Source organism: Pinus tabuliformis, chromosome 6 (genome assembly GCF_031772625.1).
Source record: "Pinus tabuliformis cultivar Carrire ecotype Pingquan chromosome 6, CPIR1, whole genome shotgun sequence".
In the NCBI taxonomy this organism is placed as follows: Eukaryota; Viridiplantae; Streptophyta; class Pinopsida; order Pinales; family Pinaceae; genus Pinus; species Pinus tabuliformis.
Genome location: NC_142292.1, coordinates 1,788,371,072 through 1,788,659,429, shown reverse-complemented (window position 1 = coordinate 1,788,659,429; position 288,358 = coordinate 1,788,371,072). Strand labels below are relative to the sequence as shown.

The 288,358-nt window shown below is 38.6% G+C and overlaps 1 pseudogene across 1 annotated transcript; it reads right to left on the bottom strand.

Annotated features, from left to right (window-relative positions):
* Nucleotides 1-64,003: 64,003 nt before the first annotated feature.
* On the bottom strand, nt 64,004-271,870 carry LOC149266159 (uncharacterized; annotated as a pseudogene). The gene is made up of 11 exons (XR_016260115.1): nt 271,594-271,870; nt 271,273-271,422; nt 265,379-265,546; nt 226,283-226,435; nt 180,132-180,284; nt 152,846-153,007; nt 152,294-152,482; nt 115,720-115,903; nt 115,294-115,516; nt 64,764-64,932; nt 64,004-64,622 (listed from the first exon to the last, which is right to left on the bottom strand). The product of XR_016260115.1 is annotated as an uncharacterized LOC149266159 (transcript).
* Nucleotides 271,871-288,358: the final 16,488 nt, after the last annotated feature.

Here is a 288,358-nt window from a genome sequence, read left to right as displayed (position 1 = left end):
TTGTCCCACTGTTGGATTATCAAAGACAAGAGTTCCTCTTGCGCCTTCATTAGATCTAACCTAGCATACTTCAGTAAATCTCATCTCCTCAGAGTGACAAAGCACGTTGGATCATTCAAAATTTTCAAATCTTTTCTGTCATGATCCCTTTCTCCTCAGAGGATCATCTTGATTAAGTGAATCCTTCACAATTCAGGCCCTTAGTTATGTTTTTTTGGTTGCAAAGACCCTAGGATTTCAAATTCTAATTTTTTTTTCGTGCGCCTGGTCGAGTAACGCAGGTGACCCTAAGCCCACAAAGCATGCTAACTCATCAAAACATAAAATTAATTGGTTAAAACCAAAAATTAAGGCATTAAATAAAAGAGCAGGATCAATACACGGAAATTCAAACAGTCACTTGGATTATTCACAATCACCCTCGGAAGATATTCCTCCCTTTCAATTCCAAATTCTCTCACCAAATCAAACCAGTGCAAATGACGACCAAGCTACCTATTTATAGACTTTGGAGGTATGACTAAACTCACCTTTGTCATTTTTAAAGTATATTTTCCTCCCTTTTCTTTCTAACACTCTCGGTTACTATATTGCAAATGCTTTTATATGTTATAATGTTGTCCTAAGTGATTTTCTACATAATTACCTAGCATTGACTTGGATTGAGTGTTCTTTCTAGTGATGTGGAATGGGTAGCATGTAAGCATAATCTCTGCATAGAGATGCATCAATCAATGCCCAACCATTTGGGGATGGAAGGGAGTGAATTTATAGGAAGGGAGAGGGAGACAGGGATCTGTTGTGGTAAAACACAACCCCTCCATTATTGACTTGTTAACTTCAAACAATGGGGATGCTTTCTACAAAGTTTTTAGCTAAACGCCTTTTAGGACTTTTATTATCCTACGATTTTCTTAATTTTCCATTTTCTTTAGATTCTTGTTTTGATTGCTTTTTTAAAATCAATTTTTTTATAAGCTTTCCGTTGATACTTCTTTTACCTCATTTGGTCAACTGGTTTGTAAATGACACTTCTTTGAAGTTTGATCAATTGTGTCGTTTGGGTTAAAAAAAAATACATTATTAGTTGAATCTTTATTTAATTTTTAATTTTTTTGCTAAATAGCTAAACCAAATTGTAGTTCATTTTTAAGATTATCAAATACCAAGATGATTGTAGTTTATAAGAGAAAATTTAACCATAAATAAATCTGACTTAATTTCACTTTAAAACTTAACCAAACCTTATTAAATTTACACCACAAATAAAATTATATATATATATATAAAATATAAAATTTTATAACAAGATCGCTCCATTAGATCGCAAGTTCTCACCAAAACAAATTTTACAATCCCCAATCCAAGGTTATACAAGATCGCTCCATTACATCGCAAGTTCTCAACGAAACAAATTTTACAAACCCCCATCCAATGTGATATTAAGTCAAACCTTGACTTTCGTTTTGAAGCCATTTTCACATTCGTTGTTTTAAGTTGATTTGAAATTCATTAGTAAATGGCTTCATTCGTTGTTTTCAATTGATTAGTAAATGGTTTATGTACATTAACATAGGTTATAAAATATAAATTAATTTATATATATATATAATTTAATTAAATTAAAATTAATTATTAATTAGATTAATATTAATTATTTAATTAGTTTATAAATAATTTGTTTTATAGTTAGATTTTATTAATTAGATTAATATTAATTATTTAATTAGTTTATAAATAATTTGTTTTACAGTTACATTAAAATTAATTATTAGATAATTAAAATCTAATTTAAGATTAGAATTAATTAAAAAAAAAATAGCCTGGTAACAAAATTTCCAGAATTATGTCAGATTTGATTCATCAACTTTGGAAGTTCATAGATTGAGTTTTACTTGGCCAAATGAGACTCAGGATGGCTCATTGAACATTTCTGAGGAGGTTTCACTGATAGATTTAATTATTTATTGAGTCTAAAATCGGATAGAATATCAAGCTCCAAGTTTTTAAACAAAATCAATTTTCTGAGTTTTATTTTTTTCATTTTATTTTGCCCAAGCCTCTTCTAAGTGCATATTCATTCGTCAATAATATCCTTGGCCAATTAAAATCATCATATGCATCAATAGAAAGCTCGGATTTCATTTTCAATTAATTAATTGCATTTGATTGGATTTGTTTTAATGCTAGAAATGACATCTTGATTTTATTGTTGCATCTTAATCTATTTGGATTTCTTTTTATAGGAAAACAGTTGAGGAGATATGGAGAAAAGTATCTCAATCAAAAAGAATGCTCCAGCAATTAAAGATTGGAATTTTGAGCAAATAAAGATTGATTGGGTGGATTTATTCTTCAAAAAAAAAACTTTCTTCTCAAAAATACCTTTGGAATATTATAAATAGTAGATTCCAGAATGTAATAAAGGCTGCTCTCTTTTGTAATTTTGGACTTCTAAAAGCACTTTTGCAATAGCAATTTAGAGTTGTAGGAGGGAAGAGAGAAAATCTTAGATCCGAGGATTATTGAGGATTTTTCCTTTGTATCTTCAATTATGTATGATGGGCAGAGTTTGCACTATTGAAGCTCTAGTTTTGAAAGAAAAAGTTCAAGTAATGTAAAGGACTGTTGGAGACCAAAAATCAGAGAAATGGATTCAATAAATTGGTATTTCTAATACTATTGTTTCAAATACTAATTTCATTTTTATGATATCAAGAATGTGTCATTTTATTCATGTTTGTGCACTTGTGTTGATATGGGTAATTTGTCTCAATGTTTTTATTATGTATCTCTGCTCTTATGGATTAAATTCTGATTTCTAAGTAACTATTTAGTCAGAAATCTGTCTTATAGAATTGATTTATTAAATAACGATGTGTTGCGAACTATTTCCGCATATTATTGTTTAATTATTGGATTTACTGATTTGACAATCAATATCATTTTTGTGAACTACTCCCTGAATGTTGCTAGTTTATTATTTCAATTAAGAGGTCTCAATAGGATGTGTTTCAGTATTCACAAATGCTAGTTAATTTAACTACTTCATTAGCTTGATATTAACTAAAATCCAGATATATTTAAATCACTATCATTTTATTATCTTGCTCTTAGTTGGGTTAAATCTATATCTACCTAATTGAGATAGGATTAGGATTAGTTTCTTTTGCTTGCATTATAGAATAAAATTGCATTTAAATTAAGTTCTACATTCTTTTAAGTCCTCCTCTCAAAGATGCAAAATTGTAGTTGTGGCTTGGCTGAACCCAAATCAGCTTAACGGTCATTCTCTTGCCCAATCAGCAAGAATAAGTGATCTAATATCCCTGTCTATTGGTAATTAAATATACATCGTAAACCAATAGTGATAGGGAAAAGGTAACTGGACCTAGTTAAACCAGTCGGAGCCACTACTCCAAACGGAAAAGGAGATGCTTTAAGGTCTGAACCAAGTGGTTATTCCCCAATGTTGAGGGAGACATTTTTGGCCCTCAACAAGATCCACAAAAGAGGGAATAAGGTCCACATCTCAAGAGGAAAGCCCATGGTGATAAGATCAAGGGATCCAAATGGGAGAAATTGACCATATCAATAATAACCAATATCCATCTCATTGTTCTTGAAGGTTCTAATGTACGAAGCCTCTCCTCTAGTTTGGGAAAACCCACTAGAAGAGGTTCAGCGCAGGTTTTCATATCAAAACCTATGTTTTCAGTGTTAGAGTAGAACTATTCCACCTACCATCAGAATGGGAAGGTAGTGTAGCAAAACATGTTCATGCTAAAATTTAGGTTTTTAGTTAACCTTATTCATAATGGATTCAGGGAAATTTTCCTTTGATTCTTCAGGGAGGTTTTGGTATGTATATCATGATGGATATCTTGCATCGTTATCAATGTTTTAAAACTTCAAGATATGGAATAGGAAGTGAAAATGAGGTGTGACAAAATACTGTGTAACACTAAGGATAAGTCGTGCAGTCCAATTTTATACATAATACCTTAGGAGAAATTAGATTTTTTGACTTCATAATGTCTTCAACTAGAAAATATTCACTTGTACGTTCTGCTAGACGACTTTGGGCGTCTTTTGGATTGTAAAAATATGTGTACAATTTTATGGTGCTAGATGTGAATCATTTTCCTTTATGGATAGCTTCTTGAGCTACAACTAAATTGCTATCAAACCATTTGATCAACACAAAACTACCTTTATTTGCCCTTGGGGTAATTTTTAGTACTACAAACTTTTGTTCAATCTTAAGACTGTGAGCACAACTTTTCAAAAGGCGATGGACTACTCTTTTCATGATATCAGACATATTTGGATGACATTCCTGCTCACTCCAAGCATCGGGCACAACACCTAGCTCATATTCGAGCTATATTTCTTAGGTTTCGGTTCTACCACATCTGTTTAAAGCTGCATAAGTTCATGTTCTTTGTCGAATTTGGACGTGTGCTTGGGTTCATTATATTAAAACAAGGGATACAAGTTGATCTCAATAAGGTAAGGAAATTATTGAATTTTCTCCACCATAATCCACTTCTCAACTCCAAAGTTTGTGGGGGAACAAAAACTTCTTATGAAGCTTTTTTGTCAACAATGATGAATTAATGAAAGGTTTTATGTGCTTATTGAAGAAAAGAGTTCTTTTCTTGTGAGGCGATCAGACTCAAAGATATTTTGATGCCTTGAAAATGGCTTTTACTTCATCCCCACTACTGTGTCCTCCTAATTACGCGTGCAAATTTTCATTATACCTCGCAACCTATACATCCTCTATTGGCATGGTTCTAATTCAAGAAGATGACAATCATAGTGATCATGTGCTCTATTACCTTTCAAAACGTCTAGCTAAACCTGATCTATTATTCTTGTACATCCAAAAAATCTCAAAACTTGGGTGTTTTATACAAAATGGATTTACTAAGCCTAACACTAACACCTTATGGGTATCATCTATCCACTACCCCTATTGAGCTTGTTGCTCACGGTAACATATCATAGCCCTAGCTATCCTCCTAAGACGTACCAAAATCCTCTCTAGTACATCCATTGTGTGACGTTGCAAATGGATTTGTATCTCCCTAATGGCAAGAAGTGGCACACCAATAGTAATACCTTCAAGGATTCTAGCAACCTTGCAAAAACTCTGAGTGTTGTCTCCTCCTTCAGCCGATGTTGTAGCCCCTGTTGCCGCTCCAAATCCTATTAGATTCTCATCACGCCTCACATATCGAATCACACCCACAAGACGAATAAGTTCCACATCTATGTCATGCCTGAACTTGTGTTAGATTGTTTCTCCCGAACAAAAAAATTGCATAAAAGAAAAAAAAAATACTTTTGTCATTGATTCACCTTCTTACCTATTGGCCCCCATTGTGTACTATATGGATAAATAAACTCATGATCCCCTGAATAGTTCATCCTGACATATGGGAAGTCCTCGAACATTTGAATCTGGACTTGTAGCTAGCCAAAGAAGTTTGCATCAAAATAGAATCTACTAGGTCCACCTCTTGTCTAAGGCGTCAAGGTTTCCCATCTATCTATTATGAGCTCCCTTGGACCTTCTATAGCTAGACTCATCCATGGTCTCAGAACAAGCACTCTCTCTAACATGAAGGTTACTATTAGTGTACCATACCCAAACTTTCTTTAGGCCCGAGTCTTGCATGTTGTCAATTCTTCTTTCACTCAAATGAGGACACTCTCGCACCAGTCGAAATCTTACAGTTCAAGGCAATCCAACACCGAAAGAATTTGGGATTTTGTAGCCATATGTTGGATCTTAGCCCCTACTAGTCAAACTGTCATCCAAAGGATAAACCCTAATTTTATTTCTCTTACTCATTCTATTCGAATCTTGTTACCGAATTTTAGTATTCCTGGTGCGCAATAGTTTTTTATTAAATCAATGGTGGTTCTAGGATCTTCTCTCCTTCCTATTAAGTTCACTCATGCACCTCTACATGATAATCGAGTGACAAAATATGTCATCCTTTTCAATTCATATTTCATGGTCCCCAATTCTTAATACCCCTTAGTGTTTTTCCCACTGTTGGATTATCCAAGACAAGGGTTCATCTTGCGCCTTCATTAGATCTAACCTAGCATACTTTAGTAAATCTCATCTCCTAGGAGTGAAAAAGAATGTTGGATCATTCAAAATTTTCAACTCTTTTTTGTCATGATCTCTTTCTCTTCAGAGGATCATCTTGATTAAGTGAAACCTTCACAATTCAAGCCCTTAGTTATGTTTTTTCGGTCGCAAAAACCCTAGGATTTCAAATTCTAATTTCTTTCGTAAGCCTAATTGAGTAATGCGAGCGACCCTAAGCCCACAGATCATGCTAACTGGTCAAAACTTAAAAATAATTGGTCAAAACAAAAAATTAAGGCATTAAATAAAAGAGCAGGATCAGTACACGAGAATTTGAACAGTCACTTGGATTATTCACAATCACCCTCGAAAGATATTCCTCTCTTTCAACTCCAAATGCTCTCACCAACTCAAACCAGTGCAAATGAGGACCAACCTAACTATTTATAGACTCTGGAGGTATGAATAAACTCACTTTTGTCATTTATAAAGTATGTTTTCCTCCTTTTTCTTTCAAAAACTCTCGATTACTATATTTCAAATGCTTTGATATGTTATAATATTGTCTTAAGTGATTTTCTACATAATTAACCAGTATTTACTTGGATTGAGTGTTCTTTCTGGGCACGCAAAATGGGTAGCATGTAAGCACAATCTTAGCATAGGGATGCAGCAATCATTGACCAACCATTTGGGGACAGAAGGGAGTGAATTTATAGGAAGGGAGAGGGAGTTAGGGATCCACAAAAGAGGGAATAAGGTCCACATCTCAAGGGGAAAGCCCATGGTGATAATATCAAGGGGTCCAAATGGGAGAGCTTGACCATATCAACAATAACCAACATCCATCTCGTTTTTCTTGATGGTTCTAGAGTACAAAGCCTCTCCTTCAGTTTGGGAAAACCTGCTGGAAGAGATTCAGTGAGGGTTTTCATATCAAAACCCACGTTGTCAGTGCTAGGGTAGAACTGTGCAACCTACCATCAGAACAGGAAGGCAATGTACAAAACGCTTTGATGCTAAAATTTAAGTTTTTAGTTAACCTTCTTCATAATGGTTTCAAGGAAATTTTCCTTTGATTCTTCAGGGAGGTTTTGGTCATTATATCATGATGGATATCCTGCATAGTTGTCAATGTTTTGTAACATCGGGATATGGAACAGGAAGTGAAACGGAGGTGTGACAAAATACTTTGTAACACTGACGATAAGTCACTCAGTCCAATTTTATACAAATATCTTAGGAGAAATTAAATTTTTTTACTTCATAATGTCTTCAACCAAAAAATATTCATTTGTACGTTTTGCCAAACGAATTTGGGTGAATTTTGGATTCTAAAAATATGTGTACGATTTTATGGTGCTAGATGTGAATCATTTTCCTTTATGGATGGCTTCTCTAGCTACAACTAAATCGCTATTAAATCATTCGATCAACACAAAACTACCTTTATGTGTCCTTGGGATAATTTTGAGTACTACAAACTTTTGTTCGATCTTAAGAATGTGAGCACCACTTTTCATAAGGCAATGGACTATGCCTTTCACGATATCGGACATATCATTCAAACATATTTGGATGACATTCTTGCTCACTCCAAGCATCGGGCACAACACCTATCTCATCTTCGAGCTATCTTTCTTAGGTATCAGTTCTACCACATTTGTTTAAATCCACATAAGTTCAGGTTCTTTGTTGAATTTTGGTGTGTGCTTGGGTTCATTGTATTGAAACACGGGATACAAGTTGATCTTGTTAAGGTTAAGGTGATTATTGAATTTTCTCCACCAAAATCCACTTCTCAACTTCAAAGTTTGCAGGGGAATGAAAACTTCTTATGATGCTTCATTGTAAATGATGATGAATTAATGAAAGGTTTTATGTGCTTATTGAAGAAAGGAGTTCCTTTCTTATGGGGCGATCAGGCTCAAAGATATTTTGATGCCTTGGAAATGGCTCTTACTTCATCCCCACTACTGAGTCCTCCTAATTACTCGTGCAAATTTTCATTATACCTCGCAACCTAGCCATCCTCCATTGGCATGGTTCTAATTCAAGGATATGACAATCATACTGAACATGTGATCTACTACCTTTCAAAACGTCTAGTTAAACCTGATCTATTAGTCTTGTACATCCAAAAAATCTCAAAACTTGGGTGTTTTATACAAAATGGCTTTAGTAAGCCTAGCACTGACACCCTATGGCTATCACTTATCCTCTACTCCTGTTGAGCTTGTTGCTCATGGTAACATATCATAGCCCTATTTATTCTCCTAAGGTGTACCAAAATCCTCACTATTACACCCATTGTGTGACGTTGCAAATGGAAAGGTATCTCCCTCATGGGAAGAAGTGGCACACCCATAGTAAGACCTTCAAGGTTTCTAGCAAAATTGCAAAAACTCTGAGTGTTGTCTCCCTCTTCAGCAGATGTTGCAACCCCTGTTGCTGCTCCAACTCCTAGTAGATTCTCACCATGCCTCGCATATCAAATCACACCCACAAGACAAACAAGTTCCACATATGTGTCATGCCATAACTTGTGTCAAATTGTTTCTCCCTAACAAAAAAATTGCATAAAAGTATTAAAACAAAAAACAAAAAAAACTTTTGTCATTGACTCACCTTCTTACCGATTGGCCCCCATTATGTACTAGATGTAAAAATAAACTCTTGATCCCCTAAATAGTTCATCCCAACATATGGGAAGTCCTCGAACATTGGAATCTGGACTTGTAGTTAGTCAAAGAAGTTTGCACCAAAATAGTGTCTAATAGGGCCACCTCTTGTCTGAGGCGTCAAGGTTTCCCATCTGTCTAGTTTGGGCTCCCTTGGACCTTCTATAGCCAGACTCACCCATGGTCTTAGAATGAGCACACTTTCTAGCATGAAGTTTACTATCAGTGGACCATACCCAAACTTTCTTTAGGCCCAAGTCTTGCATTTTATCAATTCTACGTTCACTCAAATGAGTACACTCTCGCACCAATCAAAAACCTACAGTTCAAGGAAATCCGACACCAGAAAATTTGGGATTTGGCAACCACATGTTGGATCTTAGCCCCTGCTATTCAAACTATCATACAAAGGATAAAACTTAATTTTCTTTCTCTTACTTGTTCTATTTGAATCTTGCTACTGACTTTTAGCATTCCTGGTGCGCAATAGTTGTTGATTAAATCAATGGTGGTTGTAGGATCTGCTCTTCATCCTATTAAGCTCACTCATGAACCTCAGCATGATAAGCGAGTGAGAAAATGTGTCATCCTTTTCAATTCATATTTCATGGTCCCCAATTCTTAATACCCCTTGGTGTTTGACCCACCATTGGATTATCCAAGCAAAGAGTTCCTCTTGCACCTTCATTAGATCTAACCTAGCATACTTCAGTAAATATCATCTCCTCAAAGTGACAATGCATGTTGGATCATTCAAAATTTTCAACTCTTTTTTGTCATGATCTCTTTCTCTTTAGAGGATCGTCTTGATTAGGTTAGTCCTTCACAATTCAAGCCATTAGTTATGTTTTTCGGTTGCAAAAGAGCTAGGATTTCAAATTATAACTTTTTTGTGTGTGCCTGGTCAAGTAACGCGAGTGACCCTAAGCACATAGAGCATGCTAACTGGTCAAAACTTTAAAATAATTAGTTAAAACCAAAAATTAAGAAATTAAATAAAAGAGCAAGATCAGTACATGGGAATTCAAATAGTCACTTGGATTATTCATAATCACCCTTGGAAGATATTCCTCTCTTTCAACTCCAAATTCTCTCACCAACTGAAACCGGTGCAAATGAGGACCAAACTACCTATTTATATACTTTGGAGGTATGACTAAACTCACTTTTGTCATTTTCAAAGTATGTTTTCCTCCTTTTTCTTTCTAACACTCTCGGTCACTATATTGCAAATGCTTTTATATGTTATAATGTTGTCTTAAGTGATTTTCTATATAATTAACCAGCATTGACTTGGATTGAGCATTCTTTCTAGGGATGCATAATGGGTAGCATGTAAGCATAATCTCAACATAGGGATGTAGCAATCAATGACTATCCATTTGGGGATGGAAGGGAGTGAATTTATAGGAAGGGAGAGGGAGTTAGTGATCAACAAAAGAGGGAATAAGGTCCACATCTCAAGGGGAAATCCCATGGTGATAATATCAAGGGGTCCAAATGGGAGAGTTTGACCATATCAACAATAAACAACATCTATATCATTGTTCTTGAAGGTTCTAGTGTATTAAGCCTCTCCTCCAATTTGGGAAAACCTACTAGAAGAGGTTTAGTGAGGGTTTTCATATCAAAACCTGCGTTGTCAGTGCTAGTCTAGAACTGTGCAACCTACCATCAGAACAGGAAGGCAGTGTACAAAACGCTTTCATGCTAAAATTTCGGTTTTTAGTTAACCTTCTTCATAATGGATTCAAGAAAAATTTCCTTTGATTCTTCATGGACGGTTTGGTATGTATATCATGATGGATATCCTGCATAATTTTCAACATTTTGGAACTTCAGAATATGGAACAAGAAGTGAAAAGGAGGTGTGAAAAAATATTGTGTAACACTAAGGATAAGTCGCGCCATCCAATTTTATACATAATAACTTAAGAGAAATTAAATTTTTTGACTTCATAATGTCTTCAACTAGAAAATCTTCACTTCTACATTCTGCTAGACAACCTTGGGCATCTTTTGGATTTTAAAAATATTTGTACGATTTTATGGTGCTAGATGTGAATCATTCTCCTTTATGGATGGCTTTTTGAGCTACAACTAAATCGCTATCAAACCATTCGATCAGCACAAAACTACCTTTATGTGTCCTTGGGGTAATTTTGAGTACTACAAACTTTTTTTCGATCTTAAGAATGTGAGAACCACTTTTCAGAAGGCGATGGACTATGATTTTCATGATATCAGACATATCGTTCAGACATATTTGGATGACCTTCCTGCTCACTCCAAGCATCGGGCACAACACCTAGCTCATCTTCGATCCATCTTTCTAAGGTATCGGTTCTACCACATCTATTTAAATCTGCATAAGTTCATGTTCCTTGTCGAATTTGGGTGTGTGCTTGGGTTCATTGTATTGAAACACAGGATACAAGTTTATCTTGATAAGGTTAAGGCGATTATTGAATTTTCTCCGCCACAATCCACTTCTCAACTCCAAAGTTTGCAATGGAACGAAAACTTCTTATGACGCTTTGTTGTTAACGATGACGAATTAATGAAGGTTTTATGTGCTTACTGAAGAAAGGAATTCCTTTATTGTGGGGCAATCAGGCTCAAAGATATTTTGATGCCTTGAAAATGGCTCTTACTTCATCCCCACTACTAAGTCCTCCTAATTACTCGTGCAAATTTTCATTATACCTCGCAACCTAGCCATCCTCCATTGGCATGGTTCTAATTCAAGAAGATGACAATCATACTGAACATGTGATTTATGACCTTTCAAAAGGTCTAGCTAAACCTGATATATTAGTCTTGTACATCCAAAAAATCTCAAAACTTGGTTGTTTTATACAAAATGGCTTTACTAAGCCTAGCACTGACACCCTATGGCTATCATTTATCCTCTACTCATGTTGAGCTTGTTGTTGATGGTAATATATCATAGCCCTGGCTATTCTCCTAAGATGTATCAAAAGCCTCTCTAATACACCCATTGTGTGACGTTGAAAATGGATTGGTATCTCCCTCATGGGAAGAAGTGGCACACCCGTAGTAAGACCTTCAAGTTTTCTAGCAAACTTGCAAAAACTCTGAGTGTTGTCTCCCTCTTCAGTGGATTTTGCAGCCCCTGTTGCTGCTCCAACTCCTATTAGATTCTCATCACGCCTCGCATATCCAATCACACCCACAAGATGAACAAGTTCCACATATGTGTCATGCCATAACTTGTGTCAGATTGTTTCTCCCTAACAAAAAAATTGCATAAAAGTATTAAAAAAAAAAAAATTGGCCATCATTGTGTACTAGATGTAAAAATAAACTCTTGATCCCATGAATAGTTCATCCCGACATATGGGAATTCCTCGAACATTGGAATCTGGACTTGTAGCTAGTCAAAGAAGTTTGCATCAAAATAGTGTCTAATAGGTCCACCTCTTGTCTGAGGCGTTAACGTTGCCCATCTGTCTAGTGTGGGCTCCCTTGGACCTTCTATAGCTAGACTCACCTGTGGTCTTAGAATGAGCACTCTTTCTATCATGAAGGTTACTATCAATGGACCATACCCAAACTTTCTTTAGGCCCGAGTCTTGCATGTTGTCAATTCTTCTTTCACTTGAATAAGGACACTCTTGCACTAGTCAAAAACCTGCAGTTCAAGGCAATCCGACACCAGAATAATTTGGGATTTTGTAGCCACATGTTGCATCATATCCCATGCTAGTCAAGCTATCATCTAAAGGATAAACCTTAATTGTCTTTCTCTTACTCATTCTATTCGAATCTTGTTAATAACCTCTAGTATTCCTAGTTCACAATAGTTTTTGATTAAATCAGTGGTGGTTCTAGGATCTTCTCTCCATCCTATTAAGTTCACTCATGCACCTCTGCATGATAAGTGAGTGATAAAATATTTCATCCTTTTCAATCGATATTTCATGGTCCCCAATTCTTAATACCCCTTGGATTTTGTCCCACCATTGGATTATCCAAGCCAAGAGTTCCTCTTGCACCTTCATTAGATCTAACCTATCATACTTCAGTAAATCTCATCTCCTCTGAGTGACAAAGCATGTTGTATCATTCAAAATTTTCAACTCTTTTCTTTCATGATCTCTTTCTCTTCACAGGATCATCTCGATTAAGTGAATCCTTCACAATTCGATCCCTTAGTTATGTTTTTTTGGTTGCAAAAGACTTAGGATTTCAAATTCTAATTTTTTTGTGCACCTGGTTGAGTAAAACAGGTGACCCTAAGCCCACAAAGCATGCTAACTCTCAAAACATAAAAATAATTGGTTAAAACCAAAAATTAAGGCATTAAATAAAAGAGCATGATCAGTACATGGAAATTCAAACAGTCACTTGGATTATTCACAATCACCCTCGAAAGACATTCCTCTCTTTCAATTCCAAATTCTCTCACCAAATCAAACCAGTGCAAATGACAACCAAGCTACCTATTTATAGACTTTGGAGGTATGACTAAACTCACTTGACTTGGATTGAGTGTTCTTTCTAGGGATGCAGAATGGGTAGCATGTAAGCATAATTTTCAGCATATAGATGCAGCAACCAATGGCCAACCTTTTGGGGATGGAAGGGAGTGAATTTGTAGGAAGGGAGAGGGAGTTAGGGATCCACAAAAGGGGGAAGAATGTCCACATCATCCCATGATGATAAGATCAATGGATCCAAATGGGAGAGCTTGACCATATCAAAAATAACCAATATCCAGCTCATTGTTCTTGAATGTTCTAGTGTACAAAGCCTCTCCTCCAGTTTGGGAAAACCTGCTAGAATAGGTTTAGCGCGGTTCATATCAAAACCCATGCTGCAAGTGCTAGGGTAGAACTATGCAACTTGCCATCAGAGCGGGAAGTCAATGTAGCAAAACATGTTGATTCTAAAATTTAGGTTTTTAGTTAACCTTCTTCATAGTGGATTCAGGGAAATTTTCCTTTGATTCTTCAGGGAGTTTTTGGTCTATATATCATGATGGATATCCTACAAAGTTGTCAATATTTTGGAACTTTTCAATATGGAACAAGAAGCGAAAAGGACGTGTGACAAAACACTGTGTAACACTAAAGATAAGTCATGCAGTCCAATTTTATACATAATACCTTAGGAGAAATTGAATTTTTTGACTTCATAATGTCTTCAACTAGAAAATCTTCACTTCCACGTTCTGCTAGATGACTTTGGACGTCTTTTGGATTGTAAAAATATGTATATGATTTTAAGGTGCTATATGTGAATCATTTTCCTTTATGGATGGCTTCTCGAGCTACAACTAAATCGCTATCTAACCATTCGATCAACACAAAACTACCTTTATGTGTCCTTGGGGTAATTTTCCGTACTAAAAATTTTTGTTCGATATTAAGAATGTGAGCACCACTTTTTAGAAGACGATGGACTATGCTTTTCATGATATCAAACATATCATTCAGACATATTTGTTTGACCTTCCTACTCACTCCAAGCATCGGGCACAACACCTAGCTCATCTTTGAGCTATCTTTCTTAAGTATTGGTTCTACCACATTTGTTTAAATCCTTATAAGTTCATGTTCTTTGTCGAATTCGAGCATGTGCTTGGGTTCATTGAATTGAAACACGAGATACAAGTTGATATCGATAAGGTTAAGGCAATTATTGAATTTTCTCCACCACAATCCACTTCTCAACTCCAAATTTTGCAGGAGAAGAAAAACTTCTTATGATGCTTTGTTGTCAATGATGATGAATTAATGAAAGGTTTTCTGTGCTTACTAAAGAAATGATTTCCTTTCTTGTCAGGCGATCAGGCTCAAATATATTTTGATGCCTTGAAAATGTATCTTACTTCATCCCCACTATTGAGTCCTCCTAATTACTCGTGCAAATTTTCATTATACCTCGCAACCTAGCCATCCTCCATTGGCATGGTTCTAATTCAAGAAGATGACAATCATAGTGAACATGTGATCTATTACCTTTCAAAATGTCTATCTAAACCTGATCTATTAGTCTTGTACATCCAAAAAATCTCAAAACTTGGGTGTTTTATACAAAATGGCTTTACTGAGCCTAGCACTGATACCCTATGGCTATCATCTATCCTCTACTCCTGTTGAGCTTGTTGCTAATGGTAACATATCATAGCCCAAGCTATTCTCCTAAGACGTACCAAAAGCCTCTATATTACACCCATTGTGTGACGTTGCAAATGGATTGGTTTCTCCCTCATGGGAAGAAGTGGCACACCCATAGTAAGACCTTCAAGGTTTCTAGCAACCTTTTAAAAACTCTGAGTGTCGTCTCCCATTTCGGCAGATGTTGCAGCCCCTGTTGTTGCTCCAACTCCTAGTAGATTCTCATCACACCTCGCATATCAAATCACACCCACAAGACGAACAAGTTCCACATCTATGTCATGCCAAAACTTCTATCAGATTATTTCTCTCTAACAAAATAATTGCATAAAAGTTATAAAAAAAAAAAAAATCATTGATTCACCTTCTTACCTATTGGACCCATTGTGTACTAGGTGGAAAAATAAAATCTTGATCCCCTGAATAGTTCAGCCTGACATATTGTAAGTCCTCGAACATTGGAATCTGGACTTGTAGCTAGTCAAAAAAGTTTGCATCAAAATAGTGTCTAATAGGTCTTCCTCTTGTCTGAGGCATCAAGGTTGCACATATGTCTAGTCTAGGCTCCCTTGGACCTTCTATAGCCAGACTCACTCGTGGTCTTAGAACGAGCACACTCTCTAGCATGAAGGTTACTATCAGCGTACGATACCCAAACTTGCTTTAGCCCCTAGTCTTGCATGTTCTCAATTCTGCTTTCACTCGAATGAGGACACTCTCACCCCAGTCGAAAACCTACAATTCAAGGCAATCCATCACTGGAAGAATTTTGGATTTTGTAGCCACATGTTTGATCTTAGCCCTTGCTAGTCAAACTATCATCCAAAGGACAAACCTTAATTGTCTTTCTCTTACTCATTCTATTTGAATCTTGTTGCTGACTTTTAGTATTCCTAATGTTTAATAGTTGTTGATTAAATCAATGGTGGTTCTAGGATCTGCTCTTTGTGCTATTAAGTTCACTCATGCACCTCTGCATGATAAGCGAGTGAGAAAATATGTCATCCTTTTCAATTGATATTTCATGGTCCCCAATTCTTAATACCCCTTAGTGTTTGTCCCACTGTTGGATTATCCAAGCCAAGAGTTCCTCTTGCACCTTCATTAGATCTAACCTAGCATACTTCAGTAAATCTCATCTCCTCAGAGTGACAAATCATGTTGGATCATTCAAAAAATTTCAACTTTTATTTGTCATGGTCTCTTTCTCTTCAGAAGATCATCTTGATTAAGTGAATCATTCACAATTCAAGCCCTTAGTTATGTTTCTTCAATTGCAAAACCCTAGGATTTCAAATTCTAATTTTTTTCGTAAGCCTGGCCAAGTAACGTGGGTGAACCTAAGCCCATATAGCATGCTAACTGGTCAGAACTTAAAAATAATTGGTCAAAACCAAAATTTAAGGCATTAAATAAAAGACCAATATCACTACACAGGAATTCGAATAGTCATTTGGATTATTCACAATCAGCCTCACAAGATATTTCTCTCTTTTAACTCCAAATGCTCTCACCAACTCAAACTGGTGCAAATGAGGACCAAACTACCTATTTATAGACTTTGGAGGTATGACTAAACTCACTTTTGTCATTTTTAAAGTATGTTTTCCTCCTATTTATTTTTAACACTCTCGGTTACTATTTTGCAAATGAGTTTATATGTTATAATGTTGTCTTAAGTGATTTTCTACATAATTAACCAGCATTGACTTGGATTGAGCATTCTTTATAGGGACTTTTTCTCGTTCATTATATGAAAATACCTCGAGTTACCTAATTCGGGCTCATAAAACTTCTACAAAATAGATTTGAGTGATTATTTTTCCGTCTTTTTCTCGCTCTTTAAATTGAAAAGGATACTACGTGTTTTCTTCATTAGACTTGTTTAAAAACTTATGAAGAATATCGAGTTCACTTCATTCCCCTCGTACTCATAACAAAATGAGGTGGACATCTATTAAGTGTAGGTTTATCAATTTATCTGGGCTCAGTGGACTAACTATAGAATAGGAACTGTGTCGAGTATACTATTAACCCTTTGCCGCACTTGCTTATTAAACACGGCAAAGGTACCCTTGTGGATTCTTCTTTAAACTCTTTTCGGACTCTCTAAATGTGAAAAGACCATCGATTTTTCCCTTTCTAAACTCATTAAACATAAGAAAATTTGGAAAAAATTGGACAAAACAGTGGTTATACTATCTATATTTTGAAGGAATTTTTGGGAGCAGTACCTTGTTAGTCCCTTGAACATGGAACCTTCCCAGCATACTCTTATTTTTTTCATCTTCTCTATGAACCCTATCATGGTATTCCGACACATAGGAAATAGTTAAGTATAACTTGGTCTAGTGTAGATTTAGGTAATGTGTGTTTCTTTACTATGTACTTTTGTAACTTACAATCTGATGGTCATGATATGTTCTATACATGAAGTGATCTGACGGTTCATTCTCTCCTCGGTATTACCGACACTTGATCTGTGGCTTAACACTTGATTTGTCCATGATCTCTATTTAAAGTGCATGGAGGGTCATTTGTAAGGTGATCGTTCATGAGAGAATCTTATGTAAATTTTCTTTCTTTTACATTAGTAAATTTCCTGAAGTGGTCGCGTTCACTCAGGCCATGGATTGTTTCCCTCTTTGAGGGTTTTAACCACATCAATAATACTGGTGTATTGATCTGTGATTTATTTTTGAGCGGTGTCCTTTGGTGTTCTATCTAAGGAACTTACCCTGTAAATTCCTACATGGTATCAGAGTTATTTGAGGGTTGCATCCGTTGGTGATCCAAATCTGAAGTCGATACAACTACATCTGATTGTCATTTCCTATATCTATTATTTCTGACAGCTTTCAAGCTTAGAGAACTACTCTATTGTGTTAGAAGCACCTGTTCCAGTGAGGAACCCCTTTCGTTTCATGCGAAAAGGTTTCTGGTAGCCCTAGCTACGTCATTTTTAAGATCTGGAGGTATACAGTTTATGTTTATTTTGGTTTATTTATCTCTCTGTTTTTTATTACCAAATCTATACCTTTCATTTCTATGTATGCTCTTTTCCCCGCGACTCTATGCGATCTAGGAAAATCAGAAACATTGAGGAAAATATTTAGTTTTCGGCGAATTGTAACTTCAAGCCGCAAGAATTGGTTTTTTTTTCATGTCTGTTTTGGGTTGTGTGGTTTTTTGTTTTGTAGGTAAAAAGGGATTTCTCAAGTAAGCACGCACTCCAAAGCTTCAGTGATTAAAAAAACAAAAACAAAACAAAAATAAAAACAAAAAGAAAACAAAAAAACCCCTTCCTCTTTTCGAAAATTACTAACTTTTTAAACTAGCTCACTTGGTTCAAAGTTACTTTATGAGAATAGAGGTCTTGGGATAAGTATTTCCTTTTGTTGAGTTATTTTTTCAAAAAGCACAAGTAACTTATATTTTAAAGTTACTTTATGTAAAAGCGTTCTCACTCATTATAAAAAGTCAGTCACTTATAATTCTAAAGTCTCTTTATATTTTATTTAAGTTACAATTTAGTGGGTAGCTCATAAAGTACATTGTAAAAGTGACTTTCACTTATTTATAAAAGTGGGTCACATAAAAAAAAACAATTTTAAAGTGAGCTAATTAGATTAAGTTTGGAAAAATATAACATTATCACTCACTTCCGCACATTCACGTACTTCGTCGCCATCTTCAAAAAATTTTCTTCAAAAAGTCATAACGTCTTCAACTGAAAGACGTTTTTAGAGCCATTTTTTTAATCGGCCTAATTTTTCGAGATCTTTCCATTGGAACACCTAGTTTCAGCATCTACAGCTTTAGTTTCTATTAAAATGAAAATTTCATGCCAAGTTATTCTTGACAGCACCAACTACTACCAATGGGTGTCCTACATGGAGGATTTACTTAGAAGTAAATGTCTTTATAGAATAATCTCAAGCCAAGAGTGTAAACCTAAAGATGAAGATAAGGCAGTGAAATGGGAAAATAAGCAAGATCAAGCACATGGGTTTATAGGGATGTTTATTTATCCAGGCCTTAGATTCCATATCGCAGAACTTGATACCCCTGATGAAGCAATGAAATGACTCAATAAAGTTTTTGGAATTAAAAATGAAATTAGAGCCCATCAACTTGAAAATGAGTTGCTTATGTTAGACCCCAATAATTTTTCTTCCATTGGATCTTTTTTGTCCAAGTTCAAGACCCTTAGACTTCTCTTGGAAGGTGTTAAGGTTAAAAAACAAAATGGTAGCCTTATCTATTCCATTCTTACTAAGTTAGGACCAGCCTACTCTGTGTTCGTTTCCACCTTCCATTCTACTAGAGAAGCCTTTTTTCTCAAGGAAAATCCTACAAGTCCCCCTCTTTTGATTCCTTTTATGATTCTTTAATAAGAGAAAAATAAAAACTCTTACATCTTGGTCTTCTTAATCTTGGAAAATCTTCTAAGAAATCCTTAGTTTCCCAGCAGCAACCAAGTTCAAAGAATCCTAAGAAGCATCATCCAAAAAGGAATGGTCCTAAACCAACCAAGGGTCCTAAGCACTTTCAGTCTACAAATGAAAAATAAATTCAACAAAATGATAGGGAAAAGAAAAACAAAGGGAAGAAGATTGATAGACATTGAAACTTTTGTAATCGAGATGGCCACTTAGAATCCAAATTCTTTATGAATATGGAAGCCTTGGAAGCAGCAATGAAGAAGCATAACATCCATTTGGAGCACTCTTCAACTTCAACTTCATCTTCAGGAATAGAAATTTTTGCATGTGGTTGTCAACAATCTCGGTTTGGTTATGCACTAAATGTACCTTCTTCTTCTCATTCTCATGAGTGGCTCATTGATTATGGAGCTTCTTATCACATGGCCAAGACCAAAGCCATGTTTTCTTCTTTAAATGATTGTAACACCAAAAATATATATGTTCGTGATGATAGATCTCTTAGTGTTGTAAGGACTGGAACTATTCATGTAGACAGTGGTCAATTTAATGATATATTATGTGTTCCAACATTATCATGCAACATTTTATCTATATATCAGATAACTCATTCGGGTGAAGGTAAAATCGTTGAATTTTCACCTCATGATGTTGTAATTAAGGACCTAAGATATCCTAGATAGATTTTAGCTACTGGCATTGTTGATGATTCTACAAGGTTGTATAAGTTTAACAACTTTGGGTCATCAACTCTTCCCTCAGTATTTGTTGCTCATAATGATGAAGTAAGAAAACTTTGGCATGAGATATTTGGTCACTTAAACTATCGCTCCCTTCAAAATCTATGTAAAGAAAATATGGTGATAGGTCTTCCTATGGTATCTTGTAGAGATGGTGTTTGTTCCAGATGTGTACTCAAAAAACATCATCGGGATAGTTTTGAAAAATGTGCCTCTTGGCACACCTCAACCCCTTTACAGCTTGTGCATGGTGATTTATGTGGTCCACTTGTAGTTGTTTCAATCTCTGGCTACAAGTATTTCTTAACTTTCATTGATGATTTCTCCAGACAAACTTGGGTATACTTCTTAAAACTTAAGAGTGAAGTATTTAACATGTTCTTGTCCTTTAAAGCCTTTATCGAGAAACAATATGGACATCAAATTCTTAAGCCAAGATCTGATAATGGCGAAGAATATGTTAACAACAAATTCATCAACTTTTTTAGTGAGCATGAAATTTGAATGCAACATATTGTTCCATATACTCCACAACAAAATGGTGTAGCTGAAAGGAAGAATCACACTTTAAAGGAAATGGCTAATTGTATGCTTCAATCTAAAGGACTTAGTCTTAATTTTTGGGCAAAAGCAATTAACTATGAGAATTACATAGTAAATCACACTCCTACTAAGGTTTTAAAGAATATCACTCCAGAAGAAGCATGGAGCTCAATTAAACCAAATGTAAGTCACTTTCGTGTTTTTGGAAGTGAAGCATGGGCCCATATTCCCGATGAGAAACATAAAGCCTTAGAACCTAAGAGTGAAAAATGTATTTTTGTTGGATATTCTGAAAATGTCAAAAGATATATACTTCTTCCACCTAAGTCCAAAATGTTATCATTAGAAGAGATGTAAAGTTTGCTGAAAATGTATTGGCCTACGAGCCTAGTTTAGCGAATGTGCCACCTATCTCTATCCCTTCTCCTTCTAAAATTTTTTCTTCTTCAGATGATGACAACGAGGATGACAACCTTCCCCCATATTCTCGGGATCCTCCTTTAGCTCCTCATTATACAAAATGGGTAGTGCTACTCGGGATGCAGCAGGTGCTCTTGGAGGTGATCCTACATATCAGCAACGTACATGTTCTCAGTTCAATAGAGCTTCTTATTTACCAGCTCAAGCTTTAGCGAATTATGATCCTAACACCTTTGCAAAAGCTTCAGGCCATCTAGATTGGGATGCAGCTATGAATGAAGAATATCATTCATTATTGGCAAATGATACATGGGATCTTGTTCCTTTTCCAAAGGGATGAAAACTTCTTAGATGTAAATGAGTTTAAAGAACCAAGTGTGGACCAGACAGAAAAGTTGATAAACGTAAATCTTGTCTTGTTTTTAAGGGTTTTTCACAAGTTGAAAGCATTGACTATACTGAAACCTTCTCCCTTATTTCCAAAATGAACTCTATCCACCTTGTTCTTTCCCTTGCTACCTCTTTCAAAAGGGAAGCCCATCATATGGATGTTAAATCTACCTTCTTGGATGGGGACTGGGAACTTGCATGAAGAAATCTATATGGAACAACCTCCTATATTTATACAAACAAACTCCAGACTTGTATCTCGGCTTAACAAATCCCTTTATGGTCTCAAGAAATCCCCTCGGGCTTGGTATGCCAAAATGGATAGCTTTCTTTCAGATACTGGCTTTTATAGGTGTCATTGTGATAATATTGTCTACACCAGGAAAGTGGGTAAGTCTCTTATCATTCTTGTTCTTTATGTTGATGATCTTATCCTTACTCGTAGTGATCCCAACCTTATAAACCATGTGAAGTCCCTCCTTAAAAAGCAGTTTGAAATGACAGACTTAGGACACTTGCATTATTTTCTTGGTCTTCAAGTCTTGCAATCCAAGGAAGGGACTTCCCTTTCCCAGTGTAAGAATGCACGTGATCTACTACGCCACATTCACATGGAAGGCTGTAAGCCAGCCCCTTCTCCCTTTCAGTATGGAGCCAAACTTTCAGTCACTTGTACTTCCCCTGAATTTGATGCTACCTTATACCATTAGCTTGTAGGAGAAATTTTGTATCTTACCCATACCCATCCTGACCTTTCCTTTGTTGTTGGCTTTATTGCTCGTTTTATGCAAAACCCACATGAAAGTCATTGAAAAAAAGCTAAGAAAATACTTCATTATGTTCGAGGTACAGTTCAGTTTGGGACTCATTACAGTGCAGAAGCATCTCCTCTATTGGTTCGTTTCACTGATTCTGATTGGGTTGGTTACCCTGATGATCGGAAGTCTACTACAGGTTATATCTTCACTCTTGGTTCTGGACCTATTACATGGACTTGCAAGAAACAAAGTGTCATTTCTCTTTCTTCAGTAGAAGCAGAGTATCGTGGCATCGTAGAAGGTAGTACGGAAGCCTTGTGGCTTCATCTAATCTGTCAGATTTTGGCTTTTAGTAGCAGCATCCGACTACACTTTGGTGTGATAATCAAAGTGTCATTCAACTATGCAAAGATCTAGTCCAACATCATCGTAGAAAACACATTGAAATACATATGCACTTCATCAGAAATCTCATTCATGACCATGTTCTTGAATTTCAATATTGTTCAACCGATGATCAAGTTGCAGACATCTTTACAAAGGATCCCACATAGGCGAATTTTACTAAACTTTGATTTATGGTTGGAGTTCAGGAAGTTGTCACTAAGGGGGGATGGGCTCTAATGCCTCCTTCCTTCTCCTATTGTGACATATTTGTACATCCATCAATCCTATCCCAAGTTGTTCTTAAGAGGGAATGTTAGGATATTCTGACACATAGGAAATAGTTAAGTATAACTTGGTCTAGTGTAGAGTTATGTAATGTGTGTTTCTTCACTATGTACTTTTGTAACTTACAATCTGACGGCCACAATATGTTCTAGACATGAAGTGATCTAACGGTTCATTCTCTCCTCAGTATTACCGACACTTGATCTGTGGCTTAACACTCGATTGGTCCATTATCTCTATTTAAAGAGAATGGAGGGTTATTTGCAAGGTGACCATTCATGAGAGAAGATTATGTAAATTTTCTTTATTTTACATTAATAAATTTCCTGAAGTGGACACATTGCCTTAGGTCGTGGACTATTTCCCTCTTTGATGGTTTTAACCACGTCAAGAATAGTGGTGTATTGATCTATGATATGTTGGTGAGTGATGTCCTTTGGTGTTTAATATGAGGAACTTACCTTGTAAATTCCTACAAACCCTACCATTTTATGAGTTTTTCCCTGATACAGATGTCCTTGCATCTTTGTGTCTAGATCCTTTTGGTGTTCTTGAGTCTAAACTACTTAGTCTTCCTAGCATCATTCATTCTATTGTTCAAGGAATCATATACTCTTTGTTTCTTGTATCAACCATTTGTTCACATGACATATTTCGTCCCATTGTTCTAAACCATCTCCAAAGCAATTCTCTTGTCTAGTTCATGTTAATTGATGTAGGACTCCTTATTACCTACCTTTGATAGGTCTCTTCCTATCAACTTCAACATCTTAGCTAGGGAGTAAATCGAGAAATATTTCAGTACCCTAGAGCTTGTAGCCCTCAGTGGCAGTTTTATGTGTGTTTGATTAGGGCTTTTCATCATTAGCTCCCATTTGAACGATTCTATGAATGTTCGATGCCAAATCCTTTTTCACACTCGCTAGACTGTACTATTCATCTTGGATATCATCATCCCTATCGGTGCCCATCCTCGTTTCTGGTAATGGTTTTCACCATTGGATGTTAATCAAATATTTCTCACATGTTCGAATTCAATTCATTTATTCACATGTGTAGAAATATGTTATTTCGGAAGCGGTAATAAGACCTTGCATAGAAGCTTGCATCACTCAGCCTTGTTTCCTCTCCCAAACTAAAATTATTGTTTTCAGAGACATCTTATTAGATTGATCACATTATGACATCTATCCACATTGTGCCTATCAATGGACACGGAAATCATCGCTCCATTGGATATCATTCAAATTTCTCTAGTGAGCATGGGAATGCCCAACCTAGGACATGATTTTATATTCTAACATATGTTTGTTGTTCACAAGTCTCCTTCAATTCCAATTCTATATAACTCTCTCTCTTCAGTTACATAATATAAAGTATTTCATCCATCATCTTCTTCTCTAACCTCACACTTTATGGCGCATCTATTATACATTGAAATACCTCCTCATCAGCTTAGAGGAGAAAATTATACACTTGGCTAGAAGGAACCCTAATTCAAGGTTTGTTTTGATCTACAACGCTCCCTTCTAGACCATTTAGTGTGTTATAACGTTGTTCTAGAAACAGAAACCTGCATTACCCTAGCAAGTAATGCTTTATATCTTCACTAGGAATGTGTTACTAGACTTTCACGCAACCAAGAGTAAAAATCATGAGTTAACTCATTGTCACTTTGTCATTTACTCAAAGTTGACTCTGAAAAGTTAAAAGAGATCACCTCAAACTCATCTATAGATGTTTCAAATCCTATTTGAGACAACTAAAGAAGGAGAAAGCAACAAAGAAATGAAAAATCTTCCATTCTTATTAGATTTTTCCCATATTGAACTGGTGAAGGATCTGGTAGTTTCTCAACCTCCCATAGCCTATAAATTGGAGGCTAGGCCATTGTAATTGGCATCATAATTCACGTATTATTATGTTGCTAAGATAATGTCTGAGAGAGATATTGAGGATCTAGGAGCTGGAGGGAGGCCTAGTGCAATGTATCACAGTTGTAATATTCCTTCACTTGATTTAATAATATAGATCTACATCTGTTTTGTGTATATCATGGTTTAATGTTTACATTTTACATTTTACATGCTTATGCTTCTATGATTAAGAGTAATGGTGTAATATTAATGCATTCAACTCTTATATGTTGTTATCTGTTAGTATGTTGAATTGATTTGGTTTATATATGTCGGGTATATCACTTGTTGTTCATATTGTGTGCAGGTCTCACTCTTGGAGTTGTTTGAGGACTCTTTCTCTGCCACATTGACTGCTCCATCAAAATTGTGCAAATGATAAACATGATGTTACTCACTTGTTCCTTGTCAATTCTAGACTAGCATTAGTATTGTTGAGTGTTTCTTTCCTTGACAACCTTAGATCCATTGATCTATATGCTTTACGATTCTGAGAAAACATGAGAGGGTTTCTTATCCATCTATCCATGCACTAATCCCTACAGCATGAGAGTAGATATTTCAACTTATTGGAATCTTCTAATACCATCAGTGATTCAACATGTCCAATTAAAACAGCAAGGGTATGTTGAGACTGAAGAGTCTCATCTATTTTATCCTTCATTCCTTGGACTTGTACCTCTAGTAGAAAAATGTGGTCCTTGTATTCCTTGTTCTTTGTGAGTGCCTCATGTAGCTTAGCCTTTAAATCTTGGCTCTTCTTTTCTATCACTACAAACTCATCAGTTTGCATAGGTTGTGTATCTAGAATATTGAGTTGTTTCTTCATTGAGACTATCTCTCTATATTTATTATCCAACACAGCCTTATATTTCTAAAATCCCTCGGGAATGTAGCCAGGTGTGTGATTTTGTCTTCTATGGTTTTAATTTTCATCTTTCAAGTCCTGCAAACCATCTTCTCATATTTCAACTTAGCACTAGCCTTATTGTACAATTCTTGCAATTTCTGGGATATGGGATTTGTTCAATGAATTTCTCTATGCACCATATGGGTCACTTGCATATTTAGTTCCATAATATTAGTATATGGAATATGTTCTATGAGTAAGGACATTTGATGCACTTGATAGTATGACATGGATCTAGTTATCTCCACCTTGGACTACAATACTTTCATCTTGAAAATCCCCTTTTCATAGTCTAAGGCACTTTTGACCTACATGGGAAGGAGTGGTTCGTTTTCTATGATTCTTATATCCCTTTTTTTGTCTTTACTCGCTTACTTGGCCAATTCTTGGAATTTCTCTAATGCTAACACTTGGACACCTCACCGAAATCCATAGCTTCATATCCTAACATGGCAGAAGGAAAGTGTTGCATAGTGAAATATTGTTTCGATGGGTTGTTAGATGGTTGTTGTATAGTATTAGAGCCAGTGACTATGTTTCATCATCATCCTCCCATGAAAATTTTCAAACCCTATATTTCTTGGAGTTGGGTTGACACAAGGAGGCTAAGAGACCTAAAATTTTCTCATTTATGCAAACATTAGAATCAAGACCAAGAATTTTGGAAACCATGGAAAAGGACAACTTTGACATAGAGTCAATGTTGGCATTATGGTTCAAGTGTTGTCCTTGATGGCAACTCACTCAGTGGATGGTACAGGTGCTCAAAGGTTAGTACAGGTGATGGCAACTTAATCAGAAGACAGATCTCAGTACAGCATGGCAAGAAAGCTCATACACGCTGTTTCGTTAAGCCCAAGTCGCGTGTACACGCAAGTTCGATTCATAAAAAGCGCGTGTATGTGGAAAGGTTCCTTTGGTTCATGGTGGTTAGACCTTGGAAGTTGTGCCTATGATTTCGGACCATTATGTCTCGACGGGCGTGTCGATCCCTAGTTTTAAAGTTGATGGTATTGTGTTACTATGGTTTTGGCTCTTGGTATTGAGAAAGGCCTAAGGCTATATAAGGAGAAGAAGATCATTAGGCAAAGATCATCTTTCGACAAGGCATGAATATCTAAGAGAGAAAGAGATCTGATATGCAGGTTCTGAGTTGGTTGATCTGAGCTAATGAGAGATCTCATCGGTTGATGGAGAACTAGATCTAAGGAGAGATCGGGATCAAATGGTTTGAAATGCACTATCATGTTATGGTTGATTATGCGTATTTCTAGATCTGCATATTGTCGCAATGTTACGTTCTGAGTCTAACTAATATCTGGTACAGCTGCAAGTTGAGAAAGTTTATTTTTAGATCTGTACGCAGGTTGGCTTCGGTAAAAGCGCGTGTATACGCGGTTTCTGCTCATTAAAGTAGCGTATATCTTTTGAAGCTTGATTTGGGTTTACAGTGGGATCTGACTGTTATTACAGAGTTCTGTAGTCTGCTCTGTGTTCTGGTAACTGGTGATTGACAGGGTTCAGTGGTTCAGTGGTTCAAAGTTGGTTGTTTTATGCTTCAATGATCTGTTGTAAAAATTGAATGAATTGTGGTCTTCAGATTGTAATGTTGTGCTTCAGGAATATCCAAGTCTGAAAATGTATGAAAAGTGATACCTGGAAGAAGGAAGATTGTAGGTCAGCACCTACGTACTAGTATCTTGGCTAGTACAAAAGCAAAAGGGGGTTGGAGCTCCCTTCCAAGGAAGTTTGGAGAACGAGAGAAGGTTGAAGCCTTCTGCAGGTTGTAGCCTGCGTACTGGTATAAGGCTGCACCAGTACAAAAGATTGTAAACTGAAGTTTCATATTAAGAAAGATAGAGACAACTTGCAGCAGGTGGTTTTCACCCACATTGGGTTTCCACCTTATATCTTGGTGTTCATGTGTGTGGCTTTTTATCTGTTCTGTTATACTGCACATGTTTACTGTTAATATGATGAATAATGTCCTGATGCACTTAATTGAAGAATAAGCCAACTAAATTGTGAGTTTTCTGCTTATACGCTGTTTTACTTCGTCACAGTAGCGTGTACACGCTGGTTCACTTAACTGAAGTAGCGTATATGTTTTGGGCATTTGAAAAGTTTGATTAATCTGATAATACTGATTCACCCCCCCTCTCAGTATTATTTCCAACAATTGGTATCAGAGCAGGTCCTTCAGAGAAGCTTGATCGCTTGAAGGAAGATCATTCATCATGAGCAACTACGAGAAAGAAGCATCAATCAGGCCACCGGTTTTTGATGGAACAAATTTCAATTATTGGAAGGTAAGAGTTACTGCATATCTTCAATCTCTTGGTACAGAAGTTTGGGACATTGTAGAAAAAGGCTATGCTTTTCCTTCAGCTACTCCTACAGATCCAGATGAAAAAAAGGCATATGAAACAAATGCAAAAGCAGTCGCTACCCTATTAGGAAGTATATCTCAAACAGAATTCATGAAGGTCATGCACTTCAAATCAGCAAAAGAAATATGGGACAAAATGATCACTAGCTATGAAGGAGATGAACAGGTAAAGGAAGCTAAACTTCAAACACTCAGGATTCAATATGAGACTCTCAGGATGTATAATGATGAAAGTGTGGCTAATTATTTTCTCCGGGTAGATGAGATTGTTAATTGTATGAAAAACTTGGGTGAAGAAATAAGAGAAACTATAGTAGTTCAAAAGGTTCTAAGATCTTTATCCCCCAAGTTTGAATCTAAAGTATCTGCAATAGAAGAAAAAGAAAATCTCCGTGTTCTCACTATGTCTCAGCTACATGGAATTCTAACCGCTTATGAAATGAGAAAGGGAGGTCCATCTGACAGAAGGGAAGCTGCTTTTAAGGCATCAGGAAAAGAAGATTACTATGAAGCAAGCCATGTTCCAGAAGAAGAGGAAGAAGAATCAAATTTTGTCAGAAATCTTCAAAGGGGTTCTGGAAGGTTCAGAGGTAAGCTACCTTTCAAATGTTTTGCTTGTGGGAAAGTAGGTCATTATGCTGCAAAATGTCCTTATAAGGATAAAGGAAAAGAACCTGCTAGATGGAACAAGAAACAAAGTGCAAATAGGAAAAGCTACTACACCCATGAAGATAGTGATGGCTTATCAAACAGTGATGAAGATGAACAAGGTAATAAATATAAGCTGTTAATGGCATTTGAAGATGATGATTATGAGGATGCTATAGATGTGGATAATCTCTATAATGAAATCACTAGACTCAAGAGAAGCATAGAAGAAAGGAATGTGATTATTGATACTTTGCAATTTCAAATTGATGAAAAGGAAAAACATCTTGAAAAACTAGAAGGTGAAATTGTTGGTCTCAGAAAAGAAATTGAGAAAACAAAAACTATTAATCTTAAATTTGTCAAAGGATCTGAAACCTTGGATGAGATTATTAGTGTGCAGCGGTCTCCTCTAAACAAAACAGGTTTGGGCTATAATGGAGAAACCTCTCAAGCATCCACCTCAAAAAGTTATCTTGATGCAGCAAGAGGAAATGAGCGGAAGAACAATGAAGATAATCAGGTAAAGCAGGGACGAGTTACAAACAGAAACTATCAGGGACAATCCTCCTTAAGGATGAACAAAAGCTACAACCAACCACAGGTAAAATCTTCTCAGTTTGGCTCAAGAATAGATGAAAATAGAAATTACAATCAGTTGGCTGGTAGATTCAATAACCGCAGAAGCTTCTTCAATGGACAATGCTTTTCTTGCCACAACTTTGGTCACAGAGCAGCTCAATGTGTTGCATATAAAACAATCATGACTAGGGAAGCTCAAAAACAAAGAAGTATGACAGGGATTACAAAAAGGACCTATAACAACTTTTCGGTGCTTGAAAATGAAGTTGAATGTTCTATTTGCAATAATTTTGGTCATAAAGACTCTGAATGCAGGAGCAGGTTTCAGGAGAAAAAGGAACAAGCCACAAGCACCAAAACATGGAGAATAAAGGAACCTCAAACAGAAAGATGTGGGATAGCATTTTATGCAGAAGGACAGGAAAATCTATGGTACATTGACAGTGGATGTTCGAAACATATGACAGGTGATAAAGAAAAACTTGAATCTTATTCTACTTTAGAAAAGGGAAAGAAAGTCTCTTTTGGAAATGATACTCCTGCTACTATAAAAGGAAAAGGTATTGCTCCTTTAAAAGAAAAGGTCAAGGCTGGAAATGTTTTGTATGTTGATGGATTGAAACATAATCTTCTAAGTGTCAGCCAGATGTGTGATCAAAAAACAGAGGTTATTTTCAGATCGAATGGATGTCTTGTTCGTGATCTTGATACAGGTAAAACAGTTCTCAAAGGCAAAAGAACTCCAAATAATCTGTACATATTTGAAGAAGAACAACAACAATGCTATCTTAGCAAGGATGAAGAGCACTGGTTATGGCATCGAAGGTTGGGACATCTAAGCTTCTCACAAATAAGGAAAGCATGCAAATATCAGGCAGTTCGCGATCTTCCAGATATCAAAATTCCAGACAACACCATATGCAAATCTTGTCAGTTTGGAAAGCAGACCAGAACTAACTTTCCAGAGAAGGAAGGGTCAGCTAGCTTGCCTCTTGAGCTAGTCCATACAGATGTATGTGGTCCATTTAGGAAAAGGTCACCTCGAGGAGAAGAATATCTGATATTATTCATTGATGATTTCTCAAGGTTTGTTTGGTTAGGGCTTATGAAGCACAAAGATGAAGCATTCGAAAAATTCAAATCCTTCAAAGCATTGGCCGAAAATGAATCAGGACACAAAATCAAGTGCCTCAGATCTGACAGAGGTGGGGAGTTCACATCAAATGAATTTTTTGATTTCTGCGATGAACATGGGATAAGAAGAGAATTCTCTACAGCTAGAACTCCTCAGCAAAATGGGGTTGTGGAAAGAATGAACAGAACTATCCAACAAATGGCTCGTGCTATGCTCGATGAATCAGGTACTCCTGCAACCTTCTGGGGAGAAGCCGCACATGCTGCTGTTATCATTCTTAACAAAACAAATGTCCGAGTAAACAGCACTCAAACACCTCATGAGCTTTGGAGTGGTAAAACTCCTTCCGTGAAGCATTTCAAAATCTTTGGGAGCAAATGTTATATTAAGAACACTGATGAGCAACTTGGCAAACTTGAACCTAGAGCAGATGAGGGCATTCTTCTTGGTTATTCTCCACATAGCAAAGCATACAAGTGCTACAATAAAAGACTTGGCAGAATTGTTGACAGTATTGATATAGTGGTTGATGAGAAGGGATATATTCCTAGGCAAGTTCATCATGAAGAAGATGAAGGTTACTCTCAAAGGCGAAATGATGAAGAAGAAGAACCTCAAGAAGAAGAAGAATCTCAAGAAGAACCAGAGGAGCAGACAAGAATAGAAGAGAAGACTCCATCCAGATATGTCCAAAAGAATCATCCAGAAACTCAGATTGTGGGGCAGAAAGAAGCAGGAGTACAAACAAGAAGGACACTTGCAGAAGCTTCAAGCTACTTGGCTCTACTCTCCTCCATTGAACCACAAAATGTGAAAGAAGCATGCAAAGATGAATGTTGGGTCAAAGCAATGGATGAAGAACTTGAGCAAATCGAAAGGAACAACACTTGGGAATTGGTTCCTAGACCAAAAGATAAGAATGTAATAGGAACAAAATGGGTCTTCAAGAATAAGTTAAATGAAAATGGAGAAGTAATTAGAAACAAGGCCAGACTTGTTTGTAAAGGGTATGCACAGCAAGAAGGAATAGATTTTGAAGAGACCTTTGCTCCTGTGGCAAGACTAGAGGCCATCCGAATGTTCCTTGCTCTCTCAAGCTTTCAAAACTTCAAGGTATTTCAAATGGACGTGAAATCAGCCTTCCTGAATGGAGACTTAGAAGAAGAAGTATATATTGAGCAGCCAGATGGGTTCATTCTTGGGAATGATCCAAACCTTGTATGCAGATTGAAAAAGGCTCTCTATGGGCTCAAACAAGCCCCAAGGGCTTGGTACTATCGGTTGGACAAATATCTTCACCAACAAGGCTTTTCAAAAGGATCAGCAGATAGCAATCTCTATATAAAAGTTGAAAATAACAAATTGCTAATTCTTGTTGTTTATGTAGATGATATTATTTTTGGCAGCAATGAAGAAACTATGAGTCAAAACTTTGCCTTGGTTATGCAGAAAGAGTTCGAAATGTCACTTCTTGGAGAATTGACATATTTTCTTGGATTGCAAATCCAACAAAATGAAGGAGGTATCTTCTTGTCTCAAACCAAATACCTCAAGCAGATCTTGAAGAAGTATGGCATGGAAGAGTCAAAACCAGTATGTACACCCATGGTTACAGGATGCAGCCTCAGTGCAAATGATGAATCAGCAGCAGTTCACCAACCCACTTATAGATCCATGATTGGGAGTTTGCTTTATTTGGCAGGTACTCGACCAGATATTACTCATGCAGTAGGGATGGTTGGAAGATTTCAAGCCAACCCAAAGGAAACCCATCTTCAGGCAGTCAAAAGAATCTTCAAATATCTTCAAGGGACCCAAAACTATGGCTTATGGTATCCTAGAAATACAGATCTCACTCTTCATGCTTACACAGATGCAGATTGGGCTGGAAGTGTGGATGATAGGAAAAGCACAAGTGGAGGTGCTTTCTTCATGGGTTCCAGATTAGTGTCTTGGTTCAGCAAGAAGCAAAGTTCGATTGCCTTATCTACAGCTGAAGCAGAATATGTGGCTGCAGCATCTTGTTGCACACAACTTCTTTGGATGATGCAGACCTTGCAGGACTTTCAAATCACTTGCACTCCACCTGTCTCTATCTTATGTGATAATACAAGTGCAATCAGCATTTCAAAGAATCCAGTCATGCACTCAAAGACCAAGCACATACCAATCAAGTACCATTTTCTTCGGGAACAAGTGCTTGAGCAGAAGGTCAAATTGGAGTATGTTCCTTCTAAGGAGCAAGTTGCTGATATTCTCACAAAACCACTGCCCAGGGAAACTTTTGAATATCTCAGACAAAAGCTGGGAGTAGTTGATGCTTCATCCTGTTGTTGAAATTTGTTTGTTCTACAGAAAAGTTGGTATACGCAGGTTACAGAAGGGATATGAGCGTATACACGCGGATTTATGTTGAGTAAGTCGCGTGTATGCTGGACGCTTGTTGCAGAAAGAATATCCGCGTACATACGCTGCTTTATACAGGATAAAACGCGTATATGAAGTTCTGAACAGCAAAGGAAAACTCTGAAGTTCTGAACAGCAATAGGAATGTCAGAAGTATTCAGGCACAGTTTCAGGGAGTGCAACAGGCACAGGTTCAGGGGGAGCAGCTCAAAAGTCTCATAAAGCATTGTTGGCATTCAGATGTTTTGGTTGATTGGTTTAAGAAGGAGCTCAGAAAGAAATTCTCAAGATGTTTATCAGATGCTGCTGGTGTCTTTCCTAAGTCTTGGTCTAGATCTGTTGTCTCTATGTCATGTATCTCTCTTGTCTCTTTTATGGTGTCAAGGTCATGTAACGGCCTTTGTTGGTTTCCCCACTATGCCTGGGATGAATGATGAAATGTTCATGTATTATCATGGTTAGGTGGATGAGTCAATATTGATGTATCCCCACTTGGTTGGGTGGATGAGTCATTTTTTTGTATATCCTCACTTAGTTGAGAAATGGATGTATGTATGAGTTTTTGGTTATAGGAAGGTCTTTTATGATGTATAGAGTCATGTTCTTCTTGAAGAACATCTTTTGCAGATCTTGCCTACAGTCAAGGGGAGCATGAACAGCACTTGGTGAGCAGGATGGATAGACTGGTACTCTTTGGCATTCACAAAGGGGGAGCACACTTGGAGATTTCAGCATGTACTCAGGGGGAGTATGGATAGCAGTATGGACAGCAGAAGGATTACCAAGGAAGAGAATATCTTGGTCCTCCCTTTGCCCTTGATGTCAAAGGGGGAGAGTGACTTGGTGTGGTGGTTGCCATCAAGTCCAAAGGGGGAGATTGTTGGCATTATGGTTCAAGTGTTGTCCTTGATGGCAACTCACTCAGTGGATGGTACAGGTGCTCAAAGGTTAGTACAGGTGATGGCAACTTAATCAGAAGACAGATCTCAGTACAGCATGGCAAGAAAGCTCATACACGCTGTTTCGTTAAGCCCAAGTCGCGTGTACACGCAAGTTCGATTCATAAAAAGCGCGTGTATGTGGAAAGGTTCCTTTGGTTCATGGTGGTTAGACCTTGGAAGTTGTGCCTATGATTTCGGACCATTATGTCTCGACGGGCGTGTCGATCTCTAGTTTTAAAGTTGATGGTATTGTGTTACTATGGTTTTGGCTCTTGGTATTGAGAAAGGCCTAAGGCTATATAAGGAGAAGAAGATCATTAGGCAAAGATCATCTTTCGACAAGGCATGAATATCTAAGAGAGAAAGAGATCTGATATGCAGGTTCTGAGTTGGTTGATCTGAGCTAATGAGAGATCTCATCGGTTGATGGAGAACTAGATCTAAGGAGAGATCGGGATCAAATGGTTTGAAATGCACTATCATGTTATGGTTGATTATGCGTATTTCTAGATCTGCATATTGTCGCAATGTTACGTTCTGAGTCTAACTAATATCTGGTACAGCTGCAAGTTGAGAAAGTTTATTTTTAGATCTGTACGCAGGTTGGCTTCGGTAAAAGCGCGTGTATACGCGGTTTCTGCTCATTAAAGTAGCGTATATCTTTTGAAGCTTGATTTGGGTTTACAGTGGGATCTGACTGTTATTACAGAGTTCTGTAGTCTGCTCTGTGTTCTGGTAACTGGTGATTGACAGGGTTCAGTGGTTCAGTGGTTCAAAGTTGGTTGTTTTATGCTTCAATGATCTGTTGTAAAAATTGAATGAATTGTGGTCTTCAGATTGTAATGTTGTGCTTCAGGAATATCCAAGTCTGAAAATGTATGAAAAGTGATACCTGGAAGAAGGAAGATTGTAGGTCAGCACCTACGTACTAGTATCTTGGCTAGTACAAAAGCAAAAGGGGGTTGGAGCTCCCTTCCAAGGAAGTTTGGAGAACGAGAGAAGGTTGAAGCCTTCTGCAGGTTGTAGCCTGCGTACTAGTATAAGGCTGCACCAGTACAAAAGATTGTAAACTGAAGTTTCATATTAAGAAAGATAGAGACAACTTGCAGCAGGTGGTTTTCACCCACATTGGGTTTCCACCTTATATCTTGGTGTTCATGTGTGTGGCTTTTTATCTGTTCTGTTATACTGCACATGTTTACTGTTAATATGATGAATAATGTCCTGATGCACTTAATTGAAGAATAAGCCAACTAAATTGTGAGTTTTCTGCTTATACGCTGTTTTACTTCGTCACAGTAGCGTGTACACGCTGGTTCACTTAACTGAAGTAGCGTATATGTTTTGGGCATTTGAAAAGTTTGATTAATCTGATAATACTGATTCACCCCCCCTCTCAGTATTATTTCCAACAGTCAAAAGTTGTGATGTGGTAAGGAGGATGACCAGAGGCACGATACACTCCTTCTTTGACATAATTGGTAACCAATTGTTGTTGTACCTCTGGTGTAAGGTTATTCCACTTTTCTTCAGTTGTCTCTTTGTTCATCCTTTGCAAATTTGTCTTGTCAGGAAATTAAATCATGTCTACAATAACATATGGTGTTGTTCTAGTTATTTCCCTACCTTCATGAGATGCGACAAACCCTTTGATTTGTAAAATACCTGCTTACATACCAAGTTACCATTTCCAAAAAGTTAAATACTTGTGGAACCACAACGAAGACCAAATTTGATGCATGCAGGTTATTATGGTCTCTTATTTCATTATTGGTCCTTTTAACTATTTGAATAGATTTCTTCATATCATTTGTGGTTATCATTGGGTCCTAAACATCTACGTATCATAAAAATCAACCTTTTTGGTTTTTTCCTTCATTTGGACATCAGTAGAACTAGAACAAGGAAACTTGTTGGGAGTGGTTAGTTGACTAGGAATAGGAAAAGGACAAAAGAGATATTCTCAGGGGGCTAGCCAGAAAATGAGTGTGTAACACGTGGCAAGAGGATATTGGCTAGTAGAGTAGACAGAGAGTATTTTAAAGTTTATAAATAGTGAACTCGCCAACACGAATGAGAGGTCGAACTTTTTGTTTTTGGATAACTTGAGCTTGAATTTAGCAAATGTTGTGGTGAATTGAGTTGGTGAGTGCACTTAGAAGGTTAATTGGGAAAATTGAGAGGTCTTTCTCGCTGAAAGAATGTTTCCATTGTAGTGTTGGAATTGATGTCAACATGGTCTTGGAATTGTTCATCATGTGCCTTATGTTGACCTGATGATGTTGTTATTCCTCATTATGTGTGATGAGTGGGATGAGTGTTTGGTTTGTTAGAGTGGTCATATTTTTGGTCATGTTGGTTAGCATTGATGTCAACATGGCTATGGCATGACTTAGTGTAGGAACTAGTGTAGGAACGGGAGGCTAAGTAGAGATGGTTGCAGGACATGTGTTCATTTTTTATAGTTTGATGTTGTTGCTACAAGTATTGGAGATTCCTCTAGAGGTGTTGGAGGTAGTTAGATGGCTTGATGATGCTTCTATAGGTGTTGGAAGCATTGGATATGTTGATCCATGTGTTGGAGATGTGTTGGAGATGTTTCTACAGGTGTTGGAGATAATTAGATGGCTTGATGATGTTGCTTCACGTGTTGGAGATGTTGCTATAGGTGTTGGAGATGTTGCTACAGGTGTTAGAGGTGTTGACCTTAATGAGGAGTTTGGAAAAATAGGGGAAGACTAGTTCTTCATGTCCCTAACTTTTTGAATGGTTTCTTGGCTTATGTCATCAGTTGCAGAGAATGTTATGATGTCTTGCAGAGTTCACAGGTGCTCATGAAGTAATGTTAGAATTTGGAGGTAGTTTTACATCAAGTTTTGGAGTTTTCTCTATCCTCTAGCCCACCCGAAATCTGTTAGGTTTGTGCATATGGCTACAAGGCTCCAGTGGAAATTTGGCATGCTTGTGCATGCAACTGCAGCCTAAATCTGGTAGCTTTATGGGTGCAACAGAGACCTAACACAAGTTATCCTTTGTGTTTCTCATGCACATGAAGTGTTTATTTGATTTTCTAGCTTGTCTTGTTCAAGACTCATCATGTAAAGGTTGGAAAAAGGTTAATGAGATTATAGAGAGTGATTAACATTGACAATGTCCTTCAAAAAGTGGAGTTAGTGGTATGATCTAGTCAATGAGTTGAATTCGGGTCAAATCAAGCGTTTGAACAGATATTTGTGGAACTCAGTAGTTCTTGGTAATTATTGAGTTAATCACCTCACTTCATCCATATATTAGAGAGAGATAAAAGATAGTTTGGTTGGAGGTATTGTGAATTGAGTGAGTGGGAGAGAGGAGGATTGTGTGCAAGATGTGATAGTTTTGATGCAGATTTTCTGAAGCAGTTAGCATGTGTGCCAACAGATAGCAGGAGTATGTTTCAACCAAAATTTTACGCAGTGAGTGACGAGATGAAGTAGAGTTATCTTACAGGCCTTTTTATGGTAGCAGTGTTTGATTGTTGTAGTTTGTTGTTGAGAGCACCATATGTTTTGGGAGAAGTTTTATTTATTGTGGAGAGGGTTTTTGTTGACGCATTTATAATATCATTTTATGCATCATTTGTGTTGAATCATTTTATTTTGTAGTTTTGATTTTGTGCCTTGAAGATATTGTCTTTGTGGTGTTCATGTTGAGTAGTTCTCGATTCCAGTCTGAAAATGTATGAAACGTGAAACACATAGAGGAGTGGAGTTGGATGACTCCAACGAAATTAGTATAGGGAGAATATTTATCCATCCAATGGTAGTTGGATAGATCAATAGAAACTGAGTGAGCCTTGTTGGTCATGGTATCTTACAGCGGATTAGTGTTCGTAGAGTCGTATGATAGTTCAGTTGTAACGGGGTGAGGATCGTTGCGCATGGGGGCTTCCACCAGATGAATTAGGGCAATTTTGAGGTCTAAAATGGTCCTCCTAAGGATATTATAAAATAATAGTGGAAATATTAACAAAATATTAGATTACATCATCAAATTTTAAAGGGAAAAAAGAAAAAACTATTTTTCAACTTGTATATTCAACTTATCTCCCTATGGGTTTACTCAAATTTCAAGCGGTAACACTCATTGGATGAAAATTTGATTCCTCATCCAAGGAGTACCCATGTTGCATGCTTTTGATGGACCTTACTACACGAAAAATGAGAAATACATGAAAAACATGATTGCAATCACATTTTTCATGTATTTCTCATTTTTCGTATAGCAGGATCCATCGAAAGTATGCAACATGGGTACTCTTTGGATGAGGAATTAAATTTTGCATACAACGAGTACTCTCACACAAAATTTTAGTAAAAATTTAGGGAGATAAGTTTAAAATACGAGTTGAAAAAGTAGTTTATTATTTTATTATTTTTTAATCTTTTTACTTTTTTACTCCAAAAATGGTGAATCATCCCCCATGGCTAACACCATCATCTTAAATCCTACTAGTTCTTATAAAGTTTATTTTGGTTGTACATTTTTCTTAGGAGACCCATTTTAGACCTCAAAATTCTCCTAATGGGTGCCCGTAGATCCATGAGAGAAAAAGTCTTCTTACAGATAGTAGCTAGTTGATCTCTATGTAATGAATTTTCTTGACAGATAATAAAATATTATTGAACAACATAGCAATAGAAAGGGTGGTTTTTGACCCAGGAGGAGGGTTTTCTACCAGAAATATTTGTCTCTAGTGTTGAATTCTTGCATGGATTTACTTGTGTTTGATGCTCTAATATTTGCTTATGTGTTACATTTTGTGCATGGTTTAAAAATTTAATTAATTGAAGAAAAAATTTATAAGTTCCCTCACTACTAATCCACCCCCCTTTCAGTAGTGATCTAGATTTCCAAAAAAGGAGAATTCCTTCATGTGCATGTGTCTTTTTCTTCATGAGGATGCAGTTAGGGTTTTAATTTAGCTCAAATTTGTGCAAATTTGCATCAAGAAATCTATTAATGGGTCAAATTCACGAACAAGGCATGAATTGGCAGTTTGGAATTGTGAATTTTGGTTCAATATGGCTATAAATGTGTAAATTAGCTCCACGGGTGCACACAGTGAGTTGGAAGTTGAGTTGTAGAAAATGACAAAAAAATGGACCCATTAACCCTTTTTATCCCAATTTTATGGATGAGGTCGAGTTGATGTCAGCATGATGTGGTCCATGCCACATGTTAAAGCTGAAGTGGTATGGTGATGATCTGGTCGTTAGATTTACTGGGCATGGCATGGGGCTGACATTGGAGTAGCTTGATGTGGCATGCAGAGGTGGTAGTTGCACTTGTGTAGGATGTGTTGGAAATTGGATAAACCAATGCTCCCATGTGTTTCGTGACATGGACTAACTGCCTCTCGTGGAACCTTATCTCTCATGATACGAATGTTGACTAACACCTATGGGTTTTGGTCTAACGGCAAGTGTGATTCCAAATAAGTAGTATCAGAGAGTAGGTCATGAGTTGTATACACACTTGTCACGCATTATGGGGGAGATTGTTGGACATTGGATAAACTAAAGCTCCCTGTGTGTTTCGTGACATGGACTAACTGCCTCTCGTGGATCCTTATTTCTAGTGATGTGATCATTGACTAACACTCGTCAGTTTTGGTCTAATAGCAATCATGATTCCCAATAGGATGATGTGGCAGGTAGGAGGTGACATGGAGAGAGATGTGGAAGGTGAAGTGGAGGCTCATATGGAAGTCTTCGCACCCCCCCCCCTCATGACTCACCTTTGAAAATTTTGGAGTGGTGCAGGAGGCACAGGAGGGCTCCATGTGGTCCTCTATGCACCCTTTTTGAAAGAGTCGTTGGGTCGCTCGACACTCCCACAATCCGATCGGTGTGCCAACTAGCTCCACCCTTCAACGTTTGTTGGTTTGTTGTGTGCCCATGTCGTCATGTCATATCAACACTCACCCATCGATGCCTGTCGAGCAGGCCTTTAGCACTTTTATAATTAAAACCTTTAAACACCCTTTTCTACAGCTGGGTCTTTGAAAATTCCTTATTTGGCCCTGAGGGATCTTGGAAATAATTTTTTCAAGGGTGGTGCATTCTAGCACCAACAAACAAAAGGCCCATTTTCCCTTTCTTAGGCACATTAGACCTCTCCTCTTGCACTTAATAATATTTTCTTAGCTTAAATATGTTATTAGGAATATTAGATATGTTTGGCATGCTTTGTGTGTCTAATGTGTTTATGATGTAGGAAATTAGAGAAATTTTGAGGTCTAAGATGCGTCTCCTAAGGAATATTTTAAAATAATAGTGGAAATAATAAAATAAGATTAGATTACTTCATCAAGCTTTGGAGGGGAAAAAGAAAAAACTACTTTTTAAACTCATATTTTCAACTTAACTCCCTATGATTGTACTCAAATTTCAAGCGAGAGCACTCGTTGGATGTAAAATTTAATTTTTCATCCAAGGAATACACATGTTACATACTTTTGTTGGACCCTACTACACAAAAAATGTGAAATACATGAAACAATATGATTGCAATCATGTTTTTTCATGTATTTCACATTTTTTGTAGTAGGGTCCAGCGAAAGTATGCAATATGGGTACTCCTTGGATGCAAAGTTAAATTCTGGATCCAAAAAGTGCTCCTGCTGGAAATTTGAGTAAAATAGTAGGGAGATAAGTTGAAAATACATTGGTTGAGATAGTGGTTTTTTATTTATTTTATTTTTTTTTCTTACCTTTTTACTCCAAAAATGTTGAATCATCCCCCATGGTTGATATCATCATATTAAATCATATTGGTTCTTATAAAGTTGATTTTTTTGTACATTTTTGTTTTGAGACCCATTTTTTACCTCAAAATTTCTCTAATGATATTAAGAAGACTGTTGGAAATTGGGTAACTCAAAAGGTATTTTCATGTGGAGAAAATCCACCAAAAGGAGTTGGTTGGGCAAGTTACCCAAGTAGTTAGGGTTTGGGCCCAAATTTTTGGGTTTGAACCTAAGACAGCTAATGTATTATTATAATTAATTATTGAAAGGTTAAGAGGGCAAAAAAACTAAAGATATAGAGTTTTACAAAGAAACCCCAAGAGAAACATATAAATAGAGCCAAAGAAAAGGCTCATTGTACACAAGAAATATGTGACTTCACTTGTGAAAGGAGTGCCCTATTTGAGTGTCGATTCTTCTCATGGAGGTTGACATATGCTCTTGAGATAATCATAGCAAGTATATCTTATGTTCCATGAGGTCGAGTCAGAGATTAGATGAGGAGCCAAAGAGTCGAGGTTTCCAAGGGCTAGAGATCAGGCTAAGCTTAGTTTAGGGCCTCGTCAATGGCCAACCTAGAAGATTTGTGCCATGTTATTTGTAGACTATGAATGATACCAACTGCCTTAGGCATTGTGAATAGAAGTTTTGTGGAGGGTTGAGGGAAAGTCAAAGGGTACCAGTGAGTGAAAACATAACTAACTCATACCATCTCATTCTTGTGTGAACATCGATCCAACAAAGAGGAGTCTCATACCTTCAAGGAGGAACGAGTAGCATCTATTATATGATTTCTCAACTATAGAAAGAGGCCAAACTGCTTATCTATGTGTTGGAGGAAGAAAAGAGGTTGACAGAATTAATGTTCCATATGTTAGTTGATCAAAGGAAGGTTGTCATGAGTTTGTACTAGAGGAAACCTTGACTAGGGAGAGTATGTCCACTATGGAGAATCCCTATTATAGTCATGAAACACCTCGGGAGATAATAAATAGGTGCAAATACTTCAGGATGCATAGCAGATTAGGTCGAGGCATGTATAAGTAGGCCTGAGTCAAAGAAAATGGAGGCGAAGGACTTATAAGACATGTAAGGCAGACTGAATCACCTCATACCTATGTAGACACCCAAAAGCCTTAGAAAAGTCTATTTTTCTAAGGATGATGGATAATTAAGTGCTTGAGTTGTGAACAGTGAGTTTGGAGGTAAGTTATGTAGTGAGTTTGAAGGACAAAACTTGTTGCAAGTACCTGAAGTATTTTAAGGCTAGAAATGAAAGTGGTATGAAGGATTTGACCATTATGAGTAGTTGGTTAGATAGAGATCTGAAAGGAGCTAGATCCTTGTGTGAAGGGCGAAAAGGATTGCTAGGTAACAAGTAACAAATAAGGATTCAAAGGGTTGGTTGTGAAGGGGCTACATCAACAAGTTATTTGTTTTGTCTTTGTTGTTTCGGGCAGTTTGAAGGTCAAAAAGGATCTAACCTCAAGCCCTAATTGTGTATATTATGTATACTAATTGTATTAAGGTTTTATGAAGGGCCATAATCCCTGGTATGGGAGCCCTAATTATTTTTTATTAATCGCCTAATAAAGGTCAAGATTTGGGCCATATAAGTCTATGTGCTTAATTTATTTCACTATTGTTATATTTATATTGTGCAAAGTGATTTTATTTTAGTACCTTCGGTGTGTTTATGATCAAGTCTAAACATAGGCTAGATATAAGGTATAAGGAAAATTTAACATGGTATCATAGCTACTTTGAAGAGTAGGCGGATCAAGTGTGCACAATAAGCAAATTAATAGGAAGTTGTGAAACTTCTAGACATGGAGAAGGAGGTTTAGCTGAGAAGTTTTTTTGGCATGGACAAGATAGTTATTGAAAATGCAGCAAGAAAATCTAGTTTTGAATTTGCCTTGTTCAAACTAGATTAAAATTTGAATTTCTATTTCAGCAAAATAGTTGGAGGAAATTAACTGAAGTGACATGGCTATCATCACCCAGCTAACTCAGTAAATTCGATTTGGAGACACTTGATTTCAGTTCTACATGATTGATTGCTAATTTGTAGCAATTTATTTCAGAGAATTTTAGTTATTGTCAGTTTAACTAGTTATAACTATTAGAATAACTAGAGGAGGTCAAGTTGTGGATGTGTAACTTCAACCACACTCGGGGATCAACTAGGTAACTAACCAACCAGCCCAAAATAATTCTTTCATGCAGAGAATTCGAGCTACCCAATTGAGATGGAGACTCCATTGTAGTGTACTATTAGTTGTAGCATATTCCGATGTGTACAAGTGGTGCATGCAGTCATAGATGGACCTAAGGCTATTGCACAATTCCTTGGTGTGAAATTCCTAAACAATAGGGAAAATTTCCCAAGGGAACAGCGCAAGGAAATAGGAGCTTGGGATGGCTTGAAATTGGCTAAATTTTGTGCCAAGTTCATTCAGTCGAGCAGAGTGATAGACTATACACTTGCAGGGTGTGTTCAGGCTTGAGCAAGCATTGTATTTCTTCCTTATTCTCTAATTAATTCAATATAGATAGTAAGGGGTTTTGAGAAGTTTATTTCCCTTAGATAAATATATGTGCATGTGTGATGTTTCCTTTTGCATGTATATCATTGTTGTTTTAGATAGTGAATTAACTTCTGCAAATGAGTAGAATAGCTTCAAGTCTTGTGATTTAGTAAATTTCATGAGTAGTATTGAATATACACATTAATTTATACATGGTATCATAGTTAGAATCATTGTAGAGAAGATATTTCGAAGTTGTCATTGCAAGAGATTCGAATTTGAAGATCAATGTTGCAAGTTTTCTTCGAGACTAAGAAGATGGCTTTCAATGGACTCGAGCTCGAGTATGCCATGGAAGGAACCTCAAACTTTGATGCATGGAAGGACCGCATGGAGGCAGTATTGGATGATAATGGACTTCTAGAATACATCAAGACAAATGTAGCAAAAACTCAATCATTTGATTCCCATAATCTTTCTCAATGGAAGAATTATGTGGCCAAAGTGAGGAGAATCATATTGGAGGGAGTTTTGGATGATATTGTCTCGAAATTTCACGAAAAAGAGACTATGTTCGTGATGTGGAAAGCACTGGCAGAATTTTTTGAGAATAATAGTGACCACAGGAAGCTGGCACTCAAGGACAAGCTTCGAAGTATCAAGATTCAAAATAATGACAAAATTCCGCAGTACCTCAGTAGGTTTACTCAATGTCGTGATGAACTTGGCGAGTTTGGCGTTAATTTCCATTTTGGGCCTTCCCAAGAGCTAGCATAGCTATCAAGATTCGGTAAATGGTAGAGAGAAACTACAGAGTTGGGAGCAATTATGGTCTGACCTAGTGCAGGAAGAAATAAGGCAGAACACCAGAGACGAGACCTCATCCAAGGGCGAGGATGAGGAAAATTGTCTCTTGTCTGGAAATGAAAAGAAAGGGAATGGGAATAAATCCCAATCCAAATCATATTAGAGTCAACGAGGCAAGAAGAAATACTTGTCCATAATCAAGTGCTTTCATTGTAATGAATTCAGGCACTATGCAACGAAGTGTCCACACAAGAAGGCAAGCAATAAGACCATAGGAAGAGTAGCGGGTGAAGCCTTGGCTTCATAGTTCGAACTTGATTTTACCCTCATTGAATGCATGGTAATCACAATGATGGGTAGTGTGTGGTATCTGAATAGCGGTGCCTCATTCCACATGACAGGGAACAAAAAAAATTTCAATGACTTGGAGGAGAAGGATCTCCAGATGCACATCGATATGGGAGATGATGGAAGGTATAGCGCGATCGATATTTGTACATTTACCTTTCAAAGGGAGTCTGGATCCCCTCTCAGGCTCAAGGATGTGATGTTTGTATCGGGTGTGAAGAAGAATCTAGTTTTCGTAGTTGTGTTGGAAGTTCGTGGCTATGTTGTGATATTCAGCAGATCATGGTTCAAGTGAATAACCTCTACAAATTAGATGTGGAATATTGTGCAGCATTGAGCACAAAAGCAGAGAAGGTGCAGAGCCGAGATGTCGATGAATTATGGCATAGAAGACTCATCCATTTTCATCGTGGCACTTTGAAGATCATTCAACTGATTTCTACAGGCCTCCCCAAAGGAGCACTAGAGAAGCGAGATACATGCAAAGGGTGTAGGTTGGGGAAGTACACAAAATCCACCTTTAGTGATCGAGACAATAGGGTGCATGCACTCCCTGAAAGGATCCACTTTGATGTATGTAGACCTTTCTTAATAGCCTTCACCTCCAAGCACATGTATTATGTTATATTTGAAGATTATTTTTCACAAAGTGTTGGATCTACTTCTTGCAAAAGAAAGACCAGACATTCTCCAAATTTTTTGACTTTCAAGCACTTGTTAAGAAAGAAAATGGCAAGAAAGTGAAGGCTCTCAAGAGCAATAATGGAGGTGAGTACGTGTCAAATGAGTTTACAAATTTATGTGTAAAGGAAGGAAATTTTGTATGGGAGTTGACAGCACCCCATAACCCACAACATAATGGGGTGGCTTAGAGGAAGAATAGAAGTATTGTGGGAGCAGCAATGGCAATATTGCATGCCCAAAGCCTACCTTTGCACTTATGGGCTAAAGCATGCAACATAGCGGTCTATTTGCAGAACAAGATTCCTCACAAGATTCTTGGCATGAGTACACTAGAGGAAGTTTTTTTAGGGAAGAACCCAAAAGTTTAACACTTTAGGATCTTTGGATCATCAGTTTAATTTCATGTTTCCAAGGATGCAAGGAAAAAGCTAGAGCCAATAGCAGAGTTGGGCATATTTGTGGGGTACACAGAAACACCTCACAACTATCGTTTGTACTTTCCATCCCTCAGGATGATAGTGGACAGAAGGGATGTGAAATTTATGAGGAGAAGGCAATGAGGTGTTCTCTTGAGAGGGAGCTTTAGTTGCAACCTGATCAAGATCTTTTGGCTCCAAAGGAAAAACCTCAAGAAGTTGTGGAGCAGCCACAAGAAGAGGAGCAGAGAATGGAGACATCCACTCAAGCAGAGACATCTAGAGAAGGATGGAAGTGAACTAGGGAAACTAACAAATTATTTCAAGATGCTAGAGAGAATGTGAGAGCACCCACATCACATTGCAAGTAGAGGAGGTCACCGGATCAGTACACTGGCTACATGGATCTGATGAGTGGTCATGTAGAGACTGAGCCATCCTCATTCATGGAATTTGTAGAGAAACCAGTATGGGTTGATGCTATGGTAGAGGAGTATGGTTCCATTGTCAGAAACAATGTTTGGGAAGCGGTCCCACGACTAGAAGACAAATCAGTGGTTAGTTTGAGATGGATTTACAAGGTAAAGCATGCAGCAAATGGAAGCATAGAGAAATACAAGGCCATATTCATGTCCAAAGGGTTCTCTCTAGTTTAGGGAATTGACTATGAGGAGACCTTTTCTCCAGTAGCAAGGTACTTATCCATCAAGTCAATTCTAGCACTATCAATGCAGATGGGGTGGAAGATCCACCAAATTCATGTGAAGGCAACATTCCTCAACAGATTTATTGAGAAGGAGGTGTGTATTGCGAAAATGGAGGTGCTTGAGACCTTTGACAGAGAGTCACATGTGTACAGACTCAAGCGAGCGTTGTATGGACTCAAGCAAGCACCCTGTGCTTGGTATACCAAGATTGATAGGTATCTCGCATGTTTTGGCTTCACCAAAATTGATGCAAATGCAAATCTTTATCACATTGTGGTAGAAGGTAAATTATTGATTATTGTGTTATATGTTGATGACTTGATCCTCACTGGTGATAAGCAGCTAATCAGATCCTGCAAGGAGGACCTTGTAAGAGAGTTTGAGATGAATGAAACGGGCCTCATGCACTACTTCCTTGGATTGGAAGTATGGCAAGGTGATGGGGAATTTCTTGTCTCTCAAGGAAAGTATGCCAACAAGATACTTCAGAGATTCTGAATGGACAAGTGAAAACCCATGGAAACTCCTCTAGTAGGAAACTAGAGGAAATAGGATGTTACTTTAGGTGAAGTAGTGGAGGCTAACATTTATAGACAGCTTGTGGGTTCACTAATGTATTTGGTGAACAGACGACTATACATGTGTTATGCAGTTAACCATCTTAGTCAAGCAATGGTTAAGCCAACCAAACTGTATTGGAAGGCAACAAATAATGTGTTGAGATACCTAAGAGGCACTACTCAGTTTGGTATTTGGTACAAACAGACAGAGTGATTGAAGTTGCAAAGATTCACAGATGTTGATTGGTCGGGGAGTCCATCAAACAGGAAGATCACATCACATGGAATTTTCAGTGTTGCATCACAGCAATTTCTTGGTACACTGGGAAGCATATATTTGTGGCACTCGGCTCAACAGAAGCAGAGTACGTGGTTGCAAGTCAAGCAGCATGTGAATCCATCTAGATGAGAAAGATTCTTATAGTGTTGTTTGGTCAGAAGATGGATCCTACTATGATTTACTGTGATAGCTAGAGTTGTATCAAGCTCTATGAGAATCCTTTATTTCACGATCAATCCAAGCATATCGACATCTGGTATCACCATCTACGAGATTATGTGTAAAGGCGGATTATGTTGTTGCAGTACATTCCGATAGAGGAGCAAGATGCAGATATTTTGACAAAGGATTTGTCATGAGGAAAATTCGAGTTCCATAGAATAAGGATTGGGGTATATGATAATCCCTTTCTTGCTTAGAGCAAGTATTGAAAATGCAGCAAGAAAATCTAGTGTTCACTTTTCCTTGGTCAAACTAGATTAAAAATTGAATTTTTGTTTCAGTAGAATACTTGGAGGTAGTTAACTGAGGTGAGATAGCTTTTGTCACTTAGTTAACTCAGTAAATTCGAGTTGGAGACACTTGAGTTCAGTTCTACATGATTGATTGTTAATTTGTAGCAATCTATTTCAGTTAATTTGAGTTATTGTCACGTTAACTAGTTCTAACTATCAAAAGAACTAATGGAGGTCAAGTTTGGATCTGTAACTTCAACCACACTCAGTGATCAACTAGTGAACTGATTAATCAGGCCAAAATAATTTTTGCATGCAGATAATTTGACTTACCCAGTTGAGATGGAGATTCCAAGGCAGTGTACTATCAGTTATAGCATATTCCCATGTGTACAGGTGGTGCATGCAGTCAGAGATGGACCTAAGGCTATTGTGCAATTCCTTGGTGTGAAATTCCTAAAAAACAGGGGCAAATCCCAAGGCAACAATGCAAGGAATTAGGAGCTTGGGAAGGCTTGAAATTGGCCAAGTGTTGGGCCAAGTTCAATCAGTCAAGAAAAGGGATAGACTATACACTTTCAGGGTGTACTCACGCTTCAGCAAGCATTGTAATTCTTCTCTATTCTCTGATTAATGCAAATATTGATAGTAAGGGGTTTTGAGTAGTTGATTTCCCCTAGATAAATATTTGTGCATGTGTGGTGTTTCCGTTTGCATGTCTATGATTCTTGCTTTAGATGTGAATTAACTTCCATAGATGAGTAGAGTAGCTTCAAGTCTTGTGATTTAGTAAATTTCTACAATAGTTTCATGTGGATCGCAGATTGATTATGAGATATTGTCTTTGTTTGGTTGTGGAGTTTCACATCTAGCAGAGGAACCATGTGCAAATGAGGTATTTGACCTAAGAGGATAAGGACTCATGCAAGGTTGAGTTACAATGGTCTACAGTGGATTAGACCCAATGTTCATCTGTAACTCAGAATTGACTTTCGAAGGACACAAGTTCAATAGCACCACTTTCCGGGATGGAAAGCAAAGTGAGCCAGTGGAGGTTTTGTAGGCTCAAAGGGAGGTTGTGAAGGACAGTTTGTTTCTTAGTAGACATAAAACCTCCAAGTTCAAGTGAGAGAGAAGCGTTTTCAGTCCATGTAGGGACATTCATGAACCATGTGAGAACACTCATGGTGGTGCAAGGAGAGCCCTATTGGAGGTTTGAGTTTGTTGGAATTTTAGGATTTCCTTAACATATAGTCACAGTCTTCCAATGTTTTTCTTCATTATTTATCTTGTGTTACTTCATCATTAATAAATTATACATGAGAAATATTAAACATTAAAACAATGATGACAAAAAAACATGAAGAGACATCAAAACACAAGAAACACTAAATTTACCCTAGGAAAACCCCAAACCGGGGAAAAAAACCCAACAACCTTTTCTTAGAGAAATTTGTCCGTTCAACTAGAGATAAAATCTAAAATTTCCAGTGAAAACAAATGAAATTGACCAATGATCAAATAGAGATAAAATTCACCCTCCTGAAACTTTAGCCTCATAAATTTCTAGAATCTTGCCTCAGACTTTGTCCTCTTCTCTCTACCTCATATTTTGTCCTCTTCTTTATGCCTCTGACTTCATCCTCTTCTTGCCTCAGATTACGCTTCAAACTCGTCCTTATGATGATCCGAAAATAAGCCACAGATGATCTGAATTGGATGTCCAAAAGATGACGTTGAATTTACTTTGTATATAGTGATCAAGGGACTCCGGGAAGCCTCAATGGACATGTCCCTTGGGCTAGGATGACCTCGAGCCGACTTTACAATTTTGAGGCAAAAATTATAATTTGAAAAATCTAAATTTTCTTCTTTCAAGACCGACTTGAAATACAATTAATATTTGTCATTTCCATTTATTTTTTGAGGGTTAAGATCAATGATGAAAATTGATTACAACTACAAAACTAAACGCCCTCTTAGCTAGGGATGTATTCATAATGACTTCCAAAGATACTCTCTTGTTGAAGATTTTCTTTATTCCAAGAAAAGGTTGAATGAGCTCATATATGTTGATGTATCCATCCACCACATCTTCAACACCAGAACCATGTGGGAAGCATCTTACATCAGCATCATACAAAAAGGCACAAGCTCAACCCACTAGCAAAATCCCATGGCAATATGGTTAATACCCATAATAGGCAAAGCATTCTATGTTGCTCATGAGGCCAATCTCTCCAACCATAAATAATGGTTTCTCAGTCAAAATTCATGACCTAAGACTGTAATTAGAGTCAATCTCCACAATGGTAACCAATGGTCTCTCAGTCAAACCCCATAACCTAAGGGAGTAATAAGGATCAATCCCTCTGACCATAACAATGGTCTCCCTACCAAACCCCATGACCTAAGAGAGTACACAAAATCAATCTCTCGGACCATAACCAATGGTCTCCTAGTCAAACCCCATGACCTAAGGGAGTACTCTAGGCCTCAATACTCATAGAGCCAATATCCCCGCGAAACTCCATGGCTTCAAGAATTTATGCTTATATATGTTGCAACATCAACACTTTCATTACACCAAAGTAAGAATTCTCAATTTCCCCAAGCTTCTCCCAAAATTACACCAACTTCATCCAAGGATAGAGACTTTAACCAACTCCACCATAGAAATACATAGGAGCCTCACTGTTCTTTTTGTACCATTTTCCCTGACCTGGCATGCTTCATAACATGACAAAAAAACAGCAATACCTTATAAATATGTATATCCAACCGTTTTGTTTTATCATATGAAACATATCTTGATCAATAGTACCAAATTGGTACCTCAACACATGTATCACATGCCATGGCTCAACCATCAATTGATCAGCTTGAATCCATCCCCGCAGTTGCTTTCTAATTATTCTAATGTCGAAACAAATGTTGCTATGACAATCCAGGAAGCTCCCTCTACCACTTAGCGTCAACAATATTGATACCATGGGAATGTCCATAACAATATTTCATCGTTTTTTACTAAGGACGATTTCATGAACTCGTTCTATCATGACTACTCCCGCTATCACGGAAGAACATTTTTCTGTCATTTTTGCTCCCTCTTTCACGAGTCCTTTTGATTTCGTCAAAAATAAGCCATATAATAATAGGATCAATGTGGACTCATCATATATCCATCAATGTTGGGCCCAAGGTTCATACAAAGTCTTCTTTGGTCTGGAGAAAATTTCTTCTCGTAACTCTCTATCCCTCTTCCTCAGAGAATCCTCTTCCACAAACTTTGCTTCATTCTTCCAATACTTCCATCTATTGTCAAAGCCTTAGCAGGTCTTCACGATGTACATGCAATCCTCACTAGGAGGTCATGGAAGAAATATTATAACCCAACAAAGAGAAACAATGATAAGAGGCTAGCTAATAGTAATTCGACAACAACAATAATCAAGAAAGAGAGATATAAGCTACTTATCTTTGAGGAAGGAAGGGAATTTGACAGCTCCCTCTTGATCCTTGCTTTCTTGTAAAATCCATCTACAAGTTCATCATCCTAGTCTTCATCATTAGCATGTTGTCATTCCTTCCATGAGAAAGGGTTTATTCTTTCAATGGAAGAATCAACCTTCAATCTTTAAGGTCTAACACTAGGGTTTTATCCACAAACACTATAATTTTCTTAATCGTATCCTCCAAAAGTTACCTAGGGTTTACAAACCCTAGGGAAAATAATATAATTGAATTTTTTCATGTGCATCCTTTTTCATGAAGCACTCTAAGTCTTGCATGATAGCCCTTCATTAATGTTGACAAAACCCTTATCACAATCAACATCAATCTCTTACAATAGATTTCACCTACAAATTATATTTCCGTATCTAAATTGTTCAAAACCATGGAATCTTTATGCCTATGCATATCAAGTATGCTCCATCCAAGCAAGTGTGACTATAAACAACATCCTCTAGCCATAGCAGGTAGAAACACATATATGGATTATGAAAGTAAGTGTCTTAAAGGTAGGAAATCCCATTTTCTTTTGTAGCAATTTTATAAGAGAACTTGTATCATCAACCAATGAATGAGTAAATAGTCCAAGAAATTTTGTCCTCAACTAGATGATCATTCTTCGTTCTTCTAGGACAAGTAACTCAGCCTCCTCAAAAAAATCATTATAGTGGCACCAATAAAGGAAAACTCCAGTTTTGAAGGTGACTCAGAGTTTGCAAGAGAAATTTTGATCCTTAAAAAAACTTAATGAGGAAAACTTGTAAATTCCCTTTCAATGTCATTAGAAAGGAACTCAACCTCATATTTCTAGGGCTCTATCATATAAGTAATCTCGCTCAATACAATCATAATCAGTAGCGCAATGCAAGACATATTCACCATACAAGATATTATTATTCTTTTCAAACTATGTAGCTTGGATTCTTCAAAACAATGGCAAGTCTTTAGATCTGAAAATGACTCGATCTTCAAGAGAAGCTAATGAGGAACCCAGCCTCTTCTTCACTGTAAACTTATGAATGCCCTTCCAACGAAATCAAGATGGTACTCCAATATCCTTCCCTTTGATTGATAATACCTAGCACAAAGCATCATTTGTATACTTGTCATCTGGAGGAATGTCGAGTGCAACATCTCATGGTTGTAATCTTCCTTCACTTGATTTAATAATATAGATCTAAGACTATTTTTTCTATAACATGGTTTAATGTTTACATTTTACATGCTTATGCTTCTATGATTAAGACTAATGGTGTAATATTAATGCATTCAACTCTTATATGTCGTTATATGTTAATATGTTGAATTTATTAGGTTTATATATGTTGAGTAGATCACTTGTTGTTTGTCTTGTGTGTAGGTCTCACTCTTGGAGGTGGTCGAGGACTCTTTCGCTACCACACTGACTGCTCTGGTAGAACTGTGCAAAGGATAAACACGTCATTATTCACTTCTTCCTTGTCAATTCTAAACTAGCATTAGTATTCTTGAGTGTTTCTTGCCTTGACAGCCTTAGATCCCTTGACCTGTCTGCCCTAGGTTCCGTGAAAATATGAGAGGGTTTCTTTTCCATCTATCTAAACACCAATCCCTACAAATCGAGAGTAGAGCTTGTAGCTTCTTGGCATCTTTTCATACCATCAATGATTCAACTTGCCCAATTAAAACATCAGGGGTCTATTGAGAAAAAAGAGTCTCATATGTTTTCTCCTTCATTCCTTGGACCTGTGCCTCCAGTAGCACAATTTGGTCCTTGCACTCCTTGTTCTTTGTGAGTGCCTCATGTAGCTTAGTCTTCGGATCTCGACTCTCCTTTTCTATCACTGCCAACTCACCATTTTGCACAAGATGTGCATCTAGAATCTTGAGTTGTTTCTTCATTGAGGCTATCTCTCTATCTTTGTCCTCCAACATGGCCTTATATTGCTTAAAATCCCTCAGGAATGTAGCCAGGTGTGTGATTTTGTCTTCTATAGTATTAATTTTCATCTTTCGAGTCTTGCAAACCATCTTCTCATATTTCAACTAAGCACTAGCCTTATTGTACAATTCTTGCAATTTTTTGGTTGTGGGATTTATAATTTGAAAAATTCAAATTTTCTTCTTTTAAGGCCGACTTGAAATACAATTAATATTTGTCATTTATCTTGATTTTTGGAGGGTTGGGATTAATTATGGAAACCAACTAGCTACAAAACTTCAACGAAGTTCTGCTCATGGAGGTTGACATCTACCCTTAAGAGAAGATTGTAGCAAGTATATCTTATGTTCTATGAGGTCGAATCAAAGATCAGATGAGCAGCAAGAGAGTCGAGGTTTTGGAGGATTGGAGATCAAATCGAACTTGGTTTAGGGCCTAGCCTAAGGCCAATATAGAATATTCATTCCATGTTGTTGTACCTTTGAAGGGGGTCAAGTGCTTCATCCATTGTGAACAAAAGTGTTGTGGAGCACCAAGGGCAAGTTAAATGGTACCTGCAGGAGACAATAGAGCTAAATCATAACATCTCATCCTTGTGTTAGCATAAATCCAGTAAAGAAGAACCACAAACCTCCAAGGAGGGACAAGTAGCATATGTTTTATTATTTTCGAGCTATAGATAGAGGTCGAACTGCTTGTCTACGTGTTGGAGGAAGATGAGAGGTTGCCCGAGTTAGTGTTATGTCTATTGGTTGATCAAAGGAAGGTTTCCATGAGGTTATGCTAGAGAAAACCTTGACTAAACCGAGTTTGTCCACTCTGAAGAAGCCCTATTATAGGGCTAAAACACCTTTGGAGATAAGAAACAAGGATGAAGACTTCAAGGTGTCACACAAGCTAGGTCGAGCATGTCTAAGTAGGTCGTATTCAAAGAAAATGGGGGGAGAAGGGCTTATCAGGCTTGTAAGATAGACCGAATTTCCTCAGACTTATGTAGAGGCCAATAAGGCATAGAAAATTTTGTTGTTCTGAGGAGGATGGATCCCTGAGTGCTTAAGGAGTTGTGAAAAGTGAGTTTGGAGGTTAGTTATGCAATGATATTGAAGGACAAAATTTGTTGTGAGTAGCTAAAGTATTTGAAGGCCGGAAAAGAAAGTGGTCTAAAGGATTTGATCATTGTGAGTAGTTGGTTGGATAGAGATCTGAAAGGAGCCATATCATTGTATGAAGGAGGTAAAAGACATCCATGTAACAAGTGATGAATAAGAACTAAAATGGCTAGTTGTGAAGGGGCTACATCAGCAAGTTCTTTGTTGTCTTTATTGTTTTGGGAAGTTTTAAGGTCAAAAGGAATCTAACCCCCGGCTCTAATTTTGTATGCTATGTATACTAGTTGTATCAAGGTTTTATGAAAAGCCGTGATCCTTGGTACAGGAGCCCTAATGATTATTTTATTAATGGACCAATACAGGTTGAGATTTGAGCCATATCAATATGTGTACTCAATTGATTTCATTGTTGTTATATTTCCACTGTGAAAATGATCTAAATTTAAACAGGAACACAAATAATTACAGATATGACCATAAATACAAAGATGCAACAGAAATAACACTTGCTTTGATTAATATCAAATAATGAAATATGCTTACAAACAGTATGGAAATGAGACTAGCTTGGCTATGGTAGCTTATCTCTGAGAAGAGATGTGGTGGCTACATACCTCTGAACTGCGTTACAATGAGGCTCAAGAGCCCTTTTATTATTGAACAATAAGAGCAAACCCTAAACAACCAAAACCCTAACCCAAGAGATGTAACACCAAGCGTTTATGGTTCCCTTTGGGGTTAGTTGGGCAGCGAACTTCACGGGGTTGTGACTTGGTCATATTATCTATGTTTGACGCACATGATACCCGTTGAAAAGAACTCTCCGAGTACTACGACGAATAAAAAAAAAAAAAAACCTTTTGAAAGTCGTTCCAAAAAAAAGTTTTTTAGAGCCTCAAAATGGCTCTGGAAGTTTAGGACCAGAAAAGCTGCTAAAAATAGTAAATTGTGCTACAATTAAGGAAACTGAAAAAATGAAAGAAACAATGGTGGGGGTCCAATTGGAACTGGCGGGTGGCCACCAATATCCCCCTGGATCATTCCTCCCCCCTGAGGAAGCAATGGTCCCCATTGCGTTGAGTTCCTTCATGAGATGAGGAAACTTCTGCTGAACTTTGTCCCTGATGAGCCACTTGACTTGGTGAAGGAGTTTGTCTGCTTTGACAATTCAATACAGTTGGATCTTTTGTTGGCAAGTGTTCTTAAATTGTATTTCCATGACCCTATCAATTGCAGCTTGTTCCATGCAATCTGGATTTAACTTTGTTGGTATGAGATGTTATGCAATGTCGGATGTGTCTAGTAATAGTGGAAAGTATGGTCGAAGGCGATCCACATTAAACACTAGGTGTAGGCCAAGCAATGGGTGAATGCTGAGCTCAAAAGAATTATCTCCCATAGCCTTGGTGATGGTGTATGGCCCATAACGAAGCGAGTGAATCTTGCGGTGGGACCCCACAAGGCGCTCCTTCTGCAAATGTACCCAAACTTTTCCGCCCACCTGGAACTTGTGTGGCACCCGATGTTGATCATGTTGTTGCTTGTACTTGGCATTGGTTTTGTCCAATATGTCATGGACCTGTTGGCGGGTGTGTTGAATATGCTCAATGAAGTTATTTGCTTTGTTGTCTTCCCACTAGACATGAGTCGAATCTCCCTGAGTCGTTGCAACTGGTATGGCCACATCAATGGGACATAGTGGTTGGATTCCCAAGCCTACCTAAAAGGGTTGTGGCAAGTCGAGTAGTGGAGAGCTCGGTTGTAGCTATGTTGGACATAGGGGAGGCTCTCATTCCATGTGCGTGGATGCTTTGAATTGTACATGCGCAGAATGTGTACGATGATCCTGTTGACGACCTCTATCTGGGCATCAGTTTGGGGATGGAATGTTGTGGACTTAGTGAGCTTGGTGCCCAACATCGATCAGAGACTAGACCAAAATGTATTGAGGAACCTGTTGTCCCGATCTGAGACGATAAATTGTGGGATCGCAAAGTGAGTTTAGCAGTGGCTTCTGATATGATACTCTTCTTGCAAGTCGCCATAATGGCCATCTTCAAGAATCAGTCGATGACCACGAAAACAAAGTCCTTGCCATGCTTAATAGAAGGAAGGCCTGACATGTAATCCATGGAGATGGATTCCCAAGGTCGACTAGGGATAGGCATCAAAGTATAGATACCTTGTTTCTTGATGGTCGGTTTGGTGATGGCACAGGCAGTGCAGGATCTGATGTACTTCCTGACATCTTGTCGAAGATTCGGCCAATAGAAATACTTCTGCAGTATTGCCACCGATTTCTCGACCCTGAAATGCCCAGCAGCCCAATTGGAGTGCGCTTCCCAAATCATCTTCGCACGCTCGCTTGAAGGAACACAAAGGTGTCCCATATGGCATAACAAAGCATCCTAGAGGTGAAAACCTGGAACTTGTTGACCCCACAAGAGCATATGGTATGTGTGACCAAATTTTGGGTCGATTTTGTAGAGAAGTGGCCAATCAGAAGTCTCGTGCCCACAAGAGTTGAGCACGATAGTTAACGCCATGATCGGTGGTCAGTTGAAGCATTCTGCCACATTATTTGTGTTTCCCTTCTTGTACTTGATATTCAAATGGAATTGTTGCAGGTATGTGGACCACCTCTGATGGCGATCATTCTGCAACTTCCTTTGCGTCTGTATGAATTGCAAGGGTCGGTGGTCTATGTGGATGATTGTTTCCTTCCCCAAAATGTAATGCTTCTATTGTCAACAAGCCTGCACAATGGAATACATCTATTTATCATAAGTGGGATACTTTCAGACCGTGTCTAAAAGTGTTTCATTGTGATATGCCACTAGATGCCCCTGTTGAGTAAGGACTACCCCAATAGCATAGTGAAAGGCATCTATCTCAATCTCAAATGGTTGTTGTGAGTCTGGTAATGTGAGCACTAGTGCAGAGCAGAGGCGATGTTTCAACTCTGTGAATGCCTTATATTGAGATAAAGACCAAAAGAATTTTGCTTTCGCTCCTCCTTTGGTGACTTGACTCAAGGGCCAAGTGACATGAGAGAACCCCAACATGAACCTGCGATAGAAATTGGCAGGACCCAGAAAGTTGTGGAGCTCTGTCAGAGTGGTTGGAGCTAGCCAATCCCGAATGACTTGGATTTTGGTTGGATCCACTTGCACCCCCCATTCATCAATAATGTATCCCAGATAATGAACCTGAGTCATTCCAAAAGTACATTTCTTCAAATTGGCACACAACTTGTGTTGCCGCAGTGTTTGGAGAACCTGTCGGATGTGTTGGAAGTGTTATTCCCAACTCTGGCTGAAGATCGGGATGTCACCCAAGTATACCACTACAAATGAGTTGGTGAATGGCCATAACATGTCATCCATGAGTCTCATGAAGGTTACAAGAGCGTTCGTGAACCTAAAAGGCATAGCCAACCATTCGAAAAGGCCCTCCTTGGCTTTGAAGGCAGTCTTCCACACATCAAAGAGTTTGATTGGTACATAGTGATATCCGGACTTCAAGTCAATCTTGCTGAAATATTTTGCTCCCTTGAATTGGTCCAAAAGGTCATCAATATGTGGGATCGGGTACCTATTCCAGACGGTGATCTTGTTCAGCGCTCGATAGTCAATATAGAGTCTCCAAGTCCCATCCTTCTTCTGTACCAACATGATCGGGCTCCCACATGGCGATGAACTCAGCCAAATGTGACCTTTCTGCAGCAGCCCCTGAATTTGCCTTTTGATTTCATCATTCTCCAAAACAGAGCGTCAATAGATTGATCTATTGGGTAACGGCGCACCTGGGGTCAAATCGATGGAGTGCTTGACCTGACAGTGCAGAGACACCCCTACGGGGGAGGTGAAGATGTCCTTGTACTCCTCCACGACCTTGTCCATTTGTTGTTGTCGTGTGGAGGGGCCTCGTCTGGAGGTCATGGCCATTGTCTTCATCTTTCCTTGAGGGCATATCATCAGGAAAACAAATTTCCTAGTTTTTGAAATTAGTTCACTACATTGTTTTGTAGTAACCAGACAGATGGCGATAGGCGGGGCTACCTTCAGTATCCTGTACAACTTATTTCCCAATGTAACAATAACAGCGTAAAGCCTTGACTCATACACAGCATGTCGTTTCCACAAGTACGGTTGGCATAACAATACATCACAAACATCAAGGGGAGCAATGTCATTGAATACCTCACCCGTGAAGGGCTTGGTGTTGTATGGAAAGTGGCATTGTTGGCTTACGTGCAGATCCCGTCCTTGGTGAAGCCAAATGATGGTGTACAGTTGTGGGTGTGTTGTGGTTGGTAAGCCCAACCTCTTCACGACCTCTGTTGCAATGAAGTTCTTTTGGCTCACGCTGTCGACAATGAATTGTAGCGAGGAACCTTTCACCCACATTTCGGAGTGGAAGAGATGCTCCTCCTCCTCTAGATCTTCGGTTTCCTCCTTCTGGATCTTTGTGGTGGCGACGATGGCATTGGCTCCACATCAATAATCTACTTCCCTTTGTCATTCCCCCTGTCGGGTTCTGACTCAGAATCGGAACATGCATCTGATTCTGAAGCCTTCAACTTGGCCACCAATGATTGTTTGGCCTGACACTCACTTGTGTTGTGGGTGGAGCTCTTATGGAACTCACACCACTTTCCCATGTCCTCCTTTGGCTTTGCAGTGTTGTCATTTTCTTATGGCCTTGGCGGGTTGTCCTGAATCATCCTACCTTGGCTTTGTCCTTTGTTCTGTGGTTTGGGAGCACATCTCCCTTGCTTCAAATTCACATATCCAAAGTCTCACTTCTTCTGTTTAAACTTATGCTTGATCTTGACGGCATATCGGTACGTCATGCCGAGCGAGGAGATGTCCAAGAACACCATCTCGTCTTGGATGTATCTATGTAGGCAGTGACGGTACTTGAGTACCAAATGTTTTTCAAAATCCTTGTTGCCCAACTTCGTGCTCAGAGTATGAAAAACATTGGTAAACTCTGGCGCATCTTGGTCTCTTCCCTGCCACAGCATGGTCCACTTTATGTATTTGTCCTCGTAGCTCCCAACAGGGTAGAACTACTCTTGACGGCATCCCAGAATGAATTCCAAGTGGGAGCAGTTGAAAACATTGAGTTTGTACTTTCATCCTTTTTCTCACAATAGGTTTCCCACCAATCCTTAACATGGGGGGTGGCTTTGAGAAGAGCAAAAGTAATCTTTTCTCGGCTGGAAAAATCATGAACATTAAAATATCCTTCTAACATATTCAACCATTCATCTATGGCATCAGCGTCTATTTGGCCCTCAAATATGGGAATGTCAAAGTTTACCTGTACCTTAAAAGGTGTGGAACCTCCAAAGGGGTTGTTGGATGGGGATGCGCCACTGGTGGGCAACGTTGAAGGATCTGGGCAAAGTTATTGATGGTCGCGTTCCTTTGTTTCTCAAGGGCCTCCTCGAGCAATATTTTGATAGGATCTCTTACTCCCTCGTCTTTCTTTTCTTCTTCCATGGGAGGCCGTCGGGATTTACGAGGCTGGTCTTGCAGAGGTTCGACCAGTTCGAGCCCTAACTCCTTATATTCTGACATCATTGGGGACATGCAAAAAAAATAGAGAAAGCGCACACTGCTCTGATACCATTAATCTGAATTTAAACAAGAATGCAACAAATTACAAATATAACCATAACTACAGAGATGCAGCAGAAATAACACTTCATTTGACTAATATCAAATAATGAAATATGCTTACAAACAGAATGAGACTAGCTCGACGATAGTAGCTTATCTCTGAGAAGAGATGTGGTGGCTTCATGCCTCTGAACTGCATTACAATAAGGAAAGGCCTTTTTATTATTGAACAATAAGAGCAAACCCTAAACAACCAAAACCCTAACCCGAGGAGATGTAACACCAAGAATTTATGGGCCTCATTGGGGTTAGTTAGGCAGCCAACTTCCCAAGGTCGTGACTTGGTCATATTATCTTCGTTTGACGCGCATGATACCCCATTGGAAAAATCTCTCCAAGGACTACGACGGAAAAAATGACTTATCAAAAGTCGTTGGTGGTAAATTGCCAAAAAAGTGTTGTTTAGGGCCTCAAAAAAGCTCCAGACGTTCAGGACCCAAAAAGTTGCTAAAAATAGTAAATTGTGCTACAATTAAGGAAACTGAAAAATTGAAAAAAAACAATGGTGGGGGTCCAAGTGGAATTGGAGGATGGCCACCAATATCCACCTAAATCAACAAAGTGCTTTTAGTTGAGTGCCTTTAGTATGTATATGATAAAGTCTAGACATAGACCAGATCTGGGGTATAAGGAAAATTCAACAAAGACTTGGCATAGATCACAAGGATATCCATCTAGAGATTTATGGTACATGTCCCCTACGGCAAGATGATCAAACTTTATTGGCTTCAAGCACTATTACTCCTTGTAGCTATGAGGTCACTCAAGGAACATGGTCGTATTTTTTAAGGATTTTGGAGGGAAAACAATACTCCTTTCAAGATGGTTATCCCTCACCCATCTTGCACAAAAAGGAGGTTCGAGTAGTCCATTAAGAGAAAAGGTCGAAAGACAGAATGAGCTAGCAGTAGCCCAGTTAGTAGAGGCATTAGCTTAGAAGTCCAAGTTCTGCAACTTTTCATGTACAACCACTTTTTCCAATTAATGAAATGCATCTTTGGTTCTTAGGTTATCCTTCCTTCAAGGGTCTAAGCATCCTTGGGTTAGGGCCCACCCCAGCTGCTCAAGACCCTATTGTACTATTATCTTTTTATGCACTTGTTCATTTATTTATTTTTGCAATTTCATTTTTGAATATCGTTTTATGCATGGTAAATTAGTTAGCTTGTTTGCAGTTTATTTCTTGCATACTACTTTGAGCACTAGTTGTTAGTCCTAGCAATGATTATTGTGTTTAGTTAGCCCCTATTCTCATCCATAAATTCACTCTGGATATTGATCTTTAATTGTTGTTAATCATTTCTATGTGTTGTCACGATACAATTTCCTATTTTGCAAAACCACAAGATACTCTATAGTCGCTCATTCGTTGAATAGTCATGTCTACCATTGACACGAGTACATGGGCATGCTTGTTTGATCATTTTTTAGCCTTCCCTAGCTCATTCCACCCTCAAACTGCATCCTTAGCACATTTTATTGCTCACAACACTCTTGTAGCAAAACAAAGACTCATGTAGCAGTTTGTGTTTTGCTTTCAAAACTCAACCAAACTTGCATCCAATGCATGGTTAGTCTTTCCTTGATGTGTTACAACATCCCCGAGCCCTGAGATGAAGTTTAGAAGCCATGAGACCAAGTAGATTCCTTAACTTAGTTGTTGTTCCTTGCAACATTAAGGTTTGATATTTACATGTTTTGTTTTAGTTGTGAGTTTGCTTCCTCTGTATAATAGAGTAGACACATTTTCATCTCATCATAGTTAAAATGGTTTGCTTTCTTTTCTTGCAATTAATATAGATTTGCTTACTATCATTTATTTCTTACAATTTTGAATTTTACCTTAGACTGGACTTTTAGTAACTAAATTTCATCTCAGTGTTTTCCCCTGCATAAAATACATGTTGCACACAAAGCATCGAGCCCTCTTATGTTTGTATGAACCCCAAGTTGACAATGAAAGTCGAGACCTTTGGAGTTGCAATATTCTTACTGCAACACTGGAAGCCATCCATTGGTAGAAGACTTCATCTTCTACTACCCATTTGGTTTGAGATCTTAAACAACTATATTCGAAGAGCAAATACAACAATTAACTACTATTTGCCTCTACATTACAGTTCTCCTCTTGGACTCACATACACCCTTTCGAAATAAAGTGGGGAGTGTTTGAATCATAATACCCGGGGGCTATGCAAATTAGAAATATTCATTTGTGTCAAAGGCAAAAATCTGCAAGTGAACATGAGGAGTTATGAGAAGTCCAAGAGACCTCTTGGAATATGAAACCAAGCTAAAGCAATCCCTGTAAACTCTTGTTTTTCCCAATTTTCTTATTTTTTGGTCCAAATCTCAACTTGCTTTGCAACTATGTAATAGTGGCCTATACAGCCATTTTATGAAATTGCATACCCTAACCGAAACAGATGGCCTCGAGGCTTGGCTCTAGAAAAGCATTCAGTACTAAGTCATATATATATATATATATATAACAATTTTAGATTCGAAATACTTCCAGACAATCATGATGATATTTTTTGTGTTTTTTTAGTGAACATTTAATGTGAGTTTTTACTGTGAAATGTAAGGGTCACATTAGTTCATAAATATTATATTTGTGTGAAAGAAGAGTGGTGAAGTAGATTGCAGTCAATTCGTTAAATTAACTTAAAAAGACGTGATTTGATCCACGGGATCGTCTACAAGTAGATGTGGTGAATCTCAACACAGCAATCCAAGTAGCAAATTTTGGGTGGCCCTCAGTTGTGGCATCTACGGCTAAGATAAAGCTCTCTTTTAATAAAGGGTCATTTACCAAACAAAAGGCACGTAATAATGCCATACTCAACGATCAATATGGATACATGAAAAATGTCACCCTTTTGATCATGTACTGGGTGAAATTGTGAGCATTCAATATTAAGGTTTGCTTATGAATCATTACTGCCGGTATTCAATATTAAAGTAGGTTTATGAAACATTAATGCAAGTATTCAAGATCAAGGTTTTCTTATGAATCATTAATGCAAGTAGCCGGCTAGTTGTCCAAGCAACATTATAGTAACTCAATTCAAAAGGTAAAAACAATGTTATTAAGATGTAAAATAAATTCTAAAAGCATCTCAATGATGGATGCTACGTTGCTTTTCTAAACCTGTAGGCTACATTGTTGGTGTTTTTGTTTGATTGCGACAAAAGCCTTAACACTATTCGAATACATATGAAGTTTTTGTGCATCTGGTTGGTGTTTGTAAGAGCTATGTTTATTTGTGCAAGACATGCACACCTCCAAACCAGAAGATAATGTTGGCAATTTAAGGTGAATTGCAGATTCTCATTTTTAGAAGAATATATAATGATCCTTTAACCTAAGTAATGATTAGAAAATGTTTGTTAAGTAAAAATATTTTGTTAAATTATTTTCTGTACAAGAATTTCATAATCTGTGCAATATTTGTAATCATCGTCAGTTGTTACAGTAATGAGAACATTATACCTCACGTAAGAACATTTGTACAAATAACATGTATCGGCTTCATAACAGTGGATGTTATACACTATAGCCTTACCGACATATCAGGGTATAAACAAGGTTTGCAAAGCAATTCAAATCTCCTATGATGATTGGAGAAATTAGGATGTGAACTTAGGATGTAAAGGGGCAATAAAAGAATTGTGTTAATGTTTGAATGTCAGTTTGATTATCGGGGCATACTTTGCTTTTGATTTCTAAGACGTTGGATATATAGCCTACGGTCAGCTGACCATTATCATTTATGAATATCAAATAATAGAGGTAGTAGACAGAGACAGGACAAGTAGTAGAGCCATTGCCACACAAATGACAAATTTTGTATCATTTTATATACTCCACGCTGAAGTGGTTGAGACACAAATGTCATTTTCATAGCTAGCATTCGAATTGTTAAAAGTGCTATATGCACCTCTTGCTGAAAGCTTACAATAGATTGATCCCAGTTGTATCTTTGATGTAAAACATGTAGCAAGTGATAGGTGCAGACCTCTGAAGCCATGGTGAGTTAGCTAATAACTATGAAGTTACATTTACACCTTGAGCTTCACCAGCTCAATATTAAAAAATACATCTTACAATAAAAATAAGAATAAAAATAGCCGATCTCCTTGAAACAGCTGATATTGAATATGATCATCTAAAAGGGAACAAATGATGACAATGCCAAGCATAATCACGGACTGCAATGAAAATGCAAACTATTGTGAAAAGCCAACAGCGTGCCTTGTTCATAATCAAAAGAATAGAACTTCAAGCATCAATTATACATATCCATACAACATCATTCACAACTATGGCATAAGTAAATATTAGACAGTACGGATGATTATAAATAACTGATTATAATGTCAATAAAATTTGAGAAAACATAAAATGATCCATACTCATGAGAAAACAATCTCTAAGCCAATGCACAACCTGCGCAAAGGAAATGGTGATGTGATCATTTCTCAGTACCAATGTGGCAGCAGGTCAAACAAGAACCTGCATACATAGTTTAATACCTACAGGTTGTCAGAGCAACCACGTGCAATGCCATCAGCGCCCCTCAAATTGCATAAAATATTTAAGCATGCAGAGCATACAGTTTGTACACATAGAAGAGTAAATCACAGAAACCATCCCAAGGCATTAAAAGGCATTCCTTTGGATATCACATCCCCACAACAAATAAGCAGCCCATCAATCGGCTTCCAACTACGCAGAACTTGTCCTCTCCACAAAATTAAAATACTCTTTCCATGCTTGTGTGAAAAATCTGTTCTCAATGGGATAAATCCCAAGCTTAATTTCCATCCGGCTAACCAACATGATAAATCAATATATGCCAAAGGATGTCTACACTATATAGTATACACATACTTTGGATCTACCCTACTGAACTAGGTTGCTGCCCTGCTCACGTTGGTATTCACTTCCCTGAACTGGAGGTAACTGATTACCTAACATTATTGCCAGAGCAAAAATCAATTAAGCACATTTAACATACCCAAAACTCTACAAGAACAACAAAAATTAAATGTAGAATCCACAAATATGGACAACAAAATAATTTGCACTGAAGCCAAAACATTTGATCATACCCTGATTTGCTGGTGTAGGAAGCGTTTGAATAGCATATAACCCTCCCCCTTGGCTTGGTGCAGGACCAGAAAAACCCTCTTGTGTAGCATGTGAAGCAGGAAAGCCAGAAGCCATATAGTGCCTCGGATCATGCTGAGCAATAGATGGAGAGTGCACAGGTAGTGATTGCTGTAAGAGACCATTTCAAACATTCATGACAATCAAGCTACAGGATTGGGAAAACATACAGTAAAATCATCAGTACATAATACAAATAGAGAAAACAAGAAACAGAAATTTTCTAAGGAAATAGCATGAATAGGTAATAGCTTATTACCCATGCATGTAATGCATGCGATTTCATATGACTAACTGCTTACTAAGATAACATCATTACCCCCAAACCTGATTGTGATATGCATGAACCTTCAAAGGAAATAACATGGAAGAGACTATTAAGTTTTCAAAACATCAGCATTTGCAAGTTAAATGTGTTGGAAAGTAGGTCAGGCTAGAATTGGGCGCAAAAGACAAACAACCAAGTTTTGAACCATAATATGAAATCAACTGGCATTAAACAATGTTGTGGTTCTAACAAGTTAAAAGGATTTCAACCCACAGAAAATTATTATTTAAGGGTGTGGCCTTCAATGCCTGTGTTCCTTCAAAAACCAACTAGACTGGTAGTACCCCACTTCAAAACAACGATTTTCCCTATTGATCATATAGAACTGCATATATAAAGACTTTTATAGTATTGGAGATTAATTTTACCTATACCGAAAGAAAAGTGCCTCAACCAAAAGAATCAAAAGTCCTACCCTACAAAATCATCTGATGACAATAATAATCAAATTATTTAATAAAACATTTAGGCTAACTGTAAGAAATTATTTTTATTCATATTTCCTCTTAATTACCTTTTTATTCTGGGCAACAAGTCTAGGCTTTGCTGAACCACCATGACTTAAAACAGCAGGCTTCTCTAGATTCTAAGAGATGATTCCTCTTTTACTGTTGAGGAAATATACTCTGTATAAGAAAACACTCACATCAAGGAAATGTGATCAAGTGAGCCCTAGAAAGAAGATCCCAACAAAAGGAACTCTCTCGAGAAACATAACATCAGTGGAAAAATTGAAATTGAAATAAAGATTTGTATTAATGCCAATGAAGACCAAAATAGGTCAACAGCCGTGACTACACGAGAAAAAAATAACCAAATAAAATGAGAGGTGCAGAACACCACCTTAAAAAGTATATGAAAAAAAAAGAATAAACAAAAAACAGAAAATGAAATGACACAAGGGGACAAAAATTGGTTGGGGAAAATCCTTTAAAGTGAAGGGGAGCCAGTAAAGAGACATAGCATGGACAAGGAAGTTATTACCACAAAGGGAGGGGTTAAGAGGATTAATGCTGCCTATAGCCAACAGTCAATGTTCTTAGAAATGGCAATTCAAATTAAACTGGTCTGTTCTGATTAGCATTTCACCTAAGTGGTCTGAATTATCCGTCCAAATTGATTTAGGGATGGTTCATGCTCAAACCAGCTAGTCCAGGATCAAAGTTCACTGATTCAAGTCAAAACAGATCCAAATGGTCAGTTTAGGGGCTGAAATAACAAGCCAAAAGAAATGAGATCATAAAACGAAAACATTCATTTGTCCAATCATCAAAGAAAATTAACCTTGTTCGTCATCTAGTTTACCACCTTTGACCTAGTCATGTTGGCCAGTGAGCCTCCTTTTTGGAATTGAATTAATTTGTTCTATCAATTTGTCAAATGCTAACATACATTTTAACACTAGAAGTTGAAGTGGAGGCCCCGTTTCAAGATGTCTGGTGACATAATCAAAACCATCAAGCATCACATGGGAAGATGGAATTTGAGGTATTTTTCAGCTTTCAGCGCAGATGACAATTGTTCCAGAGTTCAGAATATACATCACATAAGACCATGTATCCCTTCTTTCTGCACCCCTAGAGTTGGGAATTGTGGGAGAGTTGGGAATTGTGGGATACTCATATTGAAGCCTAGAAGGAGAACAGGTTGCTCAGTGGTCCCAAGTTCCAACTTTTTGTAACCTATAGGCATCCCAGTGGTGCCTGTTACCATCCAAATTGTACTATGTGATAAAAGCCCCAATCCTCAATGCGCAATCTGACAGGAACCTTTAGGAAGGTTACACAATGTCACCTCAGCAGCCTGTTTTTTCACTTTAGGCCAGCTCTCCTTTGACACAAGGGGGGCTTCCCTACTAGAATCACTAAGGCTTAGTCAAAGAAGCACAAGGCAATATTAAAGGTAGTCTTAGTAAAATGTTTTTCTGGATATTTTTTTTGGGTTTTTGTGGAAAAAAGGAAAAAAAAAAAAAAAAGTTATGCACGGATAACAAGATCAAGGCCAATAACCTTTTAGGGCTATGGAGTCTAGAGGAATCAAGTGGCAAGATGAAATCAAGAAGAAAATCTTATTAAGTCAGTTACCTGGTGTTTGTGGATTAGGGGGAGATTTGAACCCAATAGCTAAATTATCCCCTCAGCCAATCAAGGAAAAATCATGACATCGTGGCCCCACTAGAAGGGATACCTCCACAGAGAAAGCCTTCAACCACAAGAATGACTATGGCATGAAATAGAATCAAAACCCTTACTAAGAAACTTTGGAGTATGGACTAGCAAGGAGGATTAAAACTTGCCCCAAACCAACAAAGGAGAGCGTGTGAGAAGAGCCTCTAGGCATCGTCCTTCCAAGTGACAAAGTTTCCCTTCAAATTGATCGACCTTAGCAGCCATTTCTTAGTCTTGAGTAAACACAATAATGCCTCTCAATATGTAGAAGAAATAACCAAGACAGAAATTCACCACATAGATAAGCCCTTAACAACAAAAATACTCCCATGAAACCGATGCTCTCCAAAGGCTCCAAAAATATTGTAGGTGGTCATTGTTCCTTTGAAGAAGAGTGAAACCAGCCACAAAACATGGTGAAGGAAACTCCCTAGTCAACCAACCTCCAACATCGTTCCTTTTCTAGTGCAATGACGTTATGGAGATATGACGATAATCCATTAAAGGAGTGGCATCATGATAACAGCTCCATAAATCAATTGATATAGTGGTCAAATACTGCCAAATAATGCTCTAAATGAAGGCCCATGGTCATGCCTTGGGTCAAGGCACTCCAAAAATATGGAAGTTGTTTCTACAAGTCAAAATTTGGGTCATAAAACCCCCATCCAGCCAAACGACGTCAAAGTATAGTGCAATTAATCTTCATTCCAGCTCACTTGTTCTTCAAATATTTCATCCAAGCTATGCCAACATCAACTAAGGCAAACCAAGAGAGTGATACATTATCCACATCAGCCTTCCAAGTCATCAAGTACCCCAATGAACGCCACAAGTGCTGTAGGTGCCAACTGGCCCTCAAAGCATGTGAAAATCAGTGAATAAACTCACCAATAAGGGTGGTGTTTCATGGTGTGACAAGTGGCATGCATAGGAGGGGTTCAAGTGTCCATAAATATACCCAGAACTGCTTTAAGAGGTACAGCCAATACCCTGATATATGTGAAGTGCCTCAAACAACGTGAACTGCCTTGGGAAACATGAAAGTGCCCAAAAATGAGAATACAACCAACCCATCAAGGAGAGCTAATCGATGTCCCCCATCTGCTCTGCTCAACAAAATACAAGTGATAATGCAAAAAATTTACTATGGGTGCCTCAGCTATAAGGATGGGTAACAATGCCAATTATTTGAATCCTAGAAGGTTCCCAACGGTGCCAATTGATTGCGCTGAGAGACGCTCTCCAGCCCAGTATAGAAGAGATGTTGTCCTGTCCTACCCTGTTATGTAGACATTTTTACTTGGTCAAATTACATAACATAAAAATAAAAATTATTAATTAAAACATTTTGACTCGGTGAAATTACAATAAAAATAAGAATAAATTTAAAAAAGAAATAAAATTAATAATTATATATATTATAATTAATTATAATCAATAATTAAACCAGCCTAGGTCCATCTTAATTTTGGATCTACAAACGCCCTAAATAAACTTGACTTGATCAAGTTACCAGTGGTTTGAGGTCCAATTTTATGAGAAACCATGTTATTGAACCATGGTATTCACATGGAACAAGTCTATTTAAAGGGGGGAATTAAACCAGCCTAGATCCATCTTAACTTTGGATCTATCAAACACCCTGAATAAGTTATCTTCTCTCATATCATTGTTGAGCGAACTTGGCAAGACTCAAGCTTGGTATGCACTCTCACATTCTCTAAAATGTCATTTCAAGATTCGCAATATCTTTGTTTGGCAATGTTAGGGTTTTGTATGTACGTGAAACATTTGGTTTCCAAGAAAATATTAGGATTTTCGTTTCTTTGTTTATGCAAGGAACTGAGGTGTTACGCAACATTGGTGGGCGGAGTGGCCACTTCGTTGGCCAGCAATTGCGTGATACCGGAGGTGGCGCCGCAGCAACAATGTAAAGAAACAAGCAGAAAAGAGAAGGCAAAACAAAAAAGAAGGGCTTATGGATGAGAGATCCCGCCCTTGGGGATTGGATTCTGAACGACCACTTCAACGATGTTGACATTGCAGAACACCGAGCAAAGACCATCTCCTCCTAAAAGTAGAAGATGACATACAATCCGAGATAATATGCCCTAGAATAATCCATTTGTTCTCCAACTACAAATCCTTGTTTCAAGTTATGTAACTTCCATTTGTTGTTGCAGATTAATTTGAAATGAGTATTAATATTTCGAAAACCCTATTTTTGTCTTTGTTTTCATATTTAAATTTCAATTGCGACAGAGGACTTTAGTAAAACTTTGGCAAAATATTTGCGTTTAACATAAGATTTTAATGTTATTAGCTTTCATGGCCGTGGATTTTGATGTGGATTTCAATCTCATAGCACTGACGAGTAGGGATGGAGTAAAATTTGAAAATTATTTATTTTTCACGAGTAAATTTTTCCATAAAATATATTCAAAAATTTTGATAATCAAAAATGTCAAAACAACTGGTAATGAAGTTCTCTAGACCATGATTTGTTTGATTTTTAAATTCCACTATTAATAAAAAGATTTTAGAAAAATGTTAAAAGAGTCAAACAAATGGATGTTACATTTAATATATATAATTTTATTAACAATGGTTTTTCAAATCATAATTTAATTGAAAAATTAATATATGATTAAAATATATTTGTTATGCCAAGACGTTCTCTAGCTCAGTATGATAGAGATGTTGTAATGTGATGTAATGTGATGTAATGTGATGTAAACATTTTGACTAGGTCAAAATAAAATAAAATAAATATATTATTACTAATGATAATTATAATTAATAATTAAACTAGCCTAGATCCATCTTAACTCCGCATCTTCCAAGCGTCGAGAAGGATCAAATCTCTTGAGATGCAAAGAGATTTGATCCCTCTCAGCGCTTGGTAGATCCAGAGTTAAGATGGATCTAGGTTGGTTTAAAACATAAAATGGCATCAGTTGTTGACGCCATTCACCAAGGAAAGCAAAACTTCAAATTCCCATAGTCAGTTGAGTCAATCTAACGAGCCAAGCTTCAAATGAGCTATGTACTCATTGCATGATAGGATGATGTATTGTCTATGAATATTCTCTTATAAGTATAATTTTATGTATCTCACAACTTTATATCTTGATACATTTTTTGCTTTTTGCACTCTTACATGCAATAAAACTGACCAGACTTTCAATATTTAGTGTAATGGTTTCGATTTCTATTGGTGTATATATAATTTTAATATTTTATGTCTTTTTTATTCAATTAGTTCCGATCTAATTTGGGGCAAACCATTCCAAACATGATTTGACTAATTTTTTTCATAAAAAATACACCCAACACACCTTACACATTCATAAGGTTAGATCAATGGGCTAGCTTGATTGGTTGGGTGCTTTGAGCTTCATGCATGGGGTCTAGAGGCCAATTCCTCTAGGTGGTTGCCCCTATTGCATGCCTCACTCAATGTCCCTGCCAAGTCAAGGGCAATAATCAATGTAGACGAGATTGCACTAAATACCATCTTTAAGTTCAAGGAAATACTTGAGAATTTCCCTCAATGTTGCAAACATCCTGATTTTATCGCGAAAAAAATCTTGAAATCGAGATTTTTTGGCCTAACCGATGTTCACCAATTTTTACTAATGTTTTCATGGTATCTTAATTTTGTCAATGTTTGCCGATTTTCACTGATATTTTCTTGATTTTTATGATTTTTTAGTTTTTTGAAACCTTGCCAATTTTATTCTGATGTCAATGTTTGCAACATTGGTTTCCTTACAATGTCTTCTTTGGAAAACAAAAGTCCTCATGAGTCTCCATATGAAGATTGAGTGAGCATTCAATCAAACTCAATTAGAAGCACCAAGTACAATAGACTCCATTCAACCAAAGCCATAGGTGGAGTGGACAAAATGGCACTAGAGAAAATTCAATTAGCCAGAAAGTGGTATTAGAGAATATCTCCTAACCCATCAAATCATATCAATTTGTCAATAGCACAAGCACAATCGCCTAGGTCAAATCAATATGGTGTCAAAAATGATGTGATAGTCCTTAGGAGATAGCATGTCAACAAACTAGATTAATGATTCGCAAAAATAGCCAATCTAATGTTAAAGGCAATTATTGTGTCAATTATGGACGCAACAAGAAGAAAAAATCGAACAAACTATAAGTAATTCTAGAGATAAGAAAGACTTGGAATGAAGGCAAAAACTAATAGTTCCTCTAAAATTGGACTAAATCAACATTATGAAATTATGATATCTATGTATTTGATTCCTAAGGAAAATGCAAGATTGCTATGTCAAATAATCTAGTTAAATCCACCACTACAAGGAAATCAACCAAGGAGTAACAAGAGTTTACAACACCCCAACATCATTAGCAATAAGCGTCAACATGTGAACAAATTAAAGATGCAATCTTTCGACAGCTACATGGACACAAAGAAGCTTCACAATTTGTTGTGCAATCAAAATTGCATTTTGGGAGTCTAATTATATCCAACCTTTTGTGTATGTGCACTCATGCAAACGATAACATTAACTAAGTGTAGATGCCTCATAATGCATTATTGTAGTTGGAAAATGTAATGAATCACATAATTCATTGACTAAACCATCACATAAAAGCAACACAAGGGTCCATATTATAATGTCTAAAGGAAAAAATTAATATAGAATAAGAATGAATGATACAATGATGACCAAAGGTAATTAAGAAGATTCCTTATATAGTACCCAAGAAACATGATCATGCTAAGTGTTAACCCCTAAATTTATCCCTTGCAAATTTAGAAGGTTAATGTTAATTTTACGTATGTTCTATGCTTAGAGAAATTTATTTCAATTTTCACAATTAACTCAATACCTTTTCCAGATTAGCAATCACATCAGCATTAAAGTAAACTACAAATAGAACATAAACATAAATCGCAGAAGACAAGCCAAGACAAGAGGACACAAGATGTGGCACTAGCCAGGGACAAACCCCAATGTGGGGAAACCCTTGATCATCTTCTTATATGTTCTTCAATAGTTCAACAGAGAGAGAGAGAGAGAGATAGTACATTTACAACAGAAGTTAGCACTTTGACTTATCTAGATAAGAGCATAGATCATCTCTAAGAAGATGATACATGAGATCAGTTGAAGACATGTTGCTTCAACTGATTCTCCAAGGTGACTCCTTCACCTATCATTGTGTTGCATCTCGTCATCATGTTGCACCTCACCGTGCTACACCATGATGCACCCATCATCATAATGTTGGACCTCATGATCATGTTGTACACATCATACTATTGCACCTTGCCTGACATGTTGTCCATGCTTGTTGTTGTCTCATGTGCCTTTGCTGCCATGTCACAACTGTTGTCCGACTTTTCCTTGCCATACTTTGTTGTTGTCCCATTCATTTTAGCACTATGTATCTTGTTGTCCCACGCGTCTTAGCAGCACTATGTATCTTGTTGTCCCACGCGTCTTAGCAGCACTATGTACCTTGTTGTCCCATTTACTTTGCTGCACTAGTGTGCTAGTCACCTTGTTGTCCCATGCATTGTGTTGTCCCAACCTGTTGTTCATGATTGATTTGGTTAGGGCACTAGGCAGCCCTAACTCCACCTAACAGTCATCAAACAAGTCCCTTGATGACTACGGCCCAACATGGCAAGCTTCCTCCATAGCTACGATGCTTCCTTAGGATGCATATCAGCGCTTCACAGATCTGTTGTCACCTACAAAAGTTATTCCTACCACAGCCCTCCACGCTGCTCCTTATGCTTCCCCACGCTATCCCTTTGAGATGACTACGGCTTGGTTAGGAGGGCCTTTCTAGGCCTCTCGGCCATCTAAAATTCACCTCCCAATTGTTGTTGTAGCAGTCCCTCACTGCAGCCCTATAAACGGAAATATACACCCAAAAACAGAGACAAAACAGTCATTAAACTTACCTATAGTCTGCAGCCTGATTTGCAAGGTGAGGCTGCTCCAACCTGTCACAAAATAGCCCTCTTCTTGCCTCCTGCAATGTGGCTAAGAGTTGCGGCTCTTCTTCTCTAAATTATGCACCGAAAACAGTGAGAATATCTACACAAACTCAACTACCTTCTAGACTGCGTAGATACCAACGTTAGGGCTTCCTCCTTGATAGTGTTAGGGCTTCTCATTTGACTGTGTTAGGGGTTCCTCACTTGACTGTATTAGGGCTTCTCACTTGACTGTGTTTGGGCTTCTCACTTACTACGTTTTAGGGCATCATCTCCATTAGGGCAGCGTTGTCTTCTTAGGATCTCTCCTCCCACCAAAACCCAAGACAAGTGGAGAGGAAGAGATCACTAGAAGTGTGTAAGAAATGACTCTCAAGTCATCTCCTTTTATACCAAAACGTTGAGCACATGTGGGCTTTATTTGGTCGTTGGCCAACCTTGACGAATTGTCTAATAACATAAATAAATTCATAACTCCATGAATACTTATCGGAACCGGATGATCTTTAGATCAATCCTACACCTCTCAATGAGAGGGATCCAAGAAAAATATCAGCTGCCATAAATAAGATGACCCACATGGAGTTGGCCCTAGTTGCCAATTTTAACAGTGAAGCACTAAAACATTTCATTAGGCTAGAGGTTTAGAGATAGGCACGGATATAGGTTGGGGATTAGTTCCCAAGATGACTAGTCACAAGACTGATTAATAATGATTCAAACACATGTTTAGAACAGGTTGGAGAGGGTTGTTATTTTTAGCATGTTCCCTACTTCGTAGCAAAGGGAGTTCCAAGGATGATACAGTGGTATGGATCATAGGTTTGGAATCCTTATGAGCTGGGGGTTCCAATGAAGCCTTTCTAGGCAACTTGCATGGCAATTTATATTTTTAGCAAGCTTCACTTGAGGACTCGTGTGTTAAAGATAATGATATACATAAAATCATTATAAGATTCTAAGTTTGATGGGCTTCTCACCAGTAAAATGCAAGAACTTTCTATTTTTAGCAGTTCTTACATGTTGATTTTGGTCGTGAATTTCAATTCCTTACTGAAAAGCAAATTTGATGTGTAATTTCTTGAGATTCCATGGACTTTCTATTTTGAGCAGTGAACATGTCAGGTTTGATTACACATTCAAGTTCCCCACTGCATATTATGAATCCAATCGTCATGTTTACATCCAAATCTAAAAACTTTCTATTTTTAACAATCTGCGAACTGCAGAAGTGATTACATATACAGACTCCCCACTGAGTTCTGAGTCTGAAGATGTTGGTTTCATCTGATTCTAAGAACTTCCTATTTTTAGCATTCTTGGCATGGCAGTGCTAACAACATATCTAGATTCCCCATCAGATTATGAGACTAATAAGTATAATATTGTAGACATGTAGACATATTTCTACTTTTAGCAATGCCTATTTTTAAGCATTCTATATATGGCAAGGCCCCCTTCAATTTTGGGCATTTGATGCATTTTCCTATTTTTTAGGGGGATTCCTATTCTTGGCATGTCTATTTTTAGCATCCAACCTTTTGGGACTTGAAAAATAAAATTCAGTTTTGATCCACTCTAGTCAATTTGACTCAATGTTATCTTGTGCATATTATTAAGAGCTTCCAATCATTTATTTGGGAAATTTGCCACTTACGCTTTCTTATTGCATTGTTTCTCCTATAACAGGCTGACTTGCGAAGGACTAATCCACACATCAAATTTACGAAGTTTTACATACTTGTTTGGCCACTAACTTGCTGGTCAAAATGATTTTATTCTTCTGTTTTTTTACTCCTTTATTGCAAGTTTACAGATTAGAACAGCAGGTGCAATCATTAGGGACACCCCCCTAAGGTTGGCAAGCACAAGCCCAAATGGAGAGGACTTGCCAATGACACAGAAAAATTTTCTATATGTTCACTGATTTGTGTGACTGAATTTTAAAAGTTTATATCAGCTCTAAGAGCATAAAAACTAGTGCTAACACAATGGAATGAAACCTTTCGATCATAGCAACTATTAACATTTTGGTCATGTTGCTCAGATTGTACAGGCACTGCAACAACGACTCGGGGTGGGGGCTGTCACTCTGAGAGTCTGATCCCTACCCACTCCATTCTAGTTGTCTTCTAACAACAGGCTATGGCAAGTAGTCCCTATGGAAATGTGAAGATGAAGGACAAGTGGCAACCAACGACTCTGTGAGACACGATTGAATGGCCTAGCTACTTAATTAATTTTAGCAAGATTAAAAGATTAGATTATATTGAATGTGAGACCAGTGCCTTACAGAGTCAACTTCTTGCTTATTACCAATTAAATTCCAAGCAACCGAATGAACAATTGTTGCCTCGATGCTTCACTAACCTAGATGAAATGCAAATCCTACAAGCTAGGTGAAACCGTGAAATGCAGAATTGTTAAACTTGGAAACTAGGGCCAAACTCCATGTGTGTCATATTATTTATGGCAGCTGATATTTTTCTTGGATTCCTCTCGTCGAGAGGTGTAGGATTGATCTAAAGATCATTTGATTACGACATGTATTCATGAAGATATGAATTTATTTGTGTTATGTGACGATTCGTCAAGGTTGGTCGGCAACCAATTTACCCCATCCTATCCTCAACGTTACACTATAAATAGAGGTGGCTTGCAAGTCATTTTAGACATCTCTTGTGATCTCTTCCTCTCCACTTGTTTGGGTTTTGGTGGAAGGAGAAGTCCCTAAGAGAATACGCTGCCCTAGAGGAGATGCCCTAGCCCTAGACGTTGTCTAAAGAGACCTATATGCTGCCCTAAATTACAGTCATGAGACATCTAGACGCAGGCCCTATAGACGCAGTCATGGAGGATGATTATCACATTGAAGAGAGGCACCTACGCTGCCCTAAAGGAGGCTCTCCTACGCAGTCCTAGGAGAGGCTTTAACACAGGTAAGGAGACGCCCTAATCACAGCCATGAAGGAGATCTAACCACAGCAAATGATGTCGTAATCCATTGTCCTAGAAGGCTCCCATATGCAGTCCTAAAGGAGAGACTTAGCAGCATTTAAGGGTGCCCTAGACGCAGCATTTAAGGGTGCCCTAGGCCGCAGTCAATAAGGATTTTTATGCAGCAAAGGAGGCACATATACACAGTAAAGGAAGAGGCCTTATCCGCTGTTATGAAGAGGCCTTATCCACAGCAAAGGGAGGGTTGATCAGCAACCCTATACGCTGTAATAAGGAGGCCCTAATACACTGGTAAAAAGGAGACCAAATCTGTTGTTCAAAGAGCCTCCTATTCACAGCTAGCCACTGTCCAACAGTGATTTCTAACCACAGTCCAAGCAAGGAGTCCTAGCTGCAATTTTGTTGTGCCCTAGCCACAGTACAAGGAACCATAATGCAGCATGAAACGGGAATAGGTTAAGGGACTGTTTCAGCATCCCTTTTGTAAATGTGTGAGGGTAGTTTCTTCTTGTAAGAATGCTGAGTTAAAAGGAGCAGTGGAACAAACCTGTTGGGGTATCATTGAAAGAACAAAGTATCATGTTTATGCTGCTACAAGAAAACTGTGTGCTAGGCCGCAGGCCATAACACCACAGTTAAGTATTTTGTATGGGTATTTGAGGGCTCAGATCATTAGCATAATATATGGAGCTGTCGTGTATAATACTGCTGAGATCTCAAACTATTAGAGGGTTGTATGATGCTGCTGTAATATGAAATGGACAGAGCTATTGTCATGGGTTAGCATTACTGTGTTGAGAATAAGTCAACTAGCAGGTGCATCATGGTGATGGAATCAACTTGGAGAATCAGTTGACGATTGAGGTCTGATAAGTATGACTTCACCTGAGTTCAGAACTGCAGTCCTTGTCAATAGATCTACAACCTCATTGTGTCATCTTCATGGTGAAGATCTCTGATGTTTGATCTCTTATTTTGGCAAGTCAAAGTGTTGACTTCAAATGTATATGTACTATCTCTCTCTCTGTTGAACTATTGAAGATCATAATACGATTTGATCAAGGGTTTCTCCACACTAGGGTTTGTCACTGGCTGGTGCCACATCTTATGTCCTCTTGTCTTGGCTTGTTTTCTACGATTTATGTTTATGTTCTATCTGCACTTTACTATCATGTTGATGTGATTGCTAATCTGAATATTGTCATTGAGCTAAAATGGAAAATTTGAAGTAAATTGCTCTAAGCATAGCATAGAACATACCTAAAATTAACAAGAATCTTGGTTGATTTTAAGTTAAATGTTTATTTTAAGTGTAACCTTCCTCTTAATTGTTTTAGAACTAGTCTCTAGAGTAGGTTGTGGGATGGAAGCCAACAGGAAGCAAGCAAAGGCTTGATTAATGATACCTCCCCATGTTTTCCAACCACCCAATGCCTCCGACGTTGTAGAGATTGTGGCTCTGACGACTATAAGGTCACCATGTTAACCACTAAAGAGGGTCTAAGTTCCTCAAGCTAAATTGAGAAAGGGTGGCCCTAAATATCTATCAACCAAGCTTATGCTTGGAGGTAAGTTATTAATGCAACTAGACTTAGAATGCAAATGCAAGATGGAATGAGTGATTCTTAAGGTAAGATTGTTTAAGTTACTTAAGAACTTAATTATGACTTGATCTTAAGTTCAAGTACTTATCAATGAAATACAATCTTAACCACAAGAAAGTGTGCCAAGTTACCAAGTGCCAATAAGATACAATAGATACCCACAATATGCAATTATTCAACAATTACGAGATGTGCCAAAATCCCATAATAACTTATTCAATGATAATTGAAGCACTTAGAATAATTTAACCAATGCTTAACAAGATACCAACGATTATTGTCACAAGATTATCAATGCTCTTACTTCAATTAGAAGCTTTCAAGATACTCCAAAAGAGATAAATGCCAACAATACTGAATCATTCAAGATATGCTTGATAAGATTAAAATGCTTAGAATCCCAATACCAATGTGTATTTATCATTCACAAATGGATATCAATAGTGAAGCAAGAAGGACTAATTGGTCAATTAGATTACCACTTAAGTTACTTCAATGCCAATTCAAAGACTTCAAGTAAAGAGCACTAAGATCTTAATGTCAATATGAGATTACCATTCACAATGATGTTTGATTCTTGATTTAGTGCTTATATGAGTGAGTTAGATGTGATCTTATAGACTTCTAAAACTCACAATGAGACCACAAATTTTAGTGCACTTGAAACAATTAGAAATCGATCTGCTTATAAAACCATGAAAATTAAGATCTATAGAGCATGAAACAAGGAAATTTCCTAAGTTACTTATGTCCCAATCACATTCAAATGAGAAATTATTAAACCTTTTAGAACAGCAGTAAGTAAAACAATCTAAATCCAAAAAATGACAAGCATGTATGAGCCAAATATGAGCAATGAGATACCAATATATTGTCAAATGTAACTATGAGCAGTAGTACCGACAACAGAGCTAACAGTTCTGAGCTGTGTGAGATTTGGCACCGCAGGATGGGACATATGTATCATGGAGCCTTGAGGACATTGCGGGAGATCACTACAGGTGTGTCAGATTTCAGTACTGATCACTTTGATACTTGCAGAGGTTGTGCGATGGGCAAATTTGCCAAATCCCCTTTTCCCAACAGTGACAGCAGAGCGACGGGGATACTTGATTTGATTCATTCCAATGTGAACGGTCGGATGTCTCATGTTTCCTTGAGTGGATATGAGTACTATGTTTTATTCATTGATGATCACTCCAGGAGGACCTGGATTTATTTTTTGAAGACCAAGAGTGAGGTCTTCAAGTGGTTTCAGGAGTTCAGAGCTCTTGGAGACTCAAACAGGTCGAAAGATCAAGTCCTTGAGGTCGGACAATGGAGGAGAGTACACCCTTGGAGAGTTTGTTGACTATTGTGCGGAGGCAGGCATTAGGAGGGAGTTCACTGTTCCTTACAACCCCCAACAGAATGGGGTTGCGGAGAGGAAGAACAGATCCATCATAGGGGCTACCAAAGCCATGTTACATGATCAAGGGTTGCCATTGTTCTTGTGGGCAGAGGCCTGCAACACAGTTGTTTACTTGCAGAACAGGAGTCTGCATCGTGCCTTGGGGCACATGACTCTGGAGGAGGCTTTCTCTGGGAAGAAGCCTGATATTGGTCATCTTCATATCTTTGGATGCATTACATACTCCTATATACCCAAGGAGAAGAGGACCAAACTAGAGCCCACCGCAGAGAAGGGTATCTTTGTGGGCTACAGTGAGACCTTAAAGGCCTTTCGGATTTACATTCCTGCACAGAGGAGAGTTTTTGTCAGACGGGATGTGAAGTTCGAGGAGGACAGGGCCTTTAGGAGGTCATGGGAGTTAGAGTATCTGGATCAGCCAGACCCTCAACAGCAGTTGAGTCAGTCGCAAGGATCCAGTGGGCAGGGATTAGGAGGATCCGGAGGTACATCTATGGGGATGTCAGGTCCGTCAGTGAGCAGTGGCTCGTCGAGCCAGAGTGGTGGTGCTCCGGGCAACATGCAAAGCAGTTCACAGAGCAGTTCACTAGGGAGTCCATTGATGGACAATTCACACGGTGCCTCAGCTTCTACAGGTTCAGGTGCAGGCAGGAGGACAGCAGACAGACAGTCAGGAGTTCAGGCTCCTGATAATGATGAGGAGGAGGAGTTTCATTCTTCGGTGGGAGAAGTGCGCTCAGGGAAGAGGAAGCCCAAGTGGCTTCAGGACACCTTGAGAGATGCCACATCTGTTGTTGAGCCGAAGAGGCTGGTCAGAGAGAGTAGACCACCTGAGAGGTTTTGTAGCTATATGGCGATGGTTACCAGCGTCCTTGACTCTGAGCCTTCTAGCTATGAGGAAGCAGCTAGCCAGCAGGTTTGGAGAGAGGCCATGCAGGAGGAGTATTCTTCTATCATGAAGAATGATGTTTGGGAGGTGGTGCCGAGGCCTGAAGGCAAATCCATGGTTACTTCCAGATGGCTTTACAAGGTAAAGCATGTTGCAGATGGCAGCGTTGAGAAATTCAAAGCAAGGTTTGTGGCTAGAGGGTTCTCCCCAGGTAGAGGGAGTTGATTATGAGGAGACCTTCGCTCCCGTGGCTCGATATACTTCGATCCGCTCCATTATATCGATAGCAGCAGAGATGGGTTGGAAGATCCACCAAATGGATGTGAAGGCCGCATTTCTCAATGGCTTCATACCAGAGGAGGTGTACATTGAGCAGCCACAGGGCTTTGAGGTGCATGGGAAGGAGTCCCATGTGTGCAGACTGAAGAAGGCCCTTTATGGCCTGAAGCAAGCTCCCAGAGCTTGGTACTCCAGGATAGATACATATTTGCAGGGGATGGGTTTCACAAAGAGTGAGGCAGATCCGAACCTTTACTTTATTGTGATTGGTGAGGAGCCTCTCATTCTGGTGCTGTATGTGGATGACTTGATCATTACAGGTGCAGAGAGACTCATAGAGCACTGCAAGAGAGATCTTGCGACAGAGTTTGAGATGAAGGACATCGGCTTGATGCATTACTTTTTGGGTTTGGAGGTGTGGCAGGAGGAGGGGCATTTCTTCCTGGGGCGGGGGAAGTATATTGTGGACATCCTTAGCAGATTCCACATGGAGGATTGTAGACCCATGTCGACACCAATGATCACCAGCTGGAAGAAGCTTCATGCTTCGGATTCCGAGTTGGTGAATCCCACATTGTACAGGCAGCTCATTGGTTCCTTGATGTATTTGGTCAACACTAGACCAGATATCTGTTTTGCTGTCAACACGATGAGTCAGTTTATGTGTGAGCCTAGGAAGGTTCTCTGGGTGGCTGCAAAACACATTTTGCGATACTTGCAGGGGACAGTGGATTATGGTCTAGACTACAGGCAGGGAGATGGAGTGAGATTGGCAGGATACACTGATTCTGATTGGGCAGGTTGTGCTTCTGATAAGAAGAGCACTTCAAGGTGTTGTTTTGGGTTGGGTTCAGCAGTAGTGTCATGGTTCAGCCGGAAGCAGCAGTCAATAGCACTGAGTCCAGCGGAAGCAGAGTATCTGGCAGCCAGTCTAACTAGTTGTGAGGCTATCTGGCTTCGCAAGATGTTGTTTGGCTTATTTGGTCAGCCGTTGAGACCTTCAGTGATTTACTGTGATAATCAGAGTTTCATTAAACTCACGGAGAATCCAGTATTTCATGATAGGTCAAAGCATATCGGGATCAGATATCATTTCATCAGAGACTATGTTCAGAAGGGAGTTGTGAAGCTTGAGTATATTTCCACTGATGAACAGGTTGCAGATATCCTTACCAAAGCCTTACCACGGGGCAAGCATGTCTACTTCAGAGACAAGATGGGTGTGGTGAGGAACACCTTCCTCGGTAAGAGGGAGTGTTGAAATTTGGTGTCGAAGGACAGGTGGTTCCCTTAGGCTTTGATCTTTGGCCTAGGGAAAAGTGTCCAAAAGAATTTAATTTTTCTCCTAAAGTGACTTTATAATTTTATAAAGTTAAATCTAATTTAAAAGTGACTTTAAGTGATAAAGTTACTAAGTCTAATTTTAAAGTGACTTTTATAAAGTCAATGAAAAATTAGAAAGGAAAAGTGACTTTGGAAATAAATGACTAAGTGGTTATTTATTAAAGTGGGGTGAATTAAAAAATAAAAAGTGAGATTTAAATAAGCATTTAATCTCAACGATTGATCTAAATCTATTTCAGCCATTGGATTTAGAGATCACCCAAAAGTCACTTGGGTCACCCAAAAGTCATTTGGAGTTATATTAAGGGAGGAAAAGGAGGAAAAGATCACATTCGATTCAATTCTTTCATGAGCAGATTGGGAGAAGGAGAGCAAGAGAGATTTCTGAGCAGGGAGGAGAAGGAGACAGCAGCTTGGCACACATTCCAAGGCAGTAGTTGAGCATATTTGTACAGCTGATTCAGCACACAGTGAAAGGCAGATTTTGGCACGATTTTCGAGGAGAGGTTTGCACAAAAATCGAGGAGCAATTTGTTGGTTTTCCTGCACACAAAACGAGGGCCATACAGCAGCATTTAATGCTGAAAGTGGGCACGAAAATCGAGGAGACCGTACAGCATTTATTAATGTCCTGTTTGTTGTAATTTCCAGTTTGTTGTGAAGCATGTTTAAAGAGATAAGTTGTAAATTTGCTTGCTGATTTATTTTTGCTGAAAATTTCTCACTGTAAAAGGCAATTTTCAGAAATAAAGAAGAGCTCTCAAACTGGTTTTCCCCAAGAGTTGTAGGGGGTTTTTCCAGGGTCACATTGACCAAAAATCTCAGTGTTTAAATGTGTTTAAATGGCTGTTTATTACTGCTGATTTTTATTTCTGCAATTTCCAGCATTCTGTAAAATTTCCAGAATTTGTGTTTTCAGCAAATTTATTTTTTTCAGCTTGTTAAATGTATGGTTATGGGAAAGGGCATTTAACTATATGGGAGAAATAAGGAGAAACTAAAAACCGGGGTGGAAAAACAGAAATTTCTACATAGTTTACAAATTATTCAAATATGCAATGCTTGAAAAAAGATTGAGGAATGATTTTTAAATAAAATTTTGATGATGCCTAGATGTATTTCGAAAAATAAATGCTCAACCACAGGCTTAGCGAGGTTAGAAAATCATATAAAATATTCAGAATCCAAACATGGTCATCCTGTGCCCATAGTTTGTGAACTTGGAGCCTAAGGGTCGGAGAACCTGCAAATTCGATATATTTCCTTAAGCAGAAACGGTTAGAACACACAATGAATTGGATCACCTAAAATAAATCCAAAACTTACCAATAGAATGTTCCTATCATCTACAATGAAATAACAATTAATTATTATCTGAAGCACAATATAGGGATGCACATACCTAGCACGTACCACAAATCAATGAGACAAAGACACCATGAACTGCACCCCAAAGTCTTTTATTATGATGATCAAAACATTCCCAACAGAAAAATGGCTTTACACCAACTTTTACAAATTACATTAGACCCAGTTCATAGCTAAAGCTGAAAAAATAGAAGCAAAAGGCCTTCTATTTATAGAGAAATTCCTCCAAATCGAAAATAACAACTAATTGGCTTGATACCTATCAAAATAATCTCGACCATCGATAAATCTTTGACAAACTTTTAATCTTTGTCATCGAAATTATTTATTTTTTAGAAATTTTCGAATTTCTTATTAAAGTCGTTTTTTATTAGTTCAAAAATACTTATTTTGAGCTAATTTCTTGAAAAATTTGACTTTGACTTAACAACCAAGGTCCAAAGGTCCAATTTTTTTTTAAATTTCCAATATTCCCTTGCTAAGGGGACCTCCAAAAATTAATTTCTTTTAGATCCATGAATTTTTCCACTTGGAGAAATTAATTTCTCTAACATTTCAATTTTTTACTCTAATTAACTAATTTTCTGGCTTAGGATTTAATTTTATCTTTGTCAAAAAAATTAATTAATTGAAACATGAGAGGATTAATTATTTTTTCCACCCTCTAATATTTTAGCCATGGTGTATGAGGGACCATGCACAAAAATATTTTTTACATATGATTTTACAAATTCAACCCTCAAAGGGAGGATACCCATTCATTATAGACCCTCAAATAATTACCCAATTCTGTGACATAATATGATCTAGCAGACCAAGTGATCTGTAATAAAATAATTTAGCCAATTAGCTTAAATTATTCTCAAATCACTTTTACAAAAGGCTCGACTAAAACACTAGCACTCACCTAAGACTTTGATAATAAATTCCACCCTAGCTTTCAGGTGAAGTTGGAGGGAAAAACTTTGTCAATCATCCGTGTTTAAGAACACATATGAATCAGTGAGATGAAAAACCTCTTAGGATGAAATTCGTTGCCAGAATCATAGGCTTACCTAGGTTGTTACATAATAAAACGGTCGTACTAGCATCATTTACATTACAAACTTGTAGAATGGGTTTACAATGACAGAACAAATTGTTGCCTGATGACTGTGACTTTGACTTTGAAAAAATTTCTTCAAGTCCTTGGATTTCACTTCCTTGGAATGTTGAAAAATTGGGTGCAATAGGTCATAATAACAACTATTATGACTAATGCCATAATTTATGTCCATTACATGCGACACCTCCTCAAAATACTTTGTCTTTGAAGTACTTGAAGAAATCCAATGCTTTCACCTTCAAGTCTTGAATAGTATTGTCACATTGCAAATGAATCAATTCACCTTAGCAATATTACTTCGCACTAATTGTTGGCAAGGAAATTTTCAAGGATGGAAAATTATCTTGAAGTTTAAAACCATTGGCAAATCTCACTAGTCCCTAATATGAAAACTATAAAATGTTTATTGATGTATTTGTAAAATTATTCAAATTTATAAAGATTTTATATCTACTCTCTATTTAATGTTGTCAATTTTTAAGGTAAAATAATTATACTGTAAAATTTGGGCGAATCATTTTTATAAAAAATGGAAATTGGCAAATCTTTTTTTGGAAAAGTCACGGAAAATTAGCCCACCTACGAATATTAGCCCCTAAAATTTTCCATGCTTGTTGGTAGGGTTCTTGGACCAAAGACGACTTCAATATTGGGACCAAGTAGCATAGGAATAAAGATTCTTTCGAATGGAATATTTCACTTGTTCAAAATGACATTGATATTGATCCATAAATGTGACAACTCTTTTCGTTAGGATGTTATAAGATATCCTCTCAATTTAGGATTATTTTTACTCAGCTTACATTTTTCTATCCTCATCATATACTTGTGTCAATTTATTTATTATTGATCTTTCATTACTTATAACACTGGGACTTTCATCTTTGGTTGAATTCACTATAGCTTCTATATTCATACTTAGTGCATTGACTTCTAAAAATATTCATTATTCAATTGGGGGGGGGGCTAGCAATTGACATCTCTTTGTTGACAACTTGTACTTCCATTTTCATATTTTTCAGCTTCAATCTTTTAATTTTTATAAGAAAAATGTCATTTCAAATTTTAAGAGGAGAAATAGACTTGTCTTTTTTTGCCAAAGCATTGACAAAATCATGGAGGGCTTTGCTCTAATCTTGCTTCTCCTATTCATATTTTTTTATTGTATTGAGCTCCTATATTTGATACATCTTCTATTTGTCTTTATAAAGAGACTTCCATGAAAGACTCATTTGTAAGGTTGTAAAATATTATCTTTTTTATTGTAATAAAAGATCATGTATCTCTTCTTCATATTCAATGTTAAGGTACCAAGTGTTTCCATCTAAGTTGAAACTACAATTATGTCAATGTCTTTGTCGTACATAAAGGTGACAATGATTTGGCATATGAAAACATAATCATTGGTTCTAGATTGTGGATTGTTTATTTCATTTCATTATTTGTTGAAAAAGTCTATCTTTTCAATTATATATGGTTTAGGAATTTGTAATTGATTGGCCAAGTCAATTAATGTAACTTTCCTTGTCACTCGAACAAATAGCAATGCCAATATATACACTTTAAATAGTCCCCTTGATTTTTTATAGAGCAATAACACTTTTTTATAACCAAGACAAATTCTTCCTTCTTTCTCGCCACTAGGATCCATTTGTTTGTGAGTGATAGTACACAGGGTTAAAAATATTTTCACTTTTTGAAATCCACCTTTTAGCCAAAAGATGATGGCCTTAACCACATTTCGTTTTATAGGTCTAATTGGAGTTAAATTGAACACCTCAACTCAAATATATAAAACCTACATAACCTTTTCTCTTGGTTTGAGACTTAAAGCAAGGTACTTCAAGGTCTCCTTTAAAGGCAACTAAAATCTTTTAAAAGAAAGTCTCAAATAATTTTAAAGGTACCTAGCACTAATTAATGAAAAGCATGGGGACTTTAAATGGAACTTGTCAAGGAGATCTCAGATTGTGTGGAGAAGGGACCATTTGATTTCTTAATTCTTCTCCATTATTTCCTTTTGAAATATGTTGTGGGACGACACACAAACAATAGACAACAAAGAAAAAAAGATATAAACAATTACAGGTTTATGGGGATTCCAAGCTTCTAACAGAAGGGAGTCATTGGACAAATAACAAATGTAGAAATGATAATAATTTTTTAGCTCCAACAATAAATATGGTGTTGGAGGGAAAACTACATTTTTATGATATTTCTATCTTTCATTGCTAGAGCTAACAAAAAATTTGTTAGCTCTGTATTAATTGAAGTGACTATTGAGATGTTATCCCAACAGTTTCTTTGTTTTTGGTATTTGTTGTTGAAGTAGATACAAAAGGATATTTTGAGAAGGAAAGCTTACCTCAAAGAAGGCTAGGATGGTGATATATAAGTAAAATAGGACTGATTAAATGACAATGTTGTATACTTTGTCAAAAATACATGTGCCTTTGTCATTTGGGCTTTGTGCGAGTGAATCATGTTGAGATTCACTAGGGCAATGTATATGCTAATTCTCTTAACTTGATAACGGTTTGTGTTACCTTTTTACTTTTTAGCTTTAATCTTTCTTATTCCAATATGCAATACATCAAAAAACTACCAAAGCAATAAGAACAATGACATAGTATATAGGCTGCAAGCCAGGGCCAAAATCCATCCTCTTGATGGGAAAACTTGATAATCTCTTCTTATCTTTCAGATCTTTCAATTGACGAATACCATGATCTAGACTCAAACAAATACCCTCCAAGATCAAGGCTTCCTCGGCCTCCTGCTGAAATATCTTTGACCTCCCAGTAGATCTGAAATTTTGCTCCCCAACAACTGCTACCACTGCTCCTACTCCTCTAGGAGACTTTGATCTCCCACACTCTCTGCTCGCTACCAACAAACTCGACTGTGTAATGCCTAGAGCAACTGAACAAACTAGTCTGAAGCATGTGCCCACCAATAGAAAGAGCAGACAAAAACTAGCCTTAACACAGGGTTTATGAAGCTTACTAGAAGATAGGAGCTCAATGCATACCCTGGTTGATTTGCTCTTCCTTCAAAGCCTTGCCACTGCCAATCCAACCAGGCCACAAAAACATGACGAATAGACTGAGGAAGCCACCTCAAGCCCGAATCCCGCACACTCTTACATTAGTTCTCCGTACTGAATTTTACAACATCGTTGAAGCCAACTTGAGCTCCTTCACAACTCGACTCAACTTGAAGGGAAGGGGTTGGCACAACCATGATGCCACCCTACAAGTTCTTCTCCTCGATGATTGCTCTTGCTCTTGCTCGGGCTTTGTCTTCACCTCAGCTCTGATCCCACGTTAAGTTATGGTATGTTCTATGCTTATAACAATTTACTTCTTTTTCTTATTATATTCCACGGATTAGCAATCACATGTACATAAAGTGAAGTGCAGATAGAACATTAAACGATCGACAAAAAACAAGCCAAGACAAGAGACACAAGATTTGGCAGCTAGCCAGGGACAAACCCCACAATGTGTGGGCAAACCCTTTGATCAAATCTTCTTTTAACTTCAATAATTTAGTAGAGAGAAATAGTACAATAAATCTGATTCATATCAGCAATAGCAAACCCTAGATCAGCAGCATCAGCATTAGCGGCTTCATTATGAAACTAGGGCAGACGATATCTCACAAACCGACCGTCGGATTGACTTCATTCTACCACCAAAAGTTGTGGCTTCCAAAGGAGGTTCAGATGAACCTACAGCGCAGTTCAGATGAGGATATCTTCTAGGCCATGCGGGTCAATCTTTACTTTTGCAGTTGCAGCTTCAATTTCAACAGTTTCCGGCTTCAAATTAGGGCAGTCAATATCTTGCAAACCATTCATCGAATTGACTTCATTCCACCACCAAAAGTTGCGGATTTCAGAGGAGGTTCAGATGAGGAGATATTCTAAGTCACGCAGGTCAATATTTACTTCTGCAGGTGCAGCTTCAGGTTCAACAGCTTCTGGCTTCACATGTGTGAGAGAGAGACCCATTTCTGCGCAGTAGAGAAGAGACTCATTTCTCCGCAGAAGAGAGAGAGAGATGTGATGAGATGAGTGAGTGCAAATGAGGAAAAGTCCTCTTATATTTATACACAACGTTGGTGTTTGAATAGATGCGACTGTTGGGCTTCTGAGCCTACATGCGTTGTAGGTCGGTTTGATAATAATTCCATAATCAAAATAAATTCATATCTCCAAGAATACTTATCGGAATCGGATGATCTTTCTATCAATCCTACACCTCTCGACGAGAGGAATCTAACAAAAATATTATCAGCCATGAATAAGATGACCCACATGAAGTTTTGCCCTGGTTGCCAATTTTAACACTCCCTCTCAACCAGGGAGAACTTCATCTGCAATCTGTCTATCGGTCGTTACTATTCATCCATCAAATGCACTGCCCTGAACAACCTGACCCTTGCCCTGCTCTACTCTATTCTGCCTGTTCTGCTTTGTCTTGTTCTGCTTTGCTTTTGTTCGAATTATGAAGAAGAAGAAATGATCGAGGATGTATCATATTGACTCAAAGTCAATCTCAGAGTATCTACCACTGGTCCCAGACCAGTCTCAACTAACCCGAGGTCAGCGTAATAGTGAGTACAACTCCACTGGTCCTAGACCAATATCATCCTCCACTGACTCAAAGTCAATCTCAGAGTGCGTACCACTGGTCCCAGACCAGTGTCAGCAGACCCGAAGTCAGCTTCATAGTAAGTACCACTCCTACCACTGGTCCCAGAGCAGTATCGCAATCTCAGAGAGTGTACCACTAGTCCTAGACCAGTCTCAACCGACCCGAAGTCAGCGTCATAGTATGTACCACTCTCACTGGTCCCAGACCAGTACTGCACTAACACAAAGTTAGTCTCAGAGTATGTACCACCGGTCCCAGACCAGTCTCAACCGACCCGAAGTCACCGTCATAGTATGGTACAACTCCTACCACTGATCCCAGACCAGTATCATTGATCCCAGAATGGAGGTCATCCTAGCGTATGGAGTAGAGTAGATACAACGATGCGTCCATCGGTACTACTATGGTCCCTAACTTCATTTCCCTGCTCATTGATCATATGAGAGGTACTTCCCATGAGTCCCACACTACATGGGTAGGATGCCTCGACAGGAGAACTAATCAATCCTGTCCTCACAGGAGAACACATCAATCCTGCTACAATCGCCATGGAGAACACATCAATCCAGGCCGCCATGGAGAACACATCAATCCAGGCCTCACAAGAGAACACATCAATCTTGCTACTATCGCCATGGAGAACACATCAATCCAGGCCTCACAGGAGAACTAATCATCCTGCTACATAGGAGAGCGAATCATCCTGTTCCACAAGAGAGCGAATCATCTTGTCCCACAAGAGAGCAAATCATCTTGTTCCAGTGCGCACCACCAGGGGAGGGTGAGTCACCCTGTGGTCGTATGTTGTTCCAGTAAGAATCGCAAGCCCTCAGAGCTCCCAGAGCTCAATGTCTGCAACATGCAAGACCCTTGTACAAGGGTTTCTTGGGGACTCCAAGTCGTTTGGGAAAATCACAGATTAGATCTTTCCTCGAGGCTTTGACAAGGTGTATCAACATGTACATCATCTTAATGCGATTGAGCCTCCTTGCTCATCAACTTACCATATCCCAGATGATGTCTATCTGCTAGAGCAATCGACGAATACAGGATTCCTCAATAATCGAATCCCACCTCTGGTTGTTACAGAGAATCACAGTGGTATCCAATGTAAATCCAAACAGCTCACTGAAGAGCTTTCGCAACCAGACTGCCTCACACGAGGTCATGCTAGCAACAATATATTCTGCTTCGGCGGTGCTCAAAGCCATCGACTTCTGCTTCCTGCTCATCTAGGATATCGAAGCAGATCCCAAGGTGAAACAGCACCCGAAAGTGCTCTTACGGTCCACCACACTGCCTGCCCAATCAGCATCAGTATATCCAAGTAGTCTCACATCTCCGGCAGTGTATCTTAACCCATTGTACCACGAAGATATCTCAGAAGATTCTTAGCATCAATCCAGTGAGGCTCAACCAAATGTGAGCTCACAATGCAAACTACAAAACATATGTTCGGATGGACGTTCACCAAGAACATCAATGCGAATGAGTTTATGAAACTCAGAGGCATTTCCCAAATCTGGTCCGACATCACTACCATATAACTTCTAAAGGTTAAGATCCTCGAGGTAGGCATAGGCTTGCAGTCCATCATACCGAATCTTTCCAATATCTTTACCACATATTTTCCTTGAGATAGGAAAATTTCCCTTGGCTTCTGCCACACTTCAAGTCCTTGGTCCTTCATTTCAAATTCAGAAGCCAACTCCCTCTTACATTTGTGAATGAGAGGGTTTGCACCTGTTAGAAAGAGGTCATCCACATACAGCACCAGTATGAGAGGCTTGTCATCTTCAACCTTAAAGTAAAGGTTAGGATCGGCTTCACTCCTAGTGAATCCCAGCTTCATCAAGTAGCTATCGATCCTCTCATACCATGCTCGGGGTGCTTGCTTCAGCCCATAGAGAGCCTTCTTCAACTTGCATACATGAGTTTTTAAATCATAAATCTCAAATCCTTCGGGTTTGCTCCACGTAGACCTCTTCTTTGATCGAGCCGCAGTCTTGACATCCATCTGATGTAGGTTCCATCCTTGTGAAGCGGCAAGGGCTATGATCGAGCAGATGGTCGTATATCTGGCAACAGGTGCAAATATCACATCATAGTCTATACCTTCCTTCTGGGAGAAACAAAACGATCCTTATACTTTTCCGTACTTCCATCTACTGCATGCTTTATCTTGTAAAGCCATTTGGAAGTAACAATTGTCTTGTCCTGGGGTCTGGGATCTACTTCCCAGACATCATTCTTCATGATAGACTCGTATTCTTTGGTCATAGCATCCTTCCATATTTGATGCTTGATAGCGTCAGAGAATCATGAAGGCTTATTTTGTATGATTGTGCTCATGATGGTCAGGTATCCCTGATACCTATTAGGTTTCTTACTTTCACGAAAGGTTTCTCGGGGTGCAGCATGTCCTTCAGTATCATCAAGTAGCCCCCTAAGCCATGAAGGCCTCTTCCTAGAAGAGGAAGGCTCATGTGGAGGAGGATCAATCGGATCCATGGGTTCTTCTACATCAGGCATTGATTCATCATCTTTTTCTTTCGGTTCCCTAGTGTCAGCTTCTTGAGAGCTCCTCAAAGTCAGAAGACTGTTCACCTTGCTAAGAGGCATATCTTCGTCAAAGGTGACATCATGACTAATTACAACTTCCCTTTGACCGGCTACATAGATTCTATAGCCTTTAGTATTTTCACCATAGCCCACGAAAATTCCCTTCTTTCCAGATGCACCCAATTTATTTCTTTTCTCTTTCGGCACATGAAAATATACAGGGCTTCCAAAAATTCTAAAATGAGAAACATCAGGTTTCTTACCAGTGAACTTTTCTTCAGGAGTCTTGGAACCCAATGCTTGATGAGGGCATCAATTTTGTACATATACGGCAGTGTTTGTAGTTTCAGCCCATAGAAACTTCGGAAGTCTTTGATCATGTAGCATGGCCCAGACAGCTTCCACAATTGTGCGGTTCTTCCTTCCCGCCACACCATTCTGCTCAGGAGTATGTGGTGTAGTAGTCTCCCTCTTAATGCCAGCCTCAGATATGCCTGAGTGAACCAACTGTAATATATCGGAGGTCTTTCTTTGGCTTGAGGGGAACGGTCCCCTTTTGAGCTTTCCTTCGGCACATCCCGGACATACACCTTCTTTCTCTACTTGGAATTCGGGCATCCTTGTTACCATCTATCTTACATCGGGTAGAGCTTTGTAATGAAGGTGGGCAAACCTCCGATGCCAAAGTTCGGACTGAAGAGTTGTGTCACAAGACATGACACCTAGCGGACTTCCATCGACCTGATATAACACTAAACCCAAGAGTAAAGGCATCCTTAACATTATTTTTCCATATACATACCTTGCATTGCTAAAGGCAAACCTCCGATGCCAAAGTTCGGACTGAAGAGTTGTGTCACAAGACATGACACCTAGCGGACTTCCATCGACCTGATATAACACTAAACCCAAGAGTAAAGGCATCTTTAACATTATTTTTCCATATACATACCTTGCCATTGCTAAAGGTTACCTTGTAGCCTTTGTCTTCCATTGCCGAGATGGACACTAGGTTCTTTTTGAGGTCAGGTGCATTTAATACATCCTGGACTTTCTAGCCTTCTTCAATGGTTGTCCTCTTCCTCGATCCCCAGCTCTCTTCTTACCTTGGCTGTCAAATTTGTCATTCCTTTGATTTGCCATCAAAGGGATTTTGATCATCGTCCCCGTGTGAGTCCTTTCTATCAGGGAACTCCCTTGCATAGTGACCTGCTTTATCACAGATGTAACATTGTCCTTTTCTTCCACCCTTTGGTCCAGCCTTTCCTTTTGATTTAGTTCCAAAATTATTTCTTTATTAGCATGAGAAGAAAAGGCAGCAGGAGGACCTTTAGGCATGGGCATTTCTTGCACTTCTTCCCTTGTTTCTTCTTGAATGCATCTAGCCATTAATTTCTTAAAACCAGGAATTACATTATTGTTCAGAAGAGTAGTCCTAAACACATACCATTCGGATGGTAATCCTCCAAGAGTTGTGAGTGCCATTTCTCTGTCAGTAATAGTTTCCCCAATAGATAGGAGATCCTTCTTCATCTCAGTGATTCTTAAGAAGTATGCTTGCATACTTTCATCTTTACCCTTCTTGATTTCCCTCTGCTTATTTCTAAGAAACAAAACTTGATTTGCATCATTAACTTTAAATAAACTCACCAGTCTATCGTAGATTTCCGTGGAGGTGTCTAGATCAGAGATGTAGACCACCAAGCGCTTGTCGATAGAGTCCCGAATGATCTTCTTCGCTTTAATTTCTCCGTTCTTCCATTTGTTCCTGGCAGCAGGAGGTGCATTTGATGGAGGCTCAACAATATTGGCTCTTACGTGATCCAACACTCCTTGATTCTCAAGGGTTAGATTGATAGACATCTTCCATCCATGATAGTCAGCTTTCTCACAGAGCTTGTCTTTGGCAAGAAAGAGTGTTGAGGACCCCATAGTTCTTTTTAGGATAGCCTTGCCAATCTTCTCTTCGATGATTGCTCTTGCTCTTGCTCGGGCTTTGTCTTGACCTCAGCGTTGATCCCATGTTAAGTTATGGTATGTTCTATGCTTATAACAGTTTACTTCTTTTTCTTATTATATTCCACATATTATCAATCACATGTACATAAAGTAAAGTGCAGATAGAACATTAAACGATCGACAAAAAACAAGCCAAGACAAGAGACACAAGATGTGGCGGCTAGCCAGGGACAAACCCCACAATGTGTGGGGAAACCCTTTGATCAAATCTTCTTTTATCTTCAATAATTCAGCAGAGAGAAATAGTACAATAAATCTGATTCATATAAGCAGTAGCAAACCCTCGATGAGCAGCATCAGCATTAGCGGCTTCATTATCAAACTAGGGAAGACGATATCTCACAAACCGACCATCGGATTGACTTCATTCCACCACCAAAAGTTGTGCCTTCCAGAGGAGGTTCAGATGAACCTACAGCGTAGTTCAGATGAGGAGATCTTCTAGGCCACGCGGGTCAATCTTTACTTCTGCAGTTGCAGCTTCAGGTTTAACAACTTCCGGCTTCACATGTGTGAGAGAGAGACCCATTTCTGCGCAGTAGAGAAGAGACTCATTTCTGTGCAGTAGAGAGAGAGAGATGTGATGAAATGAGTGAGTGCAAATGAGGAAAAGTCCTCTTATATTTATACACAACGTTGGTGTTTGAATAGATGCCACTGTTGGGCTTCTGAGCCTACATGATTTGTAGGTCGGCTTGATAATAATTCCATAATCAAAATAAATTCATATCTCCATGAATACTTATTGGAATCGGATGATCTTTATATCAATCCTACACCTCTCGACAAGAAGAATCTAATAAAAATATTATCAGCCATGAATAAGATGACCCACATGAAGTTTTGCCCTGGTTGCCAATTTTAACAGAAGGAAAGCACCCCTCTACTCTCTGGTGTTTTGGTTTTTGGGCATGGACTCTGTGGTCGAGGGTGTGTTTTATAGAATGGTTCAACTGTGGAGGGTGGTCGTCAATACGGTGCAGATTGTGTGCTAGAAGTGTGTGGACCACTTCAGGGAAGGCACTTGGTCGTTGATCGTGGGAAACAAATTGCAAGTCACTGTTCTTATTTCTGCTTACATTGCCATAGGTATGTTGGTGACAAGGGCGTTGTGGTAAGTTCGGTATTCTCTGTACAGTCAATGTAATCTTGCTTATTTCGACCCCATGTAGTGGCAATGTGGTTGATTCTGTTAGGGTTTAGGGCCATGGGACATTTCATCTTGGGGATAATCATGACTTGGGGGAAGAGGTAGATCCGCAACCAACTCATTCTCCTGGCAGAATTAAACTACCTCCCCCCTTCGATTCTATGGATGAATGCCTTCAGCAGATCACATTTCACTTGGAACAGCTTGCTCAAGACAGGTATGAGGACAGGAATGAGGTCATTGGATTCATAAATGGCCTTCAGCAAAACCAATGGTGTATGATGGACAAGCTAGCCTCTCTTCATCACGGACAGAAGAGGATTCATGAGAGAATGGAGCAACTGGAAGGCAGATTAGAAAACATGGAAGGTCATGTTCATTGTGCTTTCATTCCACCGTTGTCACTAGGCAATGGACAAGACAACCCAGCTCCGGCTCACCTTCCAGATCAAGGATGAAAGTTGGCTGCTTCCAAGTTCTTGGGATTTTTTTTTATTTTTGGGCTATCTGCATGTGGTTCTCCAATTAGCTTTTTTTGTCTAACATGTGGTTTTGTTGTTATCTTCTGGCCAACAAGTCTGGTACAAATGAGGCCACAAGTTTTTTGATATGCAACTCCTCGCGATGTACCATTGATTTGAACTAGTAGAAAATTTCAATTCACACAAAAAAAGAAATAATTGTTTCAAAACATAGTAGCAACTTGTAAGGGTTTCATGACAAGCACTAAGAATCGAAGTGGAATAATGGTGTTCAAAAGTAGTCAACACCATTAAACAATGAAGTGCATCTTCTTAAGAAGATATCAAAGAGAATAACATTTTTTTAAATGTCACCAAAACCTCATCAATAATAGTTCTAGGGCTACCCCCAAGACCCCAAAGGTTGAGACTGCAATAACCACTAAAGTGGTCCACTATAAACAAAGGAAATGATAAAGTAATCCCAAAGGTCCAATGCACACTTCAAGTTGAGTCTACATAAAATATTCTCAAATTCCCCTTTAAACGCAACATGGAGCATCTATTAAGCTGGCATTATCTCAACACTACCTTTTCATGATAGTGCAACCAAAATCAGTGCTAAAATGCATCCTACAAAAACTTAAGAGATGTCACATCTCCCATCATTCCCTAATTAAATGAATTGGTTAAAAATACAAAATTACCAACACTAACAAGCAAATCACTTGACCATGACAAAGAGCAATTCAATTGTTACCTCCACAACACCTCCAACCTATTCTCTTTGGAACATAGTGAAGAAACAATTGCAAGAAACCTCATGAATGTAAGGTCTTTGAAATTTTAAACTCCCAAACATCACACACAAAGGTAAGGTCTTTAGAATTTGAAACTCCCAAACATCTCCACACACAAAGGTAGAGGAACAAGAACCTATGTACAAACAATAAAAACATATTTCCTAAAAGATGTCATCAACAAGAGTCTCCAAAATCATAGAGCTCTCAATAAAGCTATCTCAATTATTGGAGCTCCAGACAATTGACTTCACATAATCCTATTTTGAAAATAAAATGATTTGCTCATTTGCACTCAACTCTTTCCCTACACTCTCGTTGTCTCATGATAATGGAACCATCATGATCATTAATAAGGCTCACAAATAAGGACTGAAATACAAATTGTCCCACATGCAAAGCAAACTAACAAGGTTGTCCAACAAAGACTACAATGGTAGTTAATCAATCAACCAAAACAAAGCGCAAGTATCGTTTTCCACAAGCACATGTTTAAATGCTACCACGACCAATCATCAGTCCAAGCACAATCAATCTTGTTAGTTAAAACTAGCCCAAGATATTTCCTCTTATGCCTATTCTACAAATATCTATAAGAACCAATGCCTCCATAATCCTAGATAAATCCTACCCCCACCCATCACAATGAAACTAGCCCAAGATATTTCCTCTTATGCATATTCTACAAATATCTATAAGAATCAATGCCTCCATAATCCTAGACAAATCCTTCTCACACCCATCGCAATTATTAGGATGCCTATATCGCAAAAAAAATTGTTCATGTTGAACAAAAGGTGCAAGATACAATTATTATTTAATATTCAACCAAAGGTATGAGGGTTGGTTCCTACTTCCCATCATCATCTATATCTAACTCCAACTCTAGCATACTATCATCAACCAAAACTAAAATCAGTGTGAGATGTGATGTCAACCACTCCACAGAATAGTTTCTACTTGCAACAAAACAAATTGCAGCGGCAACAAGATAACCTCCATGAATATTTAACTCCCAACATATCACATCCCTTCTCTAATTGTTCTCATCTCAAGGAAAATCACAACATCAATACACTACCGTGACTACCCATTCATATCAACTGCACCACCTACATATCCCCTCTTATACAACAATTCATTAGTAGCCAACAAAGCATGAGAAGAAGGCACATCAACAATATGGCCTTCTTATCAACATAAAGATCACTACCACCAAAATTATCATCAAAAAAATCTAGAGAAGAATCATCATGAATGCTATTGAGAAAGCCATTTTAATATCTTCCTCCAAATATTAAAAAAGTTATTCTTTATCACAATAGTCATTCTTCAAGTCCTGAAAATCGTTAGTAAATAATTCCTCTAGCTCATTTATACGAAACACCCAACTCTCAAAAAGGTCGTCATATTTTTTATAGGCAAAGGGTTGTAATTTAATAATGCAATCTTTTAAATTACCTTCAGTACTTCTTATCATGATTACTTCTTAAACAAGGACCCAAATGAGCTTAGCCAAATCCTTTATGGTTGGTTAAGAGGTCTTACCTCCTTTCATGTCATCATTCATTGCTCGCATGGTGTCAACTAAATTGATGGTGTTGATAAATACATAATGTCATTTTTATCCACTCGAGAAAGGAGGAGATCATATCCAATAGTGAATTTCTTATACTTGTCAAATACACCCACTGTGAGAAAGAGACAACTTAACATTATCAATATAATGGGTGAATTATACAGTGTATGAGGTAGCAAAATGAGAGGTGAAAGTCCATGTTGAACTCATGCATATACTGAGAGAGGGGATGAATCAATATAAGATCCATTTTTTAAATGAACATTCATCAATCATTCATTAACTTCAAAACATTAAATGCATATAAACTCAAATCATAGTACAAAGAGTTTTATGTTGAGACCCTTGTGAGAAAAACCCACAGAAACTTATATTTATAAATGTTTGTAGGCACCAACCTATTGATACAACTTTTGTAGGCGCCAACCTACTAGAGACACCAATCTCCTTAGCACCAATTCAACAAGATATTTTGCAGGCACCAACCTACTGAAGGCACCAATCTCCTTGGCTAAGAAACAACTTAGAGAGGCCTGTATCGGCACCAACCTAAGGTCTTCATACACAGACTACTTTTGATTTCACCTACATGCTTCATACTTCATGTGTTTCACAACATCATCATACCCTTAACTTTTGTGCTCGAACGCCTCTCCTTACTTCATACCCTAGACATAGCTTTGAAACTTAGTCAAATTTAGCCTTCATGCCCTAGAGAACCTCATAGTACCATTCCCAAGAACATAATCCCAGACTATTTCACTTCACAACATCGTAATCCCAAAACAACGCACTTCACAACATTATAGACCTTGTCCCTATTACCCACTAAAACAGCTAACCCCATAGGAGAAAACATTTCTCCTACATTTGACCGCCAACCAGCAACCCTTGATAGCCACTATCTGATCATGATATGCCATATGCATCTTCCATTTGTATCAGCCATGTGCCTCAAAATCCGGCATTTACACTTGGATGAAGATGCGTAGCTATTCAAAAGGTACTTTGATCATTTTACAATCGGGTGCTTACACTTCTTTGTTTTGGGCATTTAGTATGGATAAAGGGGTGATCTGGAAGATTGACCGATCTTGATTGTAAATTTGTTCTCACCTTACAAGGGGGCTTAATCTTTAGCCCTAATACAGTGGTACCTCCTTTGAGGCGTTATGGTTATAGGAGAGGCATTACATAGAAAACACGGATTGAGATAGTGTGTTCACTATCCCTTACACCATACTTAACACTTTCCATGCCCCATATCTCATATCAACTCTTCAGGCCTCACTTGTCATTGGTTCTTTGGGGTTTGGCACCCATTGTTCACACTAGTTGATTAGGGCCAGAAAAATATTGCCTTAGAGGTTGATGTAGCTAAAAGAATGAAAAGCATATCATGGCCACAATGAAGGAAAAGGGAGAAAATCAAAATGAAAAAGATGGTTAGGACAAGTTAACGTGTGGGAAAAAGGGTAGCATGAGCTCTACCCTCCTCATTCGCCATCACTCGGTTCCTAAGCACATGATGCTCCACTACATCAAGAGGAACCCTTGCACATCCCAACCCTATTAAGCAATGAACGGACTCATCTTTAGGGGTAATACAAATGCTACATCATAAAGAAATACAAAGCATTATCAAGAAGAAGTAAAAGGCGCACAAGACGAGTAGAAAACGCAGCCCAAGCAAGGTAACTCATGCCTCCACGATTGCTCCCTCCTTTATATTCACACACTCAAGATGTGGGCACACCATCAGCTGGTCTCTTTGACCATGGTGCTTGACCATGAAGCATTTCCCCTTCATTTTCATACATTTACACTAACACCCATTTATTACGGGGATGACCTTGGAAGTGTCAATTCCCCTCAAGGGTTGGAAACACCTGACGGGGTTCACTATTAGCCACCTCTATCAAGGTAGGGAGCACCTTTACGGGACTTGGCATAGTTAGATATCGGATGGTGATCCATGTTTTAAGTATTAACATGCCCTTAACATTCAAGTTTGACGCACTTAGATGCATATATGATCTTAGTCTCTAATGGATGGTTTCTTTCACTTGAGTTCATGTTGTCTTGTCAGGTGATCTATAGCAGCCCAAGCCTTAGCAGACATAGCATTGAGAGAGTTGAGCCTCCTGTCAGCATGAGAAAATGTTACATCTCCCAGAGCACCCTCAGGACCTAGGACATTAGTATATTTTGACCTAGCACAGAGGATTCTTCATGATGACACCATTGGACCCAGTGTGCCCCCAAGCTAGCCTTGACACAACCTAATGGATAGGGCTTGATTCAGAGCCCAGATAAGGATGGTTTCCCATTGAGAGACTAGGGAGGGCTTGTTGCACCTAGAGAAGCGCTAACACTAGAGAGAGGCCTTATTTGGACAGTTGGAGGACCATTGAGACCACATGATGGCATCCCAATTGCACTTGGGACCCCATAGGAGGATTTGAGGTGGATTTGAGGGAATTCCCAAAAATTTTAGATGATCCAGGCACGTTGACACCTCAACACACCTTAGCATGGCATTTGGAGCCCTAAAAGGGCATGACATCAACATTATTGGTGGCTATGGCTCAGACATGTGGGCATTTATTGGTCTTTTTGCAACATAGCCAGTGGGTTGGCTTGTAACCCAAGTCTATCCTATGTCAAACTTGTAGGGGGTTCATTAGTCTAAAATTAATTGAGGTAGACCTCATACAAATACAGTTCGCCTCATTTTCATTTTCATCATCTCTTACAGATCAATTTGGACTCCTTAGAGGATTTCGGCCTAGCTGAAATGGACTTATGGATTTTTTAATGCTTATGGAGCTATTCTCTTGCTTTGGAGATGTCATTTTGGAACAATAAAAGATTGGTTCGTGCATTGTTCTTGTAAGTATTCTATGTATTTAAATATCTTTATGGTTATTATGTATTTGAATATCTATATGGCTATTTTGTATTTGAATATCTTTATGGCTATTACATGGAATGGATATTGTTAGGGCTTCTATGTGCTAGTTTTTATTGAAAAAAATCTATGAAATCTTGGTAATGGTATTCTGCCCATTACCCTTTTAAGATTCAGTCTGGCAATCATAATGTATGTGATTTGGCCCAACCATATATTGACTCAAAAGTGTTTACAACGAAGCATATTGTTAATTTGAGTTAACAATGGTATGTTCTATGCTTGCAACAATTACTTCAATGTCCTTTAGGTAGCCCCATGATAATTACCAATTTAATTTCCAATAGTAATCACATTAACCATTAATCACATTGACAATAACTCTAGATATAACATAAATAATAAATGTAGAAGACAAGCCAAGACAAGAGAACACCAGGATTTGGCAAATGGCAAGGAAAAACCCCAAGATGGGGAAAACCCTTTGATTAATTCTTCTTATTATTATATCAAATGTTCAGCATAGAGAGAGAGTACATAAGTCAAAATTGACTTGCCAAATCACAGTAAAAACAACCCTGTCAAATCTACAACCAACAACATTCAAATTCTACCCCAACGAGAAAGTCAATGTTGGTAAGCGCAGCAGCAAACAGTCTTCAATGTAGCTCGGTCAAACCCAATCAAACTCGGCCTTCTTTGTTGGTCAAACCCTACAATAGATTTGAAACTTGTCCTTCTTTCTGCCACACGTATTAGAAAAGTGATGCCCAATAAGGTGTACGAACTAATCAGATGAGGAGAGAGAAGAATATGTTAAGGAGGTGTCGAATGAGGATGGAGGTTTCTCTTATTTATACAAGTCGTTGAGGGTCAATAGACATGTCTATTGGACTTCATGCGCCTACATGATGATGTGGCCAACCTTGACAATTTGCACATGTTGGCTTCACTTCAAACACATATTTTTCCTTGTCCAAATTTGATGATCTTTACGTGGATTTTGGTCCTCTCGAAAAAAGGAATTCAATGCAATAGACATCTCCATCAAATAAGTTGTCCAAAGTGGAATTTGGCCCTAGTTGACAATTTTAACACTCCCTCTCAACTAGGGGGAATTCCACTTGCTAATCTATCCATCATCATGTCATCCTGTCATCATGTACCATCTTTGCATCTCATCTCAACTTTGTTGAACTCTAATGTAATAATGAAGAAGAATCAATCAAGAGTGAATCACAAGACTTTGCCACTCTCCACTGACCGAAGTCAGTCCACGGGTAGAACCCCAAACGGATTTGATCCTGAATGATCAAGCTGTTGAACACCATGCATCCTAGACATAGGAAGTACGGCAATACATGACGCGTCCATCTATAGTGCTATGGTCCCTATCCACTTTTCCTAACTCATTGGCCAGATGAGATGTACTTCCCATGAGTCCCAGACTGCATGGGTAGGATGTATGTTGAGGCATCTACAGGAGCCTGCTCATATACCATAAGAGAAGGTGAACCACTCACCCTACACACGTGTCATCAATCGTAAGGGAAGGTGAACCCCTCACCTTACACACATGTCAACCAGCAAGGGGTATCACATGGGAAGGTGAACCACTCACCCTGTACATAGCTTCCCTATAGGGGAAGGTGAATCACTCACCCTATGGTCGCTCATAGCTCCAAGAAGTACACCAAGCCCCCAGGAGCTCCAAGAGCTCAATGTCCAACTCAAGCGAGACCCTCATGGGAGGGTCCTTCCACGACTCCAGGGCTCTCTCAAAAGGCTAAGAATTTGACCTTTACCAAGGGCTTCGTGAGGATGTCAACAAACTACACATTAAACCTGATGTGTTCGAGCCTTATTGCTCCTCGTTGTACCATATCCATGATAAAGTGGTGCTTGATATCAATGTGCTTGGAGTGGTCATGGAACATGGGATTCTCTGAAAGGTGAATCCCACTCTGGTTGTCGCAATAGATCATAGTGGTGTCTAGCACGTTCTCAAATAGCTCACTGAAGAGCTTCTTCAACTAAAAAGCTTCACAACAGGACATACTAGCAGCAATATATTCAGCCTCGGCAATGCTTAAAGCAATTGATTTATGCTTCCTATTCATCCATGAAATTGAAGCAAACCCCAATGAGAAGCAACATCCTGGCATGCTCTTTCTATCTATCACATTGACGGCCCAATCAACATCAAAATATCCATGTAGCCTCAAATTCTCGACAATATATCTCAATCAATAGTTGATTGTGCCATGGAGATACCTCAAGAGATTCTTAGCAGCAATCCAATGTATGTGATGAGGCTCAACCATAAATTGACTCAAAGTATTCACAGCGAAGCATATGTCTAGTCGGGAGCTTACCAAGAACATCAAGGCCCCCACACGTTGTCTATACTCGGAAGGGTTTGCCAATTCAGGCCCAGCAACGCTGCCACATAGCTTCTTAAAGTTGAGTTCTATCGGAGTAGACACAGACTTGCAATCCACCATCCCACATCTCTCTAGCAGCTTCACAATGTATTTTCCTAGAGAAAGGAAAATCACACCTGGCTTTTGCCAGACGTCCAAGCCTAGGAAGTAATGCATCAATCCTAGGTCCTTCATCTCGAACTCAGAAGTCAACTCCCTCTTGCATTGATAAATGAGAGAGTCTGCAACTGTTAGAAAGAGATCATCAACAAAAAGGACCAAAATAACAAGCATGTCCTTTTCAACTTTGAAGTATACATTAAGATCAGCATAGCTCCTTGTAAATCCTAGCTTCACGAGATAATTGTCAATCCTCTCATAATGGTTCAGCAAAGCAAAGCTCAACAAAGCTCAGTAGAGCAGAGCAGTGCAAGGCAATGATGGCAGAGATAGTACATTCGGGCAGATGGATCAGCAGATGGAGTTCTCCCTAGTTGAGAGGGAGTGTTAAAATTGGCAACTAGGGCCAAACTCCATGTGGGTCATCTTATTAATGGCAACTGATATTTTTCTTGGATCCCTCTCATCGAGAGGTGTAGGATTGATCTAAAGATCATGTAAGAACCGAAAAAAAATATAGTTGTAGCTGAAATACAGGGACCGTAAACGATTTAGAATACCTACCTGAACTGTTGCCTGCTCTGGTGATGATGCTGCGGCTACTCTAATCCAATTACCGGAAGACCAATTTCCACCCAGCCAGACTGAGCAGAGCCTGGCTGCTCAATCCAGTAAGCTTCCCAACAGAAGCTCACTGTCCCCCGTGCCCAGAACCTCAGACGGATTAAAGCTCTTCCAATGGCAGACCTCTCTCACTGCTGAATTCCTCCTCTGGTTTCTAGCTCCGTTCTTTTTCCCCCCCGTTCTCGGTTCAGACCTCCCGTTTTAACCACGGGCTTGGCGGTGGCCGCCCTCCCGCATGCAACCACCGCCTCCCTCCCTGTTGCCACGCTCCTGTCCACGTCTCTCAGACCAAAAGCTAATCCCTCAGTTCTTTATGACTCAGTCACTTTATTTACGTGGTTTTGCCTTTAATTCTATTACGTTTAATGTATTTGATTTTGGGTATTCAAATTCTAAATTATAAAGTTTGATTTCCATTTTTAATATAAGGTTTGATTTACATATATATTTTAAATATGAAGTTTATTAACATTATTTTAAATATAAAGTTTATAACTTTATATTAATTAATTATTTTTATTATTTCTTAACTTTTATAAATGGGTCGTTACAGATCATCTGATTCCGATAAGTATTCATGGAGATATGAATTTATTTGTGTTATGGGACAATTCGTCAAGGTCGGCCAGCGACCAAATAAACCCCATATGCGTTCAACGTTTTAGTATAAATAGAGATGCCTTGAAAGTCATTTGGACACACTCACAACTCTCTTGCGATCTCTTCCTCTCCATTCATTTGGGTTTTAATGGAAGGCAGAATCCCTAAGAGAATACGCTGATCTAGGAGGTTTGCCCTAGCCCTAGATGAAGAGATTTATACGTTGCCCTCATCTACATTCATGGAGAAGAATCTTCACTACCCAAAAAGGAGGCTCTTATATGGCAGCAAGGATAGGGTTTAACGCTGATATAGAGAAGCCCTAACAGCCCTAACGTTGTCCTAAAAGAAACCCTCAAACATAGCAAGAAGAGAACCTTGATCTGATCTTAATACGTTGTCATAATTGGAAGAACAGTGTGGGAAACGCAAGGCTAAGAGATGCCCTAATTGTTGTTCTCTACAAGATCAAGGCATGGTCATAAAGAACCTAACGTTGTCCCTAACACAGTCATGAAGGCAGAATGCCCTAGCCACAGGACCAAAGGGAAAGGAGATTCCCTAATTGTTGTTCTCTACAAGATCAAGGCACAGTCATAAAGAACCTAACGTTGTCCCTAACACAGTCATGAAGGCAGAATGCCCTAGCCACAGGACTAAAGGGAAAGGAGATGCCCTAGACATAGTTGTTGTCTTGGGTAAGAAGAAGCTACGCTGCCTAAAGAAGATGCCACCTAAAACGCAGACTTAGAAGAGAGACCTAAACGTTGTCATGGATCTAGTTGCCCTCTACGTTGTCTTGGTTCTAGGTAATAGTCATGTACGTTGTTATATTGAAGCTGCCCTAAACGCAGTCAAGTTGAAGTTATGGTGAAGACCTTAACACTGTTCTAGACCGCAGTCTTAGGAGGGGTCTCATGTACCTTAATTGTTGAGTGTGCAAGAGAAGATTTAAAGATAGTTGGGTTGTCTCGTTGCTGGGCTAGGCTGCAGGCCATAGCCAGCAGCATGGAGGATTGAAGTTTGACTTCGATACAGCACAATCATATTTAGGTGCAGCCATAGTTTTAAAATTCGGCCGATCGAAACAGAAACGGCCAAGTTGATGCGTTTCATTGCCCAGAAATGTGACTCGGTGGAGGAAACAGTTTAGTAGGCCGAGTCAGCCATGACTCAGCCGAGTCAGCCATGACTCAGCCGAGTCATGGCTGACTCGCCCAACTCGGCCGTTTCCGTATTGACTCGGCCAATTCATAACCAGCGGCTCGTAACCCCATCAAAACAGCGATTTGACATTTTTTTATTGAAATTTTTAAGTGTTTGTTGATTGGTTTGGACTCCAATGTGTTTTATGAATTAGTTAAATGTTATTTGGGATCCATTTCCCCCTCCCAAACCCTATTTAACATACTCAAATGCTCTCTACTATTGATATGCTATTCAAATTTCATGGTAATGTTAAATTCTTAAAGTAAAAGTGACATTCTCCTTAATCTTCATTTTCATCCTTTTACTTAAATTTTTAACATTACCATGAAATGACTCAGGATGTTTGAGAGTGGTTTCGGCCTCATTGGATTTCATATGGAGAAAGTATAATTTTAGATTTCATTCAAAATCCAGCAGACTTATCAGTTTTGAAGGATTTTAGGATTGGAGGATTGCAATGTTTCCATTGAATTTTGTCATGTATTAGGGTATGGAACTCGTATTTAATCAAGAGCACCAATCCCCCTATGTACCTTGATGTTAGTGACATTGGTTGTCGAACACCTCTGGGATTCGCTCCCAAAGCAGGAGCTTCTGAAAATGTCGCTTCCGCTCCCGTTTTCGCTCTCGCTCCCCACTTTCGCTCCTGCTCCCAAGTAACACTGAGCCAGATGATGTTGGCAACTCTAGCAGTAGCTAGTAGTACTGGTCACAGACTTTTGTTGTAGAGGCCATTTATAGCCTCCTTGGTTATGTGTTTTTGTTTTGATCTCTATATCATCAGCGTGTATGTATTGGACAATGCACTGGGTGCCATTTGATATAGTTGATATATTCATGAGCCTACTTTGATCATATGTTGTCTTCTATCTATATTCTAATGCTGTGTGTTTGGAAACATGAATGAAAATCTTTAAAATTATGTGTTTTTATAAAAAATAAATATTTAATGTATTTTTTACAACGACCGAGTCATTGAAATCGAGCCGACCGAGTTGATACCGAGTCGGAGTCGGAGTCGGAGTCGACCCTCAGCCGAGTCGGAGTCGGAGTTTTAAAACATTGGGTGCAGCACAATGGAATAAGGTGCGTGGGTAGCATGGGACAGTAAGGTGTTGAAGACAACATGAATGAATGAAAAGGGGTGCAGCATGTTGTGATGGAAGCAGCAACATGGTATACTACAATTGTATGATAGTCCAGCATAGTGCACAGTAACAGGGGTGCAGCACAATGATACATAGTGCAACATGATGTGATGGAAGCAGCAACAGGATGTTGAGGTATTGCAGCATGCATTTGGGTGCAGCATAGTGCAGCAAGAGGAGATCCAGTATAGTGATGGGTACAGTCATGATTAGTAAAGCATGATGAGATGCAGCATTGTGATGATGGGTGTAGCAAGGTGCAGCACAGTGAGGTGCAGCGTGATGACGAGATGCAACACAATGATAGGTGAAGGAGTCACCTTGAAGAATCAGTTGAAGTAGCATGTCTTCAATTGATCTCATGTATCATCTTCTTAGAGATGATCTAGATAAGTCAAAGTGTTGACTTCTATTGTAAATGTACTATCTCTCTCTCTCTCTTTCTCTCTGTTGAACTATTGAAGAACATATAAGAAGAATTGATCAAGGGTTTCCCCACATTGGGGTTTGTCCCTGGCTAGCGCCACATCTTGTGTCCTCTTGTCTTGGCTTGTCTTCTGCAATTTATGTTTATGTTCTATCTGCAGTTTACTTTAATGTTGATGTGATTGCTAATCTGGAAAAGAGATTGAGATAACTGTGAAAATTGAAAGAAATTGCTCTAAGCATAGAACATACCTAAAATTAACAATTTTGCAACCAACCTTCTTATGTGTGGTTGTAGAACTTTACAATTTGTAAGTAACAAGTCTTGGCATCTAGGTTTTGTAAACTCTATCAAAGTGTGGAATAAAAGGAGTAACCCTAGAGATCAAAATCCTAACTGGTATGATGAAAAATGGTTTGAGTATTTAGTTGAATGTGCAAATTAGATCTTAAGATCTAAAAATAAAATGCATTCAGGTTTTGTAGCACACTGATAGAAGTTTTGCAAAGAATCTAGGGTTTGTAAAATTGTGTAGTTGTTGATATCTAGGGTATGTAAACCCTAGATGGGACTTGAATTGGAAAACCCTAGAAAAGGAATCCTTATCTGAGGTAATCCTAGCTCTTGGGAAAAAGGTATCTAGGGTTTACAAGGCTGAATGATCTTTTGGTATTAAAACCCTAGTTCTAGAAAGTATAATCTAAGGGTATGTGGTAAAACCCTAGCAAGGATTGAATTTAATAAACCCTAGGGCTTAAAAGTGAAAACCCTATGGCTGATGTTTCTGCTAAAACCCTAATAAGCGTTAGATCAAGAAATATAGGGTTTGTAACTAGAACCTTATAAGTACACCTTCTGAGAATCCATGGATACCCTAGGTTAACAAAATTAACATCATGCTCGTCTTTGTATACTTTGCTAGGTTGTACTTGTCAATGAAAATTGCAGGTACATAATAAAGGAAACAAAATGAGGATGGAAGAACAAAGCAAAGCAAGACTTATGCTTGATGATGTATCCTTGATCATGATGAGCATGATGGAAAGAGGGAACTATAGGGACCCCAATGGACTTAACGTTAAAGCTTCCAGTTGATGACTTCATTTCAAGAACACATTGATGATTGAAAGATGAAGCAAAACCTTGTTGCAATATGAAGATAAAACATGCAAAAGAATGTTGACTTCAGAGGGAGCAAGTAGCAGTTTTAACATCACACTTTGACTAGAGGATGTTATAATTTGTTAAATTTGATATTGATGATCTACATGGATATGACTTGGCACCTTGGTAAGGCATATTGCAAAAGCATGTGAAGACGTTGGAAGGAGAGTTCGTTTGATGATATTGATCAACATTAGATATGGTCTCCTGAAGAAAGAAAGAGTGGACTATGACAACTCCATGAAAGAAGATATTATAGCCTGTTGATTAGTTTGTTCCATGAGCACTTTGATTGAAAAGTGAAAGCATGGAGAAAGTGTTTTTTAATACGAAGATGGACCATGTGTAAGGATGTTGGTCTAAAAGGAAACAAGAAAGAAAAATTTGACAATAGGCCGTCATGTTGAGGTGGTAATGATATTTATGATATTGGTTATTTGGTCGGCATATAGTTTTGCTACCTGGAAGGATGATGCAATGGCAGATAAGGACTCAATTCAAATAATACATGGATTGAGTGGATGGTTTTGGTAATCCTTGAAGGATTACGTGTTCAAGATGACTACATCATCTTGGTATTGAAAGGTAGCAATACAAAAGGATAAAACAATGTTTCGATGACATTGAAGATCACTTCCATGATTAGAGCAAGCTATGATTGAGTTCCACCTTGATTGGCACAATGCAATTCCTTTGTTGATGATGACTAGAGGAAAGTGATATGAATGGTTGACGGCCTGAATCCTGTCACAAAAGAAAGTTTGGCTCCATTACAAAAGCTCAATATAATGAGATGCATAGAAGGAGGAGCCATGAAGTTACTACTTGAAAATCTTCATGAAGAACTAGTAGTTGATGTATTAATGAAGTTTGAGACAAGCTAAAGAGCTTGTGGAAGTAAGGAATCTCCTCTATGCTTGAGAGGGAGTAAGAAGTCTCCTTAAATGTTTAAGAAGGAGCAATGATTTATTCTCTAATTGAGAGAGAATGAAGATATCCTCCCTGGTTAAGAGGGAGTGATAATGGACATTTTATTCTCTCCTTCACGAGCCATGCACTAGGCCAGGACTAACATTTGTATGTCTAGTGAAGGCCATGGAGGGAGAATGGGGTCCGGAGGATTAGATAAGCATCAGAGACTAGTACTCCTTGAGGATTGGGAATCCAAGATAGAAAATAGTCTTGTAACCGACACTCTTTGAGGATTGGGTAGGTATCCAAGAGAAGGATGGTCAAAGAGGACCCACGTTCTTTGAGGATTGGGAATCCAAGACAAGAATAATCCTAAAAGAACATACCTAGTGAACATTTGGATGGGGTATGTGTGTTAAAGAGGTATTGTGGTGTCTCACATAAAGCCTCCCAGCATTGTGCTCTGATATAGTGAAAATATGGAGCTTGTTATTCAAGGCCTTGCTATGTTGACAATGTTGGTTATGATATTGATGCTTAAATATGGCTTATCAATCTGACTCTTCTTATGAGAATATTTCAGTTTGAGAGTATCCTTGTACGAGGGTGTACAGTTATGAATACCTCCCTAGTTAAGATGGAGCGTTGGAGAATGTAACGAGTTTTAGTCTTCATAATTTGCACCATTATGTATTTTATGTAAAAAGCGAAAGAAAAGAAAAAGAAAAATTATTATTATTTTTCTAGACAAGCATGTTCTTCATGCTTCTAGGTTTTTGATTCAAAGTCCTATTTGGACCTATTGTAAAAGAAAAAGTATTTTTAAATATGTAATTTTGGGTCAGAAACCCCTCTAGATGCCAAGTCGGCCTTGCCCCAATGGACATGTCTATTTGCACCCCCTCTGAACTATATAAATACAGGGAAGATTGAGCTCATTTGGACACACACACTTGGATGGATTTGGTCTGAAATATCGCAGAAAGGAAAGGGACAGAAGTGCTGAGACAATTCTGAAAGAGAAGATATCTTCTGCTGATGGATCTGCTGGAGTCTGAAAGGAAGGTTTGACTTGGCATCTACAGGAGGAAGTTTCTGTGGTTGTGGGTCTTGCATATTTCATTTGATCTGATTCTATAAGAAGAGATGTTTTTCCCCTTGGAGGGTTTTTGCCCTGGCTTGGAGCCTATGTCTTGTGTTCTTTTGTTTCTGTGATCTTCATATTCATGTTATGGTAATTGTTTGATGAAAGAATCAGAATAAGAATAGAATAAGAAGCCAAATAAATTCACAAGCAATTACTATGGATAAGGAAATCTAAATTAAACCATAAAGCCTCCTGGTTTCCAACAGTGGGTCACTGGTACTACCCCATTATTCCCACTTCGTCTAGTATTTGCCTTGTAGGGTGTCCCTTTCCAAGGCCTGCTAGATTTCGCAGCAACACTCCCATAGATCATTTTTGAAATTCAATGGTTCCCGAAGTTTGTGTAATAGGGTGTTAGAGATAATGGTCACATGATCATGTGTTGTTTATTTTTGTGTTTGTCATTTTCAGGAGTTTATCGCTGGGGGTCTAGAATATAACTTATTGGCAATACTGGGAAAGTTAGAGATAATGGTCATATGATGATGTGATATTAATTTCATATATGCCATTTAATCAATGATACATTTATCATTATCGGGAGTTTATCACTGCAGGTCTATAACATAACTTATCAGAAATATTGGGGAAAATGTTGGAAATTGTCAGGAATTTTAAAAAAGGGGAAAAGCAAAGAAATAATGAATTTTTTATCTCAATTTTTAAACTGCTAAAGCAACATCAGAATCAAACAAACCATTGCTACATAAATATGAAAATGAAACTGATAAATAAGATGTCAAGTGGCACATCAGAGATCAATATTGAAATATGATATCTGTCTTGACATTAAGTATTGACAAGCATGATAAAAAATCAGATCAAAACAAAAATAAATGTGTCTCATGAGATGAGCCATGACAATGAAAATAAGAGATTTCCACTCTGTTTGTTTGATAAAACATTGTCACAGCATCCTGATAATTCCACACTCTAACGCACTTTTGCAAAATGAGGCTTAAAAGACCAAGAATTTGTTTAGAAGGTGATATTGAGACAGAGAGCACAATAATTTCCAAATTATCGTGATAATTACTGAAATTGTCATGGTAGTTTTAAAGCCTCAATTATCATGCGATATATATATATATATAGGCAATAATAATACCACATCAAAATTTGGTGATATTATCCAATATGGCAATATGTAACACTACATTCAATAAGGTTATGTAACTCAAGGTAATAAAGTCACATGCCATACATAATATGCATTAATGTAATAAGGGGACTGTACGGTCTTTGTCACTCTCATGGGAAATTTATTGTTGGCATTCACACATTAATCAATGAAATGATATCCTTCTTTCGACTATGGAGATTCATAATTTTTGAGATTTTATTCAAATCAAAATGCTTTCTTTGTTTGATTGATTCGGATTTTAGGGGCTTTCAATTATCAAGATTCAACTCGAGATCATCTTGCTGATTTTCTTCTCTCCACCTTTTTCCATTACCAACTTGGACTTGGCCACTATCACTCATGCAAGGTTGATAAGCTTTTCACAGTTTTCAAGTGTGTCTTACATTTATTTGTTTTACTAGGGATATCCCTTTGGTTTAACATGCCCTAACTCTAATGTGATAGGTTCGTCATTGCTAAAAGGGACAAAAATCTAGATGTTCTTAGAAACCCTTGGGATTCATTTCTCCAAGGGATTATTCTACGAGATGACAAAACACATAGCAGATTGAGCAACAATTCTCTCAATTATTCATGCATTTGGTGGTGACCAAGAACTTTGATCAAGAGATTTGACTGTGAAGGAACAAGTATTGATTAAGTTAGGATGTTGTAGATTGTTCTTGCGTAGAGAGAAAAATATCCCATTTTTGTTTTCCAATCAACATTTTGGATGCAACTTTGACTTGTGTCCTTTAAGATGTTCTCTTGCTTATACACTTTGTAGAGTAGTTGTCCTTCATTGAAAATGACGATAACCATTGGCTAGTTCTACGTTTCTTGGTCGGCGACATTATCTTCTTCAAAGTCTAGTTTGAGTGTCTAACTTAGCTAGTACTTTCAATTCCACTTGGTTTCATTTATATTCCTTTTCCCCCAACTTCTAAGTATGTTGCTTTAGTACAATTTTCATTAATGTTTGAATCTCACAAGGTGAATTCCTTTTAGATTTAATAATGAGGTGCCTTGAAATATATTAAGAGTACATCTTGTTCATCTTTCAGCAGTTATAATTTTATGACATACTTGGAAAACTCAATGTTATAGTCACTGATCTTTTTTCCCTCCTGCTTTTCTTAGCCCACATTCATACACGGTCGGTGAACCATTTTCACATGACAAGCGTGACCTTCTCCTAGTTTACAGGAGAAGTGTCTCTTGTTCTCTCATGATAATATCCTCTCTTAGAATATTTCCATAATGAACATAAATTAGATTATTTGTCATAATAGTTATTATGCCCTGATGGTTGCATCTCCTAGCATGGAGATGTCCCTTCAACACTATATTAGGAGTCTTCTTGACTATCTTTCAATCATCATTTTATTCTTTATTCTTTTAAATATTAATTTAGTCCTTTTGACGTTATGTTATGTGTTTGTGTACTTTTTTTAAGTGATGGCTCAGTTAATGAATTGCAATGGCATTATTGTGGTATTAGATTAGTATAAATCAATGGATGATGTGTTAAACATTTTCTTAGTGTCAATAAACTCTAGGTTGAGGGTTCACTTCCCACTCCTCTAATCTCTCTCCACTCTTCAGTGCCATCCACACATTTACTCTACCCACTTCACACATTAAATCAATTTCATTGCTCTCTCTCTCTCTCTCACACACACTAAACTCTAGGTTAAGTGTTATTCATGTCCCACTCCTCTAATTTCTGTCCACTCTTCACTGGCATCCACACATTTACTCTACCCACTTCACACATATTACGTCAATTTCATTGTACTCTCTCTCTCTCTCTCAATGTATATATATATATATATATATATAACTCTCTTTCTCCCTCTTTATAGACACACACAGATATATATATATATATATATATATAGACACACACAGATATATATATATATATATATATATATATATAACTCTCTTTCTCCCTCTTTATAGACACACACAGATATATATATATCTATATATATATATATATATATATATATATATATATATAACTCTCTTTCTCCCTCTTTATAGACACACACAGATATATATATATATATATATATATATATAACTCTCTTTCTCCCTCTTTATAGACACACACAGATATATATATATATATATATATATATATATAAAACTCTCTTTCTCCCTCTTTATAGACACACACAGATATATATATATATATATATATATATAACTCTCTTTCTCCCTCTTTATAGACACACACAGATATATATATATATATATATATATATATAAAACTCTCTTTCTCCCTCTTTATAGACACACACAGATATATATATATATATATATATATATATATAACTCTCTTTCTCCCTCTTTATAGACACACACAGATATATATATATATATATATATATATATAACTCTCTTTCTCCCTCTTTATAGACACACACAGATATATATATATATATATATATATATATATATATATATATATATATATATATAACTCTCTTTCTCCCTCTTTATAGACACACACAGATATATATATATATATATATATATATATAACTCTCTTTCTCCCTCTTTATAGACACACACACACACACATATATATATATATCAATTGCATACTTGTTCTCTCACCTTAGCAAGGGAGTTAGTCTTTGACCCTAGTCAAGTGGGACCTCCTCTAAGGCCTTAGGGTTATAAGAGGGGCACTAATTGAGAAACTTGGATTGAAGTAGCATGTCCATAACCACTCCATACTTACCACTCTTCATCATTCCCCTGATTTCATGTCATCCTATGGGTTTGTTGGCATTGGTTCAATAGGATTGGCACCCTTATATCCTAATCTTTGAGTTTAAGCTAGAAACTTTGCCCTAGAGGTTGATGCAACTACAAGAAAGGTAAAAGCATAAAATGGCCACAATGAAAGATAAATAAAAGTTAAAATGCAAAAGATGGCCATGACATTAATTAACGTGTCAGTGAACACCTAGCATGAGCTCCACCCCCTTCATTAAACATCCCTCGGTTTCAGAGCACTTAATGCTCCATCAGGTAATAAAAGAATCCTTGCATGCCCCAACCTTGATAAGCAAGAATTTGATTCATCATTAAGGGTAGCTTTTCTCAAGCATATTCCACAATGGCTGCCATAGTGCTCATATCTAGAGCAGGCTTACTATGCCAGAGTGAAAGGGGTAGAGGAGCTCCCATCCACATTGGTTTCTCTCTTCCATTAGGGATCTATCATCCTTGATTGTTAGAAGAGCTTCAGTGAGGAAAACTCATCTTCCACCTAGGCTAGCCGTCTTGCCCTCACATCCTTATCCATTCTCTAGACCAATGTTGCAAACTTCCCGATTTTATCACAAAATCGTGAGTTTTTGGCCTAGCCGATGTTTGCAGATTTTTACCAATATTTTGGTGGTATCTTAATTTTGCTGATGTTCACCTTTCTCGATTTTTACAAAAAAAAAAAAATTACCCTTGCGATTTTATCCCGATGCCAATGTTTGCAACACTGCTCTAGATTACAATCAGGCTTTAGCAATTGTGCTTTCATGGTGGTTGATTGTGCTACACGCTCTGATTCTAATCCACAGTAGGACTAAAATATTTCTATGGCTTCAACCCATCATCAATACAAACTTCCTTGTTAAAGGAATGCATCTTCTCCTTTTAGACCATCAGACTCTGTTTCATTGTCTAGGGTTTACATATTTTGGTTTAACCCTTTATATTCTTAGTTTGTTAATTTTCAATTTCAGGAGATTTCTTAGCTACCCCTACACCAACATAGTACATTGATGTACTTCAATCTCATTGACCTAATTTGTTCATTTATGGACATTAATATAATTTCTTTACTTTTTTGCTTCTTACTCCATTTAAAATGACAAATTAGAATGAACTAAAAACACATTCTAAATCCAACAACTAAAAAACAGGAATCATAACACCAATAACAAAGGGCAAAGATGGCCACGACAAACCATGTATTGTTGATACATATCAGATGAGGCTACAGGTTGATTTAATGACGAAGCAAGTGGCTCCATGGCAGTCCCTTGTGCAGGAGATTCTACATCCATAACAGAGTTTGCCTGCCCATCTTCTGCTCTCTTCACAGATTGCTTAATTGCACGAGCAATCTTTAATTTAGGCTTTCGTGTTTCACTTGATTTCATAGCACTTGCTTCTGAGGCCAGTTTCTTCCTGCACATGATAATAAAGTTAAAATGCCTCGTACAATGCTTTGAAGTTATAACTGAAAGAAATCTAAGGCAATTATCATGACAAGGTGAACAATAGAATGTGAAACCCTTATTTGCTAAACACATCTATAGCAAAGTCCAGCAAAATCTGGAGAAACTAATATGCCTAAACTAGAAAGCATCCATCTGTTCCTTCAAATTTACCTGGTGAGATAAGCATGTACAGCATGAGCAAAGCCAGGTTTATAGGAGAACAATAACCCACGCAAAGGCTTCCCTTCAATATGTGATTCAATAGTGTATCCATAATGAAACACATCAGTTATTTTTGCTTCAAATATCTTCTCTTCAACAGGCTTGAAAGTGTACACAGAAGGTTTGTCTTGAACTGCATTATAGATTTCAAGATGTTATATTTTTGCAACAACTGTAGATGTAAACAGAAGAGCTAAATATTGAAAATTTCCAGATACAAACACCAAAATCAAAGAGAGATAAATTGTGATTACAAACAAAAAGAACAGATGTGAAACTTTGCTGTAACCCCTCCATATGTCTCTGTTGCTTAAACTTGCCTAAGAATTACTTTTACCCTTGTGAAGGCTACATGAAATCAAAATCTATAGTCTGAAATCAATAGCTCTTCCACATTGGCTAAAGATACTATAACCATGTATTCATCATCATAGACATGAAAACTATATAGATCTTGCTTTATGCTTCAAAAAAAATCCTTGCATCTAAAACAGCATCCTGCTTAGCTAATAACACCAGCTGCAAATCCTCTTCACAAAGCTTATCCAAAACAACAAGAAATTATTTCAAAAAATGGAGAAATAGTTAATGCCATTAAATACGGACTGGAAAGATAAGTTTGAGCAAACAGATTTCTCAAATTTTATTTCCATTTTTATGAAACTAGCCTTCACCCTCTTGTAGAAGGCTTCATGGTCTGTCTCTTATTCCTGCCCATTAGCATCAATATTTTCCAGCTCAGTAATACTGACAAACATGCGCTTAATAAACTCGTTTCTATTATGAAGATTAAATTCCAAGCATGGAACCCAAGAATGAGACAAAGTCCGTCGTAAAAGATTAGTATTCAATGATCAATCCCACTAAACTAGTTGTGTATATACTCAGTTGTGAAATTTATAATTTGATTAGTTATTTCATCTCAGAGTCTAAGAATTATTTGTTCAGCGTCTGAGACCTCACTGTTTGAAACCTAACATAAGATTGTTGTTTCTTCCAATTTGTTGTTGTTGGACACCTAATCCTCAATGGGTTAGTGTGGAAGCTGAATGGACAAAAGGAGTCCAAGAGACCTTGGGATGTGAAACCCAACGGTCACAACAATGTACTATAAATGTATATCAGTTGTTAATAAAATTGTATTTTCATGTTTTATCTTTCATATTGTTCTTGCTGCCCATGTGTGTTTAACATGGTATCAGAGCGGGCGTACTCCTGCCCTGCATAATTTCTTTGAACCATTTGTTTTATGGTCTTTATGAGCAGGTCCTATTTTAGTATTCCTGCCCTTGCAACTCCCTTCTGCTATCTTCTCTGCAGTCTGTCCTTTGACAGGAATCTGTCCTGCCATGCATAATCTCTTGCAGTTTGAAAATTTATTGTTGGATCTTTTTCTGGGGTCGTCTTCGCTGTTTTAGTGGAAAACTGCATTTTATTAGCTGCGTTGTACTGAGTGGTGATTTAATATCTGACTTGTGTGTCAGACTGTGTAGACAGTGTGACTGAACCACCGTTGGCATTGTATAGTATAACAGCGCTGCTCTCTCCAGACTGGTCATACGCTCCAAAACGCAACGCATCCGCCATCCTCTCACTCGGCTTCATCAACGGGAAGCTGGAGAGCCACCTTACTGTTTCTGGTTATTTTTAAACTGAAATCATAACACCTTCTGGTCCATATCTGCTCCTATTTCATTGATGCGCAGAGAAACGCTCCTTCACTCAGCGCTATTTGTGCCATTCTTTACCTGCCACTCTCTGTCTGACATCACCTGCGCTCTCTGTACCTACGCCCTCTGTCTTCCATATTCCATATATAAAGTCCTGCCCCCTCCACAGTCGCTGCCAGGTCTGAACGCTGCATTACCTGCGCTCCCTGGCTCTCTATAAACATTTCATACAAAGCGCTGCTTGGTATACGTTGGTGTCAGTGACCTGTTTTCTGATTGGCTATTCTGACATGGTAGCTATTCTGATTACTCGCTAATCCCCTCGGCAGTGGCAGAGACATACCTGTCCTCCGACGCCGCTTTTCTTTATGCGTTGAGTCTCTGATTCCCTGACCTTGACATATGCGCCATTCCTACTCCTTTGCTGAAGCTACCAAATTCACTGCAAACGAATGCAAATGAAACATTGATGGGAATATCTGATTGAATGGGGGGGTATTGGTGGCGGACTTGCTAGTGCGGTGAGCGCGGACGAAGGACAACAACCTGCTCGGCAAATTCGACCTCACGGGAATTCCGCCGGCTCCTAGAGGTGTCCCGCAGATTAATGTCTGCTTTGACATCGATGCCAACGGCATCCTCAACGTTTTTGCTGAAGACAAGACCCCGGGAGTGAAGAACAAGATCACTATCACAAACGACAAGGGTCGGTTGAGCAAAGAAGAGATCGAGAAAATGGTGCCCGAGCTGCCTTCAGAGGACCCGCATTTCATTATCAATGTCGATGCCTGATATGCGTACGCTTCCAGCCTTAAGCCTTCCACTCCAGCACGGGACCTAAAGCGAATACCTCGCTTTCGACTCCATCGACGTAACGGCTGTGGCATCTGCGGCCTGGTATCATAGTTGTTTTGGCCTCTGGGCTGCTTGACAACGTGCCTGCACAAGCGCACCGTTTCCTCATAGTTTCCCTTTGAGAGGGCCTCGAAAGCTATTTTTAGACGCAAACTCTCAACATAGTACCGAGACAGTGGACTGCCATCCGCCAACGAAATGCCATCCCCCAGCGGATTAATTTTGGTTTTCAAATAAGATGATTAATTTTGATCTACAATCAAAATTAGTATGATTAATTTTGATCTATAAGATACAAATGCGGTTTGATCTTTTTAACAATGCGGTTTTCGTTCAAGATTTATGTGTATTCCAAGTGGTCGTACACTAATCCATTTAAGTGAATTGAAGGTTGTTTTTGCACACTTTAATGGCTCGGTTTTGACATTTGATTTTGATCATAATGTTTGTGTGAAGTATATTGGTGGGAGCGAGAGCTTCATCTGTAGTTGTTGCTGCTCATTCATTGTGTTAACGCCTACTCCAAGTGGTTAATATCCTCGACACATATCTCAGATTGTGCGTTATCCGGATTGCCCTCGTTTGATCCTTTGCGTTTTTTTCTGAAAATCGTGGCTCCAAGCAATGGTGGAAAGACCGTGTAATGGTGGCATAAGGACGACTATAAATCCGGCATATTTGCGTTTGAAAATGGGTCGTATGGATATTGTTTATAATACAAGCCCGTGGTACATTGATTCGAGCATTATGGTGTGTTGGTCAACATGAGTATGCCTTGAAATATTCTGGTATGTTGTGTATTGAATAATCCTTTTTTGGCCGCAGCCGCGTTAAGAATTCTTTTAAAAGGTTAAATGGTATGATGGCATATTGTTGATAAAACTGCGGATTTATTAGAACGGAATATGTGCGATGACCTTTTTATATATGCATTATGGTGGGCATAAATGCGTAAAAAAAAAAGGGGAATATTTATAAAAGTCTAATCTTTCGTGTGAAATGCTTTTTTTGAGGAGAAGCATTTACAGTGTTCGGCTTGATTCTAAGCAAGCTCTAGTATGTGAGATTTGCTACAGCCAAAGAATTTGGGTGGGCACCATACGGGAGAGAATTAGCTATTTCGATGAACAGCTTTGATTAACAGCAGACTTTGGAGTAGAGAAGTTATCACTTTATTTTTCGTGTTGCATACATTTGTGTCACTTTTAACCTCACTGTTTCTATACTATAAATATGCAAAAGAGGGTGCTTATTATAAGGTAATATTCACAAAATGCATCCTTCACTTACAGAATATAGATAGAAGGTTACAGTTTTGAGCGTTCAACAAACAAAAAGAGGTTATAGTTATCGCAGTTATAGTCCATTTGGTCTGCAAACTTGCAAATTCTCATTTAATCAACCAGTTTTGTGTAAATTATAGCGCAAGGTATTATAGTTGGAGAAAATGGCTAGATTTGATGATGTATTAGAGTTACTGAATACACTAATACACTCCACTATTGGTGGGATGGTAAATGTCAGCAAAGACACTCTTTGTGACATTCAAACCTGCCTGCATGATGCACAAGAAAAGATTGATTTTTTGCAACTAGAATCTCAGTTCCAGCAAGATGAGCTTCAACAGATTTGTCATTCCAAATTGTTTTCTGCTCAAAACAATATGTTGTTCAAGGTTAAAACAAACACCCATCAACAACCAGCAAGTGGTGAAATTAGTAAGATTGAGGTTGAATCAAATCCAGAACCCAATAAAGCAGCAGTTGTACATGCAAATGCAGAAACTCAATCTACACTTCCCAAGCCCATCATCAGACCTTGGGAACAGCTTGTCCACAACAAGCACAGAACTGGTCTTGGATATGACAAGGACTTGTCCTTTCATATTCCAGACTATGCCAAGCCCATTCTGTTTCAGAGTGTTGGATTCATTCATGACGTTCACATCCAGCTGTTTCAGATTCTGCTCCTCTTCCACAACAACAACAACAACACATTGTGAAATGCCAACACTGTGACCGAGTTGGCCATCTGAAAGATCATTGTTTTGATCTTCATCCATGTAAGCACTGTCATAAAACCAGTCATTCTTCAAACAGATGCTTCAAAAACAAAAATCCTGCAAGAACAAAGATTCATCTTGGATGGATTGCTTCTTAGCAATGGGCATCAACAGCCAAGAAGATATTCCAAACACATGTCAGAACTTGTTCCAGAGTATTAAACAGTCTTGCAGTTGAATTTTCTCCATCATCTCACCTTGTATCTGACAGGGGGGAAATGATGGTCATCTACAAGCTTCAAAGTCACATCAAGCGAGCCTGAGCCACAACCTGCCATACCAGATTCAGAGTTGTAGCCAGAAGCAAAGATGCCCCTGAACATGCCTTCAGTTGGCAATCTGGGACACTTCCTCTAGCAGAAGACTTCAGCTTCTTGCCAGTTTCGGAAGAATTCCAAAAACAAAATTAAACAGTTCCTCTAGCAGAAGACTCCAGCGTCTTGCCAGTTTTGGAAGAGTTACAAGAATTGCATTAAGCATTCCAGAGTTGTTGGTCATCCTTAAACCATCACAGCTTGAGACTTCCCTTTTCAGGTTGAAGTTCTCCCTTTTATACGGGGTGAGACCTCCCTTTCATGGTTGAAGGTTTCCCTCTTCAAAACAATAGGAGCACTTCCTCTAGCAGAAGACTTCAGTTTCTTGCCAGTTTTGGAAGAGTTCTGGGAACTGCACTAAGCGTTCCAGTGTTGGTGGTCATCCTTAAACCACCGCCCTTTATACCAACATTTCAGAGAGCACATTCAGCCTAGTGCTGCCATGCATTTTTGCACATTTCGTATTGTATCTCTCTTTTTGGACTCATACATAACCCTTCCGATTAAGGGGGGAAATGTTGGACACCTAATCCTCAATGGGTTAGTGTGGAAGCTGAATGGACAAAAGGAGTCCAAGAGACCTTGGGATGTGAAACCCAACGGTCACAACAATGTACTATAAATGTATATCAGTTGTTAATAAAATTGTATTGTCATGTTTTATCTTTCATATTGTTCTTGCTGCCCATGTGTGTTTAACAGTTGTTCCAAAACATGCCCAACAAGTTTCAACCAAATGCAGGTGCAGCTTAATAGTGATTTTGGGTAATATGGAAAGTTTTTTGGAAATGTGCAAAGCTCCCTGTGTGGGATTGAATGGAAAAATCTATTTTGCACTAGAATGCATCCCCTTTATTTCCCTTTCCCAAGGACAATCCTTATGGAAGAGTATGTCAAATGTTACCCATATTCCTGCAACATTTCCAGGAAACATTAAACCTCTTTGGCATTTGCACGACATCCCAATGGATGTATAGATGTCTTTTAGAGTGGTGGGGGCATTTAGTTGTCAACTATAAATCTGGCTTCGAGCCATCTGAGCCAAGAAAAGGATTTCCTCCACTCCTACTCAAGATATATATTGTTGTTGATCTTACAAGGTCCCAAGAAGAGGAACTTAGGAATGTCAAAGAGCAACTTCCGACAACCAAGAAATAGACTAAAATGGTTTTCTTGCAACCCCTTAATAGTAATTTCGGACTCTTTCCCCCTCGGTTGGTTCTTGACCTTAACCAACCAAACCACATCCCTGATGGGCAAGGTCGGGCCATCTTCCACATCCATTCATTATTGGCATTCTATTGTTTCAATATAGTCATCTCAATACAGCTTTTCAATGATCACAACCAATAAGCATTCGAAATACAACTGGATTCAAGTAGAGCCTTTCTTTCTTGGAACACTTTGATTATCATCTGCTACTTTCCTCTGGGATCTAATTATTTCTAAAGGTTAAATGATGATTTTTGATGTAATAATCTTTTGGTGGCAGTGCATGTTAAAGTTGGACTTTATATTCTATAGTTATCATGGAGGCTTTTTGCTAAGTAGAACATATTTTGCTTACATGGTACAACACTTTATTACAGTGTGCCCCTCATTGGCACACATGTTAATGGTAATTTAATATGTTGGTGACTAATTATCTTCATTTATCTTTATATAGCACTTTCTCCCAAGTACTTTGAAGCATTTTATTGTAGTTGGTCTACCTCTCCATAATTCATAAGGTGTCTCGCTGTTGTTCACTCTAATTTGTGCTCTATTCAAAATGTAGACTCTTTTCCTAAGATGCTAACTGCTTCTCTCCAAAATTATTCCAAGAAAAACACTAGCCAAGGAAGAGATTTTGGTATCGCCTTGTGAAAGGCCTTCTTGGTGGAACAGCGACTCTGAACTCATTCTTGTTGTTCTGAGAAGAATCAAGTTTCTGCTCGTCGTCATTTTCTTTCATTCTGCTGCTTTCACTGTTGATGGCACCTTTGAGAATATTAGCATAGCTTTTAGGCTTTTCTGCAATCAGCAAGCTAAGTCTGATTTGTGGCATGCATAGCAACGCCAATTGATTTACATTTTAATGTGTTTGAGAGAGTTGAGTGAAGTGGAGTGGAACCGGTGTGCATGTTAAGTGAGGTGGAGTGGATGAGTGAGATGTGGCATGGAGAGAGAGTTAGGAGGCAAATGAGGAGTATAAGAGAGATAAGTGAAGTAGAGTGGAAGTGGCATGCATGTGGAGGGAGGTGGAGTGGGTGGCATGCATGTGGAGTTTAGCTGAGTTAAAGTGGGCGCTCTCCTTTTTATTTCAATTTTTGTTTTATCAATCCATTTCCCATGCATGAGGTGCCATTTGGAAACTCTCATCGTGCCATCTGTCAACCACGAGGAGAGGCTACATCTCACCCATGCATGTGACCATGTGTCACTCATGCATGCAATCTGATACTGCCATGCACGTATACAACATTATACTCATCGGCATCAGAATTTTATGGGGAGTTCACCAATGTTGTCAAAATATGCATGCAGTTCAATGTGTTTGCTACGCTGATGTTGGACTGGATCTTTGCATAGTTGAATGGCACTTTGATTATCCAACCAAAGCGTAGTCGGATGCTGCTGCTGAAAGCCAAACTCTGACAGGATCTAACGAAGCCACAGGGCTTCCTTACTAGCTTCTACGGCACCACAATACTCTGCTTCTGCTAAAGAAAGAGAAATGGCACTTTGTTCATTGCAAACCCATGTAACAGATCCTGAACAAAGAGTGAACACATAACCTGCAGTAGACTTCCAATCATCAGAGTCACCAGCCCAAGCAGAATCGGTGAAACCAACCAATAGAGGAGATGCTTCTGCACTGTAATGAATACCAAACTGAACTGTACCTCGAACATAACGAAGTATTCTTTTGGTTGCTTTCCAATGACTTTCATGTGGGTTTTGCATAAATCGAGCAATAAGGCCAACAGCAAAGGAAAGGTCAAGACGAGTATGGGTCAAATACAAAAGTTTTCCTACAAGTTGACGATATAAGGTAGCATCACCTTCAGGGGAAGTACAAGTGACTGAAAGTTTGGCTCCATACTGAAAGGGAGAAGGGGCTGGCTTACAGTCTTCCATGTGAAAATGGCATAGAAGATCACGTACATACTTGGATTGGGAAAGGGAAATACCTTCCTTGGATTGCAAGACTCGAAGACCAAGAAAATAATGCAAGTGTCCTAAGTCTGTCATTTCAAACTTCTTTTTAAGGCTAGACTTCACATCGTTTATAAGGTTTGGATCAATACCAGTAAGGATAAGATCATCAACATAAAGAACAAGAATGATAAGAGACTTGCCCACTTTCTTGGTATAGACAGTATTGTCAGAATGACACCTGGAAAATCCAGTTTCTAAAAGAAAGCTATCCATTTTGGCATACCAAGCTCGATGGCTTGCTTGAGACCATAAAGGGATTTCTTAAGCCGACATACAAGGTTGGAGTCTGTTTGTATAAAGCCAATAGGTTGTCCCATATAGATTTCTTCATGCAAGTCCCCATGCAAGAAGGCAAATTTAACATCCATCTGATGGACTTCCCATTAGAAAGAGGCAGCAAGGGAAAGAACAAGGTGGATAGAGTTCATTTTGGCAACAGGGGAGAAGGTTTTAATATAGTCAATGCCTTCAACTTATGAAAAACCCTTAGCAACAAGACGAGCTTTATGTTTATCAACTTTTCCATTTGGTCCATACTTGGTTCTGTAAACCCATTTGCATCTAACAAGTTTTCATTCCTTTGGAAAGGGAAATAGATCCTATGTATCATTTTCCAATAATGAACGATCTATGTTGCAGGAAACATGGTATAGAGGTCTGTTTCCGTACGGAAACGGGTACGAAACGCGGAAACGCGTTTGGTACGGTCGTGAAACAGGTTTCAGGTCGTACTGCCACGTTTCTCGAAACGGAAACGTGGCTAATACGGCCGAAAACGCATTTCAGGGCCGTACAACCCATGTTTCCTCATTAACTTGTGTTTTTTCTTTATTTTTTTAATTTGTTTTTTAATTTACTTTTAGGGTATGTTAGTGACTTCTTGTTGCTTCTAGATGCGTGTCTAAAGTTATAAAAGTGAATTTTTGCCCTAGTGTTGATATGCAGTTCATCAGGAAGTTTGAGGGATATGCAGTTCATGGTAATGTTAAATTCTTAAAGTAAAAGTGATATTCTCCTTTATTTTTCATTTTCATCATTTTACTTAAATTTTTAACATTACCATGAAATGACTCAGGATGTTTGAGAGTGGTTTCGCCCTCATTGGATTTCATATGGAGAAAGTAGACTTTTAGATCTCACTCAAAATCCAGCAGACTTATTTGTTTTTCAGGATTGAAGGGATTGCAACGTTTCCATTGGATTTTATCATGTACTAAGGTTTGGAACTTGTATTTAATCAAGAGAACCAAGCCCTCTAGGTGGGGGAAACTCCCAATAATCAAGATCATGTAGGGCACTACGGTATGAAACGTGTATTTAATCAAGAGCACTAAGGTCGTTCGACTATGTAGGAGGAGACTCCCAATACAACAGTGGTCCTTCTAAAGAATGGGATGTGGATGTAGAAAATCTTGATTTGGATCTCTCTTGCAGCCTTATAGTCTTTATTGTACTTGCAACCTATATATTAATATAAATAAAGGCTGATTTTGAGATTTGGATATATAATAAAAGTTGCTTTTGGATATTCCGATATTTTTATTTTCATTATGTGATCATTCATGAGTAAATGTGATGTAAATTAAATCTTAATGTTTAAGTGTAATAGATTATAATGTATCATTTATGCTTTATGATTGCACATATATATATATATAGATATTGAAAATATATATATATATATATATTCGCGTTTCCCCGTTTCCAAAATTTGGGAAGGTCGTGTTTCGTATCGCTTCCCGTTTCAGAAAATCGTACCCGTTTCCCTGTTTAGTGCAACTTAGTGAACGATATTCTTCATTCATAGCTGCGTCCAATCTGGATGGCTTGAAGCTTCTGCAAAGGTGTCAGGATCATAATTCGTTGAAGCTTGAGCTAGTAAAGAAGAGGCTCTATCGAACTGAGAACGTGTACGTCGCTAATCTGTAGGATCACCGGCAAGAGCACCTGCTGCATCCCGAGTAGCACGGACCCATTTTGGAAGCTGAGGAACTAAAGGAGGATCCTGAGAAGGTGGGGGAGGATTGTCATCCTCGTTGTCATCATCTGAAGAAGAAATATTTTCAGAAGTAGAAGGGATAGAGAGAGGTGGCACATCCGTTGAACTAGGCTCATAGGCCGATATATTTTCAGCAAACTTTACATCTCTTCTAATGATAACATTTTTGGACTTAAGTGGAATAAGTTTGTATCCTTTGACATCTTCATAATATCCAACAAAAATACATTTTTCACTCTTAGGTTCTAAAGCTTTATGTTTCTCATATGGAATATGGGCCCATGCTTCACTTCCAAAAACACGAAAGTGACTTATATCTGGTTTAATTGAGCTCCATGCTTCTTCTGGAGTTATATTTTTTAAAACCTTAGTAAGAGTGCGATCTATTATTAAAACTTTAGTGATCTGTTTCATTGCTTCATTAGAAGTATCAAGTTCTGCGATATGGAATCTAAGGTCTGGAGAAATAGACATCCCTATCAACCCACGTGCTTGATCTTGCTTATTTTCCCATTTGGTTGCCTTATCTTCATCTTTCGGTTTGGTTTCTTGGCCTGAGGCTATTCTGTAAACACTTTTACTTCTAAGTAAATCTAGAATGTAAGACGACCATTGGAAGTAGTTGGTGCTATCAAGAATAACTTGGCAAGGACTTTCCATTTTAACGGAAACTGAAGCTATAGACGCTGAAACTAAGTGTTCTAATGGAAAGATCTCGAAAAATTACGTTGATTAAAAAAACGACTCTGAAAACGGCTTCCGGATAAAAAAGTTACGGTTTTTTGAAGAAAAGTTGTTGAAGATGCCGACGAAGTGCGGAAATGAATGATAATGTTATATTTAAAAAAATTGCCCCCTTTCTAAACTTAATCTAATTAGCTCAACAAAAAGAAATACTTGAACTCGAGACCTCTATTCTCATAAAGTAGCTTTTGGACAAAGTGAGCTAGATTAAAAGGTAAGTAATTTTTGGAAAAGAGGAAAGGCGGTTTTGTTTTTTTTAGTAACTGAAGCTTTGGGGTGTGTGCTTACTTGAGAAAGCTCTTTTTTGCCTACACAACAAAAAACACAAAACCCAACACGAACATATAAAAAAAAACAAACCTTACGGCTTGAAGTCAGCTTTAGCCGGAAACTAAATATTTTCCTCAATGTTTTTGATTTTCCGAGATTACACTAAGGCGTGGCGAAAAAGAGCATACGCATGAGAAAAACCCTTCCTTTATGTTTCTGATTTGCGCAGATCGCACAGAGTCGCGGGGCAAGGAGCATACGCAGAAATGAAAGGTATAGATCCGGTAATAAAAAAACAAAGAGCTAAATAAACCGAAATAAACAAAGAGAAAATAACTAAAAACTGCAAATAAACATTGTATACCTCCAAATCTTAAAAATGACGTAGCTAAGGCTATCGGAAACCTTTTCACGTCAAACGAAAGGGGTTTCTCACTGGGACAGATGTTCCTAACACAATAGAGCAGTCCTCTCGGCGCGAAAGCAGTCAGTAACAGTAGATCTAGGAAATGACAGTCAAATGCAGTTCTACCGACTTCAGATTTGGATCACCAATGGATGTAGCCCTCAAATAGCTCTAATACCATGTAGGAATTTACAGGGTAAGTTCCTCAGACAGAACACCAAAGGACAGCGCTCACAAACACATCACAAATCAATACACTAGTATTGTTGACATGGTTAAACTCTCAAAGAGGGAAAATAACTAAAAACTGCAAATAAACACTATATACCTCTAGCTCTTAAAAATGACGTAGCTAGGGCTACCGGAAACCTTTTCACGTCAAATGAAAGGGGTTCCTCACTGGAACAGATGCTCCTAACACAATAGAGCAGTCCTCTCGGCGCGAAAGCAGCCAGTAACAGTAGATCTAGGAAACGACAGTCGGATGCAATTCTACCGGCTTCAGATTTGGATCACCAACGGATGCAGCCCTCAAATAGCTCCGATACCATGTAGGAATTTACAGCGTAAGTTCCTCAAACAAAACACCAAAGGACACCGCTCACAAACAGATCACAAATCAATACATTAGCATTGTTGACGTGGTTAAAACCCTCAAAGAGGGAAACAATCCATGGCCTAAAAGCCAACGCGGCCACTTCAGGCAATTTATTAATAAAAGAATGAAAATTTACATAAGCTTCTCTCATGAATGGTTACACTACAAATGACCCTCCATGCTCTTTAAATAGAGATCATGGACCAATCAGGTGTTAAGCCACGAATCAAGTGTCAGTAATACCGAGGAGATAATGAACCGTCGGATCACTACATATCGTGACCGTCGGATTGCAAGTTACAAAAGTACATAGTAAAGAAACACACTTTACCTAACTCTACTAGACCAAGTTATACTTAACTATTTCCTATGTGTCGGAATATCCTAACATGACCCAATCGCCAACAAATCCAACGTAGTTGGAATCCCATGAAAATAAGGGCAATAGAGCTTGGTATGTTATCACGGATGGCGTGAAGGATCATCTAATTCCTCATTTGGCAAAAAAGAAGACAACCAAGCAGTTGTACAAACCTATAATAGACTTGTTCCAATTAAACAACATGAACAAAAATATGATCTTGATGAATAAAATCGGATCCATTCAAATGTCAAAATTTGATAATGTCGCCAGTTTCTTCATTAGGATCACCAAGAGGTAGGATCAGTTTGCAACCTTTACGGAGAAGTTAGAAGACACGACACCTGTGAATGTGGCATTGAATGGTCTCTTCCCAAGTCATGGTAACCATTTTTCGAAGGGGTCTACAATTGGGAAAGACTTTAGGATGATTGCATTCAAGAAGACACTATAAGGTCATCAAGCAAGAAGATGAAGAGGAAAACTGTTAAATTGGCAACTAGGGCCAAATTCCACTTTGGCCAGCTTATTTGATAAAGATAATCCTTGCATTAAATTCATCTTCTCAAGAGGATCAAAAGGATCACCAAATTTGGATAAGAAAAATTACTTATTCACTCAAAAGAAATTCTATAAGGCATAATCTTATCAAGGCGGAAAATTTTTGAAAAATTGAAATTTCAATTTGCCTTCAAAGTGTCAAGGTCGGCTAACCTCCATAAAAGAAAATCATCATATCTATTTGTATATATATAGTCACCCTCTGTCCTCATTTGAGAACATAAGAGTGAATCATATCTACCTCGGGAATGTTGTTGGACTAAGGCCACATCATTGGAGTTACAAAGGGTAACTTGTATAGGCTAAAGCGCCATCTTATTCAAGAAATGGCAAGCAACAAGATAGTAACTGAGAACAATAAGAGGGAAGCTCTGAAGCTTGAACAAGATAGACGAACTCAGCTATCATGTTCAAGTGGGCAAGAGCAATCAGCTGATACTTCTAAGCCTGTAATTAAGGTCTCTAAGGTATGAGATGACTTTGCAAGACGTTCAGGAGAAGAAGGCTTCTAGAAGCAATTTTAAAGGAAGTAGACCTTGGAACCAGGCAGCAAGGCAGGCTACAAGTTCAGAGCAAGTAGCCATGATAGTTGATCATAGTATGGGAAATTGTTCCAAAATCGAAGGTAGAGCTAGTTCCAAGTGGTGTAAGCACCTCCCTCACTAAGAGGTTGTCTTAATGTTTGTAGCTTGGGCAGGTACTTCTGCACAAACCTAAGTGTCAAGGCGTCCAGAAGTCACCTAATACACCTTTATACCTTTGCAATTACTTTAGTAATTGAAAATTTCATTTTATAAGATAACAAGAGTTAATCTAATGAAATGCAAACATTTTTGCATTAGTGAATTAGATGAATCTCAATCGTCAATCTCAAGTGAACTGAAATCTAATCTCAATCGTCAATAACTTTGGAGATTAGGGTTGAGTATTTACTCATAACTCAAGATAATAAAAGAAAGGCCAGGCCAAGGGAGAAGAGACAACACATAGGGGCACAAAGCATTGAGAGAGGCATCTTCCCAATAAGGGACCTCAAGTAGGTTCTTGCTAATGAAGTTGCTTTGATTGGGTCAAAAAATTGTGTAATGTGTACTAAGATTGGTTGTGCTTGCGGTGAATATTTTTGTTTATGTTATAAGCCCAAATGCTCTTTTATTCGGTAGATCTAAGATAGTCTGCTAGGTTAAAAAATTACTAGGACTTGGGTTCAAGGGAAATTTAACACCACCTTCAAATATTAGAGAATGTACATGGGACATTTAAACTAGAAACTGTGTTTTTAGCACTAACAATTGTATAGGATAGAAAGATAGAGTGAGGATACTATAATAGTCATGCTTAGTCATCAAATTATGTGCGGATTTTTATTTTTAGGTCTGAAATTTCATCTCATATGTCTTCCTTGTTAAACACACATGGCAGCAACATAATCTGAAAGATAAAACATGAGAATACATTTTTATTAACAAATAATATACATTTATAGTACATGGTTTGATCGTTGGGTTCCACATCCCAAGGCCTCTTGGACTCTTTTTGTCTATTCAGCTTCCACACTAACCCATTGAGGATTAGGAGTCCAATATTCCTTATGCTTTGTTGAAGACATTTTCTTGTTGGAGCACCCTATATCTGCTTTGTTGCAGGGTGGTGTTGATGTTTGTTATGTAGATTTTCCTTTTGAGAGGCAAATATTGTCTGCTTTTCAGGTTCATCATGCATTGCCATGTGCATTTTTCATCCTCTATTCAAAATTGGATTGAATAAGCATGTACCAAAACCTACTACTATTGTGCAATTTTTTGTATGGAGTCTAGACCACCATATTTGTAATGTAATTTTATTTCATAGCCATGATGTACTAGAGTTTTACAGCATATAGGTCTTATTTTTTATGTAATCTTGTTTTGGATATGTTACCCACCAAAAGTGGGTCACCCCATTATAAAATAAAACTCTGCATCCAATCGGCCAATTAGCAGCCCCTGACAGCCACCACTAGTAGATGATGTGTCACTATTCATCTCCACCACCTGCAATAGCCACATGACTTCTCATGCATCTGGCAAAAGCCCATGAATGATGGTGGGCCTCCAATCAAAAGGTACTTTATTCATTTTGCAATCAGGTGCTTATGCTTGCTTTTCTTTTTTATATGGATTATGGGATGTGTTACCTGCCAAATGTACATATCAAATAAAAGAGGAAGAACAAAGTTGGACAAGGCACCTATCAAATTTTTAAGTCCAAAAGTCATGCAAGGCAATTCTGCCCCTTCTCTCTTCTTTCTCTATGCAAATTTTGTAACCCCATGGGGGAATTGTAAAAAATGTCACGAGCATGATGAACTTATGTAAAACACTTAAGACTTTGAGACCTGGATACTAAGGAAGTTTCTCTAAATAATTAATCGAGTTTTTTCACTCTTTTCACACACATCCTCCAAAGTTGGAGTGCGTCTTAATAACTAGGCCTTGATTGTGTTTCTAAGTTTAGATTAAATGTATATTACCATGCTAGGCATTACCTTGAGTCTTGGGGAATTGCATTAGGTATTTATAAGATTTTTTAATAATTAAAAATTTCTCGCAAAACAGAAATTTTTAATTAAAATTTATGTAACAAATAAAAAAGTGGTTGATCTGGATTGTATCATTATATTGTTTGTCATCCATATCTATGCTTTCAGAGTGGAAAAAGTGATGGAATCAACTCACGAGACTGTTTTTAACGACGAGACCCAGTTCGGAAAAACCGGGTCTGAAACCTGTCGAGAGTGTTTTGGAGCATCAAACGACGTTTTTTGGGGGTAAAACTTGTCGCTTCAACGTCGCACCTTTTCATGATATTCTACACACAGAGATCTTTTCAAGGGCGAAAGAATCGCGTCAATCAAAGTCCATATGTGAAAGTTATGCCACTCAAAGTTTAACCTTCTTGTTTTCACCATCATAATTCGAGAGGATACCATGCCAGCCCCCAATATTCATGGAAAAGGGGCTAGCCATGTGATTATGATGTAGAAGAGTCTATATTGAAACTCTACTTGAGAGTTGAGGTAGTCAAACCTAACTAATAGAAGGCTATTGGGTTGTGTTATAATAGAAGCCCTAGGAGGAAAAGGATTCCATTCTTTCAACAAAGGATGAAACAAATAAAAAAGTGGTTGATCTGGATTGGATCATTATATTGTTTAACATCCATCTTGATGCTTTCAGAGTGAAAAAGCTAGAGGAATCAACTCATGGAACCATTTCTAATGACGGGGCCCAGTTTGCCAAACTAGGGTCTGAAACCTTTCGGGAGCGTTTTGAGGTATCAAACGAAGTTTTTCGGGGTTAAACTTTGTCGCTTTAGCATCGCACCTTTTCATCTTATTCTACACACAAGAATCTTTCCAACGGCGAAAGAATCGAGTCAATCGGAGTCTGTATGCGAAAGTTATGACACTCGGCGGTTGACCTTCTTGTTTTCACCACCATAAATCGAGAGGATGTTATGTCAGGCCCCAGTATTCTTGGAAAAGGGGCTAGCCACGTGATTATGAAGTAGAACACTCTAGAAGAGTCTATATTGCAACTCTAATTTAGAGTTGAGGTAGTCAAAACTAACCAATAGAAGGCTATTGAGTTGGGTTATAACCGAGCCACAAGGAGGAAAAGGATTCCATTCCTTCAAGTGAATTTGTTCCATAGCTAAGCAAAAATAGCCAAGAGTGATAAGAGGTAGAGCACATAAAGGCGATTTGTGCATTGTAATAGCCCACGGGCCATAGACCATACTCCTTTGTACTCGCAGCCATATTTCCAGACAGAGAAAGAGAAAGGAATGGCCTCACCTTCCAACTAGTTTTTCTCCTAAAAAGGTTTCCAAGTGCTTATCATGTGTCAAATGTGTACGTGAGATTTTATTTTGTTGTTCTCTATTTTCTGCATAATTTTCAATCGCATGCATGCATTATTAACCGTAAATCTACAGATACAAAAATCTAATAAAACTGTAATAGTGTAGAACTTCAAATTTTAAATATAAAACTATTGAATCTGTTGTGACGAATAGTCCAATGGAATATCAAAGCAGGTTTCTTTGGGTCTATTGTGGCGATTTTCAGGGGATCGAGAGCAATTGGGCCAAAAGTCGTAAAACCTTAATCATGGTGAAGAATCTATGAATAATGTTCACGATCCTGCAATGGAGATGTTGAAATTTGATGACTAAAAAGTTTTTTGCAATCCCAACCCGGTTTTAATTTCACCTTATCACTCTCATTCAATTAAACGCCCTTTCCCATAAGCATACATTCAACATATAGAATTCTGGAAATGAAATTTTCAGATTAAAATACATGCGACTGTCAACACATGCTAAAAATAAATATGGACATAAACAAACCAGCAACACACATAAAAATACACACAAATTTTTGGTCAACTTAGACCGAGGCAAAACCCCTTCAATCTTCTCTGGGGAAAACCAGTTAAAGAGCTCTTCAAATTTATTTATCTTCAATGTTCCACCAAGTTTCCAGGACAAGGAAGCAAGGGAGCGAGGATACGCAAGAGCGACCTATGAAAAAGCTCCCCACCAATTTTTAGGAAATGTGGCGGGACGTCAAGGTCATAAAAACTCATAAATATAAAATATAAATCGATGAATCATATAACTGAAACAAATTTAAAACAAAAAGCATGATCATTGATATCATTATCATATAAATTATAATCATACATCATACAAGTTTGTAATTGTAGTGTAACTACTAGTCTACTAACTTACTAACAACGCACAATGAAAATAAATTATAAAATTATATTTGTTTAAAGTTTTAAACTTTAAACTTTTAAATCATATTGATGTTCCACTTCCAACTATGAACATTGAATATTGAATAATATAAAAGTCAAGTCTGATACATCAGCGACAACGTTCCGTTCAATGAAGGAGCAGACAAAAGGTTGCTTGGCGATGGCAGCAGTGTTCAGTTCAACGAAGGAGCAAACAAAAAATGAAATGTGAAATGCACATAACGTAGACCGGGAAAGGTTGCTTGGCGATGGCAGCAGTGTTCAGTTCAACGAAGGAGCAAACAAAAAATGAAATGTGAAATGCACATAACGTAAACCCTTCCCGATCGGTCAACAAATATTAAAAATTATGATTTGTTTGTTTCATTAAACAAAACAAAACAAAACAAAATATATATATATATATATATAAACAAAAATAAAAATAAATTGTGAATTTTTTCTAGGGAAACGACCCCTCAAGACCCCTTAAGACCCCTTTCGCCTAGGAAACGACCCCAATTGGAGGAAACGACCCCAAAAATGGAGGAAACGACCCCTTTCAAGTTTCCTCGCGTGCCCTATTTTTTGAGAGCTTCGGGAAACTTCTCCCTCTCGTCGCCAAGTCCCTAGAGCATGAGGGAGCTAGGAAACTCGACCCCTAGGTGGGGGGACATGACCCCGTGAAACACTGTTTATCTTTCAAGTTCAGGAAAAATACATTTGCAGACAAAACAAAACAAAAAAATACAACTTATCTCTTCAGCCCAAAATATGTATTGTACGGATACGAGCTGTACGGATTTCGTACCGTCGTATGGACTCTACGTATCTTTCAGAAACTTCTCTCGAATGGCGTGCAACTCACAGCGTTAAATGATGTTTGTATTGTACCTTCTGTTGTCTACTATATCTTGATTTTCATGCCCACCTTTGCCCAGAAATCACTCCTTCAGTTTGCTGTAACAAATTTCTCCTTCAAAACTTTTCTCCAACTCTTAGCCTCCTTTCTCCAATCTGCTCATGAAGAATAAATGCAGTCTCTCTTTTCTTTCTCCCTTTTGTTTCCCTAAATGATTTTTGGGCAACCCTAAGATCTAATGGCTCGAAATCATTTAGATCAAGGGATGAGAATAAATATGCATTTAATTCTCACTTTCTATTTTTTAACTCACCCATTAAATAAAGTACCCACATTGTACTTTATGTCTAAAATCACTTTTCACTTTATAGTTTAACATTGACTTTACCACTTATAAAGTCACTTTCACTTTATAAAGTCACACTTAAGAAAAGAATTATTTTGGACACTTCTCCCTAAGTAGAGACGAACTCATAGGAAACCACTTGTCCAAGGTACATTAAAAATCAACACTCCCTCTTATCGAGGAAAGTGTTTATCACCACACCCATCTTGTCCCTGAAATGGACCTACTTGCCTCTTAGCAAGGACTTCGTGAGAACATCGATCACCTATTGATCTGTCGATATATACTCCAGCTTCACTGCCCCCTTCTAAAAATAGTGCTTGATGAAATGATATCTGATCTCAATGTGTTTTAACTTTTGACCTATCATGGAACACTGGATTCTTCGTGAGTTTAATGCAACTCTGATTATCACAGTGAATAACCGTCGATCTCAACTCTTGGTCAAATAGGCCATCCAACAACTTGCGAAGCCAAATGGCCTCACAACTAGCCTAGCTAATAGCCATACACTCAGCCTCAGAAGAGCTCAAAGCAATTGACTTTTCCTTTCGACTGAACCAAGACACAACTGTCGAACCCAATCCAAAGCAACACCCTGAAGTGTTTTTCCTGTCAAAAGCACACCTTGCCCAATCTGAATTTGTGTAATTTGCCAACCTCAACTCCATCTCCCCGCCTATAGTCCAGACCATAATCAACAATCCCCTGCACGTAGCGAAGAATGTGCTTTGCAACTACCCAGTGCACCCTCCTAGGCTCAACCATAAATTGGCTAAGTGTTTTCACTGCAAAGCATATATCTGGCCTAGTGTTGACCAAATACATCAATGACCCAATAAGTTTCCTATACAATGTGGGATCCACCAAACTAGAATCTGAATCATGAAGCTTCTTCGAGTTGGTGATCATAGGTGTATACATGGGTCGACAGTCTGCCATATGAAATCTGCTCAACGCATCCATAGCATATTGCCCCTGCCCTAGAAAGATATGCCCCTCCTCCTGCCACACCTCAAGCCCCAAAAATTAATGCATCAACCCAATGTCCTTCATCTCGAATGCCATAGCAAGATCCTCCTTGCAACCACTAATCTGTCTCTGTGCCCCAGTAATGAACAAGTCATCAACATATAGCACAAGAATGAGCAGATCATCCCCGACAACAATGTAGTATAGGTTCAAATCTGCATCACTCTTCGTGAAACCCATCTGTTGCAAGTAAGTATCAATCCTCGAATACCAAGCTCTCAGAGCTTGCTTAAGTCCGTAGAGTACTTGCCTCAACCAGCATACATGGGTTTCCCGCCCAATCACCTCAAAGCCCTGTTGCTGCTCAACATACACCTCCTCCTCTATAACTTCATTCACAAATGCGGTCTTAACATCCATCTCATGGATCTACCAACCCATTTCTGCAGCAATAGAAATAAGGGACAAGATAGAAGTGTATTGAACTACGAGAATGAAAGTCTCATCATAGTCAACTCCCTCTATCTCTGAGAACCCTCTAGCCACAAACCTCGCCTTGAACTTCTCAATGCTAGCATCCGCAGCACGCTTGACCTTGTAGAGCCACCTGGAAGTCACAAATGACTTGCCCTCAAGCCTAGGCGCCACTTCCCAAACATTGTTCTTAATGATAGAGGCATACTCCTCCACCATAGCTTCTCTCCATACCTCCTGGCTGCCAGCCTCCTCATAGCTAGTAGGCTCAGAGGTGGAACACTCTCCCAGTTCACCCTCTTTGGAGGACCAACAAACTTCGCTTCCTTCAAGGTGTCTCGAAGCCACTTGGGCCTCCTCTTCCCAGAAGAAGCTTCCCCATGGGGAACCTCATCCTCTGCCCCCTAGTGTTGGCAATACTGAGAGGGAGGTGAATCAGTATTTCTTTTCAATTGTTAATTTTACCAGTTAGACCATTTATATTTAGAACACAAAATGAACAATAAGAATAAATGCTTTTACTAATTTCTTTTTCACAAAAAATCAAGTACAATGTATATAGGGCTCCAACCCTAGATGAAGACACCAATCTTCAATCTCCCATGCTCCAAACTATTGTCAAGCACCAACTTGAACTTTTGTAAGGCTCCAACCTCTAGAGCATCTACCCTATCTTCTCAAGGCACCAACCTTGCGTTTAGAGGCTCCAACCCCTAGGGCGCCAACCCTTCTCTGGTACAAGCTCCAACCTGGTTTCTTGAGGACTGTTATCCTTTAGGGCTCCAATCATATCTTATCCAAGGCACCAACCTTGAGTTTAGGAGCACCAACTCCAAGGACACCAATCTTATATTTGCCAAGCACCAACTTGGACTTTCCAAGGCACCAACCTTGTCAATTCTGAGGCACCAACCCCAAGGGCTCCAACCCTATAGGTTCACTTTGTCAAGGTATGTTTTTATACTTCACGGCTACCAATGTCTTCTTCAACGAGCCCTGTCAATCTTAAGCTATCCCTTCACTTAAGTCTCCACGTCTCATCATCAATGACAACCTTGTTCTTCACATGAAGATGTCACCAATGCTCTTCATGTTACCCAAACAAAACTTCTTCAAGGTCACCTAATGATGGCTTCAATGCATCGTGGTCTTCAATGATCTCCACAAATCTTTAATATGTTGCTTCATAAATTTCTCCAACTCTGCCCTATTTTGTTCCCAAGAGAAGACTTCAACAAGCTCTATTTGTCCAATCCCAATAAAACAACACTTCGACCACGACAACTAGGACAACTTCAACCATGGTAGCTTCAACCACGACAACTACGACAGCCTCGACCACGGCATCTGTGGCAGCTTCGACCACGGCAACTATAACAGCTTCGACCACGGCAACTGCGGCAGCTTCGACCACGGTAACTACGACAACTTCGACCACAACAACTAGACCACTGCAGCAGCTTCGACCACGACAACTATAGCAGCTTCGACCACGGTAACTATGACAACTTCGACCACAACAACTAGACCAGCTTCGACCATGGCAACTATGGCAGCTTCGACCACGGCAACTATGGCAACTTCGACCACGATTTTATGCCCAAACAGAATTATCCTTTTTTTTCGTCCTAAACAACAGACTCCTTATTCTCCTCGGCCTTCTTTCTTCTTATGTACTTTGTATCTCTGAATTCTTGCCCGAATTGCAAATCAAAATGAAGTGTTTAGACGTCTATTTTAGGCCCTCATTTAACTAAACAAAACCAAGTCCTTACATTTCACATAACTTTAAGTTTTGTGTCTGCATATAAGACAATCGAATCATTCAGCAACACTTTCCCATCATTTACATGGACTTTGTTGATTTTTAATGTACCTTGGACAAGTGGTTTCCCATGGTTAGTCTCTACCTAGGAAAAAGTGTCCAAAATAATTTTTTTCCTAAGTGTGACTTTATAAAGTGAAAGTGACTTTATAAGTGGTAAAGTCAATGTTAAATTATAAATTGAAAATTGACTTTAGACATAAAGTACAATGTGAGTAGTTTATTTAATGGGTGAGTTAAAAAAAAGAAAGTGAGAATTAAATGCACATTTATTCTCATTCCTTGATCTAAATGAATCTGAGCCATTAGAGCTTAGGGTTGCCCAAAAGTAATTTAGGGAAACATAAGGGAGAAAAGAAAAGAGAGATTGCATTCATTCTTCATGAGCAAATTGGAGAATGGAGGCCGAGAGCTAGAAAAAAGTTCTAAAGGAGAAATTTGTTGCAGCAAGCTAAAGGAGTGATTTCTGGGCAAAAATGGGCATGGAAATCAAAGCATAGAATATAGCAAAAGGTATAGTACAAACAACATTGAAAGTAGTGAGTTGCACATCGTTCGAGAGAAATTTTTGAGAGAACAAAAAAATCATACAGTCTGTACAACGGTACAGAAATCTGTTTAGTCCGTATGGAATTTGTACAGTATAGTCTGTACAGTCATATCCATACAGTACATATTTTCAGCTTCAAGTGGGCACGAAAATTGAGGCAAAGTGTGCACGGTTTTCAAGGAGTTTTGGGCTGAAGAGATAGGTTGTATTTTGTTGTTTTGTTTTGTTTTGTGTGCAAATGCATTTTTCCTAAACTTGAAAGATAAATAAATTTGAAGAGTTCTCTAACAAGTTTTCCCCGGAGAAGATTGAAGGGGTTTTACCTGGGTCTAAGTTGACCAAAAATCTGTGTGTATTTTTATGTGTGTTGCTAATCTCTTTATTTCCATATTTATTTTTAGCATGTGTTGACAATCTCATGTGTTTTAATCTGAAAATTTCATTTCCAGAATTCTATATGTTGAATATATGTTTATGGGAAAGGGCATTTAACTGAATGGGAGTGATAAGGTGAAATTAAAACTGGGTTGGGTTTGCAGGAAACTTTTTTTCATCAAATTTCAACAGAGTTTATTTCCTTCGCAAGATAGTTGACTCCACAAGGCACTAGTATCATTTTCCTCAAATAAAATTGAATCCTTCAAAAGCTTGTGCAATCTAAACAAGTATTGGTTGCTTAGTTGTGTCTCCCAAAGCTGGTTGGTTCCCAACGAGTTTTCATTCATCCCATTTCTATAGGGCCTACCCCCATTAGTCTACTATAAGGAGACATCTCAAACGAAGTGATTGGAGATCAGTGTGACAGCCCCCAATTTGAGTCGTTGTCGCGCTGCCTAGGCATTTTGTGTGACAACAAGATGCATTATAGAACTATATTTGTTTGAATTGTTTCTAAGGTTTGCAATATATTGTAGTAGGGTATGTCATGTCCCTGGAAGAATTATTGAGACCCTAGATATAATGAGACTGATATCTTCATTGAGTTACTAATGTGATCTAAGAAGTTGAAGTACAAAAGTATGCGTCTCTTGCTAATTATGAGCATAACTAAGTTTTGGTATTTGATGTCTAAAGTCTAATGCTTCCATTATTGTATGATTCTAATATAGTTAAGTTCACGCTTCTATATATGTATTTGGTTGTATTTGTTATTTATGTTGTGCAGGTACATAATCTTCAATATGTTGAAGATATTCGTAAGTAAAGTTGATTTGGTTGATAAAGCATGATAAAGGAAGTTGTATAAATGATGATGATCAAAAAGGATGGAAGCCATAAAAGATTCTCTAATATCATAGAAAAGAAGTTGATCTTCCTAAGTTAAGAGGGAGCCTGGATAAAGAAAAGAGTATATCTCTCGAGTTGAGATGGAGGGCATATTATAGTCATGATGGCTAACTTGAAGAAATTGGAGATTGCATATTGAGGTGTTTATGAAAGAAGGAAAACAGGTTGTATGTTGTTGCATGAGAAATAGGAAAGAAGTTGAATGATTGAGGAAAATTGTCTAGATTTGTTTGAGAAGCCTCAAAGTCCTACTGTGATGAATTGTGAGGCTGTGTCAAGAAGTTAGAAGACCTTGAAGGTTTGTGTTTACTCATGCATATTTGAAAGGTTGTTACCGATTGGGGTTGCGACTATTCAGGTAAATCTCTCAAAGTTTTTGAAAAGCATGCTTGAGGTTAGAGAGATTTGTTGAGGCATTGAGTGTGTAAAATGTTTGGGAGGACATGTGGTCGACATATGTGTTGATGTCTAGATCCCGAAGTAGTAGGGAGGGTGGCGTTGGTCATAGAGCTTTGACCTTGCATTACGCACCTAGATCCCTGGGTTGATGGTTAGCAAGTAAGCCTAATGGTACCTAGAGAGGCTGAAAACCTTAGTCCATCTTAATCCATCCCGGATAGATTGCCCCGGTCAAGAATCTAGTCCGTGGCACCGTAAGTGTCTAAACTCTTCATGGTTCATGTGTTTTTTAGATCTTCTGTGTACTTGTGAATACCTCCCTAGTTAAAAGGGAGTGTTGAAGAATGTAACTAGGTTCGATCCTCATAAATTGTATTTGAATCACAATGAAATGTATTTATCAAAAGAATGAAAAAGAAAATTTTTATTATTATTACTATGACTTATTAAAGCATGGGTTTCATGCTCGGGTCATCATGTTTTACGTCAAAGTCCCCATTGATGACTTCTAGAATTTCTTTCGAGTCATTAGAGTCATTGTCCATTTAAAGAGACCCTTCTTGGGCTTTTGAATCATGTAAAAATACTTATTATTGAGTCAAATAAAGTATTTGTCACCTCCACACCATGACGGCCTCAAGGAGATCAAGTCGACCTCAAACCGATTAATTGGACCTCACCAAAAGCCTATATATTGAAGTAGTTTGAATTCATTTGGACACATCTATCGCACAAGTTCGATATCAAAGAGAAAGAGGCAGAAAAAGTGTGAAACTCCAAGAAGTTCATATCAAGATCGAATTTTTTGGGTCATTTCTCTCCCACATGTGGATTTTTTGGTCTACTACTGGAGGGTTGAAGTGTTGTTGGGTCAAAGGCTAACTGCTAGGTCAAAGTTGTTGTTGGGCTACCCTGGATCGAAGTTGTTGTTGGGCTAACTGTTTGGTCAAAATGTTTGTTTTTGGTAGCATCGTATGTGCTCTACCTATGAAAATTGGTGGAGAGACTAAGGCACATGTGTTCTAAAGAACCCAGAAATTGTTTGGTGAAATTCCACCCGGATTGTATTTTATTAAAATAATTAATATTTTTAATGGGGTTCCTAAGTCTAAACTTAGGAAAATTAAAGTATTAATGGGTATTAATCAAAATATGGGTGACAATGTTCTAGAAAGCGGATCAAGTCAAGTTTTAATCTTAGCCATTGGTTAGAGACTTAATCTCGACCGTTGAAGTCTCGGCGAGAAAAGTATAAGGGGACTTGGGGTTCATTTAGAAAGACACACAGAGAGAACGAACTGATTTGGAGTTCGATTTCTGAGGCTAGGAAGCTGAGAATTCAAACTGAGTGATCATTTTGCAGTAGAGGGGCAGGGATAGTTCAGGGGTACTAGACAGAGAGGCAGAGAGATGCTAGTGGATGCAACACAACAACTAGAAGGACTGAAGCTAGGCCAATTTGGACCCATGCAGGCCTGACACAAAGCCAGAAGGCCAGTGCAGAAGTGAAGTTGCCCTCCATACAGGGAGCTGAAACTAGCGGGGAACTATCGAGAAGGTTGACACAGGAAGCAGAAGAGACAACGCAAAGCTGACACAGAGCCTGTAAGGCTGACGCAAGTAGGGCCTACGCAGGGCCAGCGCAAAGATAGCTGGGGTTAGCCAGTTTTGTTGTCGAATGAACTGGAATCTGCCAGGCGAAGTGCGGTAAAACTCACTCAGTTTTCCGCCATTGTATTTTCTTTGTCACTGGATTGTCAGGAGGGCATCCAGCATTGTATTCAGAATTACTGCTTAATAATAGAAAACCCTCAAAGTTGTTGCACCAGTTTTCCCCAATTGGGTTTTTCCAAGGACTATTTTGTCCAAAAATAATTGTGCCCTATGTATCTTGTACTTTGCTCGGTATTTTGTTTCATGAAATCAAATTTAAAGTAGTGTAGGTTGCAGAAGTAATTTACTTCAATATTCAGAAAATAACTTGATAATGTATATTAAAATCAAGTAGGAGAAGTAAATTCAATTTCACTACAGTAGGGGTTCGCTAGACTAGGAATTTTCACACGAAGTTGTTGTTGGGCTCACTGTTGGGTCGAAGTTGTTGTTGGGCTAACTATTGGGTCGAAGTTATTGTTGGATCAAAGTTTTGTTGTTGCTACAAGTTGTTGCTGCTAGGTCGAAGTTATTATTGAAAGGGTTATCATCTACGTAAGGAAGAAAAGGTTGACTTGGTGTGGAGGTGTTTGTGTCTAGGTCAAGAGTCTTGGATTATCTCGTGAAGTTATTACGGAAGAGTTGTTGATTGGGCTTTTGAATCCTGTAAAAAGATTTATTATTGAGTCAAATAAAGTATTTGTCACCTACACACCAAGTCGCCCTCAAGGAGATCAAGTCGGCATCAAACTGGGTAATTTGACCTTAGTAGAAGCCTATATATTGAAGCAATTTGAATTCATTTGGACACGTCTATCTCACAAGTTCGATATCCAAGAGAAAGAGGCGGGAGAAGTGCTGCAAAGATCAAGATCGAGGTTTTTGGGTCATCTCTCTCTCACACGTGTGGATTTTTTGGTCTACTACTGCAGGGTCAAAGTGTTGTTGTTGGATCAAAAGGTTAACTGTTGGGTCGAAGTTGTTGTTGGGCTAACTGTTGGGTCGAAGTTGTTGTTGGGCTAACTGTTGGGTCGAAGCTATTGTTGGGTTAACTACTAGGTCGAAGTTGTTGTTGGGCTAACTATTGGGTCGAAGTTGCTGTTGGGTTAACTGCTAGGTCGAAGTTGTTATTGGGATAACTGTTGGGTCAAAGTTGTTGTTGGGCTAACTGCTGGGTCAAATTTATTGCTAGATCGAAGTTTTGTTGTTACTACAAGTTGTTGCTACTAGGTCGAAGTTATTGTTGAAAGGGTTATCATCTACAGAAGGAAGAAAAGGATGACTTGGTGTGGAGGAAGTTTGTGTCTAGGTCAAGAGTCTTGGATTATCTCGTGAAGTTATTAAGGAAGAGTTGTTGACTAATTTTTCCCTAGATAGGGGTTTTGCCTTCGTTGTCCGCATATATATGGTGTTTGTGATCTTTGTGTTGTTGTTTTGGTAATTGCTTGATGAACTAAAAGATAACATAAGAACGTAAAGATCAGAAAATCACAAGTAATTATCTATATAAGGAAAAAAACTTATGCCTTTCTGATTTTCTAACAGGTTTCCCTTCCAATTTTGGGGCATGAAAATGTCTTAATGTTACCTCCCTAGGTAAGAGAGGTTAATGAAGGGCCCTATTAAGTGCAACCTCTAAGGGAGCGACAAGTCCAAGGTACACCCTTCAAAAGGCAGGTGTCATGTAAAACAATGATGGAATGAAGTGGGGGCAAAGGGAAGGTTCCAAGCCACATGCCATGGTACAAGGGTAGCTATAATGAGGAAAGCCCACACCTTGTGTATATGAATGTAGGAGGGAGTAGTGGTGGTGCATGAGTTACCTTGGCCTTTGTTTTTCCACCCTTCTCCATTTGTCTTTTTCCTTTTATTGATTTTTCTTCATTTTACTGCTCAAGGCTCAAGGAGATGAGAGCATGCTATGTAACATGTAGAAGTAATTATCCCCTTAAAGTGGGGCAATTCATCACCCACCAAGAGTTGGGACATTCATGGGTTCATTAATGATGCAAGGGGCACTCATAGGGGCCCTAGGAACCAGGGTGATGACCATAATGAAATGGGGTAGAGCCTAAGTCACTGGATTCGTCCTAAACCCCCTACGAATCCCGAATCCAGCGACTCCGACACAATTCGGTCCAGATTCGTGTCCAAATAATATGACACGTCGTGTCCTTTTCCGACACGTCGAAACCGGGGTTGTGTCACGGAACCACTCAGGATGTTTGAGAGTGGTTCCGGCCTCATTGGATTTCATATGGAGAAAGTAGAATTTTATATTTCATTCAAAATCCAGTAGACTTATCAGTTTTTCAGGATTTTAAGATTGGGGGATTGCAATGTTTCCATTGAATGTTGTCATGTATTAGGGTATGGAACTCGTATTTAATCAAGAGCACCAATCCCTCTATGTACCTTGATGTTAGTGACATTGGTTGTCGAACTCCTGTATCATGACCCTCCTAAAAATGTACACATCACTCAAACAAAATCTTGACTTGACATGTTATGCTTGTTCTATCTTATGTTAATGCTTAAAGGGTGATATTAATGACAAAGATCCCTATACAGATACAGAGGTAATGACAAAGATACCTCTGGATATGAATGCTTAGAGGGTGATATTAATGACAAAGATCCTGATTTTCCAACAAGACTAAAAAATTAGACTTTTCTCGTGGTGGCAAGAGGGCCAAGCATAAGAAATAGATAATAGATTGACATGTATTTGAATTTTGTATGTACAATGCATGCTAATAGCTATAGATGAAGATCTATGTTTGAAATCAATAAATTTGTATCATTAATTAAAATTTGTGTAAGAAATATGATAATATCTAATTTTTAATATATATATATATATATATTAATAAAATAATATATAACGTGTCCTGTTCCGGGGGGTCAGTGTTTCCGAATCCGACATCACGAATCCTACGTGTCCCGAATCCCCGTGTCAGGTGACTTAGGCATAGAGCTCATGCTTGTCTTTTGCCCATGTGCTCAATGTTATTGTCCCAACCATCTTTTGCATTTTGTGGTACAGTCCCTGTTGTATCTGGCCATATTATGCTTTTATCTTTCTTTTTAGCTACATCAACCTCCACAGCATTGTTCCAGGCCCGACCCAAGATGTGGACAAGGGGAAGGGGAGGCTAACACCTTGTGCACCCAATGGACAAATGTGGACCCAGACAGGGAAAGTGTGAAAAGGGCTTGTAATGAGCGTAGGGGAGTGAGATATATGGTCTCGTGAGACAAGGCCACACAACCAAAATCAAGATTTCCCATGTATTTCCACTCGTAAAGCTAATAACCAATAAAGGAGATCCCATGGGACCTAGGATTCAAGATTAACCCCCCGATTGAGGTAAGGGAACTAGAGTACATTCAAAGACCTTTTCCTTCTTCCAAGTTGCCCAGTAATCCATGCCCAACTGTGCCCAAGAAAAACAAGCATAAACACCCAATTACATAATGAAAAATCATACATTTGGGATTGGATGGCCCGCCTTTAAACATACGATCATGAAAAATAAGCGAGGGTACACAATGGTTGGCTTAGGTGGCAGAGAAAAGTAGCACATCAAAGCTATCAAGTGGCTGCAAGGGGTTGTTGGCTGCCAGTTGAAGAAAATCTAGGAGAAATTTTCTCCTATAGGGTCACCCACTAGTGGTGGGTAACAGTTCCACAGCCATGGCCTGGGCACCTCACCCACAAATACATAGGCCTCCAAAGAAGCATATTAGCACCAACACCCTTGAGCACCTCCAACACCCATATCATTATAGCACTTTGCCCTACATTTCATGACTTTTTGGGATCATACACCTAGACCCAGCAAGCCCCCACGTATCTTAGCACTTTGAGAGGGATCGCATTTAATCCAGGGCCCAGAGGAGGATGGTCTCACCACTTGAGACATGGGAGGGCTGACAACACCTTGGAAGCCCTCAAGGTTGGAGCAGAGATTGACACTATGGCCATTTGGAGACCCGTGAGACCACATTCTAACCCCAGGGGCCCACAAAGAGATTTGACTGAAATGTAAAGGCCAACCTTGACATAATGATTTTAGAAGGTTTCTACACTAGAGTTGCAGGGCAGTGCCCCCCGCCCCCCCCCCCCCGAATTCGCTCCCGAATCGCACTCCCGCACTATGTTACTTGGGAGCGGGAGCGGGAGTGACATTTTCAGAAGCTCCCAATTTGGGAATCCCGGAGCGATTTTTTAAAAATATATACATTTTTTATATTTTTAATTTTTGATACATATATGTCAACAAAGACATGTAGAATGATGAATTAGATATAAAAAACATAAAAAAACATAAATTGATCATTGAACCATATCACATCAATCATCTAGAAGTTATAATCTTCATCAACCATGTCCACAAGTTCGTAAAATACATATTACAACTGCAACATATTGAGCCTCGTGAATCATGATTCATCAAAGTTTCAACTTCAAGCTTTCAAAATTGAAAATTCAATATATAACATTTATCATCATTGATCACCAAAGTTGTACTTGTAAGCTAAGTTTAACCATTACAAGAAGTAATATCTTAGATATTTCTAAGTCCTAACTTCTAACTGTTAACATGAAATGAACTGTTATAAAATGAAACATGAATAATGAAATGAAATGAAACAACTTTAGTCTTTCACGAAGCATCATATTCATAATTCAAAATCATTACCAATGAGTTATAATTGCCAACTTCAAACTTCAAATTTGCATTGTCACAGTCATATATTGTTTACAAAAAATATCATTATGATATGAAAGAGTCAAGAGTCCAGAGTCAAGGACTCAAAACTCAACAGTTCTGAAAACTAATAGAAACTAGAAAAGACAAGTAAACTATAAATCTACATGTGGCCCTTGCCACGAGAGTCTCCAGGAGTATAAGCAAGTCGTGGTGGTCTTCTAGGAGTCTCCCACACAGACCGATGACCAAAACTAGAAGGCACATGCCCTCCACATGAGGGTGTAGATGGAGGTGGCGACAGCAAAGGAACAAGACTCGGAACTCGAGCACTGCTACTAGATGGTGGAGGTGGAGGTGGCATGGCTGCTGCAGCTGCTTCATCTTCATCCCTTATAAGTTCCTCTTCCAGTTCTTCAAGATGTACAATGTCATCCTCCAAATTGTCATCCTCTGGGTGATTGTCCCAAATTTTATATATCGGATCCTCATAAGCCCGATCACAGTAATGACTCAACAACCTCAAGTTGTAGTGCACATAAACCAAGCTTTCTGCTCGGTTTTCATTGAGTCTGTTTCTTTTCACATTATGTATGTCGTTGTAGGTGCTCCAACACCTCTCTGCAGAAGAAGTATTTACAACCTGTGAAAGAAATTTTTTTGCCAATTTTGGCAAAAGTCCCTGGCCGCCATATGTTTCCCACCATGTGAGAGAATCAAATCTATCTCTGTCTTCCATTGCATGGAAGTTAATAAACAAACCAGTGCCACTGAAGTATTTGCCTATTTCAAGGCGCACAGTTGCACATTCCTCCCTGTCAGGTATCAACTTTTCTAATGCTTGCAAATATCCACTAGTTACCTTTGCATCTAAATGGGGTTTGGTCCTAATCCAACCCCCTGGTGCATGTTGGCCCAACCAAGATGTAGAGTAGTATTTTGGCGTAAGGATATACGCCAAGCAATGTAGTGGAAGATTAAGTCTATTCCACCGTTCACACACAATCGTGAATCAGTTTGTACAAGTCGGGATCTCTGTTATTAACAAAATCTTTTATTTGCCCCAACATGGTATCCATTTGCTCATACACCTCGCCAATCACTGGTTTGTCTGTATCTGCAAACCGAATCATGTGATAAATGACAATTTAATGGACTCTTTCATATTTATTATGGTATTTTTTGCAAACAATATATGACAATTTAAGTTTGAAGTTTGAAGTTGACAATTATAACTCGTTGGTAATGAATTATGAATATGATGCTTCGTGAAAGTTGAAAGTTGTTTCATTTCATTTCATTTTATAACATTTCATTTCATGTTAAATATTCTTTGTTGTAACGATGTAGTGGTTACCCTTAGCTTACAAGTACAACTTTGGTGACCAATGATGATAAATGTTATATATTGAATTTTGAAAGCTTGAAATTTTAAGATTGATGAATCATGAGACTCAATATGTTGCATGTTACTAACTTGTGGGCATAATTGATGAAGATTATAACTTGTGGCTCAATCTATGTTTTTACGTTTTTTTAATCTAATTCATCATTCTACATGCTTTTGTTGACATATATGCATCAAAATATAAAAAATATATGTTATATAAAAATTCGCTCCCAAACCGGGAGCTTCTGAAAATGCCGCTCCCGCGCCCGCTCCTCGTCTTCGCTCTCACTCCCTAGTAACCTTGGTCTACACCTTGCTTGGCACCTAGAAGCCTCAATGCATGCCTCACTAAGGCTTACGCATGGACAAAATTAGCATTTAGGTTCACATGTGTGGCCATTTCACTTGGTTTTATGTTTTGCCTACAGAATTGGCTTGTAACCCAATTCTTCATTGTAATTTTACTTGAGATTTAGGTGATTTTAGGCTAATTAAACATTGTTCCTCCTCATATAAATAGAGGAGAGGATCATTTGTAAAGTCATCAACACTTCGACTTGGATAATTCATCCTCTTATTCTAATAGCAAAGATGTGATCTATGGAGCGAAAATTGTCTTGAGCATTTGTTCTTGTCTTTGGAGAAGTCACTTTGGATCAATCATTGCTATTAGCTCTCCCAGTGGCCTTTGATCCCTCACAAAGGTGACAGGGTTTTAAAGCTAGGGCATCAAAATATCCTTACTCCTTTGCGAGATTAAATCAATTTTAAGAGCCCATTGACTGCACTGACCCTAGCATTGGCCTTCCTTGTTGATGATCAATTCAATATTTTATCCACAAACTTTTCCCTTTTCCTCTCTTGACTTAATATGGCCCCTTTAAGGCCAAGCGACCAAGTTAGGGCTTGGTGTGAATTCCGAGGGAAGAGGAATTTTCAGCATTGGCAAGTCTAAATATCAAGAGGACAGTGGTTGCGACAAAATCACCCCTTTTGGTAGGCATTCAATTCAATTTCATCCATAAATTTCCTTGCCCTAGTTACATGCCCTAAGGTAAACCCTATTTTAGTTTTAGCTTCAACTTGGGGTCTTTTTGAGGGTTTCATGTACCTTGAACTTGCTAAGATATATTGTGGGAAACCCTTTCTCTTCACCTTGACCTTTGGCCACCCCAACCTTCAACGTACCAATCAAATCATAGGTATTGTGTGCATAAATTTTGCCTCATTTAAGGAAAGTGAATTTCCCTTATTCTTTGATTGGAGCCTTGTAATTAAGTCGTGCTTTTCCCTAGAAGCCTTGAAGTCACCTCGTACCCTTATCCTTAGAACATCCATCATAGGTGAATTTATACGGAGACTCCTCCCATTGGTGAAAGTCCGTAAAAAGCAGGGGCTTTTGGCTATGGTGATGGTGGGCCATCACCCCATTGTTGTCACTTAGTCTAGTGATAGCCTTGTAGGGTACCACTCTCCAAGGTTTGCTAGATTTGGCGGCAACAGTGTCATTACCAAATACACCAACAGATTAACACTAATACTGTATTACATACATCCTTTACTAAGAATGTATTGAACAGGAACAACATAACAATGGATTATTGTAGCAAGTATCATATAAAGTAGAATAACTTGAGAATGAGAATGATTTTCATCCTATGTAATTAGCATCCAACTAGCCTTGGAGATAGAATAATCTACGGAGAGGGGAATAATCTGCGACGCTCTATCACAAGGCGACCAGAACTAGATCAAAGATGGATCTCAAAGGTTCGAGATTGCATGGGTTCTACTACTTTCTGTCAATAAGGGTTTGGTCTTCTTCGGGGATGCATCTTTTTCACCCACCTCTGTGCAGGAATGGCTAGGGCACCGTGGGATTCCTATCCTTTCGCTTTTCTGCAATCGATCTGAATCCCCTGACACTAGCAATATAGAGTGGAATTCACCTCCATCTATCCACTGGATTTGGCCCAAATCTCCTTCAGCAAGACCTGGATCCCCCTGCTACTTTGAGGATGAGTGGATCGATGAATCTGTGAACAAAATCGTTGGGATCTCCCATCCAATCTCTGAGGACCCTTTGCGTTTCAACGATCTAGACCTTTCTTCCCAGATCCCACGGGTGGAATGGTATACTGACTCAGAGACCAGTCGTATTGCGCCAGATCTATCTATACAATGGCAGACACAAGTAGATATGAGGTATCCACCATTTCATTTGCCGAATCTGGCATTTTCCCCCCTCTAGAGCACAAAAAATCACAAACAAGGCGGATATGGTATTTCTCAGCGGCTACAGGAACCCAATCCATTAGATCCGTCCACAATCGCAATAGATTACAGGGAAATATGGATACGACAAATACAAAAGATGCCCACGCAGACGTAGACACCAGAATAATAATCAGAAGCGACAATCGACATTGAATCAAAAATCGTTCCTTTCGACCATTTGGATCAGGGAAAGAAGAACACTTTCCAATTTTTTATAAAACCCCTGGCTGGTAAATCTTCGTCATTCTAGGTTCAGGCTTCTGATAAAATCCTACAAATGAAACGGAACATCATGCACAAGATGGGCTATCCATCGCACCTGCAAAATTTGATAGGCAGAGGTAGATCCCTGCCAGACGAATGCAGCTTACATGAATATAATATTCTGCTTGCAACCACCATCATCCTCAACTTGAGATTGAGAGGAGCAGCAGGATCAAGTAAATCCAAAGGAACAAGAGGTGTTGCTAGATCTACATTACCCAAAGGAACATAACCGAATCAAGAACATAATAATGTTGGTCTCTCCTACAAAAACATCCTCCAAGGGAAATCAGCAGCCACAACAAACTCAAATCAGACACATAATAATCCCAATCCATACATTGTGGAGCAAGCAAATTATGTACCAAAACTGAACATAGAGCTTCTAGAAGCAAACGATTTCTGCACAACCTATGAGGCACAAGCCCTCATCTGCAGATTTAACAGTTTTTGGCCAAAACCAATGGATCTTTTTCACTGGATCTTTACAAATTGGACAACAAATTGTGACATACACCTCTGCTCCAAAGGCTTCTTCATTGTAAAGTTTGCATCATCAGAAGAACGAGAAATTATCCTACAAGAAGGCCCATGGTTTTGGGGATCGACGAGGCTCTTCATCACTCCATGGTTCCAAGATTTTGATGCTAACACCATGATTGTATCAAGGATGTCGGTTTGGGTTAGGCTACATAACCTCCCCCTTCACTTCTGGCATAATCTCGTGCTAGAAGGCATTGGAAATATCTTAGGACAATACATAAAGACTGACGAACAAAGGATAGAAGAACGAATCTATACTTTCGCACGCATATGTGTAGAGGTGGACCTCAGTAAAGGCCTTCTGGATCGCATCCAACTGACACACAACAAGCAGAACTGGACTCAAATTCTGGATTTTGAGAACACAGCCTTCAGATGCCAAATATGCAGCCAAACAGGACACTTACAAAATACGTGCCTTGATGCCAAGAAAGAGCAGCGAAGGAAGAAGAAGCCAAGGAAGCAACCAAAAGGATGGCATTTTCCCCCAAATGAATCAGATGAGGAAGAGGAAGACGCAGAAAAAGGAATCCATCCCAAATAAGGAAGAACAGCACATACAAGAAAAAGAGGAAAAAGTCGAAAAGACACATATACCAACAGAACAACAGGGCCCTACAAATCAGCTAATAAGGATACCTGAAGAAAAGGACAATGGAGGAAACAAACGTCAGCATACTCCCGATAATTCAGATTCAGACAAGGAAACCTCAAGAATAGAAGAAAATCAGCTAGCTATCGTCTCATCCATGCCATCTCAAGGAGAATGGCGGAAGGTTGAAAAGAAAAAATGGAGAAAAGTATAACTTTTCTCCTTGCTATTTAGTTGATTGTTTTTTGTATGAACTTATAATCATCAGTGTTTGACTAGATGATGGACTTCTTGTAAGTAGCTACAACATGTAATTTTGTTAATTTTGTTTTCATTAATAAAATTACGATTTTTTTCCTTGACTATAGACAAAAAACAAAAAAAGCAGCAAGGGTTAAGAATGTTTCCAGATATACTTTGCAACCACAGCTAGAGAACGTGAAACCAAATTATTGCACTCGAATTCATATATGTAAAGTGTCATTCATTTGAACATGAAAAATGTGAAAACAGGTTATATAAGAATTTGAAAAAGAACACAACTGATACCAGCAGGAATGTTAGTTGGTGGGGTTGTGGACAAGATGTTTCTAGGCTTCACATCAAGCTTAGGTGTATCTCTCTCCTTCTCAGGATCATTTGAAGAGACATGGTGCTCTTGACGCTTTCTTTTCAACTCCTTCCTTAAAGAAAATTTCTCTGGCTTTTGCTCATCTTGTCCATTTTCCATTTTCATTTCTGCATTTCAATAAGAGAGAGAAAATCAAATATGTAGCGAATACTGTGCACAGCATGAATCAATACCCTAAATTCAATCCAGCAAGCCTTGTTAGAATTGGGAACGAACAGACAGAAAACATAGCCCTCTTGCTTTGCAACATTCCAGAAGGCAAAGAGAACCAGCATGGGAGTTAAAAAGCAATAGATGTATATATACACCGTGTATATCTGAAAACAAATACCTTGCAAAAATGCACTATTGCCTACACTAGAAAAGGAAAATTGCAAGACTCAAAAGTAATGCAGATATTGAAAACCTACCTACCACACTAAAAAATTCCTAGAAGAAGCCAAAACAGTATCGTGTAAAAACTGAAATACCTGTATCCAAATAATACATGTCATCCAGGGCCTCCAAGTTTTCATTGCACCCTCCTATGAATATGAGAATGCCTCTCTTGAAATCCAAACAATCTCCAGCAATAGAGAATCTAGCAGATGGTCCTTGACCTGTGGTTGCTACCTTGGTCCACACTCCCGTCTCTGTATCAAAGTTAAGGTAGAAAAACAATCACTACTTCAATACAATGCATCACAATAAACCAACAGAGAGGACGAGATATAATAAACTATTGTACAGTGCAGAAACAAAAAATCGCCAAAAAGAATGCATTATTCTAAAACATCAATCCAGCTTGTTTACAAGCATAGTCTGTAAAACATAATAGATGCTAACAGATCACAGCAGCATGAGAAGGGAAGATTCATATGAAAACACCAGATTACCTCCTGAGTCTTTTCTTTAACTAGTATTAGTTTATTACAATCTAGGGGTTCCTAATTCAATATAGCCCAATGTCTCATAAACACAGCAAGCCAAAATGATGTTTAAAATCCAAGCGCATTTCAATTTTGGGCCACAGACTATTACTGCACAGCACACCTTGTTGTAAAGCATTCCACTGCCCTCGTGCCCACCTCAAAGTGAACAATATCTCTCTTAAAAAGTATTTTAGTTGTTCTCCTTTCTCCTATTTGTCTGCTGCATAACGTAAAATTATACCTTGAACATGGATCTTGGCATCTCTGATTAACCCCCTAGATCAACAAATATAATATATTTTCTACGAAAATGGATCCTTATCCCATTTTTAAGATTCAAGGTATGACAAGGGAAGAGAATGCTTTGATATTACTGAATTCGTTGCAAAAGGCATTACATAAATGACAAGAGAGAAGACGTAAGTTAAAAAGCAACTTGTGTAAAAATAAGATTACATGTGACTAATCTGGAATTAAGTCACTTTATTAACTTAATATAACTTATAGACTGTCTAACTTAATCTACATGACCACTATCAAATAGTCTAATCTCAAAGTCAACAATCTCTATCTTAAAATGTCTTTTAGCTGTTCTCCTTTCTCCTATTTGTCTGCTGCATAACGTAAAACTATATATTGAAGATGGATCTTGGCATCTCTGATTAAGCCCATAGATCAGCAAATATAAAATATTTTCCAAGAAAATGGATCTTCAGCCAATCTTTAAGTATGCGCATGAAGATGGAAGAGGATGATTTGAAATTACTGAATTTGTTGCAAAAGCCATTACATAAGAGAAAAGACTAACTATGAAATAACATGGGACTAATCTGGCCTTAAGTCACTTTATTAACTTAATAAAACTTTAGAACATTATCTTATAATGCATCTAAATACATGATCACTATCAAATACTCCAATACCCTTCCTTCCTTGCCAAGCTAGAAATGACTGCAATCTTGTAACAAAATTTTACAGACTTATTTGTACCAAGATGCCTGGCAGGAATGTTTATACTCTACTAGAGTTGCACAATACTGCCATTCTATGTGTCCATTATATACTAGCCATCAAATGAAGTGACAGTATACTCCACATATTGGTTCACGCATGAAATACAAGAATTTTAGCCAGCTTAATTACATTTTGACTGTCACAGTAAAGTGTATTAGACTTGATTTCCTCAACTTGCAAATCAGCTAGAATCCTTCTGTAACAAAAGCAAAAACATCATGTGTCTGAAATATCCATATGGAGCACAAATATATATATATATGGTGAATTATACAATGATAATGAAAGGTTGTTAAGAAGACTTGTTTATAGTGCCCAAGAGAGCTGTTCAAGTTAGGGCAAGTTAGGGTACATATCATGAATTGATAATAACCTTTATAGCTAATATAATATATTTTATGTCATTATGTGTCTCTCCTTTATTGGCTTTCTCCTTGAAGTAGTTGACGGAGCCCAGGTCCTTTTCAAAAGGATAAAAGTCAAGGTCCAGATAGAGTTTTCACTGGGCTGCTATGATTTCATTGAAAATGATCTCTTAAATGTGGTTGAACACTATCATACCTAAAGTCAAATTCTAGCTTCCTACAATTAATGAAATTTGAAAGTTTCAGGCCCATATCCCTTTGTAATAATATAATCTCCAAAATAATAGTTCGCAGGCTAAAAGGCATCCATTCAAGCCATGTATCTTCAGAGCAATTGGTTTCTTGCAAGGAAGAAAAATTCATGACACTATAGGGTTGCTCGAGAAAGGTAGCAATCCATAAAAACTGGAAATCGGAAAGCTCTCACCCTAAAGGTAGATCTATCAAAAGCAGGGTTGCGAACATCGCGATATTTAAAAAAAAATCACGATTTTTCAAGTCTGCCGATAACATCACCCGATTTTTATGAAGTTTTTTTCGAAAAAATCGGTGAAAAATAAAATCACGATTCGAGCAGAAAAAATAGTGGCCATCCGGGACAGCGAGTTTTAAAAGCGATTTCATGAGTTTTATTTGTCATTTTTAACAGACAGCGGACTTGTTTGAGAGCTGAGGAGGAGAGGAAGGCGACTACTAGGGCAGAGGAGGAGAAAAACGGGAGATTTTAGCATCCCAAGCAAGAGATATTTGTGTTTGAACCAAATTTCTTCGGCAAACTGTGGTTTCCAAATATGGGCACCAAATTTGGCCATTTTTTTTGTTTTTTTCTTGTTTTTGCTTGGGTTTCTATAACCCATTGATTATCAATGATTTTTGAGTGGATTTAATTGTGTTTTTTTTTCATTTTTGTTGCATAGATTGGAGAGGGTTCATTTTGGTCAAAAATGCAAAAACTTGATTAGTAGATTTATTAGTTTAACTTTTTCTTGTGCTCTATTTTTTTGCATTATTTTTTATTAGGTTTGAATGTGCATTTTTTCTATTATTGTTGGATTGAGTTGAGGTTTTTTTTGTTGTTGTCAAAAATTCAATGTGTTGTGTCATATATATAATTTTTAATTTTAATTTTTTAGCTTGCAATTCTTCTTGTGCCATAGGTTCAAGTTTCAAGTTTCAACTCCAAACTTCATCTTATATTAAAACTCAAAAGTTCAACGAAGTTACAAACATTTGAACCCTCTGTGGGAATTTGGTGAACTTGATGGAGGGTTTGATAGATCAAACTTGTCTTGAAAGTTGTGTGGGCATCATCTGACAGCGGGGGTTTATAAATTGAAGTACCACCTTGCACAAATCCCTGGACATGAGGTGGGGCCTTGCACCAATAGAAATGCGGAAGTCATCCGAAGAGCCCTCAGATAATTGGAAGAATTAGAGCAAGCCAAACTGTCCAAGTCAAATCTGAGGAAGCAACTAGCACGGAGAATGTTAGGAGGTGAATATGAAAGTGTAGTTCTACTTTAGCATCAATATCTACAACCAACCCTATAGCTACCTCATCATTTTTTGTTCCTAAAACCACGACTGGTTCACAACCAACTATCTCTTCAATGCTTAAAAAAAGGAAAAAGAAGAAGCTGACAAGTTGTTGGGCAAGATTCTCCTTTGCAGTGATATTCCTTTCAGCGTTGCAAGGAATAATCCATTTTTCCAGCGTGTTGTTGATGTTATTTCAATTGTTGGCCCAGGGTACAAAATCCCTTCTTATGATGACTTTAGAGGTTGCATTCTTCAAGATGAAAAGGTTGACTGCACCAAAATATTGGAGGAGTTTAAGGCATCATGGGCACAAACAAGATGCACTGTGATGTCAGATGGTTGGACCGACCAAATGGGGAGAAATCTTATAAACTTCTTGATTAATTGTCCCAATGGGACAATGTTTATGAAATTTGTTGATGCATCTGCACATATCAAAGATGCAAAATTATTATGTGATTTGCTGGATGTGTTTATTTTGGAAGTGGGTGCAGAACATGTTGTCCAAGTCATAACGGAAAATGTTGCAAATTATGTTGTTGCTGGCAAGATGCTTATGAAGAGGCATCCTACTTTATTTGGACACCTTGTGTTGCACATTGTATTGATTTGATGTTGGAGATCATAGGAAAATTTTCCTTTGTCAAAGATATTGTTGACTCATCAAAAAGCATTACAAAATTTATATATAATCATGCATCTGTGCTTCATTTGATGAGAAAATTCACCAACAACAAAGAGTTGGTGTGCTCCGCCATTACACGGTTTACCACCAGTTTCATATCTCTTCAATCCCTCTTGAATTCTATGTGGGATGTGAAGAGAATGTTTCTTTCAGATGAATGGTGTGCTTTGACATTTAACCGCAAACTAGAGGGAGAGGCCATATGCAGATTAGTTTCATACAAGAAAAACTCTAGGCGGGAGTGCAGGAGGTGTGCAACATTATTGAATCATTGGTAAAGGTTATTCAATTAGTTGATGGTGACAAGCCCACAATGGGCTACTTGTATGAGGCCATGGACAAGGCCAAAGAATCCATTTAGGTCTACTATGATGATAAGGGAGATGAGGGGTTTCAGAAACAACTCCTTCTATGGGAAGTGATTAATGAACGATGGAACAACACACTCCATCGTCTCATTCATGTTGCAAGGATCTACCTAAACCCCGCATTTTCTTACCCCTGTGGGTTCTTATTTGATGCTGAGATCATGGATGGATTCTTCACCTGTGTTCAAAGGATGGTGCGATCTCCAACAGAACGTGTAGAAATCTTTAAAGAAATGGAGATATATAGGATGGCAAGTGGCACATTTAGCTTTGAGATGGCTTTGGTTGATAAGAAGACTAAAATGTCAGGCATTTTTTAGTTTGTTTTAAATTTCATTGTCTCTTCAAGTTCATAACTTCATACTTTGCTTCAACTTTCAAATTTCATTTTTTTCTTATGTTTATCTTATTTGTAATTTTGTTGTAGATCATAGTTTTAAAATTCGGCCGATTCGAAACGGAAACAGCCGAGTTGATCCGTTTCATTGCCCAAAAATGTGACTCGGTGGAGGAAACGGTTCAGTAGGCCGAGTCAGCCATGACTCGGCCGAGTCATTCAATGACTCGGACGAGTCATTGATTCAATGACTCGGCCGAGTCATTCAATGACTCGTCCGAGTCATGGCTGACTCGGCCAACTCGGTCGTTTCTGTATTGACTCGGCCGAGTCATAACCAGTGGCCTGTAACCCCATCAAAACAACGATTTGACATTTTTTTAATGACATTTTGAAATGTTTGCTGACTGGTTTGAACTCCAATGTGTTTTATGAATTAGTTAAATGTTATTTGGGGTCCATTTCCCCCTCCCAAACACTATTTAACACACTCAAATGCTCTCTACTATTGATATGCTGTTCAAATTTCATGGTAATGTTAAATTCTTAAAGTAAAAGTGACATTCTCCTTAATCTTCATTTTCATCCTTTTACTTAAATTTTTAACATTACCATGAAATGACTCAGGATGTTTGAGAGTGGTTTCGGCCTCATTGGATTTCATATGGAGAAAGTAGAATTTTAGATTTCATTCAAAATCCAGCAGACTTATCAGTTTTTCAGGATTTCAGGATTGGAGGATTGCAATGTTTCCATTGAATTTTCTCATGTATTAGGGTATGGAACTCGAATTTAATCAAGAGTACCAATCCCTCTATGTACCTTGATGTTAGTGACATTGGTTGTCGAACTCCTTTGGGATTCGCTCCCAAACTAGGAGCTTCTGAAAATGTCGCTCCCGCTCCCATTTTCGCTCCTGCTCCCAAGTAACACAAAGAAGAGAAACCGTTTGGATCAAAAACAGTTAAATGATCTAGTTTATGTCCAATACAACCTCCGGCTCAAACGAAACCATTTGTTGAACAAAAGACCTAATTCAGATCCCATTGTGTTGGAAGACATTGATCCAACATCAGATTGGGTAGTGGAGAGTCGTCGAGCAGAGTTTGATCCTGATGAGGATCTTTATTTAGATTTAGATATTGAGACATCAATTGAACTTGAACATGTTGTTCAGTTGAATGCAGATCCCAATCCACCAGCCTCATTGTCACATCCAGCAAGGACTCCAGTTGTAGGTGCTTCCTCTGCTCAGCCACGAAAGAAGCGCAGCTGCATATCTACTCTATCTCACCTTGCATCTGCTGCAGTTGCACAGCCTGCTAGTGGTACCACTTCTACAGCTGCAGTTGGAGATGATGATGAGGAGGAGGAGCCATGGGGCCCCCTATCTGACTCCGATGATGATCCAGAGATTGATCGACATGATCTTGGCTCCTCTGGCAGTAGCTACTAGCCAATGGTTGTAGTACTAGTACTGGAGTCTGGTCACAGTTTACTTTTGTTGTAGAGGCCATTTCTAGCCTCCTTGGTTATGTGTTTTTTGTTTTGAGTCATTGATCATGTATGACAGTTGACTATGTATTGCCATTGGGTACCATTTTGATATAATGGATTGGTTCATGAGCCTACTTTGATCATATGTTGTATTCCATCTATATTATAATGTTGTGTTTGGAAACATGAATGAAAATCTTTAAAATTATGTTTAAAATCTTTAAAATTATGTTTTTTTATAAAAAAATAAATATTTAATGTATTTTTTACAACGACCGAGTCATTGAAATCGAGTCGGCCGAGTCATTACCATTTCGGAGTCGGAGTCTATCCTCGGCCGAGTCGGAGTCGGAGTCGGAGTTTTAAAACTATGTTGTAGATGCATGGTGGAGAAGCTATGGTGTTAGGGTACCCATCTACGAAAGCTTGCCATTCGAATTCTCAGTCAAACATGTAGCACTTCAGGATGCGAGCACAACTGGAGTGTATTTGAAAAAATACACAACAAGAAGCGCAACAGGTTAAACTTAGAACCTAAAATATTCCAAATTTCCAATTATTTTTTTGAATTCATTAAATAATATTTTTTTATAATTATTATTTTATGATCTTTGTACAGGTTGGAGTCCCAGCGACTTAATGACATGGTCTATGTCTACTACAATCTTCGATTGTGCGTGAGGCAACTTGAGAGGATACCTGATATGGAGGCCATCTCATTGGATGGGATTGACACCACTGTTGCATGGAGGGTTGAGGCCAAGAGGCCTCTCATGGAGTCTGTTGATGATTGGTTAGAGTAGGAGGTAGTGGAAGGCATAGAGGGGGAGGAGGAGGAGGAGGAGGAGGAGGTGACACCACCTACCCAGGCTACCCCTGCCACCAGTAGAGGACGTGGTCTACCTCCTATAGCTCCTAGTTCTTCAGCTTCTAGAGCACAGCAGAGTCCACTGCCAACTCCATCGGCATCTACATCTAGAGGGAAAGGGAAAGCTATTGTATTTTCTCACAAGAGGGGCAGAGGAAATCAATAGTATTAGTTATTTGGTTCATTTCATTGTATATGACATTATGACTCATGATATGAGATACATTATTATATTTTTTGTTGATATTTTGAGGCTGAGTTGGGACTCAAGAGTTAGGACTTACTATTCAGGACATGATTCATTGTTATGTGTGATGTAGCACTAGAAATCATATTACACATCTTATATATTAGTTCTTTTATCATATTTATGTGTCAATGTATTTATTTTATGTTGTAGATGCTTTAGATATTAAAAAAATTGAAAAAAAATGAATATTTTTGTATTTTCCAATTTTTTGCCGATTTTTACTAATTTTTTCCTGATTTTTACGATTTTTCCGATTTTTCCCCTCTCTGATTTAAGCCCGATCACGATTTTTGCAACATTGATCAAAAGTACCTCAGACTCATTCTTATACGCCTTAGTTTCAGCCATGCTCTTCATCAAATGGGTGTTGCACTGTGTTTGCTTAGCATATTTTGCCATCCTACTAATTGGTTCAACATCCACCTTCTTCAAAGTAGAACGTGGAATCAGACAAGGCTTCCTTCTATCACTACTTCTCTTTCTTCTAGTTGCTGAGGGCCTGAGCACATCGTTAAAAGCAACCACCTCTTCTAGCAGACACAAAGGTATAAATATGGGCCCTTCATGCAACATAACACACCTACTCTTTGCATATGGCATCATCATATTTAGTGAAGTCACAAGGAGCATGGTTGAGAACCTACATGAAATTATAGATCTCTTCTTTGAAGCCACAAGAATGCAAATTAATGTGGAAAATATCCATAATGATCAAGGGAATTTCAGAGCTGGGAAGGATTAGTATCTCTCAAATTTTTCCATACCAAATAGATGACTCTGAAACTGACTCAAATACTTGGGTTTCAATTTGAAAGCAAATATGTACAATAAAGTCGATTGGTTGTGGCTCTTAGCTAAGCTGGAAAAGAAAAAAGGCAAATACTTGGCATAATCAATGGATCAATCTAGGTGGGAGATTAGTACTGATCAAGGCTATACTAGAAGCCATTGCAGTATATTGGATGTCACTAGCTTGGATACCAAAAGGTATCTTGGAAAAAATTAGGCAACTATATTTTTTTTTCTATGGTCTAGCAAAGCTGGGAAGAAAAAATTGGTCTTGGTCTCTTGGGAAAAAATAGCTACCTCAAATTTTATTGGATATTGGGGACTGAAAAATATATTCTTATTTTTCAATGGTTCTATCTATGTGGGAGATTAGTACTGATCAAGGCTATACTAGAAGGCATTGCATTATAATGGATGTCACTAGCTTGGATACCAAAAGGTATCTTGGAAAAAATTAGGCAACTTTTTTTTGTTTTCTATAGTCTATCAAAGCTGGGAAGAAAAAATTGGTCCTTGTCTCTTGGGAAAAAATAGCTATCTCAATTCTTTTTGGTTATTACGGACTGAAAAAAATATTCTTATTCCCAAAACCCTCATAGCTAAGAATGTCTGGACTTTGAAGGCTCATTCAAGGTACAGGGCTCTAGGCACAACTAACTATAGCAGACTGGAATCAGAAACTCCAAAAAAAGTTGCAAAATGCCATAATCATTTCGAAAGCAATTATCTTTGCTTTCCCACTCTTTGGAAATTTGCTTGTTTGGAAAATTGGGAAAGGAGGACAAGTGCTCATTAGAATAGATCCCTGAGTAGGTTGCAAAGAAAACTATAACCTACCAGCGTCCCTGGTCTGTGACCACCAAACAAATGGCTTCTACACGTTACGACAAATAACACACAGGAATCAAACCACAGGGCAACAAAGATGGTTATCCTGGAGAGGAGTCAAGCTTAACGAGAAAGAGGCAACAACATGGCAAACATACTTAAGATCCACTCTAAAGATCCTTTGTAACTCTTACCGATCAATATGTTTAGTCTTTGAATCCAACTGGAAACCATGGGCCAAAGTACTGCTACAAAGTGCTAGCCCAAGAAACTGGTGAAACCCTACCAATCTGATCAGCTAAAAGGCTATGGAAGCTAGCATGCCCAGCTAAAGCCAAAATCTGTGTGTCTTCTTCTAAATAATAAGGCACTTAACTAGGATCAACTGCAAAAATAGAACTTTGAAGGGTCGGGCAGATGCTTCTTACACAAGAGAGAGGAAGAAACAAATTCTCACCTTAAACTACACTGCACTTACACTGCAGAAGTTTGGAAGGAGAAAGATGAAATGGCAGGGTTCAAAAATAAATGGGAACATAATTCAATTCATGAAGCACTAAAAACCTGGATCTCTAATCCAACAACAATAGATTACCAGCTCTTCATCTTATTATTGCCTCGTGAATCTAGATTACAAGGAATCAAATGTTGTTTGAGGACAAAGAAATCATCCCTTTAAATGTGCAACGCAAAGCATAAATATGTGTTCCAAGATATTCCCCTGCAAATGCCCCCTGAAAGGGAAACTGAGCACATAAAAGATGTCAAAGTAGAGTCAAACCCTATCAACATTAAGCCATATAGATATTCACATCATCAGAAAATCGAAATTTATAGAAAAGTCCAAGACCTCTTAAAATATGGTATCATTACAAAAGGTAGAAACCCTTACCCTGCTCATGTGATTCTAGTTTGGAAGTGTTGACCACTCCATGTCAACTACCCCATAGCTATACATCTTTTCGCGCATGGATTTCCATCGTGTCCGAGCACTCAGATGATCCACAGATTCATCATTATCAGCTATATGTACACTGGAGTTTTGTAAACCCATTCTACATTTTGTAATGTAAATGATCCTAGTAAGACAAATGTATGTAACAACCTAGGTAAATTTATTTTTCTGATGATGATTTCTATCCTAGGAGGTTTTTAGTCTCACCAATTCATGTGTGTTTCTAAACACGGATGATCGGCAGAGTTTTTCCCTCCAACCTCACCCCAAAGCTAGGGTGGATTTTGTCGTCGAGATTTTAAATGAGTCCTAGTGTTATTTATCGAGTCTTTGTAAAAGTGATTTGGGAATAATTCTAACTATTTGGTTAAATTATTTTATTACAAGTCACTTAGTCTACTAGATCATATTTTGTGTCGCAGAAATGGGTAATTATTGAGGGTCTATAATGAACGGGTGTTCCCCCTTCATGGGTTAAAAATGTAATATTTCATATAAAAAATATTTAGTGCATGGTTCCTCATAGTTAGACACCATGGCTAAATATTAGAGGGTTGAAAAAATTAATAATCCCCTCATGAATCAATTAATTAAAATTTCTGCCTAAAATAAATTAAAATGTTAAAGCCAGAAATTTAATTAATTTAGGTCCTAGGAAAAATTAAATTCTTAAACATTTAAAATTCGTGGGTCCTAAAGTTTTTAATTTTTGGAGGTCCCCGGCCAAAAGAATATTGAAAATTCCAAGATATTTTGAACCCTTGGGCCATAGTAGTTAAGTCAAAGTCAACTTTTTGCAACAATTAACTCAAAATAATCAATTTTGAGTTAATTAAAAGTGAAATTCGAATTTCCTCAAAGAAGTAAATTTATTTCAACGATCATGATTAAAATATCATTTGATCTTCATCAATGGTTGAGATTGCTATGACAGAAATCAAGCCAACTAGCCATTGGAGAATTTTTCTATAAATGAGAGGCCTCTCTCCATTATTTGCATCTGATTTTTGAATCATGTACTTGCTCTAAGAAAGCTCTTGTAACTTTTTTTTGGTTAATAAAACGCAAAGACTTTGGGGTTCAGATCATGGTGTTCTTCTTTCAAATTTATGTGGTAATATTGTTCTTAAGACTTTGTTGCTTTTATTTGCATTTGCTGGTTATTAGCCTTTGAGGATTGATCTGTGTACAGGTATCTTGCACAAATTTATGGGTTTTTTAGAATATCATTTTAATTTGATAGAAGTAGCAGGTATCTTTATTTCTTGATAATTTTATGGTCATTCTTAAAATCTCTATTAATCTAACAAGCATATTTAAGTGTGCAAAAATTATCATTTAGAATTTGGGCGTTTGGGGAAGTCCTCAGCTGAATCAACTGACTCTCAGTTTACAGAATCTAAAAGAGCCGACTATCTTTCTAATTTCAAAAGTCATTTTATAGAATATTTTACTTGCAGGTTTTTCTGGGGCTTGTGCCTCTTTAAAATTTCAAATTTATTTCTAAATATTGTGCAAAAATTTGTTTAAATCTAGTTAATACAGGGTTTTCATCTGCAAATCTGTTAGATCTGTAGAGTATTATTGTAGATTTGTAAATATCAAATTTTTTAATTCATTAGGGTTTTGGATATGTCATATTTTTGTATATACATGCTTTGGGGTTTTTTCTATCTTTTATTTGTACAGGAACAGATTTGAAAATTGCAGGTGATTTTTGTGGATCCCGGAGAGAGATCTAAGCCACAGAGGGCATTTCCATGTTGTTTGCAACTTAAAAATAAATTTCAAGAAAATCATGGGCAAGATTTTTTTAGGGCCTTGAGGCCTTGCGTTGGCCATCTCCAGCCTCTTTCTCGGCCTCCCTTTTAGCCTTATGGCCTCCCCTCTTTCACCAAAATTCTCTCACTAATTTTTCCTAAATTGTTTCCTAAAAATTTCCCAAAATAAATTCCGAGTTGAAGATATTCAGTGATTCGGGCAGCATATCTTCAGGTGTCTTCAAACCCCTAAGGGATGACTAGTGCACACTCTCTAACCTTTCATCATTTCATTTTGAAAGCAAGGTTAATACTAGCATAGATTTGCAATTAGTTGGAGTTTAGCAGCATATTTAATTTACATTTTTACTGTTGTATAATTGCAGAAATAGAGGTTAGCTTCAATAACTTCTGCAAACAAATTTCTAAAAGTTGTTTTATTGTTGTTCATTAGTTTATTCTGAGTTTTTAGATCAAATACATCAATAGATCATAAATAATCAGACCCAAAAAAATTCTGAATTTAATAGCAAATTTAATTTACATTTTTACTGTTGTATAATTGCGGAAATAGAAGTTAGCTTCAGTGACTTTTGCAAACAAATTTATGCAAATTGTTTTAATGTTGCTCAGTAGTTTTTTTCTGAGCTTTTTAGATCAAATACATCAATAGATCAGAAAGAATTAAACTCGGGAATTGTAGTTATCAGTTTGTCATTTAAAATTTCTTGTTGTTATACATAGAAATTTCTGAATATTGCATTGTTATAGAACTGTTGTTTTAGAATATATTGTTGGTTTTAACATTTGATGTAAGAGTAGATTACTAGAATGATATTTCATTAATGTGATCTGAGTTTAAAACATTTAGTTTAATTTTTGAAGTTCATTTGTTTTTTACATGCTTATGCAAGTAAGAATAATCTACTTTTACTTATGCATCTAATGAACTTGGTTGAGTATTTCATACAAATGAATTTTTGAATTTAAAGGTGTTTTATTGCAGCATTTTACATTTCAATCCATTGTGCATTTTAGTAATTATATGTCCAGATTTTACATTTTGCAGTGCTGGTATAAGTACCTACTTTCACATTTAGATCACCACCTTTCTGAGCCTTAAGTTAAGTAACATTTAAGATATATTTCAGAAATAATTTTAGGCTCTCATTTAACTAAAATTAACCAAGTCCTTGCATTTCACATAGTTTTAATTTTGCATTTGCATATGAGACAGTGGAGTCTTTTCAGTAACAGTTTCCCATCCTTTACTTGAACCTTATTTTCTTCGCAAGATAGTTGACTCCACAAGGCACTGGTATCACTTTCTTCAAATCATTTTGAATCCTTAAAATCTTGCGCAATCTAAAACAAGTATTGGTTGCTTAGTTGTGTCTCCCAGGTTGGTTGGTTCCCAACTAATCTTTCATTTTTCCATTTCCATAGGGTCTACCCCCCTTAGTCTGCTATTGGGAGACAACTCAAACGGAGTGATTGGGGATCAGTGTGACAGCCCCCAATCTGAGCCGTTGTCGCGGTGCCTAGACATTTTGTGCGACAACAGGAAGAAAGACGGATCGTTCAGAGTCTAGACTATAAATAAATTACAAAGGACTGAACAAGATAACAAAAATAACAACTTCCTTATTCCTTTCATAAACAAAATGTTAGATGAAGCTCATGGAGCCAAATATTTTTCAAAATTAGACCTAAGATCCAGATACTACCAAATCAGAGTAAGATTAGAGGATATTGTGAAAAATTCCTTCCGAACTCATGAAGGTCATTATGAGTTTAAAGTAATTCCTTTTGGTTTAACTAATGCTCTAGTGACTTTCCAGGCTAGTATGAATGAGGTATTCCAGCCATACTTAAGGAAGTTTGTCATAGGTTTTTTTTTTAATGATATTCTTGTATATAGTAAAACATGGAATGAACATCTACATCCCCTAAAAGTTCTCACAGTCGATCGTCAGCCATGGCCCTCCATGCCCTTCATATAGAGATCATGGACCAATTGTGTGTTAAGCCACATATCAATAGTTGTTAGTTAAGAAACTGGATTCATCCACCCCCACCTCGTGTCCCGAATCACATGAATCGGACATGATTCTCTAGGACACGTGTCTGATTCTCGTGTCCAGCATGTCCTGGAGTGTGTCCAACGTGTCCTAGAGCGCGTCCAATGTGTCCTGAAACATTTCCAGGAGCATGTCCAACGTGTCCTGGAGTACACCCATCTATCATTGATGAATATTGCAGATACACAGTTTGCCTCTTCAGTCATCATGTTGAAGAGGTTAAGGGAGGTCAAGACCACTCTTAGGGCCATGGTTATTTCAGAGTTTTGATCTTTTTGAAAAAAAATAGATCAAGTAGCCTCAAAAATAGTGAAGTACAATGTTAGATGATGCTTGGCGGGAGAGGGTAGATCTCACTATTAAGATCATGGACCCTATCATTACTTTGCTACGATTTGCAAAATACAAACCAACCCATCCCAGGAAAGGTTTATGAGGAATGTGATTCCATGATTGAGTTCGTGAGGACCATTATTCTACAGAGTGAGTGCCTTAAGTGTGAGACATCATCAGAGGCCTTCTTCACCACCATACAAAATATTTTTTTCAGCAGATGGGATAGGAATTGCACACCTTTGCATTGTTTCGCTCGCTCATTGAACCCAAAATACTACAGCGATGAGTCGTTGAATGGTGGACCTTCCCATAGATTCCCTCCTCACGTGGATGGTGAAATTTCACAGGGAAGGAAGGACGCATTGAAGCGAAATTTTCAGGATAGAGCATCCCTTGATGAGGTGGAGGATGCCTTTGCAGATTTTTCCATTAACACTGGGGCAATTTCCAGGCTATGATGTGATTAGAGATAGGGGGGCTAAGAAGCCCTAATATTGGTGGGAAACTCACGGGGCAACAAGCCCCCCTCTACAGCAATTAGCGATGAGGCTCCTCTCTCAGGGGACTTCATCCTCTTGTTGCGAGAGGAATTGGAGCACATATGGGAATTTTCATTTTGATGACTTCATGAGAACATTGCAGTTTCTTGTCTTTCTCCTATTGGATCATTGATGAATCTGTCACAATTGTGTTTGCATGCACAATGTTACTTTGTAAAACTTAAACAAATTTTAAATTTACAATGTAGAATCTAGATCTATGTCTAAATTTGTATCATGAATGAGAATTTGTGCAAGAAATATCTATTTAGAATTAATTTATAATATATATATAAAATAATATATATCCTAATGCGTCATATTTCGGGAGTCAATGTGCTTATGTCGAACGCTCGAATTACTATGTCCTGCGTGTCCCGTGTCAGGTGACTTCGATTGTTAGTATTGAGGAGAATATGAGCCGTCGGATCACTCTATGTCTAAAACATATTGTGACCATCGGATTATAATGCAACTAATGCATATTAAGGAAACGCACTTTTACCTAATAGACACATTGAACCAAGTTGAACTTAACTAACTCATTAGTGACTAGATATCCCAACTATTCGGCACCTAGTCGTCAGGGACTGGGCAAAAATATGTAAATAGAAAAATTTGAGCAGTTAGAATCGGCAAAGACCTTGGAATAATGATGTTCATATTAATCGAATAATGCAATTGGAAGTTAGCTTCCTCTCTGACACTAACATTTTTACACACTTGTTTGGCCACTAACTTGCTGGTCAAACAGCCTTTATCTTGTTGTTTTTTGAGTGTTTACTTGCAGATTTACAGGTTAGAATAACAGGTACAAAGACTAAGGATACCCCCCTATGGTTGGCACACACCAACCCAAATGGAGAGGAAGATTTGTAGGTGACACTTAAGGGCAGATTTTCCTATATGTTCTCTGATTTTTACTGTTGTTTTTTAAATATGATTTCAATTTACAAGATGTAGAAATCAGCTAACAAATACAAAGCTCAAGTTCAACCTTGTTCATATAAGATATATCACCAAGCGTCTACACACTAAGTTATCCATCAATTCAATGTCATTTTTGGTTAATAGTTTCAACACAACCTAAATAGGAAGTTGCCTTACAATCCCCCATCTTCAACCTTTACAACAAAATTGTAGCACACTCGATCTGTCACACAAACATGCAATAATCAATTTGCCAAAATTCTACACCAAGGAAGTAACGTAGGATAGCCAAATCTGCTATGTCAAAAGATAAACACAAATAAGATATTACCTAAAGAACTATATCAACCTTCTTGGCTGCAATAATTAAATCATTGACATAATCCACCAAAAACACTACATTATCACTTGTACTTTTCAATATAATTTTGGATGGGAATGATTCCTAAATCCATTAAGTGTAAGATGTTTATCAATATTATTATACCAAGATCTTGGACCCTACTTCAATCCATAAAAATCCCTTCTTCAGCTTGCACAGTAGATGCTCCTTATCTACTACCTAGAAACCTTCTAATTGATACATATATACCACCTCTACTGAAAAACTCCATTCAGAAAAAAACTCTTTATATCCATTATTGTATAGGTTCTAATAAAATTGTATTATTGTAACCAAAGCCAACCTTTTGGGTTTCAACTTCAATATAGAGGAGAAGGTTTCCTCATAGTCAACCCCAGTTTGTTATGTAAACTCCTTTGCAACCAATCATACCTTACATTTATCCAATGAACCATAAACCTTGTATTTTATTTTATAAGCCCAATTACCACCAATGGGTTTTCTTACCTAGGGGCATCTCTTCCAACAAAAATATGTCATTCTTCATGAGTGCATCAAATTCAGCCATAATGGCTCTTTCCCATTCATCCCTTCTTTTTGGTTCTTCACAATTTTAAGTCTAATATGAGTTTCAAACAGCAAACATTAAAGCCAAATTTATATGTCCAAGTATCAATCTTCTATTTGGCCTTTCCTCTCCCTCACTCGTGGAAGCTCCTACCACTAAGCATCTTCCAAACTAGTGTAAAACTATTTTGGCCTTTGTTTTTTAATTCTACCCTCCAAATCAAATATCATGTCTAATTGATTTCATGTTACTTCAGACTCTTCACTGTTGATTTTCTAGCTCAAGCAGGTACTTCTACACAACACTGGTGTCTCAGCGTGCAAAAGTTGCCCACAATCTCCTTCGATGCTTGCTCTACTGTGAGCAAGTTGCTAATGTAACTTAGCCTAAGTTTTTAACTTAACAAAAGCACATGTTTTTATGTTGGCATTTGAGCTAAGAAAAAACTTACGAAAAATAAAATAAATTACATTCGTGAATATGTTTTAATCTCAACTGTTGATCTCAAGTAAGGAAAGATTTAATCTCTAAGTTATAAAAGCAAGGATAGGGAGAAGGAGAAAACACACTACAACAGCACAAGATAGAGAGAGTCTTCTCAGTGAGTATTGGGCCCGAGCAAGGACAACTAGGAGATCTGGATCAGCCAAGTAGGGTTGATCAGTCAGATCAAGCGCATGGTTGTAAATTATTCCTTAGTTGAGCCATTACCTCAAGACCGGAGCCCAAGTTTGGATTATCAATGAAAAATTTTGATTGGGAAGAATATATGTGTCTTATTCTTTATGAGATTGGTTATTTTATTTTTTTTCTTCTGTTGAACATTAAGAAACTCGTTGCGTAAATTATTCAATAAGCATGCAATCAGCTAGTTTAACAATTTACCAACTGCTAGGTTTAATGGAAATTAGAATGGTATCAAAGCATAAACTCTGAAAAGTTGATCTCAAGGTGCCAAGTTCGTACAGGCGTTACAGGGACCAAAGATAGGTTGCAACCGTACATGGAAAAAAAACATTTCGTAACAAGAGCAAAACTAAAGTTTTTTGTACAAAAAAAGGAAAAAGTAGTGCCTAAGTTGCAGGAAACGTTGCCTAGGGGTCCGTTTCCGGCCGGAAACGAAACGGAAACGCGTTTCGGCGTACCGTACGGCCTGGAAACGCGTTTCCGGCCGTACGGGCACGTTTCCCGAAATGGAAACGTGCCCGTACGGCCGGAAACGCGTTTCCACGCCGTACGGGCCCCGTTTCCCCAAAAAAATGACTTGTTTTTTAATTTTTTTTTTCTAATTAGTTTTTAAATTTTTTTAGGGTTTCTAAGCTGTTCTAGAAACCATTTCTAAAGTTATAAAAGAGCAGTGCCTCTCATTCTCTCATCACACTATTCAGCAAGGAGTTTCTCTTGGAGATTGGCAGTTGTTTCAGTAGCTGGTGTTTTGAGCAGTGAGCAAAGTAGATTTCAGCAGCGGGAGAAAGAGATTTCAGCAGCGGGAGAAAGAGATTTCAGCAGGAGATTTCTGTTGCAGCAGATTTGGCTCAGCTACAGCCATATTTCTCTTCTCTTTTCTGGCATTTCCGGGTAGTTTCAACCACAGAAAATTAATTTGGGTAAGCCACATTCATTTTGTTAGTTTTTTCTTACTATTTCTTCAATTTTTCTAGGGTTTATGCAGCTAAATTGCTGAAAAACGTTTTTTATTTATAGATTTGTTTTTTAAATTTATTTTTGCAGCAGATTTGGCTCAGCTACAGCCATATTTCTCCTCTTTTCTGGCATTTTAGGGTAGATTCAGCCACATATAATTAATTTGGGTAAGCCACATTCATTTCTTAGTTTTTTTCTTACTATTTCTTTAATTTTTCTAGGGTTTATACAGCCAAAAATATGAAAAACGTTTTTATTATTTACAGATTTGTTTTTTTAATTTATTTTTGCAGCAATGGCTTCCAGCCAAAGTGCAGCTGCAACTTCAAACCCTAGGGCCAACCCAAGGGTTGAATATTATCCTCTTTGGAGGCATGTGACGAAGCTTCAAAAATGTGGAGGTGGTGGCTCATGGGAATGGCGATGCACTCTTTGCAATAATACGTACAAGGGCTCCTACCCAAGAGTGAAGGCGCATCTGTTGCATGGAGGAGGACAGGGGATTCTGGGTTGCACAAAAACATCAGATCCGTTGGTAAGGAGGGCATATCAAAGAGAGCAAGATGAGGCGGATGGTACTAAGAGAAGGCATGATGAGCATACTCAGGCTACATCTAACATTGAGCCAAGGATTGTAGTTGAAGCAAGAAAGAGGAGAGTTGGTCACACTCAAGAACATGAACAAGCAGCACCCAAACATACCAGAGGCTCAGGGGCATCCCAATCAGTTCAGGATAGCAGAATTGCTAGATTGGTGAATGTGCAAGCAAGAGAAGAAGCTGATTCCAGAGTGGCCAGGTGCATTTATGCATGTGGTATCCCATTCAATGTTGTTCGCTCTCCTTACTGGCAAGATATGATAAGGGCAGTTAACAAAGCTCCTCAAGGGTACAAGGGGCCCAACTATGAGAAAGTCAGAACCCAGCTTCTCAAAAATGAGAAGAAACTTGTGGAGGACGTTCTAGCTCCAATTCGTTCTTCCTGGAGTAGCTCTGGGGTTACCATAGTCTCAGATGGTTGGACAGATATGAGGCGCAGACCATTGATAAATATCATTGCCACTTCCCCCAAAGGAGCAATGTTTATCAAGGCAGAAGACTGCTCAGGAGAGGTGAAAGATGCACAGTTCATTGCTGATGTTATTATAAAAGCTATTGAACAAATAGGGGCTAACAGGGTGGTGCAAGTTATCACGGATAATGCACCAGTTTGCAAAGCTGCAGGTTTAATTATTGAGGGGAGGTATGACCACATCTTTTGGACACCATGCATTGTCCATAATCTGAATCTGATCTTAGAGGAGATCGACAACAAAGTTTCCTGGATAAAGGAAGTCACAGGGGAAGCAAGGGAGATTATCAAATTCATCACCAACCACCACCAGTCTCAGGCCATATTTCGAGAGTACTCCAAATTGGAGTTGTTAAAAGTTGCTGAGACAAGATATGCCTCAAACTTCGTGATGTTGCGCCGCCTTGTTGAGGTTAAGCATGCATTAGTTTCTATGGTGGTGAGTCAACTTTGGATTGAGTGGAGACAAGCAGATTCAGAGCGGGGATCTATGGTGCGTAGATTGTGCCTTGATGAGGATTGGTGGAGCAAGGTAGATTTCTTGCTAAAGTTCACAACCCCTGCATTTGAGCTTCTCCGGAGTGCTGACACTAACCAACCTTTCTTGGGAGAGGTATATGATGGCATGGATTCCATGGTTGAGAAAACTATGGAAATCATTTCGCAGGGGTCTCCACAACTTATGTTTGTTGATGATCATTTTGCTGGTTTGATCAAGAAAATCATTGTTGACAGGTGGAACAATTTCAATACACCATTGCACACTTTAGCACATGCTTTGAACCCCAAATTTTATGATGAGGAGCTTATTGCTAAAAGCAATGGGAAGAGGAAGGCACCCCATAAGGATAGAGAGGTGGCTACTGGAGTGAAAAAAGCACTAATGAGAATGTTTCCTTCTCATCTACATAGGGAGGTAAAGGAGGAATTTGCCAGTTTTGCTGCAGGAATAGATGATTATGCAGATATATCAGCTTTGGAGGAGAGAAGCACCATGAATCCAGTTAGGTGGTGGATTTGTCATGGAGCAAATGGTGTACATTTGCAAAGCCTTGCCATTCGTATTCTTTCACAAGTGGCAAGCTCTTCATCAGCAGAAAGGAATTGGAGCACTTATGGTTTTATTCATTCTGTGAAGCGCAATAGGTTGGGCTCACAGAAAGCAGAGGATCTTGTTTATGTGCACTCCAACCTTCGCCTTGCATCTCGTAGGGGTCCAGAATACAACAGTGGTCCTTCTAAAGAATGGGATGTGGATGCAGAAAATCCTGATTTGGATCTCTCTCTTGCTGCCCTGAATATTGAGGAGGATTCTGGAAGTGGAATTGGTGCATCATCTTCTTCAGCACCACCATCCACTGTTGAGCATTCTGCTGCTTCTATTTTTTATGAGGATTGTTATGATGAGGATTAGTCTTTTGTGACTTGTCTCTATAGTTCTTGCAGCCTTATAGTCTTTATTGTACTTGCAGCCTCATATACTAATATAAATAAAGGCTGATTTTGGATTTTCCAGTTCCTATATTTTTATTTTCATTGTGTGATGACTCATGAGTAAATGTGATCATTGTGATGTAAATTTAATCTTAATGTTAAAATGTTTAAGTAAATGTATCATTAATGCTTTATGATTGCACATATATATATTAATAATTTTTAAATGTTTTTAATATATATATTATTATATATATATTATTATATATATTCGCGTTTCCCCGTTTCCAAAATTTGGGGAGGTCGGGTTTCGTTTCGCTTCCGCGTTTCGTTTCGCTTCCGTGTTTCGTTTCGCTTCCCCATTTCCCCGTTTCGTGCAACTTAGAGTAGTGGGGAGCAGTGTGTGGTCATGGGTGGCCAACAGGCCTGACGGGCCACCCGACCATCGTAGGCACTGTCGCAAGCGACCAAGGCCGAAGAGCCAATGGATGAGAAGAGGATGCAAGCACACGACTGTCGAAAAACGAAATGCAACAAAAGGGGGGGTCGGCCAACAACTAATGACAAGAGCTCGGGGAGCATGCAACAAGGTTTTAGGAGGCAAATGATGGGACATGGGTCCGACAAGAGACAGCACAAAGGAGGCTACTACATGGCAATCATTGGGCCACCATCAACAAAGAGGTTGTAGCTACCAGCAATCACTGCGACCAACAATGATCAAGGAAAGAAGCAACAGGGAGAGTTGGATAGCACATGGCAGCACAGTCGCCAGGACTGTCAGTCGCAACAAGGGTTGATTGAGAACGCAGAAGACAGGTTGTTGTCTTCTGCGGCTGCAGTCGACATGCGGAGGCATGGGGTTAAGCCTTAGGAAAAGGATTTGGCCAAGGTCGTCCAAGGACCGAGCAACCAGCAACAGCAACGCAACAAAGATCTACCCCATGGGTCCGACAAGAGACATCTGGTTTCATAACATATGTCTACAAGGACACAGCAAACAATACAGTCAGCAACAGCAAGGCCAACAACCAGTGGAAGTCACTATACTGGGATCGCAAATTAAAATCCATGAGTGAAAGGCCAACATGCAATAGGCAATGCAGAGGGAAAGCCTGCAACAAGGGCCTCAACAGCCTCACAACCACCTTACATGCAACATGTCAATGGAGATCGCAGCTGGGACATCAAGCAGCCAGCTGATAAGGACACCACGCAACAGAGTGTGGACAAAGCAGGCTACAGGGCAAAGCCTGCTAAGGTCGCGAGAAAGTGCATATGTTTATGAATAAAATATATATAATAATAAAAATAATGTAAATAATAACAATAATTATTAATGATTGATTAACTAGTGATTAGTATTAAAGGGGCATGTCTTTATAGGACATGACCATAATCATCTCATATCTTTTGTACAATTCTTATATAACATATTATTGTCCTATAAGGGATATTGACATATACCATACCTTCTGAGTATTCTGTTGCGTATACAAACTTTGTTCGTTACAGCATCAAACTATGCAAGGTCAACAATTTAAGTGAGGTACAGCTGAGTGGGGTACTCATCTCTGCACCTCTTATCCCTTGAGCCCCGAGCAGTTAATTAAAGAAAGATCATAAAAGGAAAAAGGCATATAAAGAAGGGTGGAAAAATCAAGGCTAGGGCACCTCATGTGCGACAATTCCTCCCTCTTATACATTATATGCCCAAGTGTGGGCTTCCCTTTTATTAGCTACCCTTGTACCCCGGCATGTGGCCCAAGACTACCCCTTTTCATTCCCTACTCCCTTCATCTCTCTATCACATGTCGTCGCCCTCTGTTGTCAATGCTTTGTAAGCTCTTTAACTCGATTTCCTTTGATGACTTGTTGTATTGGAAGGCTAGGGGACGCATTGGATCTTATGCAGGATTGCAGATGGTCTCCATTTTGGGTTCGGTCTCCCTATACGGGTTACTAACCCTTCTGAGGGCTACATTGGCACATGTAGGGTGTGTGTTGAGAACCATGGACCTCCACAACAGTACACAGTACTCCATGGATCCCCATAGATGTTCAGAGATTGTTCAAGATTCACCTATTGGATGAGGAAGATGCACCTGGTTCACCATGCCCAGTCAGCCCCACAATTGTACCATACACTTGGTAGATGACCCAAGACTTGTATGTTGATGTGGCATCACTTACACCATCATCTGAGCCCTTACAAATGGTCTACAAGCATCTTCAACCTACTTGGAGGCCCATGAGGTTACCTGTGTGCCCTCACACCCATTAGGAGCACCACAAATTTATTATTTGGAGAACAAGGGGCCAACCCCTTGCCCACTACTTTTGGGAGTCCTATTCATCATTGTGGCACTTATGGACTTCATCAAGCTTCTTAGAAGGCCCAACGACATGTATTATTGATCATTGGACCTTTAGAGGCTTATTATTTTGTTTATGAGCTAGTTTGGTGGGCTTGTCACCATAAGTTAGTTTTTTTGCACCTTATTTTATTTTCGGGGCTAATGTAGGCCCAAGTACCTAAATCGAACTCATAAGAAATGTATAAATAGAGGTGATGAGGACTCATTTTAGCATCATCACTTGGATTTGGAACTAGTATCTCTTTAGATATCTTCACTATCCTTCTTGGAGGACAAATTTTTGGAAGATGCAGTGAATTTTGATGTTTGGAATCTAGATAATTTTCATATGTCTTGGAGCTTCTTGATGGCAAGTTTTTGGATGGTTGTATATATTCTTATACATGTAAGTGCATTTTAATGTTATTATTTCTTTATAAATTTGTCGCATACGTTGTTGCAAGGATTTCGCTATACTAGGGCTTATTTGTTGTATCTCTTATGCGAAGTTGTGGAAATTTTGTTTCTGGATAGTGAATGCTTCATGTATGGGCCATGTATAATGAATAAATGTTCCTAAGGATGTTTCATCGCTAAAATTCATCTTGACAAGACATTTATCTTGCAAAGCGAAGTATCAAGTCTTTGAAGTTGCTTTTGTTACTACCCTAGTGCCAAGCGAAGTTGTCTTTGAGGCCTCCTCGACCTAGAAAATTCAAAGCTTCATAGTCATAATTCTACTTGACTCCAATCTCCCCAAAGGATTAGGCACTAGTCCACCCATAGGTGATCACCTTAAACCTATTTTCCTTCTCCCCTTTCCTCTCTCTAGGTCTAGTCCTCTAGGTCACCTAGGGCATCAATTATTTCACGATCTAGCCATCCAAATACTTCGATTTTTGGTCCACAACTGCGTTGGTGTGTCCTAAAGAAGTCCTCCAAATTTCATGAGATTCCAACTATGGGATCTTGAGATATCGCAAGCCCTAGCTCAAAGACCAATTCTTGCCTTTGGTTTCCCTTAGGCTAGAAACCTCACTGGGATCCTTGCATTTCCTTTCATTGAAAATTCATTCCTTCATCCCTTTCCCCTCCCTAATGAGGTCAAGCATATCATTGATTGTTAAATGCTATCCCCTTGACCAAACCTCGGGTCCACTTGCTCTTGTGTAGTCCCATGCACTATCAAGGTTAATTCTTCAAAGATCACCTGGAACCCAAGTTTCCACAAGCATTCTACGGTTTCGGGATCTCCTTTATAAGACACATACTCAAAACCTAACCCTAGAAATTTTCCCCAAGCCCTTCCTAGAGAGCCTTCCCATCTTGTCTTCCAAGACAAGCAAGCCACACATTTGAGCCTCTCTTGTGATTAGGCTTCCAGGATCAACCCTCGATCTATGATTGATCCATCCACTCCGTGATTCTTATCATGACAAGTCTCCTCCCATCGGTGAAAGTTCGAAAAGAGTAGGGAGCCTTAGCCGAGGTGACAGTCAGCTATCACTCCATTGTTGCCCTTAGCCTGGTAGTAACCCTTCAAGGAACCCCTTTTACGACCTCTGTTAGTTTGAGCGGTAACAAGACCAACTTGAATAAGGCCTAGGTTTAAAGAGCCAATCTGTTTGAGTAATACTAGGAAGTAGAGTTGTGACAAAGAACATGGAGCGGGTAGTTCCAAAGATTGCGCAGCTCAGAGCCAGTCAACCTTCCTTCACATTCAAGAGGGGAGGATCAATCGACAGAGTCCTCCCAATCTGTAAAAAAATCACTTGGTAGGAGATAACCTTACAAGATATTTAGGAGCAGGGGGCTTTTAGGAACAAGTGCACAGGGAGGAGGTCTTCGAGGATGATGGCAGGGAAGTCTTCCAGTTTAGAGAGAGCTTCCATGGCAGCAAATGCAGGTCCATGATTGGAGCCATTCCTAGGTGGCAGAAGCACCTCCCTCGCTAAGAGGGAGTGTTGATGTTTGTATCTTGGGTAGGTACTTTTGCACAGACCTTATGTCTAGGCGTGCAGAAGTCGCTGCAGTCTCCTTAGATACTTGCTCTAATGTGAGCAAGTTGTTAATATAACTTAGCCTAAGTTTTTAACTTGGGAAAAGCACATATTATTATGTTGGCTTGTTGAGCTAAAAAGAAACTCAGGAAAAGTAAAGCAAATTACTTTAGTGAATATGTCTTAATCTCAATTGTTGATCTCAAGTTAGGCAGTTAGGCAAGATTTAATTTCATTGGTCAATCACTTTGGAGATTAGCGTTAGGGATTTAGCTCAATGTAAAGTTATAAAAGCAAGGCTAGGGAGAAGGAGAAGACACACTAGAGCAACACAAGATTGAGAGTCTTCTCAATGAGTGTTGAGTCTGAGGGAGGGAAACAAGGATATCCAAATCACCGAAGGAGGGTTGATTAATTGGATCAAATCTAGGGTTGTAAGTTATTCCTCAATTGGGCCATTATCCCAGGACAAAATCCCAAGTTAGTTTGGATTGTCAATGAAAAAATTTGATTAGGCAGAATCTGTGTCGTTTTTTTATGAGATTAGTTATTTTATTTTTTGCTTCCATTAAATGTTAAGAACCTAGATGTGTAAGTTATTTTGTAGATCTGCAATCTACTAGGTTAATAATTTATCAATGGAGTGTCCAGACAACTGATCTGCTCTGATACCAAATGGAGTGGATAAATTCAGCGTTAGATAGCGACATATCTATATATATATATATATATATATATATATATATATATATAATGAATGAATGATATTTAAAATGAATGAGGGCTCTGGCTTAAATATAGCCTAAGAGCCATTACATTAGGGGGCATGTTCTTTGATCGTGCCCCTTAGTTTTACAGATAAATTAAGTTAATTAAATTTTACATAACAATGATCTTGACAAGTACGTGATGTTGAATGAGTACGTGATCTATCTTAGAATACATGTTCTCTCATGGTTTTGGACCCCATTTTTTGGTGTTTCAAAAAAAAACAAATGCCAAATAGCTAGTGCAACTCATGCCAAGAAGCATCTTGCTTGGATAGGAATGATACTTGATCAACTACAACTTCCTCAATGCCCTGCTTCCACCTCACTTCTTGACAATTAGAGTACCATTGAGTTTATTCGCAATCTAGTGAACCATTAGATGTCCAAACACATTAAGATATTCGGATGCACTATATTTGGCATCTCAATGCTTAGGAGAAACTTGTGCCAATCCCTTTCCTTCTCTAGATCAGCTTATCAATATCTTCACAAAATCTCTTCTTATGGATACATATTGGCAGAAGCAAGATACCATTAAGGGGAGAAACATGATATATTTTAATGGCCTATTTCCATTACTCGCTATTCAAATTAAGTGGGGCGTGTTGAGATCATGCGGTTACTCTTCACTTGAGGCCATGTGGTGATCCATTGCATTGATTATAGTTTTATGAAGCCTACACATGGGTACCTAATTAACCCATTTATTGTACTTTATCTATTTAACCAAGTCGGACTACTCAAATATCAAGATACCATTAAGAGGAGGAGCATGATGTATTGTAATGGCTCTCCATGGCTCCCTATTCAAATTAATGGGGCACATTGAGATCATGTGGTTACTCTTCACTTGAGGACATGTGCTGATCCATTGTATTGATTATAACATCATGACACCTACATATGAGTACCTAACCAACCCATTTATTGTACTTTATATATTTGAATAGGTCGACCCAATCACCCTCATAATGCTAGTACCCAAACCCTAAGGGATGTGTATAAAATACAAATATACACTCCTCATTTGTACAATCACATTCCTGTGAATTCATTCATTTATTGGCGAAGGAAACCTCGAAACAACTTACCCTACATGTGGCATTTCCCTCTATTTGTGTTGTTTATTGTCCTTGGATAAATATATGGTCTGTGAACATCTTCCATGTGATCTAGATTAGGGGCTGTAATAAATTTGTTGGCTTAATGATTGGAAAACACGTGTCAGAATCCATTTTCAGTGGAAGACCACGGTTGAGAAAAGAACTACAAGGTCAATGTTTTAATCCACCAGAGAACAGTTACATAAGTCTCAATCTATTAAATTTCAATTCCGGCAACAAGCTAAAGAACCCTATTAACTTTCATGTGACAAAAATCATTTTCCACTCTAAGCCCGTCCAAATAGCTTGTTTTTTTCCTTGTTAGAAATTACTAAAACCTGGCATATTAAGACATGAGAATGGTACGAGATACACCATAACCAAAAACTAGCGGAAAACTCTCTTGCAACATACCTATGTTTAGCATGTGAAGATCGTCAAATAAATTACGATCATCAGTAAATCCACCAAACACAAACAAATGTTTTCCAAGGGATACTGTTGCATGGCCTGCCCGAGGTGCTAATATCTGGCCAGTTGTGTTGAGCTCTTTCCACACAAGTGTATCTGCAAAATAGAAAACTCCACCTATGAAATTTCATTTAAGTGCATGAACAGGACACTCACATTCATATCACCGGTAATCAAAAAAACACTGGGTGCATTTGTAATAAGGTAATACAAGCCAAACAACTCCCCAATTCAATGTGGTCACTAAGGAAACTAGAAACCGAACTAGCATAGATGTTGTAGATTGCAATAGTCCATATCTGTATATACTGAGCCACAGTAGCTTAAAAGACATTAAATTCCAAGATGTCGGTGAAATACACAGCCCCACAACAAAGATGAATGTACTTAAAATAAAGAAAATGTAGAGAAAATTTTAAGAAATCATGTGTCATGAACAAAAGATTCAGGCAGCTGACAAAAGAGAAAGGAGGCGAAATAAACAGACATGGACAAAATGGGGCATATAGAACAATCAGATCCTAATGCATTTGAAAAAGCCATAAGGACAAAAAGACAATACAACGAATGCAAGCCATGCATGTGAATAATTACACACAATGGAAATTTACCAGATACAATCAGCAACTCCATACTTTGGGGCTTTGAAAACACTTGACACTAGAGAGTTATACTTGGTTATTCCAAATAAAATATCCTTGACTGAATGTAAAAATTTCTGAAGCACAAAGCAACCATCAAGTTCACCTCTCACATTTAGTGTGATTTTATAGTGTCTTGTTATGTCTAACAATTCCTACAACCAAAAACAGTAGAACACGTGGAAATTGGATAACCCAACTACACCAACTTGCAGTACGCACAAGAACAAAAAAGCAAAGAGACATTTAAACACGAGCGAATAGATTCAAACCATAAATCAAATTTCTCTATTGGATTCATTGAAGCTGTTGAGGAATAGAAGGTATATGAAATAGTAGTACAAATTCATAGGCTTGAAAGTTCAGGAATGAAATGAATCTCGACTAATTTGCTAAAGATAAATTGAAAGAGGATCTCAATGACATTATTAACAATGCTCTCAAATACTCCCAATGACATATGAAACTGTCTATGATACATTTACCCACTTAATAAGCTTAAGACAACCCATCACAGATTTATGACACGTCAACCTTCCTCCTCTTCGGCAACATGAATAATACTCCATGATATATTCATAGGAAAAATACTACCCCAATATCATTAATTTCCACAACTTTGTAATATACTATGACACATATTTTCTTAAAGATGTATTTGCATATTCACACACACAAACCCATTCTTGAATATAATACGAAAACATAAGTCAGTCAATGTGAGACTGATATGTGACCATATTAATATTATGACATTGAGAATAGACTGTACACCACCATAACCAAATCTGAGAGCAATATAACTGTACTAAGGGATGAGTACTTGACAGAGTGCAAAACTTGCTGCAACATGTTCACGTAATTGTGTTATTTATGCAGTTTCACCCATGTATAACCAACATAGGATTCTATATAACAATGCATTGAGGAAGAAGTAACTTGCGAGAGTGGTATATGTATTGTGTATATCCCATAGACAACCTTAGGGCCATGTATATTTACTTGTTGTGGTAACAATAAGGTACAAGACATTTATTACCCACTTCAAATGTATGCTTGTGCTATTACGTATGTTCAATATAAATTTCCTACATAGCAATATAGTAGGAAAGCTGATCCTTATCTTGGAGGCTGTTAAGGTTGACGAGGTCAAAGCCACAAATACCAAATTTAGAGGGAGACCAGTGAAGAGATGATACACATTGGAAAGATTGAATCTTAGAAAAAGGCAAAAATGTGCTGAGCCACATTACAGTGGCAGCAAGGCAAGACAAGTGCATTAATAGGGCAGCACACAACCTGCATTTTTTTAATTTGAAAGTAAAGTAAAAGGCATTCTAATTTATATATTTTCCTAATGTTCAACATGGAAAAATAATCAAAGTGAAAATTTTAAAATTTTAGAAAAAAAAAAGCCCTGAACAGGCAAGGAAGAGGGACCCACAGCCATGGAAGTCAGAGATCAGAGGAAGTAGAAGGAGAAGCAATTAAATGGATAGATTAGACAAAATTCTAAATGTTTCAGAGAAAACCATTAGACCAGAATGAAAGGAAATAGAGAGGCAATGCGTAAGAGCAACAGACTGGACACAAATAGCAGAAGAAATTTAATGAGATGCACAGATAGCACACCCAAAATTTACAGACAAGCACTATATCGGGGAAGAATACATGGCAGAAACGAACTGAAGAGCGCCAGCACCCTGTAAATTGACTGGCAAACTGATTAGAAGCTGGAAAATGCAGAGAAAGAGAGACCCATTTTTAGCAGACACCCTAAAAAGGAGAGAAGCGGACCAAAACTCTCAGAAATATTCATATAGATTTATGTAGAGAAGCAGACCAGAATTTAGAAAAAAAAAGCCCTGAACAGGCAAGGAAGAGGAACCCACAGCCATGGAAGTCAGAGACCAGAGGAAGTAGAAGGAGAAGCAATTAAATGGATAGATTAGACAAAATTCTAGATGTTTCAGAGAAAACCATTAGACCAGAATGAAAGGAAATAGAGAGGCAATGCGTAAGAGCAACAGACTGGACACAAATAGCAGAAGAAATTTAATGAGATGCACAAATAGCACACCCAAAATTTACAGACAAGCACTATATCGGGGAAGAATACATGGCAGAAACGAACTAAAGAGCACCAGCACCCTGTAAATTGACTGGCAAACTGATGAGAAGCTGGAAAATGCAGAGAAAGAGAGACCCATTTTTAGCAGACACCCTAAAATGGAGAGAAGCGGTACCAAAACTCTCAGAAATATTCATATAGATTTATGTAGAGAAGCAGACTAGAATTCTAAACACACTTGAGCAGATCTGGTGCAGAAGAAAAACAGAGACTCTGAATGTCATGCTGCGCATGAAATTTGGACAGAGAATGACCTGTGAGATCATTTTCAGATCTGCAGAAGCAAGAAAAAACAAATTTCAAGGGCAGCTTTGTTTTGCAGTTGGAAGAAAATAATGCTTTCAAGCATTAAAAAATGTGTCCAACCAGTATTTAGATATTTTCTATGAAGCAGAGTGACAGTTTCCACACAAAACCAACATGCACGAATCCCTTTAGAGGAGAAAATCTATGAAGGCACAGCATGCCAAGATTCCCTAGAAAGCAGTAGTTGTGGCAGATGTGGAGGGAAGATTCCCATCGCCCTTCCTTTGTAGGTTCTGGAATAAAAGGGTTGACGTACCCACCCGAAGCTGACTCTACAATGGTAGTTGAATGAACCACTTTGTTGTAGGAAGATAGTACAAGTTGATGAGGAAGAACATGAACTCGAGGATTTTCGGCCCCTCTTTCCAGGAGTCTGAAAGCTCAAGGTATATAGAATAGAACAATGAGGATGATTCAAAACAAACCAACACCAGACCAACATAAATATGCCATAAAGGTCAAGAACCTGCACAACCAAACAGAAATTTGTGTGGGAAATGCTATGCCCCGATTTTTTTTAAAATCAAAGAGTTAAAATACAGTCTGTTCATAAATGCAGAAAGGTTAGTATTTAAAGGTGGAAATGAAGTTTTAAACCTGTGTTGCACTGGTTTTGGGGAATGAGGAACGCAGGACAGGGGGATGAGTCCCTGGAATGGCTAGAGTGCACCCCCCATTGATTTCTGGTAGCATCAGATGTGCTATAAGTCTCAAATTTTACACACAGGCTTAGACAAATGCATTCTCCAAAACCTAGAAATCATTTTGGGAAATTCCACACAAAGTTATATTAAAATAATTAATTATTTTTAATGGGACCCTAAGTCTAAATTTAGAAAATTAAAATAATGGAAGGGTATTAATATAAACTGTGCATAAAACTTCTAAAAAATGTTAGGATATTCTGACAAATATGAAATAATTAAGTACAACTTGGTATAGCGTATAGTTAGGTAAAGTGTGTTTCTTTAACATGTACTTTTTGTAATTTACAATTTGACGGTCACGATATGTTCTAGACATGAAGTGATCTAACAGTTCATTCTCTCCCCGGTATTACCGACACTTGATCCATGGCTTAACACACGATTGGTCCATGATCTCTATTTAAAGAGCATGGAGGGTCATTTGTTAGGTGACTGTTCATGAGAGAAGCTTATGTAAATTTTCTTTCTTTTACATTAATAAATTGCTTGAAGTGGTCGCGTTGGCTCAGGCCGTGAACTGTTTCCCTCTTTGAGGGTTTTAACCACATCAAGAAAACTAGTGTATTGATTTGTGATTTGTTTGTGAGCGGTGTCCTTTGGTGTACTAGCTGAGGAACTTACCCTATAAATTCCTACGTGGTATCAGAGCTATTCGAGGGTCGCATCTGTCGCTGATCCAAATACGAAGCCGGTATAACTGCATTCGAATGTCGTTTCCTAGCTCTACTGTTTCTTACCGCTTTCGGGCCGAGAGGACTGCTCTATTGTGTTAGGAGCATCTGTTCTAGTGAGGAACCCCTTTCGTTACACGTGAAAAGGATTTTGGTAGCCCTAGCTACGTCATTTTTAAAAACTGGAGGCATACAGTTTTTTTTGCAGTGATAGTTATTTATCTCTTTGTTTATTTTGGTTTATAGTCCTCAATAAAAAAATTTATTTACTGGATCTATACCTTTAATTTCTGCATACGCTCTTTGCCCTGCGACTTTGTGCGATCTAAGCAAACTGGAAACAGAAAGAAAGAATTTTTCTCATGCGTATGCTCTTTTCTGCCGTGCCTTAGTGTAATCTCGGAAAATCAAAAACATTGAAAAAAATATTTATTTTTTGATCAAATATAACTTTAAGTAGTAAGGCTTGGATTACTTTTGCCTGTTCATTTTGGGTTGTGTGGTTTTTTTCTTTTGTAGGCAAAAAGGGGGTTCTCCAAATAAGCATGCACTCCAAAGCTTCAGTGAGTAATAGAATTTAATACTTCCTCCTTTCTAAAAATTACTAACCTTTTAAGTTCACTTGGTCCAAAGTTACTTTATGAATAAAGGTCTTGGGTTCAAGTCTTTTTTTATTGAGTTACTTTTTCAAAAAGCACATGTACCTTATGTTTTAAAGTTACTTATGTAAAAGTGTTCTCACCCATTATAAAAAGTAAGTCACTTATATTTCTAAAGTCACTTATTTTTTTTTAAGTTACAATTTAGTGGATAGTTCATAAAGTACCATTGTAAAAGTGACTTTCACTTATTTATAAAAGTGGGTCACATAAAGTATTTTTTTTTAAGTGAGCAAATTAGATTATGTTTGGAAATGGGGGAATTTTTTTATATGACATTATCATTCACCTCCCAACATTCACGTAGTTTGTTGGCATTTTCAAAAACGTTTCTTCAAAAAACCATAACTTCTTCATCCGAAAGTCATTTTTTATCGGCCTAATTTTTCAAGATCTTTCCATTGGAACACTTAATTTCAACATCTACAACTTCAGTTTCTTTTAAAATGGAAAGTTCATGCCTAGTTATTCTTGACAGCACCAACTACTTCTAATGGCTATCCTACATTGTGGATTTACTTAGAAGTAAAGGTCTTTATAGAATAGCCTCAAGCCAAAATTTTAAACCTAAAGATGAAGATAAGCAAGCCAAATGGGAAAATAAGCAAAATCAAGCACGTGGGTTGATAAGGATGTCTATTTCTCCAGACCTTAGATTCCATATCGCAGAAATTGATACCCCCGATTCAGCAATGAAATAGCTCAATAAAGCTTTTGGAATTAAAAATGAAATTAGAGCCCCGCAACTTCAAAATGAGTTGCTTACATTGGACCCCAGCTAATTTTTCTTCCATTCAAAATTTTTTGTCCAAGTTCAAGACCCTTAGACTTCTCTTGGAAGGTGTTAAGGTTAAGAAAGAAGATGGTAGCCTTATCTATTCCATTTTTACTAAGTTGGGACCAACCTACTTTGTGTTTGTTTCCACCTTTCATTCTACTAGAGAAGTCTTTATTTCTCAAAGACAAAACTACAAGCCCCCCTCTTTTGATGTCCTTTGTGATTCTTTAATAAGAGAACAAGAAAAACTCTTACCTCATCGTTTTCTTAATACTGGAAATTCTTCTAAGAAAGCCTTAGCAGTACAACTGCAACCAAATTCAAATAATCCTAAGAAACAACATCCTAAAAGGAATGGTTCTAAACCAAACAAGGGTCCTAAGAAATTCCAGTCTCAAAATGAAAAATCAATTCAACGAAATGATAAGGAAAATAAAAACAAAGGGAAAAGACTGTTAGACATTGCAACTTTTGCAATCGTGATGGCCACTTAGAATCCAAATTCTTTAAGAAGATGGAAGCCTTGGAAACAGTGATGAAGAAGTATAACATCCATTTGGAGCACTCTTTAACTTCAACTTCATCTTCAGGAATAGCACTTTCTACATGTGGTGATCAAACATCTTACTCTGGTTATGAACTAAATGTATCTTCTTCTTCTTCTCATTCTCATGAGTGGCTCATTGATTCTGGAGCTTCTTATCACATGGCCAAAAACAAAGCCATGTTTTATTTTTTAAATGATTGTAACACCAAAAATATATATGTTCGTGATGATAGATCTCTTAGTGTTGTAGGGACTGGAACTATTCATCTAGACAATGGTCAATTTAATGATGTATTATGTGTTCCTACCTTATCCTGCAACTTTCTATCTGTATACCAAATAGCTCATTCAGGTGAAGGTAAAACCATTGAATTTTCACCTCATGATGTTGTAATTAAGGACCTAAGAGATCTTAGCTGCTGGTATTACTGATGATTCTACAAGGTTGTATAAATTTAACAACTTTGGGTCATCAAATCTTGCCTCGGTATTTATTGCTCATAATGATGAAGTTAGCAAACTTTGGCATGAGCGATTTGGTCACTTAAACTACTGCTCCCTTCAAAATCTATGTAAAGAAAATAAGGTGACAGGTTTTCCTATGGTATCTTGCAGAGATGGTGTTTGTTCCGGATGTGTACTCGAAAAACATCAGCGGGATAGTTTTGAAAAATGTGCCTCTTGGCATGCCTCAGCCCCTTTACAACTTGTGTATAGTGATTTATGTGGTCCACGCCCAGTTGTTTCATTCTTTGGCTACAAGTATTTCTTAACTTTCATTGATGATTTCTCCAAACGCACTTGGGTATACTTCTTAAAACTCAAGAGTGAAGTCTTTGACATGTTCTTGGCCTTTAAGGCCTTTGTTAAAAAACAATCTGGACATCAAATTCTTAAGCTAAGCTCTGATAATGGCGGATAATATGTTAACAACAAATTCATCAACTTTAAAATTGAACATGGAATTCAATTGCAACATATTGTTCCATATACTCCATAACAAAATGGTGTAGCTGAAAGGAAGAACCGCACCTTAAAGAAAATGGCTAATTGTATGCTTCAATTTAAAGAACTTAGTCTTAATTTCTGGGCAGAAGCAATTAACTGTGCAAATTACATAGTAAATCGCACTCCTACTAAGGTTATAAAGAATATCACTCCAGAGGAAGCATGGAGCTCAATTAAACCAGATGTAAGTCACTTCCGTGTTTTTGGAAGTGAAGCATGGGCCCATATTCCAGATGAAAAACATAAAGCCTTAGAACCTAAGAGTGAAAAATGCATTTTTGTTGGATATTCTGAAGATGTCAAAACATATAGACTTCTTCAACCTAAATCCAAAAATGTTATCATTAGAAGAGATGTAAAGTTTGCTGAAAATATATCAGTCTGCGAGCCTAGTTCGGCAGATGTGCCACCTCTCTCTATCTTTTCTACTTCTGTAAATATTCCTTCTTCAAATGATGACATCGAGGATGACAATCCTCCCCCACCTTCTCGGGATCCTCCTTCAGCTCCTCAGCTTCCAAAATAGGTCTGCGCTACTCGAGATGCAGCAAGTGCTCTTGGAGGTGATCCTACAAATTAGCGTCGTACACGTTCTCAGTTCGATAGAGTCTCTTCTTTATTGGCACAAGCTTCAACGAATTATGATCCTGACACCTTTGCAGAAGCTTCAGGCCATCCAAATTGGGACGCAGCTATGAATGAAGAATATCGTTCATTATTGGCAAATGATACACGGGACCTTGTTCCTCTTCCAAAGGGATGAAAACTTGTTAGATGCAAATGGGTTTATAAAACCAAGTTTGGACCAAATGGAAAAGTTGATAAACATAAAGTTCGTCTTGTTGTTAAAGGTTTTTCACATGTTTAAGGCATTGACTATACTGAAACCTTCTCCCCTGTTGCCGAAATGAACTCTATCCACCTTGTTCTTTCCCTTGCTGCCTCTTTCAAATGGGAAGTCCATCAAATGGATGTTAAATCTATCTTCTTGCATGGGGACTTGCATGAATAAATCTATATGGAACAACCTCCTAACAATATTGTTAGGTGTCATTCTAACAATATTGTCTACACTAAAAAAGTGGGTAAGTCTTTTATCAATCTTGTTCTTTATGTTGATGACCTTATCCTTACTGGTAGTGATCCCAACCTTGTAAACCATGTGAGGTCCAGCCTTAAAAATCAATTTGAAATGACGGACTTAGGACACTTGCATTATTTTCTTGGTCTTCAAGTCTTGCAATCTAAAGAAGGTATTTCCCTTTCCCAGTCCAAGCATGCTTGTGATCTTCTACGCCACTTTCACATGGAACATTGTAAGCCAACCCCTTCTCCCTTTCAATCTGGAGCCAAACTTTCAGTCACTTGTACTTCCCCTGAAGTTGATGCTACCTTATACCGTCAGCTTGTTGGAAAACTTTTGTATCTGACCCATCCCCGTCCTGACCTTTCCTTTGTTGTTGGCCTTGTTGCTCGGTTTATAAAAAACCCACATAAAAGTCATTGGAAAGCAGCTAAAAGAATACTTCGTTATGTTCGAAGTACAGTTCAGTTTGGGATTCATTACAGTGCAGAAGCATCTCCTCTATTGGTTGGTTTCATTGATTTTGATTCCGCTGGTGACCCTGATGATCGGAAGTCTACTGCAAGTTATGTCTTCACTCTTAGTTTTGGACCTATTACATGGGCTTGCAAGAAACAAAGTGTCAGTTCTCTTTCTTCAGCAGAAGCAGAGTATCATGACGCCATTGAAGCTAGTAAGGAAGCCCTGTGGCTTCGTCAGATCCTGTCAGGGTTTGGTTTTCAGCAGCAGCATCCAACTACACTTTGGTGTGATAATCAAAGTGCCATTCAACTATGCAAAGATCCAGTCCAACGTCAGCGCAGCAAATACATTGAACTATTGATTTGTGGTAGCATCGCATGTGCTTTAGCCATGAAAATTGGTGGAGAGGCTAAGGCACATAAGATCTCCAAGACCCAGAAATGGTTTGGGAAAAATTCCACCTGGTTGGAGAAATATTAAAATAATTAATATTTTTAATGGGGTTCCTAAGTCTAAACTTAGGAAAATTAAAATATTAATGGGTATTAATATAAAACTAGGTGAGAATGTTCTAAATGACATGGATCAAGCCATATCTAATCTTAGCCATTGATTAGAGACTTAATTTCGGTCGTTTTCGTTGAAGACTCAATAGGAAAAGTATAAGAGGAGGCTTGACGGTCAGTTGGAGATACAACAAGATTGATCAGTTAGTTCGATTTTTTGTAGCGAGGTTTCGCTGATAAAATTCGAACAAGTGATCTGTTGCAGCGAGGGGCAGTGAGTACATAGCAGAGAGGTAGAGATAGTGTCGGAGGGTCAGCGCAGAGCCTAGAGAGGCTAACGCAGAGGCAGCTAGAGACTGCACAGAGGCTGAGGGCCTGCGTGGGTGGTGTATAAGGCTAGAGAGTTGATGCAGAGAGGCAAAAGGATGACGCAGAGGGTTCTAGAGCTACGTTGAGGCTTGCAAGGCTAACGCAGAGCCTTGGAGAAGCGTTGGAAGGATATTCGTGGGGCAGACTCGCTGAATATCTGTCTCCGAGAAGAGGTATTACTACCGTGTAACAATATCTGTTGGGTGAGCCAGTTCAGCACCCTAGTTGTACTCAAGAAATCTGCATAATAATAAAACCCTCAGAACTGTTGCACCGGTTTTCCCGCATTAGGTTTTTCCGGGGACGATTGTCCAAAAATAACAGTGTCCCTTGTGTGTTTGACTAGTATTTCAGTTGTTGATATGTATATCAGTTACGGCTGCATTTGTGTATATTTTCAGTATTTATATGTATAAATAACTTGTTAATGGAATAAACAAGTAGGAGAAATAAACCAGATAATGCAGTAGGGATTTCTAACGTGTCAGATTTAGAAATTTCAACATGGTATCAGAGCATTGCAGATCACATGAGGACTAAAGGTACCATCAATATCGGAAATTTGCAGCAGTAGCAGTTGTCCCAAGAGACAGAGTTGCTCCTAAGCAGAAGGCAGCGGAGAAGGAGAGACACAGGGGGCTTGCATCATCATTTCGAGCCAAAGAGAGGGTCAGCGCAGAGGCGGAGAGAGGCAGAAGAGGCTCACGAAGAGCCACGTCATCCTACTCAGCTAGGTAGGCTTGACACATTTGGCCAGAGGAGTGAATCAGCATTTGTCGGGACTGCGTAGAGCTGGAAGGCTCAGTTTATTCAGTTGTCGGGGCCTAGGGAGCTTTGGACAGATTGTGGAGCTAGTGGGGTGTTGTTTCTGTCAAAATAGAACAGTACCTAACGGGATAGAACCAAGGTAGAGGGAGTCGTTGCCTTGACGGATTTCTAGCCAAGAAATCCAAATCCGAGTTGTAGTTGCAAAAGGGGATTGGAGAGGAGCGGTTCAACATTTGGCAAGAAGATTTCCAGCAGGGAAATCGGGACTTAGAGGGAGATTTCCAGGAGGGAAGTCGAAACTCAGAGGGAGTCCAAAAGAGGAGAGAAAATGGCAGAGAACGAACTGAGGGATCAGGGCAGGTTGGACGGGATTTCCAGCTTTATCATCTGGAAAGCCAAGATCCTGGTAATCCTGGATAGACATCGCATCAAGGACTTTGCCTTGACAACCGTGGCTATCCCAGTTGACTAAGCTGATAATGAGAAGTATGAGGATGCAATGGGAAGGGCAAAGTGCATAATCCTTGACAGGGACAAGGATCATGTCGTACCACATATTGCTGAAAAGAACACAACAAAGGAGATGTGGGATACTTTGTTGACATTGTATCAAGGCACTTCCGTGTAATGGAAGATGTTATTAGAGAATCAGTTGCGGTCGTATCAGATGCAGAAGGGGGAGCAGATAGATTTATACCTCCTCAGATTGCAGGAGATTTGGGACCAACTTACTTCCATAAGAGCCACACCAGTTAAGGAGTTCATGGTGACGACCACCCTGAATGTAGTCTCCGAGGAGTGGGAGACATTTGTCCAAGGCATTTTGGGCAGAGCTATTCTTCCAGGATGGGAAGAGATGTGGGCAGCTCTTCGCCAAGAAGAGATCAGACGATCGACCAAGGCAGGGAGTAGTGGCAAAGGAGGTTGAATCAAGAAATAGGAGGAGGATGCGGCTCTAGCATTTGCGGCACAACAAGGGAAGAGGAAGAAGAAGGACATCTCCAAGGTGAAGTGCTTCCATTGCGGGGAGTTGGGTCATTATGCAACCGAGTGTCCCAGGAAGAATAATAAGGGAGAGACTTTTGACTCCAAGGCAGCTCCGGCTAAGGCGGAGAAAGAAGTCGAGACTGACGACCACTGTGTCATGAGTGCTCATGCACCTCTAGAGAAGAGGTGGGGTGACATCGAGCTATAGTCAGGAAGACTACAGAAGATGAGGGGCAGGATCATTGAAGTGCCCAAACTCTTGGTTCATATCTGGCTACGGGAGCTCCAAATGACGGTAGCAGGTTGACGGATGTCAGTAGAAACAAGATGTGATGAAGCGACAAGGCAATGCTAAAGTGTTGGGGTCTGTAGGAGCGCAATGGGGGTTGCAGTGGTGCGAGAGGCACAGAGGTGTTTGCACAAGCACAGAGGCAGCAGAGGGAGCACAGGATAGCAGCAGAGATAGCTTCAGCATCAAAAGGCTTCTAGACTGACAAGGATGTCAGTGTTTGGGTAGATCAATTACTTACTTCTCGGTAACTAAGTTGCAGTGTAGCAGCGAGCAGTGATAGTGTTATGGGCAGCATGTTGAGAGGGAGCTATAGTACAGATGTCGCAGTGGCAGTGGTAGTGTCATGGGCAGCAGTACAGGAAGCAGCAATGAAGTGGATGTTGGGTAGCAGGCCAAGCATCAGCACAAGTACCGGTGCAAAAGGATCGGTGTGATGTTCAATGGTAGAGCATTAATAGAGCACATTTCTTGCGGAGAGGGAGTGTTGATTTCTGGTAGCAATGGATATGCTCTAGCCATGAAAATTGGTGGAGAGGCTAAGGCACATAAGATCTCCAAGACCTAAAAATGGTTTGGGAAAATTCCGCCCGGTTGGGGAGATATTAAAATAATTAATATTTTTAATGGGGTTCCTAAGTCTAAACTTAGTAAATTAAAATATTAATGGGTATTAATATAAAATTGGGTGAAAATGTTCTAAATGACATGGATCAAGCCAAATCTAATCTTAGTCGTTGATTAGAAACCTAACCTCCGTCGTTGAAGACTCAACAGGAAAAGTATAAGAGGAGGTTTGAGGGTCAGTTGGAGATGCACCAATATTGATCAGTCAATTCGATTTTCTGGAGCGGGCTTTTGCTGAGAAAATTCGAACAAGTGATCTGTTGCAGCGAGGGGCAATGAGTACATAGCAGAGAGGCAGAGGTAGTGTCAGAGGGTCAGCGCACAGCCTGTAGAGGTTGACGCAGAGGCAGCAGGAGCCATGCAAAGGCAGCTAGAGACTGCACAGAGGCTGAGGGGCCTGCGTGGGTGACGCAGAAGGCTAGAGAGCTAACGTTGAGAGGCAGAAGGTTGACGCAGAGGGTTATAGAGCTACGCTAAGGCTAGCAGGGCTGACGCAGAGCCTTGGAGAAGCACTAGAAGGATTTTCGTGCGGCAGACTTTTTGAATATCTACCTCCAAGAAGAGGTGTTACTGTCGTGTAACAATCTCTATTGGGTGAGCCAATTCGACACCCTAGTTGTACTCAAGAACTCTACATAATAATAAAACCCTCAGAACTGTCGCACCAGTTTTCCCGCATTGGGTTTTTCCGAGGACGACTGTCCAAAAATAACGATGTCCCTTGTGTGTTTGTCTAGTATTTCAATTGTTGATCTGTATACGATTTAAGGCTGCATTTGTGTTTATTTTCAGTATTTATATGTAGAAATAACTTGTTAATGGAATAAGCAAGTAGGAGAAATAAACTAGATAATGCAATAGGGATTTTTAACGTGTCAGACTTAGAAATTTCAACATGAACTACACATGCACTTTATCAGAAAGCTCATTCATGACCATGTTCTTGAAGTGCACTATTGTTCAACCGATGATCAAGTTGCAGACATCTTTACAAAGGCTCTCACAGAGGCGAAGTTTACTAAACTTTGATCTATGGTTAGAGTTCAAGTTGTCACTAAGGGGGGAAAGGCTCTAATGCCACCTTCCTTCTCCTATTGTGTCATCTATGTACATCCTTCAAAATTATCCCAAGTTGTTCTTAAGGGGGGATGTTAGGATATTACGACACATAGGAAACAATTAAGTACAGCTTGGTCTAGTGTATAGTTAGGTAAAGTGTGGTTCTTTAGTATGTACTTTTTGTAACTTACAATCTGATGGTCACGATATGTTCTAGACATGAAGTGATCTGACGGTTCATTCTCTCCTCGGTATTACCGACACGCGATCTGTGGCTTAACACCCGATTGGTCCATGATCTCTATTTAAAGAGCATTGAGAGTCATTTGTTAAGTGGTTGTTCATGAGAGAAGCTTATGTAAATTTTCTTTCTTTTACATTAATAAATTCCCTGAAGTGGCCGCATTGGCTCAGGTCGTGCACTATTTCCCTCTTTGAGGGTTTTAACCACATCAAGAACACTGGTGTATTGACCTGTGATTTGTTTGTGAGCGATGTCCTTTGGTATTCTAGCTAAGAAACTTACCCTGTAAATTCCTACAGAAAAAGTCGTGAATCAAGTCAATATGATCCTAGCCACTTATTAGGATCTAATTTGGGCCATTGATTGATCAACGAGAGGATTATAAGAGGAATATTGATGGGCACTTGGAGAACACACTGAGAGAGTTCAGAAGATCGAATTTCTAAAACAAAGCAACTGTCGGAGAGAGATTCGAAGTGAGATTTCGCAATGAGGGGCAAAGATAGTATCCGAAGGGAAATCTTTCCCAGTCAGAAGATACTCAGAGAAGGCAGAGGGAGATCTAGCAGTGGTAGTGCTGAGGCAAAGGGAGATCCAACAGTGGCAGTGCTGAGCCAGAGGGGCTGACGTAGAGCCACGTAAAGGCAACACAAAAGCCAAGAGTGCATCCGAAATTTATAAAGGGAATTCAAGTTTCAGAAGCCGGGAGCCATGGTGTGAGAACGAGAGGCAAAAATCGAATCACCTGGGCAGCAAATTGACCAGCCAAAGGATTGACATTGGGCTAACGCAGACACTGTGCATAGGCAGCCAGAAAAGTCGGGGCAATCTTTCTGGGGCTAGGTCAGACAGGATTTCCAATGATAGTGTGAGGTAATCTCACAAATCTCTCTGTCAGGTTTATTCTCTGTAATTGGAATGTTGGGACGGCTTCCAGAGATGTATTCAGATTTTACTATTGTATAATAATAAAACCCTCAAATCCACTGCACCTATTTTCCTACATTGGGTTTTTCCGGGGACATTTGTCCAAAAATAACGGTGTCATTTTATTGTGTGCGCTAGTATTTCTCAATTTCTAGCGCTATTATTTCTGAAGTAATTTGTTTTTGAAGGTTGGAGTGTGATTTAATTGATATTTGTTGTATCAATTAAATTGTTAAAATAATTAAGAATTAGAAAAATAAATTCCATTTGCTACAATAGGATTTCAATTTTGAATTTTCACATGGTATCAGAGCTGCAGGTGGAACAAAAAGAGTAGTACCAGAGAACCCAACGCTGAGCAGAAGAGGGAGATCAAAAAGCTGCAGGAGGCAGAAGTTCGAAACCCTGTAGGGTTTGCACAGTTCTTAGCCGGAGGGCTGAAATTTCGAGTTAGTCTCTCTCCGAGTGAGTCAACGGAGAGAAGGGCTTCCAGATCGAGTTTTTGCTTGGGCAGAGGGAGCAGCGCCGAAGCCTTAGCATGAGGAGAAGTTAGTGGAACGCAGATTTTTCTGCAGGCAGTTTGTTGGGCAGAAAATCGTCAGAAGAGAGAGGAGAAGCACGGCTGAGGGAATTTCTTCCTCAAAGAATTCCTAGCCAAGGAATTTGAATTCTCAAGAGTTGAGCAGCAACAAGGGGCAACAGTTTTACTAGCTCCAACAGGGAGTGCATAGGCTAGCCCAGCAGCAGTGCAGAGTTGAGAGGAGGTCATTCGATAGTTCCTGTGACAGAAATGGCAACTAGTGGCTTGAGGGATCAGGACAAGTTGAATGGCGCATCCAACTACATCATCTGGAAGGCAAGAATGTCGTTCCTTCTAGATGAGCATGCCCTCAATACATACGTCAGCAGCATGGTGGTTGTCCCTACAAATGCAAATTCGTTGAAGAAATACAAAGCTAAAATGGCAAAGACGAAAAGAATGATCCTTGACATAGTGAAGGACCATGTGGTCTGTCACATCGCTAGCAGAGGGACTGCTAAGGAGATGTGGGACGCTTTGTCTATGTTATATCATGGATCTTCTGAGCAGCAGAAGATGTACCTTGAGTAGAAACTGAGATCTGCTTAGATGCAGAAAGGGGAGCGTGTGGATTCATTTCTCGTGAAGCTTCAAGAGACCCGTGATGAATTGTCTATTATGGGGCATACACCTCAAGATTCAGAGTTGGTCAGACTAGCCCTCAATTCTGTCTCAGATGAGTGGCAGGTCTTTGTCCAAAGTATCCCAGGCAGAACAGCTTTGTCGAATTGGGACGAGATGTGGGCAGCTCAAAAACAAGAGGAGTTGAGGAGAGACTTAGTCAAGGTTAAACTTGACGGAAGTAGCAACAGTGAATCGAAGCCCAAGGAGGTGGAGGAGAATGCAGCCCTTGCATCGAAGGGTAAACAGGAGCAGCAAAGATGTAAGAAGGACGTCTTGAAGATCGAGTGTTTCAAGTGTTGTGAGATGGGTCACTACGCTACACAGTCTTCGCTCAAGAAGAAGGACAAGGATGAGAAACACGATTCAAAGCTTGTGCCCGTGAAGATCGAGGAAGAGGAGTTTGCCATGATACCCGAGATACCTTTAGGAGGGAGGTGGGTTTATTTGGAGTTGTAATTCGAAAGAGCTACAGATGGGCAAGATCCTTGAGGAGCCCACCTCTTGGTTCAATACCTTGCTATGAGAGCCCAGTTTTGTGGTAGCAAGATGGACTAGCGTTAGATGGTGCTGAGTGTCGGAGAGGCACTTGCAGTCAGAGACTGAACAACGCAAAGCAGAGTTAGCAGCAATGCAGATGGCACAGAGCAGAGGTCAACAACATCACATTAGATTCAGAGGGTCAACGTAGAGGCTAGCAACGATCAAGATTCAACATTCACGTGGTATCATACTGATTGTTTTCACAATGCTTGGGGTTGGGATGATGGAAGCACTGAACTTGAACAAGTCCTCGAAACCCACATACAATATGTAAAAGCTAAGATGATCCTAAGAAAGAACAATAAAAATAACCACAAGGATCATCCTTTTAAAACGTTGTATTTTATGTTTTCTTGACATGGAGGGTGTTTTTTGTAATTTTACCATTGAATATCCAATATTTAAATCACTATAAGTCCAAAATGAAACCCATCATACAAAACCCATTTTTTGAGCTGCAACTTGTATAAAAAATATAGATTCAATGCATTCCAAAAAAATTGAATGGGAAAAATGATCATATTGTTCAATCATCAATGTCCATGATTGTCAAAATTGAAGCTTTATGCTTGGATTATCCCTGAAACCTTCCCAAAACACCCCTGAAATCTGTCTAGAACGTCTTGGGGACAGCTAGCAAGTCCCCAAAGGAGTCCCCAACAGTTTGGGGACATCTCCTAAGAGTCTAAAAGTCCCCGAAACGCTGGGACGCAAGGTGCATAAGTATTCTTTGGGGGGATGGGTCCTCGTGCAAAACAATTTTAAACCTTAGAAAGTAAAACCTAAGTTACCAAGATTTGGATAGGGACCTACATTTGCATATGGATCCATCAGTTTTAGGATCCGGATACAGCTGGGAAACAACACATACAAAACACATTAATATATATATTTTTTAGATAAAAATTATAAAATTTATTATATATAACTTATATATTTGTAATATGTTAAGTCCCCTGACACGAGGACACAGGACATGAAGGACACGGAGATTCGAGTGTAAGACAAGGACACATTGACCCCCCAAATCAAGACACGTTAGGACACGTTATATATTATTTTATTATATATATATATATATATATATATATATATATATTAAAAATTAGATATTTCTTACACAAATTCTCATTCATGATACAAATTCATTGATTCATACATAGATCTTCATCTAGATGTAAGTTTTACAAAGTAACAATATGCATACAAATACAATTGTGACATAAATGATAAATCATAAATTATAATACATATTCATCAATGATCCAATAGGAGAAAGACAAGATACTGTAGTTTTCTCATTAAGTCCTTAAATCAAAATGTGTACAGTGTTACATAGGTAGTAGCAATGTCAATGGCAAATAGAAATAGCAAATACAAAACAACTACAACCCTGAACGCAATAGCTAGCTTATGAATCATCAATCCTCATAATCAAAATCAGCATCATTGTACTCATCATCATGGTCACCACTGCTCTCCTCCGTTGCATCCTCCTCCTCTATATCCAATGTCATCTTTGCATCTGTTGGTGTGTAGGATGATCCCTCTATAGTATCACCATCATCAAAAGTGACAGGCTCTAACACTAGCTCATTAAGGTCCATGTTAGCCATTCCCAACTCAACATTGTTGTCCAAACCCACATCATCAGGAAAGACCATCCCACATCTTTGTCTTTCCATTCAACCACCCATCCCTCTTCCTGTAAATAACACGAAGGTTGGCGTGCACATACACCATTGTCTTTGCTCTAGACTGCTCAAGCCTGCTCTTCTTGACCCTATACAAATTCCCATATGTGATCCAATTCCTCTCACAACAAGACGATGTAGTCACCTGAGAAAGGAGCCTCATGGCTAAATGTTGTAGAGGAGGGCTTGTTGCCCCATGAGTTGCCCAACAAGAATAGGGCTTCTTAGCCCCCCTGTCTCTAATCACATATTATCCTACAAATCCACCAGTGTCAGTGGAAAACTCTGCAAAGGCATCCTCCACCTCATCAAGGGATGCTCTATCCTAAAAAAATCTGCCTCAATGCAGCTTTCCTCCCCTATGAAATTTCCCCATCCATGTGAGGAGGGAATATGCGGGAAGGTCCACCATTCAACCACTCATGGTTGTAGTATTTTGGATTCAATGAGTGAGCTGAACAATGTAAAGGTGTGCAATTCTTGTCCCATCTACTAACTAGAATATCATGTATGGTGGTGAAAAAGGTCATTGATGATGTCTCACACTCGGGGCGCTCACTCTGTAAAATAATGCTCCTTACACACTCTTAATCATGGAATCCCACCCTCATAAACCTCTCCTAGGATGGGTTGGTCTGTATCTGCAAATCGAAGCAAAGAAATGATAGGGTCCATGATCTAAATAAGTAGATCAACCCTCTCCCACCAAACATCATCTAACACTGTGTCCTTCACTCTTTTTGAGGTTGTTTGATCTGTCTTTCTCCAAAAAGACCAAAACTCTAAAATAACCATGACCCCAAGAGCGGTCTTAACCTCCCTCAACCTCTTCAACATGATGAATGAAGAGGCAAACCATGTATCTGCAATCTTCAACAATGAGAGAATGGTGTACTCCGTGTAGATTGTGAGGGCATTTGTATGATTTTGTACAAAGTTGAGGATAGGTCGTGCATCTGCAATAATACTTCCAACCCAAGACACATCAAAAGCAATAGATTTAAGTGCTATATTCAAGGAATGGACAATGCAAGGTGTCCAAAAAACTTGTGGATATTTAGCTTCCACAATCAGGTCAACAACCTTGTAAACAGGTGCATTATTTGTAATGATTCGCACACAAGAATCAACACCTACATCAGAAACAATAGATTTAAGTGCTAAATTCAAGGAATGGACATGCAAGGTGTCCAAAATACTTATGGATATTTAGCTTCCACAATCATGTCCGCAGCCTTGCAAACAGGTGCATTATCTGTAATGATTTGCACACAAGAATCAACACCTACTTTTTCAATAACTTTAATGAACAACTCACCCATATGTTGTGCATCCTTGTAGTGTCCAAGTGCATCCACTGATTTCAAGAAAATTGGTCCACTCAAGGAAGACACCATGAAGTTGATGAGTGGGTGGCGTGCTAGATCTGTCCATCCATCAAAAACAATACTAACCCGAGATGTTGGCCATGCTAATTTAATAGGATCAAGCATTTTGTCCACCTCTTTCTATGCTTCTCTGACCGAGGAGACACATACCCTTGATGGAGCCCCTTGAGTTAGAGCCTTGATAAATATTGTTGTAATGGGATTGTGCCTTAGTCAACAACGTGGTTCTACGCTTCTCTGACCGAGGAGACACATACCCTTGATGGAGCCCCTTGAGTTAGAGCCTTGATAAATATTGTTGTAATGGCATTGTGCCTAGAAATATTGTTGTATTAGCTTCGAGCCTTGTCAACTCTTAGGTGAGCATACTTGTAGGTTGGCATGGTACCAGCAACCCCACTCTAGCCCTCGGGGTGAGAGGGAGTTTGAATTATTTCCTGGGAGATAATAGATATAATGTATGTGTGTATGTATATAAATTACACAGAAGATAACATGGAAACCAGTTTGATGGCAATCACACAGGGGAAATTACTACAGGTGAAAGAGAAGGAAGGGGGGGCAAAAGTGTAATGCTCCCATGCAGTTGCACGGGGAAAAAGGCATATGTGTTCAGTGGAGAGGTGGAACCACAAGTGTTGGCGGACAATTTGATGCATGTCTTGGATCTAAAGGACAATTCTTGGCTTGTGGTAGAGGCCAAGGGAGAGGCACTGCCTCCCAAAGTGGGGGTTAACATGGTCCCTATCGACTCTGTCATTTATCTCTTATGTGGCCGAGACTAGCACCACAAGGAGCTCAACCACTTCTACTCCATCAATACGAATTCCTGCCAATGGAGCCTCATCTTTGTCGAAGTAGATATCCCACCCCAGAGGTTCAAATATGACTATATGCTCCTTAAAGGTTCGTGTTTTGTAGAGATATTTATATATTACATGTAGTCAATCGAGTTGGGAAAAGGTTTTTTTCGGGTCAAGAGTTGTTTTGTATAGCAATGGTTCTTGCCTTGCCCAGATCATCGTTTCCATGGTCTTATTCCCGTGTGGGATGATGGGCATGAGCGATTACATCTGCGTTGAAGGTATGCATGTTGGTACACCCAGATCAAGGTGTTTTGTGGTGCTTTTTAAGATTGTTTTTGCCCCCACCTTCTTGCATGTGTTGTTGGTTGCTTGGGAGTCTAAGGGCACAGCTCCTTTGATCTCGAATTCTTGGTTATCTTATGTATATATTCAAGTTTCAGCCACACTCTATAAGTTTGATCTCCTCATCTTGCACTGTTCCAAGGAGATAGGAGAAGATCTGAAAGAGAGCCCCCCCCTTTTTCCTCCATTGGGGGCAATGGATAGTCTAGAAAACCAGAACCACACAAAAGGGTTTCAAGTTTTTGTTAAGAACCTCAAAGAGAACTCGATCCAGACCTAGGTCACTGAGCTTGATAAAGTGGTGACTCTAAAGTAGATCTTGAAAAAGCACTTGGGGATTCAAGTAGCCCTATGTCTTATATTCGAAGGGAAATAGATGCAGGATTTGTTACATTTGACAGAGTCTAATGTAGCACAGAATTCTTCCATCGTCTTATTGCTTAGGTTGCGTGGGGGTGCGATGGGTTCCAAAGAGCTAGCTTCTTCATCTTCATACAACGATGCGGCACGTGGAAAGGGGGCCTTTTCAATGGGCCAACCTCTATCCATTCTAGGATCGTGTATTGTTGAAATATCAGATGAAATGCCAGCACTGGAAGTAAACATTAAAGAGGTAAATCATCTCTTCTCTTTTCTTCCATCAAAGACAGACATTTGCAGATTTAATGGGTTTTGGCAAAGGTAAAAGGCACTACATTAGTAGATTTTTACAGCATGGACCAAAAATTGACATTTATCTTTGTTCCAAAGGCTTTTTTGTGGTACAGTTTAATTCCTAGGAAGAGCAAGACTCTTCATCACTCTATGGTTTTTGGAGTTTGATTCTTCAAAAATGGTGGTAAAAAAGATGTCAGTCTAGGTAAGCTTGCAAAACCTTCCTCTTATATTATGCCATCACAAGGTATTAGAGGACATTGGAAATAGTTTGGGTACTTTTAAAAAATCGAACAACAAAAGAATGCAACAAGGATTATTTATGTTTGCTCATATATATGTGGAAATAGCAATGTTGCATGATTCGTACTCAGCAAATACTCGATTGTCATATCACTCGCCAATTCAAGAAGTCTCAAGAACAAACTCAGCAAAGACTCGACAAATATCAAAATACTAAAAAATATCTTCTTCTTTTTCATCAAAAATAATAAATGGAATTTCCATTTATTATAGAGTAGGCCCCTGTGTTGCTGAGAAGATGGAGCCCCCTATTCGATCCAGAGAAGGAATAGTTTGGGGCTGGGCCTCTATGGGTTCGCCTCCCCGGCCTGCCGCCACAATTCTGGTCTAAGAACATATTCAAATTCATTGGGAACTCCCTCGGCACCTACCTCGAATTTGACAAGTCATACCTCTCCATGGGAATCATGGCTTACGCGAGGATCTTATTTCATATAGACATCTAAGAAGGTCTACAGGAGCAAGTTACTCTGCATTGGAGGAATTTCACACGAACTCAAATCCTGGATTATGAGGGGGTACCATTTAGGTGCAGGCGCTACCACAAAGCGGGTCATCTCTACAAGGACTGCCCTCTAATTGGGAAAGCGAGGAATGGGAACAAGGGGCAGACAATTCCTACAAAAAAGCCTCAGGCAACAACAAGGCATAACCCTTCGCATGAAGCAGCGAAAGCCCACAGCCCCTAAAGCAGCAAAGCATTCCCCGACCTTGGAGACCCCAAAGAAGTGCGGAAAAGTATCATATTCAATGTTGCACGAAGCGCCCCCCCCCCCCCCCCGGTTCCAAGCCCCGAAGCGCGTCCCGTACGAAAGCGCCTAGGAAGCTTTGTCGGAAGCGCTGCTTCGGCTTTTTTAGCCGCTTCCTGGAATTTCCGAAGCGCCGCTTCCATGCCTCCGAAGCACGCTTCGTACGGCACTTCGGGCCTCAGAAGCGCGGCGCTTCGGAGGAGGAAGCGCACGCTTCGGGCAAGCAGGCCGCGCCCAAGGGAAAAAGACACTTTTTTTTTTTTTTTTTAAGTTATGTCAACTTAGCATTAAGGGGGTGGATTAGGGTGAGGTTAGAGTGAGGTTAAGGTGAGGAATGAAAAGAATAAAGCCCCCATTCATTCCTCATTTTCTCACTTTGAGTTTATGAGAGTTAGAGAAGAGAAGAGAGAAGAGGAGAAGAAAAGAGAGGAAAGGAGAGGAGAAGAGAGGAGAGCTTGGAGGAGTGAAGAAGGAGGAGCTAGGAGGAGGAGGAGCTTGGAGCAAGAGCTTGGAGGACTTCATCTACAAGAGCTAAAGAGGTAAGTTCAAACCCCAAACTCCCTTATTTTTTTGAAAAAAAAATTGTATTTTTCTCCTCCCTCTCCTACTCTTTTCCATTGTTTCTACTTGCTCCTTTATTTACAGGTTGTCCACCACCTATATCCATATTCCAAGATGGTGTTCTTTTGGCTTCTATGTATCATTCCACTCTTGGTTTTAATGATGGCAAAGGTGAATAGGAATAGAAGGGAAGAAACAGAAGAGGACAGTGGTGATGGTCCCAATATGAGTGACCCAATGTATGATGATGAGGAGGAAGGGTTTGAAGAGGAAGGGGATGAACCTGAAGGGGACACTGAAACACAAGATGGGAAAGCTACATCAACACCCTTGTGGAACTATGTGACCAAACTTGATGGGGGAAAGGGTGGTGGATCTTACAAATTTGTGTGCCCTCTTGGTTGTCATGGAGGAAAACCATATTGGTTCATATACCCGTCCGAGAAGGCATCTTTTTGGGGTGTTGGACAGTGATGAAAAAAAGGGTCCTGTGGGGGTACAAATTTGCCCAAACATTTCAACTGAAGAAAGAAGAAAATACATCCAAATAGAGATGGTTACACAACAAAAAAACAAGAAACAAAAAACTCATTCTGAATCAAGTGCAACATCTAAATTTGGTAGTTGCTCATCTCCTCATGGTACTTCTGCAAGCTCTGGAGGTAGAAGAACAATAGGGGATTTCCTTAATGTTGCTGGGAGGGATGATGTGGATGGAAAGATAGTCTGTTTTCTTTGTGCTTGCGGTGTACCATTCAATGTGCTTTGCTCTCCCTATTGGCATGAAATGGTAAAGGCCATCAATGAAGCCCCAAAAGGATACAAGGCCCCCAACTATGAGAAAGCTAGAATAGTGTTATTAAAAAGAGAAAAAGCTAAGGTTCAAAAAGCTTTGACACGTTTTACAAATGAGTGGGTAGATTCTGGGGTATCCATTGTATCAGATGGGTGGACAAATATTAGAAACCAACATTTGATAAATGTTCTTGGTGTTTCTTCTAGTGGTGCAGTATTTATTGCATGTCATGACTCCTCCTCCATAACTGCATCTGCACAAAACATTGCAGATCTCCTATTTAAATCAATCAAAGATGTTGGTCCGAATAATGTGGTTCAAGTGATCACAGATAATGCAGCAAATTGTAAGGCAGCAGGAAAAATTATTGAGCGTACTCATCCACACATCTTTTGGTCTGGGTGCCTGGTTCACACATTGAACCTTTTGATGCATGATATTGTGAAACACAAAGAATGTGGGTTGATTGCTAAGGTTTACAGGAGAGGGAAGCAGCTCATTAAATTCATCACAGGGCATACAAGGGTAAACTACTTCTATGGCACTTACTCCAAGTTGCAGTTGCTTAAAATTGCAAAGACAAGATTTGCTAGTTATTACCTCACCTTTAGGCGGCTAGTGAAGGTGAGACAAGCTTTAACTAATCTGGTGTGTGCTGAAACATGGGATGAAATTAACACTGACATAGATGGTGCTAATGCAGTCAAGGACACTGTTCTTGACGGTTACTTTTGGGGACAGGTTAAATATGTTTTGCAATTCACCAAACCAATTTATTACATGATCAAGTTTGCAGATTCAGATCGACCAGTAATTGGGAAGGTGTATGAGCAAATGGATAGCATGCTGGGGCAGATTAAAGACATTGTTGAGCCTAGAGATACCACCTTGTACAATTATATTCGTGTAGAGGTGGAAAACCGATGGGAAATGCTAAATGTTCCATTGCATGCATTAGCATATGTTTTGACACCTAAATACTATCATCCATCATGGCTTTCAACACCAGCCCCTGGGGGGGGGGAAGCAGGAGAAAACCACACCAAGATCAAGAGGTTCACAAAAAATATATGGCTGCATTGAGTAAATTAATCCCTGATGAGGAGGAGGCTGCATTGGTACGGAGACAGGTGAGCAACTATACGCTCAACACTGGTCCATTTGGGAGCATGCATGCAATTAAAGATCAAGAGACTTTTTCTGCTCTTGAGTGGTGGAACATGCATGGAGGGTGTACTCCACTTCTACAGAGTTTGGCATTGCGAGTGCTATCACAGGTGGTAAACGCTTCTTCTGCAGAGAGGTGTTGGAGCTCTTATTCTTTCATCCACAGTGTTAAAAGGAACAGGTTGAATTTAGACCAGGCAGAGAGCTTGGTTTATGTTCATTACAACTTGCGATTGTTGTCCCATTACTGTGAAGATGCAAAGTCTAATAAAGACTTGTTGATTTGGGACAAGAATCCAGAGGAACCCAATTTGGAGGATGGAGTGTTGCGATTAGAGCAATTAGAGGATGCTCTTATCAAGGTATGTCTATTGTGGTATGAATTTTCCAATTTTCCCTTATAAAGCATTTCTCTAATTCATGTTTTTAATTTTTTTGTTAACTAGTGTTTTTTTTTGCATGAATTTTTTGAGCGATTCTAGGATGATGATGACCGTGTTGATATGCCACCCCCACTTTCATCTGGTCCCTTGGTTCCTTGGTTCCATGGTTCAACACCAACAGCAGGGGGTTCTTCTTCATTAGTTTCAGTGCCACGACTTCCACAGGCACCATCTTCTTCATTGCCACCACGTGGAGGCCCGCCACCACGTTCTATTCGTGGTGGAAGGAGGAGATATTAGTAGATATATTCACAATCTACTACTTTTTGTCATAGATTACTCATTAGACTTGTAGACTTGTGAATTTGAATTTTGAACCTTTTTGGCTTGGCGGTGACCAAGTGACATATTTTGTAAACATTATTACTTGAATTTTGGACATGACAAATGTTGACAGTTGCTCACTTGCTAGATAAATCATAATATGCTCTATGTTTTATGTTTTATAATATGCTTAAATGTTTTATGTTTTATAATATGCTTAAAAATTTGATGTATGTTTTTACTAGCTAGAATATGGATGATTGTTGTACATACTAGTAACTACAATGGAATCATGGATGCCATGGCCCATATCTATCTTGATTTATGCAAAAATATGCATGTTTTCATGTTTTCTACAATTAATTTGGTATTTGGGATGTTTGTTTGGAGTATAAATGCAAAAAAATATAAAATATATATATATATATATATAGCAAACGCTTCCGTGGACGCTTCGCTTCCTAGATTTTTGGAAAATGACGTTTCGTCGTCCCCGCTTCCAAAAAACGCTCTCGCTTCGTGCAACATAGATCATATTGGCCACCCTCTCCTCCTCTGACTAGGTCAAGAGCGGCTGTTGAAGCTGCGCTACCTTCGGGGAACGCAACACAACTGCCGATATGCTATCCAAGGAGGCAACAGTTAGGCCACATAACACATGGTTGATCCAAGAGATGAGGGAGGAAGCACACTACCAGTACTATCATCCCCCATTCATGGACCATATAGTATAGGCTCAGCAGGAGCTTGTCCTTTTTTGTTATATGTTAATATTATCATGTTTATATTTTAACCTAAGTTGCAGGAAACGGAGGGTACGAGGCCATTTCCATACAAAAATGGAAACGAAACCCTGAAACGAGTGTGTTACGACCATGAAACACATTTTCGGTCGTACTGGCACGTTTCACGATGCGGAAACATGGCCAGTACGGTCAGAAACATGTTTCACGGCCGTACGATGCACATTTCAGCTTGTAACTTGTGTTTTTTTTTATTTTTATTTTAATTTGTTTTCTAATTTATTATTAGGTTTTTTCAATGCCTTCTAGTTGCTTCTAGATGCCTATCTAAAGTTATAAAAGTGAACTTTTGCCCTAGTGTTGATATGCAGTTCATCAGAAAGTTTGAGGCATATTCAGTTCATGGTAATGTTAAATTCTTAAAGTAAAAGGATGAAAATGAAAAATAAAGGAGAATATCACTTTTACTTAAATTTTTAACATTACCATGAAATAACTCAGGATGTTTGAGAGTGGTTTCGCCCTCATTGGATTTCATATGGAGAAAGTAAAATTTTAGACCTCACTCAAAATCCAGCAGACTTATCCGTTCTTCAGGATTTCAGAATTAGGGGGATTGCAATGTTTCCATTGGATTTTATCATGTACTAGGGTATGGAACTTGTATTTAATCAAGAGAACCAAGCCCTCTATGCAGGGGAGACTCCAAATAATCAAGAGCGTGTAGGGTACTAGGGTATGAAACTTGTATTTAATCAAGAGCACTAAGGTCGTTCGACTATGTAGGAGGAGACTCCCAATCAAGCACGAGACAAGAAATTAGAAATTTCTCGTGGCTGATTTTGGATATTTCTATTTTCATTATGTGATCATTCATGAGCAAATGTGATGTAAATTTAGAGACTTATAGTTTATGCATTGACAATTGACAATTTTATCATAACGTAATAAATTAGAATGTATCATATATGCTTTACGATTGCACATATTTCTTAAATGTCCTAAAATATATATATATATATATATATATTCGTGTTTCCCAGTTTCCAAAATTTGGGGAGGTCGCATTTCATATCGCTTCCCGTTTCGGAAACTCGTACCCTTTTCCTCGTTTCATGCAACCTTGATTTTAACCAGTTGTATCTATAGACAGACATACTCTCTACACAAAGTATTTTTTTAATAACATTATATGAACTCTACTGATGGCAGAGCCTCCCTGCGTGGAGAGCTGATTATATTTTTTGTTTTACCTCTAAATTGACAGGCACTCAGCCTCATATACTGCATATGCAAACAGCATCTACAACATGTAATTTTCCTTAATATAATGAAAATTACGATTTTTCCAAGGGGAAAAATAAATGGAATTTCCAACACGTACAAGTTATAAAACCATGGTTTACACAAAAATGAATATCATCTCATAAAATATGATCATATAACAAAACACAATTGATATTTGTATCTATGATAATACATTATCATAGATACAAAACTCTATAACCTATCAACTAATATTCACATTTATTTTTAATATATAACAATTTATATCATTAATAATTATCCTTAAAATATTTGAATATATGTTAATTTATACCATATATGATTTATTGATTAATATGTAAAAAAAATTGTAATATGTATAATTAATATGTAATATTTATGCTACCTTACACGTATTGTAATAAGTAGCGTTCGCAAATAGTGACATTTAAGAAATAAATGTGTCGTCATCGTCGACAGAAGGAATACTTACCATTGCAGGAAGATTGAATACTAGCAAACACAAATTGACCACCAATGCAAAACCACAAACCAACCACTATTTGCTCATCGCCAGTACCATTGTCATTGAGATGGAAAGCCCTACACACAATTTTTTAGTGAGCTAGCACGTCATTACAACAAAGGAGGTAAAGGATTTAGGAATACACAAGTCGAAGTTCGCAGGTTGCTGGAACAGGAGAGGGAGAGCTTTTGTGAATGATTCGGACATCGAGCCAGCCCAAAAAACATGGGAAAAAACAGAATAAAAGCAATGTTACACTTCAAACCCTTACAGTATAGCAATGGCGACAAATTTCATCGCCCGAACCTAAACGAATTTGACTTATTTCTTGAGGTTGTTGGATTTCGAACCAAATGGTTGAAAATCGGTGAACACTGTGACTTAGATCACAACAAAAGAAAGTCGAACAATGAGAGCTAAAGGATTTGATCTCGTTTTTTTGGCTATACACAAAATATATAAACGCACAGCACAGACGAGATTAGACGACAAATTTAGAAGCAACCTCCATCATTGTAAGCTAGGAGCCATGAATCATCTTGAGCTGGAGATCGAATTGCCCATTTCAGTGTTCGTCGAACAAGAGCAGTCTTTCATCGTTCTTTGTTGAGGAAAGGAGACCTACCATTTTTCATGTCGAGAAGGAAATCAAAGTAGGGGGAGTATGGCGAGTATAGTTGAATCACGTCAATTATGCACGAGTATGGTCGAGCAAGGCGAGTGCCAAGTATGAAGGGCCGACTATGGCTGAGTCACTCGTTTCATAGCAGACTTGAACATACTCGGCCCACTCGCTGAGTCGTGCTACACTGAGAAATAGACTTAAACAAAGGTCTATCAGACCGCATTCTACTAAAACACAGATCCTTTCAATGGATCCAAACTTTGGATTATCAAAATATAGCCTTTAGATGTTGCACATGCTTTCAAACAAGATATTTAAAGGATTCTTGTCCACATACTGAAAATCTCCCAAAAAAGAAAAAGGGGCAGGCCAAAAAAACAGAAGGTTGGCAACCTTTTGATCCCACTTTTTAGGAGGATGAAGAAGAGAAAATCGAGGAGGACCCTCCAATACAAGATGCTATGAGCTCTCAAAATCACGATGAACACACACAACCCATGCTAAATGTACAAGGAACAAAACCAATCCATGCATCTAAACATGATGGAACTATGGCATGCAAAGAGGATGGGCTGGTGGGAACAAAGAGAGCCCTTGTATCAAAAAGTTCAGACATTGATAAATAACACCCCCTCGTGGTGACTGTGTTTGAGTTGGCAGCTATTCCTCTCAACTCATCTACATGGGTCCAGCAAAAGGTCCAAAGGAGGAAAGGAAGATAAGCTAAGTAATTATTATAACATTTAGCTTCTCTTTTGTATTATTCTAGTTTTAGAGCCAAGAGGTTGTTATTTGCTCTCACATTAATTTGGTCGGGCATATCTTGGATGCCTTCAAGCATATACTAAATGTAATTTTGTTCCTTTTTTAAGTTTCAATGAAATTACAGTTTTCACCAAGATAATAAATAAATAAAATAAAATTATATATATATATATATATATATATATATATATATATATATTCAAGGAAGGATTCATGTCTAGACCAATCGCGTGGAGGACAACTTGTTCTCATTAAACGGTTCTAGAAGTTATCCCTGTATACTGGACTTCAATTGCAACTATTCCAAAAGGAAATTTGAATAAGATCAGAAGTATCAGTTTTAAATTTCTATGGTAGCTCGAAAGGTTTTCCTTTAGTAAGCTGGAAGACAATTGCCAAGACTAAGTTGTTTGGGGGCTAGGGACTCAAAAACTTCTTTTTTTTCGCCAAGCCCTGACAACCAAAAGTCTATGGAGAGTCCTAAACAATCGATCCCTTTTCGGCAAGACACTGAAGGACAAGTACTTGGGGCAAAAACCGAAGTTTAATATATTAGAAGCCCCAAGAAATCGATTCAAAATTTGTGAAATGTGTGGAAAGCTTTAGTAAATGTTTTTCCCATTATTGGTGAAGGGGTGGCTTGGAAGGTCGGCAATAGCAAAAGCATCAAACTTGGATTGGATCCTTGAGTAGGGGGAAGAGATAGTTACAGACTATCTGACAGCACAATTGGGAATGCCAACGCCTAGAAAAATCGAGAATGGGGCACCAAAGCTTGGAAAGTGCTCAAGATTTGCGACTGAGTGGGAGAGAAGCAAAGGAATGGTTTGTTGTTGTGGGACATCTGGTCTCGACTATGGTTAGTATATTTAGTGATGATGAAGACCAACTCATTTGGTCAAAAAATACATCCTCGGGATCCTTCACTGCAAAATTCAATTACCAAACTCAAATGGAAGATCAATCAAATAGGGAACATGTTTGGTGGTGGAGGGTTTTGTGGAAGCACAAGGGTCCTCTCAAATGCAAACTTGCATTGTGGCTATCTCTTTCCAATAAACTTCTCACTTGGGAAAATTGCATCAAGAGAAGATAGCTTGGTCCAAGTCATTATCCCTTATGCAAACTGGAGGGGGAGAATGTCCAACATTTATTTGTCTCTTGTACTTTCCTCAAGCAACTCTGGTTATTAGCTAAGTCTTTTTTCAATCCAACTGTGGCCCAATGGAATGTTGATACTCTGGACAAATGTGTTTTGGACTGGGTTAACGACCATTCAATGGTTGCTTATCTAGTCATTCCATTTGTCTTTATTCACACAGTATCGTGGGCCAGAAATTTGAATATTTTTTAGGATAACCTAATTCCTCTGGAGGTTCTATTTGGGACTACTGAATCCACAATCAGACATTTAAAGCAAAGATCAAGGATAGGAAATAATGCAATCCGGTTATGCCCCCTTTGGACAAATCTATTCCTTGGTGCTTTTCTGATTGGGCACACCAAGGAGTCCTCCCCACTTGTGGTGCAAGTGTTGTATTATATTTAAATGATAAACAAATTTTCATATCAAATATGCACCTAGTCGTGGTACAAATATGAGAGTTGAATGTTCAACCCGATGGGCTCTAATATATGTACCCACACAAGAAGTTAAAAAGATTCAATTTTTTGGGGATTTGAAGCTAGTTGTTAATGGAATGCACAACCTTGCACACATCCTGGAAGGCATCAAATATGCCATGAAAAAATTAGATTGGTTCTTATGCAAGCACCTATATAGAAAGCTTAATTCATTGCCACACTGACATTCAATGGCGGCCATTCAATTCATTCTGAGAGTTTTTGAATGTCTAGAATTTGTTAATGATCAACTTGTGGGGGCAAATGGCCTTTCTAAACTCAATATATACAAGAAATCTCTTGCTCCTTTGTTGATTATTTGTAAATAGAACATGTATTGTCTTCACATAGGACTTACCTACTGGATCATTTCTTGCATTTGTCTTTTGGATTTGGAAATGGAACAAATATTGGTATCGTCACAATGCATATTTTCAATTTTCTAGAGATATTATGATTTTTTTCATGAGGAATAAAATATATATAAAAAAAGATTTTCCCTAGGGTAAAAAAATGAACACAGACACACACACACACATTTATAATCTTCTTTGGCACAGCAAGGTCCAAAGTGATGGAGGGGTTTAGGAGGCTTGCCCCGTTAGGGTTTTATGACGACATCTGGATCCCTTCTAGATTGCCATGAGTGGTCGTCCTGCTCTCAACGGGCGGCATGGAGTTCAGTTGCAAACACAGCCTCACATGATTAGCCTGGGATTTTACTTGGCTACAGATTTCTCTGGGGTTTTATATTTGTGTTTCAAGATTTCTCTGGGCCGCATCTTTTGGTGGGTTATTGAGTTGGGTGGTGTGGAGTGGCCCAACATGGTTTATGTGGATGACGTTGATTACGAATAAGTGAGCCTCAACAGGGGTTCCATTGTTGTCTCAAATGGTGAGGTTGTATTTGCTAGTGGTAATCTTCACTTAGACCTTCAGTTTTTCGGGTGTGGGTTCAAACCCATCTGGTGGGTTTTCATGGAACCTTAGCGGCGTGGTTCCGGGGAATCACCAATCTACTGCAACAAGTCAGGGTTTCTTGCTGGTGACTTGAAGCATCAAAACTGATAGCCTGTTGACTTAAATGTAAAAATATACAAGAGATTTTGTAATAATAATTTATTATATATAAAAAATGTATAAGTGATGAATGTTACAATGAGGACCCGCATATATATACCTAAGCAGGTGTCCTTTCGTGACGGGCATGTCTTTTAGACATGCCTTTTCACTTAACTTAATGACTATTTAACATAATCAATATTTGATTATTTAATATTTACATTAATTTTATTTATTTACTTGTTATGAATTATATTCATAACATAGCCCCTTCCTTCAGAATCTTTGTCCTCAAAGCTTATTGTCGACAGTTTCCTTCAGTTTGCATTTGTCATTTCGCATATGTAACTCAACGCCCTTGGCACCCCTACTTGTATAATTTGCTTGGTAACACTGTCTTGAATGCAGGGTTATCGATTTTTTTTCTTTTTTTAAGTCTAATTTTTTTATATATAACTATACTTTTTTTATTTTTATTTTTTTAAATTAAATTACATAATTATAAACTATATACATATATATATATATATATAATTTATAAATCGATTTTATAACCCACCGTACTCACCAAATCGACGCCTTCAATAGTCACGCCACCTCGTTGACCATTTGACGAATTCATGACAAGCCCCAGGGATCAGTCGACGAGACATCAATCAACTGCCACGTAACAGAGTTGTTCGCCACGAAGCCCAGAGATGTTGCTTAGCAACTGTAACTTCACACCGCCGAACCTGGGAACACCGCAGAACATAGTTGACCCACAGTGACGGTAATTCTAAACCTCAGACGCCTTCCACATTTATTCCTCCACGTCGCTAAGCACAAGGAACCTCGACTATTCTGATAGTGCCTTGCATCAGCGAAACTACAAAGCAGGCTGAGGATGGGAGTGTCAGACCAACTGTTGGATGGTCGTGTTCGATTTGTTTGGCAGCGTATGGCGAAAAGACAACGGATGACAAGGACGAGGGCGACAGAGCAATGAGCGCGGATCAACCAAGCAATGACTTGGACACAGTGGACAACGCGAATTGGCAACGTGGACGGGTAGGAACAACGCGCGGGATTGGTAGCAATGGTCGACCATGTAGTGACTTGCACACAGTGCAGTCGAACTTATCGTTGACGTTGTTCGCATTAGCCATCATGCCCACAGAATACCGCAACCACTTAACCAAATCAAAGATCAAATCCATGGGGCATCCTACTATTAGCTTACACAACAATAAGAAACCCTCTCTTGAGTTAACATTTGCGGGTTTGTTTTGAATTACAGAGCTCAGTTCACGAAGAAACAATAATAATTTATGGTTGTTCAATTGATTTTGTTGGCGATCTAATAAGGCATCCACTACGGCTTCTGGGTCTACGGGCCTTGAGATGAAGGAAAACAGAGGTTTCAACTTGTAGTCGCGCCACCATGCTACGATCATTAGTCAGAGATCATGATTGGGTAGCACTGACTCGTTTTCAGGTGGCAGATTGTCGTTGTCACTGTTGATTTTGAACCTGCCTTCCTTGAGAGCGATGAGCAACTTCCAGTTGTATGTTCTGTTTATTTGGATTTGATCTAGAAATATATGGTTATGGGTGTACTAGTTGATATGCTTTCAACTTTATTAGAACCACCTAAGAAATGTGCAAATGACTGACCACTAACTGAAGAAAGATTCTCATCAGTGCAAGCTTTATTGTTCTGTGAAGGGAGATTGGACTCTGTATTGTTTGTCTGATGTGTGGGTGACTTTGGCTGATCATACTTGCCCAAGGCATAGGATAATTGCACATCGTTCTTGTCAGAACTAGATTTAGGAAGGTTATTCCTCTGATTCGACACATTATTTGGTGGAACAGGGTTTGCTTCATTGTCGGCTCCTATGGCAAGAATTGATCTGTCACATGTTACATTAGGTCCTAGTAATTCAATTTCCTTACCCCTTGAAAAATTACATATTGGCTCATGCACTGATTCGTTGAATATTGGGCTCCATATGTGTTCGGTTGTGTGTTAATTTTCCACGAAATTTTGCAACTACTTAGTGCATTATTGAAAACTAGGAAACTAAAAATTGAAAACAAATTCACTTTTACCAAGATACAGAATTTCTTAACTAATAAGAAGTTGAAGATAATCACAGAGATAAAAACAACACAAAAATTAACTCACTCGTTTACAAAGGAAATCCAAAAGGGAAAATTTGCCTTCATTGTTGTGGTATTTTATTAATTGAGAAAATAGATTGATTACAAGGTAATTTGTGTTCTTGAGAACACACTTGTTCTCCTGCTCTACAAAACTAACTCTGCTTTGCAATCCCCTAACCCTACTCCTTCCTTGCGCTTTGCCTGGCCCAAATTCCTTACGTATTATAGGCCTCCTATTTCCTTGTGCATAGGGCATCCTATTCTTTAGGACGCAGCGCCCGAGTTTTTGATAATCCAAGTACTCGTGTAGCTAAAGTTTCCCATTCTCGATTGTATTCGTCCACATCTCCTTTTTGTTGCACAATCTGGTGAGTGCCGAGAAGAACTCTTCTTCCTTGACACCTTGGAACCTTTTAAAGAATGCATTTTTGAATTTCCTCCAACTGATAGCAAGTGTCATCTTTTTCCACCACATATACCAATTATATGCTTCACCTTCCATTTGCATGGATGCATGCCTGATCTTTTCATCATCATTGTCAATACCGTAAATCTCGAAATATTCTTCTGCTTTATTGAACCATGCAACACTACACTTCTCGTTACTGTCAAATTTGGAGAGTTCAAGTTTTGCTCTTCGTTGATATGTCGCAACTGTTGGAGTAAAGAGAGGGTATTGATTCGCACGCTGCATATTTGAGAATTGATTCCAGAGCTGCATATTTTGAAAATTTGTGTTACTATTTTGTTGATGGGGTATGGACGATGCTTTTGGAGACTCGGGTTTCTCATGTGAGTCTGACGAGTTTGACGAATCCGAACAATTGACATGTTGAGTAGCTTCATTATTCTGGGGTATTTGATCGGGTGTAATCTTCAACTTGTCACAAATACAAGTCAACATCACCATTGCTTGACCATGATTTAAATCCACCTTATTTGAAAGGATTGCATGATCCTTTTTAAATTCGTTATGGTTATGCTCGAGTTGATCTCTATTCTCTTTGTCTTACCCTGGAGCTCCTCGATGTTTCTGCCATGTCCCGTCACCTTATTCTCAAGATATATCAATCTTTTATTAAAAATCACCATTGACATTGTTGGAGACATTAAGTGGGTATGAGGTGGAGTATATTTATCCAGCGTAACATTTTTTGTTAACTTGACCTAATTTTTTTAAATATAATTTCTTTTTAAATATATATATATATATATATATATATATATTAAATTAAATAATAACTATATAATAGTTATGTATGTAACTATATACCTTAATAACTATGTATTCACGATTTACATGAACGCGGCTTGTTTGGAGCAGGTGAACCATAAATGACGAGTTATCGGGCAACGCAAATGGACAGACGAAGTGGTGTCAGTGGCGTGGAAACTAAAAACAGGAAACAGTATGGGTCATGGTTGTGTCGTTGACTTGCGGCCAGGGGAACGACAGTGTGGGATTCCCGATTGGAATGGTGACTCGATAGAACGACGACTGGAATGGCAGCTCGATTCTTGGGATGACAGCTGGTCAAAATATGCGGAGACAAGGAATACATGCGGCGAAGGGTCGATGCTGGAGAGGTAAGAAGATGTGACGAGCAGGAAGACTGAAGGAGAATGGATCAACACAGCAAGAGGTGTGGTTGAATCGATCAGCAGGCGCGATGATCAGAGGCTCTGATACCACCTGGTGTGGGTAACCATGATTTCACTGAATAAAATACGTATATATATATATATATATATATAGATATATATTATTAAAGACCGAATGATGGTTTTTTTTACAAGGGCGCTGGCTTAAATAAGCCATTGGGCACCTTTTCGAGAAGGCCCAATTACATCATTAATTAATTTCATAACACCATATTTGCCAGTGTGAGACCATGTCAGTTTGTAGAGGACGGTTATCAACCCTCCAAGGGTTAGATTGAATTGTGGAGGTGAGGAAATATTTTGCCAAACCTTTGTCAAGGTTTGGCAAGCAGTATTGTAATATTTATCAATTGCAAAATTTGTTAAAGAAAATAATAAAACTCAACGTTTTTCCAAGGATGTATTGTCCAAAATATTGTTGCCCATTTTGTGATGGGTTTTTCTCAGAGTTTTCGTAATTTATTTTTGGTGAATACTACAATAGTGTTTTTATTCAATATTTGTGATAAAACAATATTGCTCAGAATTCAATACATTGGATCATTACCGGTCGATAGCAATATTTTTATCAATTTTTCACATGGTATCAGTGTAGATCTAAAGCGCAGATGTTTACCGGAGTAGATCAGTGCAGGGATTTGAAAGAGGAAGCAAAGGGTTTAATACCCAAATCGTTTTCTTTAGTTTGTTCCAGATTTTCTTGGAGGAATTTCACCAATGTTATTTTATGCAAGAGAAGCAGAGATTTTTAGTCAGGCAGTGATAGTTTCTAGAGGGCAGTGTTGCCCAAATCTAGTTGCACATATGAGGTGTTGAGGCCATGTTGAGGGTCGAAACACTCTAGAAGGGAAGAGAGGGCGAGACCAAGTCTTTTTGAAGAGGTCAAGACTTCCAAAGGAAAGGTTGTGACGCCAATTTGCTAGCCAAATGCCACATGAGTAGGAACACTCTAGAAGGGAAGAGAGGGTGAGACCGAGTCTTTTTGAAGAGGTCGAGACTTCCAAAGGAAAGGTTGTGAGGCCAGTTTGCTAGCCAAATGCCACATGAGTAGGCCATACTATTTTCCAAGAGAGCCGAAAATTCCCTGAGAAACCGAGATCACTTGCAGAGGGAAACCGTGAGGTTTTCCAAGTACTTTTGCTAGCTAGTAGAAGAAATATTTATTTTTATTTTCTCTCAAGGGTTTCACTAATGGCTTCAGCAAGATTGAGGGATCAAGATGGATTGGATCGCGCATCTAACTTTGGTGTCTGGAAAATACGATGCCTTCTTATCTTGGAAGAACATGGACAGAAGGTATTTCTACGAGACATATTGTTGTAACAACAGATCCTATAATGTTGCATGAGTACAAAAAAGATGATGTGTTATGAATTTAAATTCATAAAATTTATTAAAATGTTAAAATATTATCTAAATAACTAAATGATTATTTATAATCAATTAATTAGTTAAATGAAGAGACATTAGTCCCAAGGGACATGTCTCTCTTATTAGGCATGGCGAGTCAACTCCCATTGAAGGAGCACCGCTTCAACCTTGTATTCATCATTCAAATATTATAAATCAATTAAATATATATTACAAAAACTTCTATGTATTTCTCAAAAACAATGTGCAATTAGAAATTAATATTTCTAACAGTGGTATCAGAGCCAACAATATCTAGTGACACCCACCACATCACCTTGTTGGCCATTAGGCCTCCTCATCTCCTCTGCGTCCACCACTCCACACTCTGCGGTATCGTACTCCACATTGTTGCCTCCATTCACACTTTCACTGCACTTTGATACAGTGAACTGATCGATGGGTCACCAAACCATCACTATGTTGTCTACAATCTTCGGTGTTCGTAACCGTGTTCTGTGGCATGTGCTCAGTGGCGAGGAACACCACACCCACTGTGCCGTCCACAGGTTTCCGAGTGTCGTGACCGATGTCGTGTGTCGTGGCATGTACACCATAACAGTCTTACGTCGTCATTGATACACTCCAACCGTGGTCAAAGCCGTCAACAATCGTGGCCCTGTTATCAATCCGAAACAGTGGGTTTGTCAACGGTCTGAAATGGTGGTTTGTCAACGATCGTAACCCAGTTAGTCGATCAGACACGATTGGTGGCATAATTAGAACATATAAATTAATTATAGTTATATATAATATATATAACTTATAATTATATAATATATATAGCTTATAATTATATAATATATATATAATTTATAATTACATAATTATTTTTAAAAAATATATATTAAAAATTGGATCGAGTAGGACGAAACAAAACAAAATGGCCAGCAACAACAATAACAATATGAAAAAAATTCAAGAGGACATCAGCAAGTTAAATAAATGTCTGGATAACGTCGAGAAGTAGTAAGCAGGACCAAATGGCCAATGATATCTCTTTCTTAAAAGACTTGATGAGCCAGTGTTTCGAAGGGACTAATCCACCTTCAGCTACACAAAGTCCCAAGACTCCGAAAGGTGAGAATTCTCCAAAGCATGAGTTCCTGAGGCATGAGAAACTGCGAATACCGCAAATTCACTTTGAAGGAAGTCAATATTATACCAAATCTTCTAAAAGGAACCATCTTAAAATCAAAAATGAATTACCTAAGTATGATGGTAAGAACTATAAAGGCGTTGTCGTATGGGTAAATAAGATGGACGCCATTTTTTAGCAAACCCTCCACTAGGCGAGCAAGAAAGAGTCATGACTGCATCCAACTACTTAGAAGCAAAAGCATATGATTGGTTTTTGTGGTGGTCATCTAAATGTACGGATTGCTCGTTCAACTAGAAAAACTTTAAAAATGCCCTGCTAAAAAGGTTTCATAACGAGGAAGAGGATGATGTCAACGAGAGATTCGTTCACCTGAAACAAAAAAGATCAGTGAGTGAATACACTCACAAATGGAAAGTATTAGCAGTAAGGCAGAGAGGGTTCTCAGATGAAGAGTTGTTAAAAATGTATCGTTGTGGCCTTAAATATTACATTCACGAAGAATTAAAATTGCATAAACCCAAAACCATTGAGGAGGCCAGACACGCAACCATAATTATCAAGCGAAAATATAAACTCCACAAGGCACCATATGCTAGTAACGAGAGAACTAACAACTATTCCAAGGGGAAGTCAGGTAAACCATCATCAGAGAACACTAGCAAGTACGTTCCACCACCAATGTGAAATGAAGGAAAACAACAATCTAGTGTCGAAAGGAAAAAGGATGGCAAATGCTGGAAATGCGGAGACAAGTATTACGCAGGACACAAATGCGCAACGCAAAAATTGTACAACTGTGAAGCCAAACAAGAAGAAGAATCTTCAGAAGACAGCTCTGACGAAGAGGACAATGAAGAAAATGCAAACCCTAGTCCAGAATCAGAAGAAGATATGCCACGAATTTCTTTAGCGACCATCACAGGGATAGCTCAACCACAGACACTGAAGCTTAAAGGTCACATCAAAAAGCAAAACATTATCATTCTAGTAGAGTCAGGGACTACACACAACTTCATAGATGTCAATGTTGCAAAAAGACTAAACATTTTTGCTTACCCAGTAGCAGATTTAAAAGTTATGGTAGCAAATGGGAAACATATAGATGGAGTAGGCAAGTGCCATAAAGTTAAAGTGCAATTAAGCAAATACGCAATGGAGTCCAGTTTTTATACAGTTCCCCTAGGAGGAGTAGATGTCGTTTTAGGGGTACAATGGTTACAAACACTAGGCACGTATTTAGCGAATCACATAAAACAGTTCATTAAATTCAAGTGGGATGGAAGGAAATATAAGTTGTTTAGGTTTCAAGCGCCACCAACTCGAGTCATCTCCGCTCAGCAGATGAAGAAACTTATTCACAAAGGGGCACTAGCATTTGTTGCACAATGTCAACAGTTGGAGTTATTATCAATAGAAGGGACCCACCAGCCATCAGAAATTTCATCCTTGATTCAGAAATACGAGAAGGTTTTTCAAGATCTACAAATGAAATTACCCTTGAAAAGACAAATTGAAAACATTATCGAAGTCAAACCAAACTCAACACCAGTAAACGTTAAGCCATATCATTATCCCCATCACCACAAGACAGAAATAGAACCCTTAATACAAGACCTGCTGAAGCATGGAATCATTACTAAAAATAGAAGTCCATATGTTGCACCCATAGTATTGGTCAGGAAGAAGGATGGATCCTTCCGATTATGTATAGATTATAGAGGTTTAAACAAAATCACTATTAAACATAAGTTTTTGATTCCATTCATTGATGAAATGCTAGATGAACTACACGGTGCAGAATACTTTTCCAAATTAGATCTAAGATTAGGCTACTACCAAATACGAGTAAGACTAGAAGACGTCGAAAAGACAACATTCAGGACTCATGAAGGGCATTATGAGTTTAAGGTTATGCCATTTGGATTAACAAATGTGCCAGCCACCTTCCAAGCAACCATGAATGAACTTTTTCACCCATATTTGCGGAAGTTTGTATTAGTTTTCTTCGATGATATTCTGGTCTACAATAAGACGTGGAAGGAACATCTCAAGCATCTGGAAGAAGTATTGTCTGTATTGGAGAAGAACCAGTTCTACGCCAAGCTATCAAAGTGTACGTTTGGGCAAAAGGAAGTTGAATACCTAGGACATGTTATATCCAGGGAAGGAGTCCAAGTGGATCCCAACAAAATCAAGGCAATCAAAGAATGGCCCAAACCCAAGAACGTATCCAAGCTAAGAGGATTTTTAGGTCTAACCGGGTATTACAGAAGATTTATAAAAAACTATGCACATCTGACAACACCCCTGACCAATTTGTTAAAGAAGAATGATTTTCAGTGGAATGACCAAGCAAACAAGTGTTTTGAGAATCTAAAGGAAGTAATGTCAACCACACCAGTGCTAGCAACTCCTGACTTCTCCAAACCATTCGTAGTCGAATGTGATGCTTCTGGATTCGGAATTGGAGCCGTATTAATGCAGGACAACCACCCTATAGCATTTGAGAGCAGGAAACTTAATAAACGAGAAGGCTTAAAATCAACATACCAAAAGGAGATGCTCGCCATCATACACGCTTTAACGAAGTGGCACCAATATTTGCTTGGGAGTAAATTTTCAATCCAAACCGACCACAACAGTCTTGAGTTCTTACTTCGGCAAAAGACATTATCAACTGAACAACAGAAGTGGATGGAGAAGTTGTCAGCTTTTGACTTAGAAATATTTCACAAGAAAGGAAAGGAGAAAGTCGTAGCTGATGCACTCTCACGTAAGGATGACAACCACACAACATGTGCCGCCATGATAGTTGTTCCGAAATGGTTGGACGAAATACGAGCCAAATATGCCAAGGATGAGGATTGTGACTCCATGATTAAGAATATCAGTCAGTATACCAACTTTGAGTGGAAGAATGACATCTTATGGTACAAGGGTAGAATTTACCTAACACCCGCATCCAAATTTAAGGTGAGAATACTAAAAGAGTCTCACAATTCACTTGCAGCCGGACATGTCAGATTCTACAAGACTTACTACAACATCCGACAGTCATTCTATTGGAAGGGTATGAGCAAGGAAATTCAGAAATATGTTGCAGAATGTGATATTTGTCAAAGGAACAAGAGCAAAAATGTTCCAACTCCAGGATTGCTACATCCACTACACATTCCAAATCAAAAGTGGGAGGAGATTTCGATGGACTTTATTGAAGGACTACCTGCATCTGACAGAAAGGATAAAATATTTGTAGTAGTCGACAGGCTCACTAAATATGCCCACTTTATGGCTATTAAAAACACTGACACAACTAAACAAATCACTGATGTGTTTTGTAAAAATATTTACAAACTACACGGGTTTCCTAAGGTCATTGTCAGCGATAGAGATGTAAGGTTTAAGGGAAAATTTTGGAAGGAATTCTGCCACCAAGCAGGAATATCCCTCAACATGAGTTTGGCCTATCACCCCCAAACAGATGGGCAAACCAAAATCGTTAATAAATGCTTGGAAACATATCTTCGTTGTTTCATTACAAATAAACAAAACAGATGGACCCAGTGGCTACACCTGGCAGAATGGTGGTATAATACCACGTACCACACTTCAACTAAGATGACACCTTTCCAAGCCTTATATGGTTACGAGCCACCCAGGTGGAAAGACTTTGCACTCCTTGATTCTAGGGTACCAGCAGTTAAAGACCACCTAGGAGAAAGTCAAAGGATCATCAACTTACTAAAAGAAAATCTAACCATGGCTCATAATAGAATGAAACAACAAGCCGACCAACACCACTCTGAAAAAGAGTTCGAGGGAGATTGGGTCTTTGTTAAACTCCAACCTTATAAGCAGTTATCACTAAAACAACAGGGGAAGAATAAATTATCACCTAAATATTATGGACTGTATCAGATAATCAAAAAAATAAGTAGTGTAGCTTATGGATTAAAGTTACCTGACAATTGTCGAATCCATAATACCTTTCATGTATCAAGTCTCAAGAGAGTATTAGGACAAAACCAAATAGCACAAACAAAAATACCAGACAAATGAAGAAGGAAGAATAGTCCTCAAACCTAAAGGTATACTCGCTACACAAGAAAAGGTTTTACGATCCAAGACAATAAAGGAATACCTCATCAAATGGAAGAGGTTACCAGAGGAAGACTCGTCTTGGGAATCAAAATGTTTCCTTCATCAACACCCAAACCTACCTATGCTTTGAGGACAAAGCATCTTAAGGGGAAGGCAATGTTATGAATTTAAATTCATAAAAATTATTAAAATGTTAAAATATTATCTAAATAAATAAATGATTAATTATAATCAATTAATTAACAATTAATTAGTTAAATGAAGAGACATTAGTCCCAAGGGACATGTCTCTCTGATTAGGCATGGCCAGTCAACTCTTATTAAAGGAGCACCGCCTCAACCTTGTATTCATCATTCAAATATTATAAATCAATTAAATATATATTACAGAAACTTCTATGTATTTCTCAGAAACAATCTACAATCAGAAATTAATATTTCTAACATGATGCCAAGGCCAGGCATATTATTCTAAATGGCGTCAAGGACCACGTTGTTCCACATTTGGCGGAAGAATATACAGCCAAGAAGATGTGGGATGGCATCAACAAACATTTCTAGGATAAAAATATGAATCGAAAAATGGTTCTAAGAGAGAATCTCGAAAGCACCAGACAAAACAAGGGAGAAAACGTTGTTGGTTATCTCACCCACATCAAGGCAGTGAGAGATGAGCTAGCAGACATTGGAGAGAAGGTCGATGATGAAGAGCTTGTGAGAACATCCCTTAATGGGTTGCAGAAGCAATGGGATGTTTTTGTGCAAGTGGTTAGTGGAAGATCTTATTTTCCCACTTAGGACCGCTTATGGAACGACTTCATATAGGAGGGGCTTCCACTAAGCCCTGAGAAAGGGAACAATGGTACTAGTAGCAGTTTTGAGCGAAAGGGAGATGACAGCTAGAATGTTGTTCTTGTGCGCAAGGACAAAGCGAAGAAGGGATCCAATAAAGGGTCCAACTCCAAGGAGAAAAAGAAGAAGGGCATCTTGAAGATCGAGTTGCTATAGTTGTCATGAGTTTGGCCATTACCACAGCGATTGCCTGCACAAGAAAAAGGGTGACAAGAAGGGCAAGAAGCAAACAGCGGCAGTTGCAAATGAGCTTTCTAGTCGATTAGAGGATGAGTTTGCAGTTGCACTGATCGCTTGCGGCAGTAATCCAGAAGAGTTGTGGCATAGTGGAATAGGGCATGGGGTACTCAACATGACAGGTGTTCCAGACGTGAGCATGGAGCACAATGGTGTACAACGTAGAAGGGCTTCCTCACTAAGAGTAGTGTTGGTTGATGTAGCTCAAACAATTGTTCTAACCTCAAGTGGTGTCAATGAGACTAGGAACACAAGAGCAGAAAGTATCTCCATGCCAAAGTTATTCTTTTGACTGGAAATGTCTTAATTAAATTAACTAATATATTTTAATTATTTTCCTAAGTTTTAACTTCGGGAAATAGAATAATTAATTAGTAATAATTGAGACATGGTCGATTTTCCTCTAGAGACTTCTAGAAAAGTTACTAAGCGATCTTAGTCATCGATTAGATCATTTCAGATCTAGATCTTGGTCGTTGATTTATCAACAAAAGATTATAAAGGAAACCTATGGGTAGCCTTGAAGATTATAACGATCATGGTTATTGAGGCTTGACACAAGCAAGGGTTTCAACACCAATTGAAGCAGTGAATATTTTCTGAAGTTTTCTTTCATTAGTATTCTTCCAGATTTTGAGATCCAAAGGAATTCTTCCAGAGTTTTTCCGCAGACAAGGAGGCTGAGTTAGTGAGGTTGTGAGGATTCTTGGAGGGTCATGTTTTCTTTGAGAGTCTGAGATTTCTTGTGGAGGCCATATTTGCCAAGAGGAGGTCGTACGAGATTGCCAAAAGGGCCATACGAGAGGTCGACTTCATCCAAGTCATGAGCATCGTGTGAGGTTGCATATGAAGGTCGTGAGCATACACGAGGGTAGATCAAATTGTGAAGTTGAACAAAATATTTTGTCGGGGTTTGGCAAGCAGTATTGGAATATTTATCAATTGCTGAATTTGCTGAAGATAATAATAAAACTCTCAGATCTGATGAACTGGTTTCCCTTCGGGATTTTTCCAAAGACATTTTGTCCAAAATATTGTTGTCCATTTTGTGATTGGTTTTTCCCAGAGTTTCCCCAGTTTATTTTTGGTGAATATTGCAGTTGTGTTTTTATTCAATTTTTGCAGTAAGATCATTTTTCTCAGAACTAAATACATTGGATAATTACCAGTTGATTGCAATAAGCAATATTTTTATCGATTTTTCACACACAATTACGAAAAGAGTAATTAGAGGCACAAATTTGGTGGCTAAATACACATAGAAGATAATCAGAACAATTTACGAAACTAAAGATTAAGCACATTCCACAAGAAAAGTTCGCAACAACTTACGAAACTAAAGATTAAGCACATTCCACAAGAAAAGTTTAGATTATATTACTTTGTGTTTAAATGTTGAATATGTACAGAAACAATAAGAGTGATTATATCCACATCTTTGGGAACAAGAAGCTTGGATGGTAACGTGGTGTGTCTTCTGACAGTCTGATTATATCCACATCATTGGGACTGAGAAGCTTGGATGGTAATGTGTTGTGCCTTCTGACAGTATGCAGCAAGATTTTCTAAATCCTAATATAGATGGCATGATTCCCTCTGTCCTTAAGAGGATGAGTTCAAACAGTTTCTCGTACACACACTATTCTGAAATTGACCCCATTTGGGCATTGTTTTAAGCTGATGTTTGGGAGCAAAGAAAGTATGGCATTTAAAAGCAACTTGAGCGTGATCAATAGCTGTGGAGCTATAAACAAGAAGAATGGAAGAGGACTGACACACAGAAAAAGATGAATATGACTTTTTTTCTGGAATTCTCTTTCAATTGCTAAAACAGGTTTTTTTTCATTTTCTTTTTGTGTGTTTGTGCATAATGCATCAATTGTCTTCTGTTGGGCATTTGTTTCCATCTTTATTGTTATTCTTGAAAAACTTCAACATCATCAAAGCCCCTCTACGACCAAATGAACTGCTATATAATCATTTTTATCAGCAACCAGGGAAGCTTTGTTTGTTCAATGTTAACTAATATATATGTTATGTCATTATGGGCCCACGATCTGAATATCTGTAAGGGAAGCCTTTTACCGTCAGTATAATTTCAATCGTCGAAAAACATATAAAATTTATCATCAAACTTGAACTTGGTAAAAGGACTACTTCACTTGTGCCCATAAATATTAAGAGGGCACCACCCAGCCTACTATCTATCCCTGAATAATAGAAAAGAAACCTAAAAGATCTTCCCTTATCATGATAACGCATTTAACAAAATTTCGGTAGAACAGGTGTACCTGCATCAAGGACATAGACATCAGACAAATAAGAGTCTGATGCATCCTCCCCACCCAAGACTATAATTTTGTTCTTCCATGACGAGCAAGTGTGGCTATCTCTTGGAGATGGTGGTGTACCACTAGTTGCAGCCCTTGTCCAAATTAAGTTAACTGCGCTTATAAAGTTTTGATATCAGTAGACATTTACATGTGTATGTCAAATTAAAGTCAAGTACCCGCATAACTGGAAGTACACATCAAATAAAGAACCAAAACTGTCCAAAATCAACGACCTAAATAAAATTTTGCATGTGGAACTAATCTCCTACTTTAAAAAATTATCACCATCTTATCTCATAAAAACTAAAACATGTAGAAGCCAAAGTCTGTCGATCTCAAAAGTCCAGTAAATATTTCAGCACCAGAATATTTCAAAATGAAGTTCAATTCTACCATCCACAACCATATATAGAGGATATATGTATGCTTCACTGCCATGAGCACTAAGAATAAATAGATCAATATCTTAAAGTTAGACATGCAACCATGAGAATGTCTAGAAAATCTGAACATTCTAGGAAAATGCCCTTCCATTGCAATTAAGGAGATAGATTCAAGTATTCATTATGCAAAATATACTATCAATAACCTAAGTTACCAGAAATGTCTGCAACAGACACCTGAAGCACCATACTGAAATAGAGGGGATACAGACGGATACAGCCATAGAACATTTCAGGGCTTTATAAAATTCTGGAAACAGTGTTTCAGGGCTGCAGGGCCATTTCAAAGCACAATTTGTTTGTGTTTCAGGAATTATAAAACTTAACTGGCCAAATTAGTCCACTTTTAGGCCCCAAAAAATGACATAAACATTATGAAAGCCCAAAAGTACCTAGATGGAAGAAATCTAGTAATTATACTCAGAAAAAAATATTTAAAAAGAATTATAAGAGATAAGCAATGCCTACGAATTCTAAATTTTTATTTCTCCTGTCTTTTGTGTGTGTGTGTATAGTATTTTGCTTTTTCCCACTGTAAAGTATCCATATCCATAACCTTTCAGAATAACTTGGTGAATAAACTTTACATTCTTTCATTTACAAAAGATGTAGAATCTACCACGCCACAGAGAAAATGTCAAAATCTCTTATGCAAGGAATTTGGGAATAGTCACAAATAAACAGGCTGAAAACTATGGTCTCTCACAAAGCATAATACAAGCTAGGGCACTTAACGTCAACAAATTAACTATAGTATTCGATTCTCAATATATTATCTGTCATCTACATATGGGCACTAGCCGAGTGGATGTGAAATTAAACTCCTTTCTCAAAACCAGTCTATAGAATTCACCATGTATCATGTATTGAGGCACAATAATCAGATGGCTGATAGAATGGCCAATTTGGGAACAGACAGGGATATTGGAACCTTGCTCATCAATGAGCAGGTATTCTGCCACCACATTCCATAATAATCATGACTCATGGCATGTCCATTGCATGGAGTTTGGTACAAGTATATAAGTTTAGAGAAGTATGGCATGCAGAAGGTCTGTGTGAGGGATATTATATTTCACATGAGAGATATCATCCTGTATCTGTGCAGGTGTGAAGATGTGGGTACATAAGGGTGATCATGATCATAGAACAAGTGACGTTGGCTGGATTTATGGCAGCAGGGATGGGGATGGAATGTGCCTCCCCTGCCTGTACTCTTGTATTGCCGCAGGAGATTTATCACAGTGATTTCCTGAATTATTTGGAGATCGATTTTTCTGCAGAGAGAGGCTGATTTTCCAATGGTGTGAATTGCTCCAGAGAGGACATATTGCCGGTGCAAGGAGATAGATTGTCAGTGTGTTTGATTTGCATGGGAAAGTCGAGATAGCCAATTGAGATCGAAATCCAGTGGAGGCCAAGTTCATATTCTAAGCAGTGCGAGTTTGCCAGGGAAGGTAGTGAGCCAGGGCCGCACGTGTGACCAGTTCAGGAGCCAGAGGAAGGCTGAATTGCTTCTATGAGGGTAGATTGACTTGCAAAAGTGACAGGACTAATTTTCCAGAGGTTTGTTAATTTACAGCAAACAATTGTAATTTCTCCATCACAGATTTTGCTGAAGAATTAATAAAATTACTCATCTACAGAACTGGTTTCCCCCAGACTGAGGTTTTTTCCAGGGAAATCTGTAAGGAAATGAGGCGTGATCTGGTGAAGGCCACTATCAGTGGCATGTTGATTTTTAATGTACCTTGGACAACTGGTTTCCCATGAGTTAGTCTCTACCTAGGGAAAAGTGTCCAAAATAATTATTTTCCTAAGTGTGTCTTTATAAAGTGAAAGTGACTTTATATATGGTAAAGTCAATGTTAAATTATAAAGTGAAAAGTGACTTTAGACATAAAGTACAATGTGGGTACTTTATTTAATGGGTAAGTTAAAAAAATAGAAAGTGAGAATTAAATGCACATTTATTCTCATCCCTTGAGCTAAATGAATCTAAGCCATTAGATCTTAGGGTTACCCAAAAGTCATTTAAGGAAACAAAAGGGGAAAAAGAAAAGAGAGACTGCATTCATTCTTCATGAGCAGATTGGAGAAAGGATGCCGAGAGCTGAAGAAAAGTTCTGAAGGAGAAATCTGTTGCAGCAAGCTGAAGGAATGATTTCTGGCCAAAGGTGGGCATAGAAATCAAGGCATAGAAAAACGCAGAAGGTACAGTATGAACAGCATTGAATGTTGTGATCTGCACGCCATTCGAGAGAAGTTTATGAAAAAAATGAAAAAGATCTGTACAATCGTATCTGTACAATACATATTTTCAGCTTTAAGTGGGGCACGGAAATAGAGGCAAAGTGGGCACGGTTTTCAAGGAGTGTTGGGCTAATGAAATAAGTTGTATTTTTCAGTTTTGTTTTGTCTGCAAATGTATTTTTCTTGAACTTGAAAGATAAATAAATTTGAAGAGCTCTCTAACAAGTTTTCCCTGGAGAAGATTGAAGGGCTTTTCCCTGGATCTAAGTTGACCAAAAATCTGTGTGTATTTTTATGTGTGTTGCTGATCTGATTATGTCCATATTTATTTTCAGCATGTGTTGACAGTCCCATGTGTTTTAATCTGAAAATTTCATTTCCAGAATTCTATATGTTGAATGAATGTTTATGGGAAAAGGCATTTAACTGAATGGGAGTGATAAGGTGAAATTAAAACCGGGTTGGGATTGGTGGAAAAAAATTTAGTCATCAAATTTCAACAATAAATGTATTTTAAAAAAACAATTAAAAAACTGAAATCCATGAAAATGTTTGCTAGAAATAGTTGGGCTATGATGTGTCGATAAAGTAAATGAGGGGGGTTTCCATTGGGGAAATAATAATTCTATATGTCACAGATTATTTCATTTCCCTTCTTTGAGAGACCCTTCAAATTCTTCCACTGCTATCCATTATTGGCTTCTTCTTCGCTACATCACCAACCTTGGAAACCATTTGGGCTATGCTAATGGAATGCCCAACTGAAAATGGATGATCTAGCAAAAAGCTCGAGGATGGGTAAGGAAGACTGAATTATCATGATCCTTGTGTTGGATCTTAACTCCAACAGAGACTACCATACTAGGTCTTTATTAGAGTTTCTGCCTACATTAAAGCACTTGATGAGAAGAATTTCTTGAGGGAAATGCCATGCTTATGTTGTGACTGGCCTAGAAGAAAAATGGAAATGCCATGCTTATGTTGTGATTGGTCCAGAGGAAAAAGTTCATGGTTGAATGAAGGTTAGTCAAGATTCTTGAAGTAAATCATGGTAGAGAATTGGTAAAGTCATGAGTATTATGGGTTATTTGCCTGTATTGAACCTTATATATTGGCTATAGAGCTGTTAAATTGTTTATATTACCATTAGGACATGATATTTCTTGATAAAAAGAAGATGCTACTTTTCCTGAATATTTTCTAAGGAATGGTTTATTACTATGTTAAATTTGATACTGCAATTTGTCTAAGTCGTCTAGGTATGAAGGAGATAAGCAAATCTTTGTTATGTAGTTTAAATGTCTACATTAAAAATGATTTGAAGGCCAAGCTATTGTTTTTTTATAAGCTCAAGAAGATAGTTTATATGGTCGGAAGCCAAGGGTGTCCCAACCACGCATATGCACATATATCCATATAAACATATATATGTATTGCATGTCGGGGGTCCCTTGTTTTAACCTGGACCATCAACTGTTGGTGTTATAGTGTTAATTTTAGGTAACAATGGTATGTTCTATGCTTAAGAGCAATTTACTTCAATTTCTTTATTAGACCAATATCAATTTCCAGTTTACAATCACATCAGAATGATAGTAAAGTGCAGATAGAACATAAACATAGAGAATAGAAGACAAGCCAAGACAAGAGGACACAAGATGTGGCACTAGCAAGGGACAAACCCCAATGTGGGGAAATCCTTGATCAATCTTTATATTCTTCAATAGTTCAGCAGAGAAAGAGAGTACAATTTACAAATCTGATAATTTATGACAGCAATAAAAAGCCCTAACCATAAAAGTCAACGTTGGTCAAACAAGGCAGAATTCTTCCTCTAATCAGCTCAGTCAAACCCAGTCAACTTCGGCCTCCAACAGCAAGCCCAATTAGTCCGAAAAAGTCCACTCAAAAACTGGTCAATGAAAGTCAAACTACAGCCAACACTAAGGCAATCAACGTTGGTCAAATGAGAGGTCAGATCAGCTCAATTTCAGTGTCCAGATCTGTGGCCTGCTAAGGAGAAGATACCTCACCCAATCCGCAATCAAAACAAGTCAACGCAGTCAAAAAAAAATTCACCCTTCTTCCTTCACAACTGTGAGAGGCAGCTGCCCAAATTTGCATACCCAATCACAAGAGGAGAGAGAGAGATGATGAGATGAGATGATAATAAAATGACTTGAGGTCTCCTCCTTTTATATGCAATGTTGAGGTTGAATAGATGTGACTGTTGGGCTTTTGAGCCTACATAAGTTTGTTGGCCGACCTTGATAATTTGTCCATAATCAAAATAAATTCCTAACTTCATTTGTACATGTCAGAATCAGATGATCTTTAAATTAATTCTACACCTCTTGGAGAGAGGAATCCAAGAAAAATATCAGTTGTCATAAATAAGATGACCCATATGGAGTTTGGCCCTAGTTGCCAATTTTAACACTCCCTCTCAACTAGGGAGAACTCCATCTGCTAATCCATCTGGCAATATGTACTATCTCTGCCATCAATGCACTACTCTACTCTTTTGAACTATGAAGAAGAAGAAGTGATCAAAGGAGAGTGTTTCATGCCACTCTTACTGATCCGAAGTCAATTCCAATCAAAAGAGTGTCTCATACCACTCTCACTGACCCGAAGTCAGTTCCAATCAAGAGAGAGTGTGTCATACCACTCTTACTGACCCGAAGTCAGTTCCAATTGATCCCAGATCAATATCGGTTATCCTAGCATATGGAGAATGATAGTACACGATGCGTCCATCGGTAGTACTATGGTCCTTATCCTCATTTCCCTACTCATTGGCCAGATGACAGATACTTCCCATGAGTCCCAAACTGCATGGGTAGGATGTCTCAACAGGACAAGGATGAACCACTCATCCTGCCTACATGTCGCCAGGGGTATCACAAGGGAAGGCTTAACCACTCACCCTGTACTCAGCAAACCACTAGGGGAAGGCTGAACCACTCACCCTGTACTCAGCAAACCACTAGGGGAAGGCAGAACCATGCACCCTATACTCAGGAAACCACTAGGGGAAGGCTGAACCACTCACCCTGTATTCAAAAAACCACTAGGGGAAGGTTGAACCACTCACCCTATAGTTGCTCATCGCTCCAAGAAGTACCCCAAGCCCCCTGAAGCTCTCAGAGCTCAATGTCCATATCATACAGGACCCTCATAAGAGGATCTCTCCACGACTCCAAGTCGTTCTCAGAAGGCCAAGAAATTGACCTTCCCCAGGGGCTTTGTCAGAATATCGGTGACCTACTCATCAATCCCAATGTGATGGAGCCTTATTGCTCCTCGTTGTACCATATCCCGAATAAAGTGGTACCTAATATCTATATGCTTGGAGCGATCATGAAACACGGGATTCTCTGATAATCAGATCCCACTCTGGTTGTCACAGAGGATCACAGTGGTATCCAGCACATGTCCAAACAGCTCACTGAAGAACTTCCTCAACTAGACAGCTTCATAGGAGGCCATACTAGCAGCTATGTATTCAACCTCAGCGGTGCTCAAGGCAACCGATTTCTGCTTCCTGCTCATCCAGGATATTGAAGCAGAACCCAAAGAAAAATAGCACCCATAACTGCTCTTGCGATCCACCACACTGCCAGCCCAATCAACATCAAAATAACCATGTAGCCTTACATCTCTGGCAGTGTATCTCAATCCATGAGTGATTGTGCCCCGAAGATATCTCAAAAGACTCTTGGCACCAATCCAATGTATATGATGAGGCTCAACCATATATTAGCTCAAAGTATTAACTGCAAAACATATGTTTGGACGAGAGTTCACCAAGAACATCAGTGCTCCTATGAGTTGACGATACTCAAAGGCATTTCCCAATTCAGGTCTGACAGCATTACCACATAACTTCTTAAAGTTAAGTTCCATCGAGGTAGCCACAGGCTTGCAATCCACCATCCCAAATCTTTACAATATCTTCACAACATAGTTTCCTTGAGATAGGAAAATTTCTCCTGGCTTTTGCCATACCTCCAACCCTAGGAAGTAGTGCATCAATCCTAGGTCCTTCATCTCAAATGCAGAAGCCAACTCCCTCTTACATTTGTGAATGAGAGGGTCTTCACTTCCATTAGTTCCATGCTTGATTTTGTAGAGCCACTTAGAGGTGACAACCGATTTGTCCTGGGGTTTAGGGACCACATCCCAGACATCATTCTTCATAATTGACTCATATTCTTCATTCATAGCATCCTTCCATACTTGATGCTTCACGACTTCTTCGAATGATGAAGGCTCATTTTGAATGATAGTGCTCATGGCGGTCAAGTATCCTTGAAACTTGTTTGGCTTCTTGCTCTCACGGAAAGTCCCCCTAGGTGCAACATGTCTCTCGGCATCTTCGAGAGTCTCCCTAAGCCATGAGGGTCTCCTCTTTGACAAAGATATGGCCCTTAGCAAGATCAACAACCTTCCTATCCCAAGGAAGGACAAAGAAGCTGACATCGAAAAACAGGGTGCAAAAGAAGATGAAACAATGCCGAATGTGACATCATGACTTATCTCAACTTCCTTTTGACCAGCCATATAAATTCTATATCCCTTAGAATTTTCACTATAGCCCACAAAGATTCATTTCTTCCCAGATGCACCCAATTTGCTTCTTTTCGCTTTTGGCACATGAAAATATACGAGACTTCCAAAAACTCTAAAATGAGAGACATCAGGTTTCTTACCAGTGAACATTTCTTTGGGAGTCTTGGAGTCCAATGCTTGAGGAGGGCATCAATTTTGAACATACACTATGGTATTTGCAGCTTCAGCCCATAGGAACCTCAGAAGCCCTTGATCATGAAGCATGGCATGAACAAATTCTACAATAGTACGATTCTTCCTTTCAACCACACCATTTTGCTCAGAAGTGTATGGTGTTGTAGTCTCCCTCTTAATGCCAACTTCTCTGCCATAATCATGGAATTCATTTGATTCGTACTCGGTCCCATTATCAATCCTCAATATCTTGATTTTGTTCTCGGATTGGTTTTCGACCAAGGCTTTGAAGTATCGGAACCAAGTGAACACTCCATCCTTCTTTTTCAAGAAGTAGATCCAGGTCTTGCGAGAATAGTCATTTGTAAAGGTGAAATAATATAAGTATCCTCCCAAAGAGTTTACAGGCATCTGTGGTCTTGCTATTACTTGAGGGGAATGGTCCCCTTGTTAGTTTTCCCTTGGCACATCCCAGACAAACACCTCCATGTTCTACTTTGAACTTTGGCATACTTTTCACCATTTGTCTCACATCGGGTAGAGCCTTATAATGAAGATGGGCAAACCTCCGGTGCCATAATTCAAATTGTAGAGATGTGTCGCAAGACATGGCTCCCAATGGACTTCCTCCAACTTGATACAAAGTGTCAACCTGGAACCCAAGAGTAAAACAATCTTTAAAATCCATTTTCCAAACACGTACCTTTCCATCGATGAATGCCACCTTGTATCCTTTGTCTTCCATTGCCGAAATGGACACCAGGTTCTTCTTCAAATCAAGTATATGTAGTACTTCTTGTAAATGAATAGTGTTACCTTCATCCAATTGAAAGGTAACATTCCCTACTCCCTTCACGAGATAGGTGGCATCGTCTCCAAGGATAATCTCCACGTTTGTCTACTTCTTTATTAGATTAGAGAAAACTTCCTTGTATCTGGTGAGGTGCCTTGAGGCACCACTATCAATTAGCCAATTCCCCAAAGTGTCCGATGGAGAGGTAGTGGAGAGGGTCAATATAAGAAAGTATTATTTTTGCTTATTGTTAACGACATTGGATTCTTCATACCTGGAGTTCCTTGCTTTCTTGGGTGGTTGACCATTTCCTTGATGTCCCGCATTCCTTTTCCCTTTGCCATTGAACCTGCCATTCCTTTGATTATTGTGGTTGAAGTTGCCCTTAGAATGATTGTGATCGTCATCATGTGATGGGTCCCTTCTATTTGGACACTCCCTTGCATAGTGGCCAAACTTATTGCAAACAAAGCACCTGCCCTTCCTTCCACCCTTAGGTCGAAGCTTTCCATTGAAATGACCTTTGGACCCTGCATTATTTCTCCTTTTGGCATGAGCAGAGAAAGCAGTGGGGTTGCTTCTATTAGAAGGCATTTCTTGCTCCACCATTCTTGTTTCTTCTTGAATGCATCTCGACATCAATTCTTCAAACCCAGGAATTCGATCATTATTGAGAATAGTGGTCCTAAATATATACCATTCGGGTGGGAGTCCTCCAACGGTAGTGATACTAAGTTCCCTGTCAAGAATGACACCTCCAATCAAAAGTAGATCACTCTTGATATCAGTGATCGTTAAGTAGGATTGAATATCCTCGTCCTTTTCAACTTATTTTTGAGAAATAAAATTTGATTAACATCACTAACCTTGAACATGTTGACCAACCTATCATAGATCTCCCTAGAGATGTTCAAATCAAAGATGTAGCCCACCAGACGCTTGTCAAGGAATCTTTGATAGTCTTCTTTGCTTTGAATTCAACCCTAATGTACTTGGTCTTTGCAGCAGCCGGTGCATTTGAAGGAGACTCAAGGATTTTACCCTTCACATCAGTTGTCATAAATGAATCTAAGAAAAATATCAATTGTCATAAATGAGATGACCCATATGAAGTTTGGCCCTAGTTGCCATTTTTAACATATAGCCATCAAATGGAAGGAGAGGACTCCATGGCTTGAGACTCGCAAAGAAGGTCGAGTCCCAACTCTCATTGTAATGGTCTAGGACTCAGCAATAGCTCAATGAAAACTGGGAAATAAGTATACCCCGTGTGCTTTAGCAAGTAAGGTTGAGGGTTAAGCACAAGAAACTAATATTCTCTATGTCTAAGGCAAGTCGTATGGGTCTAGTTGAGCTTCGATAAGGATCCATGAGCTCGTAGATGATAATGTAAAGTCTTGTATGTGCAAGTCAAAATGTGAAGAATTCTAGTTTGCGCGGCCTCAAAGAAATTATAAGTCTATGTACTTTACAATAAAGCTAAAGTCGAGGCAGGGCCGCTAGACGAAGCTCGAGTCTCGACTTTCATTGCAAGATCAAGATGGTCGAGGTTGAAAGACTCGAGGTATGTGTCTGAGGTTTTTCGCGAAGAAGGCCCGAGTGTCGAATCTTCATTACAATGGAAGCATGTTGAATTCCCCAATGGGACTTGCTTGGTCGGAATCAAACTCGACCAAGAAATGTAGCCGACTTAGTCGACTGAGACCCACTAGTCAAAGGTCTGGTGAGCGAGTCAGTTGGACCCGCTAGTCAATGGTGACCAGGTGAGCGAGTCGACCAACCCTGCTACACGACAAATGGGCAAGTTAGGTTTGCGTGAGCGAGTCAGTCAAACCCGCTAGTCAACGATCAGGAAAGTCGGGGTCAGGCAAGCGAGTCGATCAAAATTTCTATTTGATGGTGGTCAAGTGAGCAAGTCAATCGAACTCGCTAGTTGAGGGTTGGTTCAGTCAAGGATGGTGAGTGAGTTGGAGTTGTTAGGTGGTCGAGCGAGTCAGCCAGGTCAAGTTCAGGGCTCCGACTAAATGTTATGTTTTGTGTTTTCCGACGAGCAAGCCGACTCTCGACTACAAGGTAGAACGTGCCTGTTTCATGAGGATGTGTCTGGCAAAATGGCCATGTAGGCACCATGCAAGATGCCACGTTCATGTCACTGATGATGTGGTAGGTTTAATGGGCCTCATTTAAATGAACAAATTTTTTGATCCGTACTTCGGATTGATTCAAACATTATATCCCCAAAAATGTCTCGACGAGACGAGGGCGATGGGGTATTGGTTTTTGGTTTTAAGGAGTTTGAAAGAACAAAAAAATAAAAGCAAAAAAAAATTAGACCCCATTTCAATAACAAAACATTTGGAGTTGGGTTAGCATAGTAGTTGCCTCTGTCTACCTTTAGTGTGGGCGATGGGTGGTAAGGGGGTGTGTTACATATGTAATCCTCTTGGGGGATTTCAATGCCCACACTGTCAATTTTACATTAAAAAGCAAAATTGTAAAAACCAAAACTAGGAGTACAATCATATGATTCTTCTTACCATAAAAGAAAGACGGTCTCTCGTAACTTATCACTATCAACACCCACTCAAGCTGTCAACAATCTAACCAAAACAGTGAAGTGCCCTAGAACAAGAGAAGAGAGGTAGCAATGAACTTGGCCAAATAAGTGATGTACCTCTCTTAAAGAGGTCAAACCTTATCCCTAATGCACCCTCATGCATGATATGTCCTACCTAGAATAGTGTGCCCACTCGAGACAAGTAATTGCATAGCATGCATGAGAATCTCTTTCATGCACAACACCTTAGTTATGTGCCACAATATAAGTGGTTAAATTGTGACCCTAATGCACCCTCATACATGAAATGGCCTACCTAAAAGTAATGTATTCACTCAAGAAAAGAAAGTGCATGTAAGAATGCATGAGAATCTATCTCACACACAACTCAGAACAAAAGATAGTCCTTAAGAATGAGCATTCCTTATATGGGATTTGCACCTCACACCAATAGATGTTTGGAAATGCCTAAAAATATAATGTGTCATCATTAAAAGCTTTCTAATGTGCCCTCTCTCCATCAACAAGCAAAATCTGAACAGAGATCAATGGCTAAATTGGTTCTAGTGATATTTTCAAAGCTAAAGAAGAACAAATCAAATCAATTAGGTAAAACTAACACTACCTTTTTTAGATGTTGTTCTCCACCAAACCAAGTTTCTCCCTCAACATCTCGAACTTACTCTTGGCCAAAGGCTTTGTCAAAATGTCAATGACCTTCAAATCTTAAGGAACATAATCAAGATCCATTGCTCACTTATCAACTCTATTACTTAGGAAATGGTACTACGTATCAATGTGCTTGGAGCCATCATGTGTTATACTAACGAAAATAGAAGAGCTAATTAAGATAAATGTGAGATGATTTCATTAAACAAATGTACATAAACATACATTTCTTTGACCCTTGGTTTCATCTTCCATGAGGTCTCTTGGACTTCTCAAGATTGTTTGTGTTCACTTGAAGCTTTTTTCCTTCCTCTCAACGGAATATTCTAAATTTACATAACCCAAAAGGATTATGTTTCCAACATCCCCCTTAATTCAAAGGGGTGTATGTGAGACAAAGAAGAGAGTTGACATACAGATGCCAATAGCAGCTATTGATTGGATATGCTCTCTCAATATAGTGGTTTAAGGAAGACCACAAACCAAATGGGTAACATAAGTTGAAGACTTCTATTAGTGGTGGTTTAATGCTGACCACCAACCCTAGAACTTGCCTCAAACCACTTCCTGGAACAATTCTGAATTTTGTTAGAAGTTGATGTGTTTTATGAAATGGAAGTCCTGACTAATGATGGTTTAAATATAACCACAAACTATCATCTAATAGAAGCAGTGAGTCTTCTACTAAGTGGTGGTTTAAGTAGGACCACAAACCAAACGTTGTGCATGGAGCATGAGACTGTCTCTAGGTACATCTCTGACTCTAACTCTTGTTGCCTCTCGATCTAGGGTTTGGTTGTAAGTTGTCATTTTTGGTTGTGGCTCAGGCTCGCTTGACATGACTTCCAAAACAATAACTGACTATCAATTCCCCCCTGTCACATACAAGGTGAAAAGATGAAGATCTCTCCACTGTAAGAAGTGTCAATACTCGAGAATGAACTATGCAGTATGACCAATATATCATGTTGGTTGTTAAAGACCATTGCCAACTAGCAATCCATCCAAGGTCTTTGTTCTCGCAAGAGTCTTGTCTCTGGAACATCTATATGAATGATGAGTATGTTTTCCACAATACTCACAAGGGTAACGATCAAAATATTGATCTTTCATGTGCCCATTGTTGATAAATCTAGGGGCAGCTAGATTAGGTGATTTCTCTTACTTTGATAACTGCTTGTGATCTTTTTTTTACTTAATGTGAGTTAGCTCTTCTTTACTTGATTATTATAGTGTTTTTTAATCATCAAACAACTACCAAACAATAAAGAACATTGAGACAAGAGCGCATAGAATGTAGGCTACAAGCCAGGGCCAAAACCTCTCCTCTTGAGAGGAAAACCCACAAGAATTCTTCTCTTTTTATAGAATGTTCAAATGACGAATTCCAAGATCTGTGACCCTTGACCAAGACCGCTCCAAGGCCAAGTCAAACAAGATATAGTTATTATCGAGATCTTATCATTGTCTCCACATCGACTTCTCGATGTCATATTCTCGAGACCTTACTTCTATGATGGTCATCCTTCGAACTGTGTTAGATCCATTACTTCTAATTGTAATGGCATCCTTCTTACTGTGATTACATTGACCCTTTAACACTGTAGAGTCACTGAGCTCACAATATTGTAATAACATCAAGATTGAGATAGCACCGAACCCATAATCACTATGAGAACCGAAACATATCTTCTAAGATAGCACCGAATCAGTGGTCTTCATTATAGCATTGATCTGAGGCTTCCTTCATAGCACTGAGACTCTCCTACAGAAGTTTGAAATCACTGTAATGATATCCAAACTGTAGTGATATACTTCTCTGAAACTGTGTCTCTATAATAACCATAAAAGTGCTTACTCTAAAATCCGAACCCATTACAACAATTTCCTATCCGAATCTGAACTTGTCATTGTTCTTGGTCACCTGAAAATTTCAGAGGAATCCGAACTGTTGACTGTAATTGTCATTCGAAAATCTCAGAGGAATCCAAACTCCTGAACAAATAGAGCATTTTTACCCATTCGTTTGAGATAGAGCATTTTAACCCATATTATCTGCAATCATGCGATGACATGACTTTACCTATCTATTACCAAATATATACATACCTTTTCCTTCTAGTCATCTAGACCTCCTTTTAGCAGCTTCATTTTCTTGCTTGAAGATGAGAATGCTTCAACCAACTTGACATGTTGCATATCTTTGTCATCATACCATCATCCTTGTAACCAATGGATTCCACACAACATGTAATGTAGATAGACTTGCTTCTTCTTAAGTAGAGGTGAACCTTCTAATGAAGATTCAATGGAGGATCTTGATTATCCTCATTATGCAAATGCTTCTTCCTAATGATGAGGATGTACGATGATCTCTTTATCTTCTATCTTGCTAGATGACTTTCTCCAATCATATAGACTACTACTTCAGTTGTCTTTCTATACTTCCAATGAAGATGCCATGAGCTACTTTCCTTTTATCATGTACTATGATTGTTTCAACAATATAGGCTTTCATTTTGGTTCTCCTTTCATGCTTCTATAATGATGTCATCTTCACTTCTTTGCTATAATACATCCAGTCATTCTTCAGATGCTTCTAACTTTGACTTGCTAACTTCTATGTACTTGAAAAATAGGTTAAGTGAGTGAGAGACCTTCTAATAGTGGAGGTCTATCACTTCTTCCTTCTTTGATTTCTTCTTTTCGGGTTCTTCTACTTCATCGGTGATTTGGGCTTCATTTCTCTCCTTTCTTTTCTTGTTGTCCTTCTTGAGTTTAGGACAATTTGTTTTGAAATGCCCACATTCATTAGACTCATAGCATTGGAATGGGGGGACATAGAGGAAGAGATAGAGGAGGAGTGAGAAGGATGGTGGGAGGGGGAACTAAGAGAGAAATGGTGTAGGGATAAAGGGAGGGAGGGAGAGAGAGGGACGGGTAGGGAGGAGTGAGGAAGAAGAATCAGTAGGGTGAGTGAGAGGGGGATGAGAGAGAGAGCAATGAGGAGAGGGAGAGAGAGGGAGGGGAAGTAGGAGAGAGAGCGAGGGGAAGGACGAGGGAGAGAGTTTGATTTCTTCTTTTCAGGTTCTTCTACCTCATCGATGATATGGGCTTCATTTCTCTCCTTTCTCTTCTTGTTGTCCTTCTTGAGTTTAGGACAATTTCTTTTAAAATGCCCATATTCATTACACTCATAGCATTGGATGTGGGGGACATAGAGGGAGAGAGAGAGGGGGAGTGAGAAGGATGGTGAGAGGGGGGACTAGGAGAGAAATGGGGTAGGGATAAAGGGAGGGAGGGAGAGAGAGGGACGGGTAGGGGGAGTGAGGAAGAAGAATCAGTAGGGTGAGTGAGAGAGGGGGATGAGAGACAAAGCAACGAGGAGAGGGAGGGAGAGGGAAGGGAAGGAGGAGGGAGAGGGAGGGGAGGGGGTGAAAGAGAGATAAGGAGAGGAAGGGAGAGAGTAGGGGAGAAAGTGGTGAACCTTCTAATGAAAATTCCAATGGAGGATCTTGATGATCCTCATTCCGCAAATGCTTCTTCCTAATGATGAGGACGTATGATGATCTCTTTATCTTCTATCTTGCTAGATGACTTTCTCCAATCATATAGACTGCTACTTCGGTCGTCTTTCTATACTTCCAATGAAGATGCCATGATCTACTTTCCTTCTATCATGTACTATGACTGCTTCAACCATATAGATTTTTATTTCAGCTATCATTTCATGCTTCTATAATGATGTCATCTTCACTTCTTTGCGATAATGCATCCTATCATTCTTGAGATCAATGTTGCAGTTATCGTTATCGGGATATTATCGGTGAGGGAAAAAAATCGGAAAAAAAAAAAAAAAATTCATAAAAATCAGGAAATAATCGGGGAAAAATCGTAAAATACAAAAATATTCATTTTTTTCAATTTTTTTAATATCTAAAGCATCTACAACATAAAATAAATACAGTGACACATAAATATGATAAAAGAACTAACAGTGAATCATGTCCTGAATACTAAATAGTAAATCTTGACTCCCGAGTCCCAACTCAACCTCAAAATATCAACAAAAAATATAATAATGTATCTCATATCACCAATCATAATGTCATATACAATGAAATGAACCAAATAACTAAAGTCTAATACTATTGATTTCCTTTGCCTCTCTTGCAAGAAAATGCAATAGCTTTCCCTTTCCCTCTAGATGTAGATGTCGATGGAGTTGGTAGTGGACTCTATTGTGCTCTAGAAGCTGAAGAACTAGGAGCTACAGGAGGTAGACCATGTCCTCTATTGGTGACAGGGGTAGCTTGGGTAGGTTGTGTCACCTCCTCCTCCTGTTGCTCCTCCTCATCAAAAAATCAAAACATGCAGTTTAGAGTGTCAGGGTTATCTCATCCATATGTTTTCATTTATATTTTTCTTTCGATTATCTGTACCAATCTCACTTACATTTTTATTTTCTCAGGTTTGCTGTACAAATCTGAGACTAGCTACGTCCATGAATATGAGCAACTTACATCCTTGAGTGTATAAATGGGACGTTGTAAACTTAGGCACTTCTTGTTTTTTTTTTCCAAAGATTTTTTCCCAAAAAATCTTTTTTCAAGTTATCGCGTTTTTTTGTGAAAAAAAAATTAACGTAAAAATCAGGCGATAATATTGCCAAACTCCAAAAAACACGATTTGCCAATATTATCGCAATTTTCGCAACACTGCTTCAGATGCTTCTAACTTTGACTTGCTAACTTCTATGTACTTGAACAATAGGTTAAGTGAGTGAGAGACCTTCTAATAGTGGACGTCTATAACTTCTTCCTTCTTTGATTTCTTCTTTTCGGGGTTCTTCTACTTCATCGGTGATATGGGCTTCATTTCTCTCCTCTTTTTTCTTGTTGTCCTTGTTGAGTTTAGGACAATTTCTTTTGAAATGCCCATATTCATTACACTCACATCATTGGATCTTTAACATGTCAATTTTCTTTTGAAATTTCTTTCGAGGCCCAAACTTTCCAAATTTTCCTTTCTTCCTTGCCATAACAGCAAATGTTTGTGTTTGTTCATTTGACCCAACATCGTTCTTTGCCTTTAATCTAGGTTCTTCAATTTTGCATAATGCATAATGACCACAGAGCGTTGAATGGAGTGGCTTCCTTCTTCCCATAGATGCTTGATACAAAATTACCTCATTCATCAGGTAGTGCATTGAGCACAATGATGGTCATCTCTCAATGAGACATTACTTCTCCAAGTTCTTGTAGTTGGCCTCTAATTTCAGATACTTTCATAAAATATGAAGTTATCCCTTCTTCCCTTGATATTTTCATTTTGCATAGTTCAGTTCTTAAAGATATGGTTTCTCCTGCGGCGCTCACAGAAAACAACTCCACCAATTTGTCATAGATCTCCTTCGTTGACTTCAAATTTGCAACATAAGGGATGAGAGAATCCTTGATTGACTCTATGAGGATCCTTTGTGCCCTTATTTAACCTTTCATGTACTTTGGTAGTGCTTGAGATTGCTCTTGAGATGGTTTGGTTATGGAGCCCAAGCAGTATAGCACATGCTTTTCAACACCCATAGCATCTGATTTCTTGCTATGTTTATAAATAATACACACATGCTATTAATAAGGCTACACCTATTGTTGCCAAAGACAACATTAAAAGGAAGATTATGCTTCAAGATTTCAATAACGTAGGGAAGATACTTCTCCAATTCGGGACAAAGAATACATTAAGGAAGAGCAACCTTTTACCTTGCATTTCTATTTGCACATTCCTTTTCAACAATTTTACATTCTTCCCCACCACTTAAATATATCTAACTCACTCACTAGAAAGGTTCAACTCTATATTTTATTGTATGAGAGACTTAACTCACTCTATATAAAGAGGAGTTTCTCTCCATTTCATTTCTAATTGGAAATTGGAGAATATGATGTTAGAGTGAACAAGTGAAGGAATGAAGAAAATTGTAGGAGCATGGAGATGATGTTGAGCTTCTCTTATGTATCAAAACCTTGAAAACTAATGAAGCATTGAGGTACTGATCTACTTTGTTGTATGGTTATGTTGTGATTTTCAATTGTTGTTATGGAATCTTCTTGTCATCTTATATGAAAGCTTATTAACAAACTCAATATTCCCTTTGGAATAAGCAATGTGAGGAGGTTCTCCCACTTGTTTATTCATTGTTTTATATTTTGTGCTTGTTTTCCATTTTGCTATCACACTAAGTTGCAGATTTAGAAATACATTTCAGACATTAAACAATTCCTTCACATTTGTATTATGAGCAGCACCCTTAGTGCACCAAGACTTGATTATATAGCTTATTTTCAACTAACATTGTGGCGTAAATTGCATTAAACTAATTCCATTTACCTCAAGTACACAGCAAAGTGATCAATGCAAAAACTAAGCCGTTCCATTCAAGAGATTGAATGTGGTAAACTAACCCTTTTCAACCGAATATCCTACCTCAAATTAGTTGATTATAACATGCTAGTTCTTTCATTCGTTCAATGTTTCATGACTCCATTAGCCATTCGATTGATAGAAACTAGTCATACATCATCCCTTTTACTTGTTCCCCTCATTTCACTTTCATTTCCTTTCCATACCCCCGTTGCATTTTCTCTATCACATAACATTACTACAACCACTTTGCTTTATCAAAGCTTACTCTTCATTTTTCACCTTGAGCCCCCTTGTCATACATCACCCCTTTTCCTTGTTTGTAATGTTCCCTATCGATTAATTGCCCAAGGGAGGACGAAATAGACTATCCCACCCCATATGCTATAGTCTTTGATAAAGGGGGAAACCCATTATCCAATGTTTTGGGACAACATTGGGTAAATTTGGGGTAGCTGGGGCAAAAAGCCAAAATTGGGTGTTGCACTTGTAACCCCACACATTAGATTATGGAATTGAAACCCCCATGAGGAATCTATAAATAAAGGAGAGATGGAATCATTTTTTCATCATTGATTTGGATTGGATTATCTCTGTTTTCTTTGAGCTAAGGCTCTAAGGGTTTTGTAAGGCCAGGCAGTAACTCCTCAAAGAAAAATTGATTCGTATATTATTCTTTCAGGTTGGTCTTCATTATATACATGAGGGAGAGATTGTTCACTTCATCTCCCGATGACTGTTCATATTACTTATTATTTATTTACATTATATTCACCCAATCCTGATGATTAGGTGTCAACATTCCCCCCCTTAATCTGAAGGGATGTTGGTGAGTCCAAGCATCATTCTGAATCGTTCAAGCTTTTCTCTTCCAAGCGCTTTGGTGAAGATGTCTGCAATTTGCTCATTAGTGGAACAATGACGGAGATGGATTGTTTTGGCCTCAACATGATGTCGAATCAGATGATATTTAGTATTGATGTGCTTCGTTCGATCATGGAACTTTGGGTTCTTGGCCAACTTTATTGCAGAGGTATTGTCAATCATGAGTGGAGTTGATTGTACTTGTTTTACCTGCAAATCTTCAAGAATTTTCTTGAGCCACACAATTTCTTTTGTTGCTTCAGCTGCTACCACGTATTCTGCTTCTGTTGTGAAATCTGTGGGAACTGATTGTTTGCGTGATCTCTAGGAGACAGCTCTTGATCCAAGACTCATAGCATATCCTGAAGTAGATACCCCAGTTTCTTTGTCTCCATCGAAGTCTGAATCAGAGTATCCAATCAAGCTGAAGTCGTCCACCTGCGTATACTTGATCCCAAAGTCTTGAGTTCCCTTCAAGTACCTTAGAACTCTTTTTGCAACAGACCAATGTCCCTCACAAGGATTTTGCATAAACCTAGAGAGGATTCCAACAACAAACGAAATGTTTGGTCTGGTAGTAGTTATGTAGTTAAGACTTCTTACAAGTTGTCTATACTTTGTTGCATCCTCAAATTCTTTTCCTTCAATAGATGTGAACTTTAAGTTTTGTTCCATTGGAGTAGTAAAAGGATTGCATTCTTTCATGCCAAACTTGTTCAACAGATCTCCAATGTACTTCTTTTGAGAAAGAAATATGGACTTCGAATGTTGGGTTACTTCAATACCAAGATAGTAATGAACATAAGCCCAAATCAGTCATTTCAAAACTTTTCCCCAATTCCTTCTTTATGGATGCAATGTAGCTTTCATTGTTCCCTGTCATCAAAAGATCATCTACATATACCACAAGATATACAACTATTTTGCCAACTTTCTTGACAAATAAAGTTGCATCATCAAGATCATAATGTTTGAAATTGAGTTTCAAAAGATGCTCAATTAGTTTTTCATACCAGGCTCGCGATGCTTATTTGAGGCCATAGAAGGACTTCACAAGTTTTCATACTTATGTTCATGTCCTTTCACAGCAAATCCTTCAAGCTAGGACATAAAAACATTCTCTTTTAGATCTCCATTCAAGAAAGCAGTTTTTACATCCATTTGATGGACTTTCCAACCATTCTGAGCTGCTAGGGCAAAGAGTGTCCGGATGGTAGCCCATTTTGTTGTGGGGGCAAAAGTCTCCTCATAATCAACCCCTTCTTTCTGTGCAAAACCTTTTGCCACAAGCCTAGCTTTGTGTTTGTCAAGTGAGCCATCAGCTTTATACTTGTTCTTGTAGACCCACTTGCAGCCAATTGGTTTGGTTCTTAATGGAGGATCAACCAGCTTCCAAGTGTCATTCTTTATGAGGGCATCATACTCCTTTTGCATCGCTTATTTCCATTCATCATGAGAAGCAACTTCTTTGAAGGAAGTTGGTTCAAAATCTGTAGACAAGTTCAATTCACAATCATAAGAAACATCCATATCAATAGGTGAATTAGAATCATCTACATCACCTCCATTTTGTCGGTTTGAATTTCTAGTTCCTGTCTTTCCAACCTCATCAGGATGAACACTTTCAAGTGTATTTATCAGCCACTTTGGGGGACCTTTCTCAGATGGTCCAGGCTGCTAAGTTGGGACTGAATCAAGGTTGAGGCTCCCAATTCTGTCAATCACATCACTTAAAGCATCATCCATTATTGGAGTTTCATGCAGGTGAGAGTGTTCTTCAGAAGAAGATTCCACATGTTGATCTAGTATAGGAATCCCCCCTTCAAGATGTGGAATCTGATTATCAAATTCTTGAAATGATTTTTCATTTACGAATCTATCCAAGCGATCAAGTTGCCGCTCAACAACATTGTCAGATTTGGATGATTCAAGAAAAATTACATCTCTAGATACAACAAACTTTTTATTTACTTCATCATAGAGACGATATGCTTTGGAGGTGTTTGAATACCCTAGGAAGATACATTTACGACTTCTAGCACCAAGTTTGTTTCTATGTACCTTTGGTATCAAGGCACAACAGGGGGAACCAAAGACCCTAAGATGCTTTACTGAAGGAACATGTCCATACCACATTTCATATGGAGTCTTGTTTCTGATAGCATTAGATGGACATCTATTCTTTATATATGCAGCACATAGAACAGCATCATCCCAAAACATTATCTTTACATTTTTGAATAAGAGCATGGATCGTACCATATTTAAGATTGTCCTACTCATTCTTTCAACTACACCATTCTGTTGGGGATTATAAGGCACAGTTGTTTGATGTTTGATCCCATGTTGGTGAAGATAGTTTTCAAATTCATTTGATGTGTATTCTTTTCCATCATTAGTGCGAATAGACCCAATATGAGATTGTGCATCATTTTCAATCCATTTATGAAAGTTCTTGAATGTTTGAAATGCATCAGATTTGTTCTTCAATAAATAAACCCAACACATTCTGGTGTAATCATCAATAAATGTCATCATATATTTATTTCCATTTGCAGAGGGAACAGGCATTGGACCACATAAATCTGAATGAATGAGTTCAAGTTTTCTATGTGCTCTTGAATGTGAATCATGAAAAGACTATTTTCTATGCTTTCCTAGAATGCAAGCATGAAATTGCTTAAGTTTCCTAGGAATTGTAGGCAAACCAGCAACACCATTTTTCTTCAACAAGCGGAGGCTGTCATAGTTCAAATGTCCAAATCTAGCATGCCATAATAAACTTGATGGAAGTGTACCTTCTTCATAATGAGAATTGTATGAGAAATGTTGTGCACGAGCAGAGGTTCCTTGCAGCTTGAGAAGCCTTTCTTCTTCTATTCCCCTCATGACAAGTGAGTGGTCAAATGCTTTTCTTACCTCAAGCTTGCCATCAAACATATGAATGGAGTGACCTTGCTGGCAGATGTGGACAAAGAACAGCAATTTTCTCTTGAGCTGTGGGAGATATAGAACATGATGCAGAAGAAAGTTTGGAAGACCAAGCAGTTTAAGCCTAATTGTGCCAAGCCCCTATGGCTTGATTTTTGATTGGTCGGAAAAGTATATTGCTCCATCAACATTGTCAATAAATTCTTCAAAAAAATCTTTTCTATGAGTCATGTGGCAAGTTGCTCCTGAATCAAGCAACCAATCATTTTTCCAAGAAGCAAGTGAAACATTAAATAAATCTTCATTTACTCCAATATTACATTGTGCCACAACATAGTGAGCGGATTCAGGTGCTTTACCTTTGTCTGTATCATCAGTTTTACCTTTCTGTTGGTTTCTTTGCTGCTCAATTTTGTCCCATGGTAACTTGCATGTAGAGGCATCATGTGATCCATTTCTTTTGCAGCGTATGCAGTGTAAATCTACCTTTTCTCCTTGAGAGTGTCTACCCCCCTGGCCTCTGAAATATCTTCCTCTTCCTCTTCCACCACCTCTTCCTCTTGAAGAATCTTGAGCAGGATGCTTTTCTTAATGAGCAAGGCACACAGCCTCTTCAGAAGATTCAGGGGTTGTCTTCTTTCCAAAAGCTTTCTCTCTTTTAGCAAACTTTTTCACAAGGGAGTCAAAGGTGATATCTTTGAGATTTCCATTTGCTTGCAATGACTCAAGATAATTGGAGTAAGTAGGATAAAGCGCCTTGAGAAAAGCAATAAGAGGAATATCCAATTCAACCTTAGTGGATTTGATATCATGCATTATAGATTTTACTTCAGATGCAAGAGCAAGAGGATCATTATTTTGCAATTCAATAGTGAAGTTTTTAATCATGAGTTGAACAACTTCAAGTGCAGAATGTGAGTCATAGAGTTCTTTCAGCTTTTGTAAGGCTTCAAAAACAATTGAAAATGGCAAAATATGGCGACTCACCTCTTCATTTACAGATGTTGCGATTAATGCATAAGCTTTGTTGTTCTTGTTTTCCCAAATGGCGAGCTCTTTGCCTAAGGTAGGCTATTATGGTTCTTTGTCTTCGTCTCCAACACACACTTCTTTCCACAACTCATTGAAAATAAGGGTGTGTTTTATCATCCGGGACCACTCAGGATAGTTCTCCTTGCCAGTGAGAACTATTCCCACAATGGATATGATTGAATGCATTGTAAAATCTTGTATTGTACTAAAAATTGTGTACTATAAAAAATATACTTCTACTGCCAATATATAAAATAATTTCACTTCTGGTGTTAAAGAAAAACCGCACTATAATGGCAATATTCTGAAAAAATGCAATTCTGTTAGCAATATGACAGAGGTGTTGCTGCAAAATTATTAGTTGCAGAGCAAGAAGTGATCCATCGCACTTAGAGTGATTTTAGCATAAGATTTCAGGACGCTGGTGTGGTGCGTATTTAAGTGCGTGTTCTACTTGCACGCCACTTTTAAAGTGCCCATGCGTTCAAGATACATTCAATGCATGTAGAGTTGGATTAAGTGACGAACGGAGCTAGGGTTTGGGCGCTCTGCAACTCGATTTAGGGTTTCAGCAACACCTGCTACGGCAGGCCCTCCTGACAGCGATCGTCTTTTGCAGAACACGGAAGAATCTTAGGTTCATATCCGTGGGTTTTGATTGAAGGAAAACATGAACCCCCCTCAGGGGGAGGGAGGTGCGCCTCCCCCAAAAAACGACAACCAGAAGAGCCGGATCGAGGACTTAGACAGCGAAAACAGGCACAATGACAGAAACGCTGAAAGCAGCCAGCAGGTAAATACTGAACAAGCACAGAAAGACAAGCCTAAAGTCAGTTCTTCCACATGCAAGCCAGTCGCCACGCACAGGCCAAAAGTGGAGCTACCCAGCCATCGCATCAATGCCAGAATACAGTATATGAGGGATCACGCTCTGATTGGCAAATTCATTGGAATATGGCCAAATGAGAAAGCGTTAAGAAGCTGGATTAATGTCAAATGGAATCCAAAAGGACACATAACTTTGCATCTAGGGCCAAAGGGGTTTTTTACTGCAGTCTTCAACTGCCTGGAAGACAGAAACAGAGTTTTAGACGGAGGGCCTTACTTCTTTAACTCTGCGGGACTTTTTCTCAAAGGATGGATTGAACGTTTCAATCCAGATAAGGAGGACTTAAGCTGTGCGCCTGTGTGGATCAGGCTGTACTCACTGCCATGGGAATACTGGGAAGAGGAATCCCTCAAGGCGATTGGTAATGTTCTGGGCGAGTTCATCAAGGTAGCAGAGGAAACGAAGTCGTGCAGATACACCTCATATGCCCGGATCTGTGTTTACATGGACCTCAAACAAGCTCTGCCCGACACGGTAAGTCTTTTTCATGAAGATGTTGAATGGATACAGTTGATTGATTATGAGCATGTACCCTTTAGGTGCAGGAAATGTCATGATTTAGGACACCTCTATAGAGACTGTCCGCTGAATAGAAAGCCCTCCTCTCAAATGGATTCGGAAAATCCAACGCCGGATGGTTTTACTAAAGTGCTGAATCGCAGAAGGGGAAATAAAAAAACAGCAGCCACTACCAAGATTACTCCGGTTGACCCATCAAAACCCTCGACAAGCAATAGCTTTGCAGCCTTAGCCAATGAAGACATGCAAGATCCAGATAACACACCCTCAAATGAAAAAGAAACCAGTCAGGAAAAGATTAAAGGATCTCAATCGAAGACAGGGGAAAAGGCAGTAGAAGAATCGGATAATCTCCTTAAAACTGCTTCCAAAACCTGGAGCTTCCTTGGAATGGAAATAGATGATACAAATCCCAATGTAGAAGCCGAGAAGGAAAGTGATGGAAACTTTCAAGAACCTCAGATCATGGAGGAGGACACGGAATCTATAGATATTGGCGAGCTGGATATTCTAGGCCTAGAACAAGCCTGTAAAACGGGAAACTTCGACAAAATACCTGATAGACAAGTGGATAATCTAGTGGAAGTCCTCAATAGAGCCCAAAAAAAATACTCGCTAGGAGTTCAGATTGGCAGCCAATGGGATGGGAAATTCATCACCAAAGACAGTAAAAAGAGGGGAAGGAAAACCACTCTGGAAAGAACCATCAAGATAGGAGAAGTGTTGGTAGAATCAGGCCGATATGCCAAGTTAACCAAGTACTTCAATGCCAACCCCAAACCTTCTCAATGAAGTTGATCTCATGGAATATTAGGGGGCTCAACAGCCCAAGAAAAGGAAGACTACTAAAAAACATGCTCATGCAGGAAAAACCAACCATTCTCTTTCTGCAAGAAACAAAATGTAACTCGACAGTCTTGGAAAAAATAGCAGCAAAGGCCTGGCCGGGAGGGTTAGTAACAGTTGTTGATGCTCAAGGTGCGTCAGGAGGACTTGCAGTGCTCTGGGATGCGCGAGTAATTCAACTGGACAACATACATGCAAATAAAAATTTCATTCAAGCTATATTTCACATAATTGGTACCAATATCTACGGCCATATGACAAATGTGTATTTCCCTCAGGAAACCCTGCACAAAGTTGAAATTCTGGACACCTTAACGCAGCTGAACTCAGAGAGGATGCACCCGTTATGGATATCTGGAGGTGACTTTAATATGATAGCAACAATGGAGGAAAAAAAGGGAGGCAGATGCAGAATCAATAGAGATGGATCCATATTAAAAGACTTCATTCATAACAACTGGCTGATTGATCTCCCTTCAAATAACGGCCTATTCACATGGAACAACAAGAGGGCAGAACCAAACCAAATAGCCTCTCGTCTCGATAGATTTCTTATATCAGACAATGCAACTCACTTAGGAGGAGAATTCATCGCCTCTATCCTTCCTGTTTCAGGCTCTGATCATTGGCCAATAGCCCTCCATTGGAATCGACCCGGCAACAGTATTAGGCGCCCCTTCCGGTTTGAGGCTTTTTGGTTATCTCATCCTGAATTTAATGAATTCGTCAGAACAACTTGGCTAAAGTTCAATCCTTCGGATGGCACCAAAATGTCTATATTCCAACGGAAGCTGAAGTATCTCAAAGGGGAAATTAAACGCTGGAACCACTCCACTTTTGGCAACATCTTTAAAGCTCAGGAAACCCTCAATCAAGAAATGAAGATCATTCAGCAAAGGATCATCACAGAAGGGCACTCTGAAGATCTAGCCAAGAAGGAGCAATACATAGAAAATCAAATCCTTGAAAGGGCTTTACAGGAGGAAACTCTTTGGAGGCAAAAATCAAGAGTTAAGTGGCTGAAGGATGGTGAAAAGAATACGAAATTCTTTCACAAAACTACGGTGCAAAGAAGAATGAACAATCATATTTCCCACATCAAAAATGATCAAGGAAGCAGAATTGAAACCCATGAAGGCATTGAAAAGGAGTTCCTCAAATATTTCAAACAGGTGCATCAAGAACCTAACATAGATCGAACAGAGGCCATTGATAAAGTCATCAGACACATTCCCAAATTAATCACTGAAGATCATAATCTTCTCCTACTCAAGCCCACAAGCCTTCAGGAGGTTGAGATTGCTGTGCATCAGCTGAAAGCAGGGAAAGCGCCGGGGCCGGATGGATTCACCTCCAACTTTTTTCACAATTTCTGGGATTTAATCAAATTGGAAGTCTGGCAAGTTGTTGAAGAATCTCGCACTTTGAGATGGATGTACCCAGGTCTGAATGCAACATTCATTGCATTAATCCCCAAAGCAGAGGAATCCAATACTCCGGATAAATATAGACCGATTGCTCTATGTAACATCATATACAAAATTGTCTCCAAGGTTATAGCTTCCAGATTGAAACCTTTGCTCCCCCTTATCATCTCTCCAGAACAATCTGGATATGTAGAAGGCCGGCAGATCACGGATGGAATTATTTTAACTCATGAAATAATCCACTCCCTAAAGCATTCAAAAAAACCAGGTATGTTGCTCAAAATTGATTTATCTAAAGCTTTTGATAGTCTAAGCTGGATATACATACAAAAAATCCTAAATGCCTTTGGTTTTGCCCCTTCCTGGGTTAGATGGGTCATTAATCTTTTATCCTCCTCGTTCTTCTCTATTCTCATCAATGGCATCCCGTCACCCACGTTCCGTCCCTCTAGGGGTATCAGACAGGGAGACCCGCTCTCGCCTTTTCTGTTTGTCATCTTAGCTGAAGGACTAGGACGCAGCATCAAATCGGCTCTCCTCTCTCAAAGCCTCAAAGGTCTTTCTTTTCACCATGCTCCCTCCTATTCTCATCAGCAATTCGTGGACGACAATATGCTTTTTGGTCATCCTTCTGTTCAAGAAGCTCGTACCTTCAAATCCATCCTTTCAAATTTCTCTGATGCTTCCGGAGCCCTCATTAACAAAATCAAGTCTCAGATTTTCTTCTTTAATACCCCTCCTCCCACCCAAAGAGCCATAGCCCGCATTCTAGGCTTTACCATCGCATCTCTTCCTTCTAAGTATCTGGGAGCCCCTTTAATTGCCTCTGCTCTCAAGCATTCCTCATGGAAAGACCTTTTAGAAAAGCTTGAAGCAAGACTGTTCCTATGGACCCACAGAGTTCTTAACATGGCCAGCAGGCTGGTGCTCATTAAAGTTGTTCTTCATTCCATGCCTCTTTACCTTTTCTCTATTCTAGCTGCTCCTAAATGGGTTCTTAAAGAAATAAAGCAGCTTCAGCGCAACTTCTTATGGGGTAATTCAGGTCCCAATCGAAAGTGGGCTCTGGTCAAGTGGGAGAATGTCTGTCTTCCAAAGAAAGCTGGAGGTATTGGGCTAAGAGACCCAGAGCACAGTAATATGGTAATGGGCACCAAAATTTGGTGGAGGTGGCTCTCAAATCCCAGCACTCCTTGGGCCTCCCTATGGACAGCGAAATATGCGAACAATACCCCCATAGAGGATAGAATCAGAATGTCAGAAGTAAGTAAAGGTTCAGTCATCTGGAACTCAGCCATTCAACACCGAAATCTAATACAAAAGCATAGCTTCTGGGATGTGAAGAATGGCAACACAGCACGGTTTTGGGAAGACTCATGGCAGCAGCTTCCAAAACTCAGAGACACTCTTTCCAACTTTCCAGATCAAGATATAAATCAGTTCGACAAGGTGAGTCAATTTTGGGACTCTTCTTCCACACAAGAATACAGAAAATGGAAAACAGCCAATCAAATTATACCGCACAGCACGGAGCAAATTCAACTCTCTCTTTCCTCAGAACTTCAAAAACGACAAATCCTCTCCTCGGCAGGAATGGATATTCTCAGATGGGGATACGAGGAGAAAGGCATTTTCACCACCAGGGAAGCATACAAAGTAATTATCAAGGACAGGATAATCAAAGATAATTTATGGGATAAGATCTGGAATTCATCTAACTGGCCGAAGGTGTCTACTTTTCTGTGGCTTTTGTCTCATAACAAGATTCTCACATGGGACAACCTCAGAAAAAGGAATTTCTCTGGGCCCTCCATGTGTCCTAACTGCAAACAGGCAGAGGAATCAGCATTACATCTAATGCAAACCTGTCAGCTAGGAAGGAAATTGTGGGAAAAGGTTACATTCCGGTGTCAAAAAGAAGGCAGAGTGCATGGGGACATTAAAGGCACTCTTCGCACTTGGAGCCAAGAGCCATATCAAAGCAAACTCTTAAATACACTGTGGCAGCTTATCCCTGGTTTACTAATGTGGAATATCTGGAAAGAGAGAAATAGAAGAATCTTCAAAAATCAATCACTGTCTATTGAGCAGATATGGACCGGATTACACCAAAATATTAAAGAAACCCTATCTATCAAAGCCTGGTCCCAAGAAGATTTCCCATCAATCCCGCAGGAACAAACTATCTGGGGCAACTGGAAGATTCACTTAGATCATCCGCTCTCTTCTAATGACAATTCCACCAGGTATCACAATCCTCCAACAAGTTGGACTCCGCCGCCAATAAACATGTTTCAACTTAACTTTGACGGAGCTTCGAGGGGTAATCCTGGGAAAGCAGGATTTGGCGGAGCCTTCAGAAACCATCAGGGCACTCCCCTATTAACATTTTTTGGCTCAAAAGGCTGGAACACCAATAATGCAGCGGAATTGGAAGGATTATGGAGAGGGCTTAATCTTGCTCAAGACAGAGGTTTTTTTCCTCTGATTGTTGAAGGGGACTCACAAATTATCATAAATATGGCCTCAAAGCTTATGCAAGGATCCCCCATTCATAAAGTCAGCAGCAGCTGGAGAATGGCTCAAAGACTTGAGCTTCTAAACCAATGGCTCTCTCATCACCAAGCAATTTCCTTCAAACACATCAGACGGGAAGGGAACAAGTTGGCGGACTTTCTTGCTAATCTAGGAGTGGACACCGAAATGGATTTCTTCGATGGCCCTCTCTCCAGCATAGCCTCAGAGAACCAACTCTCAGACTTTCATACCATTGTAAAAAATGACATGTATCAGAAGGAGGCTACACCCCCGGATGCGGGTGCAATTACTGCCTGTTAATCAAATTGCATGCAACCGCGGCAGCTGTCCAAACACTTGGACGGATCCGGCAGTCCACACACTTCGTCATCAGTTGATATGAAAGGAGAAGAATGCGGAATTAAGGCTCTGGTTATAGCATTCAATGTGCATCCGGTTCGAGATCCTCAGCCAAGCGATTTAACCATGGCGCGCTCTCTGGTGTTTGCAGCTGATATTCGCAATCCTGTCCTCCTCTGCTCGCTATGCTTTCCGCACCCATGCTCTGTTCAGGGTGTATGGAAGCCCCTCTGGTTTCTTAATTTGGTTTATTCCGCCTGTGTCTGGTCGCCTTCCCTCCAGTTCCGGTCATCCTATTTACCTAAGCTCCCTGCGCACCCTGCTATGGCTCGACGTCGCGGCATCCCCCGTCGTGGTGGCTCTGCCCCTCAGAACATCACTCCTTTAGCCTCTGCCTCTCCATCCTCTCCGCCTTCTGATCATTCTCGGCCCTCTCTGAATAGTTCCTTTCAAACTACCCGGTTCAGGTTCAGGAGTAGGCTCAATAAGCCTTTAATCTCTGCCACTATCACTGTAATTTTTTCGGAGGAGGAAGATGAGCTTACAAGCTCGGACGACATCTCCAGGGCTCAGTCTCAGTCTCAGAATACGAGCGAATTTCAGGGTGAGATGGCTGGAGTAGTACTCAATGACAACTTCAAGCAGAATGAGGATGGACTTCAGGAAGCCCCTCAACCCCAGCCAGCATCTTCACAAGAGCAAATTCTTGCTTGTGAACCAGTGCGCTTTTCTGGAAGCGTTCTGAATCTCGTTATTCCCCCAGATGGCAGTATGATGGGCGCTGAAGATAATGAAATGGTGACCTGGATTGGCTCCCCCAACCAGGCAAACGTGGACGCGACAGGCTCTCCTCCGCATGATTAAAGACTTCTGGCTTAAATGCCATGACAGCAGTCCCTCTTCTGATATATGGTACTCAAGTTATGCTTCCATGGTTCTCTTTTGTCCTATCTGTGCATGTCTCAGGCTTCTTTTTGATATCAGCATGAATTGTTACAGTCTTCAGGTCAGAAGCCTGGTTTTGGATCTTTTTGTAATAGAAGCTTTAAAAGATAGTATTTCTGTAAGTGAACAGCTACCTCTGAAGCATAGATCAACTATAGGACAGTCTAGTTTTTTGTCTCTCAAGCTTACTTCAATTCTTGCTTCAAAAACTCTCAATTATGTAAAAGGACTGAAGTTTGCTATATGCATAAGTCTCTTTGGTGAAGGGCAGGCTACGGCCCCCTCAGAGGTTTAATCCTCTTGTAAATATTTTTATCTTTTTAATAGAATAGTCTTTATCCAGAAAGAAGAAAAAAAAAGATACATTCAACGCATGGCATTTAACAGCGTTCAAGATACCATACAAATGCGTGGAGGCACCAACGTTCAAGATACCATACAAATGCATGGAGGCACCAGCGTTCAAGATACCAAAATAGCGTTCAATACTAGTGTTATATGCCAAAAAAACTTCAGCGTTCAAGATACCAAAATAGCGTTCAATACTAGCGTTATATGCCAAAAAAACTTCAACGTTCAAGATACCAAAATAGCGTTCAATACTAGCGTTATATGCCAAAAAAACTTCAGCGTTCAAGATACCAACGTTATATGCCAAAAAAACTTCAGCGTTAATAAGACCAGCGTTAATACAATGCCATGAACAGCATTAATACAATGCCATGAACTTCACATTTCCACACCAACATTATAACCCGTTCTCTCTAGCGTGGTCCGGAGGCAAGCCTCTACCAGAAACCCCAAGGTTGTTATTTCGAATCCTCATACGAAGGCTCCATGGCTCGTATCAAGCAGGCAGCTCGCCACCAAGGCTACTCGCAAGTCTGCAGCCATACCATTCACGCAGTAAACTTTCGCAGCAGCACGGCCTCAAGGCATGCAGCGATTCATAAGGTTTTCAAGTCTGAGGATTTAGAAGTAATTATGGCAGACAAAGCGCAGAATGGCTCAGAATCACTTATGGCAAACAAAGCACCCAAGGGCAGTGGACAGAGAGCGCAGTAGGAAGAAGGGAGTTACAACTATTTTGGGAGCTGGCTCTGATACCATGTTAGGCCAAGCAGTAACTCCTCAAAGCAAAATTGATTCGTATATTAATCCTTCAGGTTGGTCTTCATTATATACATGAGGGAGAGACTGTTCACTTCATCTCCCGATGACTGTTTATATTACTTATTATTTATTTACATTATATTCACCCAATCTTGATGATTAGGTGTCAACAGGTTTTAAGACCCCTTTTTTTCCTTGGTCTAGTTTTGGTGGAGGTGATCCCACCCAAACTAGTCTTCTCTTTTTTCTATCCTGTTATAGCACGTGCTCTTGGAGCAACTCGATTATGTCTGCCTAGCAAGGGAGAAGCTTTTTGTGGTTATTTTATTGGTCAACAATATGCTTTGTCCAAGTATAGCGAAGGTGTGGTTTAGGCTATCAAAGGGCACGGCTAGGGTTCACTCCCTCCTTGAGGCACAGCAAGGAGCAGCGAAGTTAATCAGGCAAGTATGATGCCCATTTCTCCTCCCTACAGACAACATCCTAGCAATCAACCCTTCTAGGGTTGTGGCTATCCACAAAAAGTCTATTCTGCAATCCAACGACAAATTAGAGTTACTTAAACTAGTTGGAATTCTAAGGCAGCGAAGTAACAATAGCGATCTATTAAGGTCTCCCGTAGCATTCAAAGGGCAACCCTATGGCTAAGTAAAGATCTCTTTGCAGCACCTAGTTGGGCTCCTGTTCGTGACTAATCTGTTGTCCTAAGTTCTAACAGTGATAACAAAACCTTCTATTAAATAGCATATTCTTAGTCAAGGAGGTCATATCAGTCGAGTATCATTCGAATAGCATATTCTTAGTCAAGTATTTTGTAATCTTATTAAAGTCGTTTGTGGGAACAGTTGTTGATTGAAGGTTGTTGGTTTACAGTGTTGTAAGTGGATAAGTAGAAATAGTTGAAGTGACTAGGGTTAATTTATGGTTGCAACTATATTACCAACATTGAAGGGGTTGACACTGTTAACAACCCTAGTAAACAGCTGTTAAAGTGGAACTAGTGTAGGCTCCTAAAGTTTTCACACTGCCTATGTATCTTGTTGATATTGCTTATCTGTCCACTGTCACATTTTAATTGACATTGGAAGTTGTAAGTAATATTGTGTTATTAGTGCAATATATTCCATGTTTTGACACCCTAAGAGCAAAAATCCCCTCGGGTCATTGCATTGTTCCCTTCATTTCCCTTTCATTTCCTTTCCATTCCCTGTTTTGCATTTCCACTACCACATACCATTACTACAACCACTTTGTTTTATCAAAGCTTACTCTTCATTCTTCACCTTGAGCCCCCACTCCATAACCTTGATAACACTATACTTAGGGAAGACCCCTTTGAGTTGGCGAAGAGCCAATCAAAAGCAAGAGGAAGAGTTAATGAAATGAGAGTTAGTAGCCTTCTTAAGTAGCTCAAAACTAACCCCTTGATGCTTGGGACTTTACATCATACATGGGATCTAGATTTTGTTGTAATAGGGTGGTTGGTGATATTTCACTTATCATGTGATTAGTTGTATAGAGTATATACTACATTATATGAAAATTTGTCATTGTATCTGTGATTTTTTGGTCATGGAAAAGAGGTTGGTGCTTCTCCCTTTTTTACAATGATATGGGTTATGATCTTAGTGGTTTGGGTTGTGGTGCACCTATGATATGTGCCAGGGCACAAGTGATGAACGTAATGCATATTTTTTAAATCATATAATACATTACACTATTTTCCCTGAGAAAAAAAGAGTGTAATGTAGCAATGAATAGTTCATTTATAACATTGCAGCATCAATGCATGATTATCCTTTTTATTCTATGATAAATTGGTCCAGTTTTAGATATTAGTTGCTCTTTTTCAAGCATTTGGCAATATAGGCATTTCGCAATATTCTTAACATTTGCATTGAATACCAGCACAATGGCTATCAAATTAAATACCAATAACTTTGTTCACCCTAGCTATAGCATAATTACATTAGTACTCCTCACCAGTGTTATAAGAACTAGTCAGTTTGGTACCGGTTCAATAAAGTTGCATACAACGCACCATGTGGGGCCTTTTTTGCTTCTTCATTTTTTACTTTTTTTTTGTCTTAGCTGGGTATTGGCCGACAATAGGTGCCTAATATCCAAGCCTATGGCCCTACTATTGCTATGCAATTCATGGTAATATGACATTCTCCTTTATCTTTCATTTTCATCCTTTTACCTAAATTTTTAACATTACCATGAAATGACTCCGGATGTTTGAGAGTGGTTCCAACCTCATTGGATTTCATACGTAGAAAGTAGAATTTTAGATCTCACTCAAAATCCAGCAAACTTAACAGTTTTTCAGTTCTTCAAGATTGGGGGGATTGCAATGTTTCCATTGGATTTTGTCATATACGAGCATATGGAACTAATATTTAATCAAGAGCACCAAGCCCTATATGTACCTTGGTGATGGTGGCATTGATTGTTAAACTCCTCTATCATGATCCTACTAAAAATGTACCCATCACTCCGGCAAAACCTTCAATTGACATGCTAAGCATTTTTTATCTTATTTTAATACCTAGAGGGTGATATTGATGATGATATGTAGGTATTTGTTGTAGCATGATTTTTTGGACACTAGAGACCAGCTAGGGCCTGTTTTTAATGTAGTTCCGTTTCAAAGATGCATTGCACTCAATGTTATTTTGGTTATGCGCACCCTTACTTGCTCTATAAATGAGAACCTTTTCTTATTTGTGTATAAATGGTTTGTATTCATATGGATGCACATGAATATATGTGTTTTTCTTTAAAATTTGAATATTTTGTGTTTTTAGTTGACAGGTTTTTTGGTCTGGTTGTTAATCCGTTCCAGTTCGGTTCTGACCAGTTCCCGGTTCGGGGGGTCTACCGGTTCAATGACTGTTCTGGTTCTAATAACATTACTCCTAACATGGATCTATCAATGTTCGGCCAAAGTTTCCAGTACAATGTGATGGGGCAGCATGGGGATGCACCTAGGAGACACATGGAGACACGTCCTAAATTTCAGGGAACATTACAGGTGACGTGAAGGTCTTGGAGATAGTGTCCCCAGCTCAAAACGTTATAAAGTACAGCACAAATACCTATCAGATTAAATACCAATAACCTGTGTTCACTCTAGCTATAGCAAAATTACATTAGTACTCCTAACATGGATCTATCAATGTTCGACCAAAGTTTCCAGTACAATGTGATGGGGCAGCATAGGGATGGATCTGGAAGACACATGGAGACACCCCCAAAATTCAGAGAACATTACAGAGGACGTGAAGGTCTTGGAGATAGTGTCCCCAGCCCAAAATGCTATAAAATGAAATTTAGGTATATGAAAAATTGAAACTAAATGATACATAATATCAATCAATCACAAATCTAATACATAATCAAAAAATACATAGCATGCATAGTTACATACAACGAACATAATAAATAATAAGTAACATAGTAACCACAAAATCATTGATCAAAATTGTATTTATCTTGTGTTTCCAACTATAGGCATGCCAAAAACACTGAAAATAATCAACCACCTCCCCATTTTGACTAAAAAAAGTAATTGGCCGAAAAGCCTGCAATGTGTCTCTACATTCTTAAACTGGTTGTTCACATAATGCAGACAATACAGTAGCAACACTTGGGCTATCATGGTTCAATATTCATGGTCTGGCTCTCACAGCTCAGGCTCCAGCACTCAATGAAATGCAAATGAAAAATGAATGTAGGTTGGTGTTTAATATTTATGTTCCTTTGAGTTGCAAATAGTGTTTAGAAAGTAGACTAATTAGGGTTGACTTTTTTCTATTCATTTCATTTCACTTAATTAAGGTATGGTGTGGTTTTTTTCAAGGGGGGCATCTAGGAGTACCCATTTAAGAGCGAACATCCCTACTTTTGGGGGGGGACAGCTCCTTGTGTTTGTGTGTTTCCTGGCATCTTCTTGAAAAGGGTACATGGGAAACATACATAACAAAGTACCCATGCCTTGGGAGCATGGGGAATGCGCATCCTAGCCTCGAGAGCGCATCCCCATGTAACAATGGGATCTATCTATTGCATTTGTACCTCCTTTAAGGCAAATCCTTTTTGGGGTGACTACCATGTTGCCTGACTTCAAACAAAAGTGGTCAAGTTTAATTGCCCTTATTCATAATTTGACAATAAGACATTTTTTATTATATTTCAAACAGCTTTGTGCACAACTATAAAAGTTACTTAAAATTTTGAAATCTTTGTAATATATTTTCCACATCTATAATAGAAGCATGAATGAACCAAATAGAAAACATATACCAAATTGAAGAGATAATTGAAGGTACTCTTCAATTAAATCTAATATTACTAGCAACCACCTAAAGTAGTACTACAACGGATGACCTCATGCAAAGCAGTTCACAGGTGGAACAGCTATTGGTAGAAGGGAATCTAAACATATTTCTTGTGATTGACACTTGCATTGCATACTATAGCAGAAGTATAAAAGTTCACTCCTACCATGGATCTATATATTGCGCTTCTAGCTCCTTGAAAACAAATCCTTTTTGGCATTCATACCATGTTGTCTGACTTCAAACAGTAACTCAAAGCATTTGGTACCAAGTGTTGAGCATTGCTTTTCAGCTGTGCATCCCATGGATATTTGATTAGATCTTGCATTCAGCTGCTAAGCACTTGGCACAATGCCTGAATTAGCAATAATTCTAGACAAACCAAATGTATTACGCTAGTAAATGGATGAATACCTGAAGAATTTTTTCCAAAGAATATTATGCAGGCCATTTCCATTATATCCAAATTTGTTTTCACCATCATTGATTCTGTCGGTTGCAAATTCAAGATGGAAACCACTAATTATGTTAGAACAACTAATTCTTAGTCAGATAAATGCATGCTTCTTTGATATAATAGTTGGCATTGGTATTTATCTATTGTGATGACAGTTGAGTCTTAACTCCATGCCAATAAAACATAACCCTCAAATCACTCCAGCTAAGTTTCACATCCTCCCCAAATTAATTTTCCAAAAACATAAGTATTGATTAAAATCTTCATGGGGATTTCCTTTAGACAGCTCTTTGGTATGCATTTCTACTTCCAGTACAAATATTAGATGAATGGGATTCATTCTATAAGTTCATGGATATCCTTGAAGTTGCTCAGGTAAAACGTAGTGATTTCTTGATAGGAAATCTATCTGCTGCTCTCGTTGTTCCCAATTCTGTCATCCTGTTTTAAATATCAAAACTAGAAGGTCGTCATTTCATAATAATTGATTTCTTGTTTCTCAAGATTGTTAGGCGTACTATCTCCCAATACTCATCTATGCTGCAGAATATGAAAATATGAATGCAGTTTACTGAATATAGAGCAGTTATGACAATTAATATAAATACAAATCTTAGAACTATATGTATAATATCCCTTCATTGAGAGTCTTCACATGCAAATCTCATCATATGTTTTACACATAAAGTAATCCTTTTCATTGCAAACAAAAAAGCCTCTGATATTCCCAAAAACTAATTTATCTGCTCTTCAGGTAACTATTGTGTTTCCCCAGCGAAATCCCCCATCCATGCCACACAGGATAGAAATATTTCAATTAAGAACTCCTGAATAATTCAGTAACGAACAAAGGCAAAAAGCATGAATCTTATAGTCAGTTCCTGCTTGTGGCCAGTGTTGAGATTATGTTGCTAATCTTCTCAACTTGAGGCCACATGCCAACCCACTGTTTGAGGTATTGAGGGCCTTAATGGGCCTACTTTCTTGGGTACCTACCCATTTGTTACACTTTATTGTAGCTTGTCTATTTTCATTAAGGCCAATATAGATCTCCTTCTTGGGGCTAGCGCATAAATCCTAATGGAGGTGTGTAAAATACAATATTTGTAAATGTTGATTTTCCACGAAATTCTGCAACTGCTACGATGAACAATCTGAAACCAGTTTATTTTCACACTGACACAGAATTTCTCAACAATAGATAAGCAGTGGAATAAACACAGAGATAAAGAACACAGTCACACAAAAGACACTTCTTTTTTCAGGAAACCCAACAGGGAAAACCTGCCTGCTTGATTTGGCTATTGTTCTTGAGCACTTGGATCTATTACAAAGCAATCTGTCTCTCTTGAGAAAGTGTTCTGCTTCTCACAAAAATCTCAGTTAATACAATTGATCTTGGCCATCCTTGATCACAACTTGATCTTGGTTCCTGCACACAATTGATCCTCTGCTGCCTCCTTGACTTGCTCTGCAAACCCTTCTCTCTTCTCCCTGATCTTGCACACTTGTGACTTCTTACTCCTTAGGAAACAAGCTCTGCACACAATCAATCTCCTATTCCCTAGCACTCTTGTTACTACTATTTCTTAGGACACAATTCCTGCGCTCTCCACAATGAAGGCTCCTCTCTCAAAATCGTGAGCTGTCTTATCACACAAACCTTTGTGCACAAAACAATTGCCCTTTCCTTGTGCCTTCGTCCTCTCTTTATGGATTCGATCCATGCTAAATTAGGCTAGTTCAGATTTAGAACTCGAGTTGTTGATTGACGAGTTAACTGAAAGTGACACTCTTTCTCCCTCCAATCAACATTGGAGTTCTTAACACGTCTGTCCTTCAATCAAGACTGAAGTCCCAACTCGTTCTAACTGAACTCATAACTGCCACCCAATCCTGTAGTTAAACTGATGAAGACTCCTCTTATAACTGAATCTCCAACTCTACGCATGCTAACTTGATGATTATTCCTGTAAACTGGAAATAACTCATCCTAACTGAAGTCTAACTCATGAGGACAATTCGAGATCTTCACTGTCCAAGGCACAAGCCAGAAGACATTGCTCGCTACATTTTCAACAGTAAATCATTTATTCAAGTTGTTTAATTGAAAAAATCCCGAGGGCAGCTTACCTATAGCACTCTCTTCTTGAGTACTTGTATTTGGACAGTGATCTTTTCTCTCGTGTTGGATTTCTTTTTCAAGCTCATTGCTATGGGTTCATCTGTAGTGTGATCATTATTAAAGTGCTATTTTTTTTGGCTGCATTAGGCTTTGTTGAAGTGTTCACTGTAAATCTAAAAAATCTTTATGATCTTCTTAACTACTTGTGTTTGGACAGTGAACTTTTCAATCTTGTGTCGAATTTCTTTTTAAGTTTTCAAGCTCATGTGATCATTATTAAATTGTTGTTAAGTTTTTTGTTTGGCTGGATTAGGGTTTGTTGAAGCATTCACCATAGATCTAAAAACACTTTGAGATCTCAACAGCCAGAGTCATTTATTAACCAGTTGAATGTTATTAAATTGGCACTATTTCCACACAGAAATGATAAATAAGCCTTAATGCCACAAGTAACCATAGAAGTAGAACCAAAACATCCAAAAACTGGGAAAGAGATTTTTAAAATTTATAACCAATTAAACCGCAAAATCTTAAAAGAATAAAAGAACATAATAAAGAGGAAAAAATAAAAAAAGGCATATGTCCTACCAATACAAAGGTAGATTTGCCAACAATGTAATTAAATTTCAGTGCGTGCTACATTATTTCTATGGTAGCAAACCAGCATAAATGTAAAATAATCCAACAATAACATCAACATGCATCCACAAATCAATTTATGAAATTAAGTTTTCAACAACCAACTAAATTTCATAACCATACATAAACAATAAAGGAGACTAACAACAGAGTGGATTACCTGTGTCTAGTATGTAAAGGTCGTTGTAATATATCTCTTCAGATTCATCTTGAGCTTTTCCACAACCTCCAAATATAAATAGACGGTGATCAATGAGTGCAGCACTGTGCCCCTCACGAGCTGCTGGTCCTTAACCACTTACGTTAGGTTGCACCCATGTATTTGTAGCTGCAAATTCAACATATTTCTCAAAATCTTAACTAAAATGGTACAAAGTAACTGAGGAAATAAGACCAAAACAAACAACAAGATTTGTGACTGATAGGAAGAAGTTAGAAAAAGAGGAACTTTCTTAAACAAAAAGGTACCCTTGATCTACACCAAAATGATGTTTCTAACATAGTGAATATATCTATTAACTCAATGAAGATTCAAAAGAAAACTAGCAACTGAAAAAACGCAAGGTTAACTGAATATGAAACTGATGCGATGTATCAGAATGAGGGGAATTAAGTGCTGTTTAACAAAGAATTGTATTATTAAACTTTCACATCAATTTGACCTGTTCCAGAGTAAAACAATAATCATCAATTGATATAATGAGAGAACATGGAGTTCTTCATCCCAATCCCTACCAAGATGGAGAAGTGGATCGCTGGAGCAAACTGAAAGCTCCAGCTTTAACTGTTACATGTAAACATTTGTATCATATAATGATACTATTGTGGTGAACCTTGATGCAATTGTTAGTGTCATCATTATATGTCTGATAATATAACAATTAATGTTAAGGATAGTGTTAGATGGTTGAACCACCATAATGACTCTGCAGCACTGTAAAAGATGTTATATGCCTACGATGCAATTGAGAAATGATACATCAGCTGGTATATAGGCAGCATATCTCAAGCTTGCCATGTTGCAGATTTGCCGCAGCATTAATATACCAGTCTATTCTCTCCACTCTTGTGTTTATCACGGATGGACTTGCCCCTTCAACTGGAAAAAGACGTTTGGTGTATGAAATGTCCTAAAATGAACAGTGATTGTGTCCTGAACTCTAATACTTTATATGTCTTTGAAAGAAATTAAATTGGATATTCGTAAAGTTGGAACTCTAAAAAACCAAAAGCTTGTTTCAAAGAACATAGCAAAACACAGCCAGAAGAGGGCATATCCCTGTGAAGGCGATAGACAAACAGGGCACAACATCAGCAAAGGAGATGTCGAGCAATTCAACAAAAGTGTCATTCTGGAACCCCTGCAATGGATTTGATCAACCACTGTGGCGAGCAACAACCAACACATGTTCATGTTTCAGAGAAGCAACTTGCTACAATGCACGGCACAATCTGACACAGCTAACAAGAGTGACAGCAATTAGGAAAATATGTTTAAGAAAGTTGACAGTGAAGCACATATGAGAGACCAGAAGAATATAAGTGCAGGAACCCATGTTCATGAGAAAAGCAGGTAACAACATTGTTGAGGACATATCTTCTGTGACAAAATAACAGCATTGAGGGCAGCAGTTAAAAATTCAGTCACATTCTCATGAATGTGGCTCCTTGAAAATAGAGAATGTAATGATCACGCTCAGAAGTAGAAACCCATTAGAAATGTATGTAGATCCCCCAGCATATGGCTTCTAATAATGATGACACCCCATAGAAGGGAGAGAGAAAACAATTTCATGGTTGATCAGAAAGAATAAGGGGCGTGTGATCACAGGGAGAAAGATCAACAAAACTTTTAACATTTTAGAATATTTAGCCAAAATATTTCATTATTTGTAATCAAATTCGAACAGAGACCAGCCCAGAATCAACAGAGAACAATGTCCCAGTGTGAACCTCAAAGAGAAAGAGGTCGAAAAGCCATGCACTAATGTTCCAAAAACGGTACAACAATGCAGCGTTCAATTCAACAACGTCAAAAAGATGTATACCCATACTTGACCCATTTATTTCAATTTCATACTATCCTAAGCAAAAGATGAAGCCAGATGATGTGATTCCCCTTTCCTGCAGCATCTATCAAAGAACTTCGGCGATATGATAATCAAGACCAAGACCCACCTTTGTCACCAAGATCTAATAGTTGATTGATTGTTCTTAACATATGCCTTATGAGTTTTTTTTGTGATATGTCGATGGTCATAGGGCTATTAATTGTTAGATCAAGATTAAAATCGTGTATTTTAATTTTTTGGGAAGTTGTGGATAGTGACCTTTTGTCTGTAAGAAAATATTAAGAATAGTGGTATTTTGCATGTATTATTGCTATCATCTAAAGTTGTGGTGCTTATGGTTGGCCTTTAGTGGCATCCCCACGGTGTACATATCGCAAATTTTTTGACCTGATGAAAGCTATATTCAAATAAAGGCACGATGACTTTGTAATAATAATAAGGAAAATTTGATAAAAGGATAGTTCATACAATTGCCAAAGTTCAGAAAAGTCTGTGGATGCCACAACATATAATGTAATCAACAAGGACAACTCATGAAACTTTCAATCCCAGTATATACATTGGCTAGAATGGCAAGTATGGCGAGACTGTAGATGATGCAACATATAATGAACAACAAGAACAACTATGATGACTTTTGTAATAAGGAAGAATTGGTAGAGGATAGTTCATAACTTCATACAATCGCCAATGTACAGAAAAAGGCTGTGGATGCCACAACAAGGACAACACATGAACTTTGTTCACTCGAAACTTTCAATCCCAGTATATACATTGGCTAGGATAGGCATAATCTATGATGCCCAAATAGAATTCATTTTGAACAGAATGGCTCTCTTATACCTGAAAAAAAAAAAACTTGTTACCTTAATGGCATGCAGATATTACCAGAAAGGAAAGAATGAGTGAAAGTCAAGTATTTACCATAATTCGAAGGACGTAATGTGGTAGTAGAGTTGGAGCAGAAGTGAACAGCTAAAAAAGGTGAACCCTTCCATTTTAAAAATGAGAATGGAAAATGATTTCATCAAAAAATACCTAGCCTGTTAATATGAAAACAAATTTGAAATTCAATCAAGGAACAGTTGAACGTGTGATTGTTAATATTGAGTATAGATGATGAAGGATTTATAATGTACGTCCATATAACCATGTTCTAAAGAGGTCGCGAAGTAGGTTGGATCTAATGGTTTCAGTAAAACATTTTCCAATGAGCTTTATTGGGAAAATTATAAGCCCTCATAGAAAACCATTTCAAACTGGCACAACATGCCACGGTACACAAACTAGAGCTCCAATACCTTTGGGAGTTTGGAAGTTTTTCTCTTTCATGTTTTGCAAAATATAAAATAATTAGTAATGATATCTAATAAGAGAAGCAAATGGTGCAGTGAAATTTCCTTAAAGTATCAGAAACAGGGTTAGAGGATTTCATACGATAAGCAACATCCACTCCCAAGCATATATTGTGCATATAAAATTGAAAAGTAATGTACTAATGTAGTGTCAAGTCAAATGAAAAGGGTCCCCCAGTTGTTGGGTAGATCTTGACTCAGTCATAAAGTAGATAAGATAACCTTGATACAATTATTAATGGGTTTACCATTGGTGGTTTATAGGCCCATGGAATTGGGCAACCCACGGTATTTGATGTGATGAAGCCTATTAAAAGCCAAAAAGAACCCATTGTAAAATGCCTGGCGCCGCCTAGTGTTTGGCTGGCTTAGATAAGGTCTATGAAGATATTTACCTTAAGTGTTGGTTTTCCCTATTAAGGGTTTCTAGGGTAAATATTGGCTTTATGTGCTTATTGGTATTTCTATGTGCATGCATTTTGTGTTGTATTTAATATTTTTCTTTCCTAGATAAGATAATTATATTTATGTCCAACTAATGACCACAAAGTAGGTCAAAAGCACTGTTGAGTACGCTGATGTATATACAAGGCAGGAGAACCAAACGGTCTACTATAAAAGATACAATGCATGAAATAAATCAACATCTGGCCCTACCAGAGAAGATCCAATAGCTAATAGGTCTGAGCATCAGACCCATCTCTCCTAACATCCGAGGCTGAATGAATAACACTGAAAAAACTCAACAAAGTCTGTTGGCCCAATGAAGAGCCGATGGCAAGTGGAAACTGTCCACTAAATCATATCCTAGGGGGGTTCACACGTTGTTGAATGCTAGAGGACCTAATCTGTCTCCCGGGAACGGATCTGAGACAAAACTGCTGCTAAGATCTCGTGTGGCAGGTTGAGGTCCCACGGATCCTCGCTGATCTGGAATCTAGATACGTACCGGTATCAATCGATCTCTTGGTGCCCCTCTATAATGGCGTATCAAAGCATGGGTTGACCTGGACTCTCTCGCGAGAATGGTATAATGTTCGGAGCATGGGAGATACAAAATGAAAAATGATCCATGGGTATATGAACCATATGGGTAAAATGCCACATGGAAATGCATTACAAGCATTAATATGAAGCACTAACAAAAGAAATTGAGGAACAAATACTAAATTAAAGAGAGTTTGATTCAGCTCACTGTAGTTGGAGCAGGAGGGATGCAGGTAAAAAAGGTAGGTAGATGCTTCTTGCATCATTTGCTCAGGCACACTGTATAATCACATGCAGATGGGCATATGGCTGTAAGACTATTTACGCATGCATACCCCTAATTTGATGGTTCACCAGTAAAGTGTAGACATAGACCTACATGGTAGGGGGAGTTGTCGTATTCCTGAAAACACGGCAAATAAAATTGAGGGTGGTAAGAGAATATCTCAAGTTTAAAGGGATAAAAGTTGGGTTAATTTTGACTCGATCATAGAGTAGATAAGATAACCTTGATATGGTCAATAATGGGTTTACCATTCATCATTTACAGGCCCATGATATTCGGCAACCCCTGGTATTTAATGTGAAAAAACTTATTTAAAGGCTTGAAGAACTCTATTGTGAAATGCCTCAAGAAACCTGGTGTTTGGCCAGCCTGGATAAGGTCTATAGACATATCTATCTTGAGAGTTTATTTTCCCGGTTATGCAATTCCAGGCCAAACATTGGCTTCATGTGTTCGTTAGTACTTCTATGTGCATGTATTTTGTGTTGTACTTAAAATTTCTCGCTCGCAGAATTAACGCAGGTCGGATTTTTGTGACATGGTACATGATAGATCAGAGGGAAATACCTCTTCAAAAGCTATATCCTCAACTTCTCAGGCTTCGCCTTGCCTACACAAACGTATGAATGGCCAGCTTGGATAAGGTCTATAGACATATCTATCTTGAGAGTTTATTTTCCCGGTTAAGCAATTCCATGCCAAATATTGGCTTCATATGTTTGTTAGTACTTCTATGTGCATACATTTTGTGTCGTAATTAAAATTTCTTGCTCGCAGAATTAACGCAGGTCGGATTTTTGTGACATGGTACACGATAGATCAGAGGGAAATACCTCTTCAAAAGCTATATACTCAACTTCTCAGGCTTCACCTTGCCTACAAACGTATGAAGTTCCAAGTACAAAATGAATCTTCGGAGAGGTCAAGAAAGAGCACTGACATGGCAAGTTGTGGGTACATTTCGCATTTGTTACAAGTCAAGTGGAAGAAAACTTACATCCCAAATGTTAAGAGTCTAGTGGCTAGGATTGTGCAACCAATGTATATGTTCACCTTGCTAAGGCCTGCGCCTGGCAAAAGTGAGAACCGTATAAATATTTGGTGTGATCCATTTTTAATTACCACGAACAGATGAGATTAAAATACATTTGATCTATATCAACGTGTCTTATTGTGTCTATTTCTGATTTCATGACAGAACATATTTACACTGGCACCTAAATCTTGCTTCATCCACCTAAAATCTTAGAATAAGTTTATTATGCACTTCAATCCTGCATTTGAACCATAATATTGCACCCAGTAGACTATAAGTCCTGCACAGAATTTGTCTGAGTGAGGGTTTAGAACTTACTAGTGTCCAGCATATGCAAATCCCGTAGAGGGTTCTTCCCATCTGTGCCACCAAATACAAACAAGTTTGTTCCCACAGTGGTACAGCTGTGGCTGTCCCTGGGAGAGGGCGGGGTTCCTTTCACCATAGGCTTACTCCATGTCTGCTTGCCTAAACCCACAAATAAAACCCAAAAGCCCAAAAACATCAGCATCGGTTTCATCCCATCTCCGAAGTGATCAAAACTCTGCACATTGACCAGCCTTCATCATATGGGTATAAGTTCAAACATTCAAAAACATAACATGTCACTGGAAAACAAGAATGGCTACATGGCCTTACCCGAATCAAAGACATGAACATCGTTTGTCTGGCAATTGTCCTTGCCATAGCCACCAAAAACATAGAGAAAGCGGCCATTCTTGACCGAGTTGCAAGTGTGGCCCCATCTCTTGCCCGGACCCATTATACCACCTTTCCTTCCAGGGGATTTTTTACCCTCTGGAGTCTCTTTCGTCTTCATCTTCATCTTCAACTTCACTATTTCCCACTTCATCTTCAAGCCGAGAAAAATCACAACAACCTGCTATATGTAAGGAAAAAAAAAATAACCCAAAGCCTTCTCCAGCTGCAGCTCCTCTGCACACCTGAAAACACAATTTATTACCACCGAACAAATGATACCCAAATCAGTAAATGGCTAAAACCCGAGTCAAAACATCCCCATAATTAGATGTAAAAACCAAAATATGGACGAAGGATTTAAAATCCCACCTGGATCAAACCTGAATCTGTACACACTTGGTTTTGAAGCGAGTACGTCTATTGGCTATTGGTTAAAAGTCTGAACGAATGAATCGAGGGAAGGGAGACGTGATGTTTGAATTATTATGTATATAAATGAAGAGGAATATTCTTCAGCTATGCCTATGGCAACGGGGTTGATCAACTCCTCAGACAAAAACATCTGAAACTCCTCTTCCGCCTCTGCTCGGTCTCTTTGGACAAAAATGTATAGCATTTACTAGAAACAAAAAATATCTCCATTGTTAATTATAGAAAAAGGCAAATACATTATTTACAGGTTTTTGTTTTCTAATTTTTCTCGGTTCAAGCATAGGTTTTGTTTTCTAATTTTTCTCAGGGTTCAAGCTTGACTTTGTCTAGGCGCTTGGGACTTCTGCTCCGGGATGTCCGCATTTGTTTTAACCAATTTTTATTTTTATTTTTTAATTAAATTTGAGTTTAATGTTTTCTAAATTGGTAATCAATTCATTTTTATCGTTGAATGAGAGTCTTATGGAGATTTTTTGGAAAAAAAAGTTGTATATAAGTATGAATGTTTAATTTTTCCTTTGGAAAAAAAAAGTATGAATGTTTAATAAGAATTGTGAAAGATGGATGGTGATAGTTATAGTAATTTAGATAGGAAGGGGATGAATGTTTAGATAGTCGGTATTATAAAAGTTTTTGGTGAGGTAATTTGTATTTTTGAATAATTGAAAAGCTTGTATTTTGTTTTAATCATCAAACTTGTATTGTGAGTATGGGTTACTATGATTGGGCTTGAGGTAGTGTTGTCTTTCTTGGGAATATTTAGGTGGCTTGGATTCTCTCATGAGCTTTGGCTTCAATGTCATTTTTATGTGGGAAGAAGCAAGATTCACTTTGGAGTTTGGACAAATATTTCTCTGCCTTTCCTTTTTGGTCTAGCCCACAGGGAAGCTCATGGATCTCATATCTATCCCATGTCTCTCATGCAACATTGATTACCCTTTGGCATGTAATTCTGATTCAAAGGTCTTTAGTACGAACACTAATAGTTTCTCGGTATAATGGCTCTCTAAGTACTTAGTTCTCCTAGCTTTTATGTTATTGGTGTTTTTATATGTTTGAAAGGAAATTTTTATCCTCGTAAGTTATTACTGTTATTACTCTATGTTTTGATGCTCTAACTTGTAGTTGTGGTGTCCCTCCTAGGCATATTCTTGAGGCTCAAGACCCTTTGCAAGCATTGGATCCTACTCTCATTTTTAGTGGGAAGGCACATGCTCTGATCTAATTTCTAAGAAGAGTTATCTTTACCTTTCCCCTCTAGTTTGATGCTCAAGGAAGTTCATGGGTCTCCTCACTCTCCCGAGTCTTTCTCTTTTTCTAAGCACCTCTTTGAGTCTTATTTGGCTTTTCCTCCTTTGGTTCCACCACCCTTTTTTCCTTTGTTTTTTCCACCCTCTATGTTTGTGTTTCAACCTCAGTCTTTGTTTTATTTGGCTTTGGTCTGTCAAGCTCTCCTACTCTCTATGTAGTGATGTCTCAAATTGTTGGGTTTGAGGGTCATCAAGGGTGAAGGAGAATTTATCACCCTTCAAGTTCAAGAGCTAAAAAATTGGCAAAATGTTCATGATCCACCTATATGTAAAATACCACTTGCCTGCCCCTCCCCCCGCCCCGCCCTCGAAATCATAAGATAAATTCAAAATGTGGAAAGATAAGTAAGGATAGAAAGAAGGTTCATCTCTGATGTCGAAGTAGAAGAAGTGGTGGGAAGTTGGTTTCCAGATATCAGGAATACCAAAACTAGATAGACCAAATATTATTAGACCAACGATCGATATTGGAAACTAAAAGCAATAATGGGAAAATTATTAGTTGAATGCTAAAAAATTCAACAAGTGATTCTACTTTGCATTGATGAAGTGCAGGGGTATTGATCAAGTATTTGTGTTGGCCAAGAAGTTAGCCAATCTTGAGTTTTCCAATTATGAGGAGGACACTAAAGTCTGAAACACCATCCTAGACTCACCATCCAAATAAATGTTGTCTTTGATCAATTATGATATGCATAGTAGTAGTAGCAAAGTTGCAATCATAGGAGATGTAGGCTCATAGTTTTCTCAATAAATCAAAACTCTCCTATCTTTTTGGTTTTGTTACTATGGTTGCACAATTTAATATGCACTAAAACTATACATTTGTGCTACTAATGTAGTTTCCCTAATAACAAACCAATAATCATTAAAAAACAAAAACAAACAAACAAAAAAACAAAAAAACATTTATATGTTCACTGAAAATAATATAGTCTTTGTCCAAATTTAAAATATATAAGAAATAAAATAAACCTACAAGCAAATAAACTTTTCAAAGAAATCAACATCCACACTAATATTGTTTTATTAAATAATTATTTATCACTAAAACACATATCCAATGGCTCCTTTAAAATATAACCACCAAAACATCTAAATCACCGTTTTTTTTATATAGAAAAACATAAAATTAAGCCTTCCAAATAAAAGTGAAATGTGATATTTTTTTTTTTAAGAGAATACAAATTTATGGGTGGAATGGTTGGAGAGTGAATTCGATTTTGGGTCTTTGAGAGTCTGGTAGTAGGGTTAGGGTTTTATTTTCTACATTTTTGGTTCACAGGCTACGGAAAACTAAAGAACGTTCGACAAGGAGGTCCTCAAAATGAATACAAAGGCAGAAGGGGGACACCCCTTTACGCTGGACATACTTATACCAGGTTCTGCGAGGCTATGGATTTTCAGACCAATGGATATCATGGGTAGCATCTCTCATTTCATTTGTGTTCCTTTCCATATTGATTAATGGTTCTCCTTCTTATACTTTTCAACCTTCCAAATGGTTGAAGTAGGGAGATCCTTTATCGCCCTTTCTCTTTATACTAGTTATGGAAGGTCTTTGTTGTATGTTCAGTAAAGCTTGTGAATTGGGACATGTGATATGGTCTTTGCCTGTATGGGACAGATCTACCTATCTCCCACCAACAATTTGTTGATGATGTCATATTATTCAGGTTACCTACTTGGAGGTGAAAAGAATAGGGAGACTCTTGCAAATCTTTATGGAAGCCTCAAGTACAATGATTAATAATAATAAGACAAACATTCTTTTCTTCAACTACTCGGAGATCATCCAACTTAGGTTAACTCGAACTTTGGGTTTCAATAGAGGCCACTTGCCTTCTAAGTATTTTGGGTGTACCTCTGGTTCTGCACCACAATAGGGTTATCACATGGGAAGACATCATAAAAAGAACTAGACACAAAGTCAACAATTAGGCTTTCAGGACACTCAATTTCCCTAGTCACATAGTATTGACCAAAGTAGTCTTACAAGCAATGCCTAACTATCAATTATTGGTAATTCCCATTCCAACTACAGTGTGTTAACAACTACGGTATATTTGGAGTACCAAAGTTTGAAATTGGGTCTTGGTTGGTTAGAACAAACTTGTCACACAAAAGTCATTGGGAGGGTTGGGCCTGAGAGATCTTCACCTCATTAGTTTTGTTTATGTTATGAAGTTGTGGTGGCTTTGGGTTCAGGGTGGTCCACAAGTTTGGAAGCAAATCTGAATATGAAAATATTTACCTCTAATCGCAGGGAGAAGCAATTACACTTTGAAGGAACAATCAAAGGATCTGGTGTATGGAATTGGGCGCAGGAGGGTAAGGATCTTGTCAAAAACTATGCTTTTTGGGAGGTCAAAAGAGGAATGACAACATCCTTCTAGGAGGAATCTTCACAACAATATCCACCTTTGGAGGGGAATGAGAACCTACAAGCCATAAAAACTCTAACAAAAACACAAGGGGCTTTTAGGGTGGCCGACTTTTGGAAAGATAAGGGGGATTGGGATCTTGTTGGCAATACTCACCTATGGGAGGAATATCAACGAGTACTTGAAAAGAGATTGATACGAGTTTCCTAAAAGCAGGACATCCTCCATTGGGGGCGGTAATCAATAGGAACCTTCTCTCTAAAAGAAGCTTGTTCTTTGATAGCTGGATTTAAGCTTCACGAGAAGACTACCCTATGGATGAGATTGTGGAAAGCATTTGGATGGCCTGAGATATCAACTTTTCTTTGTTTGATTGCTTAGGGACTTTCATTATCTTGGGATCATCTAAGAAGGAAAGTTTTTGAGGGCCCATCACTTTGTACCTTATGTTTCCAAGCGAAAGAATCAACAAAGCATCTTCTAGTTACTTGCCCTTTCACCAAGAGTTTGTGGGGTTTTGACTAACAAATTTTTAAGTGTATTTTTCCTAGTTTCACAAATATTAAAACATGGATAGATCAATGGTTTTATCATAAGTACAAAAATTCAATGGTCTTATGAGCTTGGCATCTAGCCCTGGGCTTTACTATGTGGACCTCATGGAAGGAGTGAAAATTGAGAATCTTTGAAGGGAAAGACAAACCTCTACCACTTTTACAATAAGTTGTTATAAAAAACATTAGAGAAACAATGTTGGTACCCCCCCTATTTGGGAGGATTGGAAAGTTGACGAATATGAGGCCCTCATATTAAAAGGCCTTGATATTCATCCCAATATGTTTGTTACTCCTCCATCTGTGATTATGGATGAAAGTGTAAAAATGAGAATTCATTTATGCCACCTCCAAAAGCTTTCATCCAATTGAGCTTTGATGGAGCTTCGAAGGGAAACTCAGGATTGGCGGGTTATGGAGGTATTTTCAAGGACGAGAATTCAGACCCATTACATATCTTTGTTTTTTCATGTGGGACAACAACTAATAATCTTGCAGAATTCTTGGCACTTTAGAAAGGTCTGCAAATAGCTATCACAGAAGGGTTTCGTTTGGTACATGTTCATGGGGACTCCCAGCTAGTCATCCAATGTCTACGCAAATTGATACTTGGGTAGACGACAGATAAATTAATTCACAGTTGGCACCTTCATGATGTGGTCAGCAACATTAAATATTTGTTTTCCAATTTCAATTATGTTACTCATATTCATATGCGATGGGAAGGCAATAAGGTGGCTGATGCAATGGCGAATTGGGGCAAATCAGAGAGACACGTTGTTAATTTTTGGTATGTTCTATGCTTAAGAGAAATTTACTTCAATTTTCTTGTTAGCTCAATATCAATATCCAGATTAGCAATCACATAAGCATGATAGTAAAATGTAGATAGAACATAAACATAAACAGTAGAAAACAAGCCAAGACAAGAGGACACAAGATGTGGCACCAGCCAGTGACAAACCCCAATGTGGGGAACCCTTAATCAATTCTTCTTATAATCTTCAATAGTTCAGTAGAGAGAGAGATAATACAAATATACGAAACTAATATTTTATGACAGCAACAATAAAGACTTGATTAGAGAAGTCAATGATAATCAAACATGACATAATCTTCCTTTTAAGATCATTCATATGGCACAAACAGGATGTTCATTAAACTGAGCCAAACATGGTCAAACCTTGACCCAATACATCTCCCAGAACTCTAATGTCTTCTTGTTGCACTAGCTGCCACTGCTTCATAAGTTAGGGCATCAACCTTCAACCCTCATTCTCCACACAATCAACAATAGTTTTGTTGTTGTCATCATGATGACTGGTTAGGTAACCAAACACTACTGTAACAGTCATCAAAACAACCTTTAATCTCTGCGGTGTTACCTCACAGGATGAATCCTTGGTTATGTTGTTGATATGGGCATATATAAGCCCTCAAACATCCCTACGCAATCCTTGACTGTGATGTTATGGACTATGGCCTAACACAGAATCTTCTTGTAGCTTCCAGGCTGCATAAGCTTATTCCTTGTCCCTCCAACGATACCCCAATAGATCTGTTCCTTAACTCCTCTAACTTGGCCTGCTTTTAGCCTTTCAGTCTTCTTGAAATGGCTTCAAAACAACCTTATTTCACTCACGTTGAATGCTCCTTCTTGTTGCGTCTAGGGCATATTCTTGTTGTGGTTTAGGGTCTCCCTCTTGCTACAGATTAGGGCATATTCTTGTTGCGGTTTAAGGCCTCCTTTGTTGCAGATTGGAGCCTTCCTTTTGTTGTGTATTAGGCCTCCTTGACTGTGGCCAGATCTCCCTTCAACTGCAGCTAGATGTCTCCCTTGACTGCGGCTATATGTTTCCCTTGATTGCGGATATATGTCTCCCTTTCCACTACATCCTCCTTGTGAGAGGACAAACCCAAACGAGTGGAGAGAGAGAGATCATGAGTGATGTGTGTCAAATGACTTGAGGTCTCCTCTATTTAAATGCAATGTTGAGGTTGAGCTAGGGGTAATTTGCTTGCTAGATGACCTTGACAAATTATCAAATAATATAAATAAATTCATATCTCCATAAATACATGTCGGAATCGGATGATCTTTAGATCAATCCTACACCTTTCGAAGAGAGGAATCCAAGAAAAATATCAGCTACCATAAATAAGGTGACCCACATGGAGTTTGGCCCTAGTTTCCAAATTTAGCACACGTAACCTTCGATGAGTCTTGGTCGGTGATGACTCAGATAGAGGATGTACAAGAATTGAAGCACTGACTTGAGCAGCATAAAATCTTAATGGGTGTACAAGTCCCTGATGGGTGTGCTTTGATTCCATGTGGGAGGTATAACAAGAAACTTGGGTTCGACAAGTGGTAAAACGGGAAGGCAATTTTCTAGTGCTAGTTTTCCATGGTTGAAGTAATTATTGACTTGTGAACTTCATGGTTGGTTAATAGGGTGGTGACCATCGGTGTTATATCCTTGCTCTACACTTGGCATCACATGCCCATAGCGTGGAAAAATCACAGTTCCCTAGCGTTTTCACACAAGCTCGGGTCCAATTGACTTAAATGTGAGCAAGTGGGAGGATGTGGTTTTGTGTATGTTAGTTTACTTTGTAACAAAATGCATTATGTTTTCTCTCCGATGGGATGCCCCTCTCATGGTGTATTGGTTGCGGATGAAGAAATCCCTTACAACTAAGGTAATCCCATTTATGAGCTTATCATGCTCAAGGGGTTTGGGAAGGTAGAGTATTGGTTTACACTATACACTTGGTTCACCATAATGAGCCCTCTTGTTGATCATCTCAATCAATATGATTGGCCTCACACGCCCTTGGTTTGTTATATCTTCATGGGCATGGACCCAGAGTAGCAAAAATATTGTGTTAAGGTTGTTGCCAGTGCATATCAACAATCGTTGATTTATTCATTGTGGATAAGAAAAGTGTATACTGGGTGGTGCAGAGGTTTTCTTTTCTTGCATCTTCCTTAGGTAGTCACTGTATGGTTGTGTCTTAGCCTCTCAGAGGTTTGGTCATTACTTCTTTTTTTTTTGGCTCATTCGTTTCTTCTCCATAGGTGTCAATGTTCTTTGTGCTCTTTCTTCATAATTTGGGGTCGGGTTCATCATTTGAATTGGTGGCAGTATTACCCTCAATGGCTCCTCAGAACTCCAACCCTACCGAGATTTCGTTCAGCTGCCAAGTGTTGTTCTGTGGAGTGTGGTACCCAGATACCATCTCCATTTGGTTTTGACAGTGAATATGGTCTTGTTAAATTCTCAACCTTGCAAGTCTTTATAGCTCTTTTAGTAAAAGGTGCTCATAAAGTTTGGGTTTATGGGAAACTAGTACAGGTTTCGGTCTAACAGTATTGTGGGTTTCTAATTTTCGTCCTCCATCCACATAATTTTATCTCTTGTGTCACTTTAGGGTTCACGACCTCTATTGTTTGGGGCTCCTTCCCTCCCTTTGTTCAATCCATCTACGTTGGTCAATCTTCTACAGTCTCTCTTTCTCTCCTTGTAGGTTAACTGCCTATATGGCTTCTCGAAAAAACTTCCTAGTCGTAGGGGTGGCACACATGGGTCATCCTCTACGCAATGTCAACATCTATTTGGATGGGAATCTATGGCCAATTTTTCTGATGCAACTCCTTTAGAGTTCCAAAAGGAGATTCTTCAATTCGAGGTTAAGGAGTTCAGTGATCGTGTTTATTTTTCTGATTTGAAGATTAGAAGAAACAACCTCAAGTGGGTTCCACACCTAGTAGGAAGTTTCACAAGAGAGGATTCACTTCCTTCATCCTATTAGTCTCCATTGACAACCAAAAACTCTACTAAGCATGGTAATTCGAGATAAGCAAGTAGACAACTACAAGTTGTTTGATGGTCAAGAGGAGATCAAGGGAATACTGAGAGATATCGGGTATAACTTGGATGATATTGTGCTCAAATTAACTCGGGTAGAGCATTATGTGGTCTCTGGTTCAAAAATTGAATCCAATGAGCAACAAGAGGTGCTTGCAGTCATCAATGCTCCAACTCAAGTCTCTCCTCACGCTAACTCTTCTTCCATTTCACTAGCTATCATTATGGACTAAAAGTTCCACCATGTACTCTGTTTCAAGGTCTATTGTGGGTGACAACTTGTTTCTTTTTCAAACAATGTTATGATGTTTTGTTAGTTTATCTTTTACGCGAATATATGTATTATTTTAGCTCAATTTTGCTTTGCTTGGCTCAGTACTAGAGCCCTAGTGATATTGGAGGAATGAAATGGTATATATTATATGTTACAATCTCCAATTCTATGTTATTATAGTAGGGTGTGAAAAAAACCCACTTTCGACTCTCTTTTTATATAATAAAGCACCCCATCATTAGTCATTAGTCGTTGGGCAAGGGTAAGATATTCTATGCACCCCCTCCTCTAGCCCACAAGCAAGGTAAGATGCCCTAAGCACCACTTTCATATAACAAATCACCCCATCCTCAGTCGTTGTGCAAGGGTAAGTTATTCTATGCACCCTATCCTCTAGCCCATAAGCAAGGTAAGATACCCTAAGCGCCACATCTTCGAGCCTATAGGCAAGATAAGGTACCTGAAGGCCCACATCCTCTAAGCAAGAGTAAGATATCCTTCTAAACTTAAGGCCAACAATATACTTGATATAAACTCATGTCACTTTGTCAAAATTGAATTTGGGTGAAAAAGATAATAATCATTTCTCCCTATTACTTAAAATAAATCCAATTAACAACATATAAACTCATGTCACTTTATCAAAATTGAATGGGTAAAAAAGATAATAATCATTTCTCCCCATTACTTAAAAAAATCCAATTAACAACATATAAACCTTAACACAAACCATTTAACAATCTTTTTAATAACAAATAATATTCTATTTCAATGAACAAAATGAAAACAATATCAACCTAACACCAAGGGAAAAATATAAAAAGTAAACTATTAAACAAAATGAATCCCTAATGACACTTTCCATAAATAAAAAAATGGTTATTCGAAAGGGAAGAGATGAATGATAAGAAGAATAAAGAATTACTAATTTCAATTACGCCTTTGAGCAAAGAATACTGTAATTTGGAAAAATATAAAAATAAATATTAAACAAAATGAATCCCTAATGACACTTTCCGAAAGGGAAGAGATGGATAATAAGAAGAGTAAAGAATCACTGAATTTCAAATATGACTAGCCAAGAATACTGTAATTTGAATTCTAACCTTCACAAAGTTGGTCGAATTCGAGCCTTCGCCTTCGCACCATTTTGTTTTAACAACTTGACAATACCTACCAAGATCACAATCTTTTTTTTTTTTTTTTTCAGAAGAAAAAACGTAATATATTCATAAAAAAAAGATTACATAAAGCATATGCAAGAAGCAAATGCAGAAACGTGGACCGAGCCACATGCAAATTTGCTAAAAACAGATCCCAAATAAAGCCCCGAAAGGCCAATATTGCCCCCCAGACAAGGCAACCCATAAATGTGGACCGAGCCACATGCAAATCTTCTAAAACAGATCCCAAATAAAGCCCCGAAAGGCCAATATTGCCCCCCAGACAAGGCAACCCAGCTAAAAGGTGCAGAAGAGGCACCAAGAAACCAAGCAGACAAGCATATGAAGGAAGAGCATCATGATCTGACCGCCCAATACGGAAGGAGAGCCACAAAATGAGGAAGAGAGCAACAAATGAAGCCACTCTTTCCCCTCCCCCTCAAACTCTCCACCCAAATCAAACGAGAACAGAGGAAGAACGTTGTCGCAATCATCCGCATCTGCAAACCTTATAATTATGTGAACATCTCAAATATATAAGAAAATAAGTTTTGTATTTAAAAATTCAACCATTATTGTTGAATATGGGGTGTGTAGAAGTTTTCCCTGTAAGATGGTTCGGGTGTTTTGGGTGGATATTCGACCCATTATCAGAGATGAAAAAGTAAATCTATGGTAAGCGTGAGAGCTCATCAAACCTTTAAATAAAGAGAGGACAAAGACTGAGAGTTGAGATGGTTTGGGTGTTTGGGTGGATATTCGACCCATTATTAGAGATCAAAAAGTAAATCTATGGTAAGCGTGAGAGCTCAGCAAACCTTTAAATAAAGAGAGGACAAACACTGAGAGTTGATCAAACCTTTAAATAGGGAGAGGACAAAGACTGAAATTACAGTAAAAAAATAAAAATATTAAAATAAGAAATAGACGGTAAAAGATGATGCAAAAATATTATAAAAGAAATTGGTCAACCTTTAAATAAGGAGAGGAATTACGGTAAAAAAGATAAAAATATTAAAATAAGAAATAAAAGGTAAAAGATGATGCAAAAATATAATAAAAGAAATTGGTAAAAAAAAAAGATTTGACGAGATTAATTTGTAATAAAAGGCGGAGGAATTGCCCAAATAGTTAAAAGTGGGGGAATCCGAGCAAAAATACACTTTTGATAAATAAAAAAAGGTTATCCGAAATGGAAAAGATGGATGACAAGAAGAGTAAAAAATTACTAAATTTCAATTACAACTTCAACAAAGAATAATGTAATTTGAATTCTAACCTTCACAGATTTGGTAGAATTCGAGCCTTTACCTTCGGAGCATTTTGTTTTAACAACTTGACAATGCCTACCAAGATCACAACCTTATAATTATGTAAACATGTGAAATATATAAAAGAAAATATTTTTTGTATTTAAAAATTCAACTATTATTGTTGGATATGTCTTGTGTAGAAGTTTTACAAGTGGGATGCTTAGAGGGGACACTTGACCCATTATCATGATAAAAAAGTAAACCTATGGTAAGCGTGAGAGCTGATCAAATCTTTAATTAAGGAGAGGACAAAGATTGAAATTACGGTAAAAAAGATAAAAATATTAAAATAGTGTGAGAGCGATCAAATCTTTAAATAAGGAAAGGACAAAGACTTGAATAAGGGTAAAAAAGACAAAAATATTAAAATAAGAAATAAAAGGTAAAAGATGATGAAAAAATATAATAAAAGAAATTGGTAAAAAAAGATTTGACCAGATTAATTTGTAATAATAGGCGAAGGAATGCAGGGTTAAAAGTGACCGCACAAAAACACATTTTCAATAAATAAAAAATTGGTTATCCCAAAGGGAAGACAAAGATGATAAGAAGAGTAGAGAATTACTGAATTTCAGTTACAACTTTAGCAAAGAATACTATAATTTGAATTCTAACCTTCACACATTTGGTCCGGCCTTCACCTTCGGAGCGTTTTGTTTTAACAACTTGACAATGATTACCAAGATCACAACCTTACAATTATGTAAACATTAAAAGTGTTTTGTTTTAACAACTTGACAATGCTTACCAAGATCACAACCTTATAATTATGTAAACATTAAAAGAAAATAATTGTTGTATTTAAAAATTTAACTATTATTGTTGGATCAAAAAGTAAACTTATGGTAAGCGTGAGAGTTAATCAAACTTTTAAATAAGGAAAGGACAAAGACTAAAATTATAGTAAAAAGGATTAAAAAAAAATTAAAATAGCTTGAGAGCTATCAAATCTTTAGATAAGGAAAGGATAAACACTGGAATGATGGTCAAAATGATAAAAATATTAAAATAAGAAATAAATCGTAAAATATGATGAAAAATATAATAAAAGAAATTGGTAAAAAAAAAGATTTGACGAAATTAATTTGTTACTACATGTCCATTATTCACCCGATCACTACATGTCCATTATTCACCCACTACATGTCCATTATTCACCCAGTGATGAGGGGAGGGTAGCAAACCATTTGAACCCAAGACTTTCTCTTCAGTGAGACTTCATTTCCACGACCACTGCCACTTGAACTACCCTATGCTGAGGAATTGCCCGAATGGTTAAAAGTGGCCCCAATCCGGGGAAAATATTTCAAATTTTTTTGTAGAGATAGTGTTTGAATGATGTTTTGATAGTGAAAATGGATTTAGCACCATCAAACACTTCTGGTTAGACTATGGCTAAATAATGTAGTCAAAAAGTAAATTAAAGAGATTATTTTGTAATAGATAATATACTGAAAAAGTAAATTAGAAATTAAGAAAATTATTTTATAACAAAAAATTATTTATATAAATAGAAATTATATTAGTGATTGGAGACTTCCACAGTTTATCATATTGTTAGAGATTTCCAAAATACTATCGTATCATAAGTGAGTCACACATATTACACAATGTTATTCCAGAAATCTCTAACAATAGAAATTATATTATTATTATTAAACGAATAATAAATTAAAATAAAATTATTTAAAACAATATATTTATTTAATTGTTTTTTTTTCCCATAAGGAAAAAGTCGTAATTTCTATTAATGATAGGAAATTACATTTTGTAGATGTTGGTCGCATATTTATATGAGGTCATCGACCTGTCTGTATATACAAAAATAAACTGTAAGATCTGGATCTCCACGCAGGGAGTCGTATAGTTGATCTGTCTATTTGATACCATAGTTTTTACAAAAAATTCCTCTGTCCAATGAGCACTGCTATAGGCCGTGCATAAACTTAGAAAATATATAATAAAAGTCCCTATGTCAAATTGTCAAAATTGTCAAAAAATGGCTCTGTTGTTTTTGTCGGATCATTGTCCCGTTCTGTTGAGGTCGTCAAAAGGCCTGTGATAATATTGATGGAAGGTTCCATCAATCTGCTCCTGTATCAGCCATTGTTCTAGATGGCTGTGCGTCGCTTCTTTGGAAAGTTGGTCCGCTTCTGTGTTCTGTTCCCTGTATATATGACGACAAGCAAAGGATTCAAAAGATGATATCAGTCTTTTGGCTTCGTCCAGTATGTGTCTCAAAGAATATGCATGACATTGAGATGCAGAATTTATCCAATTGCAAACAATCTGTGAGTCTCCAAACAGTTGCAGGTGTCTGCAGTGCTTTTGATGTGCAAAATGAATGATATGTTTTGCGGTGCATAATTCAGTAAAGTTGTTTGTGCCATTGTCATATTTGATCTGTATTTTGTAGCAGTGCGATTCATTGATGTGTAGTACAGCTCCTCCGCCACAGCCCGCATCCTGTGCGGAACCATCGAAGAAAGCCCAGGGCTTTGTCTTATCGACAACAATGGGATTTAAGGAGCGAGGTGGGGGGTTGGGAGCAACATCTGGTATAAGATTGTAATCCACGATGGTATGGTGCAGTATAGTAGGCCAGTGGGGAGCTTTATTGTTGAATATGATATGGTTTCGTGCAATCCAAATAGCTCTACATACTAAGAGAGGCATGTTGTAAGCTTTCCCTGAGTGTGCTCGTATCCAAGAGCACCAAGCCTCTTGTATGTTCTCACCCTGCCATGCAGTGAGGAAAGTAAAGTGTGATGATAAATTGTGCCAGAATTCTCTAGTTACTGTGCAATGAAGGAATAGGTGATCCGTGCTTTCTTCTTCGTTGCAGCAAAGGTGGCATCTGAAAGGCCCGTGAAAAGATCTTTTCAATAGATTTTTGCCGGTGGGGATCTTGTCCCATATAATGTTCCACATTAATAAACGGCAGCGGGGGGCAGCTTGTAGCTTCCATAGATTTTTCCAGTGAGGGAGGATATTCGGGGGCATGTGAGGCTCCATTAATTTCAGGTATCCCATTTTGGGGGAATACAATCCATGTTTAGAGAAGGCCCAAATGAGCTCGTCCGGTCCCTCAGTCAATCTGATGTGGGCCTGGGTAAGGGCTTCGGTGTAGTTATCCCATTCAGCCTGCCATTGCTCAGGTATGCCCAGAGTCGCGGATGTAAGCCAAGCCTGTTGTAGGAAGCTTGAGTTATCACTGTCTCCAATTTGATTAATATGTGTGATGCCTCTGTTGTGCAAATATCGGATGAGGTCTTCCGAAAGTCTGTTTGAATTACCGCATCCGACCCATGGGTCCTTCCCAATCCTAACGCTGTGTCCACTCTTGATACGCCAAGTTATGCCTTCCCTCAAAAGAGGAAGGGAGCGTAACACTGCCTTCCAGATGTTGGATATATTATGTCCAGGTTCATGATGCTGTCGGAACCAGTCCATGAGATGAGTAGGTCTGATGTATTTTGCTTGGGCGACACGGGACCAAAGGCTATCGGAGGTCAGTAGCTGCCATCCTAGTTTGGCTGCTAAAGCATTTGCAAAGTGATTAAGCCTTTTTATACCCCAGCCACCCCAGCGCTTTGGCTTGGCTACAGAGTCCCATTTCACCCATGCAAATATCCTTCCAGGTTGTTGTCCTTTCCATAGAAATCTGGAGCATATACTCTGTATCATGTTGAGTACTCCACGAGGTATCCAAGCGAGGGTCATCCAGTAGACCGGCGTAGCTTCAATGACCGCTTTAATGAGGATCAGCCGACCCACACGAGAAAAGTATTTGTGATACCATGTCTGAAGTCTTTTTTCCACCTTGGCTATCAGCCAAGTCCAGTCAGCAATTCTTTATCCAAGGGGTTTGAGTCTATACCCCAAATACTTTATACCATCATCTAGGGAAGATGAGGTAAAGGGAAAGCGTTGAGTGGCGAATGCTAATTCATGTCTAGAGCAGCCAACCGCTGTGATAGAGGATTTACTATCATTTACCATCATTCTCGTATCTTGCTAGAATAGGAGAAAATTATTGTGAAGGGCTGTGACATCTCCAATGCCTCCATTGAGGAAAATGAGGATGTCGTCCACAAACAGTAGGTGCGTGAGGAAATTTTTTTCCGATATGTTGATCCCGGTAATCTGATGCCTCTCCCTGGTAGCAATGATAAGCCTACTGAGCCCCTCCATGACAAGTAGGAAGAGTAGAGGGGAGAGAGGGCAACCCTGTCGGAGCCCTCTTTCCGAAGTGAAGAAAGGTGTGGCTTCCCCATTGAGGAGAACACTATATGGCACATCAGTGATGCAGCTCATGACCCATTTAGTGAAGAGGTATGGAAAGCCGAGGTGTGTAAGAAGCAATCTGATATAGAGCCAACTGACTCTATCAAATGCTTTGGAAAGGTCCACCTTCAATATCATACCTTTCTGTTTTTTAGTGTGGAGGGTATGAAGGAGTTCCTGAGCTGTGGCAATGGCTTCATGGATCTGTCGGTTGCTTAGGAAAGCGAATTGTTCTGAAGAAATGTGACGAGATAAGATAGGCTTCAAACGGTTGGCAATGATTTTAGCTACAATCTTGTATAGACAGTTGCAGAGAGATATGGGTTGGAAGTCGTTGAAAGATGCAGGGTGGTCGGCTTTCGGCTTTGGGGATGAGGGCGATGAATGTAGATTTTAGGGTCGATGAAACATTACCCTCCAGCCTGCAGTGCTCGACGACTTTCAGGAGATCAGCTGCCAGGATGTCAAAGAAGGCTATATAAAACTCAATGGACCATCCGTCCGGTCCTGGACTCTTGTCTTTTTTGAACCATTTGATGGTCACTTCAAGTTCCTCCATAGTCACTTCCTGAGTGAGGTCGATATGGTCCTCTTGCGGGACGAATCTGGGGAATCTCTCGGCCACCCTCATGATTTCGAGTATGTTGGTCTCCCTGGGTGCCTTGTATATGTTTTTGAAATGATCAGTAGCTAGCTTTGCCAGGTGCCTCTGAGATGTGACTGTGTGGTCCTGATCATATTTTAGTTCCCAGATTGTATTGATTGCCTTTCTGCCATTTGCATCATTGTGGTAGAATTTGGTGTTGTCATCCCCAGCAGTGAGCCATATGGCTCTGCTCCTCAGCCTCCAACTTTCTTCTTGTTCTTTCAGGATCTGTGATCGTTTGGATATGAGAGAAGTGTATAACTCCTTACTTTCCTGAGTAGGGAAGGTGCCACCCTCGTCTTCCTCATGTGCAACAATGATCCTCTCAACCTCGCTTAATGTGTGGTCATCCCGGAGTCGCTTCTGATGGGCCCAATGTTTGGATATTCTTTTGAGCTCTGATAGCTTCTTGGTGAAGCCGTCAATTATGTTTTCACCGTCTCTGATGGGGTTATTCTGCCAATACT